The sequence below is a fragment of the Zonotrichia leucophrys genome, chromosome 3 (assembly GCF_028769735.1).
Source record: "Zonotrichia leucophrys gambelii isolate GWCS_2022_RI chromosome 3, RI_Zleu_2.0, whole genome shotgun sequence".
In the NCBI taxonomy this organism is placed as follows: domain Eukaryota; kingdom Metazoa; phylum Chordata; class Aves; order Passeriformes; family Passerellidae; genus Zonotrichia; species Zonotrichia leucophrys.
Window position 1 is genome coordinate 100,014,071 of NC_088172.1, and position 207,100 is coordinate 100,221,170.

At 47.0% G+C, this 207,100-nt stretch overlaps 2 protein-coding genes across 27 annotated transcripts; both read left to right on the top strand.

Annotated features, from left to right (window-relative positions):
* Window positions 1–15,121: 15,121 nt before the first annotated feature.
* Window positions 15,122–123,285, top strand: GALNT14 (polypeptide N-acetylgalactosaminyltransferase 14). Of its 8 annotated transcripts, XM_064709537.1 has the most exons (17): window positions 15,128–15,248; window positions 15,826–15,884; window positions 50,657–50,826; window positions 72,927–73,025; window positions 81,201–81,268; window positions 83,683–83,748; window positions 85,616–85,737; window positions 90,012–90,099; window positions 90,723–90,807; window positions 92,127–92,230; window positions 96,937–97,063; window positions 100,354–100,446; window positions 102,179–102,262; window positions 103,364–103,508; window positions 111,408–111,527; window positions 112,475–114,588; window positions 120,438–123,285. In XM_064709537.1, the coding sequence occupies exons 1-16, from the start codon at window positions 15,140–15,142 to the stop codon at window positions 112,631–112,633; spliced, it is 1,698 nt and encodes a 565-aa protein (XP_064565607.1). In that variant the 5' UTR covers window positions 15,128–15,139; the 3' UTR covers window positions 112,634–114,588; window positions 120,438–123,285. The 8 variants fall into 8 exon arrangements, with proteins under 8 accessions (XP_064565612.1, XP_064565607.1, XP_064565615.1 ...); XM_064709542.1 differs by lacking the exon at window positions 15,826–15,884 and having other exon boundaries at window positions 15,122–15,248; window positions 120,438–123,284; XM_064709538.1 differs by lacking the exons at window positions 15,128–15,248; window positions 15,826–15,884 and adding an exon at window positions 16,364–16,908 and having other exon boundaries at window positions 120,438–123,284.
* A 1,933-nt stretch (window positions 123,286–125,218) lies between these two features.
* On the top strand, window positions 125,219–206,234 carry CAPN13 (calpain 13). 19 transcript variants are annotated; one of them, XM_064709559.1, is made up of 30 exons: window positions 125,219–125,359; window positions 141,942–142,042; window positions 149,761–149,943; window positions 150,468–150,587; window positions 151,614–151,776; window positions 153,445–153,525; window positions 154,593–154,654; window positions 155,264–155,492; window positions 155,805–155,921; window positions 158,958–159,203; window positions 170,477–170,546; window positions 171,856–171,974; window positions 175,547–175,680; window positions 177,533–177,707; window positions 179,192–179,263; window positions 180,936–181,021; window positions 182,317–182,391; window positions 184,177–184,346; window positions 186,260–186,408; window positions 189,225–189,385; window positions 190,880–190,916; window positions 192,456–192,518; window positions 193,450–193,507; window positions 194,701–194,768; window positions 196,206–196,274; window positions 197,194–197,272; window positions 200,006–200,122; window positions 203,172–203,227; window positions 204,313–204,358; window positions 205,723–206,234. In XM_064709559.1, exons 10-29 carry the CDS (start codon window positions 158,970–158,972, stop codon window positions 204,337–204,339), a joined length of 2,019 nt encoding a protein of 672 aa, XP_064565629.1. In that variant the 5' UTR covers window positions 125,219–125,359; window positions 141,942–142,042; window positions 149,761–149,943; window positions 150,468–150,587; window positions 151,614–151,776; window positions 153,445–153,525; window positions 154,593–154,654; window positions 155,264–155,492; window positions 155,805–155,921; window positions 158,958–158,969; the 3' UTR covers window positions 204,340–204,358; window positions 205,723–206,234. The 19 variants fall into 19 exon arrangements, with proteins under 19 accessions (XP_064565629.1, XP_064565617.1, XP_064565616.1 ...); XM_064709547.1 differs by lacking the exon at window positions 141,942–142,042 and having other exon boundaries at window positions 151,614–151,813; XM_064709546.1 differs by lacking the exon at window positions 141,942–142,042.
* Window positions 206,235–207,100: the final 866 nt, after the last annotated feature.

Below are 207,100 nucleotides of genomic sequence, written 5' to 3' on the forward strand. Positions count from 1 at the left end.
GAGTAACTTGTCACCTGATAGAGGGATCACAGTTCTGTAGCTGCTAGGCCCATGATAGAGAGCTGGAATCTGTGACATTCTGAGAAAGAAGGGGTGAAGACTCACACTCTTCCCTAGCCCTGACTTGGAAAGGGGATTTGCAAGCATTCAAAGCATCTCTTTTGCTTTTATCAGTTAACATAGCCCTATTGAAATGGCCCTAATTTGATTTGACCAAGTGATGAGCTGACCCTCCAGCTGTTTGTTGTATGTTGATTGTATTTATTTGATGATTGTATTTATTTCAGAAAGGCAGTGAGTTTTCTCTGCAGATTGAAAAGTACAGCACAGTGAAAAGTAAACTGATCCCATATTAAGAGACTGGCAGGGAATGAATGTTCTCAGTAGGGTAATATCAAATACAGGATCTGTCTGATAAAATATTTGGATATTTATTTTCTATAGGGTGAGCGTGTGTGTGTACTTCTAAAGGATGCAGGTAAATGTAGGCTGTAGCTAATTAAATAGTACAACCCAGGTGTATGGCTGTGAGCAGTATTAGAGAGCATGGTGTAAGTGGGACTATTCACATCAAAATCCATGAGAGAGTTACTTGATGCATCTGTCTGTAGGATCCTTTTCCACTTTCTTATCATTCATTTATTTGGGCTGGAAATTTCCACGCTAAGTGACTGTTACAGGTTGCTGCTTTGATTTTTTTCTTTTTTTCCCCCCTTTTTTGCATTCCTGTAGACAGCTCAATTGAGGCTCTTTTACAGTGCACAGCCTAGTCTGGGTCTGGGTGCTAAATGAAACAGAGCTCCAATGGGAATGAACATGTAATGAAAGATCACACTCTAATACCTTTGTAGGAAGGAGTTATATTAAGCTTGCATAGGCAGCCTTCCCTCTGGCTTTTGGTGACTTTTTAGGTGCTTAATCTCATAAATATTTTTTCAGAGTGCATGTGATATTCAGGAATGAGGTGGACTGTGGGTAAGAAAGTAAACTTGGGCATGGCTGAGCTCAGGGATGTGCTCACCACTGCACTGAGGCCTGAGCAATAGCATAAGCATATTTATAGAGGAACTCCTTTGCATATAAGTGTTCCCAGTCAGGAGGCATTAAGCAGTAAAAACAACAGCATGCACTTTATTCCCCAGAACAGTCTGTTTCTAAGCAATATCATTTTCATCCTGTTTTTTATGAGAAAACTGTTAGAACCAGATAAATAGATGGCTGTGTTGGTACTTGTTTATTACAGATGATATATCTATCATCTATTGGGAGCGACCTGCTGTGGAGTCACAGGGTTCAGTCTGTGGGGTGGAGCAGAGCAGGTTGGAGGGAGCAGGGACACCCAGGGCCCCTGGAGCAGCTCTGTGTCCCACTGGGCTCCCAAAGAGGCTCCCGAGGAGGCTCCATCATCAGCTCCCCTCTCAATGCACGTCTCTGTTTCCTTTTGTGACTAGCAGCTGAACATGATGGTGCAAACTAAATTAGCCTGATTTAATTTGCACTCAGCTCAGCAGGGGATGTTATAAACACTGATTTACTGTGTGCAGGAGCAGCGTTGGGAGAACCGAAAGCGTTGATTGAGGGAGCGTAGGTCCCGCTTTTCTCAGCGTGTTTTGGGAAGGATGGTCCCTGTCACCCGTGGGAGCATCCAGGGGATCTGTGTGAGTGCAGAGTGTTCACAGCAGGCTCTGTTGGACACGATGGGAGGGAAATCTCTCAGTCCCAGCTGGGTTTGTTGCACATTTAGGGCTGGGAGTGTGCTGGACGTGGCTCCGCCACAGGCTGTGTGCAAAACTGGTGCAGGACACCCAGTTTCACGTTGCAGTTCATTTTAATGTTGTACACATTGTTTTTTTCTATCAGGTTTTGTACTTATTTACTTCACACCTCTTTAATGCAGAGCGATGTAATTGCAGGGAGATTATTTTGCTATTGATTACTTGATCCAGGAAAGAATCAGAATTCATCCATGCCATGAATCACTAAGCATTTGCAGCAATAAACTTTATTGAGCCATGTGACTTGCTGTTACAGAATTGTAAAGAATCCTTTACTGGAATGATTATACCAAACCATGTACAATTCAAACTGAATTATCTGGCTCACAATAAAATGTTTTTGGCAAGGGCACCTACTCGGACACTGTGAAGCTTTTATATTGCTAACAGAATAATGTTTTCTGGGCAATTCTGAAGATATATTACTCCTCATTTTCAATGTGCATTGTGAAAAAAATGGTCTGAAATGCTTCTGAAGGATGCATTCGTTTGTAACCACAGCATTTTCAGGGATGCTGAGCTGTGCAGTGGGTGGTATTGCTCTAGCAGAAATGAAAGAAAAGTGGGACTATGGCTTGAGACTAGTATTGCTAATAAAAGTCCTTTTTGAAAAAGGCAGGTGCAAGAATAGCAAATAATGTCTGGAGTGGGAAGAGGAGATGGATGGTGAGGTATATTGTAACAATAAGGCTGAGATGAAATTGAAAGGAACTAATCAACCCTTTGCAAACAAAGTCTTCAGCTAGAGCTTATTGCTGCAAATACACACACCTGAAGTATTTCATGTTTCCTGGATAGAGCTGGTGTGCATGTTGAGGGTACAGCAGGTACCAGTCAGCCTCACTGCTCACGTGCATTCTGCATGATCAGGGCTTCTGTCTAGATGGCAACAGGACAGGCTCCACTCTCAAACCTAACAGGACTCCAAAAGATCTGAGACTTACAGGAATGACAAGCAAAGCTGGAGAGGTCGTGGCTACAGTGAAGAGCTGTGGCAGTTTTAGGCAAAAAGGGGAAGAGTTGTCCTCTGGGGACAAATAACCACAAGGCAAATCACCCCCAAGGTCATGGGCTCTTGTCCTTAGGCAGCCAGGGATGGCCACCCTAGAGATACCAAGCTGGCCCAGGTTTGAGATAGAAATTCACGAATTGAGTATTTCTGCCTTTCTGGGTCACAATTAAATGCTGTTGGGACACTGCATTGTAATTCTCTGTCTGAGGTCACACCTTGCCTTTTACCCATTTTACAGTGGGGCCACCAGGACTTCTGCCTTACTAAAAGCACATTGCAATCCTTTGCTAAGAGGCATTCTGTTCATGCACGTGGCTACTGCACTATCAAAGCTGTCCAAGCTGTGTCAGCAGGCTTTGATCACACCACAAGATGCTCTGTGTGGAATGAATAATGTTGCTTTGGTTTTGATTATTAAGCAGTACATGTAATCCTAACTCCATGACCCACAAATGGACCTCTAAAGGGCAAGTTGTCATTGGATTGGCACCATAAAAATGAGAACTTTTGAAGCTTTTGGAAGGAAAAGCCTGTTTGCAGGGGCAGATGGTGCCTGAAAATTCTCCACAGTGCAAAGTGTCCCACTAGTGCTGACGCCTTTGTATGAGGCAGTGGTGGGATGAAGAGACAGCATGGAGACATGGAGTCAAAGCCACTGCTCAATCCTAGTGTCCACCAGTCCTCAGTCACCCACTCTCCAGTTCTACACCCCACCAGGAGACTCAACAATGGGATTTCAAAATTTGCAAACCTAAAGTCTTCTTTAATTTCCTCTGTGAGCTGTTCAGGTCAATGTTTCACAGAAGGCTGTGGAGACTTTTCTCCTAAAGTTAGTCTTGCTAGATGCTGGTTGAATGCAAACCTGTGCTCCAGTGTGGAAGAGGGTGAAAAGCTGGAGTGTGATACAGAGGAATGATATTTTCATCATTATTCAGAAAACTGAAGGGCAAAAATTCCCTTTGTTAATATTTGCAGTGCCGGGGGAGAAAGATCAGGTCCCCTGGGTGATGGCTGCTATGTGACACAAGAGCAGGACTTGCTATTTACTTAGAAAATAAATACTTCTGCAGTTCCCAGTGGGAGTGATCTGTATTCAGCCTGGGGCTCTGTTAAGAGATAAGATTTGACCCGACCTGAGCCTCCTGAGGTCCTCCTGCCTTTGCATACCCCAGCATGGCTGCTCTGTAATCCTCCTGCTGCTGGGAACTGCATTTTTCCCGTAGGCAACGCTTCATTCTTGTTGCCATCCAGCAGCTCAAATTATGACCCCATCCCCAAGGTTTGGGGCTTGGCAAGAAGCCAGTGATCTCTGAGTAGTTCTTTTGCACCTCTCTTTGCACATACACCCCCACATATTCCTGTGAACCTCATGCCACCTTCCTTAAGAACTGTTGCAATGCTGTGGTGAAAACGAAGAAATTTATTTTTTTTCCCTCCCCTGCTCAGGGAGCAGCTCCTAGCAGAATGAAATGCTAACGAGTGCCTTTGCCTTTCCTTCCTGCTGTGTCTTACACTGAATTAGACCTGAAAAGCAGTATCACCAAGCTTGAAGTTCAATTTATCAGTGCAGTCAGGATTGATTTGTTACACTACCTATTCTGGGGAAATGAATGTCTCCATCGCGCTCCCTTCCAGTGCAGGCAGACCTTTGTTTTGCTCACATCAGCCATGTAATGTAGGAAGCTGACATTCCACAGATAAAGGAAAAAACCTACAAAATCCTGACTAATTCTACCCAGGCTGGCAGTGCCAGAGAGTGATGCCACTTGTGAAGGACACCCTTGGCATTGTGGTGGCTGCAGATACCAGGCAGAAGTGCTTTCTACCTGGGCTTATCTGCTACTTTTTTGTTACTGAATAAGTGTTTAATGCCATAAGTGTCCTAGAAAATTATTCTAGGGTGAATTACATGTCCCCATTATCACTATTAATGTTCTAGCTGGACCATTGTGTTGATCCTTGGAACTCAAATTCACAGTGAGTCAGGTTGAAAACGAACTTGTTTTTTTGTACAAATTTTCAGCTGTTGTGTGAGACAAGAAAAATGGACTTTCCTACTGCTGTTGAGGAGGAAAATTTTCACTCATAATCTAGCACAGGGGATCTCCATTAAGAGAGCAGCAATTATAAATCCAGTTTTCTCTTGCAGCACATTTTGATGGAATATTTGCAATGAACCATATACAAATGTGGGAATTGTGTTTTCAGATTCAAAAGACCCAAAATGTGATTGCTATGAATTGTTACATTTTTTAAAGACACTTTTTTTCTCCCCTAACTTGTCATGCGCACATCAAATGTGGAGGGAAGGGTTAAGAGCTAAGCACCCTGCAGAACCATGCAGAGCCCTTCATGCTCCTGGAAGTGTGGCTACAAGAAGGATGTCTATAGCTGGTGCTCATTAAGCGAGGTGAAATGAAAGAGGTAGTTGCTCTAAAGTAGCTTTTTTCCTTCAGGTAAAAGCAGGATTTCTTTCTCATAAATATGCTGCAGCTAGACATAAATGACTTATTGCTTGAAAGCATCTCTGCACTGCTGAAGAGCTGGAGCATAAGAGTGAGAAATTTGGTCTTAAGCTAGCCTGATGGGTGCTTTCAGCCTGGCTGCTGGCAGCAGCAGCGCTGCTTTTTGCTTGGGCTGAGGCTGCTGAGGGCTCCTGGAGCCTGTGCAGCTCAATGCTGAGCTTCCAGAGGATGCAGGAGTAGGATTATGTCTGTGGTTGGCCCATTACCACAGTATCCCCTTTCCATAGCCCTCTTCAAAACCAAAGAGTTGGTTTGGAATACTGCTTCAGAAACTGGGGCCATGCTTGCTCTGTGAGTCTTTGGGTACAGCTCCCCCCCATTAATGGAGTAGGTGGTTTTTTGTGTTTTTTGTGCTCCTTTGGAGCACCCACCCTTGTTGACTCTTCTCTGCAACTTGGGTGTTTATTGTAATTTACTGTGTTTCCTTTTAAAATTAAAAAAGCAAACAATATTAACATCACCCACTCTTCCTAGCTGCTCCTTGATCTCAGCAGAGTCATAACCCTACTCTTAAAAACTGTCTCCTCCTTAAGTCTCCTACTCTTAGAGCACAGGAATGCCTGTAGCAAAAGACTAACACAGATGGCTGAGTGTTCCCCTGATCCTCTGGCCAGCATTAACTCCAGCTGTCCATCAGCTGGAGTTCTGCAAACTGATGTCTGCAGTCCTGCAGGAACTGGCTCTTGTGGGACCAGAACCGGGGTGTGACTGTACCCAGGAGAGGGGTGGCACAGACCATTGGAAGTCTCATTTTATCTTGGAGCCATGCTCGTCTCAGAGCCCTTTTCTGAAACCCAGGTACTGTCCATGCTGGATGCATCCCCTGTGCACAACTCCTACCTTTCAGTGAGGCTGGGGAAATGCCAGCCTGATGTTAAGATGCTCATCCTCAGGGACTCTGACTCCCAGCCTCCCAACACTCACCAGGCAAATTTGGACAGGAGGAATAACCCTGAGCATCTCCACAATAGTTTGGTCTGAAAGGGTCATTATTTTTGAACAGCTGAGTTGAACATTACTGAGAACTCAATTTCCATTTCAGCTTGCTTTTCTACTTGTGCAGGGCAGAGCGTGGGAGCAAGGCTTGGGCACTTCACAGCCTCCCCCATATGGATCAATATTTTCCAATGTGCACAAGTTTCCAAGAGTTTAAACCGCTGAGTTTTGCAGAACTTTAATTGTATCAAATGCAAAAAAAGAAAGAGATACTCTATCAAAGCAACACATAGCTAAGCACATAAAGAATTTAGGGGATGAATTACCAGAAAATAATTCATATGCTGCAGGAACGAACTGCTGAGTCCAGTACAAGGAACTCCCATTTATTCTTCATTTTTATTTTTATTTTTATGGTTTACAAGTACTTGAAAATACAAAATGGCAAGAGAAGCTTGGTGGTAAGGCCATGTGGAGGTGCCATTCCTCAACACTACTTTTTAAATTATGAAAAACATTGCTTTAAATCTGTAGAACATCAAAGAACTTCTGTCAGTTCTGACCACCCGATGGAGCTGAAGGAACCTGAGAAGTCCACATTACTTTGCTGAATTAAGGTGCCAGAACCTGAGCTAGATAGACACAGCTGTCACTGGAGAGCTTACTGTGACAGGAAATAAGCCCTTCCTGATGCAAGGCAGACATTCTTCCTTTCTCAAATTATTTAGAGGTAGCAGACCCTCTGGTGGCCCATGCTGCTACATATGCCTGAAAGTTAAGACCAGCTGAGAATATTTCTTCTCAATGACCTGGCATATAGAATCGTAGAATAATCTGTGTTGGAAAGGACTTTTAAAGGTCATCTAGCCCAACCCTTCTGCAGTAAGCAGGGATATTTTCAACTAGACCAGGTTACTCAGAGCCTCATCCAACCTGGCTTTGAATGTTTCCAGGGACAGGTCATCTGCCACCTCTCTGGGCAACATGTTCCAGTGATTCACCATCTTCATTGGAAAAAAATGTCTTCCTTGTATCTAGTCTAATTCTTGCCCTCATTCAGTTTGAAGCCATTCCCCCTTGTCTTACCACTACCTGCTCATGTAAAAAATCCCTCTCCACATTTCTTTTGTGCCCCCTTAAGGTACTGGAAAGTTCTCCATGTACCAGGCTGAACAATCCCAGCTCTCTCACCCTATCTTTGTAGGAGAGGTGCTCCAGCTCTCTGAGCATCTTCATGGCCTCCTCTGGACTCACTCTGACAGGTCCACATCCATCTTTTGTTGGGAGTCCCAGAGCTGGTCCTGTGACGGTGTTCACAGGTGTCTTAGGATGAGGGAAGAGACGTAGATCTGACTCCATGTTACAGAAGGTTTGATTTATTATTTTATGATATATATTACATTAAAACCATACTAAAAGAATAGAGAAAATAGTTTCTCAGAAGGCTAGCTAAGCTAAGAATAGAAAGGAAAGAATGATAACAAAGGCAGCTGCCTTAGACTCTCTGTCCAAGCCAGCTCTGCTGTGATTGGCCATTAATTACAAACAACCACATGAGACCAATCACAGATGCACCTGTTGCATTCCACAGCAGCAGATAATCAATGTTTGCATTTTGTTCCTGAGGCCTCTCAGCTTCTCAGGAAGAAAAAATCCTAAAGAAAGGATTTTCATAAAAAGATGTCTGCAACATGGTTCAGTACTCCAGGTGGAATCACACAAGAGCAGTCTCACAAGTAGAGGGAGAGAATCCCCTCCCTGGACTTGGTGGCTTTGCTTCCTTTGATGCAGCCCAGGATGTGGTTGGCAATATATGAAGAGCTGCCTTTAGTTCACAAAGCCCAGAGAGAAGTTCTGATTGCTGGTAAAGCTGCTTTCCTCAGAGGCTGGGCTGGGTGCTGTGCCCTTCCCAGGCTGTGTCCTGGAGCTGAGCTGCCTGCTTTGCAGGGCTGAATGGCAGGGTGAAGGCCCTGCAGCATCAGCTGAGGCTGTCTGTCTGCTCTTTGTGTGAAACCAGTGTTCTCCTGTGGTGAATAACCCTGGGGATTGCTGCAGTGAGGGATGAGGCTGCTCTGATGTTAACAGGAGGTGGCTGCAGTGAGATCAACCCCTCCTGCATTGAACTCCACGGGTGAGCAGGATGGAGGGTGGACACACAGTGTCTCCATCAGTAGCCCAGTTCTTGAGGGCTGCCCAGAATATCCTCACCTGCCCTCTTCCTCAGAAACTGAGGCTACTCCTGACTGCTTCTGGACTGTGAAAGGATAGCCAGCCTGGGATCCAAGCCCTTCCTTGCATTCAGCACATGGAAGAGGGTAATTAAAGGAGTCATTCTTGCAAGTCAGGCTTTTTGTACAGCTCTTCAAACCTAGAAACCACTCCTTTTTCTCCTGGCACTAGGCTCAGCTTGCTGAAACAAAGATTAAAAGCCTGGATTCCACTAAAGATTCTTCAGTGGCAGCCCAAACAAGCTCCCTGGAGAAGATGAACTATCCCCTGCACTGTTTGAGCTTGAGCTTTAGCAAAATGGACTGATGAGGAAAACATAGGTAGTACTGCAAAGATGAATTTGATAAAGGTGGCAGAGCACAGTGAGGCATGAAAGGCTGGTTAAGTGTTTGCTTTTATGTATAGCTGAGTTCTAGGTCTTTAGACAAGACTTAATCTTTTCTATAAACAAATAACACATCCATTTACATGAATAATCCACATTTCTTATGCAAATCATTTGCCTGCTGCTATTTCTACTGAGAATAATATTCAGTATAATTACCACATTTATTTAGTGAATCTATTTACACAGGATAGCTCTCTGTCCATGAGCGCTCTTCACCAGAGAAGCCCAAAGAGCAACAGGGGAGGCCAAGCTGCCAGTCATGTGTGCCCTGTGCTTTCTATTTTTGTTCCCATGAAGCATTCTGGGACTGTTTGAGATGTCTGGGAGAGAGCAGAAGGATGCCAGCATCCTGCCTCCATCCCAGGGAGAGCACCTGCTGCTAATGGAAGGCAGCGCTCCCCTGCTCACCAGCCTGCTGTTTGAGCACCAGCTAACTATAATGAGGCAAGGCACTTTGAATAATAACTTTCCTTTGGGTATAAGGCTATCTTAATTTTTTGTGTGTTTAAGTTGGTAATTGCCACAGAGTTTGAAAATCTTCCAGGTTTTACCACTCCTAATTATGTTCTCATGCATATGCATCCCCTGCTTGTGTGCTCATTACTGCGAGGAGATCAGAACCCCGAACGCTGGAGCAGTTCCCTCCAATTATCTTCCAGATGCAGAAGCTCCTGTGAAATGCCTCTCCTGCATGGGATGGCCCAAGGTGTTTGGAGAACATCTTGCTGTCCAGAGCACATTTTGCTCTGGGTGGTAAAATCAAGATGGGTTTCATCCCTCACATGTCTCACCCAGACTGCTCCTACCTGGGATGTCTCCTTGCTTGTAGCACCAGCCATTGAAATACTTGTTCAGGGGAAGTTATTAAGGTGTCCTAATGGAAAATATTTCAAGTTTCTAGGGCCCTGATTGCCTCTTTACCTGCTCTGTTTGCATCTATTGATTGTTCTGGTTCAACAAGACCCTCTGGGACTAACAAACACTAACAGGTTTGAATGCATTCATGAGGTTCTACGCAGGGAAAGAAAAATAATGCTGTTGGGCTTCTGACTTGTTCTTGCTCAATAACAGCAAAACAAATGTGTGCAATTAAACATTACTTTGTTTTCTAAACAGCAGCCTTGAAATTTTGTCCTCCTAGTGGGGGAATCAAGCTGCTGCTTTGCTGTCTGACCAACAGCAATGATTTGGTGATGGGAAAGGAGATGTTAATCCACCTGAGCACGTTCAGGGTAGAATCCATTCATTCCCTTGTAGGTAGGCAGGATTTTTAGCACCGTGTGTGTTTTTCTGTAGGAGATCACAGTGGATCCTGTGAGAAGATCAACGTGGAGCAAGCATAGCCATTGACATTACTGTCTTTTTGTACAGAGTACATGTACAAAAGTTATCAAATAGTTAACTGCTTGTTAACTATTTGTCAGGGAGCTGTGGGGTTTGTAGTTGTCAGCCCCTTGGAACTTTTGTACTGAGAGAGGGAGGTTGCCTGATCAAATAGAAATTCCTGTCTTTATGCTTAAAGCATTGGATTGTGTATGAAGAAATGTCTATTCCTAGACACCTCAGCTAAATAATGGGATTAAAACCTTAAGAAGTAAGGTGATGTGTGGCTCCCTGTCTCCAGTGTTTGTGCCCCCCAGGAGAAGGGCAAGATAAACAGTCAGGATTTTTTCCTGTGAAAAATTTTATAGGGGGAAGAGGGTAAAACTTTCCACCCAGCTGTGAAAACCCTCCTTCCCCAGAAGTGCCTGGTGCAGTATTGCATATTGCCAGCTGTGTTAATAGATGCCTAGATCCCAGTTGGCATTGGGCCACGCTTACATATCCCAGAAATAGAGATTTAATTCTGAAGTCTGCTTAACACCTGCACACAAAAGGACAGAGGCATTAAAGGTGCTTTAAGGACAAAGCTTTATTTTAGCTAATGTGTTCTCTCACCCATCACATAACTTGCTCTTTATTCTGTTGAGTGTCACCTGTCCAAACCACAATTATGGGCTTCAATGTGTCTGAGAGACACAGTCCTGCAGCTGGCTAAAAGGGACTGATTTAGCACATTCAGAGCAACAAAAGGGTTTGGTCTGAATTCTGGCAGGGTTCTCTGCTTTTAGAGATGGATATGGGGGTGGTGTGGGGGGAGGGGGGTGTGCATGTGTGTGAATGCACACAGGAGCACAGGTGAGCAGCTCTGCTTCCCCTGCAAGTCCCATGGGAACATGGGTTTTACCAGAGCTGAGAGCTGCAGGGTGCCCAGGACCTCACAGGTTCTGCTGTTGGTAAAGATTCACCTGCCCTTTGCTCTGCTTATTGATTGTGTGCTGCAGCTTGGCCTATAAAACCCTCTCTCTGCTGCCTTTGGTCTCAAATACCCCTCTGTGGCCATTTTTAGTGCCTGCCACTGATGGTGGTACAGTGACCTGGAGCTAGGCAGCTTACTCCACCAAAACACTGAATAAAACAGGTTGTGGCATCAGCAGCCATTGCTTATCCAGGAGCTTTTCCCAGAAAATAGGAGCATCAGGAGAGACTAACAAGCACCAGAGACATCTGGGGACAGACAGGATCCAGAGAGCTTTACTGTAGCAATAAAGCCCAGAGGAAGGGCAGGTCAAGGGAACTGTTCTTTGCTAAACTGTCCCTCAGTCAGACACTGAAGTCAATGTGTCTCCCTTCAAATTTCCATTGCTTTTCTCCCTGTTCCCACACCTGCTTGAATTGGCATCATTGGGCACCTGGAAATGCTGTGAGTAAAGGCTGCATCTAGTCCAGAAAAACCTGTGCTCCAGCAAATGGAGACAAGGACTGGGGAGCATGGGAATGAAACACAAGTACAAGTGGGTGCCCATTTGATTGCAGTTGCTGGGAATGGAAAACACCTTGAGGTAAGCAAGAATTCCCCCAGCCTTCCTCCAATTTCACTACAGAGAAGTGTTTGCAGTTGTTCCAGTGGTGAGGGAGCTCAGTGCTGCCTCATCCATCAGTGCCACAGACACTAGCCTGGAGGTGGGAGCCTGACTTGTAGGAGCTGCAGGCAAATGTCTGGGTGTGTGCTCTTGCCCATCCACTTGGGAAGCAGCTTCTGTTGCTGCAGCTGACTTGATGAGAGTTTCAATTAACAAATGCTATTAAAGCAGCTCTCCTCTTTATTTTTTTTTTTTTTTTAATGCATGGCATTTCCTGACAGCTTAAACGTTTAATTAACTGGAGATGCCGTCGTGGAAAGTTTGCCGGAGAAGAATGCTTGCAGTTTAATTAAAAGGAAAAAAAATCCTTCAGAGGTACTGGAAGAGATCTGCTTGCAACACTGATAGTGGCAAAAAACCTGCAGGAACTCCTGCACTTCCCTTTCTGAGTGCAGCAGAAGGTGAAGAGGTGCACAGCAATATCATCACCCTAGAGGAGAAGGTGAGTGCTTCACAGCTTCATGTTTGACCCTCCCATTTAAACTGCAGATGTAGGACAAGCTACAATTCTGTTACCTCAGCAAGGGAGAGGAGACAGCCAATAAAAAAGTTTTGGTTTTGTTTTTTTAATACCTTAACTTACTATTCTCCTGGTATTAGGCCAGAGCTCTCTCTCTAACATGTTTGGTTTTCTCCAAGGGCACACAGAGAGAACATTTTTCATATAAGCACTGGTCTGATTTTTTTTGGCTTCTGTTACAGCACAAAAACAAAGGCAGATCTTTCCTGCCACAAAAAGTGTGGAATACTGTTCACATTATCTTCAACAGCCATCATGAACGCTGTTTTTTGAGATGGCAGAGCACTGCCTGAGGTGGCAGAGAGCCTTGGCTGCCCTCACAATGCTGAGGGCTGTGAGAGATTTAGCTGTGGGTAGGAACCATCAGCTCAGCACACACTTGCACCCCTGCAGCAGCTTTCCACAGGGCCACAGCACGGTGGTGTCAAGTGCTGCAGAGCTGGGGACCCCCATGGCAAAGCAACAACCTCCTTGCTCCTGTGCAAAGGATTTCTGCCCTCCCTCTCCTCACACTGACCAAGTGACCCGGAGGCTTTTTGAACAGCTACAGGTCGGAAAAGGGAATTTTGTTCCCATATTAAATATGGAAGTCACTGACATGACTGTTCACATCTGAAGCACAGCTCCACCCACAGAGGGGTATCAAATGGTTCTGAGTCATCACGGGGAGCAGGCTGGGGCTCTGGGCTGCTGCTGGGCCAGGGCAGGTGCTGGCTTGTTGTCCTGCAGCTTCTTCTGCACCCAGGCTGGCACCTCTGCTGCTGGTGACGAGGGACAGCTGGGCTCCTGCTGAAACAGGCCAGTGCTCAGCACCTGCCAGAACAGCAATTTGGGAGCACAGCAGCACACCCCCTCTGCCAGGGTGGGGAGAAAAACCTCTGAATGAACATCTTCCCCTGAGCCTGGAGGATGCACCACTGAATGAAATCCAGCCCCCTGTATAACCACCTATTACCATGCTGACCCTTTCAAATGCTGATGTCTTATTTTTTTGCAGAGTCTTTCTGATATATGTGCTACTGGAGGCAGCACTTCTTCATGGGGATGGTGCACTGCCATGAACAGCACTGAGTGCTGGGCCACACCAAGTTGAACCAGACTCCTGGTTAAAGCTACCCCTGCCTGATCCAGATCTTCCCCTGGCACTGGAGCTCTGTCCTAGAAGCCCCTTTCAATCCAGAGCTCAGTGGAGCTCCTCAATCTTACAATAACCTCCCATGTTCAGCTGAGACTCCTCAGTATCCCCAAGTTGGGGGTGGATTTTGATCCTTTCCTCTGATCACTTCTCGACTCTGTTGGAGCCCCTTTCAACTTTCTGAGAAAAAACTGCAAAGTATTTTGTGATCCTTTTGGAAAAGAAGCATTCTGTGAATGGAATCTCAGATGTGAACTGAACACAAACCCAGAGTCCTCCAAGTAAAAACTGCACTGAAGCAGTGTCCAGCTGGTTTGCAGACCCAGTGAAATTAGATTCCCTTGAAATATGCTTTACACATGTCCTTGAAACAGCAAGGAAAGCCACTTTCCCCTTCCACCCATTCCTCAAAGGACCTGAAGGGCCATTGTCTGAAGCTGTGATTGTGAAGAGTCCCCTTCCCACTCAGAAATCATGTCCCCTTTCACAAAGAAATCATTTTCATCAGCTTTTCAACGCTGATACCAACAAATGCCAGCCACCCATTTCCTAGAGTGTTTTTCTGTCTCTTGCTGTACTGCCTGTAAATTTTCTTGTGTTGGAAACAGGTAATACATTATGGACCTCACTTGTGAAGCAGCTGAGATTGGCAGATAAAAATATTAGAGAAACGGGAAAGATATGGGTCAATAATGCAACAGAAGACTTTTTTTATTATTATTATTTTTTATACAAGTCTCTGAACCTCCAGATTTGTATTCTTGTTTAAATAGCAGTTTCCATCATCTGCTTGACATATTATCTGTCCCAGCACACAGGCACACCGTCAGGAGGAAAATCCTTCCTTGAGAATGATGCATTGCCAGAGCTCCTGGGGGCTCCTGCCTCCACAGGGAAGGCTGCACAGAGCTGGGATTTGCAGTGTCCCCCCCTGGCTGGAATGGTGGCAGTGCCAGCATGGAAACATCGGCCCTTTGCCGGGATAACAGCGAGTTATCCATCACAGCACCGAGCCCTGCCAGTGAAGCTTTCCCTCAGCAGAGGGAGTTGTTTCTCAAGGTAATAAGAAAAGCATTATCTGATTGCATTTTTGTCAGGTATGTCCTATTTATTACCTTACCTGTAATCTAATTTGTAATGTATTTCCTTGATATTTTCTATACTTCCCCTCTGTATTTTGTAATAGCTTCCCCTGAAAGCCTGACCTACAAAAAAGACAAGGTTTTTAATCCAGCTTTGAATGATAACACCCTCCAGGTGCCTTTATCTGGAAAAACTCTCCTTGCACAGAGGGAGGTCTGGTATGAAAAACTCAGCACCCTCTGAAAATGTGTTGGGGGAACACTGTTTACCAGCAGCCAAGGTCACTTTGTCCCAGGCAGGAAAATACTTGTGGCTATTTTCTACTTGTGGCAAGGTGATCTTTTTGGTCAGAAAAAGATCCAAAGGAGGTATGTGAGAGGTAGAAACCAGTCTGTCCCAACAGCAGGAAGGCAAGAAAATATCTCTAAGCCACGTAAAAGCTATCACTGATGTGCCTCAGCTGCTGAAAGCTGCTCAGGTGTTTTACCTTGGCTGTCAGGAAAAAGCATAAGGCAGCACTTTGGGGAGAGAGCAGCACCTGTAGGTCCCAGCTAGGTTGGGCAGAGATGTCTCATGGTGGCAGAGGTGCAGTGTGATGGTCCAGCTACCCTGAACGTGGGGCTGAGGAAGGTTAATTGGCATGAGAAATTATGTATGCTGTGGGAACAGGTTGCATTTTCAGGTTGGTGGCTCCACCAGGGCATGAGAGCTTTCTGCCCTCTTCCCACCTGGTTAGTTCTTCTGTTGCTTGGCTGTAAAGCAAAGTTCAAATTCACTGCATGATGGACCTGGATTTCCTGCTTCTGGTAAAGGTGTTTCAAAGTCACACAGTTTTAAAACAAAGAAAGAGAAATGTCCCTTTTTGTGGATGCTAATGAAATTTTTATCTGGGCATCTTTCTGTGAATGTTGGGCCTGAGAGGCATGGATTATGTTAGGGAGAAGGGCTTATTGAGCCCTGGAAATAAATCAGAGGAGGACAGAGGATGAAGATCGCAAATGATAAATTAGCAAGTGACAGAAAACAACTGCAGGAAATAATAAAGCCAGGAGAAGTGTGTGGGAAATGCATAGGAGAGGTTGTTTACAACATGTGCATTGGACTTTCCAGCATTTGACATCTTATCTCTATTTCATTCCATATGTTACTTTATGCATGGATTCCTGTTTTTATGGGGTTTGTTCTATAGTTTTTGCACTAACATGAATGACTCACATCTGCTCCAATACTTAATTTATTCTCTAATGTCTTCTGCAAAGGTTTGCTCAGCTCATGTAATACTTGTCAGTGGCGAGATCGGAGGAGCAGCTTCAGGCAGGTGAGCAGGGATAGCTGGGTGAGACAGCTCTTTTCTGGAGTTGTGTTAGGTGGTTTTTTTACCTGTAATTCCCACTTTGGCTGCCCTGTGTGGGCAGGCCTGCTATGCTGGGGCTGTGTATGGAGCCAGCAGGGAACACCCCATGAGATAGGGATGAGAGCTGAGGGCCGTCCTTGCAGGACCACGGCCCGGCACTAAGCTGCTGCCGGAATACCAACAGCTGATGATTATGATTTTATTTTTTAAGTGTTCTTGACAGCTCTGGAGACACACATCTTCTCTTCCAAATCCAGTAATTAAATTCCACCTACCTGAATTCCCCCTGCTGTTTCAATTGGTTAAATTAATCTTCCCATCATGTCTGAGCCTCCTCTGTGTGTTGTTGAACGGTGGCCTCCTCTCGCCCCGGAGTCGGGCGGGGACGGGCACCGCGACCGACCCGGGCCAAACTCGCCCAGCCCCGCGCATCCCTTGGCGTGCAAGCGGCCCGGGCTCACTCGGGGAGGCCGGGCAGAGGGATGGGCGTCCCCGGTTACACACGGACACCCCCGCACCCCTGGCTGTCCCCGTCCCCGGGGCTGCCTCCCCGCCGGCGCGGAGCGAGCAGAGCGGCAGCTCCCCGGGGGACCAGCCCGGCAGCCTGCGCGCTGCACCTTTCCCGGCGAGCGGCTCCGGCTCCAGCCCCCCTCCTCCCGGCGCCTCCTCCTCCTCCCGTTCCTCCTCCCCTCCCCTCCCCTGCAGAGCATGCACAGCCCGGGACTCGCATCGCCGGCTCCGAGGCGGGCGGGCGAGACCGTGCTGCCCGCCAGCCCCGCTGCCGCTGCCCCCCGAGCCGCCCGCGGCTCCCCCTCAGCGCCTCACGCTGCCCCCGCCGGACTTTTCGCTCCTGCCGAGGATGAGGCGGCCGACGCGGCGGCTGGCGCTGTCTCTGCTGGGGGTGCTCTGGCTCGCCGCCCTCCTCCTCTTCTTCTTCGGGGCGCGAAGGAAGTTGGAGGCGCCGGAGCCCGAGGGACACACGCCGGAGGTGAGGAAGGGGCGGCGGGGCCGCGGCTGCTCCGGCGGGACCTGGGCGCGATGCCGCCGCCGCCGCCCGGGGAAGAAGTTCCCGGCGGTTTTCGGGACCCCTCCCCACCCCATCGCGTTCCCCTTCAAGTTCGGTGCCGGACCTGTGCCTTTGCAGGGGGGCACTGGGGCCCTTTCCGTACCCCCCGGACTTGGTTTTCCCCCTCTCCTCCCTCCGCTCGGTCTCGGACAGCGGCAGCCCCAGCCGCGCCCCCCGGTCCCGCTTCACCGGGGGTGCCCCGGCGGTACCGGCCCTTTGTCCCGCCGCCAACTTGGAGCATCCCATGGGGAGCGAGGGGAGCGGTGCTCCCCAAGGGAACCAGAGGCGTGGTTCGTGTCACGGGTGGGGGACCGGCGGCTGCTTTCCCCCTGGGTCACGCCGTGCTCCTGGGCTCTGCCCTGAAGGAGAGGGACTCGGTCCTGCCCGGGCTGACAGCACCGGAGGGGAGCACACTTGCGTGGTCCGTGTTCGGTGTACGCGGGCTGGGTGAGCCCGGTTAAAGCGGGAGGCGTTCGGGGCTGGAAGAGCAGGATCAGGCAATGCTGCTGCCCTGGGAGCCCTGGCCGGGCTGGGACGAGGGTGCCCGTGCATTCAATCGCGGCTTTCCGTGCCGTGTCTGAGTGCCCGGAGTGACGGCACGGCAGAGATGCGAGGAGCATCTCCTGCGCACAGGGAGTGAATGAATTGGAGGAGTTTCGCTGCCCAAACGAAGAGCAGGGGAGCTGCGAGAGCTTCGGCTGAACGAGGTCCCGGCTCCTCTCCGGCTCCCGTGTCCTCTCCTCCTCGCTGAGAGCGGCTGGGGCTTAGCTGAGGGTTAACTTTCCAAAGGACATGGATTAGATGCTGCTTAGTTGTACTGTTGTAAATCTTGAATTAATTGATCCGGGTTAGAAGCCCAGCTCCTGAAAATACTCCGAAATTGGGGTTATTGTGGCAGTGGAAGGGTGTGAGCCCTCATCCCGTTTTGTTTGCACCAGTGACACCCAGCAGTGTTTGGCCCACAAAATGGGACAACTTTACATGTTTGCCTCATCTTTGGAGAGTCTCATATGTGTGTCTGTCACCTCAGCAACTGAATTAACGACCTGATTGGAGAAAAAAAAAAAAGTCAGAAGTCATAAAGCTTACTTTGATTTTTTCATCTTGAGGAATTATTGGTTTTCCATGTTTTTTTAAATAAAAATGATTGAGGAGGTTTCTTCAGGCTTTTGTAAATCTTTCAATCCTAGAAGAAGGGAATGAATCTGTGTGACTTCAGGCCCCAAAAAGACATAATTATCTACACATTTATTTATTTATTTAAGCTGGGGAAGGCAATAAATAAGTTACTGAAAGCAGAGTTAGGAGACGAGGGCTTTCTTAACTAGAACTGTGCTTCGGTATCAGAACTGTATTGCTAAAGATGGCAAAAAAAACGTCCCCTGTTTGACAGAGGCTACTATAATCTTCTTGAAATGAACCTTGCTTTTCGCTTAGCACCAGCTGCCGCCGAATCGCTGCCATTTTGCAGCCAATTTTGAATTTCTGCTCCCATTCAAGGCTCCCCCAGCTCGGGGTGTAGGTTGCTGATGCTGTTACAGGCTGGTCTTGGCTCCCGCAGCAGGTGAAGGGAACTTCTGCCACACAGGATCTGTCCCCACATTTTGAAGCTGCCACTGCCAAGTTGCCATAACTCCAGCAATCTGACTGCTTAAATTGCCTCTCCTTCATTTCTTCTGAATTTTCCATCCAAACAGTTGCATCCCCTTGAGATTCATAAAGTGCAGATTATTTTTTTGTTTTTTTTTTTTCTTTAATACATTGAATTTTTTGGCTTTGCAAACTCCTTTGGAACAGTATGACTTATAAGCTGCTTATGAGCATGGGGATGTGGTGTCCCTTCAGTTAACACTTCTGACTGGGCTACCAGAGGCAGGAATGCTGTGCTCCATAAAGGAGCCTGGTGCTGTGTCCTCTTGCCCTGGCCACTGGGACTGGCTGCTACTGATGAAAACTTGAGAAGTTAAGGGTTGTCCTCCCAAATTCCTTGGGAAACCAGAGGGAGGTGATGGATTGCTAACAGCAGCTCAAACATTGTAAGACAGCTACAGAGGGGAAATGGAGCAAATCCACATAAACTTTCCTGGCAGCATTTTCCAAGCTGTTCCCTGCCCCCTTCTCTCCCAGTTGAGCTGTGTTCTGTGGACATGGGCACACCGTGTATCATGCCTTGTGTAGGTTTAACCTTTAGACCTTTCCAGTTAAGCTCCAGCTGGTATTGCTGCCCGTGCCTGTCCCCCGCAGGGCTCCCAGCACACATCCATGCTGGATGGCAGTGCCCGAGCTCCCTGGCTGCCTGTGGCACTTTGGTGGCTTGCTGAGAGCTCACAGAGCTGCTGCCCTTGGCTCCATGGATGCCCATCAATCACTGTTATCTTATTCTGCACCCTGCCCTCTGCTTTACCCCAAATCCTGAGCCAGGTCGAGGCTGCAGCTTCCCAAAGGAAGGCTGTGATGTTTTTCTTGCAGTCCTGTGCTGCAAGGGGCAGGACCTTGGTTTGAGGGGTGCAATGCAGTATTTGAGTCCTTGCTTTGCCCAAAACATGCTGCTGGCTTGGCATCTTAAGGACCTGGTGAAGGCAGGCGTTCAGGGAAGGTCTTGCAGGAGTAGCTGAGCTTTCCTGAGCTGCTCATGCCCAACGAGGTGGGTGCAGCAGTCTGTTGTAATTAACTTGGCTTCACCTTGCCCTGTAATTTTTTTCCCTTGTATTCCCCTGCAGTCCATCTCTGTGGATCTCTTGCTGCTGCCCAGCAGCAGGTAGGCAGGCAGAGGGCCCCCCTTCTTGCCAGCCCTTGCTTCCCTCAATCCCTGGCACCTCCTTTCCCTCCTCCTCCTCCTCCTCCTCCTCCCTGCTGCCTGCAGCTGCTGGTGGTGCATGCCAGGGCAGCAGCAGCAGGTTGGGGCTGGATTTTAGGGGTGGGACTCCCTCCTGGCCGGGAGGTGTAGCAACCTTGCAGGGCTGGTAGGGCATGGAAGAACAAAACTGGCTGTGTTTAGGACCATGAAGTTGTTCCTGGGATAACTTCACCAGTCCCTCCAGTGCTGTTTTTAGTGCTGTTGCTTGGGGTTTGGGGGTTGTTTTTTCTCTCTTTTCCAAGGGGCAGATCAAGCCCTCTTAGAACAGTCGCCCTTTTGCTGCCTTTTGTGCAGTCCTGTGACTTGGCTGGGAAGTGGAGCTCTGTGGCAGGGTGCCTGCCCCTGCTAGGGAGCTTTACCCAGCCCAGCCTGCAGGGCAGCCCAGCCTGATGGATGGGGCTGTGAGGACACGGGGCTGCCCGGGGTCATGGATCAGCTGGGATTCGTTGAGCCTCCCTCCTCCCCTGCCTTTTGGCGGAGGGTTTCCAAGCACTTTGCAAGCTTTAATTAGTTCCAGCCTGTCTCCTTGTCCCGGCAGTTTTCCAGCTGGATAAACCAGGACCCAGAGAGGCTAATTGAACTTTGTACCCTTCTGTCTCTCGTGGACTCCAGAGGAATTGGAATAATTTTATCCTCTTGGAAAATGAGGCTGCCAGTGACCCACCTGAAGTCCCCCAGGGAGGCAGTGGTGGGGCTTGGCATGAGCTCCAGTAATCCCGGGCTCATGGCCCCATGCTGCTGCCTGGCATCTCCCCTGCCTCCCTCTGATCCATCCCCCTGCTCTGCTTTTGGGGGGGACATATAAACTAATAACTTAATTACATTAAGGAATAATGAGGGGAACTGATACGCGGGATTAATTACAAGGAAAATCCCAAATTAATTGTGAGGAGTGCTTGTAGCTGGCTCTGCAGCGATGCTTTGCTGGTGTGCTGGCTCCTGTGTCCTGTGCCCGGCTGTGGCTGGGGATGCTTGTGAGGGAGCAGGAGATGAGCAGGTGAGTGATAAACCCTTGGTCATCTCTTTTTCTGCACCTGTATCAGACCACAGTGGCTGTGTGGCAGAGCCCTGCAGCAGGGAGGGGTTTTTGGTGGTCTGGGCTCCCACACTCAGGTCCAGCAATGTGCAGGACTAAAAAAAAATCTAGTTTTTGTTTGGTTTAGGATTTTATTTCCCTTTATTCCTTTCTGCATGCTAGCTTGCTCCCTCTGATGAATGGCTGAATCCCAGCTGACAGCCTCTGGAGGGAAAGCAGGTCTGTGACGGGCTTGGCTGCAGGAGAAAAGCTACAGAGGAAAAGTTTCCTTTATTAAAAAGAATGACCTGTTCTACTTGACTTGTACTAGTGTTTGCAATGCAACATCTCCTTTCTGAGTGTGCTCAAAGGCAGCTGGGGAATGGCTCCTGGGAGATGTGGAGAAGCCCAGCAGCCTCGCTGCCTGCCCCACTGCTCAGCACCCTGCAGGGTCAGAGCTCAGTGCAAAGGGACCCTTGCCAGCTTTGTGCTTCTGTGCCTTGCACCACCAGCCTGTGCTTCCTTCTGCATCATCGCCATCTAGAAAGCCTCAGCACCTGGAGCTCAGCTGACAGTCTCCAGATATTAAATTCCTGTCAGTTTTATAGCAGCAGAGCCACTTAACAGATTAAAATAACTGTGTATCCTGCAAAAATTCAGATCTTGACAATTAAGGGATTGAAGTGGCAAGGCTGTTGGGAACAAAAAAACCCCAAAAAAACAGGCAGAGTGTTTAATACCCAGGAAGCTTGTATTGACTGGGACTTGACTGGGGATATGGATAGGTCCAGGATGTGAGAGAAGAGGAAACTTATTTCCTGCTTTGTTGGTGAAATCCCACTCTGAAATCTCTAGGAGCAAAACCAGGCTTTCTAGGATGTGCAGAGCTTTGCTTTTGAAGGAGCTGTGATGGAATCCAGTTCTTGTCTCTCTTACTTGTGTGTTTAGTGCTGGATGAAACAGAAAGCCATGCCCAGGCAGCCCTCATCTGTGGGATCAGGCAGGGCAGGTCTGGTGGAGCAGGGGTGAGGTGAGGAATTCTCCTCAGTGGCCAAACCAGCTGTGGACAAATGGTGAGAAGCCTGCCTGATGCATCCCGATTAATTAACCTCCTGCTGTGCATTACAGTGCTCCCTGGGATACCTGTGGAACAAAAACCAGTCAATGAAAACCCTCCTGATTTTTCACTGGTAATTGCAATGAATGAATTTTGCCTCCATTACGTTGTGGTGGAGCTCTGTGTTGCAGCTGTGACTGATGGGGGCATAAATATTGATTGAACAAGACCTGTTTGCTTTGCAAAACAGTGAGCATTTGAATGTACAGGTGCCTTTCTTAGCTTGGTGCTTTTAAAAGAAATATCTGAGAGGGAAGGAAAGGAGGCAAGGATTCTGCTTCTCTTCTGGTGAGAGTATAAATAAATTTCTGTGCAGGTGGTACGTGTTTTGTTGACAAGAACTGTTGAGCACCAGAAGAAGAAAAATACTTTTTATTGTGTTCTGAAAGGATAGAAAGAGTTGGAAGAGTCCTGCTGCTTCACTCTGAAGGGGTGTTGGAGGTGGTGATGATCTGGGAGTGGATTGGGCTCAGGAGTGTTGTGGTTTCTCTTGTAAATTGCTTCTCCTGCCAAGGTCCCTGTAGAGCGCCCTGCACGTGGGATTGCTGCAGGCTGCAGCATCCCTCTTCAGCTGCTGTGACATGGTGTGGCACCATCCTTTCCTAGGTAACAGGGAAGGGCTCAGGCCCTTGCTGATGGGTTTTTAGGAGGATTCAGCTCTGGCTCACAGCCTGGAGCCTTTGGTGACCTTTAGGGCTAGGCTTGACAAAAGTTTTACTTTTGAGCAAGGAAGTCTGCAAAACTTGGCTCTGTGTCTGGATGCCAAGGCTTCAGAGACACAGCACATATGTTGAAGGGTCTCTGTGCTTGAGAAAGATGTTGACTATCAGGGAAGATGTTTTGTCCTATTTATCCTTTCACCACCTCAGATATGCACAGAGTTGGATTGTTTACTCAAAAACTCAGTGTTTTCTCCTCGCTCTTCCTTTCCTTGATAAGAAGGCATCATCCTGATTTGTTTTGATGGGCTCATGGCCCAGGGCCTGTCTTGGCTGGGTTTATTGCTTGCTCTGCTGAGACATCTCTTGTGCCTGGCTCTGCAATGTGACCTGTGCCTCCCCACAGGCAGGGGACTCTGCACATGGCATGGCTGCAGGGTGAGAGCTATAAATGGGAATGCTGTGCCTGGGGAAGGCAGGTCCAGGGAGCATTTTATGGTGCTGTGACTGGAGATTTTTTGTGCCTCCTGAAGCTGAGAGGTTGGTTGTATGTGTAGAGACCAGGGATGAGTGTGGAGGGCACACTGCTGAGCTGCTGTGGCTCCGCAGGTGTGAGCTGGGAGCTCCAGCATGGGAAGGGCACTGCCAGGAGATTCAGCCTTGCAAATAAAACTGTCTTGTGATCCCTCATGAATGCAGGTGCAGCGTTATTGTCCCTGGGAAGTTGAATATTGGGGTTTTGTGTGCCCAGGGTTTTTCTTGGGTCCATGCATGTGTGTGTTCTGTATGCACAGCTCACCAAAGATGCCACTTTGGTACCTCTGGCTGTGCTTCTCCGTGCTGTAATCTCTTTGCCAGTGGGAAAAGCGAGCTTGGAAGAAGTTGTGGAGACGCAAAAGCACCGTACTCCGCCTGGGAGAGTCTCATCTGTGAGGGCAGGCCGGCATTTGGTGCAATAAAACCAATTAAGGGGAATGTATCTGCGAGAAAGCAGGAGTAGGGTCTGTTTAAGGAAGACGTTTGCGTGAAGGAGTAATTACGTGCAGCCTAACGACAAAGGGTGCAGCGATTGACTATTAATTGGAGGAGCAGGAGCGGGAGATTGCTGGCATTAGCTCTGTGTTTCTTGCTGGCTTCCTCCTGTTTAAAGAAGGAAGGGGTGAGGAGCAGATGATGGGGGGGAGTTTGCTCTCAATCCACTTTCCCATGCAATGAAAAAGCCATTTCTCCCCCTTTCTCTCACAGCAAAATGTTCGGATTTTGCCAGCGACGCTTAGTGCAGTTGCTTACTAAGCTGCAATTAAATCGATTTCCCACCCTCTTTACCCTTTTTGGTTCCAGAATCTCAGCAGGAATCAGTGTTACAGGAAGAGTAAGCCAAGGAAGAGATCTTGCGCCCCATCTTCTGCTCATCTAAGTCAGTATTACTCCACTCTTCCTACATATTTCCAGAGGAGCTGGGAAAGTGAGGCTGCCTAGGTATAGGGTTTCCCATAGAGCTGCTGCTGGGGTGGGAAGGAGAGCTCTAGGTCAGGCTGGATCAGTCTATAGGGTTCCTGGAAGGCCTTCTGCTGTGGGATGGGCTCTGGGTGCCAGTGGCGCAAGAGTTGCAGGAGAATTTCTTGTCTTTAACATGTGCCTTTGGTGAAGATGATCAGCAGTGAGAGGTTCAGCAGGAGTTCACCCCTTTGTTCACGGAGGTAGCATTAGTTGTACTAATGGTTTGCCTCAGTCCCACTGTTTGGCAACCCCTTAAGCACCTTGGTTAACCCTTTGTGCAGCCCGAGGGAGTGAGAGGTGTGGTGATCCTTTGTGGGTCACTGGAGAGGGGTTGGAATAAGGGACGATGTGCCAGTGTCACTTCTCCACAAGGTGACATGCTGGGTGCTGTACTGTCCCCAGTCAGCAGGTGCACAGATGGGTGGTGGCACTGGGAGGGTGTGGCAGGGCTTGTGTCCCCTGGCCAAACCCTGCCGTGCCACACACAGGAAGAAATTAGTGGTGATTTACTGCACAGCAGCTCGAGCTCCAGCTTTGTGATATTATTTGGAGGAGCAAGGGAGCTAATGATTGCATCTCATCTCGGAAAGTACTGCGGGAAGTGCAGTGCCAGGAGAGAATTGATTCAGAAGCAAAACAGGTTCATTTTCAGATCAGGCTGAAAGACAAGGGAAAGAGAGATTCTTCTTTATTTTTTTTCCCTACTATTTTTTTTAACTTTTGTTTTTTCCCCTCAATCTCTAGTGAGACTGAGGGTCTTAGCCTTTCCCTCTTTGGTTTTCTTGTGGAAACATCAGCAATAAACCTGATTGGAAAGTGATACGAGGAGAGCAGGGTTCATGCGGTGCAAAAACAAATGAGCTATGAAATCACCCTCTATTCTCCAAACATTATTCACAGAGCCAGGAAAATTGAGACGGATGATTCTTTTTCTTTTGAAGCCACTGAAGGAGCAAGTCCAAAGGATGTGATTTGGCCCATGCCAGGAGAGAAAGGCTGCTTTGTCCTGCCTTTCCAAATAGCTTTGCCTGCATTTAGACACACACCATTTCCTCCTCAAGGACCACCGTCGGCATCCGCCAGTTACAACCACACCTCATAACCCATTATGGAGACACATGGCTCGCAAATAAGACATGAATATGTTCAGCAGTGCCTTGGCTGCAGCCCCCCCCCGGGCTGGACGGAGTTCCTGCACATCTTTTCTTGCTTGTGCATTGAATTTTTAGTTGCTTGTTGTTAGGTGAGATGGAGAAAAATAAGAGGGAGGTGTTACAGGTGTGAGATTTCAACGGCTGGCTTAGTTCTTCTTACAAGCGGTGATTTAAAAAGAATGTATTTTTATTTAAATTAAGTATTTTTCATCTGGGTCTAGGTAATCTGCTTTACCCAGTGGGTTGATTCAGGATCATTCAGGATGGAATCCTATCCTCTCATATCCTTTGGGATCTGCCTTGGGGGATGCTTGGCACGCAGCCCTTTGCACTTTGACCTCGCCTAGATGAAATGCGAAACTCAGGGTCTGGCTGGGGTGGTAGGCATGTGGTTTTTCCGGTGAGGTGGACAGTGGGAAGACACTGCTGGAGCTGGTGTGTGGGAGCCAAGGCAGAAAGGAGACTCGTGTAGCATTGTCCTGCCTTCCACAGGAACGGAGCAGGCAGGAATCGTGGCATCCATAATGCCCATTGCATTTTCCTGGTGCCACAATACAGTGTAATTTGGAGAGAGGCAGACTCAAACATGCATTACCCAGCCATCTGCTGCTGCCACTGGGATCCAAATGGATGAATATACATATAGTGCTTGGATTAAACCGTGTACGATGTGTAGGCTGCATATGGTTTGCTCTCGGTGGCACAGCAAAACACTTTGTGAAGGAGAACCTCCTGTCCTGCCCTCCCATCCTGCAGGAAGATCTCTGCTTTAAGTCTCTTCAGAGAAAAAATATCCAACCTCTGTGCAGTCCTTGGGGATGTGCCCTCAGCCCAGCAGTATGCTGGCAGCCATGGCATGGCAGGAGCTGATTTTGGGGTGCAGACCCCTTGCAGAGGTGATGTGTGAAGGGTTTGGTCAGGAGCATTAGAAACGGTGAGAAAGTGAAATATCTGAAAAGTGAAATTAGATTTGCAAGTGGTGAGAAAGGGAATTGAATGATGAGAGCAGTGTTATGGTGCCTGGTGACGTGGCCTTTGTTACTGCACCTGGGCATGGATGTGCCTCTTCAGCAGGGACCTCCTGGATGTACCAGGAAGCAAAAATCAGGCATAAAATATAAACACAATCTGCCTTGAGAGGTGAGAGTGAGCTCCAGCTGGCATCTGAATGCTGGGGAAGGTCGTTCAGATGCTGTTCTTCAGCAAGGTGAGGACACCTTCCCTCCTGAAGGCAGTGTCAGCAAAGGAAAGGCAGTTTCAGTTTGACTTTTGCAGGCAGAAGCTCTGCTCTCATGGGGGGAACAGCAGGAAATGGTGTTGGTGCTTTATGGAACCAGTTACTGTGAGATGGAGGACAATCAGCTTTCCCCAACAGGCACAAGGGGCATTCTGGAAAGTGGCATTTCCTTGCTCTTGGTGCCTTTCTGCATACTTGGGACCACAGCTCCTGCTGCCATCATTGTGGCCAGATCCTGGCTCTGTGAATGAAAGAGAAGTTTCATTCTCAGAGTGAAGCACATCTCTGCTGTGTAAGCAAACCTTTGCACATGTTCTGTTTACCCAGAGCATCGTGCTGGGACAGCAGCTGTGCCACTGGGGCAGAGCTGGTGTAGCAGCAGGTACAGGCCCAGCACAGGGATTTGCTCATGTGATAGCTGGAAATTAATTCATTAAATAAAGTAATTTGCACCTTTTAATCTCAGTGATTCCTGTGTGTGGGCACCTGTATTTAGGAGAAGAGCTTATTCTGCTTCAATTAATTTTATATCAATATAAGCTGAATAATTAAAGGTGTGAATGGAAGGCCAGGTAGCTAATTCCCTTCCCTCTGGTGCACAGGCTGCACTGAGATAACCTGGAAGAGGGAGCTCCTGGCAATGCAGATGTTAGTCCAGCCAAAAGAGCCAAACAGTCCTGAGCTTCTGTGTGTAAATATCAACTGGGATCAACTATTTTTTGCTGCTGATCTCCTCGTATTGATCTTGGTTTGTGCATTGGCACCAGCTGTATGTGTGTGGCTTTGGGCAACCCAGCATTGCTCTGAATGCAGGCTTGGCTCTCAGGATGTTCTCCCCATCTTCAGGCAGAACCAGCAGCCATTACTGCATCTGAGAGATAAAGCAGATAAATTAGAACTTTTTTCCCTTGTTTCCAGAGGCTGTGTTTCAAGTCTGCAGGCCAGAAGTAGCTGTGTTTCACAGGTATTTCATTACAGTACGATGCCATTGATAACTGGCTATTTTTTCCTCAAAATCACAGGGGACTTTTCAGATTTGTATTAATCCAATGAAAGAGTAAAAACTTCCTAAGTGTAAAAGCTGAGGACATTTCTTCTTTGAGAACAAACTAATGCTTGATCTAAAAAGTGTGATATATCTCAAGTCCTGAAGCACAGCTAAACTCATGCCATGCTCAAGATTTCTTCTCCTCCCCCAGTAGTCCTTTCCCAGTGCATCAGACAGGTACAGGAGATTAATTTGCTCAAGCTCCTAATGTTTGCCCCATGTTACAAGGACCCAAATTCCACAAGAGGCTGACTTTCACTGAGGGAGGCTCTCAAGCCACCCAGTTCATCTCAGTGTGTGCTTAATTGCTTTTGCCATGTGGGATTTTGTAGGAGGACACAGTATGGGTAATGTAGAATGTAATCTCATCCCCCAATGAGTTGCATCTGGACCAATTACTAGAGATTAGGAGCAGGCCTGATCTTAACAGGCCACACCTGTAGCCAGTAAGAACAAGTGGTATAAAAGATGGACTGATGGGACCTAGAAGTAGAGGAATGAGAGGAGTCAGATGGCTGCTGGAAGGACCGGGAACAGTCAGTACTCAGAGGAGGTATGAAACTCTGAGGATGTGGAATCCTTGCACTACAATGATAAAAGAACTCTTGATATATAAGACAACCTATAAATGATAATAGAACTGTTGTAATGTATAAGACAACAGGATTTGGTTTGGAGAGAACGTTCAGGGAAGGCAGCACTCGCTTTTCTGTAAGCAGGGCTGATTTCAGTCCCGTGAGGAGCACGGGAAAGTTTGATAACCCAGCAGCATGGTTCAGTGCCTTCCCTTGTGCTGCCTGGCTGTGTTCTTGCAAGGAGCCACAGTGTGATTACAAGGGCTGTTAAACGCCCTTAATATTCACGCTGTTGGAGGGAGCATTACTCCTGCCAGCTCTGCTGTCTGCTGCTGTTTGCAGTAGTGTTGCATTGATGATTAAATCACTAATGCCACAGTGAATAGTGTGTGAAGCCCCTCCAGCCAGGAGATGGAAAAGCAGAGTTAAATCCCTCCTATTTGTCCACTTCTTTTATTTTTTTGCTGTCTCTTAACAACATTTTTTTAAGCAAACAAAGCACAGCGGAACAGTTTGGAGCTGTGAAACAAGATGGGAAATGAGCCCCTTGCAGAGAGGTTAAGAGAATAGGGTATGGGAACTGTGAGGGGAAGGAGCTGGAGGGCTCAGGGCAGCTCATGCTTGATGCAGCAGTGCTTTGCATGCTTCTTCTCCTCATCCTCTCTTCAGGCATAGGTGGGAGAAGCAGCAAACTGAGTAATACATATTTGTGTGTATACACTGGTACATACTTGGGGTGCAGCAGAGCAGGAGGTGCTATGATTGTGGTGTGGGGAGGCTTTTGGAACTGAAGCTAGGGGGCTGTTTTTTGTGAGAGAGCCGTGTTGCATCCTAACCTCTTCTGGGTGGGGAGTGCTCCCACTTGGTGTTGGATTTGGGGAGTGTTTGTACCCCATCATGCTTGAGTCACTGCCACAGCTCCCGTGTTTCCATGTCTGGCACTGGGATGCAGCTGTTACTCCAGCAAAGCCGTGTAGGGGGACACGCTATGGGTAAATGAAGGTAGTGTAGAATGTGATCTTATCCCCCAACGAGTTGCAGCTGGACCCAATTACTAAAGATTAGGAGCAGGCCTGATGATAACAGGCAACACCTGTAGGCAATAAGAACAGTGGTATAAAAGAGTGGATTGGTGGGAACTGGAGTCAGAGAAGTCAGATGGCTCCTGCAAGGACCAGAACAGTCAGTGCTTAGAGGAGATGCCTACGAGAAACATCGAGGAGGAATGGAACTCTGGCAATATGGAATCCTTGCATTATAATGATAATAGAACTCTTGCGCTACTTAAGACAACAAAGCTGTGTCCCTCATGTGCAGCTTCAGCTGCCTCAGACCATCTTCAGTATGCCAGGTATTGGAGGGAAAAGAGCCAAAAGCAGATTCTTGGCACCCTGTTCTACTTGTTGATCTCTTCAGCACTCCTCTCTGTCCCCCAGGGCTGTGTTCATGCTTCCTTGTGTGCCCTCCTGCTCAGCCATGGGCATCTCCAACAGCTGTTTTATCTTGGAGGTGTCCCCACACTTCCTACTTGGCCCAAAATGTGCAGTGTCCATCCAGCCATAAGAAGACTTGGATTTTCCTTATGGGGCCAGGAGCCTGGAAACTTCAGTGGTTGTTTGGGAAAGAAGAACCGAGCCGAGCATCCTGAGGTGCTGGGCACTTGCCCAAGGCTGGCTCCCGGTGGCACTGCAGCATCCCCCCTTTTTTGTGCTCAGGTATTGCTGTGGAGGAGGCTGGCACCTCCACAAATGCGGTGTTTGCCTGGCCTGCCCTGCGGGGTGTGTGTGAGGAGCCCTGACAGGGCGGCCATTAGCGGAGCTGTCGGGCAATCGCTGCCGTCGGTTCGAGTTAGGGAGAGCAGGCCCGGGGACGCCTGGCTGGGCGCCGGCAGGAGCTGCGCTCAGGGCCTCCATTGATTTCTGAGCTTGTCACGATGTTCATTAGGAGAGGGAGAGCAAACGAGGTGCTTAGCAGAAGTGCTCCAAGTCGATCCTGATGGAGTATGTTTCTCTGCTGCCTGGTTAGGGGCAAAAAAAATATTTCTTGCCCAAGTCTCTTCTGCTCGTAAAGTGTTCCAGGAGTGTCTGGCAGGATCTCCCCTGGCACTGCCCTGTCCTTGCAGACTTTGTGCACTCCCTCTCAGTACAGCAAGTTGTGCTGCTGGTGCTTTTGCTTGTGGGATGATTTTGTTCCTTGTCCCTCCCTCTTGTCCTTCCAGGTTCCCACAGCTGGGTCCCCATTGCGTGCTGAGCTTGCTGTGTCTCTCTTTTTCATGCTGGAGCTGCATTGATCGAGGCAGTAAATCAGCTGGCTGGTGCTGTGGATATAAATGATGGATGCAATGAACCAAGGGGGAGAAGAGGAAAAAAACAAAAAAGAGGGGGGAAACAGAAGGAAAAATTGGGAAGAAAACAGCCTACTCAACAATGGATGGGCTATGAGATGAAATATCTACCATGGCCAAGGCCCCTCAGCACAGCAGTGTCTGGAGGTGCTGCAAGAGGACCTGCTGGGGGAAGAAAAGGGGGTTCCTGTGCATGCAGAGCTGTGCTGGCACCCCGGCTTGCCCCCACACTTGCTGACAGCAGCTAATGGATGGTGGAGATAAGGATGGAAACTGGTATCTGCTGTGTGGGCTGGATAGAGGGCACCAAATGGAGCTAAATCAGAAGCCAATTTATAGTCCTGCTGGCTACAGCTGCAGGGAAGGTTTGAGATACTATTGTTTGAATGTCTCTGCAGCTCTTAAGGTTGCAACCCTTCATTTGCTTTCTCCCTTAGCTGGGTTTCTTTTCTTTTTTTTTTTCCTGAGTTTTAAAGCACTTTCCTGCTAGTGAAAGGCTGAAAGCCCCCAAGGCTTAAGCCTTCTACTGATTTCAGCAGTTTCTAGGTCTTTGAGCTGGCTGTGCTCTGTCTCCCTGAGTTTTGGGGATGTAGAAGGAGGTTTGGAGCTGAGTCAGTGGCATCTCCACCTGTGGGTTGTTATCCAGCTGAACAGAGCCTGGCAGCTCCCTGTGGGCCACAAACCAGATGTTGTGTGGCAGTGATTTAAAGTCTCCGTCATTTAGAGACAAATCAGTGATAATGAGTCTCTTTTTATAGAGAGGGACTTTGAGGCATGGGAAGATTTAATGGCAGACGCTCTGTAAAATTAGCTACTTAGCTAACTTTAGCAAAATCTTAGCCAAATTAACTAAAAATGAGCTAAATTCAGCGAAAATCATTGGAGAATTGTCAGTCTGGATGGAGGGAAAGCAGAAATTGAATGGGAAATTGAGGCTTTAGTAGCACTGATGAAGTTGTAACACCAGTTGGTAGTTCAGGAACGGGACCCTGCCTTGGGAATGCTGCTGAGTTTTGGGTGTCTCATTTGGAGAGATGCTGGGTTGAAAAAAATTAAGGTGCATGATGGGAAGTTAGTTGCAGGGAGATGAGAGTAATTGTCTTGTGGACCTCACTGCTGCCAGGCTTTTGTGGCTTGAAGCACTTGATGGCTGGCAGCAGGAGGGTTTGATGCCTTCATGATCACCCTCAGCCACAGGTTTTGTAAGGGGAAAAAGAGATGGGGGGAAAAAAAGTGTCTCATGACTCAGGATGGTATCCTGAGGGCAGAAAAAATGGGGCAAAGCATCACTCGTAGGGGAGCTGTCAGTGCGGAGAGGTCTGCACCTTCTGCCCTGTGTTAGAGGCAAGGTGCCTGGTTGGATGGGTCAGGAATGATTCATTTTCTGAGGTTGGGTGTGGAGAAAAAACCAGGGCTATTGTAGTCTTGTGCCCTTGGAAGTGAAATACGAGGAAGGAGAGCTGAAGAAAAGCCTCTGAAGTGGCTGAAGGAGGAGGTGAAAGAGAGTAAGATGAAATCCAATTCTGTGAGCCTGGCTGTTGGCCAGGAGGATGTGGTGAACTTCTGCTGTGTGCCTCGGGATCTGTCAGGACCAGGAGCACTTAGGAGCTGTTTTTCCTCCAGCAGAGCTACATCTTTCTGCAGATGTTAAGTTGACAGAAACAAGATGGATTGTTGCAGAAGTACAAAGGGCTTGGATGTACATTTTTCCCTTTATCCCAATTTATGTTTGACATAGTTGTAAGCCCCATGGAGAATTATCCCTGGTAGAGGATCTGGTGATGTGCTAATGGCTTTCTGGCTTTTGGCTTTTCCCAGAGACAGTTCCAGTGGACTAACCAAGGGTGTCAGTGTTACTGGCCAGCAGTGGTGAAGCCAGTCCATGGGGTCCCATCTCCTCCTCCATTAGCTAGAAAGCTTATGGATCAGGAAGGACTGGAGTTGTGGTTTTGTGGGCTGTGCTTGAGCTGGCTCTTCTCTGCCCAGCTTTTCTCAGCCCTCAGAGCTGGCAGAATTGTTTTATCCCAGTCATTTTTCCAAGTGGTGCAGAGTCAAGAGGGCACGTGTAGAAGCATCCCTACCTGCAGCAGTGGGGCTGGGGACCACAAAGTGGGACCTAAGGCAAAGCCCAGACCCTGCACTCCTGGGAGGGATGAGAAGGGAATGCAGAGCTGTGCTGGGGTTTGCTCAGCATTCCCAGTTGGCTTCTGGGACAGGAATTACTGTGAGGTTTTCAGGAAAGTGCTCTTGGAAGAAATACATAGAGGAAGAAATATAAGTAATCTCTGTTTGCAGACTGTTCTGATAAACTGATGTCTTCAGGAGGGACAAACATGTCATGCAGTTTTTGGGCTTTGTCCAGAAAAAAAACAACCCCTAAATCCCAAAAACCAACACCCTGCCATTTAACATGGTGGGTAGGGCAATGAGGAAATACATCTCTCTGTTTCATGCACTTCCATCAAATATGTTACCAGGAAGCATTGTTTAGTTTAGGAATTTATTTCTCCTCTCTGGAAACCTGTGCTGGCTGGGCAGTTTCAGTTCACTAGCACTGTGCTGGGCAGGTTGGGCTTGTGTCCCATCCTAACCTTGATCTCAGTTTTCTTCCTCCAGCTCCAGTGTGCCCAGCAGAATATGGGGCAGCTGGGACAGCTCTCACAAGCCAGTGTAGCTTTTTTGGGTTTGTGGGTAATAATGAGCTGCCATGGGAAATAGCAGCTTCTTTTAAAGCAATCTTCTCTACCAAAGTCCCCTTGAATTTAATGAAGACTTAGAAAGTTGTTCCTGCAATTTTGACGCTGGCATATAGATATCCATAAAAGAGCCCTCCCGTAAATGGAACAGAGAGGAAACCATTCATTTCAGCGTCTGTGCATTTATGGATTGATTTTTACAGAATCCTATTAGTTTCACTGCCAGTAAATGGCATGAGGACTCTATTTCAAACCAGACAATGTCAGGATATAGAGGTGGGCATTAAATATCATCCCACCTGTTGCTGTTCAGCTGTGTATGCTGCTTGTGTCTGAGCAGAATGTAATGGCAGGGGCCAGGAATGCCAAGTCGATCTCTTCCAGCTCTTTGTTTTGTAAAATCATTAGGAGCCACAATAAGGTTAGAGGCTGGCATTACACTGGTTCAACAGCCCATTAAATAGATCTGATCATTTTTGTGCAATGCTTTCTTAAAAACAAAGGAATAAATACTCTCCTGTAGCTGTTTGTGGTGCTGCTTTTGAGAAAAAATGATTTATAATGCTCCTCTTAAATAAACAAGTTAGGTACAATGAAAAAGACCCCCAACCCCCTAAACCACAGACTACTACTCTGCCCCAAAATGCAGACAGTTTCTAGATTTATTTTTTCCTCCCCCTCTGTCAGGTAGAGGACAGAACATCCTCTCCCAGCCCAGAGGGCTGCTGACAGCCCAGCTCTACCTGCCCATTTTGCACTCTTCCTTCACGTGGTGTTTGAGCTGCTGACAGCCAGATGGTTTCATAAACAGCCACCTCTCTCTGGGCCAAGGGTAGCTCACCTTCCAGTGTCATTACCCAGCTCTCAGATTATTACAAATGAAAGCATGCTATTAGTGTAATTTCCATTTCCCCCCTCCCTCTTTAAGCTCTCTGCTTTGTGCATCCCACTTGATTTTTGGCGGTGCAATGCTTTGATTTTTGTTGGTGGGTGGTTTTACTCTTTGATTTCAATTCCAGCTGCATTTGGTTTGCAGAATGTGGGGACTTTGCAATTAAAACCAAAACTGAGCCACACGCGTTGAAGCAAGGCAGGAAAAGCAAGAAGCTGACACTTTGAGTGTGGCCCAGCAAGTGGGGGGACATTGTTTAGCCATGGCCATGCCAGTTTCTTGCTTGGGCAAAGCAAATCTGTGATGCTTTCCTGGACTGCTTGGAAAAGGCCAAGTAATGTGGAAGTCATACATGCACATATCCATATGTGTATTTTCCTATATATAGGTTTTGTGCAGCTGAGAGGGAAGGGGTTGTTGCCAAGATCAGTGGTGTAGCCTCAGATGCCATGTGCTATTTAGGGAGCTGATGCTGCTGGTTCTCAGCCATCTGATCACAGGCACAAAAATGTGCTTTGGAGTTGTTTCTCCTGTTTTACCTCTGTGGGCTGACCAGGTCACCCCTGTGCTGCTGCTGCTGTTGTTGCAGTGGAGACTCAGAGGATGTCACTTCAGAAAGAGAAAAGGACCTTTCTGAGGGTCAGAAAAAAGAGAAGGATGTTAATAAAAGAGCCTGACCCTGAGCTTATCCTCTCCCTGGCTGTTAGGCTGCTGCTCACATCCTTGGTTTGTATCTTGCAGGCTGTGGAAGTAGAGAGCTGTCAGGATGGACACTGGTGCCCCAAATCCCTGCTGTGCCCCTGCCCATGGCAGGCACCTGCCAGCACAGCCTTGCAGGAGAGTTTTCCTGCCTCCATGCAGGGGAATGGTTTCTAGGGTTGGAAAAGGCTCTTTCCTCCCTGGGCAGCCTTGGATTTCCCCAGCAGAGCTCAGCTGCTCTGCCCTGGGGCTGCTGAGACTTGTGGGGAGCCAGCTCAGCTCTGAGCTCCCAGAAGTGCTGCAGATGCTTCACAAGTGATGCAAAAGCTTGCCCTTTTTGAGATGTGTAATTTCTGAGTGCAGCAGATGCTGGGAGCTGTGTTTGGTGTGGGTTTGTGCCAGGGCACCTTTAAATTGCAGGGCTGAGTTCCTGGCAATAATAGGATTTGGCTGTAACATCTGTAGCCTAAATTTCATCCTGTCCCAAGGCTTCCGAGACTAGCTGGAGCTGGATTTTAAAAATTAAATTAAATTTTATTCTTTTATGCTTGAATTGGACTGAACCCAAAGAGCTGCCACATACACCTGCCGCTCTGGGATAGCCCAGCATGTGGGCTAACAGCTTATGGCATATTCCCAGTGGGTTTACATCCCATGGGGAATTTCAGGGTCTCTGTGGGCCAAGCAGTCCCTGTTCCACACTTCAGCTGTCCCATCGAGACATGAAGAAAAGATGGGGAGGTCTGGGGGTACAGATCAGGACACCCTGCACTCAGGTCACTGCTCTGTGCTTCCCTTCCTCATTGGAAGCCTGGGAATGTGGCTTAGAAGCATGGCACAAGCTCACTTTGCTTCACCCAGCCTGATGGTGAAAAGCAGCTCCCTGGGTAAGGCTGTAATGAAAGTTATGCTCAAAGCAGGGCTAAAATCCCGTTTCTTTTGCCCTTTAATTATTTAATTTATTTTCTATATTTAACGTGCTTGCTCTTCGTGAGTCAACTGAATTTTCATGGCTTTTTTTTTTTTTTCTCAAATATTTATCTGTGTTGGCAGAGGGAACATTTTAAAATGAGCTTCTCAGAACTTGCCCTAGATGCCCTAGTGTCTCTTCTGGCTGCTTCTGCCATGGAGTGGTTACCTGCTCCACAATTCCCACATTTCCCCTGCTGCTTCCAGTGCAGATAAAATGTTAAATCAAAATACAACAAAGAATTTTAATTTTATTCCTCATCTTCACCACTTGGGAAATAAAAGGCTGGTGGGCTTAGGCTGGTGCTGGCAGCTGAGCCCTGCTCCAGCAGTGCTGGCTGCCCACTCCTGTTTGGCATTGCTGGAGCTGGGCAGGAGTGAGGGATAAGCCACAGTGAGCCTGCTGGAGCTCAGCTGTGACATGTGAAATAGCAGAGCCCCTGCCAAATGCCCTGTGCAGGGGAAAACCATCTTGTCCTGCTCTACCAGGATCCTTTTAGCAGCCTGGATTGGTATTTTAGAATGAGGAGGCTTTTGCTGCTTTTCTTTTTGTAGTCCCATTTGAGTAGGGAGGTGGAGGATGGGATTGTTGAGCAGCCTTTCCTGGGTAACTTGTGAGGACAGGCAGGGTGCTGCCATGTGAATTAACAGCAAATCCTGCCTGCTTTTTCTCCCTGCCATCTTGGAGAGCTGGAAATGGTGCAGGGGGGGACACAAGGTGATGGCTTCTCTGCAAGAAGTAGCCTCAGGATGCTCAGTCTGGGATGGAGGACAGGAGTTGTGCTGGAGGTCTGTAAAGTCATTAATGGCAGACAAGTGGTGGATAGGAAATAGCTCCCATCTCTTCCTGGGCAAAATCTGGGTTTGCCACAGAAAGCTGGCAGGGGCAGGTTCAGTGTGCTGGGACACAAGCTGCTTGTGGAGTCCCCTACAACTGGATTTTCTGGGTGCTGAAAGTCTGGCTTTGTTCAGCAGTGGCTGGACAAGATGGACAGGGAAAAGGTCTGGACAAGTGTTAAATGAGATCATCTTTTTCCCTGTTCCTCTAAGCATCACCTTCCTCAGCTCAGCAGTTTTAGAGCTGGGTGGATCCAGCTGAGCCCCTGCCAGTGCAGGCAGCTGGGCAGATGTTTGTGTGCCTATCTAGGACAGGGAGGAGGAGGCTGCATCCCTGCTGGGGCTGCTGTGCCTCCTGCTCAGGAGCTAAAGCAGAGCTTCCCAGGGCCAGAGCACAGCACAGACCATTAGTCTTGCTGAGTACAGCTATGATTGTGCTTAGCACTGCCTTGCTATCTCTCCTGGCTGAACCACAGAGCACTTTGCAATGATTAATTCAGCATGAAACTCTTAAGTGAGCATTATTGCCCCGTGTTAAAGCAGACATAAAGGTTGCTGGCAGAGCAGGAGCAGAAACTCTCTGCCTTAGAGATGTTCACCAGCCTGGCTGTCTGCAGCCACCAGTACATCCCATTGGCCTTCTTTTTGTCTCAGCACTTTTTTAGGTCCATTTTGTTGCCCTTGAGATATTGTTCCTTTTGCTGCCAAAAAAAAAGGCGGGGGGGGATGAATTCAGATGCTGAGCTGTACCCAGTAGTTTGGGATTAAAACACTCTTTGACTGCATAGATGAAAAGTCTTGGCTTGTGTAACCAGTTATTTCTGGTGCATCTCTCCAGGCATCTGCCTTGCTGTGGGCAGCAGCAGCAGCATATGCTGCTGGCTGCACAGGGACCGGTGCTGTCACCATCTGTGTGCAGGCTTGCTGGGGCAGTGGCAGGCATTGCTGCTGGGGCTCTGGGCCCCTGCCTTGCCTTTCCTTCCCTCCCCAGGGCTGTGCATGAGCCAGGGCAGGTCATCAAGCTCAGAGCTGGGAGCCTGTGGTGCCGTGTCCAGAGCTCTTCACATCTCATGAGTTTTTTCTTCTTCGGGCTCTAGCAAGGGTATAAAGATTATGAAAGCTCTCAGCTGGAGCTTTGTGCTCTGAAGGTGCTTTTACAGCAGTAAATCAAGTATAAAAGCAGTCAGGTGGGTTTTTTGTGGTGCTGGTTGAGATGCCTTATGCACAGCTGATAGGACCTCTACACTGGCTGCTGTGTTTTTGGGCAAGATCATGGGAGTAGCATGTCTGCTGCTTGGCACATCTTCTCTGTCCCACATGGTGTCTGCTCTTCCCTGAGGTAGTGTGGCTTTTCCTTGCTCCAGCATGCCTCTCAAAGCCTCAGTGTACCCCCAGGCATCTTCTCCCTTACGTTTGAAGACTGACTGGTGCCAAGGGCTTGGGGTAGTGAGGGGAGATAGAGACAGGCCTGGAGCTGGAAGAGAAGAGCTGCTGGAGTGTGTGGGAGAGGGTAAGGATGGAAAAAGGTCTATGAGAAAAAACAAGGCCAGTGGAAGCCTAAGAGAAGCATTAAGAGAAGCAGCATCACCAACTTGGCATTTGCCTTGTGCTTTCAGGACCATCCAGACAACAGAAGGTTGTGTTTCATCTCTGGTTACACAGGCCCAGCAGGAGTGGTGTGAGACACTTCCCTCCAGCAGCATGAACCTCCTTTGCTATTTCTACTGCCCTGGTTTCCACCAGGAAGCTCAGCTAAGGAGGCATGGCACCTCAGCAAGGAGATTCCCTTCCCATGTAGCTGTGGCCCATCAGGCGCTGTGTATCTGAACCTGCATGCATTAACCAGGTCTTAGCCACATCCCTCCTTTCCTTGCCTGCCTGGCCAGAGTTTGCCAGCATCTTGTTTCCCTCTGGCTGGAAAGACTGGCTCCTCATTTCCTTGCATCTCCTGCCAGCAGCAAACACGACCTGATTTGTATTATCCCGTGTCTGATCCCACCTAATCCTTAATGCAGCTCTGCAGGCAAGGGCAGCGTGGTGCTGCTGGAGCAAGAGGGATCAAAGGCATGTGGGCTGGGATGTGGCCCAGATGGGTGATGGGACTGCCTAAATGTGGGTCCAGCCTCTGCTCTCCACTCCTTGTGTCACACAGGGGACTTCCTTCCCTTCCCACAGCTTTCTGAGGGCAGGGAGTTTTGCCTTCAGCAGGTAGTGCCCAGCTGCTGGTGGAGCTGATGTATCCACTCAGCATGTGGAAGACAGCATGAGGCTGTTGCAGAGATGGCTCTTTGGCTTCAGAGGTCTTGGAGGTGTTCCCTATCAGCTTGTTTGTGGTGGGTGGGTGGACAAACCTTGTGTGGTGACACCTCTGTGCTGCCCAGGCCAGTAAGTGGGACATGTGTTGTCTTGCCACCCAGCTGTGCTGCAAGAAGCTGGACTGTGCCCAGGACCATTGCCACTGTCCAAGCCTGATGCTGCCAAAGCATGAAGACCCAAGAGATTCAGGGCAGCTTATTTCTGCCTGGATTTGAGCTTTGCTGCTGGCTTGTAGTGTGATTGCTCTGCTTGCCCACATGCATCTTGTGACAGAATGTCATCTACAGGACTGCCCTGGTGTCTGCATGGGAGGGGATGAGGTTTGAGACACTGAGATACATGGCAGGGCTTGCTGCCCCCACCGTGTGTGGAATTGTGGAGCTTAATGTGTGCATGCCAAGAGCCACACTGCCGGGGTGGAGGAAATCTCTTCCTGTATCAGACAAGGGGACTGGTCCAAGCCCAAGCAGGAGATGCTCACCAATACTTCCATACTGTTTTTTCATGACTGAGGACTTCAAAAAGGCTCTTTTCCTTATTGCAGTGAATCATGTGTGTGTATGTGAGAGAGAGTATCAATGCCAAATGCAGATTGGGTTTTTTTATGATGATAACAGCAAAGCTCAATGCTGGTTCGTGGTTTCCATCCAGTTCCCCATGCTCTTGGATGTTTTGAGTTGGCTGCATCAGGAGACTTAGCATGGGTATGGTTTTTAGACTTAGCATGGGTTTGGTTTTTGTGATGCCCGTGCTGTGGCTGCTGTGCCCAGACGTGGCTCTGCTCAGGGTTTTCCCATGCAAGCAGCAGGGCTGTGCTGCTGGAGGATGGCCAGAACCTGGAGATCTGCCTGGCCAGGCCACACCAATGATGTCCTGCTTCTGTTTTTGCCCATCCCCAGCCAAGCCTGCATCAATCCCAGGCACAGCACTCGAGGTTCCTGCAGCGCCTGTGCTCACGGCTAGCCAGGACCCACAGTCCTTCCCCAGCAGGCTGGATTATTTTCAAACTTCCCATCCCTTCCTAGAGTGCATTTCTCACTAGCCAGCACTGTTTTTTTTTCATTTCTATTACTGAGCTGAGAGAAAGGAAGGCTGGGCTGACACATGTACTCTAAATTATGCTGCTGTATCTCTGGTGCTGTCAGTCATGGTGCACCCAGGCCGAGGATCTTGCAGACACTCCAGCAGTAGGTACCTGAGGATCAAAGGTTTAGATCCGTCCTTGCTGTCACAAATGTTTTATATCTAGTTTCTCCTTGAGGGGAGTTGGGGGGAGGATGGGCTGGTACATCTGAGGAGTACACACACCCTGGAGCATGGTTGCTGTGACCTGAGCTTCATCTTCCTGCACCTGTGTGTTGAGGACCAGCTCTGGGCTACAGAAACACCTTCCTCTGCAAAATGTGTGTGTTGAGATGAGGACATGGGTCACCAGTGCTTTATGACAGGGGCATGGTGTGTGACAGGCAGGTCCTGAGCTCCAGCTGAGCCCTGAGAGTTTGCCCCATAGGTCAGCACCCCACAGCCTCTGCTGCCCCTGCATCCTCCTGCAACATGTATGTTAGGGCAGCTCTCATGTCTCCCAATGATGCTTTTAAGTCTGTTGGGGAAGTCTTGCTTTGTCCAGGAATTTCTGCACTGCTGCCACCATAGCTGCTTGGTGTGGTTTGGGCTGGGCTGCAGCACATCACTGACAGTGGGCAGGAAGGCTCTCTGCAAGGGCTCAGAGCATTTGGGTTAGTCACCAGCAAGGGTTTTCCTCTGCTCTTCTCTCTCTGCTGGAGGTGAGAGGTGTAGGAGAAGCAGCCCTGGTACTGTACTGGAGCTGCTCAGCACAGCCATGCTCCTGCCCAGTGGGAGCCTTGTGACTGAACTGCAGGAGCAGGGAAGCTGAGGCGTGGCTGGAGGGAGCCCAGGGCTTTTCCACAACCAGAAATCAAGTGCAGAAGGGGAGAGTTTGGTCTGACAGCATTTCTTGTCCTTGCTGAGCTCCTTCCTTGGAGCAGGTTGTGCCTTGGTGCTGTCTTGGTACATCTCTGCTCCCCAAAGCAGTTAGCTGTCAGAGGGAGGGGAAGGTTGAAGCTGGTGGCTTCTTAAAGGCAGCTAAAGCCATGCATGCAACTGTCCTGTGTGTTTGCAATTATTGTATTTTTGTTAATACCTATTTTTATGATATATGTGGTTTTTTATAACCTTTCCCTCCCTTGGAGACACTTCGCATTCACGTGCTGCTGTTACCATCACTCCTGTTGCTGCCTGCTTTGGGAGGGTGGCTGCTCAGGGAAGGACGCTAGCATTAGTTTCTAAAGCTGTGTAAAGATCCTCATGGAAGCAATTACCAGATGGATTACCCCTGGCTTTGCTGCTGTGAAAAGGCCATGTTGGGTCGAGGATGCTGACTATATTAACAGCACGATCCCTTCCTTCTTGGGAGGAGTGCTTGGGATTAACCTCCTGATTTTCAAAGGGCTGGGTTCAGAGCAGGACATTGAGAGCAGGGATCTGCCTGGCTGGCTCCTTTATTCTTCCCTCCCTGTTCCCTTTTCCCTTTCCTTTGCCCTGATGTGCCCTGTCCCAGGCTGTCCTCTGGCACGTGGGAGCCACACTCCATGGGGAAGGGGAGACCTTCCCTGACCTCTGAGGTGCTCCAGCTCTGTGGTTTGGTGGGAGTTTTGGCTGTTCTGCAGGAGGAGGAGCAGAGCTCAGCTGGAGACTGAGTACAGCTATGGGCTCCTAAGTACTAAATCATCTGCTGCTCCTGCTGAAGCCTGGGGAGGCTGGTTCGACCTTCATGGCTGGGAAGCAGCTCATGGCTGTCCTGGAAGGCACAGGAGGAAAACAAAACACTGTCTGTCCATGTAGGAACTCCCTTTTGCTACTTTATTTACCCACCATTGCTCTGGGCTCTTCTCAGTATATTTGACGTCTGGTGATGCTGGGAATGTGCTGAACGTGGCTGGTGTGGCACCATGGCCCCAAAGATGCTCTTTGGCATCTCTGGCACCCTGGTGAGCCCAGAGAGGGCTGCTGAGGGGATCCCCTTTGGCAGGGGGCAAAGGCATTTTTGGGAATTAGCAGGTGGAGAGCAACGAGAGGGGCAAGGGTGCTGTGGGCATCCCACTGCTGATGGGAGTGGCAGTGGGAGTACTGGTGGGGGGCTGCTCCATCAGCTCAGGGGACTTGGCTTGGGAATTGATTCTCAACTCATTGTGGGGCTGCTGCCAGTCTAGGTGTTTTGCACTTATTTTGGGTTTTTAAACCTGAAATCTTAAAAAATTAAAATCTCAGTGAAAGCAGAGACTCTTAAAACTGATTTTGTCTGGTTTGCCATCCAGAATTACCATTTGTAAACCATTTAGAGGGGTTCACAGGTGCCAGTGCACTTGGACTGGCATTGCTCATCCTTTTCTTGGGGCTGTGGGGAAACCCAGAAGACCATTTTTAGATAGAAATCTGGGGAGACTGATGCAGCCCAAGCACAAGCAGCTGAACTGAGAAGTCATGCAGCATCCCAGGAGAGCTGTGGGCAGGCGTGGGAGGAAATGACCAAAAATCCTCTCCATCCTTCTGCTTGACTCTCAGTACAGACAGAGCTGGGTCTCCTCTTTTGTCCAGTCAGCAGCTTGGTTTGTGCTGACCTCCTAAATATTCAGCTCATTATACACTCGAACGTATAAATAAAACAGAAGCAGGCAGCAATATTCTCCAGGAGGATATAATCGGCTTCCTTTCCTTTTTAATTACACAGGATTTGTCTCCATGTGCCAGGCTATCCTATGGGCTAATTTATAATTCTAAAGAGTTAAGATCTGTGTTCTTTATGTAGTGAGACTGTTATGAACACACCTGATTTTGGGGATCCAAGATGAAGGAGCATCTTTCTAGGTGGAAATGCAAGGAATTTTGTTGCTGGATGTTGTTTTTAGAGGTCAGTAGCCTGGGTCCTGCATTCCTTTCCATTGTCACAGAGTGGAATGAGGTTCTTCACTATGCTGGAGATGGTGAGGGTCACCATGGGAATTCCTGGGGTCTCTTTGGGTGTGATGCTGGCTGCTGGCATGCTTTATCCCTCTGTATTGGCAGGATGGTGGCCTGGTGCTACAGCCAGCAGGTAGGAGCATTGTCCATGTATGGAGCTCTGGCTCTGGCTGCCTGTGGGAGATGTGGATATATTTTAACCTGGCACCACTGCCAGTGCAGCAGTTGCTTGCTGATAAGTGTGGTGTGAACTCTGAGCTGACTTGTTTTCTCCTAAGGGAAGCCCTTGAAACAAAATTTGGCTTTTCATCAAAGCAATGAATCTGTCATCTTTCCCTCTGTGCAGCTCGGAGTCCCCTGCTCCTGATTTGCAAATAAATTCCCTATTTTGGTGGCTGCCCTGGCCATCCATTTTAAAATTAAAGCTTTGGTGCCCTTACTGGAAAAAGCATCAGTAATTCTCCAGTGGCTTTTTGTGCTGTTGCATTTGGCTGGAGACTTCAACAGATTTAAGCCTCTGGAGGGTATTTCAGACCATGTGTATTGTTTACCACAGGTACAGGCGAGAAGATAAACAGATTGCTGGTTCTGTCTGTGATTGCCTTAATGGTGGCCCAGATTCCTTAGCCCTGGGTCAGCTCCTTGCACTGACTCAGTGGCCCACAACCTGAGCTGATGTCTGAGTGTAGGGATGACAGGAGGAAGATGCTGAAGAGCCTTCTCCAAGGTCTTGGGGAGGATGTTTCCATCCAAGCTGAAGTTGCAGCTGTGTTTTGTGAGGGTCAAGTCTTCTTCCAGTTCATGAAAGTCACATCATCTTCCTTGACCCCTTTCCAGCCTTTGTCACTCCTGTTGCCTGATGTAGCAGGTGCCTTGGTTGTGTAAATGTGTGTGTGCACCACAGGAGAGATCCAGGCTCTGCCCACGCAGGAGGTGTGAGCAGCAAGGGCAGAAGAGGTGGGGACAATGTGGTCTTGGCCTCAGGGCCAGGTGAGAAAGTGGGACACTGAAAAGTCCTCAAGGATTTGTGCTCCCTGCTGAGCCAGCAGAGGAGGAGGAGATGCTCCATCCTTTGAAGATGGAGCAGAATGCCTGTGGATGTGCATGAGCAGGAGAGGGTCAGTGGCAATGAGCAGCTTGATGGTGAATGTTCAAAGCTTCTCCAGGGACCCCAGCTGGAGGGCAGGCTTTGCTGGAGAAGTGCTTTGCTTTAATTAGGTATCTGTATTAATATTTTATTTGATTTTTCTTTTGTTTTGTTCTTACTTCCTCCAAAGTGGGGTCAGAACAGACTCAGATCAGAAGCTTTTCCTTGAGACACAAAAAAACCACTTCCAAGCAGGGGGAGGTGCTGGTCCTCCTTGGAGCAGGGTGGGATCCTGGATCTGCTGTGTGTCCCCATGGGGTCACGGAGGAGCTGCCACCAAGGTGCTCATGCATGTTGTGCCCAGGCACCAGTGCAGGAGGAAGAGGAGTTTCACAGCCCTCAGATAAATGAACTGGAGCTAAAATCTCCATGGGTCAGAAAAGTAATTAGGGTAGATCGTGGTTGGAGCCCAGAGCTGCCTCCATTCCCAGTGTGTGGTTTGTGTCAGCACAGAGCAGGGCCCCTGAGCCAGTGAAGCACTTAAGCAAGTACTTAGCTTCAAGCATTTAAATGGGTTTCTGTTGGTTCCCACAAATGCCTGGAGTCACTCAAGTTTGTATTTAAGTGCTTGATTGGCTCAGGGATTGTGCAGTTTGAGGAAGGAGAGTAAGAGGAAAGAGGTGACTTCCAGGGTTGGTGTGAATTTGGTGCTGAAGGGTACCTGATGCACTGGAGGATGTGATGCAGGATGAGTACAAAGCCTGTTTTCCAAAGACTCAGAGCTTGCTTTTGGCACCACCACCTCCTCTTTGGAGAGGACAGAGGCTGGCTGTGGTGCTGCTTGTCTCCCCCTTGTATCCTGGGGCTGAGGCCATTGGGATGCACAGCTCTGCTCACTCAGGGCTAAGCTGAGGCACTGGGCTCTGGGAGTGAGAAAACTACACCAAAACTTGACTGAAGGATCTTGTACCTCAGTGCTCCATCTGGGTTATTCAAGGATGAGGACAAAGGCAGTCTGACACTGTCCCACTTCTTTTCCCTCTGATGCTGCTGACCCTCTTAAGTGCACGTGCTGGCACCGGGGGACGAGGAGGGATGAGCCCTATCCTGTTTGAAGTACTATAATCCTTTCAGATGGCATTAGCGCCTGGGCCAGCAGCAGCTCTATAATTGAACCTCCTGTTTGCAGGGCCCCTGCGCTGCAGTGAGACTCCTAAATCTCATTTGTATAATGCCTGGTTGCAGCTCCTGCTGAAAGATTGCCCTCTGCCTCCAGTGCCCCCGAGCCTGCTGAGCGCAAGGATGTCCTTGCTGGCAGAGGAGTGACAGAGCGTGACTGGGCAGCAGCAGAGTGCTGCATGGCATCTGAGTTTCCAGAGCTTTCACCTGTTTATTGGACCTTGTGATAGGCTGATGTAATTTTTAATTCCCCCCTGCTCCCCACCTCCTGGTTTTTTAATGCCTGAGTCCCAGGGAGTGGGCTCAGTGGCAAGTGCTCAGTCAGGTATTTTGTAGGGATGAGATTTTCCAGGGAAAGCTGGGTTTGAGGGGAATGGAGGTAGAGGCACATTTGGCTGCTGCCAGACTCCTTTGGGGTCATCTTTACACCTGCACAAGCAAAACCCTTTTTGTGGCCAAATGGTTTCCCTGGAAAACCCTGTCAGCTCTGCCAGCCCCCTGGGCTGGCTTGGGTTTGCTGCCTCCTGAAATGCCATGTGTGGCGTTCGCATTCTCTGAAAAAATGCCTTCGCACAGGGTTTTTCTCCTGGGCAGCTGAAAGGCAGAGAAAGCAAAAGAAAAGAGAACAGAAAAGAGAAAAGAAAAACAATTCTTATCTCATTTGCTTCTCCTGTGTTGTGCTCATGTGGAATGTGTTTGGAGATTGTTTACCCACAGGTGATTGTTTCATTGGATTCTGATGTGAATTGTTTTCACTCTTTGGCCAATTGGGGCCAAGCTGTGTTGGGACTTTGGAAAGAGTCAGGAGTTTTCATTATCATCTTTTTAGCACTCAGTAAGTATCTTTTCTGTATTATTTAGTATGGTATAGTATTCTTTAATATAATACAGTAAAAGAAGATAATAAATTAGCTTTCTGATAGGATGGAGTCAGGTGCGTCATTCTCTCCCCTCATCAGTGGCCCTGCATTTACAATAAGCATCCTTATGGCACTGGTCTGATTCACTCTGGTCTGAAGGCAGAACTCAGCAGCCCCAAAAGGAAAACAGCTTTTATTTTAGCAAAGGCTTAAGTTATCTATGTTAAAACAGTGCCACAAAAAGAGAAAGTGAGTCAGAGTCTCCCTTTGGCTTGCACTGCCCACTCCTTGTCTTGCTGGGCAGCTGGAGGCCGGGCCTGGGGACCGGTGTGACCTGCCTGTCCCTGTCCCTGCTGCCTCCTCTGGGGAGCCTTTTCACCTGACATGCCCTTGCAGGGCTGGCTGCCTCTGGGAGGCCAAAGTGCTGCCACAGCTGCCCTTTCCCTTTCCCTGCCAGTGTCCAGCCTGGCCTGGCCTCCCTTGCCCTGACAGGGGACACCACGGCCCCACAGCAGCAGCAGCTGCTGCTTGTTCCTCCTTCCCGCTCCAGCAATCCCTGCTGTACTGTAATCACACAATTATTATGCCGTTAAAATGTCATATTCGCAGAAATCCACATAAACAAGGCATTAGCAGTTGCCAGGAAATTGTAGTTTTACTGCTAATGACCCATTTTCCCCCTGCAGCACCACTTGTTTTTTTTCCTTAAATATTATTTTTTCCCTTCTTTGTTTCTTTGGTATTTTTGTTTTGTTTCTGAGCTGTGATTTAAGAGGCAGATGACGAATTACATCTTTGCAGTGAGAGGCTTTTAATCTTTAATGTACAGTTACAGTGAAAAGCTGCCTCTGTGCCTGCTCTGGGCTGTGTGCCCTTAGCCAACGAGGGTGATGGGTGGTTTTGGAGGAGGTGCCTTTAGTGGGTCATTTTTTGGGGGGTGCTTTAGTGAAATGGCAGAGAAAGCTCTTGGTGACCCCTGCTCTTGGCTGGGTGCTGGTGTGAGATGGAAGCTTCTCTCCACAATAAGTTTTGTCAGTGTCTTTTTGTTGGGTGTCCCTGTCCTTGAGCACCCCTGGGGGAGTCCCCAGTGTGGTGTTGGAAGAGGCAACACTTGTTTGCCAAGAGCAGACAGCCCCTCCTTGGATGAATTTTTCTTCTCTTTCCTTCTGCTCATTGAGTCTCTTGAACTCTTTTAAGTGTCGACTGTGTTTCCTATAATTAATACCAGTCATTAAACTGCAGTGTTGAAAGAGAAATTACCTAATTCCAAGAAAAAAAAAATGAAAATTTATTACTAGTACGTGAGAGAAAATGAATAGGAAACTTGGAGAGATGAGCCCTGTGGAAGATAAATAGAAAGGCAAGTGGAATATTGACTTGATCCTTTTCTAGTGCAGGGTAATTTGGCCTCTAAAGTGAGTTAGATCATAATAAATTAAATTTAGATTTCTGCACATCAGTTAAATAACTCCCAAGACAGAATTCTGGTGTGAGGAAGAGGTGATTATACATTGTGGAAATATTATAATGAAGACCTTATCTGGTAACCTGTAACCAATGTGCAGTCCCTGGGTAAGCAAAGGGGATTTCTCATGGTACTTTAACTCATTCCCTGTCTCAGATCAGGTGCAGGTGAGAAACAGGTGAGTCCCTGTGTGCAGGTTGGTGAGGTCTCCTGCCTCCTGCTGCTTGCAGAGCTGGGAGCTTTTCATGTTTTCCTCTCCTGCTTTGAGCAGCTGTGTTTTGCAGAGCTCAGTGTGCATCTGTGTCTGAGCTGAGCATTGTGCTCCAATTTCAGTTACCCTTTCAGGGAGGCTTGGGATGGAAAGAGCACCCAGAAGATTTGGGTAGGTGATGCAGATCAAAATCAAATGACCAACCCCCAGTATCTACCTCTGGCTGAAAAAGTGAACCCAATCCCGGTCTTGTTTTGTGGCCAGATAGGGATTGAAATAAGTGTTTAATCTCTGGCATCTAGTTACTGTAGATCTCAGGTGTGTATTTAATTACCCAATATTTATTATCCATCCTACTGATAGCCTTCCTCAGCTCAAAAAGAAGAACCTGGGTGAATCAAGGTGGGCTGGTGTCTTTCAGGTGGAGATTGCACAGGAGTATTAATTAGTCACTGCAGAGTGAACCAGGAATGCAGCCCTGGAATGCAAGGTATATCCTGAGCAGGATGAGAGGTGAATACTGTGGGGTAAGGCACTGGTATTTGTCCATTTCCTGCTGGGACCCTACCCCTGGTAGCAGCACATGAGTGGAGTTAGATGGAAAATGCCATCCCAGACCCTGGAGTACCCTGCCACGTGCCAAACCCTGCTTCTGCTGCCTGACCAGAGCATTGCTGCTCTTGTAGCAGGTGCAGAAGCTCCAGTTTTCTTGAGGGAATCCACCAGCCCTCCCACCTGAGCCATCAGTCAGATTCTTGCCCAGCTCTACCCTCCTATCTGATCCAAGGCTATTGGGTGTAACTGACATCACAAAAACCAAAACAGCACACACACACACCTTACAGCCTTAAGTGCTGTGTGGCCACTTTGAGAAGCCATTTCTCCTCTTATTAAGTTTGATAAAACCAACTTTTATTTTTCTTCACAGCATTAAAATTTAGGCACTGCAGCTCCAGTGGTTGTTTCAGCAGCGCCAGGCCTCCTGGGGTCATCGTGAAATCTTATAAACATCAGGCTGTCGCTGGCTGCGCCATGCAATCGCCTCACTCTTCCCTGATCTTTTACTGCCGTGCTAAATCATGTTTTGCAGGATGCCTGAGAAAAGACCCAACATAAACAGCATTTATCACCCTGTGCACGTCGGCCCTTCCGAAAGTCCGCGGCTGGGTTACGTGCGCCCTCCTCGTAAAACTCCTGCAGGGACCTTACTGGTTTTGTAACTTTCTCCCAGCCTTGAGTAACTTTATTCCAGTCCTGAATAACTTCCTCTCAGTATGGCTGGTGACTCAGGGGTTTCTTCTGATCTCCTCATGCTGGGGAAGGTGCTGGAGGAGGTCCTGGGGTCACACATGGGGAGGATGAATATAACCCTGTATCTGGAAACCCTTGCATCCCTGGAATTTGTTGGCTCTTTGAGAGTGCTCACGTTGCCATAACACAGGGTGATGTGGGGTATCTTGTGGCTGGAGGTGCCTGGCTTGCTCCTGTGGTGGTTCGTTCGCTTGCAGGAGCCAGTGCTCCCTCCTCCCTTTCCTGTGACTACAAAAAATGCTCTGCCAGATGCGAGTAAAATCAATTATGGGATAAAAATCGCCCTTTTCAAAAGCTTCATTTTGCGCTATTAGCAGGCAAAATCGGCTTTGAGACGGTGTGAACTGAGGAGGGGGGGAAAAAAAAGAAAAGCAGAAGAAAAGATCAATTATTGGATAAGATCACAATTTTCTTTGGGGCTGAGATGTGTGTAAATGTTTGCATCTCTCAGTGTTACAGGTAGGCTGAGATCAAAGAGGTTGTGCTGCTGTAGCGATGAGATCTTATCGGTGCTGTTTTGTGCTGCCTGCCTCAGACACTGCCAAAGGATGCTTAAACCCCCGACAGCTTCTGCTTCTCAGGGATGCTTCAACCCCAACAGCACTGAGCCACCAAGAAATGCTTATACCCCCCCAGGTTGTTGAAGCTGCTGGATAATCCCAAAATGCAGCTCTTCCATCCTTCTGGAGCAGGGCGGGGAAGTGCTTCCCTGCTCTTCTCCCTACAGTAGGGCTGAAGTCCTCGGTGGGAGACGTGGGGTGGCAAAGATGGACTGAAATTGGGCTGGGAGCATGATGGCCCCCTTCTTCCAGGGTCCTGTTGCTGGAGCTCGGGCTAGGGTGTGGCTGTGGAAATGTAGGATTACTCCTTTCCTACCTGAAAGGTTATGGGGGCAATGGGTCATGTGTTGTAAAATAACTTTGTTTTTTGCCTAGAGAGACATTAAAACCTTTACAAAATGTTTGTGCTGCTTAAGAGGGGCATCCACCAGAGACCTGAATTTGGATTCAGATTAGTCCTTTTAATTCAAATTGACAGGCTCTCTTTGACATATTGTTTCAGAAAGTAAGGATAAAAAATAAACCCTGGAGACCTTATAGGACTCTGTAGGAGTGTGCCTCTTGTTGACGGAGTGACAAAACTATACTTTGTCCCCTCAAAAAGGAAAGAAGCCCAGAAGTTTCTCTTCTTGATTAGGTGAGAAAGCCACCTCATAGGCCTGGGGGACTTCATCTCAAGCTTAAGGATAGCTAATTGGACAGAAGCCAAAAAGTCCCAACTTTAGGGCAATTTACTAGAAAAAGAAGTGACCGAAGAAACTAATCGTTTTTGTAAGGTGCTTTACCAGGAGCAAGAACCTCTAGCACCTGGCTGGGGTTTTCTCTGTTTGTTATTTTGCCTTTTTGTTTCCAACACTTCAGCAGAAGCCATCCTGCTGATTTTTATGCTTCCGAAGGTAGCTGAGCTACCTTGGGTATGTCATAGACCTCAGAGCTTATGAGACCTGGCTGGAAGAGGCTGCTATAACAGAACTCCTCGTTGGCAGCACTTGCCTGAGTTGTGGGGATGATGGAGCTCTGGTGGGGCTTGGGAGGAGCTCTGGAGCGGGGTCAGGCATGCTGCGGTCTCTGCTGTGTCTAACGGGGCTGCCTTTGTGCGCGCAGGAGCCGGAGGCGGACTGGGACGAGCTGTGGGATCAGTTTGAAGAGCGGCGGTACCTGAGCGCCCGCAGGTGGAAGGGCGGCGAGGACCCGTACCGGCTGCATGCCTTTAACCAGCGCGAGAGCGAGAGGATCCCCAGTGACCGCGCTGTCCGCGACACCCGCCACCACAGGTGCTGCCTCCCCCGCCTCCTCCTCTTCCTCACCTAACTTCACGACGTGGGGGCTGTGAAAAGTGCCAATCACTTGTTTTTTAAATTTTAAGTTTAGTGGTAATAAAGTGGTTATAAAAAAATAGTAATATAATTAGAGTGATAATAATTTGGACGAATTGAATTAAGACAATCTGAGACAATAAATACAAGGAGTTATGGACAGTCCAGGTACCTTTTTCAGGGCAGCACGAGCCTGAAAAAGGACACCCGTTAACAAAGGATTAACCCTTAAAAGCAGCAGCCTGTTGCATCTTCATACACCCCATCCATGATGCATAAATTCCATTCAAACACAGGATTCTGTTTGGTCAGTGTCAACTTCTCCCTCTGAATCCTAACAGCACCTTCAAGGCAGGAAGAAATTTATTTCTTCTATTAAGAGGGCACTAAATTCTTTTTTTCTGAAAGATTTAGGTATCCTATGGCTGCTATCTCAGTGCCACTCCTTTCTTTAGAAAAGTATCCTTCATAGTATAGTTTCTATTTTAACATTTTTTTATAACCTAAAACTATATTTAACACACTACTTAAGAGAATTAATACAGCATTACTTTCTAACACAACACATATAATACTCATTTTAATATTTGTGAAAAACCAATCATAAAATACGCATTTTTCACAGGGGCCTTGTCCCATTCCCCTCCAGGGATGTGGTTTTGGGTGCTCTTGGGATTGGGTCTGCCTGGGTTGTATTTTTGGAATTTAATGTTTCCCTTTGCTTGATTTCTTGGCATGTTGGGAAGTTTTAAACCTGTTAATTGAAACTGCATACATTATTCCAGGACCATAGGGAAAGAAAGACCTTTATTTTCCCTTCCAAAAAGTAATGGGTTTGCAAGAGCAAGTCTCACTGTTGGGCAAAGTCTTAACAGGTGCTGGAAACTCCTGCTCTGCAGGTGCAGTGAGGTGATGCAAGGTGGATAAAATAACTGCTGAGTGCTGAAATTGCTCTGCAGAGAGAAGAGTGAGGAATGAGGGGTAATTGCTGAGTGAGGAGGAGAGAAGGATAAGAACTTGTTGGGTTACTAGCTGCTCCAGCGCCACTGAGGTCAGAGACATCCTTTGGTGCCCAAAGGAGCTCTTGGGAAAGGCAGGGAGGATTGCAGCAACTGTTGCCTTGCAGATGGAGCTGCACTCCCCTGTCAGTGTGAGAAGGGTGGGGTGGGAGTTTTGGTGCACCCTTGCTTGCAGAGGTCTCAGCTGCAGTCTCCCTCTGGCTGTCTTTCCAGTCTCACTGGGAAGAGCTGCCCTTCCTGCTGAAGGTCAGTGGGGTTAATTGTTAGTTTGCTGGATGCGGTGATGTGAGGATGTCCCAGTGGTGAAGAAAAAGCTCCCAAGGTCCCCTCCATGCAGTTTTCCTCCTTGTCACCTGAGGACACAGCGTACGCCTGGCCCCTGCTGTCAGTCACCAGTCCACAGCCAGTGCAAGCTCTTTCCATGGAGCTGTGCCTGGTATTATGTCCTGACTTGCTGGCAGCAGCTGTCTCTCCTGCCTTGTCCTGGGAGCCCTTTTGGGGCAGTCCTGCTCTAGGGGGAGCTCTGTGTTGGACCCAGCCACAGCACCCTGCTGCCCATGCTGCACCTTGCTCCCAGATCAGAGTGACTCCACTCCTGGCACCCGACCCAGCTCTGAACTTCCCCCGTTCCAGTTCAAATGCAGCACTTGGGCTGAAATGCTGAAACAGCACCAGCTCCCCAGCCCTCTGTAGCAAGCCATGTGCTTATTTATTTATTTAGCTTCTTTTTGTTGTAAGGACCAGATGCTCCTTTCTCCGGAGAGGAGCTGTCAGCCCTGACGGACGCCTGTTATAGCTGAGCAGAGAGCGAGTGTGCTATTCCTGGAGAGAATTAATGCCAGGGATATTAACCATCTGCCCTATTAAAAGGGAAGATTGCCTCGCTTGCCCCTTGCCTACCCTCAGTGTGCAGTGGCAGCCACCTTGTTCCTGGGCGGGCAGATGTGGCACTGAGTGCTCCTGTGAAGGAAAAGTTCTCATTAAGGAGGAAGAGAGGGCACAACACGTGGGAGGGGCTGGGGCTAATTTAATTTGTTTCCAATTTCCTTAACCCGGTAATTGGATTCTGATTTATTGAATATGCCTGAGGAATGCTGCGGATGATGCACCATTAGCCAAGCATTAGAGTAGCCACGGAGGAAATGGAGCTGCCGGCAGGTCTGGGGGAGGCAGGCACTGATGGAGAGGATGGAGGAGGGAGAAGGATCTGGGATTGGTGGTTGAGGGAGAGAGGAAGGTGCAGAGCTGAGCCCTCCCTGGAAAAATAATCCTTACTTACAACACAGGTGTCCTGGGAGCTGCTGCAGGTGATGGTCAGGCCTTGCCGTGCAGCCTGGAAGCTGGTCTTGAACTGTGCAGCAGAAATGTGTGGGAAAGCATGGATAAGCATGACCTGCTCTCGGAGCAGGGAGAAGTTGCTGGTGGCTGTGCAAGAACATGTAAAGGGAGTCACCATGGGGTTGACTAGATGCCCTCCTGTGAATGGAAGAGCAGGGTTGTGTGGATCAGGCTGTTGTGGGAGAAGGGACACCTGCAGTGCTCCAGCTGCATATCTGCTGTGTTTAGAGGCTTGGTTTCAATGGAAAACTTGGATTAAACTGCTAGGAGTGAACCCAGAGATTTGGGCCTCAATTCTACTCCACCTGACTTTGAGGCAATTCAGGACCCCACACTCAGGGTTGCCACTGTGCCAAGAGGCTCCTGCCCAGCTTGTGCAAGGGTTTTGGAAGCTTTGGAGAAGGTCTCATCCATCATTTCAGCTCCTTGCCATTGATAAGCAACTTCTCCCTCAGCCTCTCGGTGAGGTGTTGTGCTCTGCTTTGTGACAAGGTTTCCAGTGTGTTGGCTCTCCATCCTTTTTGCCTGTGGATGATGTGTGACAGCACTGAGATGGACCTTCAGACCATGGTAATGCCCAGAGACATTGGATGCTAATCCTAGGGACTGGGATATGGGAATGCTGCTCCTCACAGCTTCTCTGTGGGGTGTTTTTCATTAGGATGGTTGCAGAAAGTTTCCTGGTGTTTTCTCTGCTAATCCAGCCAAGCATATGGACTTGCCTGCGATAGCTGAATGTACAAAATCTGGCAAGGGCTGAGCAAGCAAGCTCCTTGCCAGGAGGTCATGGAGAGGGCAAATACTTTCAATGGGATGGGATGTGGCACTGACAGCCAGTTGCTTAGCAATGTTTGCTGGATTGATTTTGTTTTTAAATTGCAGCTAGTGGAATAGTTTCAGATGGAGAGGAATTGCAGTGTTCCAAGAAATTGGAGCAGGAGAAAACGTGGTGGCTCTCTTTGTCTGCCTCTGGCTAGTGCAGGGCTATGAACTTCAGCTTGGTTTGGGGGGGATTTCAGCCAGGGAGCTGTCGTGCTTTCTGAGGACTACTTTGTGTCACCTGGCCTGGGAGATTTCACAGCTGGACTGTAGCTCCTGGTGGCCTTCTTGTGTTTCCCTGCATTGCTGGTTGCACATTGACTAAGCTCTTTGTTGAAGATTGCCATGCAAGATGTTTTCCATCACCATCTGTATGGCAGATTTTCTCTGTCAAGTGGGCAGTTTGCCTTCTCTCTCTCTTTGAGTGACCACATTCACACCTCCCTTGGGAGGGGACATTGCTGATAACAGACTATTGAATGTCACTGCATGACTGATAAGAACTACAGCATCGCATTGGGAGATGCTCCACCCAGAGGGAGGAGCCAAGCATTGCTACCCAGATACAATCCAGAGGTTTTTGAGACACCAGCACTCCTTTCTCCATGGGATTCCCCAGAGGAACAGCAGCTGCCTCTTCTTCCACTGGATCTTCAGAGGAAGAATACATCCTTCTCTACAGATTCCCCTTGCTCCAACAGAACCACCCCTGACACTGCAGGAGGGCTGCAGCCACATTTCCAATGGGACTGCTGCCAACACCCCACAGGGTGTCAGGTTGGGTTCTGACTCTGTCAGTGTTGTTCTAGTGCACTGCACTGTTTATTTTATCCTTTTATTTTTTTTCCTTTCCCTATTAAAGAACTGTTATTTCCTGCTCCCATATTTTTGCCTGGGAGCCCCTTAATTTAAAATTTATAGCAATTCGGAGGGGTGGGGAGGGTGTATATTTCCCATTTCAGGAGAGACTCCTGCCTTCCTTAGCAGACTCCTGTCTTTCCAAACCAAGACACCCTTGGACCACATAAAGGGCTGCCTTTCTCCGAGGAGGACACCTTGGATGCCCCTGTGGTGCTGCACCCCATCTTCCCTAAAACTCAAGGTTAAAACATCCCTGTGATTGCATCGGCACACCGGACCTGGAGCTTGGTGGTTATCCAGACTGTGCACAGCCAGCTCATTCCTCTGGAGTGGGTGGCTAGTCTCCCTCCACCAGGATAGCCACATGCACTGGGAATTACCTCATCCCCACCTCCCACAACTCCCACCAGCACGCTGCGGGACCGCAGCGGCAGCGAATGAGTCAGTGCCGGGGGAGAGGAGCGGAGCTTTCCAGCACTGCTCAGCCTCTCGGAACGCCGGCAGGAGCCGGGACGAGTCGCCCCCAGCCAGAAGATTTCATCCTGATGGCTCCTGGGCTCTTTCCATCTGTGGCAGACAGCTCCTGGGGAGGCTGGTGCTCGCCACGCCAGTGCTCCATATGCTGCTTGGGCTGCCCTCCGCCTCGCCGTGCCCCACTGGCTCTGATGGATGCGTGGATGCTGTTGTGGCTGCCAGGCTCGCTGGGACCGGCCTGGGCGGGGGGTTGTGCTGGCTGAGGGGGGAAATCGGGGATAAGGAGAGGAGATGAGAGGTGAGAGCCTCCAGCAGACTTCTCCAGCTGCTGCAAATCACGTCAGCCAGATTCAGGCATCTCCCAGCGTCTGTTTTCCTCTGCTTGTTTTGCTTCTTACTTCAGCAGTGCATGTTTAGTAGTGCTGTCTCAAGAGCTGATAAAGCAAGAAGGCCAAGGATGGAGCCCTCTCAAATTCTAGCACAAGACTGCATTTTTGAAGTTCCCTCCTTCCCCGAATCTCAAGTGCTTTACAAGAGGTCCTACCTACCCAACTGAAGTTTAATTTTGCAGCTGCTTAGGGGTGTGTTTGTGTGTGTGTGAGACAGAGAAAGCAGCTGCTAAGATCAAGTTGTGATTGAAACACGAGGCTGGCAGGGATGCTGCAGGCACGAAGATCAGGTGTTGCATTATCTGCTGAAGGTGAGAGCATCCTGGCAGCCCAGAAGCCAGATCCTGCCTCCTAGAAAACCTCTGCCGTTATAGTCCTGTTCTCTTTGAGAGCAACAGCACACACTCTTAAGATTTCCTCCAGGTTTCTTCTCTTAAATCCCTGTGCTAAGCCAGCTGGAGAGTGTCCCCTGGGTAGGATGGCAGCTTAGGACTGGTTGCTCCCCTCATATGGACAGTTTTTGGAGGGATGGGAAGATGCAGGTGATGCCTGTGAGGTTTCCCTAAGGTAGAGAGCTGCTGTCTTGTATTCTCAAGGTCCAGAAATGCCAGGATTTCAGCCCTCAAGCAGGAGCATTACACACTGCAGTGGTGTTTTGACCCATTAATTTCAGCTTGCATCCCAAGCGTGCAGAGCTTGCACATTTCACATCACAGTGGTTGGGGCGGGCAAAATTACCTGACTGTGCTGAGTGTGGGCATGACTGGAAAGAACAGGTGGTCCTGAGGGTCACCTCTGCTGGGTGTGGTACCTGTGGGCACCTGGGGCTGAGCATGGCTCTCTGCCCTTCCCTGTGTCCCTCTTGGGCATGGCTGGCACATGGCATGTTGGCATCCCTGGGCAGATGGCAAGAGGGCAGCTGTGGCACCTGCAGGCTTTGGGGTGGCTCTGGTTTTGGATGAGTTGGTGATTGCCACCCAGCAGTGGCTCTGGTTTTGGATGAGTTGGTGATTGCCACCCAGCAGTGGCGAGCACTGACAATGTGGTGATGTCTTCTTGGGAATGAGGAGTCGAAGGGGAGAAAAGCTGGCAGCATTGCCTTTGGTTTGGCATGTTTATGATGCCCTTGGACTTCTCACATTGCCTTGTCTTCTTCCAGCTTCCTTTCCCCACCAGACCAAAACCACTTTGAGGTTGTTCATGAGGTGAACACTGGGTCTCAGCAGCCAGTAATGTGGTTTTTGCCCCACACAGGAATTTAAGCATTTTACCTTTCTTTCCTGGTTTCTTGAGAGTCCCCAAAGGAGGAACTTAATGTCTGGAGACCAACACGTATGGAAAAGCCCAGGCACGACAGAGTGGGGGCTCTGCTCTGCTGTCCTCAGTGATACCTGAACATTAGACCTGCAGAAGCAGGTATGTCCTTAGGGTCCCTAGCAGGTGACCAAACCCACTTTGAATTTGAGGGAGGGTTTGTAGGGACCTAGATGGACCTTGCACAGTTGAGAGCAAAACCAAACCCATAGATTTTTGAGGTCTCCTGTTATCTTTCACTTTGCTGACTCCACACATTTATTACTTTGGCCTCTGGACTGTAGCTGGGCTAATCCACTTTCCTGTGTAATGCAGACTAAGTCCTGGGGGATTATTATTTTTAAAATGTGCTTGCTCAAGCAGTGTCTCATGAGTTGCTGGCTTAGGGGGTGCTGTGTGGTAGAGCCTGGGCAAGAGGTGGTGTGGGCAGGGGTGCATGTGCTCGTGGTCTCCCTGTGCCTGGTGCTGCTGGGAGCATCTCCTTGGGGCAGATGTGAGCAGAGGAGCCTTGAGTGCAGGGCAGATGGATGGACCCTGCCCGTGAGTTTGGATGAAGGAGGGAGCCAGGTGAGGAGGATGGGAGAGGGAGTGTGACGGTGTTCACAGGGGTTCTTGGATGAGGGAGGAGACGAGGATCTGACTCCATGTTTCAGAAGGCTTGATTTATTATTTTATGATATATATTATATTAAAACTATACTAAAAGAATGGAAGAAAAGGTTTCATCAGAAGGCCAGCTAAGAATAGAATAGGAAAGAATGATAACAAAGGTTAGTGGCTCAGCTCTCTGTCCGAGCCAGCTGACTGTGATTATTGGCCATTAATTACAAACAGCCAACAAGGGCTAATCACAGATGCACCTGTTGCATTCCACAGCAGCAGATAATCAATGTTTACATTTTGTTCCTGAGGCCTCTGAGCTTCTCAGGAGGAAAAATCCTAAGGAAAGGATTTTTCATAAAAGTTGTCTGTGACAAGGGACTGCTCAGGGATGCTGCGACATCTCTGGACGTGGCAGTGGTGAGGGCTGGAGGAGGTGTCCTGGTGTGGCCAAGTGTCTGTGCTGCTGGCTCTGCTCTCTCCTGTACCCTCTTGTGTGGATGCTCCCCCATTAGAAGGGTGGCAGCACCCTGTGTGAGCTTGGGGTGCTGGGTGTGAGAGGGTCCAGGTTCCTTCTTGCCTTTGGGGCTCTTCATTCGCTGCTGGGTGGCTGTCAGCAATGGCCTGAGGAGTTTTTCTGTCGCTTGATTTATTGTTCCAGCTGTTACTCTCTTTTCTGGGCAGAGCCAGGATATTTGTCATTTCATTGCAAAATAAGATTTATCACATTTCAGCGAAATCCTGTATGTGTGAGGGCTGTCCAGATCTTTTGTCTGCAAAGCATTTTGGGGCTGAAACAGCTGGGTAATATGAGATCTGGGATACCCCTGCCTTTGGTCTTGGTCTCCTTATTTCTAGTGACAGCAAGAGCAGAGCACGACCCTGCAGGTGAGCAGGTACACAAATCAGTGGCAGAAAACACATTTTACACAAAAGTATTTCTGTTAGGAAACGACATTATTGCTTTTTTCCCTTGGACACCAGACCCCAAGAGGTTAGTTCTCAGTGCTGTGTTTTTCCATCATCTCCCTAGGCTGAGATCTCTCAGGATAAATATATGAGAACAATCCTTTAAGCAAAGTAGGCTGGCTTTTCCCTTTGGGATAAACTAGAACTGCCTGCATTGGTGAAGGTCTTGGTTGTGCCCTTGATCAGATGGCTTTTGTGGCCTAAATCTGAAACTTTCATGCTTATGTGGAGTGCTCACCTCACATAGTGACATTTGCATTTGGTCTTCTGGGTGAATTTGGACTCAAAACTGCAAGGGGGTTTGAGGAACCATTGTGTGATCAAAACACAGAGAGATTGTTTTCAGGTAGCACAGAGAACAAGGAGTATTGAGGTTGGCAATTCTTGGCAGCTAAGCAAGGAGAGCAAGACAGCTATTAATCAGAAACTGGCACTTCATGAAATCATAGAATAATTTGGGCTGGAAGAGACCACAGGAGGTCTCTGATCCAGCCTCCTGCTCCAAGGTGGGTCAGCTCTGTAATCAGCCCAGGTTTGTCTCAATGCAGAAAGCAATGAGCCCACTGGGACTCCTGCCTGTTAGACTTGCCCCAGCATTTTGTAAAAGCTGATGTAATTTAAAAACCCTGGTTGCAGCGTGTGGAGTTGGTAGTTTTTTCCCCCCAGCTTCCTGTGTTTGTGAAACAACTTTGAAGTTGCTTGAGGTGGTGCTCATCACTTTTGGGTTATTTTAACTACCATGCTCATGGATCTTCTCTGGCTTAACACTGCAAGCCTTTGCCAACAGTGGGGTTGAGACAGGCTTGAGAAAACTTGGTCAAAGACAAAAATCCCATGGAGTGTCCACTCCATTACGTTGCTTGAAAGTGAACAAAAGTATTCACTGGACCGTTTTAGCCCTGCAGAAATGCAGTATTTGGTGTTTTCCTGCTTCTACTGGAGCTGGTGTCTGGTACATGTTGGAATACCTGCACTGAGGTGCCTCTTTCTGATATTTGCACCTTCTGTTTGTGGAGAGCTCATGCAGAAGAAGTGTGATGGGTCTCTGTGGGAGCTGCAAACTGAGCTGGACACGCACAATCCTGGGAAACAGCTGGGGGGTGTCCAAGTCCCCATACTGGAGCATCTGTGGCCACCCCAGTGTCTGTGACATTTGCTGCCCACGTTTTTTCTGGTGGAGGTGGAGGGCTCAGCTGAGCTGATGGGTTCTGAGGCAGGGACTGGTGGCTTCAGGGGACAAAAACAGATGAATCCCCTGATCTTTTTTCAAATCTCTTTCTACATAATGTACTCTTTTGAAGCCTTCTGGGTTTGGTGGTTTTTTGAATGTGGTAGGGGAAGAAGGAGTAGATGAGAAGGGTCTGCATGAAATGGGATTGTTGTGGGTTTGAGCACGGAGAGAAGTTGCATTTCCTGGGGATGGCTGCCCATGTCTGAGCTGGGATCTCTCCTTGGCCAGCACTCCTGGCTAGAGCATCATCCCAGCATTCTCTTGTCCTGAAGAGCCCATTCTTCCTTCCTTGGATGTGATAGGGCTTCTGCCATTGCCCATGTTGGATCTTCCTGTGCCTTTCCAGGGAGCTGGTGTGCTTCCTGGGCATCATGGACACCCAAACCACTCCAGACTTCCATGGAAAGGAGAGAAGCTTTCAGGCACTGAGATCCCAATCCAAACCCAGGTGCCTGAGGCAGCCTATGGTACTGCCCTGTGCCCTCCAAGCCCTGCCTAATCCCTCCCTGGAGCTGGAGATGCTGGGTTGGCTTGCTCAGCATTGCCTCCTTGGCAGGGACACGGGGTCATTGTCACCACCCCAGGAAAACAAGCTCCTGCCTCCCTCTTGGTTTCAGAGGTGCTGTGTCCTCCTCACCTTGGCAGTGTGGTGGCTCCCCTCAGGCTTTTGGAGCACAGCTCAGCTGATCCCAGGTTGTGAATCGTGCCCTGGAGTCATGGGCTCTGGATGCTGGCTGTCACCAAGGGGCAGGAGCTGAGGTGGAGGGAGATGCTGCAGTTTTGTGTCTTGAGGGGCTGCCTAGAGAAAAGGCAGGCTGAGGAGCTTTCATTAAAAATGGTTCTGGGAAGGAATGCTGGGCCTGGGGGAGGCTGCTGTTGCTCCAGGAGCAGGGTTGGTTGTGTTTTGGTTGTGTCTGCTGTAGGGAGGTGGCAGATGTGACAGCACCTTTTCTGCAGTGGTGAATTTTCAGTGCTATTCGTCCCCTCTTCTTTTTCTTGCATGAGCAGGATGAGGGTAACTTGAGAATCAGCTGAGGAGTGAGCCAGGCTCTCTGAGGAGCTGATGGAAGTGTATGGGCAGGTGTTTGGGATGCAGGAGGAGGTGCCAGTTAGGTGGTTATGTTACTCTTTTTGTTTTTTTTTTTTTTTTCTGGAGGGCAAAGCTACTTCCATGTGAATGGGCTGTGCAAGGAGTGTGAGTTATGGCACTTTGCACAGCAAACAGAAACCATTCCTGAGCTGTATTCTTGGCTGAAAGACGTCTGCAGGCCCGAGGGGATTGGCAGGGTGGGTCTGGGGGGGTCTGTAGGGACTCAGTGTCTTGGGGCCTGGCTGCAGGCAGTGGGGATGACTGCACTGTTCAGCAAATATCCTGGTATAATGCTGCATTTCTTACTGCTGGGTTTTGTTCATCCAAGTTGTCCCTCCTCCCAGCCCCTCAGTGCCTTGCTGGGTGGGAAAAGCCTGCATGGGACAGGCATCCTCCCAAAGACAATCTGAGGGGCTCACAGGGGAGCGTGCACAGCTTCCATCCCAGATGTTCTTTCCCTGAAGAATACCTTTATTTTGTATTCCTTGCCAAAAATTGCAGTTTCAGAGAGGTGAAAAAAAGCTGAGAACCTCCCTCTCCCCTCCCTCCCCCCCACATAGTGATGTATTTCTTTCCCCTAAGTCATTTTGGCTTTGTTTCCCTATGAGACAGTTTTGATTTCATTTTGAAAATTCCCCACCCGGCCACTGCATTTTGCCAAGAAAAACTGCACACACAAACCAGTTCTGGGTCGATTTGAAATGACCCTTCCCTCATCCTTTTTCAGTCCCTCCATTTCCCCTGCTTGCATCCCAGCCCTGTGGAGAGATGTTGTGCATTGTACTGAGGATTTCTGTGCAGGCACTGGGGGAGCCTCCTCCTGCACAGAGTCCCTGTGGGAATTTACTTCAGTCATTGGTTCCCCCATGAGAACAGGTTTGGTTTGGGATGGAAGAATCAGGAGAGCCCATGGGATTTCCCTTTTGTTGTGCAGAGTGGGGTGCTGGAGCAATAAGGGAAGAGAGTGCCTGGGGAGAAGGGATTGGGACTGGTGCTCCAGTGTCAGTGTTCTTGGCTGGGTCACAGTGCCTTGGTTTTTTAAAGCATCCTTGCACCAGAGGGCGTGGAATGGACCAGAAGAATGTGTACAGCCTTTGAAGAGAGGGGTTTGCCTCTGTAATATCCTGTGCCAGGTTGGTTTGTGTTGAGGAGTACCTGCTGGTGAGATGCACTGTTAGCCCAGAGTTGAGCTGCTGTCTGTCCATCAATACCACGTGTGTCTCTCTCCAGCCTCTTGCTCAATCCCTTGGGAAATGGCAGAGCTGCTGCTGCCAGGGCTAATTATTCCTCGAGACAGAAGACATTTGATAAAATATTAACCTTTTTCAAAAACAGAGCCCCAGTTAATTAGCTCCACTTTTGTGACACACTCACCCAGAGATAAAAGCTCGTTCCCCAGATATCTGTCTGTGGAGCAATGATCTTTCTGCATGTCCCTGTCACCATGGGGGACACAGAGGAGTGGAGGAGTGAGAGCTGGGAATTTAATAAAAGACAGTGACCTGCCAGTCACTGTGCCCTGAGGACAAACTGCTCCATTTCAAGGTGAGCAGTGCCTGGGGAGAGGCACTGCTGCTTTTGTTCAAGAGCCAGGAGCTGGAAACAGAGTGGGTGGTGGGATCCACCTTGCTGCCCACACCTGGGCTGTGTCTGTGTTGTCAGTGCCACATCTCTGGAGCTGGAGTTTGGGGGCTATGTGGGTAGGTAGGGCTCAGTAGAGCTGAGTGAATAACAGTGTTTCAGTTCTTTGGTTATTTAAGAGAAAGAAAAGCCAGGAGATGGCAATTTCAGGATAAACCAAAAGCAAAGCTGTTGGTGAATCTAAAAGTAAAAAGGCAGGAAAACTTAGAGCCAAAGAGATCTGTTTTTCTCATCCTGAAAAGGGAAAATTTTCATTTAGATCTCAAATGTTTTTGACATTTGAGTCATCTAAAAATGACAAGCTGTATTTAAAAGCAAGTGATTTTGAGTATCAGATGAAAAGTACACACTGGGCTCCTGAGGAACAAGCGATGTGCTGGAGTGGAGGTGATGCTGCACCATGCGTTGGTGGGTGCAGGAACCACTGGTGGGAGGCATCACGGCACCAGGGAGAGGCTTCTTGCCAGGGATGGAGGGAGGGATGGGGGTCTCTGACACACCAGGACTGACTGCAGACCCAGCCATGGCCCTCAGGGTGGCTGTGCCAGCATCAGTTTGTGGTATTTTCTGGGGTCCCCATTGTAGGGAGGACATGATGAATCTGACTCCATGTTCTTAGAAGGCTAATTTATTATTTTATGATCTATATTATATTAAAGAATACTATACTAAAACTATACTAAAGAATAGAGAAAGCCTTCTGTCTGTATTGTAAAAGATGATAATGAAAACTCGTGACTCTCTTCTCAGTCTTGACACAGCCTGACTATGATTGGTCATTAAGTCAAAACAATTCACGTGAAGCCAACGAAACAATGACCAGTTGGTAAACAATGTCCAAACCACATTCCAAAGCAGCAAAACACAGGAGGTACAAATCAGATAATTAATGTTTTCCTTTTTCCCTGAGGCTTCTCAGCTTCCCAGGAGAAGAAATCCTGGCGAAGGGGTTTTTCAGATAATATGACAGTGGCATCAGTCAGTCCATGGGGTCACAGGATTTCCTTTTAAAACTCCAGGTGCCTCCTTCCTGCAATGGACTGATCCTGGTGTTTTTCTAGGGAAGAGAAACCCTTGCCTGTCTCGGTGGCCTTCAGGGGCTGCACCCACCTGAATCACACCAAGGCCCAGTGATGATTTCGTGGTGGCCATCCCTACATCACCAAGTGCTTCAGCATTCCCAGGGTGTCATTGATCATCCTCTGCTAGAACCATCCTCTGCCTTTGACTTCTGTAACATATTGACCACTTGTCTTATGGTTATTATGTGCCATCGATTACTTTGATAACTTGCTCCGAGTAATTCTGACAGAATGAAGTTGTTTGTTTAACTCTCGTGCTTGTCTCGCTATTTCTATTGACCTAATACGTGTATGTAGGCTGAAATCAAAGTCAGGTATTAGTAAATAATGGAACTAATTCTCCAAGACTCGCTTCTGATGATAATTTAGGCCATGAGACAGTTTCTTCCATCTTCTTGTTTGGTTTTTTCTTCTAGCCAGCACCTTAAGTTCCTAGTCCATCAGCTGCAGCAAAAGGGCATTTTGTTTTGGGGCCATTTGGGTGGATTTCTGCTTTGAGCACTGCAGATCCCTACATGCTGGAAGTGTTTTTGAGCTGTCACAGCGTGGAGCTGGGTTTGTGCTTCCCCAGCTGTGACTGTGGAGATGTTGTGAGGATGGGGACTTTCTCAGCTTTGATTTGCCATGTGATGCCAGGAAACTCTCTGGTCAGAAAGCATCCTCCCTAAGGAATCTTTACATCCAGGGTGCTAACCATCTGAAATGTAATTTCAGGTTTTCCTGGCTTCTGAAGGTCTTTAATAATGGATTGGTGGTTGTCCATGAAGGCGCAATGTACCAGATTTTGCTTTTACTTCCACTAAGTGAAAAACTCTGCCCTCAGCTCTGGTATTCCAGTAAAACTGGCATCAGTTTAAAATTCTACTGAATTGTACTGGTTTTGCTTTCTTCTATTCACTTTTGTTGGCTCAGTTTTTCTTTTTTGCCTCAGTTCTGAGCAAGGAAGGTTGGAGGGAGTCAAGAAGCAAGACAGACCCTGAGTCTGTGTGGAGGGCCCTAGAAGTCTGAATTATTCATGAGCTGCTTTGAAAATCAAGACACACAATCTGGTTTAACTTGTTTTTAAAGGCAGCCATGCTATTCTTTCCTTCCTTCTTAGTAAATTCTCTTTCTTTTCCCCTCTCCTTTTCTGAAGACAAAAACACAGCAAATTTATAATGAATTATAAATGCATCTTCTCATCAGTTTTGAGGTTCACAGGCAGCAGCACGTCATGTGCACAGAAGGTTATTTTTGCCTTCTTGCATTTCCCCATTTCTTCAAATTTAGTTGTTTGATTAATTTTTTAGATACCTATCTTGCAGGGAGAAGAAAGAAAGAGACTGAAAGAGGCAGCAAGTTAGAGGAAATATTAATTGCATGCTAGCCAAATCCAGCACTGCTTCAGGTTCCAGAGGCTGTGTAGAAAAATGTATTTCTTGGTCAACCCAAGGAGACTGATCTCAGGTCAGCCAGTGGTTAAGCTGCACCAATTTGCAGGACTCTACTCTTTTGTGCATTTTCTAGTATTTTTGTGGGGAAGGAGCAGACTTGGACAGGTTCCTCTGGACATCTAATCTACAGCCAGAGCTGGTTCACAGCCCCAGCAGATTTTTCCTCAGGGCCTTCTTTGCAATTTTATCAAATTACATCTAGTTCAAACCTGCTGAATAATTCCTTGTGAGGAACCACCAGTGAGTATTTGTTGCAGATGTGCCTCCTTACCCTTGCTGAAGCTCTTGTACACCCTGAAGTCATCTGCTCAACCAGGGATTCCTCTCTTTGGACCACCATTGTTTCTCCCAGCCCGACAGCGTCTGTTGCACACCTCCGTAGTGATTTTTCAGCCCCTTTTTGGGAATGCAAATCTGAGGCACATGCCAGTCCAGCACAGAGAAATCCTTCTGACCTTTCTCAAGGGTATATTTTCACCTTGGCAAGCCAAACTTGAGCTGGCATTCCGTGCAATCATGTGGCACTGCCAGCTGATATCTGACTCTGCGTCCTTTCTTCTTTCCTTCTGGCATGGCTGCTTTCCTTCTGCTGAGCCTTCCAGCTGTGTTTCCAGCCTCTCTTTGCTCTAGGCCTTTGCTCTGGTGTTTCTGTAGCACCAACCTGCCCACAGCCATGGCCAGCCCGAGGTGGACCTGCAGGACCAGAGGGTCTGGAGCTAGTGGCAATTCCTGCCGCCGCTGGTTTTCCTGTTGTGCTGTGACAGTCACATCTGTGCTCTGAGCTGCCACCTCCACACTCAGATTGTGTCCTGGTGGAGCTTAGAGGCAACACCAGAGGGAATCCCAGAGCTTTCTCAGTATGTCTTTGTGCCAAAGCTGACCCCACATGCAGGATGTGCCAGCAGCAATTGTCTCACTGCTCACAGCTGTGCTCTGGGTGCCATGGTGGTGCTGGGGCTGCACAGGCCATGGCCAGCCCTCTGTTTGGCAGCTTCTTCCTGGCTAAGGAAGGGCAAAGCAAACCCAGAGAAGGAGCAGGAGATGCTGGTGTAACTTGGATGGAAAGGAGCATTTTGAAAGTCTCTCAAAGCTGAATGAAAAACACTTTGAGGCAACATGCCGGAGGGGTGGCTTGGGGAGAGCCAAGAAGCAAGAGTATTGATGGGAGGTGAATGCCATGGAGATCATTTGACCCCTCTATGTGCTCTGGTCAAGCAAATTCTGAATTGTTGTGTCCCATTTTTACTCTTGTATGAGACTGATGCACTGACTGTGGCGTGAGCAGGACTTCTTGGATTTTCCATCTCTGGAGGTCATCAGGTAATGATTTTTTGAAAGGTACTCTGCAGTCAGGCACAAGTCACTGGACTTAATGCATGAATAACTGCAAAATGGAGAAATAACTGGGAGAAATGCCAGAGGTTGTGCTTCCCATAGGTAAAGTGAGATGGTGCACAGTCCTATCCAGCAGTAAGCTCTATGAACTTCCCAGATTCCATATGATTTGGCACATGCATTGTTTTATTGCATGCCCCCCCACATGACCATATCTGAGATTGCCCTGCCCACATGACCATATTTGTACTTTGGTCACGCTCACATGACCATATTTGGAATTTGGCCATGCCTCCACTTCCTTATTTGGGCATGCCCTGCCCACACGACCATATTTGTAATATTGCCACTCCCACATTTCCTTATTTGGGCATGCCCCGCCCACATGACCATATTTGGAGTTTGGTCACCCCCACATGACCATATTTGGGCATGCCCCATTTCCTTATTTGGGCATGCCCCATCCACATATATCAAAACATGCCCTGCTCTATATCAAACCATAGCCAGGGCTCCAATTTTTAGACTATTTTCATGTAAGTCTCCTCGGTTAGTTTTTGGGAACAAATTCTTTACTGTGAGGGGGATGAAGCACTGGAATAAGTTGCCAAGAGAAGCTGTGGAATGTCATCCCTGGAGGTGTTCAGTTGTTGCATGGGATTTAAAGGAGCATGTTCCAGTGCAAGGTGTCCCTTCCCGAGGCAGGGAGTTGGAATTAGATGATCTCTAAGGTCCCTTCCAACCCCACATAAAAACATTCTATGTTTTTATGATCTATGAATTTTGTTTCAGCTCAAAGACAGGGCTTAGGCACAATAGTTTTCCACCGTTGTGTATGCCACCCTGAGAGGTTGTCCTGAGAGGTGTGACCACGGTGCCTGCATGTCCTGCCACCCATCCGTGCAGGTGTGCAGAGCTTGTTTAGCAGTCTTGGCTGTTGGCCAGGACAGCTGGGGTTCTGATCTTTTCCTTTCCACTGACAGCTCTCTCCTTGCCTGTGGTAGGTAGTGGCTTCCTTTCTCACCAGGGCCGTAATTTCCATTTTCTTTCATGGGAGCAATTTTTTAACATTCCTTGCGGAATGTCGTCTGAAATCAGCGTGGTTTGTCCATCAGGGCTGATGTGAACCCATCCTGTTGGTGATGGCAGGTCCCTGTCCCTGGGCTGATGTGACAGCCCTGTGGCAGCAGAGTGCACACAAACCCAAATACCCTTATTTTGGATGCGTGGTGACACGACTGTGTTCTCCCATGTGTTTCCAAGGAGAAGAGAGGAGCCAGCAGGGAGGTGAAGGATGGTGTAGCTCTGCCTGATGCAGCTGCTGTTTGAAATAAATATGCAGAGAGTGCTTTGGAAGTGGTGAGCTGAGTTGAGGGAGAGTTTGGACTTTGTGGAAAACGTTAAAAATTCAGAGCAGAGCTGTTGGCAAGTGATGGCTGTTGAAGTAGAGCAGAGGAATGAGCAGAAGCCTGGCAGGGGGAATCCAGGGGATAAGGATGATCATTTCTTTGAGGTAATTTAATGAGATACAGGAGAGGGTGAATGTAAGAGGTGGCTTTTGAGAGACACAGCCCTGCACTGTGGACATGTGATGTTGGATGAGCCTGGGGGCACCAGAAGAGGCTGTGGAACAGGGTCTGGTGCCTAAAGAGGCTGATCTGGAACAGAGGCTAGACAGAGTTAAAGGAATAAAGTAGGTATTTGTTAAAAGGCCTTCAAAGGATACACCTTGGCCAGTACAAGAGCCTGGCTGTTTATCTACCCAAGATGGATACAGGATGGATGACCAGTCACACATTTTCACACTTTTTAAAGTTTTGGCCCATTTACATATTTGGGTCAATTGTCCAGTTACAGCTTCAGGTTGTGAAGTCCCGTCCTCCCAGATTGCTCTCCTCAGTTTGCTGTTGTTTGTACTAATTGAGCCCAAAGCTGCAATGATGTCCTTGGTTCTCAGGCTGAAAAGCATTTTTTGGTCTAACTAAACTGCGAAGAGAGCTTGCTAACACTTTATATGAAGTTCAGAGTCACACACCAAGGTAGAACAGAATCTTTTTAGATATGAAAGTTAAAACTAAATAGCATCAGGTCTTATCTTGTTCACACTGTTAATCTTTACCATTGTGCTGTGCAGCTCTGGTGGCTCTGGTTTGCTGAGGGGCACTGAGAATGAAATTTGCCATTTTTAAATGTAAGATGGGTTCAGATTCCCTGGGAACGGGTGTGTGCTGCCCCGTCAGGAGGATCTCTAAGGATACAGGGGCAGCGCTGTGTGGAGGCCCCCAGCTTGTGATACCCCTCTGCTCACCAGCAGCACAAGGGCTGAAGATCAAGAAAGTATCATGAGAAAGGAATTTTGGGAGCAATGCTGGAGTTTCCGGAGTTTGGGACTTTTCAGGAGAGCTTTGCAATTCCTGCAGTGAGTGCAGGGCTCTGGCTGTCTGCTCCATGTCCCCACAAACAGGCATTGCATTATTTATTCCTGAGCAGTTAACAGCACATTGGGAATGTGGAGGCAAATGTGCTGCCCTGTCCAACCTAAAGGAAGTATAACAGGCAACCAGTCCAGGCTGGGATTTTCCAAGTGATTCCTAAGGTGTTTGTAGCCAGACTACCCCTTTCAGAACTTCCTGATTGTGAAATTATTTCCATTTTGAATGGAAAAAAAACCTTCAATCAAAAAGTGACTCTTCCTGTCAAATGAAGTTTGACTTCTTCCATGAGGAAATAAGAATTTTTCTCCATCTGGATGCTCTCCCTGGGGTTTTTAGGGCAGGCCAGCATAACTTCTGTCTTCTTTCACCCCACCCAGATGCTGGGAACCTGCAGAGCTGCCTGGCAGCTTTCCTGCTTGCACTTGCTCTCCAGTCCTGCTGCAAGGTTTCAAAGCATCAAACTTTAAATGGCTTTAGCCAGTGAGTTTCAACACACTGCAAATGCAGGCAGTGCAGTTACTGCTTTTCTTTTGTCCTTTTTTTCTTTCCTTTTTTTTTTTTTTAACAATCTAAAAAAAAACCCTCAAAGTTTCATTGGTTTCCTGAAAATGTTGTGGGTGTTGGTTTTGGTTTTGGTTTTGTTTTGTTTTTTTGTTGGCAATTGGGTGACCTATGAAATACCATCAGCAGCACAAAACGTTTATCCAGTGACAGCCTGAGGTAGCACAGGCAGCTTTTAGCAGGTTTATTTTCATTATTACAGCAATTTTAGGGCTGCATGCTGCAATTTTCACTTGCAGTGAGGTATTAAATTGAAATTACCCCAGATGTAATTGTCACACAAAATAATTCTGGACATGCTGGATTTAATGCTTTTCCAAGCTGTGGTTTTTATTACCCAAGTAAGTGCCAAAAAAAGACACTTGTAGTCAACAACTTAAACTGAAATCTGCCTTCTGGGGACCCAGGATGTTTAGTTGCAGTTACATTGGGGGAGGAAGGGGTGGGGAAAAAAGGGACCAAGTGGAGGAAACTTTGGGAGGGCTCCTTAAAGAACCCGGGGTAAAATCCTGGGCAAGGAGAGAGTCAGAAGCAGAAAGCACTGTGACGGTGTTTACAGGGGTTTTCAGGTGAGGGAAGAGACAAGAATGTTGACTCTATGTTCAGAAGGCTTGATTTATTATTTTATGATATATATTACAATAAAACTATACTAAAAAGAATAGAAGGAAAAGTTTCATCTCAGAAGGCCAGCTAAGCTAAGAATAGAAAGGAATGAATAATAAAGGTTTGTGTTTCAGATAGAGAGTCTAAGCTAACTGGGCTGTGATTGGCCATTAATTATAAACATCTAAGATGGGCCAATCACAGATGCACCTGTTGCATCCAATAGCAGCAGATAACCATTGTTTACATTTTGTTCCTGAGGCCTCTCAGCTTCTCAGGAAGAAAAAATCTTATAGAAAGATTTTTAATGAAAAGATGTCTGTGACAGAGCACCCAGGAGGCGGAGCCCTGGGAGGAAGATCCAGCAGCTCTGCCTCACCCTTTGCAGGCAGCTTCTGGTTTTGGAGAGGCAAGTCCCAGCTGTGGTGTGGTGCTGGTCACATATGGAGAGAGTCCCTGTAAGATCTATGTGTTGGATAAGTGGGTCCTAGTTACTCCAAATGAGCTACAGCTGCGAAGTCCTTAGTTGGGCAGCAGCTGTAGCTTGTGAAGGTAACTGGAATAAAATGGCGTGGGCTGAGAGCCCAGGAGGAGCCCCTGAGAAGCTATGAAGAACTGTGCTGCAGAGAAGAACTGCCTGGTAGAAAACCAGCCAAGAATGTATGAACTTTAAGAATATAATTGCAACAGTCTGGGACTTGAGAAATGTGAAATACAACAATATGAATAACAACAGTCACAGAGGCGAAGCGAGGCTGGAGCTCCACAGCAGCATCATTGCTGTCCTCGGGATGTGACAAGCCTCACTCGACACGAGCCAGAGGTGACTTGCAGCTCTGGAGGTGCCCCTGTGTGACATTCCAGCTTCTCCCACATGCACCCTGCCTGGTTGGGCCGGTCTGGTGCGTCCACATCTTGAATTTTAGGAGCAGGTTGTTGCTCAGGAGGAGCCTGAGCCAGCCTGCAGCAGCCCCAGCACTCCCACCCGTGGGAGGCACAGACACTCCCAGCTCCTGCTTTCTTTACCAGCTCCTGGGCTGTTGTAACAGCATAAGTAAAGTATTGATGACTTTGTATTTTCCACTCCCGCTCGTTCTCTGCCAGAAATAGCTTCCCTTGTTGGCTCCACAGAGCCCTGCTGGAAGTGGGTGGAAGGACACGCATCTGGGAGCAGAGTATAAATAGCACAGGCAGAGCAGCTGCCATCGTCTGTCCCTGCAGCTCCGCAGAGCAAACGGGAGCTGAGCCTGGGCATGGCAAAACCCAGCAGCAGCAGCACTTTGGGATGGCTGGGCTGGAGCGGGACACTGGGTGGTGCCAGTGATGCTGCAGTGACCCTGAGGAGCAGCTCAGGGCACGACCCAGTGCTGTTCCATAATTCAGAAAGGCTCTGTTTCCAGCATGCCTGAGATGCAGCGTTGATGGATGAGGGTGCTGTCGCACGGGGCAGCGCTGCTGAACTTTCTCCTGCATATGGAATAGCTGCGCGGCCTCGGCATCCTTTGGGGATGGACCCAGAATTAGAATTGGCTCCAAGGTGAATTCCTGGTGTGGAGGACTGTGCTGAAAGAGCAGGGGAGTAATGAGAAACCTGCTTTTGTTCAAGTTCAAGCAGGATTTGGAAAGGGTTTTGAGTGAAACAATGAGAGAAAGCAGCAACTAATTTAGCGTGAGCTTGCAAATATTTTGTCCCATCCAAGATACCATTTTTTCCTTATCTTTGGAATTGTTTCTCCTGTTGTGCACTCTTGTTCACTTTGTAAATAATCAGAAATACAGTTTCAAAATTAAAATATGTAAAACCTTGTTTAAAATAGAGCATTTTGGCATTTGAGAGGTGCAACATGCTGTTCTGAATAGCGTAAACCAGCAATATCTGGCTGCTCTTACGTGTTTTCTCCTCTCCATATCCAATTTAATTTTTCCATCTGTTTTTACTTCACCTTGCAGGTTCTGTGGTCCAGAATTTTTGGGGGAGTGAGCTGATGGTTTGTTGGAAGAGTGGTTGCTCAGTGCTCTTTTCTGCTGAGTTTGAGGATGGTAGTGGTAGCACCTGGGCAGTGACACAGGAGCAGACAAGTGGCATGAGGATGGCAAGGGACAGGATGGCTGTGATGGAGAACTACTGCTGTGCCATCTTAAGGGACTGATAGGGCCCTGGAAAGGGCAGCATGGATGTAAGGGGGTATCTGGATTTTCTGAGCTGGGAATATATTGGTGTGGGTCTATAAAAGCCACAAATTTAATCAGCTAAAGGTCAAAGTAATTACAGAGTCTGTGACATTTCCTCTTGGGAAGGAGGCAGCAGGGACTGTGGCTGCAGCTGGGTTTTCATCTCCTGAAGGCTGGCCTGGAAAGTTTGCAATCCCAATCTTCCCTGTAGTCTGGTTATGTAATTAAGGCGGAATTAATAAGGAAACAATCAATTTAGAAACAGGGCTTGTCTTACCTTGCAGCTGGCAGGTGGGAATTGCTCCCTCAGGAGGCTGAGAGTGAGGTGGATGGGAGATGGAGCTGCAGGGATGCCCTTACCTCTCATGGTGCCATGAGCCAGGGGATGAGAGAAGCGCTGGTGGGTAGCTGGGAAGCACTGGTTAGAGGAAAGGGCTACCAGCTGTGTGCCTCCCTTCTCATCCCTTCCCATTAATGACAGTTCTTTGCTGCTTTAATCCTCAGTGGCTTACTTGGCAGTTCCTGGATTCCTCTATAAATTATTCACACAAAAAAAGTCTTCTTTATTTCTTTGTAATAATGGCTGGAGACCATTTACTGTTGGACTGTGCTGCCTGTCTTGGTGAAGTGAGCTCTGGCTTTGAATTCCAGCACCTGAATTCAGCCTTTTCTGCTTTCTCCCTCCCCAGGTGTACGACCTTGCACTACAGCCAGGACCTGCCGCCCACCAGCGTGGTCATCACCTTCCACAACGAGGCCAGGTCCACCCTGCTGAGGACAATCCGCAGGTAAGAGCTCCTGGGAGCCTCTGAAAAGAGGGTCAGTGGTCATCACAAATACAGGCAGAATCTGTTTGCCCTCACCACAGCAACAGGAGCAGACCTGCCAGCTGTGGTCTCAAATGGAGACTGGGAGAAATTGGTCTGGAAGTTGCTCTCTGAGAAGTAGGTTTTACAGTGGGATGCTCAGGAAAGTGAGGAGCTGTGCTCCCTTTGCAGGGCTAGCATGGGAAACTCTTGAGGCTCATCAGCAGATTAGACAGAGTCTGGGCTAAGAGCTTTTCTATCCAGCTGGGTAGGAGTGCTCAGCTGTGTTTTGGCCCAGCTCTCTAGGGACAGCTATCATTCTGTGGATATCTGCTCTAGTGCTGCTCTCTGAGCTTCTCCAGTGCCAGAAAGGCTTGCTAATTGAGAAGCCCTAATGGCACACATGCAGACCAGATTTTCAGGGATGGTTTCTGTCCTCCTGCAGCCACACGGTGCAGCACTCTGGGCATGAGGCCATCCCTTCATCTGTCAGTTTGTTCTTGGCTGTGTTTTGCTGTCATGGATAGACTGAAGGCTTCATTTTCACTGCAGGCTTTTTGAAATCTGTGTTTAATCCCAAGGTGTGCCTTGAATCTGCAGGTTCTCTTGTGGGAAGGTGTGTCCAGCTCTGGGCTGGTGGGTTGCTCTGTAGCAAGCCTGGGTGTGCTGTGCTGTGTGCCAGTGGTGCACATCTCATGTTCCCTGCTGCAAGTCTTTTAAAGGCTTTTAAATTTAAGCCCTGGCATCCCCAGGGACCCCTTGCCATTGCTGGTGCTGGTCAGACTGGGATTGCTGGTTAGGGGGAGGCTTCAGCTGTGCCCTGCTCACTGTCATGTCTTTGCTGAGCTTTTCTCTCAGCATCCTTCTTCAGGTGAGCGTATCCAGGGCCACAAGTGAGTTTGACAGTCCTGAAATTGAATTCCTGCTCTGCTTTATGGTTTCATGCCCAATCCTGTCTCCCTGCTTCACACTCAGTAATCTGTCACTGCTTTCTCTCTCTGGCTTGTGTGAATTTTGGGTGACACTGATGCTTGGTGCTGTATTGGTGACACTGATGCTTGGTGCTGTGCACCACCTCCTCAGTCCTGGACCTTCCCTTTCATCTTTACAGTGCCTTGCATAAGTTTGCCATTCTCCAGAACCAGCTGCATTTGTAACAGAGGAGGCAAGTGCAGTCCTCTAGCTCCTGAAATATAACATGTGAAGTGCAGGGATGGATTTTAACCTCATTTCTCCCCATTACTCAGCACCTGACTGTCCTGCCAGGAGTGATGTTGTCACGTGAGAAATGTTAGACCCATGGTACAGCTCTTAGGCCCAGATCCCCCATATCTGGCTTCATTAGAGAACTGTTCATTGCAGTGATGGCAAGGTTAGAAGTACAAGTACATTGAATTTTTGCTTCTTCCTTGAGGTGATTGTCCTTTGAAGTTTCCTATTTCCAGCATAGACTTTCTTTCTTGTTCCTCTTTTTTTCCAGTTTGCTTGACTTGATTAATTGGCTTTACTGCCTTCCTTACCTGGTCGTGTGTGATTTTCACCACAGCTTTTCCCCTTTGCACTGCTCCTTCTCTCTTATGGGCCCTGGCAATTCCAGTGCTCATGTTTAATCTGTGGGGAGGTTTTCCCCAGCTCTGGGGACCCTTCTAAGCCCTCTTTCTTGTAGGTTCATCTGCCTCTTTAGCCTCTGTGGGCTAATTTGCTGTGCCTTCTGACTGCTTGGGGCTTTTTCCCTCTTGCTCGCCAAATACTTGGTTTAATTAGATCTTCCAGATGACTCCATCCCACAGTGGCTGTAACAACATGGATCATTTTCCTTGGCCATTCAAAACAAACTCTGTGCTCCTGACAGTGCTTTTGTGCCTTTTGGGGCAGTTTGTGGCCAACTGCTTTTAGCATCGTGTTGGGTAAATTTGGCACCTATTCTCCCTAGTCCTTGTTTGCAGTGGTATAACCCAGGTGACAGATGGACAGGCTGAGGAACAGAGAGGTGATTTTTCCATAGCTGGTGGAAGATTCCGAGTTGCAGACCTGGTTTCCTGAGTTCCAGTATGTTGGATTTTCCAGCCTCATTGAAGAATCAGTGTTCTCGTGTTAATTGAGATTCTCAGTGTTAATCACCCTGTCCAGGAGCAAGAGATAGGACAAAGGGACATTTCTTGGCTTCTCCAAAGCCATGGGTGATGGGGCACTGTCCCTGCAAAAGGGGCACTCCCTGTGTAAGCACAGAGGAGTGGCAGAGGGAAGTGCTGCTTGGGGGAATGCCTCTTGCAGAAGTGACCACGTACCTGCTGAGCAGTGGGATTTTGCTATTCCTGCTGTTTTCCTGGATGCTTGAGAGCTTCAGTTGAGGCTGAGCTGTGCTGCAGGCTCAGGGTGCTTCAGGCTCTTGGTAGGAACTAGCAACACGTGGTCTCCCTGGCACCCCTTACTCAGGTCACGTTGAGAACACTTGGGACAGTTCATTTATGGACATTTTGCGTTGTCTGAGTTATTGAGGGAAGCTGGTGGATTGTGTTGAATAATGAATTCATTTAAAAGTTTCATGATCTTTTCTCTGACCATTTGCCAGCTGGAAGTAAAGCAAGGGGGAAAAAAAAAAAAAAGGAAAAAGTAAATTTATTGAAGGCCCACATCTCTGGAAATGGTGAGGTCAGCATTTATAAATGCATATGCAACTGATCTTGTGAATATATGCAGCTGTCCAGGGAGTAGGGGATGGGTGTCATGAGAAGGGGAAAGAGAAAACAGGAGAAGAGGACAGAAAGGAGGAGATGGTCAATAGCAAAGTAACTCTGGAGAGTTTTTTAAGGTTTTTTTTTACTGTGCAGAAAGTCTCATTGGGTTGTTTCAACCACTGACTTTTTAACAAGTTCCTTTTCCCTCTGTGGTTCAGTTTTGTGTCTTTCAGTCCCTAAAACTGGTGAGAGTCTCCAACAGTGCATGAGATGGGACCATGTGAGTAAACACAAGGTGGGAAGGCAGGAGCAAGGGTGAAAATAAGCAATACAGAGGCATTTAAAATAAAAAGTAAAACCCCTCCAAAACAACAATTTCTTCTTTCCTGTCTTTCCATCCTATACTAGCCTGGATTTAGCAAGGGAATCCTAATCCTGTCATGTGGATGACCTGCTGGGCAGATGGTGAGACGGTCCTGTTTACTCTGCTGAGTGGTTTTTATTTATTTATTCTTCAAACTTGCAGCTGGGGAGCTCAGGGCAGGAATAAGAAAACTTAAATTATTTACCTCGTGCTGACAAACCAAAACACATCCTTTGGCAGGAGTCCTGATGCAAGCGTTGTGAATACCACATCAAATATTTAGATCATTAATTAGCAGAGTGAATATCATGCCTTTCATTTTCCAGTGCTCATAGGTGAAAGAAGTGGTGTCCTGGGCAGCCAACACCTCTCACCCACCCCTCGTGCCACTGCCTTGTCTGCATCCAGACACATCTGAGACAGGGAGGTGGCAAAGCCTCCTTGCTTAGGCACCATATGGAGTCTGTGCCATAACTGAAACGAGCCTGATTAAAGAAGCAAAAACAAGCCAGGTGTTGCACAGAAACTGTATAATTAGCACTTTGTGCTGACTATTTTTTCATTTCTTCTTTTCTTTTCTGCTTTTTGCTTAAACCCTGGACTTTTTTTTCCTCTCTTAATTTGCTAATCATCTCTCGCGGTGACTGAGTACACAGCCCTCCGTGCGCTCTTACCTTTTGATGTTAACATAAGAGAACTCTTGAATTTCAAAGAGCTTGGTGGGTATTTGAAAGAATAAAATGCAAAAGCTGCAGTGTAATCAAAGCTCATTATGGTTATTCTTGGTGTGATGTCTTTCTTCCTACATAATTAGCCATTTGGGGTTGTTGAAGCAGTTCATTTTGGTGGGTATTTTCTCTCCATACTCAGTCTGATTTCGATAATTGTGACCCTTGGCCCTTTTCATACTTCATTATCCTCCCAAAGGTGTTTTTTTCCTCTCCCAACAAGTCCTAATATGTTGCCATGGAGAGAATTAACAGGTTCATGAGTTCTCAAGGATGGGTGTCCACAGTCACCTCCCTATAGCAAGTGGGTGATGGCCAAAACCACCCTGACTTGGTCAGAAGGTCGAAATTCCTGCCTGCAAACATTTTCCATGTCTTACATGGTCTGGGTGACTTTTGCACTGGTGTTCATTTGGAGATGAAATTGCTGGATCCAGTGCTTACCTTTGGGTAGGTGGAAAAGGATCCCAGCAAATTCTTGAGGAGGATGAAAATTTAAGGTGAAATTCTCCGTGGCTATGTGTGCATAAGGTAAATAAATCGGAACAAAGAAAGTTTCAGCATTGTCAAAAGATAATTCAGCAGCAAACCTGTTCTTATTAGGGTGAGTAAATGCTTTCTGGACTGGGGGCATGAGCTTTCATTTTGATGGTAACAGGTCTTTTGGCAATTTAAGGGAGAAAATGTTGTGATCTTTGGCACAGCAGAACTTAAAAACTGTTTTGATTTGTTCAAATATATCCATCACTGCAGTATATATCTACCTATGTTTGATTTCAGGGAAAGAAAATCTATAATAACAGAGGGACTTCAAAGCACTGTAATATTGTCTTCTGATTTTTTCCCATATAAAAGGGAAAAAAAAAGCCGTGCCCAGACATAAAGAAAGGAAGGTATTAAAAAAAAAAAAAATCAAAGCTGAGCAGAGGCACAAGTAATAGAAAATCCAGCTTTGAATTTTTAAAGTGCTTTTATGGTCTAGCTGAAAAAAAAAAAAAACCAAAAAAAACCACAAAAAACCAACCCAAAAACTGTAATGTTGAAAACGTGGAGGATTTGATGCCTCTTTTTCCCATCCTCCCTGGGGAGTGCTGCAGGAGAGGTGCTTATGTTGTGTGTTCACAGTATTATGTGGTTAATAGAGCAATAGAGCACCAGGCAGAAAATGCACTGGAGACAGGAATTTGGCTTTGCTGGGCATCTCTCTGTGCCTGCATCAAGTGGTCCCTGGCTTAGCAGCAGTTTGGGGGCTGGCTGGGATCAGTGCTCTGACTTGCAGGGGCAATAATGAGCTGAAAGTGTGCTGAAACAGCAGGGACCATAGAGCCTCTGGACTGCCCTCCCCAGGGTGAGTTGTTCACTGGAATTTGGGAAAATTCCAGTGTTGTGTGGTGAGTGAGTCCCACAAGGGATTTGCTGGGAGAGGGCTGTGGTGGTACAGGTGAGGGGGTGTGTGCCACCCACAGTGATGGTGTCTGTCACTAACCCCACAGAAGGGTGACAGTTCATGGAGGAGACCTCGGAGATGGCCTTCCCTTATGGGTCAGCCTGCTGGCCTGTTCCCCCTTGCTCTGGTCAGTGCCACAGATGGCCACTGTTGGCACTCAGGGGTCATCTTCCCTGAGTTATGGGGTGGCATGCCCAAGCACAGAGTTGGCAAATCTGGGGACAGTGGGAACCTGCACTGAGCTGGGACTGGGCTGCACCTCTCCCCAGCCCAGGGCCTTGGAAGTGGTCCATTGGAATGGAAATGGTCCATTTTCTTCCATAGCTGTTCTCTGGCAGGAGATCATCTTTAAGGCACTGAGTACTGCTTAGAGCCCAGCCTGAGCCTGCACAGCCCAATGCTTTGGTTGAATTCTAATGGCTGGTACCAGCAAAAGCAGCAGAATCAGCCCCTTTGCAGCCACCTTCCCACAGAGTTTAGCCCTGCACTGCATTTCTGGCAGCCAGATCTGGAGGGGAGACCAGGCAAAGGCAGGCCTTGAATGTTCCAAGTTTCCTGCTGCCTCCCGCTCTCGGTGGGTTATTTATTTATTTTGCTGGCTTTTTTTTTACAAGCCTGCTTCTTTCCTGCAGGTTGCACAGAGTTAGGTTTCCAGGCAATCAACACTTGTTAAATATTCCACTGAGCATGATATTGCTCTCCTGTCTCTCTCCACTGATGCTCGGCTACGGTAATTTGCTGAACTCAGCTCTGGCGTACGGGGATTTCTAAAAAATAACAAGCCTATTAATAACAATAATTAAAAAACACTTGACAGGTGGAAACAGCACATCTAAATTGTTCTGTGTGCCCCAGTGGGAGGAGGGGCGCTGAGCCACTTTTTCCCAGTACTCCATTCAGGCTGTGGGTGTTGGAGAGGTGTTGTTTAACTCTGCTTGGCACAAGCCAAACTGTTGGGGTGGCCACAGCAGCTCCAGGCTGTTGCTCAGGGGACAGTGGTCTTCTCTTCCTTCAAACCTTAGCATGCAAGGCATCTGAAGTGGGGGGAAATAATGGTTTTTTTGCCAAGATCCTGGGATTGTCTTTCCAGGGAAAGTAATTCTTAGAAGTGGTTTTTGAGGTGCTCCACAAGGGATGTGCTAGGCTTACCTACTCTGGTCTGAGAGGAAACCTCCTTTTTTCAGAGGATTTCTCTCCAGGGAGAAAAAAAACCCAAACAAACCACCATGGAATAAGTATTGATTATATATGGAAGAAATTCTTTTCTGTGAGTTGCTCAGAGAAGTTGTACATGCCCATTTACTTGAAGTGTTCAAGACCAGGTAGGATGGGGCATTGAGCACTCTAGTGGAAGTTGTCCCTTCCCTGTGGCACTGGGATTAGAACTGGATGGTCCCTTCCAACTCAAACCATTCTATGATTCTGTGTCATGCATCTGCCTTGGGGTGTCCTGTATGCCTTCCAAAAAGAAAAAACTGGTTCAACTGTTTCTTTCTGCAGGCAGAAGGCACCTGGCAAAAGGGAACCCCCTGGGTGGGGTGGGCATTTTTTGCCAGCTGGTTGCGTGGCTCCCAAGTTGCCCAGGGCTTCTCATAAGTAGCTCCCTTTGCTGTGGTCTGGGCCAGGGATGTGGTTTTTCCAGACTTTCAGGTGCTTTGGGGTTTTTTTGTTTTGTTTTTGTCTGTTTGTTTGTTTGGTGGGGGTTTTTTTGGGTTTTGTTTTTTTTTTTTTTTTTGGTTTTTTTTTTTTTTTGTTTTTTTTTTTTTTTGCAAGAGTTTTGGGAGTTTGAGAGAATGAGAGAACCCATTAATAAGGATCTGGCAGGGGATCAGGGGCTGCAGGATTGTTAGGTGGTTGGGTGACTGCCCTCCTGTGCCAGTGGGAGGTCTGAAAATCTGAAATTTGGGGTGATTTTAAATGCTTTGTGGAAGAGGAACCATGCTCAGGATGAAGGCAAAGAAGTTTAAATGCTGTGAAAGCCTGTACCATCTGACTGGCATTATCAAAGCCCAACTCAAGCGCTTAGGAGGCTTTTGGGATGCTCTGGGGCTTCTGCTTCAAGCAGACAGCCTTGACCCTTTGCTGGGGCAGGATTTTAAGCATGTGTAATAGCAACTGCAACTCCACGTCCTATGTGTCCGGGTGTCTGCTGCACTGCTGTTTATTTGAGATGAAATTGCTGGAGCCAGTGCAACCAATCCATGACCTCTGCACCATGAGAGAAAGGGAAAGAACAGGTGTAGATTTTTTAATAATAACAATAATAACCTTTGGTGGCTTAATTAAGGGAAGATTTTAGCTTTGAGCCACGTTTCAGTGTTTGTCTACATGGAGGGAGCTGTGAACCACATCCTCCTGCCTCTCTTTCATTAGCTGGGTGGGCTCCAACCCTGTTCTTATCCTCTCAGCAGCCTCTGCAGCACAATCAGCCCGTGGATAAAAACAGGAGTTGTCCTGCCACAGCTGTGAGCTGTGTAAAGATGGGTTTGAGCTGGGTAATTTTCTCTGTGTTGGCCCTGCTGTGGCTGGACACCATATCATTAGCCCCAGAGGAGGTGGAGAGGTGATGGCAGCTTTGCTGTAAGTCCAGTTAGGAATCTTGGTCCAATTTAGGGAAAAAAAAAAAAAAAAAAAAAAGCCAGGTTTTCCTGGCTTCATGTGGGGCTCTGCTTTTGCTCACAAAGGTGAGAAGGGTGAATCTCAGCTATTTTCTAGGAATAGAGAGCACTTAGCTCCTAGATCAGGCTACAAGGCAATAGCCAGGCACTGTAGATGACTGGGGGGTGGTTTCTGAATTCTTATCTAGCATATCCTTTGTGGAAATCCAAGCCTGGTCTTCCGTGCTTTGGCAGGGGGTCAGTTCCTTGGCTTTTCCACTCCATTTGCTGGCTTGTTAAGTTGGTCAAGCACTGTCATGGATTTTCTCTCTTCATCCCTCAGCGTGCTGAACCGCACCCCGGTGCACCTCGTCCATGAAATCATACTCGTGGATGACTTCAGTGATGACCGTAAGTGACCCTTTCCCTGTTAAAAGCGAAGGGCCCAAAAGCCTGGGAGAGACTGGGATTAGCCCTGAGACAGGGGAGAGTTAGTTTGCTGGAGTGGAAGGAAATTTAAAGCTCTGTAGCTGTGAAGAGCAAACCCCGCTGTGCTGGCTTTGCATCGCCACATGTAGAATTCAAATTCCGGATGATCCAACCTCTTCTCATGAAAATAATGCAAGAAAAGCTCTTGGCAAATCGTTTTTATGCCCAGCAGACGTGAATCCAATCCTTACACGGCTGTATCCCACCACAGCTGCAGCCAGGAGCAGTTCTGGGTTGGCACCACTGGAATTCCACAGGACAATGACAGTCTGATCCTCTTGACCCTATGTGTACATTCTGCATACATTTATGTAGGTTGTCAGCAATTCTTGATTTTTATTTTTTTTCACCTTCTTGTTCACTCCTGGAAAGAGGACTCCCTGCATGGGTTTTCCCATTTCTGAGGTGCACCATGAATAGCATTGTGCACCACACAAACAGCCCACATCCTCCTGCTGTTCCCTCCCAGTTAATAGTGTGACTCAAGGGAAATCAATAGCTCTGGTCTCCAGCAGAAGAGAGCTGAAGCCCCAGGGGCTCCCAGGGAACCACCCCTGCTAAAGACCTTGCCTAGTTCAATGGGAGAGCTGAAGATCTAAGTGCTCAAAAAGCACTGTCTCAGGCTGAGTGGTCTGTGGCACTTAGGTTTCAAGGAGCTGCAAAATAAAGCTGTTTACTTGGAAACGTGAAAACAAAGCCAGATAGGTTTCTTTTAAGAAATGGATCTGGGCTTTGCTCTTGGATGTTATAAATAGGCGCTGCCTCGGAGAGCATTAGGGACAGATTTCACACAAGACCCACTTCTTGGCACTGGCACCTCCCTGGGAAGTTGCTGAAGCTAGGGGAAGGAGCTGCTGTGACACTGGTGAGCCCTGGAGCAGCTCCAGCACAGGGGGCAGGCAGGCTGGGCAAGCCTGGGATCTGGCAGAATGGCTGGGAAGGGGAACAGGAGCAGGTGCAGGGACTGGAGCTGCCCTGCAGAACAGCAGAGCAGGATTTTTGGAGGGTGGAGGAAGTAAATGACAGGTAATTGGCTAAATTAGGCAAAGCACTTGCCTTCCTGGGAGGAGGCAGCTTTGTAGGAGCACAGCTCCCCTGTCTCAGCAGGGCTGGGTTCTAACTCATCCCAGGGCACCAGAGGGCTTTCCTGTGTAACTTAGGGCAGCCCCTCAGCTACTCAGCACTTCTCAGCTATCTGACATCTTTGCTGTGATAGTCTGAGCCTGCTGGCATCTGCTCTGCATGCATTTACATAAAATACACGCATTTGCATAATGCACTACACACACATGGTCAGTTTTTTCCCTGCAACCCACCCCAAGCAATTAGTGCTTTTATCTGGTGCCCAGTTGTGTCTCATTTCTCACCTCCCTCTGCCTGCTGACCTGTTATTCACTGGGATGCAGTTCTCCAGCACGTGAGTTCCCACTATCCCCAGCAGATTTTCACTGTGGGTCCATAGCCAAGCCCTGCCACTTCTGCTGCCCTGTTCCAGCTCTGTCCTGGGTGTGGGTACAGTGATCTCTTGCTGACAGAGATTTCTGAAGGGGGTGAAGGTGGTCAGGGTGGGTGTGTGGGTTCAGGGGTTGGGGCAGAGGGGATGGGGCACTCACCTCTGTGTTTGTAGTGCTGAGGAAGAAGAGGCAGAGGAGTGAGAGGTCAGGTGTACCCATTACAGCCCCTTCCACCTCTACACACCCACACTATGACCTCCACAACCCATGAAGGATGGTTACACCTGACATCCTCCACTTTGCAGAAATCTGGGTGAGGACAGATCCTGGAGCTGCCTGTAAGGTTGCAGGAGCTCCCTAACTCGGGTGTAGGTGGCTGTCAGGCCTTTCTGCCCCATGGAGCTCTTGCCCAGGGCGTGAGGAGCCCCCAGCTGCCCCACAGGGCTCTCTTTGAGCATCTCCTTGCTGAAGGCTCCAGGCCACCACAGGAAGCTCCTGCCCCGCCAGGCAGACACGCATCAACAGCTTGCACGTTGCTTTGCAGCTACCAAAAATAGTCATTTGCATTAATGTGAAGAAATTTAGATTCTGACCCGAACCACAACTTTTCTGTGCTGATTTTAGAGCATAATTCAGCTGCTCTCAGTGTAAATCTGCTGAATTTACACTAGTTCTGTGAAAACTGCTGCTCTGCCAGGCCCAATTTATGCTTCACAAGCTGAGGGGCGAGGCTGTCGTGACCCAGCAGCGCCATTGACCTAACAAACCATCAACCAGAACAGGACAGGGTCCTCTCCCTGCTGCCAGTGTCTCCTGGGAGTGCCCATTTCTGCTGCCAGAGGCACTGTGGGGGTGACTTGTCCTCCCTTTGTGTGTCCCCAGCTGATGACTGCCGCTTGCTGGGCCAGCTGCCCAAGGTGAAGTGCCTGCGGAACGGCCGGCGGGAAGGTAAGAGCTGCCTGTCCTCAGCCCACATGGGAAACACACATTTTGGGAGGTGGGAAACACAGATTTTGGGAGGTGGGACGCTCATGGGGCCATGGGGAACCCCCTCCATGCAATGGTCAGCAAGGAGCTCAGTGGCTCCTGGGAATAAGGGAGACCCTGATTAAGGAAAATGTGATAAAGAGCTGGGATTTGAAATGGATCTCCCCTCTCTCGCTGAAAAAGATGGGGCTATTAAGATTTCCAGTGAGGCTCAGCTGTAGCTTATTAGCCTGAAAATTAGAACAGGCAAAACAAAGCCCCGGGTCTTATTTGTAAAGATGTTAGCTCTAATGAAAAAGAGAAGATCTGCTCCTGCTGCTTCTGTGGGATTTTTTTGGTAATAATTAATTATATTTGAGAGATTAAGAAGGGCTATATGGAGGATGAATGCATGTCCTACTCGACTAATGCTGGCAACGTTTGGAGACATCTCCCCATTCCCCATAGCCTGAATGTGTCTTTCAAATCCTGGTTTGCAGTATTAGGATAACTGAAAACAAAGATATTTTTTGGTGCTGCAAATCCAAGGTGTGCATCCAGGTCAGTGTTGGGTTGAGGAGATTGAGGAGTGGAAAAGGTTCCTTTTCTCTGTGGATTCTTTCTGCAGAGGGTTTCAGCTCTGTAGGCCTGGTGACAGGGTGGCATCAGGCCCCGTGGGTGTAAGAGACATTCTTGCTTTGGCAGGAGATTAAGGGAGATCTCCACAGACCTGCACCGCCACCTCACCTTTCTCCCCTGCCTTATGGGGGTATGTGTGTGCTCATCTCCAGCTCCTGAGGGACCTGCAGTTATTGGTGCTCTATAAATCAGCCACAGTGTGGGAGCTCAACCTTGCATTGCTGAGTTCATCACTTAAACTGTGTCCCCCAGGGGCTGCCAGGGTTTGGGAAGGGCAGGGGTGGGTGAAGAAGAACATATCTACACACAAGATCTTAGGAGTCACAGAGAAAGATACAGGGAGATACAAGTCTGCATTGCAGCAGGAGACCTTGGCAAATTCTGGGTGCTCCAGGCTTTGTTCATGTGTTCCCTCTCCTGCTCAGAGGCTGTTGCTTAAGCCCTTTCCCCTAAGCAATTTTAGTATGAAAGTCAGTGACCTCCTGCATGAACCTGATGTGTGGCTGTTCCCTGAAATCCTGTCTCTTTATCTGCCTGTGTCCCCTTGTATTGCCACTATTTCTCCTTCTTAAAGAAGTTCTGCTCCCCTTGAGTCACCTGTTTCTCCTTTTGTTTGATGCGTGCAGCAATCCATTCCCATCTCCAAATGATTCCAAATTCACTGTCATGACCCTGATAAGTCAGGCACCTTGAAAAGCCAACCCTCTTTCCTTGGTGGAAAATGTGTTCCCATTGAGCAGTGCCCTCAGGGTGGGAGAGAGATCTGGGGATCACTGGGAAACAGAAGGGGTTGCAGCAGGAAAAATTAGTAGTCTGGGAAAAGCTCAATTCTGAGGTGTTCGCACCCCCAACTCCTCTGTCCCATTCCCCACTGCCTCACATCTGTGTTAGATTTGTTGCCTGCAGAGGGACATGAAAGCATTTTGAGTCATGTTTTGTCCCAGAAGATGACAGCAGAATTAATTGTGCAAACTACATATTGGCATAAATGCCATAAATCAGCAACCTTGGTGGCGCCATTTATTTCTTTGGGGATCTTAGGAAATGCTTGGCATACCTTGCAGCACCAGAAAGGAGACAATGAACCTGGGCTATGCTTTATCTGGGTGGGATTTAGGCAGGTTAAAACCCAGGAGAAGCACGAGTTGGGGAGGCTGGGGATGTTACCCAGCCGTGTGGGGAGCAGCTGGCACGGTGTGTCCCCGAACAGGTCTGATCCGATCCCGAATCCGAGGGGCAGACGTGGCCAAAGCAGGTGTCCTGACCTTCCTGGACAGTCACTGCGAGGTGAATAAGGACTGGCTGCTCCCCCTGCTGCAGAGGATCAAGGAGGTGAGTGCTCTTGAGACACCAGAGTCACCCTCAGGGGATGCATCCCCTTGTCCCCCTCCTCTTCCTCCTCCCAGTGGGCATGACCATCCAGCCATAACCAGCTGCGTGCAAGCATCCAAATAAGGGGTACAAAATGGCCTTTTTGGGGTACAAAATGGCCTTTTTGGGGTACAAAGTGGCCTTTTCTAGTCTTGCTCCACCCCGCAGGCAGGTGGAGTGTGTGTGTCTGGCTGGAGGAGCACATGGGTGGGACAAGGTGTCTCTGGGGCAATGGGACTCTAATGGGCAGGCACAGGTTGAGTGGTAGTAGGGGAATATGTGGGCAGTGCTCCAGCAGAGATTTTAATTAGGCTCATGTAAAATGCTCAGTGATGATGATTTAAGGGAGTGACGGCTCCTTGAATAGGGGCCGAATTTAATTTCATGCAAATTAAGCGCTAATAAATTGATTTAATAGGATTTAAATTCTGCTGATTTCGGAGCAGACAATGACATTCCCCTTTCTCTGGCTGTGTCTCTCCTGCCAGACGTGCACACAGAGGCTGCTGGCGCCTTGTCACTCGAGTCAGGGGAGCCCTGCGCCCTGACCTGCTGGCAGCAGAGTGCAGGGATTGATCCACCATCAGCCAGGGTGTGGATGCACCATCCTCATCCTTTCCCTTCGCCCTTGCTGCACCTCTGGCTCCTGATGGCCACTGTTAATTACTCAGCAATTTTATAGCTCCTGAGTTGCATTGATATAAGGGCAGCTGGGTGGTAGGTCATGGAAAAATGTGCCTGGCTGGTGTTGACAGTGCCCCTCACCTAAGGCATCCTGCTTTTCACACCTGCAGATGTGGCAGCTGTGATGGCTGGGCTGTGCATCCCCTCTGTGTGTCAGCAATGGGACAGGGGCAGGGGGGCACAGCACCAGGGCAGGTCCCTGCACGTGGGTGAGGGCAGTCAGTGCTGCTGGCACTCATAGCACAGCCAGCACTGGAGAGGTCCCAACCTCTGTTTGCAGGCTGGGCACAGAGCTGCAGATAGATGGAAATGTGATGGAAATGGGCTGTTCATATCATTGATCATGGCTCTGGTAGAGTTATGAGAGCACATGCTGTGACATCCCACTGGAGCTTCATGGCTCGCCTGTCCAGGCTGGGATTTACTATCAAGCTTTACAGCATCACTTGTTCTTCTGGGCTTTTTAAAGGCAGGCATTCTTTGCTTTGTGCCAAAACCCTGCTTGTACTTCAGTCAGGAGTATCCAGAGCTTTTGATGTGTTTTGTCAGGAGAAGGGCAGTGAAGGCAGCAGGAAGGGAGTTGGCAGATCTACTTTCCCACACAGCTCCAGGACAGTGCCCCATGTCCAGCATCCACAGGATGGGTGAATGTGAATGCCATGTGCAGCATCACCATAGGAATTCCAGTGCCTTGTGGTCTGAACGCAGCATCAAACACACACATCACCTCTGTAAACTCCTCTGGATTGAATCTTTCCCCAGCTGGAAGTAAGGCAGTCTGTGAGCTTGCGGTGCTGCTCATGCTGCCCTGACCTTGCCCAGCATCTTGCAGCCTCAGGCAGCAGGGGAGATGTACTACAAAGGGTGTTAAGGAACCTGCAAAGCCAGAGGGGTCCTGCATGCCTGCTTTTTAACTGCTCACAGAAGCTGCAGGAGAGGGGCAGAGTTCCTAATCTCCTTCCAGGCCCACCGTACCCATCCCTGCCAGCAGGGTTAAGATATTGATCAGTGAAGTGTATGAAATGTTACTGCTGCCACCTTCAGGCTGTGCTGTAGAGAGGGCTCCCTGGCCAACTGCTCCATGAGGATCAGCTGCCTGGGAGGAGCATTTCTCACTCTTGCTCCCAGGAACAGCCTGTTCTGAGCTGATGTGCTTTAAGTTCCAAGCAAATGAGCGGTGAGTGCCTCAAGGCGCACCCATCACTTTTGTCACCACAGCCCAGCCACCCCGCTCTTGGCTTCTCTTATTTTCTCAGCCAGAGCAGCCATTCCTGCCCCTTTTCGTGGTGGGAAGTGCCAGTGTGCCACCATGAGCCCGTATCAGGCTCCACCTCGAGCTTTCCCAGCAGCTGATGATGGTTTCCCCCCATTGGCGGCCATGGGCAGCACACAGCCAGCACATGGATTTGGGAACCAGCAGGAAGAGCAAGTGATGGAGAGTGGGGGAAAGAGAGGGTGGCTGGGGGATCCCAGCCCTGTGCCTGTCTCAGGGAGCAGCAGTGATGGTCAATGTCTCACACCAGCATGCTGGGAGTGTGAGCCTGGGCTCTTAGTTTTACTTACAGAACAAATATCTCTAAAGTCATTAATGGTGCATTTCAACCAAGTAACTTTTCTAAAAATGTAATTATCCATCCCAAGGTATTTTTACAGTATAACTCAACAAGCTCATCCCACAACTGGGTTTACAAATGGGATGGACCAATGAATGGTGACCCCCCCACTCCCAGCTCAAATACCCCCAGTCTGGTGCTTTCCTGGGAAAAAGGAGATCCGTGAAGGGCAGCCTGCCTAATCTTTGCTTAATCCTGCTGTGGGGCCAGAGCAGCAACTGTGGCCCTTTTTGTTGTCCATTACAAGGTCAGGATGTAGAGGCTGAAAGCCACTCTGCCCTTCTCCAAGGCTGAAATATATCTGTTCTCTTCAGGGGCATTTTCAGAGTTTTTTCCTGTTGGTTTAGATCCATACATCAGTGTGTTTGAGAACAGCATTGCAGAAATTAATGCTCAGGTTTGTGAGAGAAAATTGAAGGTTTGGCTGTTGTTAATATTAACATGCCCTGGTATGGGTGGGTAGCAAAAAAAAAAAAAAAACCAGAAAGATGAAGCTGCCTATAATAAGATCTGGTGCTCAGCCCAAAATAAATCATAGCAACAGCACTGTGCTCTTGAGCATGCCGTGCTTTTCTTGTGAGGGTCAGAGAGACCTTCATGAAAGCTGAGCAAATATATATATGTTCCCAGGACATGGCAGGGAAAGTGAGGCAGGGAGAGGACAGCCCTGCTCAAGGTTAGCACCTTGCAGTAGTGCTCTCAGCCCAGATGTGGAGGGGATTTTCTTACAAGAAGTGGAGTGCAGTGAGCAGAGTGGAATTGAAACCGGGGGTGGGTGTCAGCCAGCTAGAAGTGCTCCCCAGTAAGATGCTTGAGGGACAGGTTTTAAATGAGTGGATGCAATCCTTTCCCTGCACTGCTCAGCACACAAAGCTGATGCTTTGCTTAAAACCTTTCCCCTGGCCTCAGGCAATTAAAGGATGTTGGCTGTGCTGAGCTGTGGCAGGCTGGGGGACACTGTGCAGCAGCCAGGAAAGGGTTGGAGGGTTTGAAAGGCTCACCCTGCCTGGATGTGGCTTGTGTTTCCCTGTGCAGCACAGAGGTGCAGCAGACTTTGCCCTTTTCAGTGAGATGTTTGACTCACAGAAAGTGATGGTGGGACCCCTGGCTTGACCCTGTTATGGAAATACCAAGTATTTGTCATGCTCAATTGGAAAATCAGCTCTAGTCCAGCTCCCAGCTCATGGCCTTTGGTTGCTTCTTCCCACTGCATTTGAATGCTTCTTTGTCAGGACTAATTTCTAAAACAAAGTCTTTCCCCAGTGAGAGAGCAAGCCCGAGTGTGCTCAGATGCTTTGCTTTGTATAGCTGTGAAAAACAATTTGATCTGGTGAGGGTAAAACCTTGAAGTTTGAGCTATAATTGGAGTTTGGGATTTTTGAAAAGAAAAAGGGAGATAAGAGACCAGTCAAAGCTGTCAGAGTCTCTTCCTCCTGTAGATATTTTTGTTCATAACTGTTTGTATAATCTCTTTGCCCATAACAAGATGTTAATTAAATCACCACCAACTATTTTGAATAAATCAGGTCTTTCTTTTTTAACCCTTTCACAGCTTTGGCAAAACTAACTGTACTGCCATAGTTGGTGCTTTTAAAAAAATACCCACATTTAAGCTTTTTGGCTGTGTTTTTCCTCTGTCATTTCAATTGCCTGTTTGTCACTTGACTTCTGAAATCCTGTTAAAAGTATTTAAGGGAGGTGAAAGGGGAATATTTTGGTGGATTTGTAAAAGGCAGAAGGAGCTTTGCATCCAGCCCAGCTGGCTGCCAAGTACAGGCACAGTCTGAGGACGAGGAGGCAGTGAGGGACTCTTGTCCCAGGCAAAACTGAATGACACCACTGTTTGCAGGCCCTTGGTGTCTCCAGGAGTTTGGAGCCCCTTGCCCAGTTTGGATGGTGTCACCTGAAGTCAGGGGTGTTTCTGCTTCTGCTTTGCAGGATCCCACCCGGGTGGTCAGTCCCGTTATTGACATCATCAACCTGGACACTTTTGCCTACGTGGCAGCTTCCTCAGACCTCAGGGGAGGTGAGTCCAAGCTTTGTGCATGTCCTGTGGGCATCCATTCTGTGCTGGGGGATGTGCACTGGCCTTTGCACCACACCTCTGTCTGCTGCTGCCTCACAGAAAAGCACATGGACGCTGCTCAGTGCTGCTGCTGCACACACAGGGGGTGTGCTGTGAGCAGCGTGCTTGCTGCAGTGGCTGAGGTGGTCAAGCAGGAAAGGAGGGTCACGTCAAAGCCACCCTGGGCAGCCCTGGAAGTGACAGGAGGAGATGGGAGATGTCTAGGCAGCAACTGGAGAATGCAGGTGTAGTGCTGATTAGTATGCCTGTGCTATTTGGAGCACACAATGTCCATCAGAGCGTGCACAGGGGGACTAGGTTTCAGCAGCAGCTTTAATTCTGACTTTTCCTGCCTTTGGAGCACTTGACTTTGAAATTGTAATGCAATGTGCTGTTTCTTGTCCATTTGTAGTGGTGAAATATGTTAGGCATTGGACTTTCCTCTCAAGAGCTGCATCTCTGTGGCTGAAGTCATTTGAAAGTGGGGAAAACATTCCATCAAACACAGCTTCTGCAGCCTGCATTGCCTCCTAATCCATATCAATTTCTAATTTCCCCATGGCACTTCTCTACTCTGGTTTTAGGTTTTGACTGGAGTCTGCATTTCAAATGGGAGCAGCTCTCCCCGGAGCAGAAGGCCAAACGACTTGATCCCACCGAGCCCATCAAGTAAGTCAGGAGGGGGAAGAAAGCACCCCAGGGGCAGGACAGGCTTCTGATGTGACCTCACGTGTGTCCCCATGCTCCACAGCAGTGAGGGATCTCTTCCAGGACAGAACTCTGAACTTCTGGTACCTCTAGCAAGCTCCTGGGTTTTGCAGTGCAGCTTCACCCTCCAACACTGAAGCCTGAGAATGCCACACAGAGGGAAGGGGTGTGTTTATGTTTACTGGGGTTTTGGTAGTGCTAGGGATTATGGTTAGGGGAAAAAGCCCAGTGCTGTGGACAGCTACTTCTCTCAGTTCAGCTACCACTTAAAAATAAGGCAGTGTCCTCATGATAAACTTGGTGTCTAGTCAGATCAGCACTGCTCTTCTGTACCTCACTGAGGATTCCTCAGAAATGGGGATGTGCAGGGGAGGGAGCAAAGCTGAACAGGAGCATCTGTCCTCATGTCATGGCATGGAGATTTCTGCTGGAAATCTCTGCTGGCAGCAAGCCTGGTGCTGGTGTCTGCAGCCCCAGCCAGATGTGAGGTGTGGAGGACCCCAAGTGTTGGGGAAGCTGAGGGCCTCAGAAGGCTCCCAGGGCAGAAAAGCACTGCTTCTCCTTAGGATGCTGCTGTTAACAGGAGCTCTCACTGGCTTCCCAAAGGCTGGCCTTGCATTCCTGATCACTGTAGGGCACTGTGGAGATTAGCCTGGGCACAGCAATCACCCCATTTCCTCCCAAGCATCCACACTGTCTCCAACTGAATGGAGAAGGGACTTGTGCCAGCCAGCAGCAAGTCTCCTCAAGCTCTCTTCTGGGCCTGCCCTCCCCTCCTCCCCGAGCCTTCTCTGTGCAGTTTCCTTAGCTAATCCAAAGAAAAAAAAATAACCCTGGTTTGAAATAAAGATCACACAGCTAGTGATGGCTTTTAAAAAGCCCTTCTGAATTGGCTCTGCCTTCCTCTCCCTGGTGGAATGGTGCTCTTAATAGGCTGGCTCCAGGCAAAAAGCCCTTCTGAGTGAATAACCCCCGAGTGCTAAGTGCATTTTTGATGCTGAAGCCTACAATCAGGGCTGTCAACTTTGGGCTTGTAGGAGTTGTGCTGACGGGTGCATTAGCCAGTCATTAAGTGCCAGGCAATTGATGATTGGCAGCAGAACACCAAGGTGGCTGAAAGAAAGGTTCCAGATGCATTTTGGGGTGTTTTGTCCTTTTCTTGGTGAGAAGGTGATGTCCTGGGTCGTGGAAGGGAAGGCAAAGGGAAGGGCTGCTTCTGTGCATCCAGGTGCTGCAGCAGTGCTTGAGAGTGTGTCCTCTTGTCCTTGTGCATTGTTCAGGACTCCCATCATTGCTGGGGGGCTGTTTGTGATCGACAAGGCCTGGTTCAACCACCTGGGCAAGTATGACAGTGCCATGGACATCTGGGGTGGAGAGAACTTCGGTGAGTTGTTCTTCATCCTCCTGTGCCTTGCTGTGTTGGCTTTCCTTTCTGAGTCATGCCAGATGGACACCAGGTCATTTCAGGCTTCCCTTTGAATGTTCTGGCTGGTTTCCCTCATTCACATTCTTAGATTGTGGTCTTAGGAGAGTGAGAGATCTAGCAACCACGAGTGATGGGAAGTGAGCAATTGTTGGCACTTGGGACTGCCTGCCTTCCATGCTGCTTTATTTCCTGTAGGTAAATACCTTCAACCCCATAGTTTGCAGCTTTGGTGTTACCAACAGGTGAGAGAACACTACATGCACCCTTCCATTCCTTCCTGATCTTATTTTTGCTTTAGTAAAGCAAAGAATTTGTCTTAATCCATTAATGACAGCATTTCCAGGCTATGAACTGAGGTATCGGTCCCTCCTTGAGTTGGCAGAGTACCTGAAGCTGCAGTTCCATCAGCATGCAGCAAACAGGTGGCAGAGCACCAGGACTGCTTATCCATTCCTGTATCCCTGGTGGCTGAGGGCTGCCCAGCTCTCTCTGATACTGTCACTTTTCCTGCACAAAAAAAAAAGGGTTGAGCTCACTTAAATTCTGTGATCTCTGGCCCTTACCATGGGACAAGAAGGACATAAAGAAATCTCCTGCAAGCACACTTGAGAGGGCACATGAAAGAGGTAACAGCCTGTCCCTTGTCCAGCAGAGCTGGATGGGGCTGTGCTGTTCTCCCTTTGAAGCTGCAGTGATGCTGTGGATCAGAACAGCAGACTGTACCCAGGAAAGAAGAGGGAGACACTCAGTGTCAGGCAGACAGATCAGAACCTGGCTTTAATAGCTTTGCACCTCTGGGGAGTGGGGCTGGCCAGGAAGGAAGGCTCTTGTGTCTCAGCACACACAGCCATGCTGTCACTCATCCAAGGGAGCAGATGCTGCTGCCTCGCAGTAATCCATCCACTGCCTGGCACTGGTGTTTCTTTCACATGCCTTGTCCCTCTGGATATATTTTATTTATTTCTATCTTGTTATGCAGTAGGAATCTCTCTCTCTTTCATGCTTTCTCTCTGTCTTGCCTTTGAAGTGACCCAAAGCATCTCAGTGGAGTGGCTGTGAGGAGACCTGGGAGGGGAGTGGCAGCCCTCCCACCTTCCCTGCTGGATCAATAGCCCAAACAAAGCATTCAGGAAGGGAACTGGACAGGAGAAGAGCAGGAGAGGAGCTGCCATGCTGTGCCTGACCTGCTGTCTGTCTGTGCCCATCATTTGTGTCTGACAGCAGCCAGCAGGAGCTGCTCCTGGGAGAAGCTCCATCCTAGCTCCATCCTTGTCCTGTGCCCTGTAACAGCAGGAATTGTGCTCCTTGTGCCTGGTTGTGACCCATTCTGCAGAGGAGAGGTTTCCCTTGCTGGTGCTATGCCCCAGCAGGCTGCTCCTGACCAAACATGCACTGGCAGTGGTGCAGGGCTGTGGGAATCTACAAATTTAGAGGTTTTTGGGAAAGCTGAAAAAGGCAGGCCTCAGAGGCAGTAGAACTGTGATTAGAGCTAAGCAGCAGCCATGAGATAGGTTAGCAGAAAAATTATTTAAACTGTAGAAAAGTGAGGACAAACAGAACAATGGTCTGTGTATTAACACTTGTCTGGAATAATTCTCTAAGCTACAGAGAAGTTTATCTAGCAAGATATTAGGAAGTTTGAAGCTTAATAATGGAGCTCTGTGCATTGTGTTTTAAGGCTTACAAGCAGGTATTCTATTTGAAATACACAAGCATTGTTTTAACCAAAGGTATCTGTGCTTATGGTGATTGGATAGAACTACTGTCAATGTGCTTTTGCTTTGTGTGATCAAAAAACTTATAAAGTGACTTGTAACATTAAGTTCTTTGTCTGCTGCCTAGAATGTGAGCTGGTGGCATCTTCTCATTGTCATAACAATGTAATGAGACTGATGCTGAAAAATAAAACAGCTCAAGGCACGTTCCCAGCAGTCCCATCCCATTTGTGATTTGTACAGAGCCCCCAGCCAGTGATACAGGGGTACCACAGCCTCCTGTGACAAAGGAAAGCAAAATCAAGGTTAACATTGTGACAGCAAAGTGCAGGTCTGCTTAGCAGCAGGGCAGATCCCATCTTGCCCATTTTCCTGGGAGCAGAAGCCCAGGAAATGGGCAAGAAGCCCAAGAGCGCCTGGCTCACAGCTCCACCTCCTGCAGGTGCAGCAGTTGGGGGCAGTGTCCCATCAGGCAGAACAAAAGTCAGCGTGTCTGCCTTTGAAGGAGGACACTGTAGGTGTTTTATATCTTAAATTTACTGAATTCCCTGTAGATGAGTAATGGCAAGAAGGACTTGCAGGCCAGCAAGAAGTGCTGGAGGTATTTTGCTGAATGAAGGCCAAGTCCAGCACACCCCAACATGTACTGCTTACACCCCCTCCTGGGGTACTGGCAGCATCTCCTGAGGGTCAAGGGAAGCACACAGTTGCTTCTTGCTCCCCTGGCTCCTCTGAGCTGACCCTGTACCTTACTTTAGTTGGTGCTTCAGTTTGCTTTCCCTTGGGGCACTTAGCTCTTGGCTGCCTGTCTGGAGATCTTGTTTGTTACCGGCCATGGATGGCTCCAGGGGTGAAAATCTGGCTCCTGTGGAAATCTGTGCTTTTGTTATTTCTTCTGTACCTGGAGCAGGCTCTGCAGGGTGCAGAGAGCTCAGACTCCTCAGCATCTCCTTTGTGCTGTGTCCTCATTCCAGTTCACAATGCACAGAGATGACCTCTTCACTAGGCTTTGAAAAAAACCCAGGCAAGGAGCGAATGCTGTGAGTCTTTCAGCACACCAGGGAGCTGCTCAGCTGGTTGTCCCCTTGTATTGGGTGCCCTTATGACTGACACAGCAGTGCCAGCAGAGTGGCCAGTGCTGTGACACACGGACAAGTGACAGCAGCAGCCAATGCTGTGACACACAGACAAGTGACAGCAGCAGCGAGTGCTGTGACACAACAGACAAGTGACAGCAGCGAGGAGAACCGAGAGCAGCAGCAGCTCGGAGTGGCCACGTCCTGCCATAATCTCATTTCCCTGCAGCTGTGATGAAGCCAGCTCCCAATATAGCACCAGGATATGGCACAAGGGCACGTTTTATTGGCCTCTTAGTACCCGGCACTGGGGAAAGTGGTGAGGCTCCAGCTGCTGTTGGCAGCTCTTGCATGTAAACACAGCGGTGGAGGGAAGGGGAGGGAGTTTCTGGGAAGGAATACTGCTCCCTGCTGTGCTTTCCCACCCCTGCCATTGCTTGTCCCTGCTGCCAGGGCCAGCTGTTGGGGATGGGATCAAAGCCTTGAATTTTGGATCCAGGCATTGAGGCAAGAAGATTTTGCAGCTGTTTCAGCCTTCCCTTCCCATCAGCTCAGGAGCAGGCGGGTGTGCTGGGAGCGGGATGGGAGCAGCATGGACCTGGCTCCCACCTCTGGTGCAGCTCAGGGCTGAGCCCTGTGTGCTCTGAGGGCTTTGGAGGTCCAGGCTCCACTTGGCCTTTGCTCCCTGTCAGCTGTTCTTGGAGGGATGGAAGCTTTGTAAGCCCTTGGAGCAGGAGGAGTCCTGTTGGCACTGTCCCATTCCTGCCACAGGTGCTTGTCTTGCCAGCATCCGACCTGGGGGCATGTCATCCTTGTGCTGGCATACATGAGGGGACTGCTGGGAGCACAAGTTGGCAAAGACAATGGGTGTTCTCCTGTCTTAATTCTGTCGTTAAATGGGGGAGGGTGTGTGTGAAAAGGAATTACTAGTTTTGCAGTAGATACATGCTACATATAGCTCTGCACTGTCAACAGATGATAAAATAGGATTCAGAGAACTGCAGAAGCCTTTTCATTTTAGTTTCATTTCTTTTCCACGCTGGTACTGTCTGACAATAGAGCTACAGATTCATGGCTTCATAAGCATCAGGAGCAGATGGACCCATTAGATCAGCCATGCTGCTTACCCTTCCTACCTCATCCAGCTCCCTGCCAAGGGCTTTGTAACTCCTGCTGTCAGTTGTGCCACATTTTCCTTGACAAGAGCCCTGTGGGCCAACCACAGAGTGGCTTGGAGTGACTGGGAGACATTTCCCACACTGATAACTTATTCAGATTTTTGGGATAATGCCTCTCACCACTGACCTTTGCTTGTGTGAAGGTGTGTGCCTTACTTGATTGCAGCATTGCACTCCAGGCCCAGAGTACCTGGGCAGGGTGAGCTCCTGTCCATTTTGGGACAGGCAGTGCATGCACAGTCCACTTTGTTCTGTCCACTTTGCAAAGACAATGGTGGATTCATGAAGATAATGACACTTGTGGTCATTAATGGAGAGAATTCACAGCTTCTCCTGGTGAACTTGAGAGCCCTTTGGAGGGAAGCGACTCTGAAAGAGGCAGTGCAGGAGTAATGAGGGAGGCACAAAAGTGAGAACATTCTGCAGTGTATGAAAAGGGACCTGCTTATGGTCCCACATTGTGAGAGCATTGTGATTGCACCTGCTGTGCTGGAGGCAGGTTTCAAGTGCACTGACTTCAAACAGCTTGCAAAGAAGCTTTGAAATGTGCTTTTAAGGCCCTTGTGCCTAGGAAAGCCAGTCTGGTAATTGATTTACCCCAGTTTAATGTTGCAGAGGATGAAGTAAGAGTTAACACTGGGATTCAGACTGCTCTAGGACAGAAAGACAAAGTGCTGAAGCTGCTTCTCTTACAGAAATCTCTTTCCGTGTGTGGATGTGTGGGGGGAGCCTGGAAATCATCCCCTGCAGCCGTGTTGGGCACGTCTTCAGGAAGAAACATCCCTACATCTTTCCAGAGGGAAATGCCAATACGTACATCAAGTAAGTGGTTTGTACTTGCTTTGTTGTTTTTTTTTTGTGTGAATTAGCCTTGTAGAGAGAGGGGGGAGCAGAGAAGACAGGCAGGAAAGTTTGTTAGGAAAACTTTGAAATATCCTTGGGCAGGAATTTCTTGAGCTGAAGAATATGTAAGTCAATACAACTGTCCCATAGGATTTCTCCAGTGTTGAGAATATGACAGAAATAGGACATTTATGTGGTAGCTTTCATCAGCACAGAAATGGAGGGATGGCCCCAGCACATCCCTGAGTGCTGGCTGCTGGGACAGCAAATGCTGGTTTAGACCTTGAGGTCACCAGAACACATTTGCAGTGACCTGAAATCAGGCTGCCAGCAATGTCTGTCAGTAGCCAGTGACCTCAGCTGAGGGCTCAGTGTGGCTCAGCTGAACCAGAAAATTTGTTTCCCAGTGCCTCTCTGGGATGGGAGCCACACATCCTGCTGGGGAGGGTGGTTCTGTCTCCAGGCTGGTGCTCTCTGCTGAGCAGAGGCAGCAGTAGGCTGCACCTGGCTGGCATGGACCAGAGGGGCTGCCAGGGCACACCAGCTGAAGGGCAGGCACCTCTCCTCACACACAGCAACACAGGCTGAATCAGGCACTGAAAGGGCTGCCTGGAATGGGCTGAGATCCTGGAAACATCAGGCAAAGAAGGAGGAAATCCAGGAGTGGGAGTATGCATGGGAAGGATGATCAGAGCAGCTAGTGAGGTCAGGAAGGTTTTCCTCCATTTTTAGAGTGTGAGGCTGAACATTGTTGCTTAAGTGAATGACAGAGAAAAGCACTGGGGGCACTTACAGTAAATGCAGGGTTGATTCTGAGCTAACCTGCAGCTGTGAGTGCTTACACAGCAGGCTTTCCTTTTAGTGTGGGCTTCCCACTGTCAGAAAGCAGCATTTGTGAAGACCCAGCTGTCTGCCACAGGGCTGCTGCTGACCCAGGCTCTCTGCAGCTTCCTCAGCCTTTGCTTGAGACAGGGGGGAGTGCAAATGACACATCTTGTGCTGGTGTTTGCAGGGGTCCCAGGATGAGGGAAGAGATGAGAATCTTGACTCCATGTTTCAGAAGGCTGATTTATTATTTTATTATATATATGATATTAAAAGAAAATTATATCTTAGAACTATACTAAAAGATAGAAGAAAGAATTTCATCAGAAGGCTAGAAAAGAAAGGAATGGTAATAAAATCTTGTGATTGACCAGAGAGTCTGAGACAGCTGGACTCTGATTGGCCATTAATTAAAAACAACCACATGAGACCAATCAAAGATGCACCTGTTGCATTCCACAGCAGCAGATAATCATTGTTTACATTTCATTTCTGAGGCCTCTCAGCTTCTCAGGAGAAGAATCCTAGCAAAAGGATTTTTCATAAAATGTGTCCATGACAGTATCTCACTAACACCTGTGATTTCCAGCCACTGGACCAGGTGCTTTTTAAAAAAAAAAAAAAACTGTGTAATATGACCATTCATAAATGCCAGTGTCTAATTGCCAACTGTCCCTCTGAAAATTACAACTCTGCCCCAATACCCTTTTTAGATAGGAAAAACATAGGAAATCTTAATCTTACGTTTTAACACCTGTACAGATCTAATGATGTACATACTAACTGTACATACTAATGATGCACTTATTTGTCAATATTAACTAAAGAAAACTAGATAGAACATTTTTATTTCTATTTAAAAAACAAGGTCACATTCTGAATCCTCACATTTGGCTTCTCTGGAATTATGCTGTTTAAACACCTGCTCCAGTGGGTGGAGCTGGAAGGGGATGGCCATGACGGGCATAGGGCATCATCAAGGAGCAGAGCACAAATTGGAGGATCACTAGGAGGGCTCTTGCTTTCAGTAGTGAAGCAAGACTACTTCAGAGGGGCTGGGATGTGGCAAAACCTCTCCTGTCAAAACCGGAGTGAGAAGGTGGCACCTGCATTGCATCACCTGCAGGAGGAGCAAGGGGAGCTTGGATGGGTACAGGTTTGTGCCTCCCTGCCAGGCACAGGCCCCTGGGGACCTGGGGGATGATGGCTGTGTCATGCCTGGGTGTGAGCCTTGGCACTTATCCCCGTGTTTCTTGTAAACTCAGATGAGATCAGGAAGCCAAACAAAGGAGCCCTGCGCGCTGGGCAAGGTTAGGTACAGATGTAGACACTGATTTAGTCATCTCTTGAGCAAGAGCACTTAGACTATTGCCTTAGAGAGAGAGGAGGAAGCCCATGAATCAGCAAGGAGCTGAGAATCAGTCTGGAGAAATGTACCTGAAGGCATCAGGAGCTGGGATGTTATTAACCTTAGGGTATCTATCAGCCTTAATGTTACAGGGTATAGACGGAGAGGAGAAGCAGCTCCTGGCAACCTGAGGCTCTGTAGCACTTCTGTTTAAATAGAGGTGTTAGCAAAAAGTATCTCCACCTTTCTGCCAGATACTGATTGCTTTTTCACAGAGCTCCTACTTCAGTGTGAGAGACAGGTGCAGGGCTGGCTTCATGTGCACAATAATCCTTTCCTGGGCACCTGGGACTTGGCTGGGTCCAGAGCCTGCCCACAGCAGCTCAGTGGTGTGGCAGCAATAGCTTGGAGGCTCTGGCCTGTATTGGAGCAGGAGGTTGGAGAGCTCCCCTGGTCAGGGGAGGGACATGCAAATAGGCATGGAGCAGGAAATCCATTTGCAAGAGGAGTTAGAGCCATATGAAGCCAACAGAAGATTTGCTGAGGTTCAGAAACCTTCTGTAGACACCTGGCTGGTGTGGGAGAGTGGCATTCATGCTGCAGCACTGTGGTGGGGTCACTTTCTCTGTAAGTTTTGAATGCTGAGGTTTGCCTCACTGAAATCCAGGAGTGCAAAGCACAAGAGTCCATTCAGGATTGAAACAAAGGAAATCTTTGCAAAGCTTGGGCAAACTTTTCAGAGCCCCATCTCATCCACTAAATAAAACCCCAGGCACTCCTGCCTTGGAGATAATGCTTGAGACAACCTTCAGTTCTGGGTCTGGTGGATGCAAATCATCCAGCTGAGTTTGGAATGGTGAATTCTTCATCCAAGCTTTATTTAGCCTGATGTGTTTGGTCCCTGGAGTAATGGGAAGGAAGGAGCACCTAGTAGTACCTAGGACCTAGGAGTACCTACTAGTACCTAGTAATGGTGAGGGATGGGCTGGCTCAGAGGGGGTTTGGGTGAAGCTGAGGCTGGGAGGAGGGCAGATGGGTCACTTGGTGCACTGTGGAAGATGTCCCCTGGTTTCACATGTCCCCTTGCCTTCCCCAGGAACACCAAGCGCACGGCCGAGGTGTGGATGGACGAGTTCAAGCAGTACTACTATGCTGCCCGGCCTGCAGCCCAGGGGAGGCCTTTTGGGAAGTAAGGATCCTTCCTCTGCTGCCTGGGCCCTGCCTGCTGCAGTGGGTGCCCACAGAGATGTCCCCTGCTGTGGAAAACCAGCTGTGTTGCTTTAGAGCTGTGCTGAGAGGGCCCTGAGGAAGGAGGAACGATGACGAGGACTCCATTGATATTAGGAGGCTAATTAATTATTAGACTATCTTATTCCATACTATATTGCATTACATCTAAACTGAACCTGCCAAGCACTCAACCCTGCTCACACTGCACAGAACTCGTGACTGTCACCCAACAGTCCTGACACACACACACACACACACACACACACACTTGGCCCTGACAGGGCAAGGAAACAAAACGCCATCAGTTTGGGTAAACAACCTCCATATTGCATTCTCCTTTTGCACAAACACAGGCTCAGCAAATGATAAGAATTGTTTTTCCTTTCTCTGATGTTCAGAGAATGTGAAACCCAGAAATGTTCTTGGGAAGAACTGTGCCTTGCTTTTCTCTGTGAAGAGAAATGTGGCTACATCACTTCTGTAGTGACAATAAATCACTGATGATAGGCATGTGCTGCAGCAGTGAAGTTGATAAAGTGCCAGATTAAATGCTGTGCTGGTTTATTCCAGTGAGTGAACCAAACCCAGGTGGGGGAAAACCCTCTCTGCCTCTGTCCTGTCCTTTGCATTACATAGAACTATTTCTGATCCTGGACTGGAGTTTGGTAGGAGAGTCCAGAGGTGTTGGTGGCAGCTGACAGGCAGAAAAATCATCAAGTTTTTGGCCTACTGATGCTTTATTGGAAAGCAACAAGTGTTTGTGTGCAGGGAGTTTGCCATTCATTCTCTGAGGAGTCAGAGATGCCTCCCTTTCAGGAGGACTGTAAATATTTGTGTTACATTTCTCGTTTTCACATTTTCTTTGCCTTAGAAAGTTTCCTTCAGACTCCAGGGGATTCTGAGCCCAGACTTGAATTTCTTGTGGCCACTCTTCAATCTCCAGGATAAATAATTTGAAGTCCTGGGGACTCCCCTGTTTCCTCTGAATTAATATCCTCCTCCCATCCATCAGCACAGAATGAAGCAGCAGCTCTGTCCTCTGCCTAGGGTATAGAGAAGCTGACCTATGTGAAAAGGGGGTACTGGAGGCTTCTGGCTATTCCATAAAAGCCAGATCATACCAGCTCCAACAGGCGAAGGCTGGCCCAGGGAGGAGCTGGACTTTTGAAAATGTCACTGTACAGCATGGTCCCTCAGCAGAAATTTTGTCATGATTAATAAAAGAAAATAGATTTCACTGTGATTAACTTCTGCTGGCTTACCAGCATGTTTAGGTGCTCTTGCAAATCAAGGCCTCCTGTAGTCCTGCAAACCAAGAGTAACTTAGAATAGCAAATAGCATATTTTAATTTCCTAATATGTTAATGTGTTCAGGTAAGGGTTATTGAATAGTGGCATACATTTTTTACTAATAATTTTTAAATGACTGTGCTCTTCCCTGAGCCTTCTCAGCTCCAGACTCCTTGTTAAAATGACAATATGTCATCATGCCATTTTACCAAGTGAGACCTCCAAAGAGCCAGAGATCAAAGCAACTGCTCAAGCTCACACAGAGAGAAACCAGAGCTGCTGATGCTCCTGTGTTTGCTGCCTGTGCATTTCTGATGGGTTTCTCTCATCCTCCCTTTGTGGTGTGTTGGGTCTCACCTTCATCATTTCCACTGTATCTCTGTGATATTTTCTTCCCACAGCATCCAGAGCAGAGTGGAGCTGAGGAAGAAGCTGAAATGCCACAGCTTCAAGTGGTACCTGGAGAACGTTTATCCCGAACTTCGGTACGGATGTGCCACCTCCACCTGCATCCAGCAGGCCAGTGGGATGCTCCATCCCTCCCTCCTGCCCCCAGAGACATGGGTACCCCTCCCCTGGGCTTCACAGAAGGGCAGAGGGAGTTTTGTGCTGCACAGCTTGCTCACAGGGTGACACTCTGTGATATCTGCTTCCTCCAAGCTCTTTGCTGCAGGGCTGGTGAGGCACAAAGCATCAGTTATGCCCATTTGTTCCTAGGAATTCATTAGATGTCCTCCTGCCCATGCTGTGGAACAGGTTGTGTAGGGGAATAAGAGAGTTTTCCTTACAAAAGTATCCCAAGGCAGAAAATCCACCATAGCTTCTGCTGGGGTGTTTCAGTACTTAATGACTCCTCCTTAAAGAAGCACCTAATTTCCAGTCCTTTCACACTGGTCTATGGCACTCAAGGCTTCTCTGTTGTGAAACCATTCACCCTAGGATTTTATGACTTGGATTCAGATGGCTCTGCCTTGCTCCTAGCCCAGTGCTTAGATGAATATTGTTGCTTTTGCACAGACATCTTTTAGCTACCAATTTACTCCAGAAACCATTGCATTCATTCCCCTGGTCCCTATCAGGAGCCATCCTCAGAAAGGATGGTAAAGTTCTAGAGACACCTTCAGGGACCTGCTGGTGCAATAGCTGAGTGCAGAATCACTGTGTGAAAATGATGATTTATAGCCATTTTCTTACTTTTTTTTTTTTTTTTTTGCCATGTGTGGCATTGCACAGCAGCATTCACAGGCAATGCCAGGGCTCTGTGACAGTTTGTTATAAAGTTCCCCTCTCCTGTAAGCTGAAGGCTGCTCACAGCCTGACTCTGGCTGCTCTGTTTGCCTGGTGCAGTTATTTATTTTTTCCTCTTACAAAGGTCAGCCATCCATCTCCAAGCGCTGCTCCTGCAGTGTCCCTGTCCATGTGCTGCTCTCAGTGCTTCACTATTGTGGTAGACCTTGCCACCCCTCGTTTTCTGGAGGTGAAATGGTGCAGCCTTACCCCACAGAGCCCCCCTGTGCCTGGGGAAGCTGAGCATGGGGCAGCTGTGCCTGGGGCAGTACAGTGTGGTTTTCACGCTGTTCCCGCAGGATTCCCGAGGAATCGCTCTACCAGACCGGGATCATCAGGCAAAGGCAGAGCTGCCTGGAGTCACACAAGTCTGAAGAGCAGGAGTTCCCCATCCTGAGCTTGAATCCTTGTAACAGCACCAAGGGCACAGTGCCAAAGGCACAGGTAAGGTGTGTTGTGTATGCTCATGGCGCTGGATGGGGAGATGCCGTGGGGCCAGCTTCAAGATGATTTCTTAAGGTTGCTGAAGCTCTGTTGGAGGATTTACCCATTCTGCCAGTGTATTTCCTTAGGCAGCCTGTCATTAAAGCCTGGCAGCTCCACCTGATCTTGGTGGAGGCCCTGGGCAGCAGCAGGAACTGGTGCAGGAGCCACAGGACAGTGTGTCCCACTCATCTCCATGGGAGCCCATGCTGAGCTCTTCCCACTACCCAGGAACACCACGTTCTGCTCATCTGCACAGATCAAAGGCAAAGAGAACTATAACTTCCTCTCATCTCTCAGCCTTTTTTCTTTTAGAATGGACTGAGTTGCAGTGGCATTTGTAACTTCATAGTCTGCATTCTCTCGGTATTGGATTGCCCATTAAACTAGCGAGGATTTAATGAGGATGATCTCAGTTTTTTTCAGTCTCACTGAGATGAGAAAAAGCTGTATGAATTGATGTTCTCAAAAGCACTCCCTGGGAGATTTTAGAGCCAAGAGCAGGCACATGTGCCTTGCAAGAGGGTTTCTGGAGCAAGACCCTGAAGATGGACACAGCTTCAAAATTCACCTTTGCAATTTTGGACATGTCAGTAAGTTCTGTGCTCCCATCTATAAAAGAGGGAGGATAACAATCCCTTGCTTCTCCATGGTTGCCATGAAATAATTCAGTAGGAAATGGTGTGGTGTGCATGCTTCCTCTCAACTGTACATCCTTAACCCTCATGGTTACATATTCAAACCAGGTAGCTGTGCATATAAAAAGCCCAGCTTGGGGAGATTGCTTAAAATACCCCTGATTTGTGTGTGCAAACAAAGCATGTCATTATGTGCATCTCTTTCAAATGCAGTTGCATGCCTGTCTGTAGGCAGGAAATTAATATCTGTTTCACAGCATGGCAAAATCAACAATGACTACTTGAATATTAGTTCAGTTCAAAAAATGTAGTTAATATAATTGCAAGTGCCACACAGTAACACTTCTTACAGTTTCACTGGTTTCCATGTTCCAGAATTGGGTATTTTTTTTTTCCACTGCTGCATTTTCACACAAACAGCAAGCTGGTGAGAGCAGGTCATCATGTTTTTCAGGGCTAGCTCTGCAGAAGAAAGGAAAAGTATTCTAACAACAATAGCAGCTTCCAATGAATCTGCTGTTCTAAAAAAAAAAAATCTGGGAAAATCAGAATGAAAAATGCTGCTGCAAGTTAGTGTTTCAAAATGAAATGGTATTGGTCTTTCTGAAATACCAATTTGATGTGGTATTTTAAAATGAGAAATGTCATGCCAACAAGTTGGATTGTTTCATTCCTACCAAACACATTTTGTTTTGACATTTCTGTGCAGTAAATTTTCGGAATTTTTCACGCCACGAACTTTTCATCTTCCTGTTCTGATTCTGCAGCAGTTTGCAATAGGTCAACACTTCCCACTGGATGGCAACTCTATTTCTTGTGCACATCCAGGACTGACTTTGCAAAGGAACAGAAAAATGCACTACAAACAGATTGCAGGATGACTGCACTCAGTACACAGCAGGAACAGAGAAAAGCCTTTTCCTTTTTATCTTCTCTGTCTTTCTAGGATAGTTCTTTGTTACTTCTACCCGTGGATGATAGTTCAGATTAAAGCAGGATATTTAAACAGCAGGATATTTAAACTTTTTTTGTGAAACTTATATTTTAATGACTCAGTTGCCACAAGACCACCTGAACTTGTGGATGACGTGGGTGTTACAGTCACCAGGCTGTGTAGGATTGATTATGCAGCAGTCCTGAATGCTACTTGGTTTTGCATTTGATACACCAGAATAGAGCAATAATCTTCACTTTTAACGCACTGAAGTCACGTCTTGTTTACCCTAAGCTTCATTTTGTGAAAAATAGGCTTAGCTAAATCAAAGCTGTGCTTCCTTGGCATTCAGTAAGTACCGTGAAAATATCCTGGCTGTCCAAGTTCTTTATTATCACTATTATAGTAGCAATAATTTGGTTGCTTTGATTGCCTTTCTGTAGCTGTCTCCCTGCTGGGTTGCCCCAGCCCTTTACCAACATTATATGCATGAAGTCTTGAGACTGGGTGTGAGAAGATCATGGTTTGAGGAGAGAGGCACAGGACTGTCAGATGGCAATCAACTGCTCTTTATTTTAGGATTTTCTAACTGTAGTGTAGGGGAAGGGTGTTGTGAGACCTCTGGCTACATCCATAATTGGGGTAAGTTGAGATGAGTGGCGAAATCAGACTTACACCCTTAGCAGCTCTCAAAATACCTCCCTGGTGGTGTCTGGAGTTGGTCCTGAATTACTGAAAGGGGCACTGAGGCACAAGAAGACCCCTCATTTTTGTGTAGGAGAGAGCTCTGTCTTCTCATCCTGGGGATCCACGTGGCCCTTCCCTCCCTCTGCAGAAGGCCTGGCAGCAGTCAGGGTGGGTTCTGTCCCCTGGGATGGCTCTCAGAGGGGTCTTGAGGTGGTTGAGGAGCTCAGGGTGGCTGTCAGGGGGCTCCTGAGCTAGTGACAGGCAGAGATGTTCGTGCAGGGCCCAGGGCACAGCAGGCTCTGCCTGTGCTCCTGCCCACTGCAGCACTCCATGCCTTGTTGCGTCTCGTTTGCTAAATGAACAGATTGATTTAGTTTTTCACGAGAGAAATGCATCTGAGGGAAAATAATTGATCATAATTTTGTCCTCATCTATCTAATGAAGATGTGAATAGTTGGGTTTTTTTTTTTCAAACCAAGTGTCAGCTGGTATTAGTTCATAGAGTTTGGAAAAGACATCTGACTGGGATTTATTTAAGTCATTAGCAGCTTCAGGAAACCTGACACACTTCAGATAAAAAATCTGAAGATGCTTTGACCTGGATACAACACACGTGTAAGCAGTTGCTGCAAGAGGAATGTAAAGCTCAGGCATCCTTTAGAAAAGCAAGGAAACAGGGGAAAGGCTGCAGCATCCATTTCTTGAGTCTGCGCCCCAAAATACCTGGGCTTTGCAGCTGAGTGGCTGCCACTGCATTTGGGTGGCATGACCTTGGCTCTTCTTGGGAAGGAAAGGCAGAGTGATGGAAGGAAAAGCAGTGTGATGACCTGCCTGGTGTGGCTTTGATGCTCATCCCAGTTGGCTTGAGGTCCTCTGTGTGCTGAGTAAGTCTGCCCTTTTTCTGGAGAGCATTTAGCATCTGTCCAGACTGTGACCCTCCTGAGACATCTCAACCATAAACATTCTGTTCTGACCCTCCTCCCCTCAAAAGCCTTCCTTCTTCTCCTCCATGGGCATGACCTGCCCCAGCTGTAGGCTGGCTGGAGCTGTGGGAGCCAGGCTGGGTGAGCAGAGCAGAGGGACAGCAGTGTCATCTCTGCACCCAAGTTGTCCTGAGTCACAGTACAGCATGAAATGAACGTCACTCGCATGCTGAGATGTCCAAGGCAAAAAAAGGCACATTTATTTCTGGACCTCGGTATTTATAGAATTCTGAAGGTGGCTGTGGATTGGAGGATGAAATTGCCACCTCTCTAACTACACTGGTCAAACCAACAGTCCATCAGTTCTCTCCTCTTCCAGAAAGGAATGCAAAACAATTATTATTTACATGAAAAGTGCATGAGAAACTCCATTACAAAACTGTAAACATCAGAAGAACTTTAGAAGAACAGAGAGACAGTCCTGTGCACCTGGTGTACTTTGCTTTTCCTCTCCTGAGATGTGTGGATGTGCCAGTTGTATCCCAGGGTCTTTGATGAGGGCAGCACGTCAGTATCCTCTGGCGACTCGTGCCTTGACAAGTCCTTCCCTGGGATTTTTAAGAGGATAATTGAATAATTAGATTGCTCCACCTTCTTCAGAAAAGCTTTTCTCTTGCTCCTACCCCTGCTTTAGGGCACGGCTGACCTCTCTGGGCAGCACAGGCCTGGCTGTCACGGAATGCTGGGCTCCTGTGGGATTGCTCCTTCCCATGCTGAGGGGCTCCTTGCTCCATCTGCCAGCCAGGCTATGCCAAGCCAAAGGTCACTCTGGAAAATAATTTCCTCAGTTCACAGTAATGCTGAGTAACAGTGACAGGTGCCGGCTCAGATGATGCTGAAGCCTTGAGAAACAGTCACAAGGCCCAGATGAGGGGTTGGTGTTATCTGAGGCTCTGGAGGAAGGGAATTGCTGGTTGTGCTGTGCAGCTGGTGATGTTCTCTTCACCAAGTGCACCCTCTTCCTCCTGGCTCCACCACCCCTCCATCTTTGCCTTTGGAAAGGCAGGAAATCTTGTTTAAGCTCATAGATCTGTTTTTCTTTGGCTCTGGGTCAGCTCTAAACCCTGGTGGCATCTGCTCAGGCAATTCTGCAGCCCTGGAGCCAGGCTGGCTCCTTGCAGGGCTCCTTAGGGGTGCCATGGGCTGCCCCATCCACCACAACCTCTGCTGTGCTGGCCATGTCATTGTGCCAGGGATTAAGAGATAAAGTAGTTCCTCATGGGAAAAAAAAAAAAAGAAAAAACATTAATCCCAACTCATAAAAATAAGGGAACATAAGGGGTAAGAAAAAAAATTTCTGTGGCCATGGGCATATATTTTAACTCAAAGTCCTTCATGGATTCTGTGGTGTTCAACTGACTTCCCTCCTCCTTTCCCTTCAAATTTCTTCATTTTCTGCATAATTTTCCTTGGCTTTCATCTAGGGCTGAAAGGGAAGAAGACATGATTAGAGCTGGATAAAACATTTTCAACAGGGCTGGCTTCCATAAAAAGCCATTCTGCTGAGATAGATGAGCTGTGTGAAAATCTGTCAGCCGAGATAAAGACAGAGGAAGGACAGCCTGGGGGCAGGAGGGTAGGATCCAGTGTCAGCTGTGGAACTGCTGCTGGATGTGGAACATCCAGCTCTGGAGCCCTCACTTGTTATGATGAACAACAGCTCAGGGAAAATGGTTATCACCACCCTTCCTGTCCCATGGTCCACTGCTGGATGAGAGGATGGCTCTGCCTTGAGAGATGTGAATATTCTGAGGGTTTGAACATAGCCTGGTCTAGAAAAAAAATAATGAAGAACCTCTGGTAGGAGCAGTCTTTCATGAGATAACCTCAGTGAAGCAAGAAGGTAAAGATGTAAAACAAACAAACAAGAAAGTCCCATGGCCTGGGTTAGTTGGAGAATTCAACATACACACAAGTTACAGCATTAACTGGCTGCTGCTGAGGAGCCTCATGGGTGCAGCTTCAGCCCTGTCCTGAGCTGAAATGACCAGCAATTGGTTAAAAATGTAAAGCAGGTTTTCAGAGCAGCTTGTAGCAGCGTGGGTGCCAAGAACAGATGTTGGAGCTTGCCCCGTAGGGTTTGGTTCTTCACAGATGCTGGACTAATTTGGCTCCTGATTTCCCAGGCTGGTGGTTTACACAGCAGCTGACAGCCTGCGTGGTGGGGATGTCTGGGACGTGTTCACTGTGGGATCAGGTAAACCCTGCTCCATGTGACAGAGAAAAGTGGTTGCCAGGAGGGTGTGGATTACAGCTTTGAAAATGAATGCTTGTTATGTACCCAGATCCTGGGCAGCTCTTGCTGAGGAGCCTGTGGGCAGGCTGTTCAGAAAGCCAGGCTTGATTTCCATGAGCTGCTGGGGAATAGTGGGCTGAGAAGCACAGAGTATGAGGATCACAGTGTGAAGTCCTTGTGGAGCTGGGTCTGCTGTGCAAAAGCATGTTTTCCCTTCCAGGTGGCTGAGAACCTGAATGAAAGTGGGATTTATATTCCCAGGAGCTAAATGCCTGTAGCTGTCTGTTTTGAAGCTGAGGAGAGGAGTTAGAGCTGCTGACTGTGACAAATACCAAAGGACCAGGAGCGTGTCCCTGCTCTAATAACTCATGCTAATGCAACCCAGAACCTCCACCATTCAAAGTCAGGGGCACTGCAGGCATCCCAGCTCTGAGAGCAGGGCAGCCATTCTTCACATTCCCCTCCAGCACTCAGAAAGGCTTGAAGTCTCCCAGGAGCCCCATTTTTCCAGCCTCAACCTAACAGGCATATGTTTGAACACTGCCTTTGCCTCCACTGCCCACACTGCTGCTCACATCACTTCTCATGGAGCTCTGCCTTCTCCATAGCTGAGCTCCCTGCTGTTCTGCTTCCTCTTTGCACCTTTTCCTTCCCAGCAGGTTCAGAGTTTTCATAGCCTGCTAAAACATCTGCCATGGCTCCTGGGGTAACTTGTGGGAACCCTTGTGCTCCCTGTCCTTGCTGTCTCTGGCAGGGTTATTGCAGTGTTAGTGAAGCCAGCCTGCTGCTGGTCCTCCAGCCCTGCTCACCTGCCCTGCCACAGCTCAGAAACCTGCTTTCCATCTGCTCCCACCCTGGATGGGAGCCCTCACAAAACCCTTCCAGCCCCCTGCTCTTTCTAATTTCAAAGTTGATGCTCACAGAAAGTAACAAGCAAAACACCTGGTCCAGAAGTCCCTCTCCAGGGTTATGTAAAAGCATGGCTTGTGGTTTCCCATCAGCCAAACCAGCTCTTGTTTGCTTGTGCACACACACAAATGTCGCAGACATCTTTTTATGAAAATCCTTTCCTTAGGATTTTTCCTCCTGAGAAGCTGAGAGGCCTCAGGAGCAAAATGTAAACATTGATTATCTGCTGCTGTGGAATGCAACAGGTGGATTTTTGATTGGCCCGTCTTGGATGTTTATAATTAATGGCCAATCATAGCCCAGCTGGCTCAGACTCTCTCTCTGAGCCACAAACCTTTGTTAATCATTCCTTGCTATTCTTAGCTTAGCTGACCTTCTGAGATAAAACTTTTTCTTCTTTTAGTATAGTTTTAATGTAATATATATCATAAAATAATAAATCAAGCCTTCTGAAACATGGAGTCAAATCCTTGTCTCTTCGCTCATCTGAAAACCCCTGTGAACACGGTCACACACACAAATGACAGGGAGACAGACATCCCTTGGCTGGGATCCTCTCAGGAGGTGCTTTTGGGTAATACGAGCACAGGTGAGTGATAGAAAATGTTCAGCTGGAGTGAACTTCTGTGAAGCACTCCTGGGCTAAGCAGGGTGTCTGTACATCCATGGTGCTTTGTCCAGTACATTTGTAAATCCTCGTCAGTCTATCAGCTGCTCCTCTTCTTCTCCCAAAAACATCCACTGGTGAAAAAGATGGTAATCCCAGAGATCTCCTGTTGTTTGGTAAGCATCACACGGGACAAAGAGTCTCTGCTCCTCCAGAGTTTATTTCTGGGGCTGACAAGGTGATAAAACACTGGTGAGCATGAAAAAGCAGCAAAAGAAAGAAACCTCCAGGACAGCCCAGTGGAATGAGAGCAGCAATGGTTACAGCCAGCCAGTTCTGCAAACCTTTGAAAATTATTCCCAGTGCCTTGATGGAAAGCAGAGCTTTTCCTCTTATTTTTGTGTTATTTGGGAACAGAACCCCAGGAGTTGCAGGCATTTGCTGTGTATCGCTTCTTGTCTCCCACTGACAGCTGCAAAGCATCTCTGCTGCTCTTCCCTGAAAAAATAGGATTGCACATTGTGTGGTTGGGAGTGTTCGTGCCTCTCTTCTGTTTTTTTTCCATCCTTTTGTTCTCCAACCACAGCCCAGTTCTGGCAATGGAATCTTTTGTCTCATGAAACATGTTCTTCCAGCAGCTTTTGTAGACATTTTCTGGGGTACCTGCAGTCCCTCAATGACAACTGCAATTTTGGGGAGGCTTGAAACATCCCAGTGACTTCTCTTGGTGCCTCTTGAAGTCAGTGAGGTTTGTGTTTGATTTTGTAAAGGGCAGGATCCAAGCCAAAGTGTTTGTTTTCCAGGTAAAAGAATAGAAAGAATCAGCACTGCTCTCTCACCACCTTTCTTTTTCTTCCTCTGTGCAGGAGTGGACATACACATACAACCATCATGTCCGCCAGCAGCAGCTCTGTCTGTCTGTGTACACCCTCTTCCCTGGTTCCCAGGTGCTGCTGTCACCTTGTAAAGAAGGTGACAACAAGCAGGTGAGCCCTTTTCACTGATCCCCTATATTTCCTTTGAAGTTCCCTTTCTTTCATCACAGTATTACTGCACATTAAATGGCCTGTGCTCTGACTTCATCTGGGAAGCACAGTCAATTTGGGAGTACAGACTCTGGCCTGTTCAGCCCTTTGCCTCTTAAATGAGTGTGTTGATAAGGATGTCTATTAGTGAGGGTGGTGATCTGGACACTTCAATGCAGAAGTCAAACCCAAACTGGCAATTTAGTTCACATGGGCTGCCAGTCAGGCAGCAGATGCTAACATTTCCCTGCAGTTAATCACTGAGCTGGCATTTGAACCAGTGACCTGGGGAAAAAGCTGTTAGTAATATATTATCTCCCTGAAGCCAGGCAGAGGCTGAGTTAAATGAATGTGCTGCTGATGGGAGAAATGCTCTGCTTGGTGTGTGCTGTGGTGTTGTGAGGGTCCCCAGGATGAGGTGGGAGGTGAGAATCTGACTCCCAAGTTCTCAAGAAGGCTGATTTATTATTTTAAGATATTATATTAAAATAAAATGATGTACTAAAACTATACTAAAGAAAGAGAAAGGAGACATCAGAAGGCTAGACAAGAATGAATACTAAAAACCCGTGGCTGACCAGAGAGCCCAACACAGCTGGCTGTGATTGGTCATTAATGAAAAACAATTCACATGCTGGGTAAACAATTCTCCAAATCACATTCCAGAAGAGCACAACACGGAGAAGCTGAGGCTTCTCATCTTCCCAGGAGAAGAAATCCTGGCAAAGGGATTTTTCAGAAAACATCACGGTGACAGTGTGGGTTTGGGGACCTTGTACTTGACAGCATCAGGCCACAGGGGCTTGATGGCAGCTGTGGCCTTGATGTTTTGAAGTTCAGCAGTGCAGGGAAGGCAGGGTGGGCAGGCAGCTCCTTCACCTGTTTCTCCTGTCGTTGTCTCCCCGCAGCGCTGGGGCAAGGTGGGGTCGCACATCGAGCACATAGCCACGCGCTTCTGCTTGGACACTGAGACCATTGGGGACACCCACGAGAGCATCAGGGAGCTGGTGATCAACCCCTGTGAGAGCACAGCCATGAGCCAGCGATGGGACATGCTCATGTCGTGACCTGCTGCAGGACGGGCACCGGGACGTGGCCACGCGCGGCTGAGGCGGCACCAGCTGGGGCTCGGATCCAAACCCTGCAGGAGAAGCATCCAGATAAAAATGGGACACTGCACTCCAGGTGGAACAGCGGGTGTTGACCGCCAGGCGTGCAGCTGGTGTTGGCCTGGTGATGGTCAAGGAGGAGGGATGGCAGAAAAACAAGCCTGAAGTGTTTTAGAGGGGTATTGGGGTACACAGAACCTCAGCGTGCACAGCACTGAATAATCTCCCTGGAAATGCAGGTAGAAGAGCCTTTAATGCCTAAAGGAGACTTTAAAGGGCTAAGCAAAGCAAGCATCTCAGTAGTTCTTGGGGATTGAGGTGGGTGCACAAGGTGGGATGTGCCAAGGGATGCTCAGAAACATCGCCAGGGATCAAGTGGAGGACACTGAATTGGAAGACACTGAATTATTTTTGCACTTTGCTGGGAATGTTTCTGTCTTCTGCAGACAGCATGGGTGGAGCTGTGTGGCACATCTGAATTCGTGCCTGATGCACGTCCCTGTTGTGTATCCAGAGGCAGAGCAGTCCTTGGTGGCTGTGGCCAGGATCAGAGCAGGGAGTGAAGGAGGAATCCTGCTCTGTGCTGACTGCACACGGTGCTTGTTGAATCTCCAAAGCCCAAGCAAACAGAGGATTCACTGTGGGAGATTAAAGGATATACATTTCTGTCAAGCTGGGAGGAAAGGCAGTAACGTGATCATTTCTTCTCTCTGAAGGCCGTGGGTCACTGAAAAATCCCCTAAAATTTTGCTGTGTGTCTCTCCCTGCTCTGCTTCAGATCTGGACTAATTCAAATTTTCACTTCCATAAAAGTAATATTTTTGCTAATTGAAGGTAATTGTGTCATATTTCTGTTTCCCAATTTCCAAACTACAGATGAAGGGACTCCCATAAAATGCTGCTACTGATGGAACGGTGAAGGTTTAATTTTTAATTAAAATTGGAGACTGCTCCAAGAAAGGAAGAGGGATATTACCTGGGTTTGCTTCCCAGTTACCTTGTAGCCCACAATGTAAAGTACTGAAGAAAAGGTTTGGGATTCCCCATTCACACTGGTGAGCAGGGTGGCCTGGGCCACAATGTCCCTCTGTCTCCAAGTCACTTAACATAGCCAGACCAGGTAGAAATTATTTCCTTTATTTATATTATTATTTCCCAGCTTTTGGAGATGTCTTTTACCAGAGATCATGCCAGGTGCTGCCTCTGTGGAACTGAGGGGAGAAAAGGACAAACAAGCTCAGGAGGAGTGTTAGGAATAGAAAGTCCTTTCCAGCCTGTCTTTCAGGGCAGCTGTCACTACAGCCACAGGTAACAGGTACACACAGCTCTTGTGTAGTAACAGCTCTCAAAGAGAACTTCCACAGGACTGTCAGTGTGACTTAAAAAAAAAAAAATACATTGTTTCTGTCTAAAAATGCTAGGATTTAGTGGAAATCCTATCCTTTGTTTCCTGTGCTGCAAACTGCAGGTGAAATACCATAAGCTTTAAGCCTTCAAGTGCTCTCAGCATCCCTTCTTGAATAAATTGCTGGCTTTCAGGATTTTACTGCCTCAGTTTCTCCTCCCTCAGTGCTGGGAGAAAGCCGTGTGTATAAATCTTCCCGGCTTTATAAGCAAAACTAGTATAGCTCTTTATGTGCGAAAGGTCACTGGTGCAAAATGCTTTTCATGTGCTGCAGTGATTACCAACCTCATCAAGCTCCCTTGGTGCCAGCGTCAAGGGCCTCTGTTCTGAGAGAGCTGGAGCAAGCTGTCATTTCGTGGTGGGAGGTGGCATTGTTTCTGTGCCACCACTCTGCCAGGAAACAAAGGGGAGCGCTTCAAAAGGAATGGACCCGTTTCACAAAGGAGGGCAGCGACCTTGGGCTCCTTTTTAATTGAACAGGGACATATCACATGTTCTCCTCACAATGGTGATTGTCGACGGAAGGAGACCAGGACATCAGGTTGATCATCACAGGCCCAATTTTATTGATCAACACAGCGGGTTAAATACAGTTCGTAATTAACTTCATGCATATTGCAAAAGTTGAGCTCAGGATTGGTTAGTTACATATCAGCAGTTACACCTACTTTTACATTCCTATGGTCCTACTTTTGATACTTTCTACATATTCTTAGGAGATATTCAGGACTAATCTCTACTCCCTTTCTCCATGTTGCAGCAAGGCCACTGATTGCAAGCTGCTGACATCTCCTTTCAGCTTGCTGACTGCTGATTTCTCAGCTTGACCAGTGGCAATATGTCAGCATGGCCTTTCTCAGCTAACCAACTATTAATAAAGCTCTCCACATTAAAGCTCTCCACATTTCCCCCGTTTTCTTCTTGTGCAAGGAAATTAGCTTGCCAGGTTTTTGCTATTGTACGGCTGACCATGTTTTGAATGCAATTAAAAACACAAGGCAAAATCAGCAAAAACAGTAAAATTACACCCAGCAGTCCTATAGCATAGATCACAAGGTTTCTTAGCCACGGTCCAAGTCCTAAGCTTTTAAGCCATTCGTCAACTCCTAAACCTTCTTCTTCCTTCAGATTGTGAAGTCCCTGTTGTAGTTCTTTTATCTTACTGTGAATGGACACCGAATGGTCAGACAGATTCATGCAACACATTCCCTCAAATTCTTCACATCCATGTCCTTGTGCTAAAAGCAAAAAATCTATGGCAGCTCTATTTTGCAAAACAGCATGGTTAACACTCTGCACATCTGTGGTTAGCATGTCTAGGATTTGTGATGTCTTGTTCAGTTCACTCTTTGCCCAGCGCCCTAATTGCTTTGCTAAATTCATAGCCTTATTGGCAGATCCTCCCGGCAAGATAGTTGAAACAACCACTTGTTTGAATGTGCCCCAAAACTGTGGATCTCCTATCCTGCTGCAGTCTAAGTCATGTATGCTACGTCTCTTTCTGTTTGAATTTTGACTCAGCTGCATTAGCAAGGACACATTAGGATGAAACAATGACAGTTTACCCAAATAACAGGGTCCACCCTGTGGTCTAGCTGGAATGCCATTCCACGCCCTGTCTCCGCAAATTAAAAATATTCCCGTGGGTAATTTCATTGGTGCAGTGATTTTGGTACTGTTACATTTACTGTAATGCTGCGGAGAGATTTCACTCACATTCAGGAATGAATCTAGGGTGGCCCATGTTTCTTTTGGTCGGTTTGAAGACTTAAAGCTAAACCATCCACCAGCTGTAGTGTTAGACAAACTGGTGTTTGTACTGCCAAAAAGGTCCAATTCCTCAGGAGGAGAGTGCAAAGCTCAGAATACGCTGCATTTCTTTCCCGTAGAGCTTTCCTTAATTGTACCAACAACTCATACAATCGTTTATTATTCACTTCCTTAATTGCTGCTTCCTCTATTCGTTTGGCTACTCCTGCAACATACATAGAGTCTGTAACCACATTTAAAGGTCCCTGTAAGTTGGATACTGCCCATACTACTGCCAACAATTCCAAAGTTTGCAAACTATCCGCAGGGTCTGCTGTGATGATTTGATGTTTCCATTGTCCTTTTTCTTGCCAAGTGACAGCAGCACGCCTTGACTTCTTTCCTGCATCGGTAAAGGCTGTAATAGCTCCTTCTATAGGGCGTTCTTCTCTCAAGGGTCGAGTAATCCAGTTCCATTCTGTCATCCATTGCAAAACTCTAGGCACTAATTTGCTGGTATCCACTTTTGCAGATGATGTCAATAATGCTTCCTGTAAATCCTTTGAGTTAATCAGGTACCAGTCCAAGGTTTCCTTTTCCATAGGCAGTCTAATGGTAGCAGGTTCTCTACCATCTACTTCAAGAATTCTGAGACGCCCCTTTTTGATTAATGCAGCCAATTGTTCAATTTTTGAACATATTGTTTTCTTATGCTGTAATGGTGGAGACAACCATTCCAACACCTGTATCTCCCCCGTTTTCTCCTGTTGTTGAGAGAGAGCACCAAGCAGGTGGCAAGGGCTATTCCAGATAGTAAGGTCAATAGGGTGGTCGAGTTGTCGACGAGACACATACCCCTGTTGTACACAGTCACTGATTTGTTGCAAGGCAAGACGATGCTCCTGTGTCAGGCATACAGGAGTAGTAGGGTCAACACCCTTTAATAAAGGCCGCAGGGTTTCTAACAAATGATTCGGTATTCCCACAATAGGCTTTAGCCACTGTAAGTCCCCCAGCAACTTCTGTGCATCATGTAGAGTCTTAATGTCCAGTTGTAACTCCAATTTTTGAGGTATCACTTTTTGATCCATCAAAGTCCATCCCAAATATTTCCAGGGCTTTGTAGTTTGAATTTTCTCTGAAGCAATATCAAGTGAATATGAAGCAAGAGTATTTCTAATAATGTCAATCTGCAAAGAGGAAAATGGTTGTTGCTGTGCAAACAAGATCATGAGCATGCATAAGGCTATCCCCTTTTTAGAGGCCATTGCTTAACCATCACTGGTGTATCTGTTTTCCAGGTGAGTGGAATGGGGAAAGTCCAAGCAATGGCAATTACCCCAAAGGGTGCTGATTAGTTAACACCACTCCCAGTTGTGTTAAAATGTCCCTTCCAATTAGGCAGGAGACTGTAGGAGGCAGTTGCACAATTGAAAACACAGCAGATATTTGTTGATCCTCAATGGACACAGACAAAGAAGGCGACCTGCTTGCCAATGTAAATCCTCCTACTCCGGTGAGCATGTTTGCTGATGGGAATAGAGGCCAATGCTGTGGCCATGCCTCTGGAGAAATAATGCTGGTATCTGCTCCTGTATCCAATAATCCATAAAGGGTTATGCTTTCATGCCCATAAGTAACTGTGACCTTTTGCTTTGGTCTGTTTTGTAAATCCACAGTTAAAAGTGTAACACCAGTGGAGCCAAAACCTTTTTCATCCCGTGCTTGTTCAGTAAATGGTTGTATTCCAGAGGTCATTTGTGATAGTGGTATCAATTGTGCAATACGTTGTCCTTTTGCAATTTTAATTGGAGGATAGAGGGTGTAAGCCATGATTTGTATTTCCCCTGTAAAGTCTGCATCAATAACTCCAGGCAAAACAAATAATCCCAACATAGTTGTAGAAGAGCGTCCTAATAATAATGCTCCACATGTTTGTCCATTTAATATAAGAGGACTCTTTACTCCAGTTGGTATTTGCTCCCTGTTGTTGCGGGTTGCAGACAGGAGGTGGCTGCGATGTCGCGGCAGCTGGTGCTGGTGTCTCTGATGTCACGGCAGCTACTGGTGTCTGGGCGCGGCCCCCGTGAAACGCGCTCTGCTGACAGTTTCCCGACCGCCGTCTACAAGCTGTGGTGTTGTGGGAGCTGGATCGGCAGTGAGCCACTTCGGAGAGGAGCAAGAGCAGCTAACACCTGATTCTGAGCAGCTAACACCTGATTCTGATTAGACTCTGCCTGCTTTTGTAACCCCAATCCTAACTCCTTTATAGCATCTACTAGAAATGCCTGCGAAGCAGTTGGCATTAATGCCATTCGCTCTAATGCTTCCTCAATGGTCCAATTTGCTCCCAAAGTAGATAATACCCTTTGGGTTGCTGGATTACTATTTTGAAGGATACACTGCTTCAATATCGCCCCCTTAAAGTAGTCTGCCACACCAGCCCGGTCTATAGCAGCAGCCGCCCTATCGATAAAATTTCCAAATGATTCTTCTCTACCTTGCTTAATACCCATATAAATTGGTAATCCCCCTGGCTCTTTAACCATATCTATCGCTGTACGCACCAATCGCATAGCCTCTCTAAGCTTATCTGGTCCCAATATCATCTGTGCCTCTGTACGCAGAAATGCTCCTAATCCCATAAATTCATCCACTGTCACTCCATGCAATGGATCTCCCGGAGCCCGTTGTACAGCAACTGACTCATTTACTAATGCTTGCCAATGAGCATTAAACAATAATTGTTGATGCTGAGTAAATATTAAACGCACTATCCCTTTTAAATCATTTGGGCATAAAATCTGAGTGTTAAAGAGATAATCTAACATTTGCTTAACAGGTTCACTTTTTACACCAAACTGACTAACTGTAGAACGTAGCTGAGCTAACAACTTCCAATCTAAGGCAGAATATGCTGCCACATTATGCATAAAATTCCCCTGTGCATCATATTGTGGTGTATAAGTAACCGGACATGCAAGACTAGAAGCTATTTGTACGGCCTCGCTATCTCCCATTTGCATCACCTCTTTTGCCAAAGCAGACCAAGCTTCCCTCCTTTGTTTAGCCATTTCCCCCCATAGATCACGGTGTGCCCCTGGGATGGGAGCTGGCTCTTTGGAGGTGCTATGCTGCTGGCATTTTAGTGCAGGCGCCGAGTTTTTGCATTGGGAAGGCAGTAAAGCAGAGGCTGGCTCGCGCGGGGGAAGCGGCCCCCCCGCTGGAGCTGTCAGTGAAGCCGGGGCCGGCCCGAAAGAAGCCGGCTCACGCGGGGGAAGCAGCCCTCCCGCAGCTGCAAGCGGAGCTGGCTCAGGCAAAGCCGGCGCGCGGGGGGGAAGGGGCCCCCCCGCTGGAGCTGTAACCGGAGCCGGCCTGCCCGGGGGTAGCGGCGGAGGCAAAGCCGGCGGCGGAGGCAGAGCTGGCTTGCCCCCCCCACCATCCGACCCGCCTGAAGCCGGCAGTGGAGGCAAAGCTGGCTTGCTTTTACCTCTCCCACCCGGCTCGCCTTCCCCCTCAGACAAGGGAGGGGCAGACGGTTCCGCACTTTCTAAAGACATGTCCTCAACACCACTATGCTGGGGATTTTTAGGCATAAGTATCTTAGTTACAGAAGGTGCCAAGGGATCATCCTCACGACCATATCCTATATTCCTCTTATGAGCTTCTGTAGCCCTTTCTGCTGCCTTTCTCTCAGAGACCTGCTGAAGCAATGCATTATACACTACCCGCCATAATTTCCCGAACTTTTTAGCTGATTTATCCCCATCTAACACAGAGTCCATTAACACCTCTCCAAAATTTTTCCACTCTGAAAGCTCATGTACTGTATGTGGGTTAGTAAACATACCTATAGAATGACCATAAGCTAACAACCCCGGTAATTCCTTTTTTAAATCTATCTCTTTTACCCCTCGCTTTTCTAAATATGAAGAGAATAAATCATATGCCGCTTGCCTATCCATACCTATTCAGTGCGCACTGTTTAGCAGCTTCCAGACTTCGGCGGCACGTAGAGACTTGAGCGATCCTCAAGGGTGCTTTTTATAAATAATCCAGTCTTTGTAAATAATCCGGCACCGTCCCGCTGCTAGGACTCTCACCCAACTTCCGGACCGTGGCGAGTTCCCTTTTTTCTTTGTAATCCGAGAAAAAAGGACAGGGATTCAACGTTGCCGCATCGTTGCCCGCAGCGTTGCCCGCATTCTCCACCATTTGTCGACGGAAGGAGACCAGGACATCAGGTTGATCATCACAGGCCCAATTTTATTGATCAACACAGCGGGTTAAATACAGTTCGTAATTAACTTCATGCATATTGCAAAAGTTGAGCTCAGGATTGGTTAGTTACATATCAGCAGTTACACCTACTTTTACATTCCTATGGTCCTACTTTTGATACTTTCTACATATTCTTAGGAGATATTCAGGACTAATCTCTACTCCCTTTCTCCATGTTGCAGCAAGGCCACTGATTGCAAGCTGCTGACATCTCCTTTCAGCTTGCTGACTGCTGATTTCTCAGCTTGACCAGTGGCAATATGTCAGCATGGCCTTTCTCAGCTAACCAACTATTAATAAAGCTCTCCACATTAAAGCTCTCCACAGGTGATGACAGGCAAGGGGTGGTAATTCCCTGTCTCGAATTTACAAGGGAAGGCAGCTCCCAAGAGCTCAAAGCTTAACACGTTCACACCTGCACTGTGCCCACAGCCTGGCAATTCGACTCTGAAAATTCAAGTTGCTGAACAGCCTGGCATGGGTTTGGAAGCTCAGCACCTGGCAGGTACACTCTGAGCAGGACCTCAGACTGATCTAGCTTTACTGTTTTCCACCAAAGCTGAAAATCTCTGTTCTCCTGACAGCCAAAGCTCTCTTAATGCTCTTTGCCTTAGCAGAAACAGCTACCTCACTACACATGTGTGTGTGCTTGGACACATGGACCCATGGGATCTGCAGGGATGTGCTGTAGGAAGGAGTTGTTTGACCAGCTTTGCAGCTCTCTTGCCTTTTGTGAAACACAAATGCTACAGCAAACCCATCCTGTTCCAAAACATGTTCTCAGTGATCACTGTGTCTAGGGACAGTGGAGAGGGGAGCATCAGGCATGGTGTCCCTTACCAGGGAGCAGCAGCCGAGTTCACTAAGTCTCTTGGAGGCCCAAAAGCCACCACATACCTCCCAGACCTGGGGAGCAGCAGCACTTGTCAGACTGGTGATGGTGTCTCACACAGCCATCAGCTGTAACCCTTAGGCTACAGCTTATTTCATGGTCCAGGAAATGAGATTATCCCTATGGATCAGCAGTGTTTTCAGAGAAGCCTGAGAGTATCAGCCTGACTCCTGGGGAGCTTTATATAAAGCTGGCCATGGTCTGGCAGTCTGCAGAGTTAACCCCAGTGTGGCATTTAGCAAATCTGCCTGACACCCCTGCAGAGAGACCTCGCATGGCGTCAGGGAAAAGGTTAACTCGCTGCTGAAATCCAACTCGTACCTTCAGGTTTCTTCCCTTTATTAAAATACGCTGAAAACAGATGAACTTTTCTTGCTTTGTGTTTTTTCAATGCCTAGACAAATGATTGCCATGCTGTGAGCAGGCACAATGTGACTGATTGGGATCTAGATGGGCTCCCACGCCAGTGCTGCTTAAGCCCCAGCATCATTTGGTGGCAATGCTTTTTTTTGGTAACGTTTTGCACTGACTTGAAAGAACATAAGATAAAGCAGAAAATATGATTCTAATCCTGGCTGTTGAGCTTTGTGACAGCCTTTATGATCTCCAGGTAAGTCACTTCTTGTGCCTTGGGAAATTTAGATTCAGAGCAGGAAACTCAAGGCTGGAACTGGCTTTTAAAGAGCCAACTAATGCTACCCCAAAACACACCAGAAAAAGTCAAAGAAAGCACATCCTCTCCCTCTCAAAGGAGATCCATGTTCCCATGAGAACAAATCTGTCTGGTTTGAGTTGGGCTGGAGAAGTCTTGCAGTCCTTACATTGCTGCTTGTGCGATTTCCAGGTGTCTTATGCTCATCTCTCTGTACCAGTGCAGTACCATAAGGTAACAGCACAAATCATCTGTGCACAGAGCCTCGGGTTACAACATGTTGAGATGGTTATTTAGTGGTAAAGAGGTGGAAACTGAATTCAAGGATCTTTGTTTATCCAGCAGTGCAACAGTAAAATGGGGCTGGTGGATGAAGACTGGAGAAGTGCTGGTGGTGGTTCAAGACAAGCACAGCTCCAAGTGCTGATCCCTTCTCCTGCTTCTAGGAGTGGCTTGGGATGGCTTACTTCATTTCCCTGCCACAGTTGCCCTAAATTTTAGTGAAGACCAGGTGTTTTGAAGAGAGAAAAAGCCATGGATTGTTTTTTGTTGCATGTAACACCAGCAGTGCTGGGCTGGCAGTCGACATGGACCCTTTTATCTGCCTGTACAGGTAAAAAGGTTCAGATGGAGTTAATGAGGAGCCTGTAAGGTCCTGTGGTTTAGACTGGTGACCAAAACAGTGTTGGTAACACTCAGCAATGTTTTGGTTATTGCAGTGCCTGTACAGTACCAAGGTCTTCTCCATCTCTCAATCTGCTGCTCCTGTGAGCAGGCTGGGGAAAGGACTGGGACGGGGGACAGCTGGGACAGCACCCCCAAAATCACCAAAGGCACGTCTCACACCATGGGATGTGACACTCAGAGGTAAAATTGGATGGAGTTCTGCCACAGGAGGTCCCTGCCTGGCTGGGCATCAGGCTGCAAGTGGTGACTGACTGCCTTTGCATCACTTGGTTGTTTTTGGGGTTGTTTCATTTCATTTCATTTTCCTTCATGACCGACTTTATCTTGACTCACAAGTGTTTCTCCCTTTTGCCCTTCAGTCAGAGTGTCTCTCCCGTCCTGTAGGGCAGGGAGGGAGGGAATAGGGGCAGAGCTGCCAGGCAGGGCCAGCCCAGCCCCATGCCCTAAGCAAAGCAGGGTCTGTGCTGTGACAGGCTGCTGTTCCTCGTGGCTCTGGTCACAACTCTGCAGTGCGATCTGCACTGCTCACATTGCCGATTTTAAAAGCTTCAGTGAAATCTGGGGGTTGGTATTGTTTGTAGAAGGGATAAAGGAAGCATAGTCAAGGAGGTTTCACACAAGCCACAGGACAAACTTCTGCTGCTCAGTAATGTTCTGGCTAAATTGATTTTGAATTATCAGTCCAGCACCAGTTTTAATGTACAGCTGCTTTACATGGCTGCAGAGTTAGAGGAAGCCTGTGGTATGGGTGTGCAGCTTATGTTGAGGCTTATTGCTGAGGCTTACATGCTGAAATCCAGTGGCATTTTTCCAGATTTATGGATGTTTTCCCAATGTCCACTGTTCTGTTTATCACTGGAAGTGCCTTCAGAACCCTGTAAGAATAAAAACCTGTTGCAAGCTACTGCCTCTCCAACTGAGTCTAATTAAGCTTCGAATGGAGCTGCATGTTAGCACAGAGCTGACAAAGAGCAACACATAAATTTACAGGTAAGAATGCTTCCTTTGTGGAGCTGGGGGCTGTTTTGTTTTCCCTGATACTGCTTGGGCACTAAAGAAACCCAAACTGGTTCTGTGTGATGTACAAAAGAATCCAAGTCTGGGTTTTGCATAAGCACACATGTAATAATTATGTATCCGTCACAATGAGTGATGTCTCTCATTTTCCTGTGACTTACATGAGAAAGTGTCCAGACAAGGTACTGCTACTGCAGAGGGTTAAATTGTCAGTTGTAAAACCAACCAGCCATCCAACCAACCCAAGAGAAAATAAAGGAGAAGGAGCGCTGAAAGTTTGTATGTAACCTGATAGGTGCAATAAAAGAATGATATTGCGAAATTAGGACTGTTCCCAGGGTGAAAGGCTTAGGAGTCTGCAAGTCAGTAGGAATCTATTTAGGGCCATTTTTAAGTGGCTCAGAGTTGCACCATGGGGACAGGTTTATAACACAGCACCTGAAAGTCCCCCCATCCACAGTTTTCTGAAAGAACCCAAGACTCTGCACTGCTCCTGTGGCCCCAGCTGTGCTCATGTCAGGTTCAGCATGGACTTGGTGGTCCTGAATATCTGATGGATCCACGTGTCTGTGTCTCTGCAGCAGGCAGATAAAAACCTACTGCCTCCTTTCCACAGCTTTGGAACTGTTGTGTGAGCCTCTTCTAATGGAGCATCCTGGTGCTGTGGTGGTGTGCTGGCATTTGGTATGTTTTCAGAAGAATCAGCATTACAAGCACTTGGAGCAGTTTTCGTGAATTCTGATCCTGCTGACAATTCCTGGATCATCCCCATGGACATCCAGCCTGTGTTGTGTACCAGAGATGAATGTGTGGTCACAACCAGATCCAAGGGTATTACTGACATCAGCTCTGACCCTCTTGGCCTAAGCCCACGCAATTTAGATGGCTTTTCCAAATTTTTACTGGACTCCAGCTGCCTGAGGCCACTGACAACAAGGATGTGCAGCAATGATCATCTCACCAAAAGCAGAATAACAATGGAGAGAGCACTTCTCATACTGAGGCTGCTACCACCTCCTTACTAATCCTTGGGAAGTTGATCTGGGGGGAATCTGTGCAGAAGGCAAGGTGCAAAGGAGGTTTCCTGGAGGTTTGGCAGTGGTGGGAAGCACTGGCTGACACTGCAAGGGTGGATGGGTTTACAAGATGTGGAGGCTGGGGAGCAACCAAGGACAATTCAAATTATTTGGGCAGGAGAACACCTGCACCCAGGGGTGCAGAGAGTCTGGGTGGATCTCAGATCAGCACCCTGCACTTCCAGGGGGGATTTATTTTGGCTGATAACTGATCCAGTGCTTGAAATGGCTGCCCCAGAATGCTGAAGGGGTTAAAAGGAGTTTGCTTATCTGGTTACAACATACTTTCACTTCTGTTAATGGAACTGTTATTAACAGAGTGGCAGTGGATTATTCAGTGCCCTGGACGTGAAACCTTGATTTGGACAGGACCCATGTGTTGATAAGAGGCACTGCTTGTGCTGTCTCTGCAGCTGTGTGCTGCCAGAGCATGCATTGGTGTGTTTGCAATGGATCCTCAGCGTAAAGAATCACAGTCATTGCATCTTCAAATTGATTTTCTTCTAGGGAAAGCTGTTGGAAGCAAAAACCAATTTGGTTTGTATAAACTGCATTAGAGATAAGAAGATATCCCTCAGAGTGCAGGAGATCACCTTAGAAGATGTTTTCACCCTACTGCCAGTAACAAGTCGCACAATAAAAGGAATTTCTCACAGCTGATCTGATCTCCACCCATCCGTGAGCTGGCTCTGAAATGAGATAAACCCATCTCCTCTAATTCAGGACAGGTGTATCATATTTCCCAATCACATTACAGGCACTAGGGAGGCCTGGTGGTGTTAGCACTGAGCATATAACCCAGGCAAGTGAGGTAGCTTTATCTCCTTTGAGGGTCTGGCCTTGCAAATAAGGTCCTGAACTGTTGACACTGATCTGAAGCTGATTTGGAAGTTGACCTGTGGGGTTCTACCTGTGCTGCTGCTGAGTAAGTAGTGGCTCTGGAGGGTCGCCTATGTGGCTTTTTTTTCTTTCTGGATAGATTTGGTGTCTTGTATCTTCTGTCTGATCCAGTCCTCCCAGTGAGATGCTCAGTTGGTTCCTGTTTGTTTAGGCAGTGTGGTAGCTCCACAGAAAGAGTAAAAGAGGAAGGATGCTTTAAAGGGAAAAGCAGTGAGGAAAAAATAGAATAAACCCACCACTTTTCCTCCCTTCCTTCTCCCAATCTCTTGGCCTTCTGTAAACAGGTATCCCTGATGTGTACTAGCATCTAATTTGTAGTGTATCCAAGAGGTATCAGCGCTTGGGAAACCTCAGTGGGGCTGAGGGTACAGATGGATTTGCACCTGGGCTGGAGCCATCCCTTCTCTTCCCTAAGCACAGGTTTGTCAGCTCCAGTTCTCAGACTGGGTGGGTTTTGTGGGTCCTGCATTGCCATTTTCCCTCAGGTTGGCTCAGGAACACTGAGAATTCCTCCAAACAGGAGCAATGGGTTCCTAGCAAGAGATGCCAGCTCAGGTTGTCCATGAGATTATAGGGAAAAGACTCTGGTTGTTCTGCAGGGAGCAGGGTGACATTCACAGCTGGGCTTGTTGCTTTTGGTGGTGCAAAGCAAATCTCCTGTTGGTTTGGTTGTGGAAATGGAAGGTGCCATGACCATCTATCACAGTAATTAATGGTAGTTGTCAAAAGGTGCCTGAGAACACAAGCATCCAGAAGGGAAAGGAAAAATCTGTGGTGCCTCAAATGGATTTTGTAAGAAGTTACTGGACTGGGGAAAGAAAAAGAACATGTTCTTAACCTGACTTCAGCTTTTTTTTGGCAAATAATGATGGTGGCAGAGCTGTGGGTGGGCAGATGTGCAGGAAAGGACTGTGTGCTCTCTAGTCTATGACTAAGGAGAGGCAATGGCTCCAGAGCTGAGCTCTGACTGCTCTGCCAAGTGTGCTGTGTGCTCAGGAGCACAGGGCTGTGCTGGGGCTCCATCCCTGCTGCCCATGGGGGATCCCTGGTGGTGTCCTGTGCCCCCTTTCCTTGCTGGTGTGACCCTCCTGGGGCCCCATGCCAGCCCCAGCACAGGGAGTTGTTACCTATGGTGGGATCCGGGTCTGTTCAGGCAATCAGGAATTGTTCCTTGGAGGCTGCTCTTTCTAGGACACCTGGCTGTGCCTGGAGCGTCCTGCTTGTTATCAGCTCATTTAAAATTGCTCACACGAGCCCTTATCAGTGCATGAGACCAAAGGGTGTTAGTGGACATAATGACGAGGAAGGTTTTATGAACCACTTCATGAAGCCAAATCCTCAGGAGCTATTGAGGCTGTAATTAGATTTGAGGATAATAAGGGTTCTTTTTCCTTTCTTCTTCTATTTTTTTTCCCATCTCTTTCTTTCTGGTAGCAAATCAAGGGAAAAATTGGAGCTCTCAGTTCATTCTTGTGTGTTCAGAGTGTGGCTGCAGGCTGTACTCAGTAACACAAAGGGATTACAACTTGATATCAAGTAGCCTGGGAGAAGCGTGAGCATGAAAGTGCAGGGGTGTGCTTCACTGTAGACCACGTGGATCCCTTATGGATGTGCCTGGAAAAGGCCTCCCAAGCCTCAGGAGCGATTAATAATGAAATCAACTAATAACAAGATCTGCAATGTGAGGAGAAAACCAGCCAGCGTTTTGTTATGGGGAGAAAATGAGCAAAGCAGCAGGGGACGTGCTGATCGTGTCTGATTCATGTCGTCTCTGTAATCTCAGCTAAAGTTTTAACAGCCCAGCAAGATGAATTACCCACTCCAACCAACACAGGCATCAGCATGGGGTTTATTAGAAGCAGGCTATCATTTAGCAATGTCAGGAGTGTATTTATTATTAAGCAGTAGACTCCACAGTCTAAATGGAAAACCATCACTCCTCCTCAGACACCAAACAAGGTATGTTCATAAAGCCCCGTGGCCAATACATTGCATTATTGCCTGAGCACAAACCCTCAGTCTGCTTTACTGGACCTCAGGGCTTTCTGTGCTTAGCTACAAACAAACCAAAGTGTCTGAAGCTACTGGAGGACAAAGCTGTACACCAAAATGCTGATTTTGACTCTCAGAACTCCCTGGTGACTTCATTCCAGTGAAGAAACCAGAGAAAGAATTCTGGGTTCAGCACGGAAGGATTGGTTAAAAGTGGATGCTTATGGGCCAGGGTACAAAACCCTGTGAAAGCAACTCTGCACTGTGTGCTCTCAGCTCAGAGATTGCTCAGTCCTTCCCTTTTCCTGGAGCCTTTGTCCATAGGGAGATCCATCAGTAAAATGTCTGGTAACACGCAGCGAACATTTTGGTTTTATTTATCGCCACGTTAAGACACCCAGTATGGAAGCATAAATAACACAGTTCAAGTAAACCACCACTTAATGCAGTAATATTTCAGGCTGGATTTGTGGGAAAGGCTGGGGACTGACCATGTTTTCAGTCCAACTTTGTAAATCCAGAGTATTTCTGGACCAACAAACATACAATGCTCTCAACCTGTAGCATGAGCTCTTAGATTTTGCATTTCTGCTCTTGCTGCACAAACAGCAATCACAGAACATCTTCTGATTTAAATGTGGGAAAGAGCTCCTGGGCACAGCCCTCTGAGTGATGTGACTGTCTGACTGTGGGGCTGGCACAACTGGCTTTGAACATCCCCAAAAAAGCCTTTTCTTTGCAATTTATGAGGCCTAATCAACCATGTTATGAACAAAAATTCAGTTAATATTTTTTTTGAGAGGGAGTTGCAGGGACGCCTCCGGGTCGGTCTCTGCCAGGATTCTTAGTGCTTTGTTATTGTAATACCGGGTCGTTAAGGCTTATCTCTTCTTTTGTATTAGTAAAAAGCCTGGCTGGGTGCGGTGGACCCTTCCCCGAGGCTGTGCTCTCTTACAACATAGGGAAGACACCTGAGAGGGTGGGGGGGGTTATGCAAAGTGACTCCAAAGTCCAGAATGCTTTGTGGGACCCCGACTCGAGATGCAACGAGAAAACCCCAAAAACAACGAGCCAAATAAAAGTTGAGAGATTAAAGTGATGTCTGGACGTGAGGAGCCGAGTGCTGAGCCTGCAGAGATGCTGAACACCTTCGGAGCCCCTCTCGCCCTGAGCAGAGAGTCGTCCGGACGCCAGGACCAGGGTAACCAGCGAGGCTCAGAGGCAACATCTGACGGGGACCTCACGCCCTAAAGCTCCCACGAGGACTGGATCCCCCGGCTCTGCCCCTAGTGGACGGAGCTGCGCATATCCTCCTCCTCTGCGTTGCCCTGAGAGACGCAACGGGGACTGCAGCCCTGCCGAGCTGCCCAATCCTGAGCTGATCACTTTTAATAAAGGCATTATAAAGGAGAAGAAGTCTCCTGGCCCTGTTTATTTCAGCTGGGGGCGCTCGTCCGGAATAGCCACGCCGCAAGAAGACTCAAGACTGGCCATCTTGGACTTCAGGACAGCTGGCTACCAGGACCAGAGGGATCAGCTCAGGAGCAGCGACGCAGAGGAGCACCGGAGCACCGGATTGGTGAGAAAGCCGGTGGCGGGAGCGGGAGACGTGCGCATGTGTGTGTGAATGAGACGAAGGCCGGCAGCCGGACCTTCGAAGTGAGAGCAGACCTCTCAGTACCGCGGTTCCGGACTCCTGCGAAGGATCCGGCCGGGAACAGGGGGCGGTGCTTGGAATTAGCGTGAGTGAGTCGTCTCCCAAGGGGGAATAAAGGGCCCCCCCCCTCCGGGCGTGCGGAGGGAATATTTGTATGAGTGGCACGCACCCAAAATAGGCCCTGACAGAGGGAAGTCAGGCAGATTTGTCAGTCCCGAGAAGGATTCGGGTAGCAGTTGTAAGTCTCGAGAAGGATTCGCGTAAGATTTTGTCAGTCCCGAGAAGGATTCGGGTAGCTCATAAGCCCTGCAGGCAAAAGTAAGTCCTGGCACAGGAACCAGGCAAAAACCCCAGCGAAGGAGGCTGTGGTTTGCTTTTAAGTCCTGATACGGTGAAGCCTAAAAATTGGCGGGTTAGGCAAACTAAAAATCAGGCAGTTGTTTTTCCTGACTGACGGAGTCAGGCACTACCCGGATTCTTAGGCCGAGGTTTCGTGTGTTCAAGTCCCGATAGATGTAAGACCTGACGTGGGGAAAGTTAGGCAATCAAGAGATTGGGCAGTTGTTTCAGTATAAAGTCCTGAGCATCAGGCAGAAATTTGAAGTTTCAGTGGAGGAGGCTGAAGCTCCTCAAAGAAGGTTCTTTTTGAAATTACCGGTCAGTAAAGGCACCTTTGGGATTTTTTACTGTTGAGACCTGTAAAATGGGAGGGTGTAATAGTAAAAAGACCGGCAAGAGGCTGAGGGACATACCTCCCAATAGTCCCTTAGGAGAACTGTTAGTAAAATGGGATTCTATAGAGGCCACGGAGGGATTAGATAAAATTAAAATGATCCATTATTGTATGGAAGTGTGGCCAGAATTAGAGTTACAAGGAGGATGGCCTTGGTGTGGGATGAAGGATAAATGGATGTGCCAACAATTAAATAATTATCTGACAGCTCGAGGAGATACTGATCCTGAGCAATTATTGTATGTAGCTTGCTGGTTAAAGAGCGCTGTTGGGGATGAAGGGGTGCGAATTTGTAAGGTACAGAGGAAGAAAGAGGGGAATGAAGGAGGGGATGATAGGAAAAGATGGGATCCCCTGGATTATCTGCCTCCTTCTGCCCCTCCACCTTATAATCCTCTTCTTCAAGCACCTCAAATGGCAGGTCCGGTTCTTCCCCCGGCTGCCATCTCACTACCACCTGTTCAAACTCCTCCTTCTACCTCTTCAGCTTCCGCTATGATAAACCCAGTATCCCCTCCAGTTCCTTCTGCACCACCACAAGTGCCTACTCCACCTGCTGCATTCTCCACCCCTTCTCCAGCTCCACTTAATATTCACTCAGGCTCTTCTCCCCCTCCAATTGCTGTCCCTTTACCTCCTCCTAGTTGGGGCACAAATGTCTCCTCGCCTGCTAAACAGCTATCAGCAAATACACCTGCTGATGGGCAGAAAGTTCAGGGTAACCCAGATATCCCTCAAAGTAGTTTGGCATCTGAAGATGGGCCGTACTGTGGTACCAGATCCAAGACCTCCAAGGCAGAGAGACTCTTTCCCCTCAGAGAGGTTCCTATGGGAGGAGTAATGGGAGGTGTTGGCTTTGTGAATGCTCCCCTAACTGCTTCTGAGGTGAGAGGATTCAAGAAAGAATTGGGGCATTTAGTTGAGGACCCAGTGGGCATAGCTAACCAAGTGGATCAATTTCTAGGTCCAAATATCTACACTTGGGGGGAGATGAATTCCATCCTGAGTATATTATTTTCTCCAGAAGAGGTTCAGATGATTAGGGAGGCTAGCATAAGAATTTGGGAGAAGGATAACCGTCCAGGACCCCAGGTGCCATCAGGCGAACAGAAATTGCCACTAACAGATCCCAGCTGGAACCCTAACCAGGAGGAGGGGAGGAAGGCCATGATGGAATACAGGTCTTTGATAATAAGGGGGATCAAAGAGTCAGTTCCCGAAGGAACTAACACCCAATTGGCATTTGAGGGCACGCAGGAGAAAGATGAAGCTCCTGCTGCCTGGCTTAATCGCCTAAGGCGGAACTTCCAGTTGTACTCTAGAATAGACCCAGACACCCCAGAAGGTCAAATGCTACTAAAAGTCCAATTTGTTACCAAATCTTGGCCTGATATAAGGAGAAAACTGGAAAAGATGGAAGATTGGCAAGAGAAGGACATTAATGAGTTATTAAGAGAGGCATTGAAGGTGTATTTAAGGAGGGAGGAAGAAAAGGCAAAGGCCAAGGTTAAGATCATGGTTGCTGTAGCTAGAGAAAGTGCAGGGTGGGCAGGACCACCACCAGGAGGAGGCAAGGATAGGCCTCTTGTACTGTCAGGTGCAACGGGGATGGAGACACCTCAAGGCCCTTTGAGAGGACGACATTGCTATTACTGTGGAGAGCCAGGACACACCAGAAGGTTTTGTAGAAAGCTCAGTCTCGATGTGGCAATAGCCAGGGAACAAGATGATGTCTGGAAAGATCCTTAGAGGTGATGAGTAGAGGGTCAGGGGCTTTATACTTTAGGGGACCCAATGCAACATCTAGAAGAGCCCTTGGTAAACTTTGAAGTGGGACCCTTAAATGAGGAATTTGAATTCTTGGTTGATACAGGAGCAGATAAGTCCTGTCTCAACAAAGTAACATCTGAAGTTAGAAAAAAACAGCTAGGTAGAAAGGATATCCAATACCACCGAAACTGGCCAGTAAAAACTAAACTTGTAATAAGTGGTGTGAAAGTAAAAGGTACCTTATTGTTGTCTTGTTGTGAGTGTGAGAGTGAGTCAGAAGAAAAGTCAGCCTCAACTTCCCGGGCAGGTGGGAAGGGGGCAGTGGAAGTGTGTGTGTGTGTGTGTGTGTGTGTGTGTGTGACCTGCAAACCAGACTAGTACTCCCCAGATGTGTGAGTGAGCCGTAGCTGTAAGAGCGTGAGTGACACGCAGGCAGCCTCACAGGTGAATGTGCACCAGAGGCAACCAGAGTCTGGGCCCTTCCAAGAGACCCAGAGATACTGAGACCTGTGGGCCAACCCCAAGGTGAAAGGGGGGGGCTATAGGGACCCGTGATTTTCTAGCAATAAGTTTGTGTCTTAAAGGTGTGGAGGAATGTGTGAAAGTGAATGAGAAATGAGAGAGTGAATATAGATGAGTTAGAATAGAAGTAATGTAGATTGTGCATTACAAGTTTTACCACATCTCCTTAGAGGGAAGTGTATTGTGTAAAAGAATGGTGTAAGGAAAAATTTAGGTGTAACGGGTTGAAAGAAATATTTAAGCTGTAAGTGAAAGTAAGAAACAGAAGCAAGAGATAAATAAGATCTTGAAAATAGAACAGAAAACCACGGAATTAAATACACAGAAAAAATAGGAGAATAAAAGTACTTTGAGAGTTAAGCTAGCTGAGAAATACAACTCCTTGCAAAATACAGAGTATGTAGAAGTTGATGAGACAAACATACAAGCTATGGAAAAAGAGAAATTACTGATAACATTAAACAGAGAAGCTGAGTTTTGATAAAATCATTAACAGTAGACCATTAATGCCTGTGTTTGAAAGCCCGTTTCAGGTGTTCTTCATTACTAAGACGGTTGGACTCACATCACTCTCACCCCTGGTATTGGACCAGGATTCAACACCAAGTTTTACCCTCTGGCATTCTGGTACTGGACCGGACGCCACCCCTGTCTCCGTCTGGCATTGGGCCAGACTCTCAGTTTCTACGTCTGGCATTGGGCCAGACTCCCAGTTTCTCCTTGTGGCATTGGACCGGACTACACCCCTGTCTACTTCTGGCATTGGGCCAGACTCCCAGTTTTCCCCTCTGGCATTGGGCCAGAGTCCACACCACTCACCTCCAGGCACTGGACAAGGATTCATCCACATCACAAGTTAATTCACCTGAGTATACTGAGATTTAAAGTTGACTCTCAGAAGGAAGAGTCAAAAAGACTGAACTGTATGGGAAAAAAATTGGTATCAGAGTTCTAATATTGCTTAAAATGTTTCAAAACTGTTTTGTGTAAATGATGTTGGTAAAAAGTTTAAGGCTGTAAATAAGTAATTCTAGTTTAAGTTCCCCAATATACTTCTAAAGACTCCAGGTTAACCCTCTACAGAACACTCCCCTGGGGGGGGAAACTAAAATTTGTAGGGAACAGACCAAGAGAGGCTTAACCAGAGAAGTGGGTAGAAGGGACTCTAAAGAGCTTGGAAGCTTCTCCTCAGGAAAAAATTCCCCAAGAGGCAAGGCCGGGTGGGCAGGCTGTGCAAGATGACCCATACCGGACTCTTGGGAAGGGTAGTAATGCTGGCTCTGATTGCTGGTGGTGCTCAGGGGAGCCCAGCTGAGCCGTGCAGAGAGTGCTACCAACCCCTCTATGAGGAGGAAGAGAGCTCCTTGTTGAGAGTCCACATCAGTTCTAACCCTGATTGTGTTAACCTCTCCCAATTGGTCCTTTATGAGAAAAATAAGAGAGTGTATTGGATAGCCCAGAATACTGCCACTTTTAGGCAGCCACTCCTAGGAGAGTGCCCTATAGAGGAAGCCTGGTTTTGCTTTGAATGTGATGCCGCTGAAACAAGCTCAGCAGATCTAGCAAAAAGCAAAGAAATGGTGAAAATGGTAAGAAAAACTGTTTGTTACAAGTATTTATATGAGTGTACTGGAAAAGAGATAAACCCCTTTTGGAACACATTTCAAGGGAGCTCTAAATCCCTAAGTTTGATCTCATCTGGCAACTGCATTGCTAGGGTGATAACACCAATTTTCTTATTACCCAAAGAAACTGGATCAAGTTTGGGAGTTCCTATATATAATGATTTGGGAGAAATTAAACAAAACCGGGAAAGTGAAATAGAAATTGGGAAAATCCAAAATTGTAAAAGCCAAGTTTAGATCCCAAAATCTGTGTTAAACAAAGTCATCCGGCTACAGGCAGTGTTAAAAATAAAGAATTCAATTATTAGGGACATTTCAAATGAAATAAAAGGATTAGCATGTGTAAATAATCAAGATCAAACTCCTACACTTGATCCCAGTGGGTGGGAGAATTTAGAGATTTTCAGAAAATATGTATGGGAAAAAGTGGTTTTTCTCGCTGTGTGTGTACTTAGAAGATTGCTCTTTTTACTATGCTTATTTGTCTGTTTTAGTAAAACAGTATTGGCTGTACAAACCAATCTGGAAAAACCAAGAAAAGTAACAAAGTTAAGTAAGCATGACTACCAAAGTGCACAAGAGATTTATAATAGATTCAAAACAAAAAATTGTGAGTTGATGCGAGCTTAAGAATTTAAGCTCGATCAAAGAAAAAGAGGGGGGACTGTTATGAACAAAAATTCAGTTAATATTTTTTTTGAGAGGGAGTTGCAGGGACGCCTCCGGGTCGGTCTCTGCCAGGATTCTTAGTGCTTTGTTATTGTAATACCGGGTCGTTAAGGCTTATCTCTTCTTTTGTATTAGTAAAAAGCCTGGCTGGGTGCGGTGGACCCTTCCCCGAGGCTGTGCTCTCTTACAACATAGGGAAGACACCTGAGAGGGTGGGGGGGGTTATGCAAAGTGACTCCAAAGTCCAGAATGCTTTGTGGGACCCCGACTCGAGATGCAACGAGAAAACCCCAAAAACAACGAGCCAAATAAAAGTTGAGAGATTAAAGTGATGTCTGGACGTGAGGAGCCGAGTGCTGAGCCTGCAGAGATGCTGAACACCTTCGGAGCCCCTCTCGCCCTGAGCAGAGAGTCGTCCGGACGCCAGGACCAGGGTAACCAGCGAGGCTCAGAGGCAACATCTGACGGGGACCTCACGCCCTAAAGCTCCCACGAGGACTGGATCCCCCGGCTCTGCCCCTAGTGGACGGAGCTGCGCATATCCTCCTCCTCTGAGTCGCCCTGGGAGATGCGACGGGGACTGCAGCCCTGCCGAGCTGCCCAATCCTGAGCTGATCACTTTTAATAAAGGCATTATAAAGGAGAAGAAGTCTCCTGGCCCTGTTTATTTCAAACCATATTTTTAACAAGTCCTCCTAATGACCCTGTTGGGAGATAACTTGAAATGTGACAAAGTGGATTTTCAAAATTTAGAAGCCAAATTTGGACAGTGAACTGAGAGCTGAGTCAGGGATGGAGCAAATGCATCAGACTCATTTTTCACCTGTTTTTATCAGCTATCTGGGAATACCTGGTTTCTGAGGTTTAAGCAAGATCACAGAAATTTCTTAACATTTTATGTCACTTTAAATTATTTTCTTTAATTTCTCAGATTAGGGATTTGTAAACATGCTAGACTAGAAATGCAGGATGTAGATTATACAGAATTAATGCTGATCTTTAAACCTGCTCTTCATCAAAAGTTGCTTTGTAAAAAGAAAAATGAACCAGTTGACTTTTCCTCATTATTGTCTTGCACTTGGAAAGGGAAATACCAAATGTCCATTTGAATGGTTTTTGCAACTGAAGGCAGTCTCTGCATCTCACTCTGTGAGGTATTTTTTGGTCTGGGGCATGGATCTGGAGGGACTTGCTGTAACACAACTTTTTCAGTTCTCTTCACCTTCAGTGTTCAATTTGTCCATTCACATTTAAAGTCCTTTTGTGTTTCATTGCCATTCCCATCAGCTGCTCCTGCTGCTGCCACTGTTCCCTGAATTCCCCATAACCATTATCCCTGATCAAGTCATAAAAGCAGATATGATACCTTCTCCACAGGAGTGATTTTCATCTAGGTGTGATGAATTCCTCTTGCACTGCAATGGCTTGGATTCGGGCCATGCATAATTTTTGCATTAATTATGTCATTACTGTTTAATTGCTGCAATTAGCAGCATCACTTTCTCTGAGCCATCACTGTCATCATGTGGCCTGCACGTTTTGGCAGGGTCCCACCTGTTGGGGCACCCAGTGCAGATGTGTGGGATGTCCATGTAATGATATCAAGAAGCTGTGCTCACCTGGCCACAGGATGGGGAGTATCTGAGCTCATACCTCTTCTTTGTGAGGGCACCCAAAACCCTGCAAGGTGACCGGCAAAATGCTGCCTCTCTGAAATGTTTATTTGTGTCCTTTTTCTGTAGCTTCACATGGCTACACCAAGTACAGGAAATGGGGAATAAGGTCTCAAACTGAATTTTAAGGAGCTTCATAAAGTCAATTTAAAAGGCCTCATGACAATAAGTGCCACCTGGAGGTGACAGGCACCTTGTTTGGGAAATGGAGACCAGGCTGGGAGTGTGTGTCAGGAGCCAGAGTGATGAAAGTGAGCACACTCTGCAAAAGCACTGCAGCTGCTCACCTCATGCAGAAAGGGATTCCCTCAGAGCTGTCAGGGTGATGTTTCTGGGATATCTGAGAGCTTCCTGCCATCTGGTGAGAGTGTTACATGGTCAGCTAATGACAGGAGTGTCATCTGGTGTGGTGCTGTTCACAGGGGTCCCAGGACGAGGGAAGAGATGAGAATCTTGACTCCATGTTTCAGAAGGCTGATTTATTATTTCATATATAAAATGAAATATATATGAAAATATACAAATAATATATAAAAATATAAAAGTTATAAGTAAATATAAATTATAGTAATATATAAAATATATATGAAAATATATAAGTATAAATGAATTTACTATTTCATATATATTAATATTAAGAAGATATATTAAAAGAAAATTATATATCATAACTATACTAAAAAACATAGAAGAAAGGATTTCATCAGAAGGCTGGCAAAGTATAGAAAGGAATGGAATGATAATAAAATCTTGTGACTGACCAGAGAGTCCGAGCCAGCTGGGCTGTGATTGGCCATTAATTACAAACAACCACATGAGACCAATCAAAGATGCACCTGTTGCATTCCACAGCAGCAGATAATCAATGTTTACATTTTGTTCCTGAGGCATCTCAGCTTCTCTGGAGAAAAAATCCTAAGGAAAGGATTTTCCATAAAATGCGTCTGTGACAATCTGGGAGTGCTTTAGGAACCCACCCCTGCTGCAGAGCCACTGGTGGGTTTGTAGGACCTCGGGGAATCCTCTTAGGATGAACCAGATGGAAGCACCTCACATCCCTCCATTTGCATCAGACCCTCTGTTTTCATCCACAGCACAAATTGTTACACCTCCAGGCCACATCTTTGCTCTTCCTGACTTTTTTAAGGTAAAATTTTCACCAGTGCTTCTTGTCAGTCTCCTGCACTAAATTAAATTCCATTTGAGATAATGTCAGAGGGGTGGCAGTGCAGCAGGTTATTTGTTAATCCTACAGCCCTAACACCTGGAAAACCTGCCAGGGTAGGGTACACTCATGGTGTTAGACAAGGACCAAAGTCTGCATTTCCATTTTGCAGAGGGGGAAGGCCTGGTTTCCCAGAAGTAATCACTCTTCCAGTACCCTGACCAACCCTCGAGAGATTATACAAATCAAAACTGCGTTGTTTTCTCATTCAGAAGCAAGATTAGCTCTTTGGGGAGAGCCACGCTTTGTGCTGTGGTTCCTGGCTGTGGCTCTCAGGTCTCCCATTCAGCGTCAGGCTGTCTGCTAACAGCACCATCAGTCCTCGTTACTGCACAATATCCATCAAGCAACGAGCCCTGGTGTCTATTTAGCAGCAGGAGATCCTTATCCAGGAGAAGTGTTCTGCCATAAGACATTCTGCCTTAAACAAGGGTCAGCCATCCTGCCAAATGCATAAAACTCACTTTACCCAAACACTTATTTTGAGTAAAACAGAGAGAAAAATAATTTCATGAGTTGCTTTTAATTCTTAGTCAATTTCTACCTTTTTGTGTGTGTGATGAGAAAGCTTTTTATGTGTGCTTCTGGAGCTTTTTTTTTTTTTCTTCTTTTTTGGCAATGGCCCTGCTGGGAGTTCTTATGATTGTTGCATTCATTTGAGCTTGCTTACACAGACAAAACTCACTCAAGCAAAATCACTGCTGATCACTCTGCAAGTGGGAATGGTGATGAGGTGACAGTTCTATGGGCTCAGTTTCATGGGCATAAACCATCTTCATTGGCTGCAAAAGCTGCCTTGGGAGGAGTTCAACCTTTTCGTGTTTGTTTCAAGCACTTAAGAAAAAAAGGCAGCAATTACAGAGGGTGGCTTTAGGTCACTTTAAGTCACCCAGTGATGAACATTTATGCCACATATTACCAGCTTTATAAACTGCACTGTTCTGTGCCAGTGGTTACCCACTGTATAGGTAATTGTAAAACAAACTCCATATTCCAATTGACACCCTTTCTAATTACATCTCACCTTCATTGGGCTATTAAAGTGATAAATGCTAGCAATTACATTGATCTCCAGTGAAAACCCTCTGTCTGTGGTGTGAGTGATTTGCCCTGGAGTCTGGCAGAATTCTACCAGCCGAGCCAAGCTCTGAACAAAACAACCCCAGAAAAAGGAGGGGAAAAAAAAAAAGTGTGGTAGGGTTTATTTTTTTGGTTTTTTGGGATTTTGTTCCCCTGAAAAGCAGCTCAGCTGATTGGAGAGTATCTGACCCCAAAGTCCAGCATGGCTGGAGGGGGCTGATCTGCCAGCCATGAGCTGCAGCTTCTTCTCATTTTAATTGGATCTCTGCAGGAGGGGGAAGAGGGAGTGGATCTGGCAGGTGCCTCAGCCTGGCACAAGGCGTTCTCATTCAGCACTGGTGACTGTTCTCTGGTTGCTCTTTGCGTGTTTTGGCGTCCCCATGTTCTTGCACAGGAGATGTCCCTCATAGGAAGGGGCAGGAATGGATGGACATCTCTGCTCTGTGTGTGTGTGGGATTTAAATGTTCACAGTCACCTGTGTTCCAGCTCAGGTGGGGTCTCTGCTACATGAGCCAGACTTAGATGGGAAGATAAAAAGCTGCTTTCCATCACAAGGATGGGAGGTGGCACAGCCCTGCATGGTGGGGAAGCCGTAAGGAGGATTCCTGGGGTGCCCTGGCTTTCCTTCCTCCCTGGCAGCCCCTCTGGAGGGACATGGAAAAGAGCTGGTGACATCTGGGGTTTGGGTTCCTCCTGTTGGGTGATTTGGGGGAGCGCAGCGGACAGGGAGGGGAAGGGGCTCTTTTGCTCCAGTGCCTGCAGCACCTCCTCCCACCCAAATGGGAGCCTTTCTGTGGGGTCAGCAAGTGGGACAGAGGGTTTGGGACCACCCTGCACGTCTGCCCTCATAGCAATTTTAATTTTAAATCCTCCCAATGCTTTGTTACAGCCCCACATGCATTTCAATGGAGACAGCAGCCCACCAGCCCAGGAGCAGATGTTGCTTTTCCTGCAGGGCTGAGCCAGCCACAGGGATGGAGTGTCAGAGATTTGTAGTTGTTTTTTAATAAATCTGATAACTTCTGCAGACTTTTCCCTGAGGGTTCCTGCAGGGCAACTGCTGGAATTAATGCCAAGAGCACAGGCTGAGCTGGACACAGGCTTGCCCAGCTCCTCAGGGATGGTTTTTGGGGGGCCAAACAACTGGGGCTCCCCATGGGTAACACATTTACCAGAGAAGGACACCCAAAGTCACCTCCTCTTATCATTGCTGATCTTTGTAGGGACAGATTGAGGGCTTCTCCAATGCAGTTGCTGTCTGAAATGATTTGCTGAATGCAGCCATTAGTCATTTCTGATTTATGAATTTTTCAGCCTGCGAGCACCTCAAAGTGAGGTATTTGAGATTCAAAATCCTGCCTGTGCTGATGTGTTGATTAGCTGGTCTGAATGCATTGAGGTGCTTGATGTGTTTCTATTTTGTGACTGAAATGAGTGTGACCTTAAAATGTTTTGTACTACTAAAAATAATAAGCCATTAAAATCCTCAGTAGTTGGCCTATGCCTTAAGAATATCATCCAGAGCTGGGAAGGAACAGCTGTGGGCTGCTTATTGACAAATGATGGCAGTGAACTTTTCCCCCAGCTTCTTTTGACAGGATTGCTTTGTGATCTGTACATTTCCTTGCCATATCTGAGTATCTTGCAGGAAAACCCTGAGTAAAGCTATCACCATCTGTTTTGTTGTTTTTTTCCATTATATCAGAAAAAGACACAGGTGGAAGGGGATGATTTGTTTTGGTATGAATGCCTCCTCTAATAAGGATTGTTCCTCGCAAAGCTTTCTGCATTTCATTAGCTACAGGCTGGACGTTGCACTGGTCTGTTGATGTGAAAATTTTGTGAGTTTTCACCCAAATGACAGAACCTCCATCTATTCTCAGTGACTCGTGCTTTACACAATGTGAAATCTGCTCTCTGTGACTATTTTTTGCCTTCTCAGAATACTACTTTTGAATATTATTGCCAGCAAAATTATTTAGAGCGCATTTTTAGAAAAGTAACGTGAAGTTAGCAGGAACCTGGAAGGGAAAAAAACCAGAAGAATAAAAGCTTTTTAAAAAGGGGGAAATAATTTCTCAGAAAAACAATGCAAACATTAAAAGCTTCTTCCACTGAATGCCAGCCTGGTGACCTGAAATGAGGATGTGCACACAAATGTTCCTGAGTTCTGACTGGGCACGAGTTCTCTGGGTCATGGGGGAAGAGAGAGAAAAATCAATGGGAGGTGCCAGGTTCTGTGCAAGGGTTGAAGTTCATACCTGGTGTGACCTTCTGTGAAACCAAAGGTGCTGGGGCACAACTGCTGTGGCCCTGCCCCAAAGCTGCCCGGGCTGGAGGTGCCATGGGGCTGTTTGTGGGTGTTTTACTGGATCAAGGATAAACAGACGTGTGTGTGAGTCAAACCAACACCTTCCTCAGACAGTGACAGCAGCACAGTCAGCAGATGGTGTCCCTGAGTTCTGGTGACACCCAGCCTGCTGCCCACGAGGAGCCCAGGCCCAGGTAACAGTCAGCAGGCAGAGTCACTGGAACTGGTCCTTGCAAATATTTACTCCTCAAGCACTTGTGGCACAAATTCAAATAAATGGCCTTGCACAGGTGCAGGTGTCATGCAGCATCTTGTGGTAAAACTATCGACACAGATGCAGATGAAGGGAAACAGGGAAATGTTCAGGCATGTGGGCTTTTTTTCAGTCTGAAAGTAAACCCAAAAGGTTGCATTTTGCACAGCAGCACTGTTACCTATTTACCAGGTGGCAGAGTGCAGATGCCCATCCCCTCCAGCCTGGATCAGATGCCTTCTTTAGGGCAGAAATGAAGTTTGTGGTGTGGGCACGGTGTCTCTCAGGCTCTCAGCATCTCCTGTGGTGTTTAGCAGTGGGACGGAACTTGGTGTTTGTGCCTTGTTCCTGGTGTGGCCATTGCCCCCAGGCAGGGCTGGGGTGCTGCTGCCTTGTCTCAGATGTGCTCTAGGCTGCACTGAAGTTATTGCATTATTCTGTCCAAGTCAGTGGCCTTTGGGTTAGATATTGGAGCCAGCTGGGCATGGTTTTATTCAGAAATCCTGGCCTTGAGATAATCCCTGCCTAGAGAAACAAGATTTTTCAGGCGTGTTTCTGAGATGGACTCTTGAATTATGAATAGGAATTAATTTTCTGAAAAATCCCTTCACCAGGATGTCTTCTCCTGGGAAGCTGAGAAGCCTCAGAGAAAAATGAAAACAATAATTATCTGATTTGATTCTCCTGTGCTTTGCTGCTTTGGAATGTGGTCTGGAGATTGTTTACCAACTGGTCATTGATTGGTTTCATGTGAATTGTTTTAACTTAATGACCAATCACATCCAGCTGTGTCGAGGCTCTGAAGAGTCATGAGTTTTTCATGATCATTCTTTTGTAACCTTTTGTCTGTATCCTTTCTCTATTCTTTAGTATAGTTTTAGTATAGCATAATAAAAATTAATAAAAAATAATAAAAGTTAATTAAAATAATAAAAATAATATACTATAAACAATATATTGTATATATATCGTATGTATAGAATATAATTAATTAGCCTTCTAAGAACATGGAACCAGATTCTCAATTCCTCCTTTGTCCTGGGGACCCAGGAAATACCACAATTTTCCAACCAAATGGTTTCTGATTTCACTTTAGATTGTCTCTCTGTGAATGTTTCACCAGTAAAAGTTTTGCTCTTCCTGCTCCCTGTTGACTGAGAGGGTCTGAACTGCAACCAGAACCAGGGGCAAAAAAAGGTGAGAATGTGTATTCATAAGGAAGAGGAGTTAAAAAAGTGGCTGTATCTGCACTGGAGCTCTGTGGCCTGTATTGCTGGTAGCAGGTAACACAAATAGAACCAAGGCATGGAAATCTTCATAATACGTAATTTTTATTTTAATCACTTGGCTTTTTCACAGCCCATAGCCATGCTCATTAACAAAATGCCCAGAGATTTATGAAGCCTGTTAAAAAAAAAAAAAAAGTTAAAGATTAACAATTCTGAAACTTCCTTGGGTTTTTATATACCCAACAGTTAAAATAAAGTAAAACAATTTTAATCATTCCTCATCCTGACACGGAATAATTGTTTGTTCATACTGTTTGGATTACAGAGGTCTTTCAAGATCCAGTGGAAGGATCAAAGTCTTACTGTGTGAGGCACTGTACACACATCATAAATCTGTGGCCCCAAAGAAGCTGCAGGATGGGCAATTTTTCAGTTTTTGTCTCTCAGCAATGCAGTGATGTCTTTTCCCTCTCTCTTTCTCTGACAGTCCAGTTATTTAGTGCAAAACCCATCTCTGTGATTTCCTCAATGCTCTGTGTAGCCCCTGGTTTAATAGGACCATCCCCAGTGCTTTGGCAGGAGGATATAAAGGGAGAGGAGGGGAGGAAGGCAATTCTTTGTTCTGGGAATCTGATCCATCACAGCCTGCAGGATTTCCTGCTCAATCCCAACCTCTGTCACTCACTGGGGCTTATATTGGGTCAAACACATTAGAGTTGGGTTCTCCAGCTAATGGCCACCAAGCCCTGCTCTCAGTGGGCTGCAGCAAGCACAGTAATTGAAATTCAGACTGCAGGAGAGAAAAAGCTCAGTCTTCATCTCAGCACATCACCCACTTGCTCATAGACAGTTTCCTCCTGGATGCAGCAAACAAGGGGCTTGGTTCAGGCTTGCCCCCAAGTCTTATCCCATATTAGTAAAAAAATATGACAGTACATAGAGATTGTTTTTAGGTTCAAAGTGTCTCATCTTTTTGCTCTGGAGAAGAAACTTTGGGCAGAGTGAAGGTCCCTGACTGGCTCCTGGGGTTGCTAGATTCATTTTGCCTTTTCCATTAGTGAGTCAGGAGAGCTGCTGCATTCAGCTCTGCTCTGCTCTCACTCCCTTTCTGCATTTCCCTGTGCTCAGCAGCATCAGAGGAGCTGGAGGAAATCAGGTGTCTGGGAGAGGGACAAGATGTCTCTCACCCGGTGGGCTGAGGGGAGGACGTGGCTGCTTCACATTCAGCTCTTGCTCCATCTTAAACCCTCTCTTATATTAGTGTTGGTACAGTGAGATTAGTGACTTGGTCTGGGATTTTCTAATAAGCTCAACAAATTTAAAATTAACAAGTTCTCTTTCAGAAAAAGTTAAAATTGAAAATGCACCAGGAATTCAGGCACTGTCACATTGTTTTCCAGTCTATCTTTACTGTCATGGGTGCTTCCCAGCATGGTACTATGCCATTTCTTCTCACCTCAAAGAGAAGCAACATTTCCAAGTGTGTCCTACCCTAGGGCTGGTCTTGCTGAGCCTTGTCCTCTCCTTGTGTCCCTCCTCCCTTTCAGGCATTACCTTGCCTTTTTAACTTTTTTACTGGATGGAATAATGTTCACAGCAGTCATGCTCTGTAAATAAGCTGAGACTCTGCCCTCCTTTTTACAGTCTTGTGTATTGTGGCCCTGTTCTATCCTGTGGCTGTTTCCCATAGCCCTCATGTGTTTGACCATTGAATTAGAGAGTCCAGTTCTTCTCCTCCCCCAGGAAGAAGGAAGCTTTTAGAAATGTGGTGTAGTTTGGCTGGACAAGCTAAAGGCAGTGTGTCTGATGTGCTTCCTTAATACATTGTAGAATACAGATAATCAGTGAAGAACATTAGTTGAAATGTCAATGAAAAGTGACAGAAACATTCACTGGGGACCATATGCTGTTCTCTGCACTGGCATCTCACTCTGCACACATGGCTCTGAGCCCTAGTTAAGTGCCTTATCTAGCTATTTAAGGTATTTAATTAATACCTCAGATAGAGCACCAATCCTCATTTTTCCATGTACTGATAGAGCAGAGCAAAGAGAGCAGCTCTGTTATCAAAGCACACCGTGCAGCTCAGAGAGGAACCTTTCATCCTGCCAAAGGAGCTCAGGGCAGGGAAAGGGAGCCTGCTGCCAGCACAGTGTGGGGACAGAGGACATGTAGCCATGATATTTTATCAAAAATCCCTTCTTTGGGATTTTTTTCTCCTGAGAAGCTGAGAGGCCTCAGGAACAAAATGTAAGCATTGATTATCTGTTGCTGTGGAATGCAACAGGTGGATCTGTGATTGGTCTCATGTGGTTGTTTCTAATTAATGGCCAATCAGACTCAGCTGGCTTAGCTGGCTTGGACTCTGACACAAGCTTTTGTTATCATTCCATTTTTTTTCTATTCTTAGCTGGCCTTCTGATGAAATCCTTTCTTCTATTCCTTTAGTATAGTTTTAATATAATATATATCATAAAATAATAAATCAAGCCTTCTGAAACATGGAGTCAGCATTCTCATCCCTTCCCTGTGAACACTGTCACAAGGTCACACAGCAGGGCCAGCCTGGGAAAGGTGGTGGCAGCTGCCATGGCCACACAGCCAGGTGGAAAAGGAGAGCAGGGCACCCAAACCCTTTCTTTCCAAGGGGCCTGGATGTCATGTGCTGCTCTGTCAGTCCATGCAGGGCACAGCTGGTCCCCCACAGCTCCTGGGAAGCAGAATTTGGGGAGGGCAGCTTTCTCCATCAGGGATTTGTGTGTTTGAACCCAGGCTGGGTCCTGATGCTGAGATGCTCAGGATGACTGTCCCCACCCCTGGGCTCTGTGCCTCAGATTTTCCACTCGTGCTCCACAGCTTCACTCTTGATCTTTTCCTCTCTTCCAGCTGGGATGGGATTCTGTCTTTCACATGTCCTAGAGACCCACCAGAGCCATGCTGCAAAGGGACAAGTACTCTCTGGTTCCAAGTTTGTACAGTTACTGGAAGTTCACTCTGGTAAACCAACTCTCAATTCTTTCTGTACAAGATCTTCTTGTTGCCTTTTTTTTTTTCCTTCCTCTCTTTACTGTTACCTCAGCAGCAAAACTGTCTGAATTTCTGGAGGGGACCACTCCTGCCTGGAGCTTTCCTCCATGGATTTTCCACCCTTTCTATGCCTCTCAAATCAGAGGTCATGTTTCTCTTTGGTTTGGGGCTGGGTAAATCCAGTCTCCAGACTAAGCTGAACAGATTTCTTTATGGACAACACTTTGCTTTTAACTTGTGTCAGATAAGAAAGCTCAGATGCATCTGACTACAAAGTCATCAGCATGAGAAAACTCAGGCTAATGATGTTTTAGGTTCTTTGAGATTTTTTTTTACTTTTCAACCCTGTGATGTTAGCGAGTGCTGATGCTGTGATATGACTCTTCTCTTGGCCAAAATAATTCTTAGAGAGACCAAATGGGTCTCTGGTGAGTGGGATACAAAGTGTGGGCTGCTTTTTTCAGAGGATAAACACCAGGTTTAGGTACCCTGAGTATTGCAGGGAAGCACAGCATGATCCTGGGGGCCTTGCACTGTCCAGAAAGCAGAAAAGATCTGTACCACTCTCACCTAATGTGATAACTGAGGTGAACACAAGCTTTTTTCTGACTTTACCATCAGGTCTGTGGGTATCTCACCATCCTCTCTCAAGGCAGCCTTTCCTTTTAAGCTGCCCAGGTACCTTGCAGGTATCTATGCTTGGGTCCTACTGCTTCAGGAAAGGTCAACTCTGCTGGATCAGGGGAAGATGGAGCCAGAGTCATCAAAAACATAGGATTTCTGGTTTTTCTAGTCTTTTAAATTTGCAGGAATTTGGTGATGGTGGTGTTAGTCTGAGAGATCAATTCAATTTCTCCTTCCATGCCATTATTTGTGGTTTGTGGAGCCAGTGTGTTCAAGCAATGGCCAACACTGCCAGGATCTAGGGGGAGAAGCTCCACCAGCACCTCTCAGAGGACAAGGCCAGGGTGTCACATCTGTGGCTTCCAACCCACTCATGGCCTGAATTCCCCTGGGACAGTGTTAGGGTTTGCCACAATTTAGCTTCAGATCCTTCTGATTTGGGTATGAATCCCATTTTCAGGTTTTGGGTTTGTGCTGCAGCACGTGGAATCCCAGAGGAGCTGGGATTCCACGAACCCTGAATTTCTGCAGGTGTTGGATGTCTTGTGGGAGCAAGGAGGGGAATGTCACTGTCATGTTTTCTGAAAAATCCCTTTGCCAGGGTTTCTTCTCCAGGGAAGATGAGAAGCCTCAGCTTCTTTGTGTTTTGCTGCTCTGGAATGTGGTCTGGAGATTGTTTACCCAAACATGTGAATTGGTTTTAATTAATGACCAATCACCACCAGCTGTGTTGGACTCTGAGGAGTCAGTCACAGGTTTTTATTATTCATTCTTATTAAGCCTTCTGTCTGCATCCTTTCTCTTTCTTTAGTCTAGTTTTAGTATAGCGTTCTTTAACATAATATAATATCATAAAACAATAGATCAGCCTTCTGAGAACATGGAGTCAGATTCTCATCTCTCCCCTCGTCCTGGGGACCCCACAAACACCACAGGAGAGGTGGAATGCCAGCAGCTCACCCTTGTTGGCATCTCCCAAATGCCAAGATGTCGAGGAGGAGGAAGCTGTGCTGTGCATGTCAGCAAAGCCTGGGAACCCCAAATGCTTTTATAAACTGTCAGAACAGTCTGCAGGCCAAGGATTCTCCTTCAGAGGATGGGGGGAATGTTTCTGGAAAACAAACAAGTGCGAGGCTGTCACAATCTGTTCACACCAAGGCAAAAACAAAAACAAAAAAAGCGTGAAATAAATTTTCTCGTATCCATGGGGCTTGAAAGAGGCTGGAGGCAGAAATGCCAAACAAGGGCCAGTGTGCCGATGAAAACAAGAGCTTCATTCTGATTTTTGCCTTGCACCAAGGGCTGTCTCTGGCACCCAAAAAGCTGCTTATGAAGAGATAGATGAGGGATACCAAGGAGAGAGAAATAAAAGTGCTCCCTCACTTTTATTCCTGTGAAGTGAAGCAGCATTGCTGTGACCAGGTGGGAGGCTGTGTCACTTGCAAGGACAATGTCATGATGGCTCTGTTTAAAAAATGTTTTGATGTTACTCCTGATGATGGGATGGGCTTATTCTCAAGGAGAATTTCACTGCTGGCTGCTGAGGGGTCAAACTTCTGTAGAGGTTTTGTAGAGATTTGGTATTCAAAGTGGGATCATATTCTGTTCCTCGTTCAAACAGAAAAACAAAGTCCAAAATTTCCTGGGAAATCACATTCTTAAAAATAATGTCAGACTGAATGCAGAGAGCTATTGCAATAGCACTTGAAATCTTTTTTGCAGTGCAGTGTTAAACCTTCTGGATAATGCAGAGATGAGCCTGAAGTGATGTGGCTTTCATAAGCAAAAGTTGCAACCATTGCAAAATCAGAATGGAGCCCAATGGCGTTATTGAAATGTTTGTATCTTTCTCGTGGTGAAAATTCATTGTTAGTGTCTTTCATCTTTGACAGAACTGCATTTTTCTGAAGGAAAAATATTCCACTGGGAATTTCAAGTGCTAATATGGGTATCAGTAGCAGGCTGCCTATTTTTTTATTTTTATTTTTATTCTCCAAGAATACCCAGTGTGGTTCTGAAGTCAGTGGATATTTCTTCTGCAAACAGGGCTCTGGAGAGAGATATTTTTCAGACCAAATCCCCCTCCCCCAAGAGGCAGCTAGGACCCAGCTCTGTGGATTCATTATGTGCTGTTAAGCAGCTGCCACGCTTCACTCCAGCAACAGTTGTACTTCATTTATGAAGCAAAATGATTCATATGTGAATGTGGCAAGGGTGCTGCAGCTCGTGGTAAGTTTGCACCGAGGAGCAGCTCGTGGGTGAGGATTGGGTAAAAAACAGATGCTGAAGTAGGACTTTGTTACTTGCCTGGTAGTTTTTACAGTCATAAAAGTTTATGTTTTAGAAGGGCAGGTCCTGCCAGAAATAGGAGTGCATAAACACGGAGCAAAGGAGCTTGTTTATGACTAATATTAATCATGGTTCCCCTGCATCTTGTCTAAGAAAAGCAAATAAATGGTAACACTTGACCTATATATGAAATTATGAATGAGGAAATGAAATGGATTGATAGTATTCTTACATTAGTCCCATAATGCAGAAACAGTGGGATGCCCAATCACTGCAGCAAATGTGACAATGATTGAAGGATGATTCCTCTTTTACACAAAACCTATTTGTGTTCACTACCCTGGAAAATTTCCCAGCCTGTTTCTTTTATTTACCACGGTGTAAATTAGGAGCCTTTCTGCTAAAAAGAGTGTGATCTTCACAGGGGTGAGAGCAGCACAAGTAAGAAATTAAGGCATATGTCTGAAATGTTGCAAAAAATAGCGCTCCTAATACTTGAGTGCAGAAGCTCTGTGGGTGGAGTGAGGAGAGCTCCCTTTCTTCAGGCCAAGGCTCCCACCAGCACTTGGGCAAAGTGATGCAGTTCCTCCCCAGACAGCCTTGGGAGGTGATGCAAAACTCTCTGCCAAACTCACACATGCTGCTGTGCTGCTTTCAATGGCTCAGAGTTCATTTTCTGTACAGTGCCTGGCGTGGGGCTGTGGTTTGGGTTTGTGCTGGAAGCAGTGCTGATAGCAGAGAGATGTTTTTGCAGTGGTTGGGCAGTGCTTGCACACATCCTCAGGGCCTCTCCTGCTCCTCGCCCACCCAGCAGGGAGAGGCTGGGAGGGGTCAGAGCAGCCCAGCTGACCCCCTGGCCCAAGGGACATCCCACTCCAGGGAATCCTGGCCAGCAGGTAGAGCTGGGGAGGAGCAGGAAGGGGATGCTGGAGTCACTGATTCCCCAGTAACTGCTCTGTGGGATGGAGCCTTTCCTTCCAGGAGATGCCTGAACATGGGAAGCAGGGAATTCATTCCTTGGTTTGCCTTCCTTGTGCACACAGCTTTTGCTCTGCCTTTTGAGGTGCCCTGACCTCAACCCATGAGTTCTTTCACTTTTACTCTTCCAGTTCTCTTCCTGATCTGGTGGTGGGGGAGTGAGCAAGCTGACAGCTGCACTGGGACCCTGACATCTATCCAGAGGAGCAGCCTACCCTCAGAAAAGCCAGGCAAAGAGGAGATAGAAGTATTTAGTTTAAAATCCATTTTAAAAGAGCCTATGTGTTGTGCAAATTATTTTTTGTGCTGTTTTTTATCCCAGGGTAGAGAGGAATAAAGATTCACTAAATTCCAAAAATCTGTGATGCCAAAAATCTGTGGTGCCAGCTGAGACCTCACAAGCCATGCTGGCTTCACAGAAAACCTGGGTCCAACAGCAGCTGCTGGAATTTGCCCTCTGGTGCCAGTCCCCAGGGAAAGAGGAAGCTGTTGGTCCTTTATTTGGGTTTTACCAGCCCTGAGGTGGTGCCTCACAGTGCAGGAGCAGTTTTGCTTTTTCAGTGATCCTCCAGCATCTTTTGTTCATGAGAAGATTAAACTGCACATCTGCCCTTGGATGGATTCGTGTTCCTGCTGTGCAAAAGCAAACTTTAACTCAGGGGAATTGTTGGCACTTGCCACGATCTCACAGGGTAGCACAGCCCTGTGCACTTCACTCAAATCCTTCTGGGTTGGTTTTTTTTTTCCTTTTTTTTTTTTTTCTTGCAGGTTTCCACAGGTACTTAGGGTAGCAAATAATCCCAAGGCTCATTACTGCACATAAATCCCTGAGCCTTCTGGGTTTCCTTCTCTGGAGCCACTGCAGAAATGGACACATCAATACAGCCTTCTGCAGAAAAGCTGACAATCTCAAAATGGGCTCGTGCTGCAATAACCGAAATCTCCTGCCAGGTTGGTGATGGGGCTTTCTAATCAACTTTGCAATGAATATTTCTTAAATCATGTTAATCCAGCATTTAAGCAGAGATATCAGTTCCAGACAATGAATCCCATGGCTGGAGGGGGCTGTACCTGTGGTTTCCAGGGGAGGAGGCGATGAGCAGCGCTCCTGCTGTCACAGCAGCCAGCAGCCATGGCATTTATCACCTCTCAGCTCCTTCCCTGCAATGAAGGAAATCTTTGCTCCCTGCTCCTGCTGCAATCAGCTTTTATTTATGTAGTGCTTATGGAAAACAGCTCTTAAAGGAAAACTGCACCTGTTTTGCCCTCCGAGGCAGATTTTGCTCTAATTTACATGGATGGGTTTCCTATTAGAGTTTGCTAAATGCTGGGGTCTCAAGAGGAAATGAAAGCCCTTAAATAGGAGCAGGCAGAGTGCAGTACCCAGCTTTCAGACCCACAGAGCTGTAGTGAGCACTGATGAAGAAGATGAACTGTCTTTTTCATGAGCCCTTTTATGTTCTCATCTCCCATAGCTCCTAGGAAGCAGCTGCTGTGTGAACTGTTGACATCCCAGCTCAAAGGGACTGCAGACCAAACAGAAAGTCTTGTTCTGGGGAAGTTCCTGAGCCCAGGTGCCTGTAGGATTACTTTGGGTAAGTAAAGAACTATAGATTGATAAATTTTTCTGTTAATCCCCAAGGTGAACTTCATGAACACTCACTGCAGAGTAACTTTTCATGAACAAGCTGTGGTAACTTGAAAAAGAGAGGGTCATTTCTTGGGTCTTTGAGTCCCACTCCAGCTCAAAGCAGGTTGATTTCTGAGTTAGGTGTTGCTGCTTATATCCTTGTCCATGTGAAGATCTCTGATATGTCTCTGGGCTTAGCCACTCTGAAGATCCTTTTTGTCCCCAGCCACATGTAATTTTCCTTGCTGCTCCTTGTCCCTGTTGCCTCTGCCCATCTCCTGTGCACCTTCAAGGACAGCCTGTCTCCACCTGCTCTGGAACTTTTTGGATAGTAGGACAGTGCAGTTAGGTGTCCCTTCTGCCTGAGCAGAAAAACTCTCTTTCTCCCTTCTCTCACATTGTGTGCCCCAGCCCCACTGACCACTCTGGTGTGTTTCTGCTGCACTGGGCATCCCCAAACTGGGTACAGCACTGCAGATATCATCCCAAATAACATCCCATGTGCAAAAGGGAAGGGTCTCCTCGTTTGACCCACTGTGCTGCAACCCACACAGCCCAGGGTGCTGTTGGTTTGCTTTACTGCATTGTTGTCCCTTGTTCAGGTGGCAAGAGACTGAGGATTCCAGGATTTTATTCAAACATGTGTTTGCAGGCTGTAGGATTACACTTAGGATTGCTGCCAAGGAATGTGTCCCTGAGAACGTGCTGCCCACATTCCCTTGAATTTTGGGCCTCTTTAGGCTGTCTCAGTTTGGTCTCCCAAAAATAAACATTTCCATGTTTTTGCTAGATACTCTTTAATTATTTTGGCTTTGGGCTTCAGCATAATGGAGGTCAGTCCCTTCCTGACTAAAAGGATAAGTTCTACTTCCTCAGGCAGCCCTGGAGGAAATGAGCTGCCCAAGTGAACTGAAGTGGAATTTAAGTAAGAGCCCAGCATAAATGCTAACAGGCATTGGCCTAAAAATATCTGCTGATCTTCCTGCTGCAGAAAGAATGACACGCACCTCTGATAACTCGTCCTGTGCTGAGTCCTGCCAGGTCCAGGCTGTGCCTGGATCCTGAATGATTACTGCATTTCCTGGTGCTTTGAGGAGGAGAAAACCAAGAGGAGAGGTGCAAATAAACCTGTTTTCCTCTGAGAATAACTGCAGGTGAAGCCCCCTTGGCCAGAGGATGCTGTCCCCAAATGTAGGTTGACAATTCATTATGCATGGCCAGCAGAAGTGTGTGTGTGCATATCTCTATATTTATGTGCCTTCCTGCTGTGATATCTGTATGAAACTATTACACCCAAGCCAGATTGGCTGTTGAACTTCAGCTTGGTCACGTTTGCTCAAGGTGTGGCCAAAGCTTCCCTATAAAGGGGAGCAGGGATTAGGCCAGCCCCTGTCTCTGTGTTGGTGTTGGCTGGAGCTACGCCGGCGGCTCTGCAGGTAAAACACATCCCTTTGCTCTTTGATTTAGCACCAGATGAAGCACAAGTAATAGGGCTGGAAAGGCACCACAGACACATTGAGAGGGATTTGCCTTGGAGAGACAGAATAAATTAGAGTCCCTATCCTTAATGTTACCTGGAGGGAAAGGAAAGATGAATTTGCCATCCTAGAAAGAGGCTCCTTTGTAAAACGGTGAGTTGTCAGAAGTAATTGGATCAAGTGGGAGTAGAGATTCTAAGATGAGGAGGATGCTATAGTTACTGTGGGCTGATGTTAAATGAGGTAGAAAAAAGGTATCTGGAGCTGTCCTATGCTGTGTATGCAAAACGAGAAGAAAATTGACTTAATAAATAGCCAGGAGGGAGCACTTCACAGGCTGTTTGGAGCAGAAGGTCGTGCAAGATGCCACTGGGAAAGAAATCTCCCTGAGGGCTGCCAGAGTGCCTGTCTTTGGTTTGGATTTTCTGTGGTGCTCAAGGCTTTTGCACATGGTGTGTACAAGGAGCTGCTGTCCATGTGGGGTTTGGGACACCCACGTTCTGCTCCCTGCACTGCACCCTCAGCCTGCTGTCTCTGTTTCTCCCTCCGAATGCTAGGAGGGATAATAAACTCACACTTTCCTTCATTATGAGATAACTCTGGAACCGAGTCCCTGACATTTTTACAATGCTTCAAGTGCGTGAATGACAGGATCTTAGAGGAAAGAGTGCTGGCATTACTGTGGCATGTATTGAATACTATGGGGAGATGAAATGTATCTTGATAGTTTGGAGTGCTTGAGAGGAAGCAGGGGAAAAAGGGCTGCTGGCTTTTCAGCCCTTGTGGTACCCTTTGTTGTGTTTGAGAAAATTAGTTGCTCTTTCTAAAGTACAGAAATTCAGTTTAGCCAACATATAATGGAAATGTTTTGAGAAAATCAGTGGAGAGGAGAAGGTTCAGCCATGAAGTATACGTGGTTCCTAATTGCCTATTTCTACTTTCTACTCTGTGAAAAATACCAAAGCCATTGAAGGAAATGATGTCTGTACTGTGACATAAATCTTTATGCAAAGAGTAATTAGCTGTCAGTAGCTTTTGCTGCCATTGAGTACCTGATTATAGCTGTGGCTTGACATCTTTGCTGAATGAGAGCTGGAGGGAGACAGGACACACCTTCCCTGCTGCCTTTGAGGCTGTTCAGTGCAGAGAATGGTGCCTGCTTGGGCTTTCCCCATGGATTTCTGCAGGAGTCTCCAACCTTTTTTGCCCTGCTATGTTCAGAGACTCCCCTTTCCTTCCCATCCCTTCCAGCTGCATCACTTGATCTCTTTATATCCTTCTCTCTGTAGATTCTCCTCTGCTTACTTTGTCTCCCTGTTTCTTTGCTGTTTGTCCCTTTCTCAGGGACAGACAACACGGATGTCCCTGTGCTGAGAAGGAAGAGAAACCAAAGTTGGGTGTGATTCCCTTCTCCATTTCAGATAAGTAAGTGTGTTGAAGGAGATCCCAGGACTAAGCAAATGTTTGTTTAGTCCCTCCTGAATGTTTACCCCCTTCTGAATAATAATTTCTTCCCTTAGACGAGTCTCTTTGTTTTCTTTAGAGTTTAACAGTATGTCTGAACCTGATTTTGTGTTTGAAATCCCTCCCTCTCTCCTTGCAACATCTCCAATACCCATTCCATTATAACTCTGCCCTGTGAAAGCCCTTCTGCCTCTCGAGGTCAGTAACAGTAAGAAGCTCCCCAGCCAAGCAGGAAACTTTCAGCTTTAACAACTTTTGTGACCTTTGCTGTTGCTGATGGACCTGTGAGAGCCATGTGGGAGAGCTGTGGCCAGGATTCAGGGTGCTGCTCCAAAAGAAGGGACCGTCAGACCGTGTTGGGCACTGCCAGCCAGGTCCTGACCCCATAGACTGCCTGCAGAGGGGCATGGGTGTGTGAAAAACCCCAATCACTTGTTTTTTAAAATTTTAAAAGTTTAATAGTAATAAAAGGGTTATAAAAATAGTAATACAATTAGAGTAATAATAGTATGGACAATTTGAATTAGAACAATATGAGACAACAAATACAAAGAGTTATGGACAGTCCAGGTACCTTTTTCTGGGCATCACAAGCCTGAAAAAGGACACATGTTAACAGAGGATTAACCCTTAAAAACAATAACCTGTTCCATATTCATACACTTCATACATGATGCATAAATTCCATTCAAATGCAGGATTCTGTCTGGTCATCATCAACTTCTTCCTCTGAATCCTGACAGTGCCTTCGAGGCAGGAAGAAGTTCATTTCTTCTGATAATGGAGCAATAAATTCTCTTTCTCTGAAAGATTCAGGTGTCCTGTGGCTGCTATCTCACTGCCACTCCTTTCTTTAGAAAAGTATCCTACATAGCACAGTTTCTATTTTAACATTTTTTATAATCTAAAGCTATATTTAACACAGTACTTAAGATAATTAATACAGCATTACTTTCTAACACAACACATATAATGTTCATTTTAATATTTGTGAAAAGCCAATCATAAAATACATGCATTTTTCACAGGTGGGTGTGGAACTCCTGTGTCTGTGCTGATGAAGATATTCCTGCAAGGGACTAGTAGTTAAGTGTGTTATTTTCCTCAGTCTGGTTGCTAATTTAATCCCAATATGTTAAACAACGTAATTAAACACACACACACACATGCTAAAAACTCTTGTTCTCTGTCAGAAGAGAGGGAACGCGTGTCAGACCCAGCCTTCAAGCTCTGTTAATTTTAATTTGAGCTTTGGAATTAGTAATCAGTTTTGCTGGAACACTGTTTCAAGAAATAGATCTTAGCATGCACGGAGCCTGGGCACAGTTTCAAATGAGTATTTGTTAAGAAGCCATTCCCTTGTCGTGTTATGGTACATTACAGAAGATTTATTTCCATTGTATTAAAAAATGCAAACCCCAGGGGAATGCTCTCTCCTCTTGCTGGCCGAGGGTGGTTTTGCAATTTTTTTTTGTGGAGCTTTTAATTAAAACAATGAGATGCAAAACCACTTATTTGTTTAGGCTGTTGTTACCATGCCAGGAGGGCTAAGTGACTTGAAGCACTGAGGAAGGTGATGAGACTAAGTAAAAAGGGTGTAGGGAGGGGAGTGGGGCTCTATAACACCTTCATTGCAGCTGAGCTGTTTCTGACATGTGGGAAGAATTCACAATACAAACCTCAGGCTTTGCTCTTACAGGAGCCATCTGCTCTATTTGTGCAGCACCAGGGACATCTCAGATCTACAGATAAGTTTGTTTGGTAGAAAAGAGCCCTTTTCTACAAAAAAAAATTAAACAACAACAACAAAAAAATCAAACAAGCAAACAAAACCAACCAACAAAAAGAGCTATGGCATCCCGTTGCTGGAAAGTGAGACTAGGTGACTTCAGGCTAGAAATCAACACAGCAAAGTTAATTAACTGGAGGTGAGGCTTGCCCAGGGCATGTGGTGGATTTTCCAGTGCTAATTTATGGAAGCCAGAAGCTGGAGGCAGGAATCCCTGGATCAAGTGTGGTGGCATCCTTAAGCAAGATGCCAGAGGAGGATCACTGGGATTCTGCCTTTGAAATCTGCTGATAAGGGGCTTCTCTTTTTATAGGGAAAGAGGCAAAGGGGGAAATATAGCTCAGGATAGTTAATATTTTGGTTTTGTGAGGGCAAATGGGAATGAAAGATGAAAACTGGGGTGGGACCCTGAGTCATGTGTTTATCCATATGTAATTCTGTTTTACAATAGGAGCTGAAGGAACCAGGAGGTAAAGCAGGCTGCACAACCTTCCTGCTGCTTCTCTGAGCCCTGAAACCACAGCAGAACCTTTCATCTGAAGAGGCATCCCCAGGAGCTGGTGCCCAGGTGTGTCTCTGTGCATCCTTGTGATTCTGGGGAGCACACCTCAAAACTTGTGCCCTGGTTGGACAGAACAAATTGCTTTCTTTAGGCCCCAGCGCCACTGGCCCCTCCAAATGTGCAGATTTCCTCTTTCTTGTGTCCTTCTCCCACTCCTGCACTAAAATCTCTCCCATCCCACCGTCCAATGTCTCTGTGGAAGATGAGCTACCTCCCTTTGGAACTGTCCTGGGTTGACTATATGATGCTTTTATCCCCAATCCCCAATCATCTCATTCTGTTTATATTGAATATTAAGTTTTGCACCTTTGAGAGTGTTCCAGAGAGTGAAGGGAGGGGAGAGAAGAAGCAGCAGTTTTTTTCAGACACTGCTCTCACTCCTTCACATTCCCTCTCCTGACTGTGTTGTCTGCGGATGGAGCTCTTTATTTTGTTTTTAGTTAGTTCAGCTAGCTGAGGGCAAAGAAGTTCCCTGGACTGTGGTTTTTTGGGGTTTTTCCCCTTTTTCCTTGGACCTCTTGAAACCTGCTCTGGACTGAACACCCAGGGGAGCACCGGCAGCTGCACCTGAGGCCCACCAGGCCAGGCCTAGGCCGCGACATTTCCAGCACTGAGGGACTGATCAGAGACTGAGTGAGCTGAGCTGCAGCCCGGGGACGGGGTTTTCTCAGTTTGTCATCTCTTTTGGAGCGGCAAAAGTACTGTTTAGTATTGTTTAGGTTTTGTTGTATAATAAACAGTTTTTTCCACTTTTCTCCAAGGAGGTGTTTTCTCCCCGACCGGTTGGGGAGAGGGGCCAATTGAATCTGCCTTACTAGAGGAGCCCCTTTGGGGATTCTCTCCCAAATTTGCTCTAAACCAGGACAAATGCATCTATTGGTGCCCAACATGGGGTGAGAAAGTGGAAAAAAGCTCTATTGATTGCATGTTGGTTGTGCTTGCTCTGTAGTGAATTAAAGCAGTCAGTAGCCATGCCGCTTGAATTTGTAATGTCTCTTGGGGTGGAGGCCTTCATGTGGTTCTGGTCTCTAGACCTTTTTGAGGTTTCAATACCTTTCTGGTCACTAGGATTATTGTCCATAACGCGTAATTTTTACGGTCGAGGGGTACGGATTGGAATAGCTGTTGTGCTGGCCTTGGTGATAATGATTTATAGGGTGTTTACAAAGATACTGGCGTCTGTTTACTATATTTATGGTTTCTTCTTCCTACCCTGCATCCCAGTTCCAGTAGTATGTTTTGGGAATTTATTAGTAATTGCACCCAGTTTGTTAGAGGAGGAGCTGGGAATAAGGCTTTCCAGCCTTTCCTTTCCTTCTTCTCCTTTGGATCTGTTATGTCACTTTTTGAGAATGTTCAGTTTCCCCTGAATGTTAAAAAGACCATCTTTCTGGTATTTAAACTGGTAAACTTCCTCTATATGGTCTGCAGCTTCTCTAGAATGAGGGCTGAGCTATCCAGAGGAGCTGGTGAGACCCCTGACCCAGAAGCGGACGCAGGCGTGAAAAATCCTGAGTGGTGTGGAGAATGGGAAAATATAGGCCAAACCCTGAAGGAATTTTCTGATCCTGTAGACTGGGATTTTCCACGGGAACAAATTCAGAACCCAGCTGAAGTGGGGAAATATCTAAAAGAGAAGTGCCATGACGATTCTAAAGAGAAAAGGCTAATTGCAATAAGCTGGGCCCTGGCCTATGCTTATCACACTGTGTTAGATACTGTAGGGCAGCAGACAGAGGCAGGGGGGCAGGGAGATAAAGCAGCAGCTACCACAGTCACCCCAGGCTCGAAGCCAGCAGCCAAACCAGACAGTGAGCCTAAGCCACTGGCAGTTGCTGCAGGAAAAAAGCACACAGCAAAACCAATTGGCCAGTGACTGATGATGATGATCCAGGGGAAGGACCCTCAACACCAACTGATACAAAAGCCAAAGTTAACGCAACTGACACGGCATCAGGATCCAACATTGAGTCTTATTCCCTGAAGGACCTTGCTGGCCTAAGGAAGGATTACACCCGACGACCTGATGAATCCATAATTAGTTGGTTAGTCCATCTCTGGGATGCTGCAGGTGAGGCTACGATTCTGGACGGCACTGAAGCGAGGCATTTGGGATCCCTGTCACAGGATCCTGTCATCAACCAAGGAATGATGAGGGGGGCTAATCCACACAGCCTCTGGGCACGGGTCTTGGACAGTGTAGCACAAAGATACCTGTGTGCAGATGATCTTTATATGCAACAAACACAGTGAAAGACCATAGAGCAAGGGATCCAATGCCTGAGAGAAATGGCAGTGGTAGAGATTGTCTTCTTACATGACGTGACAGCTAGGAACCCAGGACAGGAAGAAAAGTAGATCTTTGCTGGCAGGACTCCTGCTGTTCTTTTTGATGCCTATAAAGGGACAAAGAGCTCAACAGGGAGATTTTGGCTCCTGCTTCCATCCCTAGCTGTGCCAGCAGGTGTATTAGCAGGTCTGCTCAGTCCAGGGTTTCACTGTGTATATGAAATCGTAATTTTCCTAAAGTGTCCCTTTAAACAGAGAGGGGTTCCACCCTGCTTCAGACTGGAACACCTGGAGAAGCCATTCAGGGACTGCCCAGTTTAAACAGCAGCTTGAAATCCTGTGCACAGCTGTGATTCCTGACCCAAAGGTTCCTGGGTACCTGTGGGCATCATCCCTGCTCTCACACCCACTACCCTGTGTGTGCAGCTCCTGTTCCATCTGCTGTGCTGGCTTATATTGCAGCTGTACCTCAGTGCTCACACAGCAGCTCACTAACAGCTTTGCTCTCTGTCCTCGGGGAAGACTCCAAATTGAATTTGTAGCACTGACAGCCCTGGTTTAAGATAAACCAGTCGGGATTTGACGACTGCTCCTTGCCCATGCATTTCCAGCTAATAAGGATTTTGTCACTGTGGCTGCCCTCAGCTTTGCAAGCTGCAGCTCCTGATGGGAGGGAGAGGGGTTATCCCACACACTCCTGATGCACCACTTTGGATTGGGAAACTAATGGCAGTCCCTGTCTTCCCCCCACAGGAAAAGGGCAGGATGCTGGCCCCCAGCTCTGCCATGCCAGAGCAGGGCTGGCAAACCTCAGGAGCCGCAGGAAGCCCCCAGAACCTGAGGAAATTCAAGAGCCAGGACTTCAGAGAGCTGAGAGCCTCGTGCCTGAGCCAAGGGCTGCTCTTTGAGGATTCCACCTTCCCTGCCCACGTCAGCTCCATCGGTCCCAGCCTGCTCCCACAGGAGAAGCTCTGGCGGATCCAATGGAAGAGGCCCACGGTGAGTTCCAGACCTGGGGAGCTTGGGGGCACTGGTGGCCAGGGGCTACGGGCCTGCACGCTGGGGTGAAGGACTTTAAAATTTTAAGAGTTTAATAGTAATGAAATGGCTATAAAAATAGTAATACAAATTAGAGCGATAAGAATTTGGACAATCAGAGTTAGGACAATAAAAAAGGAAAGAATTACAAATGTTTGGATGCTTTCCTCTTGAAAGCATAGGTTGCTAACAAAGGATTAACCCTTAAAAGCAATAGTCTGTTGCACATTCAAATATCTCATGCATGATTCAAAAGTTCTTTTCAAATGAAGGATGTTTTCTGGTTATTGTCAACTTCCCCCCCCATCTTGTAAATCAGTCATCTCAGTCCCCCCCCAAGTTTAGTTCTTCCTGATAAGGAGGCAATAATTCTTCTCTTGAAAATTTGGTGTCTTGTTGCTGTTATCTCTGGGCAAAGAATTTCTTGAGCTAGTTAGAAAAAGTATCCTACATAGCATCGTTTCTATTTTAATATTATGTTATGGTCCAAAACTATATTTAACACCCTACTGAAAAGGATTATAACTTTCTAACATAATACATATAATATTCATTTCCATATTTGTGAAAAGCCAATCATATAATGTGCATTTTTCACACTGGGGTGGGAAGTCTGTGTGGAGCAGGAAAGTAAACCTCAAGGGGAGCATGGGAAGCAGAGTTGTAAGGAGGGATCCTAGCTGTGGGATGTGTGGAGGGAAGATAACCTGTGAGAAATGAATGCCCACTTTTAAAAATTTAAAGTTTCTTAAACATTAACAAAAATTACACAAAAGGAATAAGTAAGGAAAAATTACAGCTCTGGGAGCTCCCAGACCTATCAGCCACGTGCTTGTCTACAAAATGGATGCTTTGCTTTTTATATCTTTAGCCCTTCCCAAATTTTTGTCAGTCATTTCCTTCTCTGCTGTCCATTGGTGGAGATTACTTTCTTATATCTTGGTTGGTGGTCAGATTTTGGTAATAAACTGGCATTGTGATATAGGTGAGTAATGTAATGTTGGCTCTCACAGCTGGACAGAACAAATTACTTTCTTTAAGCCCCCTACTGAGGCTATTAAAAGGGGGAAGAGAAAGAGCACTATGGAGAGATAAATCACAATAGCATCACTATGCATTTTAACATCTACATAATATCCATCTTAACTGTGAGAGCCAACTATTACATTACTCACCTATACCGCGACCTCTGCAGCATTAATGATTCCATTAGGTTCATTCTTGCAGGAAGTTTGCTTCCATCTGTGAGCCTGACCAGAGCTTCTGTTCCCACCTTGATCTGCTTCTAGAGGACTTTGTGCAAGCCTGAAAAGTTGTTAAATTCTGTTGGAGATCTCTGATTCCTGTAATCCAGGCAACTGACTCAGCAATACCTATTTTAAAGTAATTGGGGCAAGGCAGGAGATGAAGTTTATGTGCTGATTCCCAGTTGCCATTTAAAAGGCAGTTATCATCTGGCATATGGAAGTTTAGAATGGGAGGTAGGAATCACATGCTCAGCTCTTTTATCCCAGGACCTAATTTAGGAAATCTTCCTGTGGTCCAACTGCTGTGTGCCATTTGCTGCTGGTGCAGCTCCTGGATGAGCCATGTGCTGCCCCTTTTCTGGGTTTTGCTGAGCACACCGTGCGTGCCTGGGGCCTTTGGCTTCCCTGGGCTGGGACAGTGCCTCAGGGTATAGGGACAGTGACTGTGAGACTGTAAAGAGACAGCAGGAAACAACAGGAAAATATTTATTTGGACGGCAGATGGGTTAGGGCAGCGAGGGTGTGCTGGAGCTTGGCAGCGCGGTGGCCTTGGCACAGCAGCAGCAGAGGATGCAGCCAGCTTAGATGCTGAAACTCATGGATCCCAGAAGGGAAGCAGAGCAGCCAGGAGAGCCTGCAGAGCTGCTAAATGTGGATGCCCACATGGAAAGGCAGGAAACACAGCACATGGTAGGTGTGGAGGTGCTGGGTGCAGATATTTGGGTGTCTTCTGTGCAGGTGCCATGAAGAGATCATCTTCTGCAGAAGCTGCTCCCACCACAGGCTGAATTTCCGGGCTTCTCCTTAGGCAGTTTTCCTTCAAAGTCTGTGTCTGGTGAGAGTGCAGCTGGTGCTGTGTTTTTTACACCAGCACTCTGCCCATGGGTTCACAGCAGGTGGGAAAGTTGGTTGTATTAGGAAAGTAACTAAAAATGCAGAGGAGAAGAGTTAGTTGCCTCTATTTCCAGTCTGAGAGAGAAAAAATAAGATAACTGAGCATTAGACTCAGAAAAGACAAACACAGATATTAGAAAGTACTCTCCAGGGGCATTTTAAAGATGAATAAACTGGAATAAAATGTTATGATACAGTTCTCTTAAGTCTAACACCCCGGTGCTTTTGCAGCAGAGAAGTGTAGGACTACAAAAGCATACAAAGTGACTTAGAAACCCAAATACCACTGATTTTGAGGCACTATGCTGTGGGATGAACATCTATCCCACTCTAATATCCTGATAGTTATTTCATGTGCAAAGGGACTGACGTTCCTTGCCAAAAGCAGAATCTGTTGCTGCTGGTGCTTGAAGTTTGTCAGGTGAGGCAGGTATTGGAGAATTCCCTTCTATTTTGCTGAATCCATGAATACTAAGGTTGTGAATAAAAGCTTTTGTGCAATTGGTTTCAAAAATTTACATATGTCCTCTCCATCCCAGCACTTCCCTTCTGAAGAATTTTTTACAGCAGCCAACAATTTTCAAGAGTGTTTTTGGTTTTTTTCAGGAAGGAGCAGGATCAAAATCCTTGGCTTTGCCAGAGCTCTCCTTCAAAAAATTCAACCATATGCTCATGGTCCAGGGTTCACTATGTGAACATTGAAAAAAGGGACACAAAAACATTGTGTCCCTTTTGTTCTTTTATAGAGACTAAAGCAGTATCACCAGCTGCCCTTCTATAACAAGGGACAGAAGTTGAGACTGCTGGCTCAACTGGGTCATCTGGAACAGAAACTCAGGGTTCCAGTGCTGAAGAAGACCCCATTTTTTTCCCCTCAAAATTTTTGGCCAAAATTTTCACCTGCAGATGTCTCCCAACCATGCAGGCTTCACCTTGCCAGACAAGATGCGAGATAAAGGGGCTGAGGAGAGCAACCAGAAATTCTCAAATGTCACCACAACAGCCATGCTGTGTCATGGTGACATCAGAGTGTGGCCTCCCTTTCCTGACAGAATGAAGCAGGGGTAGAAAGTGTTTCTGAATTGCAGCCTTTCCTTTTCATTTTTAGAGCTGCAGATGTGTGGAGTGAGGGGGTCAGGAGGCAAATAAAGTTGTGTTTGCATTTCATAAATCCTGAAAGGCCAATGCTGCATCCCGCTGGCTCTGGGAGTTGTTCCCCCAGGAGGAAGAGGGAGGTACCAGGAGATACCAGGTTGGGCAACTTTCACCCATGCAGAAATGTTTGTACATTCTTTGTTCCTGGGCCATTGCAATGCTAACTCTAAGGATATGTGATCCCAGGTGTTTAAGCTACCTAAACAACGCAGCCCAGAGATACCTGTAATTTCCCCAGGAGAGACTGTTTCCAACCTGAATGCATCTCCCAGAGACTCAGTGCAGTTGTATCCTGCTGACAAATCATGGCCAATTTAACCTATGTCTGTGTTTTTCTCAGCCTCCACCATTAGCTCCCCCTGACATTAAAATAAATTTGTCTGGAATTGTACCTGTGACTGGCATCTCAGTCCTAATAATCTCTTAGCCTCCATTTACTGTCGTGCAGTATCTGGTTATTTAAGTGGTAGATAGCAATTATAACTGCTGTCTTTGTTCCAGATCCAACTGAGCAGCTGAGCAACATGCTGCTTCTATTTTACCTTGTACATTGTCAAGAGAATTGCCAATTATGCTCAGAGTTTGGAGTCTTCATATCTGAGGGTAATGTATAAAGTGGAGAGAAAACAGCTTGGTTTCAGACAGTGACAGTCAGCAGTGACTGTCAGAAACAACTTTTTGACTTGTAAACTCATCTTGTTTAATAGGCATGTGCCTAAAAAGAGAGGGAAGGTGGATCAGGAGCACCAAGATGACATTTGAAATGTCACTTTTCCCAGCTCTGCAATAGTTACAGTTTCCCATCAGATGGAGACTGCTTCAGGCTGTGTTTGCATCCCCAGGCCCACAATCTATGCCCATTGAAATGTGAAATCTGTAGCAGAGGTTTTGCATGTGGTATTTCAAGCATTACTAGAGGTCAGGCTGAAGGGAGCAAATACAGCAGGACCTCACAATTAACTATTCCTTTGGCTCACCAACAGTTTTGAGAAATTGAAAGAAGCTCTATTTTAGACTGAATATAGAATTTTCTATAGCTAGGCTTTTCTAAAGATCAATCAAAGGGAAATTCTCCATGAAGAATTATGTCAGATTTTGAAAACTGAGATGCTCCTTTTAAAATGTTCAGAACAATTCTTTTTCATTGTTCGCTGCTTTTCCTTCACACAAGCTATTGATTGGAACCGAGGAAGCCATGGAATGATTAACTGTTGCAGAATATGCATTTTTATTCAATTAATGTTCAGACTAAAGATTTCTCTCTGTCCTGATCATAGCGCATCGTACTGTGCAGATGCAAAAAGAAATTGAAGGAGGATGGTCCAGATGACGTGAATTGTGGTGATGCTAAATGTGGAATGCTTTACTTCTGCTAACATTGGTTATATTTTCAGATATGATAAGTGTGAAGGGAGAGAGATTACCACCTGTACACCAGGGCTCAGTATGGTGCCCATTGTAAATGTGAAGGATAGTCCATGATCTCAGTGTTTATGCTTTAAAAGAAGGCCAAAATGGGCACAGGGTGAAGTTGCTGAAGGCTTTTCTGAAGGGTCTTCAAGGTTGCAGACTGCTCCTCCTGCTCTGCTCACCCTTGGTCTCCTGGGGACCCTGTAGCTCCCGTATGGAATGAGGGGATGCTGGGCAGGAGCTGGCATAAGAGGATCTGTCCTCTGATTAGCACAGAGAGTTGTGTGTGGGGGCAGCTGGAAGAAAAGCTGCAGGGTGGCCAGTGGGAATTTGAGGATCAGCATGGGAGTGCCCTGAGTGCCTCTGATGTGACTTGTGGGGATGTGCCTGGTGAAAGGACTGCCTGAAACAGCTGGCAGGGGCTTTGTCTGCATCATCAGCCTGCTCAGAGCATCAGGGCAGGACTCCTTGGGTGCTTGTCTCAGGTGTCTGGGGTCAGGTTGATGCCTCAGGTTTTAGCTTTTATATTTTTCAGAGTCTTTACCCCTTCGGTGTGTAGTTCTGAACTCCATATTAGGGGATGGTGAGCTCTCTTCATAGAGCAGGTAGATAAAACAATTCCTTCTCTAGCTGAGGGACAGAATATCCAGATCTCAGGCCCAAGAGCAGAATCAATGGCAGGATGAAGAGAGAAAAACAAGAAGGATGGGATTTCATAAGCTAAAGCAATAACTAGGCAATTAACTCCAATATGCAAATGGACCAGAACTTATAAAAGTGTGAGACCTCGTGACCATCATCCATTTTGTGCCATTTTGGGTTCATCTTGGCTGGGCTCTTGTGCTGCCCAAGGTGGATCCATTGAGGCCTTTTAATAAATCCCTGCTTTATTCTTTAACTCTGTCTAGCCTTTGTTCTAGATCAGCCTTCACAAGGCATCAAGGGGATGAGGAAAGTAGTGTCCAAAAGATTCCTTGGATGGAAGGTGCAGAAAGAGGCAGTGTGAACTCAGGCAAGGGATTCACCTTGTTCTCATAGCAGAGCCCTGTGCTACTGCACTCAGCACCTAAAAAACATTGGAGAAAATTATACTTATGGAGCAAATGCTTGTTAGCTGGGAAAATCATCCATTATTTGAATCAATCACTTTGTAAAAGGATTTGCTCATGTTTTTAATTCCGTTCCTCTGTCCCTCCACAAAGGAAACATAACCACCTTTCAGGAGCAGAGTATCTATTGTTATCCTGCATAGCTTTTGGTGATTATTTGTTCCTTGGCCTGTTATTTATTTCCCAGAAATTTCCAAGAATTAGCATCAGCATTAAGGAATTTTGAATCCAGCAACTGACTTTTAAAAATGGACCTTTTAAAAACTTTTTTGAACTTAGCATCTTTCTGGATGGATAAACTGAGCTGGATTTCCTACTTTATCAGCCTTGGCCCGTCTGTAGCTGGAGGGGACTAAAAAACAGATTTCATTCAGGCAAGAATTTAGACAACAATTTGAAGTAAAACCAAAAACTTGTCTCTAATAGAAGAGAGGGAAAATAAAGAAAAACCTGGCAAAAACAAAAAGAAGAGGAAAAAGAAATGAAAGTTGTTACACGAGAGGTTTTAATGAGGAAAGTCAGGAATGTGTGGCAGCGAGGGACAGTGGTGTCCTGCAGATCTGTCCCTTTGGGGCCAGCAGTCCCTGGCAGGAGCCAAAGCTGCTCACCAGCTGCTTGTGCTGGAGCTCACAGCTCCAGCCCTTCCCAGGGGCCTGGAGGCTCTTGGATCCTGTTCAGTGTTTCTCCGTGATGAAAATCAAAATCAATCCACCCTGTTCCTCTGAGTGTGCGTGTGCAATCAGGGTGATTGAACAGGAGCAGCATCCCCAGGCTGCCACTGCCTCAGCCCTGCCTACTCAGCTGATTGCACCTGACCTCCACTTGGAGTTCACCCCTGAGGGCTGGGGAAGCTGCAGGGCATCACCAGCCATGACATCTGTCTTTCTGCAAGCTGGGAAATGTTTGTTTGCATAGTATATCCCAACTCCGTTGGTCTTTGGGGAGAGCTGGTGGTGATGGGGAGTTTGTGCATCCTGGGTGGGTTGGAAAGCAGCGCTGCTGTGATGGTTGCTCACTGCCCTGCTTCCCTTCCCAGGCTGGGGTGTCTCAGGCAGAACCACGTGGCTGTGTTGGCTGGAGGGTAGTTGGTAACACCATGGTACTTCCAGCTTTTACTGTATGATCCCGGGGGGGGTTCCAAGACCTCCAAGGAAACTCAAAGGCTCCAGGTACCCAGGACTAGTTCCCTTGTTTGCCTCCTTTGTCTTTGCCTCCTTTATTTTAGCAATGAACCACACAAAGCAAACAGGTTTCAGGTAAAACCTGAGCTGGTTTCTGTTTTTGTCTGGTTGTTGACACCAGTCCATCCTCCAGCAGAACTTGGCTGTGACGTTTGTGGGCTCCACGCCTGTGTGGAGTCTGGTGAGCTCATTCTTCCAATGCAAAAGAGAGCTGGAGCAGAGCATGGCTGCTTTTATAAGCAACAAATGCATTTGTATTGAAATCAGGCAATTAAGAATTGAGATATTCTGCTGTAAAGCAGGGAATTGAGTTCTGTCAGTGCAAGCAGACCCCTTGAGAGTAGTCTGATTTTTCCTATTAATTTTGGCTTGCTCAGTTATCCTCTCCCTCTCCAATCTGTTGGAGACAAGTCGTTGCATGTCAGATCTCTGGTGCGGCCCAGCACAGCTTCTATTGTGTGGGTTGGAAAAGACCTTTAAATCAGAGAGTTCAACCATTATCCAGCACTGCCAAGCCATCTACATGTCTTTTAAATACCTCCAGGGGAGGTGACTGTGAGCAGCCTACTCCGATGCCTGGCCACCCTTTGGGTAAATGAATTTTTCCTAGTAACCAACATAAACCTGCCCTGGCACAATCTGGGCCATCTCCTCTTGTTCTGTCACTTTTTACCTGGGAGAAGAGACTCTGTAGCCTGGCTACCACCTCCTTTCAGGCAGATGTGGAACCTCCTTTTCTTCAGGCTAAAAAATCCCTGCTCCCTCATCTGCTTCTCATAAGCCTTGTGCTCCAGACCCTCCACTAACTTTGTCCTTTTTTCTGCCTCCCCTCCTTATCCAAAGTGCCTTATTTCTGTGGAGGTTTCCTGTGGTTATGGGATGTATGGCACTGCTGTGACTGACCCCTCCTCAGCCCAGGGAACTGTGGTACAGTGTTTATTTCTTAATCCACAGCAACACTATTACAGGCACAGCAGTGCTGCTGAATTAACATTTGTCCAGCTGAGAACAGTTTGGCTTTCAATAAATAGCAGCCTTTTTATTTGTCATAATTTGTGTGTGTTGAACAGGGAGCACCATTAATCACAATGGCAGGGATGTGTAAGGATGGTGGAGCTGCAGCAGGGGGGAGCAACAAAAGTGTGGCTGAAGGGAAAGATCTGTGGCAGGAACAGAAACAGGGCTGGGATGTTATTTTAGGGCTCAGGTGAGCTGACCAGGTGCCTCTGCAAACAGCTCCAGCCTCTTAACCCTCAGTGGCCTTGTGCCTGCACTCAGGATCATGCTGGGCTAGAAGAGAAATGTAGGGGAAAGTGGCCAGCACTCAGCCAGAGCAGCCTGCAGCCAGACTGCCCAGGAAATCCCACCTCAGGCTTCCAATTTTTCACAGAACTGTTTGACTGTGTCCTTTGCATGTCTGCCTGTGGTCTACATCTACACTACTCACCTCCAGCTCCTTCTGGGGACTTGTCAAGCAATTATGAAAAGAACTTTAGAGCTAAATGCATGTACAGGACACTTTCATTCCACCTCTCAGATTAATTCTCTATCTTGCCCTTTAGATGAACAGTACTTCTGTGGTAAGACCATGCTCTAGAGGATGAACTGGCTTGAACTTGAACTTCTCTTTCTTTTTGAATACATAATGAAGCCTTCAGTGGTCCGGGGAAAGCCAGTGATGAGAGCTTTGTCCTGGGGGGATGAGTTCAGGCAGAGTGCTTGCCTTGCAGCCCATATGGTTGCCTTCACTGCTGGGCTCATGGATACTCTGAGAAGAGATCACGTGCCTCCCTGAACTCCCTCTTCTTCCCCCTTCCAGCCAAAACTGAAAAGTCTTGGTGAAAATGCCACAAAGCCTCATCATTTCTCAATGAAACAGGGCACTGCTTCTGGACAGACATGTAGTTAAAGCTGTGGTTCCTCTCTTTGTCATGCAATTTGAGCCGTGGGAAATAGTGAGGCTTGCACATTTGGTCTAGTGGTAACTGTGTGTTTAGCTGTGTTTTGCAATAATGGACAATATGGTGTTTTATGACTGCTGTATTCTTGCATTTGAAGGAAGAGGAGCTAATTGGAGACTTCCTTTCCTCCCAGTTGAAAAGGTGCAGATTTCCAGAGCACTTCCATCACCATTATGGCCTCTCTGTGCTCTGTCAAAGCCCTCTGTGGGTCCAGACAGCTGCTGAGCAGCCCCTTCCCCTGGCTGGTGGAAACAGCACATTCTGTTGTGTCTCAGTGATTGCCCTGGAGCCTGTGGGGAGTGCAGACTCCTGGAGCAGAACTCCATGAGCTGTGGGGAATGCAGCACTGGAGAGTTCCCTCTGCCAGCCACAGAGATGTCTGTGTGCACAGTCTGACTCCAGATCATGTCTTTTCTGGTTTTAGACTAAATTGCCAGTTTCTCTCAGCAAGGAAGCTGCTTAATGACTCAGCTCATCCCCATTTGCTCGCAGGGGAGTCCAACACCTTGGTGGGCAATAGAATATTTGGTGAGGCATCTAATGGGCTGCCTTTTGAGCCAGTCCCCACAAGAGGCCAGCAGGATCCACAGAGCACTTCTGAGCTTTAGCATCTTGGCACAGAGCACAGCATCAGCCCTTTCCTTGGGGGTCCCATAAATACACAGCTGTCTTCCCATCAGTTTCAGGCTCATGCTCCTGGATGGTGCTTACCCCTGTGGCAGCTTTAGCCCAACCACCCTGCTTCTGGCAAGTCAGACTTCAAAGCCCTCAGAAATTATGGGGAAACAAAACCAGCCATTCTTTTATGCTGTTGTTTTTCTGGGATGACTACTAGCAAGTCAGACTCACACACAAAAGCATGGGCAAGTTCAAAGCCTTGACATGCAGTTTAAACTTTCCTGCTTTAGGAAAGTTTTGAGTTCACCCAGATGGGAAATGGAGGTAGGGAGAAGATTAGGCTGGGATGGATGTAGACCAGAAGGGAGAAGGGCTCAATGCTGCTTCTTCCTTATACAATGAGCAACCACTGCTGCTGGTGGCCACATGTCTTAGGCCTGCTTCCATGCCATGGGCAAATCTCTTGCTGCAAATCCCCAAAGTCCTGGGACAGAGCTGGGGATGGCTGTAGAAGAGCATCTCTCCAGGAATTTGCCTGCTGAGGCTGCTTTCCCCCATGTCAGCAGTGCTCTGGGAGCATGATGTGCCCACCAGCCTGGAGCAGTGACATTGCATTGCATCTTTTCCTGACAGGGAAATGTTTTAGAGGGGTTTGATCACTGTGGAGCCATTTCAGAAAGCTGACAGCATTTGCTAATGCTGGGCTCACACAACTGTGTAAGTCATGAGTCACATTGTGAGCTGGTCTTATTTTTGTGCAGCATGTCAGACCAGCTGGGAGGAAGGAATGCCAGGGCCTGTTCAGGGAAGGATTGCTGTATTTTTATATTTTTTTTTTTTCACCAGGACTTTTTTTCCTTCCTTTTATCTCTTTGTTTTCTTACATGTGTGATGACTTGCCTATTTCAGGCTGATTGCTCTTTCAAAACAGAGCCTTACCACGGTGGAGAGTGCCAAGGGTTCTTCATGGGGGATGGTGAGGCTGCTCCTTCCTGAGCACTCAGATATCCCAGGCCAACAGCAGGCACAGCTGGGAGAATGGTTCACATTTCTGTGTGCAAAGCCAAGCTCTGAAGTGCTTCCCCCTTCACTGCCCAAGCAAGACTCCCAAGAAAAATTCTCCCTGAATCAAAAATGTCAGCCAGGCCTGTGGGATTTTGCAGACAGAGATTAAGCTCTCTTTCTATATCTCCCTCACCAGAGTGAAGAAAAGCAGCCCAGGCTGACCTGTATTAGACCTGAATGGAAACACAAAAGGCTTAGAGTGTAAAATGCTCCCAGACCCACTGCTGAGCTGAAGTATAGACCCTGTTCCTCTTTGCTTGGAGACCTGTGTGTCTGTGCCCTGCTGTGCCCCAGGAAGCTGCATGATTTCACTGCCAAGCTCAGAGCTCTCTCTGAAAGGTGTCAGCAGCATTAGAGAAACCCAAACGAAAACTCAGGGAGCACCCACCCCCAAGTCTCCATCCCTAGGAATATCTGAGCAGGTTAAAAAAGAGATGGCTGAGTATCTCCTCTGGTTTTGTTGGTGGCAGGCAGCAAAACATCAGGGCTCAAGAAAAGCAGTTTTCAGACCTGGAAAAGGTAGGCAAGTGTAAGGAACACACTGCTGGCAAAGGCTGGGTACTCACACTGCTCTTTGCATTTTCTTTCCTCCAGGAACTTCAGAGAAATCCTCATTTGATCACCGATGGAGTTAGCAGATTTGACATCATGCAAGGAGAAATAGGTAAGGTGATATTCTTGATTTGGAGGAGATCTGCACAAAGCAATAACTGTGACTGCTTTGCCATGTTCCAAGTGCTCAGTGGGAAGATGTGGACCATGGCAGCTGCAGTTAACAATCAGGGCAGGTCAATCTAGACTGGCACAAGTCCACAGACAACTGATTGCAGATATTTAACAGGATTCCCAGATGCAGCAGCTCAAATCTTTGTCACTTTTGTCTGGCATCTGATTTCTGTCTGTGTAAGGCCAAGCTTAGAAATGGAGATCCAACTGAGATCAGGCAGATGCTTCAGGAAGAAGGGTCAAACATAGTTGAGTGTGAGTAGATAAACAGGCACAGCTCTGACTTCTGTAGTGCTGAATTTTCTTTCCTTCCTAATATCTTCATTTGTCTGCCAGTGTTTTCTTCCTGTGGATATTTCTGTTCAACTCCTGCAATACTTAACCAATATCGGAGTAGGTATCTGCACCCTGTGTCAGTTCCATCTTGTGCTCCTTGACCATGTTTGTCTTTTGGAGCAGCTCTGCTCCCATGTAGTAAGAAATGCCTTCCTATTCTCACTCCACTGAGAAGTTGGAAGGTTTCCTAAAGAGTGTTCTGTATGGCGTTCACAGTCTCTGAAAAAATTCCTGCTCCCAGGATTTTTCTCCTGGGAAGCTGAGAAGCTTCAGAGAAAAGGAAAACAATGCTTATCTCATTTGCTTCTCCTGTGTTTTGTTCCTTTGGAATGTGCTTGGAGATTGTTTACCCACAGGTGATTGTTTCATTGGATTCTGGTGTGAGTTGTTTTCACTCATTGGCCAATTGGGGCCAAGCTGTGTTGGGACTCGAAAGAGTCAAGAGTTTTCATTATTATCTTTTTAGCATTCAGTAAGTATCTTTTCAGTATTCTTTAGTATAGTATAATATTCATTAATATTAATTAATTAATTAATATAATATAGTATCATAAAATAATAAATTAGCCTTCTGAGAGCATGGAGTCAGATGCATCATTCCTGCCTTTGTTGGGGCATTTCTCAACAAATACAACAGTTCTGGGCTGCAAGTCTCAACATGATGCAAAAGACAGGAGCAGCCTGAAAGTAGAAAAGGGTGGCTGGTGACAGCAGGGCTCCCAATGGACATTGCTGGTGAATTCTGGACTGTGCTTCAGCATTTTGGAGGGGGGAAAGGAGACAGAAGAATGTTGGTTGCTTTTAACAAAGTGGTTCTTAGATGTTGCAGCCCATTCCCTTTCTAAAGAGCCAGCTGTGATCCAGAACAGCAAGTGACTGACTGGATGCACTGGATTCTTCCCTCCCCTGAGGTGACTGCTGGATGCTGGCTGCCCTGGGCTCCCTGACGCTGCGAAAACAATTTTTGGAAAATGTTTTGCCCAAGGACCAAGGATTCCAGGAGGATTATGCTGGCATTTTCCATTTCCGGGTATGTATTCCCTGTGCTATTGGTACCATTTGAGCTTGGCTGGGTTGGATTGCAAAGGGCTTCAAGCTGCAGCCCCACATCCCAACACCCTTGAATGCTTTGGTTCTTCAATGCTGACTCCCAATTCGGAACTTTGCAGAAAATCCTGAATTCTTTAATGATTCCTCATGCTCCAGGTGGTGCAATTGCACTTCAGGGAATTTGATGCCCTTTTCTGAAAGTTATGACTGCAAAGGCAGCGGTACCAGCTGTTCAGATAGTTTTGTGTATATATATGTTTTAGGTGGCATTCTGGTGGCTGCTTTGATTTGGGCAGTGTGTTATGGCTGTCATCTCACCTGCACTGTCTATTTGGGCTCATTTTCTGTTTCCCCACTTCACCTTGCCCTTTTAGCTCGTTGAAACGGCTGGAAATTACAAATCCTTGGAGACAGATCAGAGGAACAGGCTTTTGATATTTTGAAAAGAGATTTGTTTCAGAGAGAGGAACAAGGCTTTTTAGTAAATCCCGCTTTCTACCAACTCCTGAAATTGTCTGAATCTCCCAGGAGGGTGACTCGGGTAGCAACTGGCAGGCTCTGCTTGCTTGTGTCTGAGTCAAACAAATATCTGCTGGGATTAGAAGAGCTTGCAGCACCATTAAACTCCAGAAGCTAAACTGGATGTGGAGAAAATCTGGATAAACTCAGCCATCCCTCATCCCCGATACTTCACAAATATCTCTTGTTTTATGCAGTTCAGCACCAAACAGAGAGCTCTGGCAGTGGGGCTTGTTTGACCTCCTAGGCTCTTGTGGAGCAGCACCAGGAGGATTATCTTGTGGACAGTCTAAATTTTGCTCTGTTCCTTGCTCCTTAGAATACCAGATATTTCTATCTTGGCCCATTTCCAGCACACATACTGCCACACCGTGTGAGATAAACCAGCTGAAGGGACACCAGTCTGCTTAAAACACATTAAAAGGATGCAAGCTAGATTGTCTTTCCTGGGAGCTTTGAAAAGATTAGTTAGGCGCAATCCTTAAATCTTAAGCAGTATAAATACCTTACAGTATTTGAAAATGTTTTCCCTGTCATCTCATCTGCAAATCAATGCAACTGTTTCTGGCTTTCCTTGAGCAATAAACCCCTGAGAAAGCTCCTCTGAATGGAAATGCTTCTCTGCAATGCCTTTCAATTATTCCATCAAAGATATTTTACTGCCATCCACAGGCTAAGCAACCAGTCCTCAGTTCAGTGAGGAATCACAAACAAGGCATATCATATGCTAATAGAATAATTTTAGCTTATAACTTTTTTCCTCACCATTTTGAAGTGGAGCATCTTGCCTCTCAGGAGTACAAGGGGCTGCTCCAGTGTTCCTGTACAGCAGGAGCTGTTCAGCTGCAAGAGTCAAGGGTGTTCAGCACTTCGTCAGCTGTAGTTAAGATGGGCAGTGTCTTTATCTAAGGAATAATTACAGTGATGTTATTTCCCCAAGGATTAAGTTAGTCCCATGTTTGCATAGGAATCCCTTTCTCACAACTGGAGGGATCTACCCTGGGTGTTAATGTCCCTGCTCTCAGGAAGAAACGGATGAAATCTTTAAAGACCATAAATGGTCAAGACCTCAGTTTCAGGGGGCATATAAAAAGTGCTTTTAACACCATACAATAGGTTGGTGTTAGTTGATAGCTGATAGACATGTAATTTTCTCCTTACTCGATTTCAGAACTGGATTTTTCTAAGATCCCTGTCCTGGAAGGAGGAAAGGAGGCAAAATAATCACACAGCATTCCCCCTTTGACCATCAGGACCCTAGATGTGTTGTCATCTTGTGACTGTCCATTTCTTTTTCCTTCTCTTAAGGAAAATAAAGTCCTGATTTAAAAGGCTTATTCTAAATGCAAAGGCAAAGAACTTCCCTCTTTGCATCCTGCCTAAATAGCAATTCTTGGTTTTATTTACTACCACATTCACAGCTGCAGTACTTAAATCCCATAAAGGGATATAAAGAAATTTCATTAAGCCAGACTCAAGCCACATTCTCTTGCTTCAGGCTTCTCCTGCACCACTCTTGTACTTCCAGAGCACTCTAGGATTTCCCATGAGGTTTCTTCTTCCCTCTGTGGCTTTTCCTGTCCTTGTGAGCTCAGATGAGACCACCACCTGAAGGTCTGTGACAGTCAGGACAAAGGAGCTGAAGAAAAACACAGTGCTGCATTCAGACTCCAAGCTTAACCACCCTTCCAAACATGGCCAAAGAACTTGACTTTTGGAAAAACGTCCCTCAGTGGGTTTAGACTGCATTAATTCCCACAGCAAGTCCTGCATGTTCTCCTTGTTTACCTGTTGGGACTGTACATGAGGAGGCCTGGCTGGGTGTCACACCTCTTCTTCATACAGACCTGCTCCTAGGTGTTGGCAGAAGGGCTCCTTAGGTGACTGAAAGGACATTTCCTTTTGGACATTCCTTTTGCTTGTCTCTCCTCCAGGCAGAGGACAGCCAGTGGAAGGCTTTTCCTCGAGTCAAAATCAAGCAGAAACCCCAAATCTCTCCTGGAGCTCAAGTTAGGGGTTCCAACCCAAATTAGGAGTTCCAACCCAAGTTAGGAGTTCCGACCCTCCTGCCACCACTAGTGCAGGAAGGGAGAGGCCTGGGTGAGGCAGAAATGTGAGCAGGATCAGACCTGCTTTCAGCTGAGCAGTCTGTAAGCTGCTTTGCTGCTGGGCAGATCTAGTCTGGTGCTTTGCTAGCAGAACAGCTCATTCTGGGGTTTTTCATTGACCGGAGCTGTTGAAATAAAATCATGCTAGACTAAATCTATTGCTGGCATACTTCCACTAGAGTCCTTAGCATTACTGCAAATAAGAGCTTGGCCTCTTATGATTTCGAATCATGCTAAGCTACATTAATCTGCTAATGACTCTGGAAATGGCTCCTTTAGTTCATCCCTGCAGATCTTTATTCCTGTCTTTTCCCTTGAAAAGTTTCATCAGCTGGAGAAACACCTGCTCTGTCCACATGCTGGAGAGACTGCCTGTGTCCTTCTCATCCATCAAGGAGATGGATAACACCTCAAAACAGTCTTTAGTCACTACACTGTCTCCATCCATGACAGCGTGTCAGAGTCTTAATTGAAACACAGAGGAAAGGAAATTTAGAGGCTGGATCTTGACAAAGCCTCTCTGGCCAAGAGCTGCACTGTGGGGAAATATCCAAGTGTGGCTGAGGAGTGAGGCTCGTGGAATCCACCTGCTGATCATTCTTTATCTCCTTGAGCTATTGCCCAAGAATATTTGCATACTCCCCTGTTGAATCTCTCCTCCCACTGATTGCAGGACCAGCTACACTCCCCAAGGACTTTCCCTGCCCCTGGGAAATCCAGCCAGCTGGTGGCTTGTTTAACAATGGGGACCATTAGCCTGAGGAGTTCAGGAGAGAACTTGTACATATCCATGTTGCTTTAGATTGATTCCTGTGCTAGTTCAGGAGGATTTTTCTTTCCATGGGCATTAGTGCTTAAAAGAGGCTCGTTATTTTATTTTCTCCCTCTCTTTTTAAAATATATTTTTTATTTTATTTATTTCCAGTTCTGGCAGTATGGAGAATGGGTGGATGTAGTGATAGATGACCGGCTGCCATTCCTAAATGGAAGATACCTGTCTGTCCACCCCCGAACTTCAAATGAATTCTGGCCATCCTTGCTGGAAAAAGCATATGCCAAGTAAATACACCTGGTCTGTTCTTCCACCCAGTGCTGAATGCTTTCTGGGGGTGGTTTCACCCTCTGCCTTGTGCAAAGCACACAGGAAGGAGTTCAGGCTGACAGATGCCTCTGTGGTGCTGTGCTTGTGTTGGCTGCAGCAAACATGGGGCCAACACAAACTGGAGATGTTGGCCTTGGGTTAGACCTAACTCTACTCAGCCCTAAAGGCAGCCAGCCCTGAATCTACCCCTAAATCTGGGATGTTAATGCCTGAGTAGCAAAATGAGCAGGGCAGTGGTGACACAAAAGGGCCTGGAGTGTCCTCCAGCTTTCAGGGAGACTCCTTTGTTTTCCTTTCTGTGCTGTCCTCTGCTTGGGTCTGCAGAGTCCAAGCACGGATTACCTGTGTTTACAGACACCAGTCAGAGATCATGTGGGTATTTGGAGCAGGCAATGAGAGGAAGCAGGACTGAAGAACAGGCCCAGGCACAACACACACACTCCTGGGACTCCTGATCAGCTCTCGCTGCTCAGAGAGCTCTGACTCTAAGCTGAGCTCCCCAGAGTATGCAGGGTAAATAATGCCTAATAAAGAGATAACAATTTTTTAAAATCCTCTGGAGAGAGAAGGGAATCGGATTGTGGTTGCCCATTTCTCATTATTAAAAATGCTGAAGAAAAAGTCCTGTGTTAGGGGTGGTATGAAGGGCTGGAACTTGGTACCTGAGGCTGGTGTGGCATTTGCACTGCAGTGAAGAGGAGATGAGGAAAAGAGATAATTTTGGCAGATTTGGTCAGGAATAAGCAAATGTTAAAGCAGTATGAGAGCAACTCAGGAAGGGGATGCATTTTGCCCTGAGATATCTCAGAAAAGTTGACTCAGGATTCAGTATCAATTTGCTGCATAAGATTTTAATTACAATGCATACCAAACCACTATTAAATTAAAGTTGCAAGCAATGCTGTTTATGAGATTCCCATTGGAGAAGTTATTCCCCAACGCCCAAGACAAATTCTTTTCATCAGTGTAAGACAAGGACAACTCTTCAAAATACAATTAGCTGCAGACTTCATTTGATTACATTCATTAAATACAGTGTGTATGGAGGGGTTTAACAGCATGCTCTACCTGCTCTAAGTACAGCATGTTCCAGCTTATTTGCTGTCTCAATAAAAACCACACGATAAAAACAACAAGGACTGTGCTGGCAATATTAAATTATTATCCTATTATTGTGCTCTAGCAGAGTGAACTGGGAACAGTGCTGAGATCTCATTTCTGCCTTGCCCAGGAAGCATGGGTAAATACCTTCACCTCTCTTTTCCTTTTTCTCATTTGCAAAAGGAATACTGGCCATTTTTGTGGAGAGCCCTGTATAAGTAGGATGTAGAAAGTAACAGTTCAGCTCCATTTGACCTGAAACATCCATTTGAACTAGTCAGCCTTGGCTCCCTTCCTGTTCAGAGAAAAGAAACTGCATGCTTCAAGATGAGATGCAACTCATCTCCCAGAAATGCCTGTGTTGGCCTGAGATGCACCTTATTATTATTTTGCACTGACTGTGAATGGCTCTGGACAGCTGCCTCAGATGAGGATGAAGGCACAGAAACAGCTCCCCCTTCGTCTCCTTCCTTCCTTTCACAGGACGTGTGTTGTGCCTTGCCAAGTATTTCAGTCACGTTGCCTTTCATTACCTGGCCACAGTGTCTGCCCAACCCAGCTCCCCTGTGCTCACCACCTCGATGCACACCTTCATTTTTAAAGCAAGCACTGTGTATTGTTTATGAAAACAATGTAAGGACTAATTAACTTCTCTCTCTTTTTTCCCTTTCTTTTTTTTTTTTAATCTATTTTAATTTTTTTCCATAGGCTGCAGGGCTCCTACCAGAACCTGAATGGAGGCTACCTCTCAGATGCTTTAGTTGACCTCACAGGTGGAGTCCAGGTGCAGTTCTCATTGAAGGAGCCACCTCCTGATCTGGAGGAGATCCTGAGAGCGGCTGACAGGTCTCGGTGTCTCATGGGCTGCAGCACCTCGGGCCAGGTGAGTCACAGGGCAGGTCCCACTCACTCTCTGCGTTCACTGGCTTTGCACAAAGGCTGCTCTTGGCAGGGGAAAAGGAAACCCATCACCACTCTGTAAAATAGTTACAGTTTATGGATGCCCCAAGGGATCCTGGCAGCAGAAAGCAGATAAGATTATTTGGTAAGGACTGTAAAGGCATTTGGGCAGAGGTGGATGGATTGCTCTGTCCCAGAGGGAGCTGCAGCTTCTCTCCTGGCTAATTCCACTGCAGTACAGTGGTGTCCTCTTCCAGCAGGACTGATTTTGGCCTCCTAACTTTGTGATCAGCTCTGGCAAGGCCAAGACACGCCTCTCTCTCTTCTATGAAAGGATGCAATGTGATGGTGTTGACAGGGGTCTTGGGATGAGGGAAGAGATGAGGATCTGACTCCATGTTTTAGAAGGCTTGATTTATTATTTTATTATATATATTATATTAAAACTATACTAAAAGAATAGAAGAAAGGATTTCATCAGAAGGCTAGCAAAGAATAGGAAAAAAAAGGAATAACAAAGGCTTGTGTCTTAGAGAGTCAGAGCCCACTAACTGTGATTGGTCATTAATAAGAAACAACCACATGAGACCAATCACAGATCCACCTGTTGCAGCAGACAATCAATGTTTACAGTTTGTTGCTGAGGCCTCTCAGCTTCTCAGGAGGAAAAATCCTAAAGAAAGGATTTTTCATAAAAGATGTCTGTGATAGATGCAATTCTCTCATTGTGGCTTGCAGCCTTACTGGTATTAATGCTGGGCAGTTGCAAAGTGTGACCGTGTTCACAGGGGTCTCAGGTTGAGGGAAGAGACGAGGATCTGACTCCATGTTTCAGAAGGCTTGATTTATTATTTTATGATATATATTACATTAAAACTATACTAAAAGAATGGAAGAAAAGGTTTCATCAGAAGGCCAGCTAAGAATAGAATAGGAAGGAATGGTAACAAAGGCTTGTGGCTCAGCTCTCTGTCTGAGCCAGCTGGGCTGTGATTGGCCATTAATTACAAACATCTGAGATGGGCCAATCAAAGATGCACCTGTTGCATTCCACAGCAGCAGATAATCATTGTTTATATTTTGTTTCTGAGGCTTCTCAGGAGGAAAAATCCTTAGGAAAGGATTTTTTATGAAAAGATGTCTGCCTCAAAGGGCTTTGTGATATTCAGCAAGTACCTTTGATAAAACATCTCCAGGGCTTCCCCTCCAGCATGTGGCAGTGAATGTATGACACTGTTCCTGTGGTGCCTGCCTCCTCAGGACAGGAGGCTTGGCTGCTGCAAGCAAGCCAAGGACTGTTCTCTCAGGTGGAGTGGGAACAGCAACATTCCTGGAGGAGCATGACTCTGAGGAGCTGCTGTGGTCAGATCCCAGGCTTTGTTTAGTGCAAATGACACTCATGGGAGCTGGTGGCTGTGTCTGTGTGGTGTGTCAGGAGCTAAAAACTGTGCTTTCTCCCCTCTGCAGTCAAGCAGGAACATAGAGCTGAGGAATGGGATTGTGCAGGGCCATGCCTACACCGTCACAGGAGCTGTGAAGGTAAGGTCAGGGACTTGTTCCTGCCTGCAGATCTTGCACTGATGATCCACCACAGGGCAGTGCTGCTGCTGCTCCAGTCAGAGTGAGGTGAATTAGCTCCACATTCAGGGGGGATTGCTGAAAGCTCAAATTCCAAGAGATGGAAGGACTCTGGCACAACAAAAATAGGGGGGATATCCAAATCTATGTTGTTTTCTAATGGAAAATGCAAGCGAAATTTACTTTTCTTGTGGGACACTTCAGCAGTGTGTCCCAAACACAATACAATACGAGTGTGTCAAATCCAACATTGCAGGAGATTTTTGTTCCATGCTGACTCTTTAAAACTGTGCTTTTGTGTTTCAAGCAGAAGCACTGGCTGAAATTGTGGGATTTGTCATCTGATGCAAATCTACATTTGTTCAGCTCAATCACAAGCTGCCAAAAATCACTGTGTGAGGAGTAAATCGCTGGTTCAAGAACAGCGTTTCTCCATCTTTTAAAGCTGTTGTACTCATGCAGAACTGCTCCTGGCTGAATATTAATATTGATGATCTGAGAACCAATTTATCACATGGATCAAAAGAAATTAAGGATTTTTTACAGCCAGAAGTCAGAACATGGCTTAGCCCAGTAAGCTGTAGTGCACACAGGGAGAGTTAACAGTGAGGAGAGAAACCAAACAATAGCTATGCTGTCAAGCAAGATAGCTACAAAACCTTTGAGTCTTGGAACCTAAAGTAGCTTGGAAAGGGGATGTTGCTTTCCCTAAGCTGCTTTCTCCCTTATCCCCCCTCTCTCTGTTGGTTTTCTCATGCAATGGCATGCTTGGTGCTATCATCATGCTGGTTTTTGGAGGCAAGGGGCTACAAAATGGAAAGATGGGGGTTGCCAAGCTCCAGAGAGGGCCCCAGATGTCTCTTTGCAGGGCAGAAGGGTGCCCAATTCTGCTGGAAGAGAAGCAGGCTGTTCTGGTGTGTGAGAGAGGAGAAACAGTCTTTGCCTCACTTAATCAAGTGCCAAGACATCCAAGGGGCTGTCCTGAGGGGCAATAATTAGAGGCTGAGCCTTTGTCTGGGAAGAGACTGCCATGGTATTGTTTCCAACAGTGCCTGTGTGCCTAAGGAGAGCCAGAAAACAAAGGTTTGCTTCTCCTTTCCACTCCCACAATTTTGGCTTCACTCACTGGCAAAAGTTAATTGCTTCTGACTGAAATCAATGGCAGCAAAAGGAGGAAAGCACCAGAACCCCCAGCTGCTGCAAACCACAGCCCCACAGATTGTGTTTGTATTCCATTCTCTGTGCTGACTGTTGGCTTTCACTCCAGGCAGTCTGGTGACCTCATTCCTCAAAGTCTCTGCCTTTGCTGACTCACAGCATCAGATGTGCAGAATTAGGCACTGGAATTTCCCAAGGCTGTTGAATTCATGCAGTGTGACAGGAATGCTGCTGCTTCTCCCTGTGTCAGCTATTCGCTGTCCTCGGGAAAGCAAAATGGTTTTCCTGAGAGGTTTTCTCTCACACATCCTTCCTTTGCAGTGCAGCAGAAGGCACTGATATTTCACTGCTGGGAAAATGAGATCAGAGGTTAAATCTGGTCTCTAAGGTATAGAGGAAGTTCCATTTTATTACCCTTCTCTTCACTGAATTGTGAAAAGCTGTGACTGAGTGTGTTTTTCTTTCCTCTTTACAGGTCCCCTACAAGAATGGCTGGAAACATATCATCAGGATCTGGAATCCATGGGGCCATGGGGAGTGGAAGGGGCCCTGGAGTGATAAGTAGGGTCTTAAAGCTTTCATGTCATAGGGAATCAATCTTTTATAAGAACCTCTGCCCTGCACCCATTTTAACAAAACAGATATTTCCAAATCAGTTAATTATGAGCATTATTTCCATCTGCATAGCAACTGCCTGCAGAAATCCAATCCAGGGAAAACTAATGCAGCCTTGCCAGGCTCAGGTGTCCCTTCTTGTCTGTGTGTATGCATTTTACCTAGTCCATGATTCTACAGAAATCATGGGTGGAAAAGCTCTTATTTCCTGGAGTAAGCTCTGACCATGTCCTTGGATGGCTGCTTCTGTTGAATCCTCCTGCAGAAATCACACATCCACCTGCCTCCTCTTTCTTCTGCTCCCATGGGGCTGACTCTGGGAAGAGGATGGTCAGATGAGTCCACGGAGCAGGGCAGCACTGAACACAGAGGGACAGAAAGGGTGCTTGGTTATTCCAGAGGCAAAATGCCAGGGAATGGCTAGAACTAATCTTTTGGATCCTTCATGCAGCTTTGGGGCTGCAAGGACCACTTTGCTGCCTGTGTAGATAATCCAACATGTCTTCCCAAAGAAAATAATTATTCAGACTGCAACATTATTTTGTAAACAAATAGATCTTAGTTTTCCTTTTGGAATTGTATCAGTGTTTCCATGATTAGAGAGATGTTTTGTGCAACTCTTAGGTTATTTAATAGCATCCCACCCCTCCCTGTTGCTAGGACCACACACAAGCACTCTGCTGAGAAAAGTCAGTTGCACCTGGAAAGGTCGGTGGGTTGTGTGGATGTGTCTGAGGCTGGGATAACATCTCTGCTCAGGCAGCATCCTCCCATCCTTTTGGAAGGGTGCACTACAATCCTAAGTGTAATTGAAATGTCAGCAGCACGTTCACAGGTAAGCTGCACAGATCAATAAATTATTGATTCACGTGCTGTTTATTTATCTTAAACTCTGCAGAAAGTACAATTATCACTTAATTATAAACATGCTGCTTGGAAACAACACATCTGACTGGGTAATGTGCTCCCTGCATGTCAGTAGAATATCAGTGCTTCAGAGTGCTATGGCTTGGGGCCTCTCCAGCCTGGGGACAGGTGACCAGGACAGAGGGGAGGATTCCCCACCCCAGGCTGTGCAGCTCAGGCACAGCAAAGACACAGAGTTCCATTTGTTGGTCTTGTTTCCAATGCACAGTTTGTTCACCCCTCCTGATCCCTCATGGCCTGACAGGCTGCTTAGAGGAATGGGCCAAAGATGAAAACTGTGCCTCACATCTTGTTGATTTGTTCTTTTTTTGCAGCTCTCCTCAGTGGGACCGTGTTGAGCCTAAATACAGAGAAGCCCTCCTCAGAAATAAGGATGATGGAGAATTCTGGTATTTCCCTATTGATCCTTTGTCTGCTGGGTTTTCTATTTGCCTTCATTATGGAAAAAGTAATTTTGGCAATTCTCTGTTCTTGATGGTGGCTCAAGGGCTCAAGGCACCCTGTGTTGGCTGTGTGCAAACAGCAAATTGGAGATTGTCCTGACCCTGTGGTGTCAGAGGAAACAAGAACTGAAAAAATAGAGTTGGCCAAGATTAAGTGACAGGCTGATGAAAAAAAAAAAAAAAAAAAAGTGAGAGAAGTAAAAATCCAGCCCTCTGAGACCTGGTCATTTTGTCACACCATCTCTCCTCATAAAGTGTGTGGTTTGAACCTTGGACTGACAGATGCTTGGAGGGGACAGCTGGCTAAGCAGGTCACTGAGCTTGTGCACTTGGCTGCTCTGCAGGTGCTGCTTGTGGTTTTTCACTGCCTCTGATTGCTCCCAGATAGAGCTCAGCCATGCACGGGCTGTCCCATGGAAAAACTGATTATTCAGAAAGTGCACACGTGCCCTGGGAGGCTCTGAGAAAAGCAGGGGGGTCTGAAACACACAGGTGAGGCTTGAGTGGAGCATGACAGTGGGACAGAGCACTGTGGAGCTACAAGGGACAGTGGCAGAGGTGTGCTGGAGATGGCAGGGCTGCAGCAAGGTACCCCTGAACGTGCCCTGTGGTTTACCCTGGGGCATTTGGGGCAGTCAGGACAGCCCAGAATGCACTGAGAGCTGAGCTCTCCTGCAAGGTAGCAGCCAGCAGAGCTGCAGGTGCCTGCAGAGCCCTCAGCAATCTCCCTCTTTACACACCTGGGGTGGATGTGGATACCTAACTGGTGTCTGCACAGAACCACTGGGTGGGTCAGGCACCACAGAGGGTGGAAGCAGGGTCATCCCAGAGCACATGGCACAGGACTGTGATAAGATGGTTGTGGAATACTCCAGTGAGGGAGACTCCACACCCTCTCTGGGCAACGTGTTCTGTCACAGACATCTTTTATGAAAAATCCTTTCCTTAGGATTTTTCCTCCTGAAAAGATGAGAGGCCTCAGGAACAAAATGTAGACAATGATAACCTGCTGCTGTGGAATGCAACAGGTGCATCTGTGATTGGCCCATGTTGGTTGTTTGCAATTAATGGCCAATCACAGCCCAGCTGGCTCGGACTCTCTGTCTGAGACACAAACTTTTGTTATCATTCTTTCCTATTCTATTCTTAGCTGGCCTTCTGATGAAATCCTTTCTTCTATTCTTTTAGTATAGTTTTAATATAATATATATTATAAAATAATAAATCAGCCTTCTGAAACATGGAGTCAGATCCTTGTCTCTTCCCTCATCCTCTGACCCTTGTGAACACAATCACAATGTTCCAGTGTGTGGTCAGTTGCACAGCAAAGAAATTCTTCCTCATATTCAGGTGGAACTCCCTGTACATCAATTTCTGCCCATTCCCTCTTGTCCTCTTGCTTGGCATCACCAAGCAGAGCCTGGTCCAACCTCTGACACTCTCCCTTCAGATACTGACATTGATGAGGTTCCCTCTCAAGGCTGAATAAGCCCAGCTCCCTCAGCCTTTCCTCAAAAATGAGATGCTCCAGCCCTTGATCATCTTTGTAGCCTCTACTGGACCTGCTCCAGCAGCTCCACATCTCTCTTGTACTGAGAAGCCCAGAACTGGGCACAGCTCTCCAGATGTGCCTCACCAGGGCTGAGCAGAGGGGCAGGATTCCCTCCTTCACCTCTTGGCAATGTTCTTCTGTCTTGAACTGAACGGTGACATTTCCCTCCTTCTCTGCAGGATGTGCTGTAAGGATTTCCAGGAGCAGTTTTCATGGCTGTACATATGTAACAACACCCCAACATTCCTGGACTTTGGAGATGAGCACGGCACAGCAGCGTGGTCTCTGACCAGCTACACCAACCTGTGGAGCCCGGGCCTTCCCTCCAGGAGGAGCCGCTATTCCCGGGGTAAGGGATGCTGATTGCACTCACCTGGTGGTGTTCTCCCCCTCATTGATGTGAAAATTCACTCTGAGCACAGGATTGCACAAGTATTGATTGCCAGGTGTTAATGGCTGCCTTTTCCCATTACAGCACTTATCAGCTAAACAGGCAGAAACAAAGCAACAGCAGCGCTAGCTGCTGAGTTAAAACAGAAGTCTTGTGATTTAGGAACCTTTAAGTCAAAATGAGCTTGTATATCTTCTTTCAGCCAGTTGAAGTAGGTGTTACTGGGCACCTCATCAGAAAGTCTGGTCTGGCAAATACGCTGTTGATTTTACAGAGCAAAAAGTGCTCTGAAATGGAATGGATATGGAATGTCACAGACATATTTTATGAAAAATCCTTTCCTTAGGATTCTTCTCCTGAGAAGCTGAGAGGCCTCAGGAACAAAATGTAAACATTGATTATCTGCTGCTGTGGGATGCAACAGGTGCATCTGTGATTGGTCTCATGTGTTTTTTTTTAATTAATGGCCAATCACAGTCCAGCTGTCTCAGACTCTCCCTCAGTCACAAGATTTTATTATCATTCCTTTTCTATTCCTTTCAAGCCTTCTGATGAAATCCTTTCTTCTATTCTTTTAGTATAGTTCTAATATAATATATATATATCATGAAATAATAAATCAGCCCTCTAAAACATGGACTCATTCTCATCTCTTCCCTCGTCCTGGGACCCCTGTGCAAACCACCACAATGGAATGAAAAAAATGTGCTACAAAGCTCTATTTTTTAAAGTAAAAAGGTCTTTTTGGGCTGATAAGACCAGTGGTTTTACTGCCTGTGCAAGAACTCTTCTGGCATTGTAAGCTCCAATCAATAGCAGTATATTTTTACATTTTTATCTTATCTCATCTCACTTTTTTTTTTACAGCTGCATCAGTGTTTGGGCTTTGTGTTTTTAATCTAGGATGGTAGTATCTGATCAGTGAAGAGGCTTCTTTTTTTCCTCAAATGACAATCCTTGACTTAGCAACAACCAGGTTTTGGCTTACAGATTTCAGGCTCCTGCTCCTAACCTCAAGGTGTGATAACAAAGTAATGCCTGTGCTGCTGCTCACCACACTCACTGGGACTGAGCAAGGAGCTGCAGGGGCTTCTTGTAGGCAAGGGACTACAAAATGATGGAAAGATGGGGGTTGCCAAGCTCCAGAGAAGGCCCTGAACTGAGAGTGTACAGGCAGAACCATTTTCCTTGGAGCTGTGTTTCCCAACAGCCCTCAAGTAAGGTCCCTGTCCAAGTACAATCATTCAGATTTGCAACTTTCAAGGCCACCCAACACAGGGATCTGGCTTAAATTCTACTCTGCTGCCATCTCAGTCCTTTTTTACCACTTAGGGCAGTTCATTGCTCTTTTTTTTTTGTAACCAGGAATGCTTCCTGTTAACCAAACCCTTGGCCAAGAAGCAGCTGGTTCTTGACATTCTGTCTGTCCGTCACAAACACTGGCAGCAGGGAGGAAAAGGATGGCTTTGCACCATTTTGTTCTTTTCTATGTGTTTATCACCTCAAAGCCACAGTCTTCTCAGCTCAGCCTCTGGGTCAGGTGCCTGATGAAGAGGCACTTTCCTGCTTTTCTGCTGCTGGGAAAGTGTGCCATGCTGCCATGGAGGTGGAGCAGATGTAGGGGGGTTGAGAAATCCACACGACTTCAGTGACTTTGCCAGAGATTTCTAAAATGATGAATGTGCAATTAGTTTACCTCCAGATGCCTCAAGTTCTAGTGCTAGTGTGGAGACTGCAGGGCTCTGTTGTAATGAAAGGATCTTGGAGCAGTGACTGCCTGCTCCTCTGGGTCAACACAAGCAGGATCTCACACAACAGGCTGCTGCTGGAACATCCCTGATCCTACTGCTAACCTATTAACACTTTCTCAGCAGGTGCACCTTCTACAAACCCTCAGTATTTTTTCAAAGTGCTAGATCACAACCCAAAAACCCGTAATGTAGCCATTTCACTCATGCAAAAACCCGCTGAGCATATGCAGGATGAAAGAAACATGGGGATTGGCTTTTTCATCACCACGGTAAGCACAGTCAGATATCATGTGGGCACTGTTCTTCTCTGTGTGGTTTGTTTTACCTGTGTGTGGGAATGCAAGACTGAATTGCCTTTTGGCCTGTTAAAAACTCGGTATGTGGTGTGAATTTCTGGGTGCCTCCTATTCTAGAAACTTGGAGTAAAAGCACAGTTAAGCAGGCTTAGTTTCTTTTATTCATGTCTTAAGGAAAAGGTGGCACTTTTAGTTCTGTAGCATCCTAGAATAGCCTTGGGAAACTGAGGGAGTGCCTGGGTTAGGAGATGTGCCGGGGCAATGTCCTCTGTAGCAGCAGCACTGGTGGCATGCCATGCTGGCTGGGCACAGGGCATGACAGCCAGCACTGGCCACAGCCTCGAGCAGCACTCCAGGTATGGCAGGGAAGCAGATTGTCTCTTGCTCCCCAAAGTGGGCCTTTCTCACTCATCCTCCTGTTTTCCATCTGAAAAGCTGTGTAGAAACATTTGCAAAACACGTGAGAGTCTTTGCTCGAGACCGTTGTAGAGGAAATCCACTCAGACCTCTGGGACCTCCACTACAATTTCTCTGGGCTTTTTTCTTGGTGCCTGTCCAGAGAGGTGCCTTTTCAAGCTCCTTTCAAGCCTTTTCAGAGCATTACCAGCCTTACTGAAAGCACAGTTGCTAGTGTGGATGGCTGCTAAGCCTTCCCAAAGTATTTTTCTTGTTGGCTGATAACTGTAGGAGAATATTGTTCCAAACCCAAAGCCTAAAAAGGAAGCAGGGATTGCCGTAACCCTAATTTCTCCTCATTCTCCTCATTACTGGAGAGGTTTGCTTTAGTCCCAGACTTTAAATATTTGATGCCATAAGTTTAACAGCTCCTCATAAAGGAAGAGCATGGCTTTGAAGCTCATAAAAAAAAAAAAGTGTGTCTGAGAAATAAAAGATGTCATTAAAAGGGCATTCCTCCAGCAAGTGGAGCTCACTATCCCTGTGGGAGGACATCCTCTGTCCTGTGCAGGTATAAAGCCTGCAGCACTCAATTGGGCCAGCTGTGCCACTCAGAAAGAGCTGCTGCTCCTGCTGAAAGGGGAATTGCTCCTTCCAGCACGCCCAAAAGTCACCAGACATGGAGGTCTCTATGTGCTCTTGCATGATGCACGTCCACCTTGGTTAGTTACCCATTTTAACAGGCATGACCTTCACTGGGAGGTGATGATAGAGGTCTTGGTTCCCTCAAAAAAGGTATTGTTGAATCAGGAAGCAGAGTAGGGGATGGATTTTCTCTATTCTTGCTTTACATTTAACATTTTTTCTTCCCTTCCAGTTGATGCTCAGGTGTGTTTTCCCTCTCTTGGTATGAGATGGATCAAGGATGGGTGAACCTCAGTGAGTTTGTCAAGTCTAGATAGCATGGCTTCTGTGGGCTGCCAGCCCACGGCTCACCTCGGGCTGCCTTTAGGCTCAGGTCACTTGGGGTTCTGGCCTTATGAGCGAGGCCTGACATATGACACTGATTGGTCATGTAAAAACATGTAAAAGTAAAAACAATGCACATGAAACAATCACCTGTGGGATAAACAATCTCCAACCACATTCCAAAGCAGCACAACACAGGAGAAGCAAATGAGATAATATTGTTTTCCTTTTCCTCTGAGGCTTCTCAGCTTCCCAGGAGAAAAATCCTGGGCAAAGGGATTTTTCCAGAAAATGTGAATGCCACACATCCGCTTCTCGGTACCTTTTGAGATGCATCAAATTGTTGCTGTGAAGTAAAAGGAGCATTATCCCCTGGCAGGATGAGAGGAGAATGCAGTACAGGCAAGGATGCAAAGCACAATGGACGTATCTGATAGCTCTAGGAAGCCTTTGATTAAATATAGACGTGGAACACTAATACATGGCTGTGAGGGAAGTTTAATGTGGTGTGATAGAACTGAGAAATGTATAGAGGCTGATTCTTATCTCACACCAGTTTTGATTCCATTGAGATATTAATCTGCTTCTGCTTTTTACCAGAAGGAATGTGGAATAAGGCTCAAAAGTGAGAGGAAAAAAAGTATTACAGCATTTATTTCTTTGCAGCACTGCCCATTTCTATCTGCTCAAGATGTGACCCATAATACTTGGCAGTCTGTGTACCTCCCAGCCCTCTGTAACACTAGTCATCCTCTTTTTTTTTTTTCCCTTCCAAAATAGCAGTTTTATGTTATTGTCTCCCAAAGGCATGGCTCATAAATAACTCTGCCACGCTGTATAACCATTCTAAATGGAATTTATACACGCTGATATATTTTGGGGAATATGTTAAGGAAGGGTTTTTTATTATGCTATCTTTACATGTCATCATAGTAATAGCTGTTGCATTATATTTGTTTCATCTCAGCAAAAAAATACTGGAATATCAGATGAAAGATCAGAATACTCACTTTTCTTGTGACACTTGCCCATTTGGATTGGGATTCTTGAAGCATTGTCATCTGTGTGACTTGCTTAGAGGCCTCTCTGACCTCTTTGAGTCACAGATCATCTCAGGGAATTTTTTAGCAATAGCATCCATCCTTGATTCCTTCGTGAACTCTGCTTAATGTTAATTGAAGTTCTCTTCAAATCTCCTTAAGCTCATTTTGGCTTCTGTTTCTTTCACTTTCTCCACCTTTGACCAGCTCTGACATGTCCTTGAGAAAAGCCTGTCCCCTGACTGGGCTTTCCAGGCCATGGAGGAGGTCGAGGTGTGATGGATGCAGATTCAGAGAGGTGTGGGGATGGCAGGCTGTGTGAGTGTGCTGCCTGATTTACTCTGGTCCCCAACAGGAAAATATCCAGCTGTTTTTTTCTTTCAGGAGAACTCCAGAGTTCTGGAGCAAACCTTTCTCCAGGCTCGAGATGTGACCAGCTGCCTGACCCTGAGCCCAGGAACCTATGCCGTGGTTCCTGCTGCAGCAGAGGATCAGGAATTCCAATTTCTCCTAAGGATTTTCATAAAGAATCAGGACTACCATGAGTAAGATGATGCACACTCCTTAAAGGCCCCAGAGTCAGAGAGTGCCAGGAATTAACTCTTTGCTATCAAGATAACTGATGTGGCAATTTGCTTTTGGTGTGTCCTTGGAGGGTGGGGAAGGCACAGAGGAGGGTAAAGGTGAGTGGGATCAGGTGTGCCCTCAGCTGCACAAGGGTGGCATTGTAGAGCAGGGCAGGAGCTCCTCTGCAGCCACCAAGGGTCCCAGCTTTGGCACAGAGAGCAATAATTTTGAGATGTGGCCTCTACCCCTGATTGTGGGGACATTTCTCTCTGCTGAAAGGAGCATGGGGAGCTTGTTTTCCCTAATTCTTAGCAGCTGTTCAGTATTTTATTGCATTTAGATTGATCAGGTCCCATTCTGCTCAGAGTGGGACCTGGAGAAGCCAAGAGCAGTGAAAGGCCTTGATCCTTTCACTCAGCCACCTCACAGAGAGGCAGGGCTCCCTCTGGGCATGAGAGCAGCCTTGAAGATAGTGAAAAAATGGTGTCTGAGTCCATGCAAAGGCAGCTATTACCACACACACTCTCACATTGCCAGTGAATGTGGTATTGTTTATATTTGGGTGTGGTTTACTCCAGGTGAGCAAGCTCTGAGTCCCAGCATTCAGCCTCCCCAAATGACCTGCAAGCGTCACTGTGCAGTGCCTTCCCTTCAGCAAGCTTTAGAGTGGATGTGATTGCAGCTCTGACCTCACTGGCCCATATCTCAATAATGAGAATGCTTTCCAGGCTTTGGCCCCTCCCTGGCAAAAACAGCCCAGAACCAAGTGAGGCAGCTCCTGAGTTATGGGAGCAAACACAAGGAGTGTGCGCTGTGGGCTGGACTGCCTTCAGCAGAGTGAGTCATGTGTGAGACAGCTCAGGCCTGACAGTGAGCTTTCCAGGAGAGCCTCTGACCCTCACAGACCTTCCTGAGCTCAGCCAGGTGTGGAGATGACCTTCCAGTGGCTCTCTGCAGCACTTACCTCTACAGGTGTTATAAAAATAGAACCTGGCTTGTCTAACTTCTCTACTGAAAGCAAAACTCAAGCACTCAATGTGATGTCTTAGCAATGGTGACCCTGGCCCAGTTTCAGGCAGGCTGCAGACATTTAGATGTTGCCTTTTAATAGCCCAGGTGCTGTTTTTATTCCTGACTGTTAAGCTGAGCAAAGAGAAAGGAGGTGAAAAATTTCAGTGGCTCAAGGCAGGGCAGCCCTGTGTTCTGTGTGGTGAGGTCAGTCCTGGCATGCTCAGGGTGACACAAAATACCTTTCTATGCTGGAAACTCAGCCCTGTCTGCACAGAGAGACCCAGGAGTGGTGCAGCAGCTTTGTCTCAGCTGGGCCAGGCTGGGCCATGGGTGCTGAGCATCCTGTGGGGCTGTGGGCTGGGTGAGGGCTGCTGCTGGTGCCTGCCTTCCTCCACAGCTACGAATCAGTGCTCTGGAAAGGGCTCTTTTCTCCCAGTTTGATTCTTGGAATTTTTTTCTAGGAACTCAAGCTCCCTGACCAGCCCAGGGCTGCCAATGGTAAGAATCTGGATACTGGTGTAGGTCCTGGTGGTGATCATTTGGTCACCTCTACTGACTCCTCTTCATCTGCTCTTTTCACCCTCTACCACCCACCACTGCCCCATTGTTTGGCACCCTGCAACCTTGCTGGGAGAGCAGAACACCTCTCTGGAGAGATGGGAGGGACAGCAAAACCCTTCCTCTTCTCATGTGTCTGTTTCAGAGCCTGATTTTTGAAGAAAGAGGTCTTATACAGCCCCTTTGTCAGTCTGTCCAGGTGTCCTTTTCACCTCACCATCTGTAACATTTTGACAAACCAAATATAGCAGGGGAGAGAATGCTTAAAAGATTCTAATTTCTTCCAGTGTCTGTAAAATGAGTATATATCTATGGGGGGGGAGAGGGAAACATAATTCCTATGAGTGGGATTGGACATGCCTTCCCTATGGGAATGATTCCCTTTAAGTTCTTGTACCCTGTAAAGCACAGGAGTCCATAGAGATGAGATTCAAATCAGATTTCTGCTGCTTTTCATCAGGATATCTTCAGAGACAGAGACAGAAAGCAAACCACACTTTGAAACTGGCTGCATCTCTAGTTCAACCCCCATTTTGTCCTCTCCAGCCCAGCCACCAAGCGTTTTTTTTAGTTCTTGGTGCGAGCTGTGCACATTGCCAGGGCTGGTCCCACCAGCAAAGCCCTGCCACTGAGAGGCTGCTATTTACAGCCTTCAGAGACACAGATCTTTGAAGCCAGGGTGTGAAGGAGAACAGAAAGCCAAGTCCTTTCCTTGTGATTCATTTTCCAGCACACAATTAAGCCCCATTAGAGGGGTGGTGTAAATGGTGACTTTTTATCTCTTCCCACTGACAAGCTGTCAGTTTACCTGGCTCTTGTCCTTAGCCAGTGTTCTGACTATGATGAATTGTGGTACCCACAGTTTCTGCTCCTGTTCAGGTATTTGGGCTTCTTTGCTGTGAAATGTCTCACACAGAGATGAAGGCATTGGGTCTTGGGCTTAGATTTTTTCTGAAGAATTTATAACATTAAGGATAATTCCACTTAGTGCCTGGTGGATCTTTTCACTGGAAGGTTGGGAAAAAAATCACTTAACCATTGAATTGCAATTGCTCAGGTATAGGCCAAGCTTGTCTTGGGATTGAGAAGGTACAAGAGAAAGGAAAAGTCAGCTTTTCTGCTCTGTTTTCTTGGTTCACATGAATCTTCCCGTGCCCTGAGCAGTGGTCCCAACCAAAGTCCACCAATATGGATCAGGCTCATGTATTGACTCACAGAATTCCACCCTGGATGTGTTCTGTCATCTTCCTTAATCCCTGAACTGCTCCTTCCTGGTTGTATTAGCTGCTAACACCCAAAATATGCTTCTTCCTTCATTGCAGTTGCTCACTCTTAGGCCGCTTTATTTTGAGGGTGTGAAAACTGTAGCCTGTGCTGCACATTCCCTGCCCCTCTAAAGTGCTGTCTGGATCTACAGACTTTTGCCTCTAGTTGTTTTGTAGCTGAATTATTTATGTTTGCTCTTTGTTTTCAATGCAGGATGTACCAAGACAGAACCAGGATAGCTCCTATAAAGCTCTTTTCCTAAGACACGCTAAGCAGGTACCCTCTCTAAAATATATTGTTGGAGAAAAAAAAAAATTAAAAAATCACCACATGTGGACTTGCAGAAAAACTGATCTATGATGTTGATACAAATCCATTTAGATTTTTTTTTAATGTAGCTCCATCTTCAAGTGGATACCCTGAAAATGGTATTGATTGACCTGCCAAAACCCCCAGAAAAATGGGACGTTCAGCTGGGATAGATTGTCTAGTGCCGTATATCAGTGGAATATTGGAGATTTATAGTTGAGCTGGTGATGGGCTTGCATGTGTACTTTCTTCTTTTTTTTTTTTTTTTGCTTTGGTTTGTTTATTTGCTGAAAGCAATTAGAAAGCCTTGGGTAGTCCCCCCCCCCCTCACCAGCATCATTTTCCATTTGCCTTCTCAGCACTTGGAAACCAGACATCAGTCAGCGTTTGAGTAATTGATTCCTGCTCTTTCAGAGCCAAGCTCTGTGTTCACAGGAGATGCTTTTAATGGTTTAATAAACTGTTATAAAGAACTCCTTGACTTAGTCAAGAGGAAAAAAATCGCTGTCAAAAGTCCCTGCACAATGAACCTCTGGCAGTTAATGGTGACATCAATGCGTGAAGGTGAAAACGAGCAGGGCTGCCCTGGGGGTGTCTGGGGTTGGCTGATGGGCAGCACTGCCTGTGCTCCCAGCCCTCCCACACTGTGCCTGCTGTGCTGCCCATCCACAGCTCCCCATCCCTGCAGAGCCAACCCCGTGGGGATGGAAGTGCAGCTGGAGTGGCCCGGCAGCATGGAGAGCCTGGTTGTGCTCCAGAGGATGCTGCTGCTCCTTTGATAGATATAAACAGAGGTTCTTGGCTGCCACAGTGCCTGAGAAAAAAGAGTTTGGGCAAAAGTGACACAGGAGAAAACTTGATGCTCACAGACATCTCTTTGTGCTTTATTTTGCACCAGGGTTCAACTATCGATGCCTCACAGCTGCAACAACTCCTTAATGAAGTGATCTCCCAAGGTAAAGCTTTTGGTGCTTCCCTATCCTTGGACTAGAGTCAATTAGTCACAGGATTTAATGGTGTCCTGATGGTCCTTAAGCAATCCTCATTGTGGCTTCCTGCACTGTGGGATCAGAGCATGAGAGGGGCACAGCTGGGGGCTGGAGCCAGCTCAGCCGTGTGCTCAGCCAGGCTCAAAGTGCTCTTAGGACTTGCTAAATCAGCATAAGTGGCCTTTCTTGTCACTGTCATGTCCCTTGTCTTGGTTTGGAAAGACAGGTGCCTGCTAAGGAAGGCAGGAGCCTCCCCTGAAATGGAAAATGTAAACCCTCCCCACCCCTCCAAATTGCTATAAATTTTAAATTAAGGGGCTCTCAGGCAAAAATATGGGAGCAGGAAATAACAGTTCTTTAATAGGGAAAGGAAAAAAAATAAAAGGATTAAATAAACAATGCAGCACGCTAGAACAACATTGACAGAGTCAGAACCCAACCTGACACCCTGTGGGTCAGGGTGTTGGCAGCAGTCCCATTGGAAATGTGGCTGCAGCCCTCCTGCAGTGTCAGGGGTGGTTCTGTTGGAGCAAGGGGGTTCTGTACAGAAGGATGTATTCTTCCTCTGAAGATCCAGTGGAAGGAGAGACAGCTGCTGTTCTTCTGGGGAATCCCGTGGAGAAAGCCGTGCTGGTGTCTCAAAAACCTCTGGATTATATCTGGGTAGCAACGCTTGGTTCCTCCCTCTGGGTGGAGCATCTCCCAATGGGATGTTATAGTTCTTATCAGTCATGCAGTGACATTCAATAGTCTGTTATCAGCAGTGTCCCCTCCCGAGGGAGGTGTGAATGTGGTCACTCAAAGAAAGAGATAAAGCAAACTGCCCACTTGACAAAGGTAATCTGCCATACAGATGGTGATGGAAAACATCTTGCCTGGAAATCTTCAACATCCCTTCTGTCAGGAGGGAAGTGTTTCCATCCGTGGGCAGGGGCTGTGCAGGGTGAGCCCACACAGGGCACCTGTCCCTGGGGAAGGTAGAGGTGTCTGAGATGTGCAGATTTCCTCAGCCTGGCACAGAGCCCTTGCTTCTCTGTGAGACTCTGAGCCAGAGCTGTGTGAGCCTTCAGCCTGGTGTCCTCCTTGCCTCAGAACAGTGTCCTGATGCCTGTCACAGCCCTTGCTCTTGCTAATTCCTTCTGTTTTGTCAATCCTTGCAGATGAAATGACCAGCCTGGGAGGGAGATTCAGCTTTGATTCATGCAGAGGCATTTTAGCTCTGATGGATGTATCCTTTCAGCAGAAGCAATAAACTTCCCTGGTGCTGCCCATCCTTGCCTTGAGTTATGGCTGAGCTGAGCATCCCAGTGTGAGAACCTGCAAGTAAATATTAGCCCAAATCCCCAATAAATAACTGTTCCACAGTCCATGCAGGACTTTGCTGTGCATGCCCTGGCTCTGCTGTGTCTGCTGCAAGGTGAGGATCAGCCTTCTGCTGCCAGCCAGTTCTTTGCTCTCATTTTGCCCCCTCTGGGGCCTGGCTAAGCTTCACCCTTGGGTGGGGGTGTCAGTTAGAGCTGAGACAAGGAGGCAGGGCAGAGTTGAGGCATAGCTCAGCTGTTCTGTGGTGGTTGCACTGCCTGTGGTGGCACTTCTGCAGGCTGCCAGCTGTGCTGGTGTCAGGGACAGAAACTCTGTCACTGCTGAATGCCAGGCACTGGCCTCACCGGCCATCCCAGAGTGGATTTCCAGTGTATCTTTGCTATTTAGCTGAGTGACTCAGTCTTTTTTACTGTTAACAAGACAACTCAAGAAACACATTTCTGGACATTGTAGAACAAGAGGGCTCCTTGATGGAGACATACATCTCCCTCCTGTGTTCCTTCCCTTGTGCTTGCTCATTGTCTCTTTTCCTCTGTGCCTTGAAAAAGCTTTGAGACATTTTCAGACCTTTCAAAACTGCCAGAGAATGAATTAAAATGACCAGAAGTCCCTCTCTCTTTCCAGCTTTCAGCATCTAGCCAGTGAAGGAGACTTTTCCTCCTCTGTAAAGCCTGTCCTGGGATAAGTGGGCACTGTGAATGCATGGCACGTGCAAAAGCTGACAAAGCCTCTGCTCTGCTGTAATTCAGGATGGATTTTTAATTCTCTAGCCTGCAGATAACCCATGTACAGTGTGACCTATCCTGGCCTGCAAAGCCAGGATCAGCTTTTTTCACTCAGGTTCCACGACAGCAGCATTTGTCTGCTTGCATTTCACTGGTGATGAGTTTTGCTCTCGGGGAGGTTTCATCATCCTGCACTGGGGTGGGTGCTGTGTGTCTGCCCACAACTCCTGGGTGGGGAATGGAGGTTTGGGATCATCTCCTTGTGCTCTTGGCTCCTCAGGGCCTGTTCTGAAGGATCCAGGCAGGGCAGATCCTGTGCAGAGGCAAGGCCATGGGGCCACGTTCATTCACAGGGGTGTCCATGCTCTGGGTCTAAATGTCACCCTGTAGTTAAAGACACCTTATAAATAGAAACCTTTTGTGGTTTGTGAGCACAGGCATGAGCAGCTGTGCAGTGTGACAAAGAAGGTGGATTTAAGCACCACTGAGAGCAGGAAAACTCTTGCTTTTCTCAGCAAGAAATGACCCACAGAAGAGGCTGCATCTTACGTGCAGGCAGCACAAAGCCAGCCAGGTTCAGCCCTCATTAAATGCTCGATCCTTAACTAAATGCACAGCTCAACTCGAACGGGAGGCTCAGCCTGCAGGAGTTCGGGAGCCTCTGGAGGAGTCTCACTAAGTACAGGGTACGGGGGAGGGGGTGGCTCTCTCTCGGGATGCTGTGGATGCTCTGGGTACTTTGTGGATTCTGTGGATTCCGAGCCCCGGGGCTCTCCAGCAGCGGGGAGCAGATGCTCGGTGCTCTGGGAGAGAAGCCTTGCAGAGGATGCTTGCTAATGGGAGAAGCCTTGCAGGGGTTGTTTGCTTTGCTTAGCGGGTCAGAGTTCCCTCCTCTCACGCCAGGGAGGCAGTGGTGTGTGTAAAATGCTCCAAATGAGCAGCCCAGGCTTTTCCAGCACACAGAGCATCGAGGGGAAAGGTAGGAAGGCCAATTAGACTCAGAATCTAATGGAAATCTCCGTGTCTGTGCCACCACTGGCAGTTTTTTTTTTTTTCTTTTGAAATGACTTTTTGAACAGAGTAATCTGAAAAATGTCATTTCCTCATTTCTGCAGTTTCTAGTGGAAATGTAGTGGATCTGATAAAGGCTGGTCTGGGAGAAATGTTTCTGCTCTAGGATAGGCACTGAAAGCAGTGACATGGTATTTGGGGTCCCACTAAATTCTTGAGGGCATGCATGGCCGCTTCTCTGTGTCAGGTCCTTCTCCCTCAGCCTTGGTGCAGGACAGGAGGGATTCCTCAAGACTCAGGTTTGGGTGGGCTCCAATTTGTTCCCTTCCTCTTGAGATGCTGAGACCACCTATTTCCCCATCTAGATAGGGGTGCTCTTCCCACTGTCACACACTGTGGTGTGTTAGGAAAGCAAAAAGGCTTCTGCCCACCCCAAACTGTGGGATTTCTTACACAGTAACATTCTGTCAGAGCCTTCTGAAAAGGGTCACCTGCTGAACTTCTTTGCAGCGTATTTATTAAGGGAGGAGAACTGGTTGTAGTGGTAAATGTGGGTGGTAAGAGCTTCACATCTGCCTTTGCACTGTGTTTTAGGAGATCTTCTTCAGGGAAGACAGGAACCATTCTGGATTTCTTGATGTTGCTGAACTGGAGAATGCCATACAGGCAGCAGGTACACCCAGAGGGGCTGAGAGCTCCCCTTGCTTTCCCTGGGGCACTGAAGGAAAGAATGAGAAAGAAATAGGAAAGGAAAAAAAAGATTTTTGGGGAAAAAACGGCTTGGATTTCCCAGAGATGCCGGTTAGATCACAGCTCTGCTGAGAGGTCTGTGCTGGGGAACCAGCAGAAAGATGCAGAGAAGTGCAGCACTGGCCAGAGCTGCTTTCAGGTCATGGATGGAACATCCAGCAGCGAGGGAAGGAGAGAGGAAGAGTGGATTCCTGCACTTGCCTCAGTTCCTGCAGTTCCTCTCCAGGGCAGTGACTAAGTCTAGAAGGGAAAGCCACACTGACAGGCATTTATTTAGTTTGCACTGACCTCTGTTGGCTACTGAGTGTGAAACTCTCAGTGACTGCACACAAATGAAGCATTTCAGCTGAGTGGTCTCAAAGGAGATTTTGTGCATGCAGTACACCTCTGACACAGCCATCCCCTTTGAATTGTGCACTAGAGCAGCTCCCATTTGGCTTCTGGAGCTCAGAGAGGTGCTGTCCCAGGAGGAAACTGGTACAGAATTGCTATCCCTGGAAGCCATCAGCTGAGGGGATGCATATATAATTTATTTTTGCTGCTGAGAGCTGGGCAAAGCTCTGTCTGAGCTGCACCTGCACTTTTCAGACAGGTGATCAGCACCTGTCTGAGAAGTGCAGCACGGGTGTGCCAAATGGCAAAGGAGAAGTTGCCATTCTGTGAGAAAGATGCTAAAGTGTAAAACTGGGAGGAAAACTGTGCATGGAAAAGTCCTGCCAGCCAAAACAATGCAGCTGTTTGAAGGCATAAAAAGGCACTGTCAAGTGGCAAATTCAATACATGTTTGACTAGAAGTAGTTCTGAGTGGGGAAGAAAATTACAAGCTCATTCTTGCTGCCCTCTGAGCCAGACATCTGCATTTGGAATCTGGCTTGGCAATGGGATGATCCCTGTCCTTGCCTCTGAGCAGGAACCCCAGAAGGGGTTTGGGAGCTTAGTGCTACCTCTGGGAATGGTATTAATGTATCTAAATCCAACTCCTAGCCAGCTGTTCCCTGAAGTGTTCAGTGTGTGCTTAATTTTCACTGTTTTCCTAATGCTTCCAATAGTAATAATAATGGATCAGAGTAAAGCAGGCAGCTGCATTAACAGCAGTGCTGCCCTGAAATGCAGTAGTTTTGGCCTGATGTATTTACAAACTCCTCTCTGGCAACAGCAAATTATTCAAAATAATTTTTATAAATAGGGAAACATCAAGTCAGTAGTTAATACCTCGGCCAAAACCAGAGGGAGGAATCCAGCAGATAAAAAGTTTGGGAAGCAGTCTTACAAATCAGCTGAAAAGTCTTGGGAACAGAGAGGGCTGACCCTTCAGTTTTGTTGATGAGGTTGATTGAGAGATGTTGCCAAGTGAGCAAGTGTATCCCAGACTGACCAGGCCAAATTCTTGGTGTTTTTTTCTAGTGTAAGGCTTGACTGTAGCATCCCGTAAGTAATATTTACTGGAACCTGCTCTCTGGAGAGAGTTTGATTGAATTCCTACTGTCTTCAAAAGCTTAAAAATAGAATTCATTGCTCTCTGCTACAGTGGTTTAAAACCAGACTCAAAGAAGACAATTAATTAGATTAATTTTTAATTACTATCTTTATGTCATTTGAGAAGAATATAAAATCATGTTTACCTTAATTTGAAATGTATCTTAAGCCCAAATGTATTTCCATTCTTTAATTATTCAGCATAATGTACCTGCTTCCTGCTGGAGACCTCCAACTAGGCTCATGCAACCAGAGTTTGTCAATGGTGGTACTAAACCACTTCCATCTCTCTCCCTACACAGGTGTAGAGAAACCATTTCTTTTATTTCTGCTTTTCAACTAATTTAGCTCCATGATGAGTTCATTTAAAACTGAAAAGTTCAGAGCTGGTTGAAAAAGCAGGAAAGTTACTTCACATCCAGCTGAGCTACTAAAACCTGGAGTGAGCAAATGAGACTTTTCTGAAGTCTCAGAGAAGGCATTAAACCAAAGCTATCAGTCCAGCTCTCTGCAGAAAATTTCCCTTTTGTTTTGCAAATCAGCTTTTAGTGCAAAATATATTTAAATCATTCCTCTCATATAGCCAGCACATTTAGGATAGTTTTATTTAACTAATAAAAGAATCATTCTAAAAAGCAATTTTTGTTCATTCAATTGAATACCGATTTCCATCCAAACAGACTGCGACACAAATACTGAATAATCAGCTAATAAAAAAGAAATGCACCCTTCACCATTTTCTAATAGAAGAGAAAATGTAAAAATTAAGAATCCCAGGCATGCTATGCAGCATAATAGCCTGAGCATGCAGCAATGCAGCATCTGCCTCTTTAGCGGAAAGAGCCGGTGGTATTGGAAATGCTACACTCAGACTTTTACAGTTATGAGCCAAAGAAAATCACCCTTTCTTATAGAAAATAAAAGCTAGAAAGGCAAAGCAAGATAACACAAGATTAGTGAGCTCAGTGTTTGCAGCTTGCTGACTTAAGCCACGATGGGAGTCAGCAAGTGAGCCGACTTTGGTTTTCCATTACCCAACCCCGACTCTTGGGCACAAAGTGGGGGAAAAGCTGTCCAGGGGAGGGCTGTGTGACAGGGGAGGGGGCTGAGGGTGTTGCTGGCAGGGTGCAGGAGGCCAGCAGAGCCACTCCATCCTCTCCCAGCGTGTTTCCCCCGGCAGGTCTGTCCGTGGACGTGGTGCTGCTGCGGCTGCTGACGCTGCGCTACGGCGACAGCTCCGGCAGGGTTGGGTTCCGCGACTTCGTGTGCTGCATGCTGCGCCTCGACACCATGAGCCGTGAGTGCCAGCCCTGCCAGGGCCCCTGCAGCAGGGCAGACTGCACACCAGCCCCAGAGAGGGACAAGGGACACAACATGAGGTGTAATCATACTGGTCTAACAGCGTAGTTCAAGTGACGCAGCTGCCGCGAGCCCAGGTGTGGCCCAAGCTCTTTGGGCAGCCGGCTTGCCAGGAGCTGGATTTATCTCCTGTGCACTGGTACAGAAAATCTAGGTGGCCCCAACTCTGGGAATGATTGGCATCTGACTCCATTGATTCAGAATGCTGAACAATTGCTTTATTAAAACTATATTATGTTTTCTTACTATGTTACGAATCACAGAATAACGAGGTCGGAAGAGACCTCTAAGGTCATCGAGTCGAACCTTTGCCCTAACACCTCAACTAGAGTATGGCACCAGTCTTTTTTTAAACACATCCAGAGATGTTGATTCTACCATCTCCCTGGGAAGAGCATTCCAGTACTTTGTTATTGTTTTGGTGAAAAATTTCTTCCTAATATCCAACCTCTACCTTCCCTGACATGGCTTGAGACTGTGTCCTCTGGTTCTGTCAGTTGCTGCATGGTTATATTAAAACTATATTAAAGAGACACTATACTATACTACAAAGAATACTAAAAAATACTAAAGAATACTAAAGAATACCAAAAAAAACTTGTGACTGTCTCCAGACAGCCAGGACACAGCCTTTGAGCCAACTGGCCAAGGAAACAAATCAATCCTCAGCAGAATCCAATTGACAAATCACTTCAGGTAAACAATCTTCCTAACGCATTCCACATGTGCAAAAACGACAGGAGCAGCAAGTAGAGATAAGAATTGGTTTTCTCTCCTTCTCTCTGTGCTTCTCCATGAAAAAACCCTGAGAGTGAAAAATTATGTCTGTCTCTCTCTTCAGAGAATGTGAATGACACACAGGAGCAACCAGCTGCTAGGGAGTAGTTCAGTGTTTAGTCAAGTTCTCTCAGTTTTTTGGTAAGGAGAAAGTCCAGCATCCTCTGTGGATAAACAAGCCCAATCCCCATGTTGCATCCAGCTATTGCCTGGCACTTGCAAGGAGGGAGTGCCTGTAAAAGAGCTTTTGCCTGAATGGAAATGAAATTGTGTTTTACAAAATCGTAATTTTTGCTACTCTAATAATAAGCATTTTGACTGGAAATATTGGTAGTCAAGCCAGCAGCTGTGACCCCTGTGCTAGAACATTGCTACAGCAATTTATTTCATCTTTGGAATGAGCTGGGTTTCAGCAGTGCATGGAAAGGAGCATTCATTTCCTCCCATGTGTTTGTAGCACTGATGTTTAATGGGCCAACAGTGGTCAGCAGATCTGCTTGGATGACACTGCTGAAAATCCCATTTCAAGGGAGTGCAGCAGAAACAGCTCTGAAAGCGTTGTAAAATCAGAGCGTGTCCCGGTTTTAATGCTTTCATTAAAAAAAAAAAAAAAAAAAAGAAGCTTGTAAACACCCATTTTTTGCAATTATACATGTCACTTGCTATAGATGAAAGTTTTTATGCCTAAATTAGTGCCATAGAATTTTTTTTTTGTTTAAAATAGATCCTTTTACATTTTAAGAGCCAATGTAAAGACAAATCCTTTGCATCCATGTGGAAAGGAGTATCTAAAATTTCATTGCTGTCTGTAATGAGAATCTTAAAATGCTTTCCAGTCTTTCAGTTACCACTTTACAGAGGGTTTAATGTGGAATACATTTCTCAAACTTTTTAGATCGTGGTGAATAAGTTTGTTACAGGAGAGGATAAGGGTGCCAAGTGGGAATAAAAGGCAGCCAACATTTATGATGATGTGAATGCAGCGGGGAAGATAAAATCTGTCCCATTAAATCATTATTCATCCTTTCAAGATAGCCAGAGATGAGACCGAAACCAAAAGCAGCATCTTCTTTGCAAATTCTATTTAACTGGAGTTAATGAAGCAGTAAAGAAGCACTTACCTCTGCCCAGAGGAGGTAATTTCAGCGCTGCCACTTTTTCCTAAAAAGACTGCTGGGTGCAGCCCAGCCCTGCATTTGCAGCCTTGTCAAGGCTCTGGGTACAACACAGGGATTTCCTTGTTCTGTGCCTTTCTTCAGAGCAGTGCAGGCTGGATGTGCCACCTTTCCTCCCTGCTTTGGGCCATTCAGGTAGCTCTGGTGGCCTCCTAAGGGCCAGATGAGCAATGAGCCCTTGTGCCCTGTTCCCACCCTCTCACTGCAGTCTGGGCACGTTTCAAAACACCTGTAATCTCACAAAGTCTTTTCCATGCAGGGTGGGAAACTCCAGGCTCCCAGAGAAATGTGTCATTCAAGGATAGACAGACTTAAATTTGTTTCAACTTTTTATTGCTGTTATAAGAGCATATTTCTAGGAGAAAAGTAATTTCAAAATAAATAAAACCCCTCAAAATACTGTGTTTTGAGTTTATCCAAATGCTTGGGTTTGAAGGCTTCTCCTAGACATACTGCAATATAAATATGCACATAGAATAACAATATTTGAATAGATTTAAATTTCCTGATGGCAAAGTGTTCTGTCAAAAAAACTTTCAGCAATGTTAATTTCAAACTCTAGCTGAATAACAGCAGCATCTGCATTTATATTCCCTGCAAAAAGCTTGCAAGGCATACTAATGACTTCAAGAGAACCACTTTCTTTAGGGCACACTGTGATCACTCACTGCCAGGGAGGATGGAAAAGGACCAACAGAAAGTTTCCCTGTGGGAAGATGTGTTTCATTAGTTCACCATCCTCCTGTCACTCCTCAGGCAGGAAAACAATTGAAACAAAATATGAGAGGAGATGAAGGCAGCCACATGGAGCACTGCACACTTCTGCCAAATTCTGGCCCCAAAATTGGGATCCCTTCCCAGGCTGTGATCCGAGGGCCAAGGCGGGAGGGGTACCCAGCACAGAAATGAGATGTGGCCAGGCAGAGCATCCCAGCACAGGGACTGCAGCTCTGCTGCTCACCTGCCACAGCCTTATGTCAGAAGCAAGAATGCAATGTATTCTCATGAAATAAGGTTTTTTTGTTCTGCCCCTAGATGCATTCCAAAACTTAGCGGAGGGCGGATCACAAATTTCAATGACAGCAATAGAGGTAAGAATGCTTCTCCTCTCCTCTCCTCTCCTCTCCTCTCCTCTCCTCCTCCAAAGTGGGAGCTCATTTTATCAGAAGGGTGAAGTTAGAGATGATGTGTGATGTGTGTTGCTTTTTTGTTGCTGGTTTTGTTGCTGGTTTTTGTCCCAGCAAATGGTGGTGGAGGTTTTGCCTGGCTGGAAGTGCCTCCTGTGTGGGAGGTGTTTCCCTGGGGTTCCCTGGCCCCACTGGAGCACAGCTCCATCCATCCCTGGCCAAGGCATGGAGTCTTCCCTTACTGACACCAGCCTGGAAACATTGCTCAAAGTGACTTTGAGGAAGTGACAAAAAAATAAAATAAAAAAATCCATGCCCTATTTCTTACTGCCCCATCTGTTAATCCTGAATTGCAAAATATCTTGGTTTTAAGAAAGAAACAGCAGACAAATGCTTGCTGCTGCTGTTTGTCTTAAAAGCACAGCCTGAAGGATAGCTCAGTGAATGGGGATACATCAGGCTTTTTATCAGCTAGTCTGAAGCAAAAATCCTGCTGTGCTCCATAGTGATATGCCTGAGTACTGCATTTTATCAGTCTGGGGACTGTTATTTGACAACCCAGTGTTTAAAAAGGTTTTTTAAAACAGCCTTTTACAATCTCACCAGCTCCTGTTTACACTCTGTGTCTAGTGCAGGGCCTCATTGTTTTAATTTTTTTTTTTTTTTTTTTTTTTTTGCACCAAGGGCAGAGCACATTTTGCAAGCAGAGGACCTGGGCCTGTTTTATAGGGTAGTCTGTAGGACAACCAGGTTCCCAGAAGTTGCTATCCCTTCCACTTGCAATCAGGCAGGTGCCACAACTTTCCCAGGAATTGCTCCTGCTGCAGCTGCTGCAATAATTTATCATGGAAAACAACATATGGAAAGAGTTTCTGGGTCTGAATTGTAATAAGGGAAAGAGGCAGTTCCAAAATCCCTCAAGTATCCTGTGCAGTACAAAAGGATAGTTGGAGGTCATTGGGTCACCCCTGAAGGTCCTGAGACAAGTATGAAGGTTTGGTGTATACCATTTCTGTCTAAATGCACCTTTTCTTCTCCTTTTTTATCAGTGGCTGACCCTTGTCATGTACACCTAGAGAGATGCCAGAGGTCATGGTAAGAAATCTCCTCAATGCTGACAAGAGAGGGTGGGGCCCTTGCAGGGAGCTCAGTTTTGGGGGGTTTTGAGAGAAAAAGCTGTGAGAGAAAGAAGGAAAGAGGTGAGACCTGCAGCATGAGAAGGGCTGTAAAGGGAATTGGACTTTGGGCTGTTTTTTTCCTGGGGAATTGCTGGTGGCCTTACCAGTCAAGCAGACCACCAATGGCTCAGCTAGAAATTTGCCCCCACCTAAGACAATAGATGAGAGAGCAAAACTTTCCGACTTTTACTGCTTGGTTCCCCTGAAAGACTCTGCCTTTTCCTGCAGAGCTTGTGCTGTTCATAGATCCAAGAGCCATCTCGGCCATGGTGCTTCTGCCAGCCCTCTGTGATGCAAATGTCCCAGCTGCAGTGTTAAAGTGTTAGTGCTGGTCCCAAAGAAGAAAACAGAGAGGAAACCCTCAGTAAAATGTGCAGTGGAGGGGCAGCTGACCCTAGGAATTTGTGGAGCATCCTTGGGCAAATCAGACACTTTCCTTATCAGCCCAGACCAAAAATGGAGTAAAAACCTCAAACCCATTACATTCTTTGAAATCCATTCACTGCATCCAGCTAATCCTTCCTATAGACATTGGATTCCACTTGTGAACAACACAGGAGCAGTAAATGTGATAAGAATTGTGTTTTTTTCTCTGAGGTTCAGAGAATGTGAAACCCAGAAATATTCTTGGGGAGAATTGTGCCTTGCTTTTCTCTGTAAAGAGAAATGTGGAGACGCTGTGATGCCTTCACTCCTGAGCTCTGCCTGCAAACAGTTGTTTGTTTGAAAGTCTGCCCTTTGCATTCAGAGCTGTGGACAGTGCAAACCTGCATTTTGATGTGTTGGTGTGTGGAAACAGAATATTCACAACACTGCACTCAGCACAAGCACTGCAGACTGTCATTAGGTAAATATGAGAAGGACCTCACCTTTGGAGATGAAGTTGCTTAAATTATTGCTTGCAAATTATATTCATAGTCTATTTAGTAATCTTTTTTTTTTCCATGAATGATTCATAAACTGATCATAACTTCTGGGAATATATAATTAATCATAATTTTCACTTACTGGTTTGGAATGAAATCCTGCCTGCAGGGTGTTTATAAGCAGCTCACTTGAGCAATTTAGCAGACACTTGCAGGTGGAGCCTGGGCAGCTGTGGCACAGGACCCTCAGAGGATCAGAACTGTTAAAACTGGAGCCTAACTAACTGTGATTGATGTGGGAAAACACACTTGGCATTCTCTGAAAAAATTCTCTTGGCAAAAATATTCCCATTGGAGATTCCCAAAGGCTGACCTGAAGCTGGCTGTGTTCTGAGTCCCTTTACCTCTGTTTCAGGTGACTTTTCTTCCTCCTCAGCAGATCAGTGCCCAAGGCCATCCCAAACAAAAGCCATCCACAGAATTCTTGAAAAACCACAGTGAAGGAGTGGAGCCAGGTGCCCTCCTGCTTGGTGGTATTCCAGGCTGCTGGGGTGAAGAGTCCTTTCCAGGCAAACTGGAGGTGCTTGGAGAAGGAAGAATTGCTAATGGAAGTACTCCATGGGCAGGCTGGAAGTGTTGGCTGTGATCTCCTCTCATCTTCCTGTAAATAGCACAGAAGTCAGGAACAGCTCCATTAACTCCACTATGAAAAATAACAGAGCCATGCCTTTCATGTGAAAGGAGCATATAAGATGTAGGTTACAAAAACTATTAAGAGAGAGTTTTATTTTAATTATTTCTTCATTTTCTTCCGTGCCATTTATAAGTGCCAGAAAATTATTGAAGAAATTAGTCCTAATTCATAAATAACGCCAGAATCTTTTTAGTTTTCTTTGTACTTTTTATTAATAAATTAGTGGGAAAAAATTCTTATGCATTTTTGAGTTCATGAACTATAGGGATTCCATTTTATTTGCTACAGAAATGGGGTGGCATTTTAGAGATGTAGAACAAATTGTTCAGTGTTTTTTTCTGACTTCCAGAATCTATATTGGGACTGTTTGGGAGTAGAAAAGTTTATCAGAACTGCATTCTCTTCCTCTGTCCTGATGTTTTTAAAAATGTAGGGCTTCTTCAGACATAATTCCTGCTCAAAAATTTAACTTAAACCTGCACAATAACTGTAACCTTTCTGTACCCACACATGAACTTCACCTTCATACATTTTTATCATGGCATTAACAGCGAATTTAGTGATCTATTCCACTCAGATATTAAAAAAAAAATGAAAACTCTATTTGTGAAAATGCCAAAAAAGAAGGAAAGAAGGATGTCAATGGATTAAAGAAATCCCAGGTTGCCATGGCAATATAATTCACACCATGCCTCACCTAGACCTTCTACACAGGTTTCCATTGAGGCATCCACACATTAGCAACAGATTTACCCATTTGCCAGGCAGATGTTGCACACTGGAGCAACAACTGTATCACCAGGTAGAGATGAAACCCAGATTTTTGTTGCCATGAGGACAGTCTGTGCTGTGTCACTGCCTCATTCACAGCTTGGAGAGCATTACTCATGTAGGTACATCCTGGGCAAGAGGGGCCACTGAACCCACTCTTCCACTGAAAATTAGAGCAAGGGGAAATCAGTAAAATTAGACTATTTTAATATTTTTCGTTAATTTTTGAACAAACTGATTCCTTCTCCATAGCGAGACTTACACATCCCACCTGAAATTGTTAATCACTAATTAAGCCCTCTGCAAATGTTGGCAAAGAGAGGAGATA

Excerpts from the sequence above, each read along its gene's own strand:
- CAPN13 (XM_064709559.1), top strand. The coding sequence starts at position 158,970 with ATGCTGGCCCCCAGCTCTGCCATGCCAGAGCAGGGCTGGCAAACCTCA. Across the intron at positions 190,917-192,455 it reads CCAGCCCAGGGCTGCCAATG|GATGTACCAAGACAGAACCA; the intron begins GTAAGAATCTGG and ends TTTTCAATGCAG. Across the intron at positions 197,273-200,005 it reads GAATGCCATACAGGCAGCAG|GTCTGTCCGTGGACGTGGTG; the intron begins GTACACCCAGAG and ends TTCCCCCGGCAG.
- GALNT14 (XM_064709537.1), top strand. The coding sequence starts at position 15,140 with ATGGTGGCAGAGGTGCAGTGTGATGGTCCAGCTACCCTGAACGTGGGG. Across the intron at positions 15,249-15,825 it reads GGAACAGGTTGCATTTTCAG|GTTTGCTCAGCTCATGTAAT; the intron begins GTTGGTGGCTCC and ends TCTTCTGCAAAG. Across the intron at positions 103,509-111,407 it reads GCACAGTGCCAAAGGCACAG|GAGTGGACATACACATACAA; the intron begins GTAAGGTGTGTT and ends TCCTCTGTGCAG.